Source organism: Chiloscyllium punctatum, chromosome 16 (assembly GCF_047496795.1).
Source record: "Chiloscyllium punctatum isolate Juve2018m chromosome 16, sChiPun1.3, whole genome shotgun sequence".
NCBI lineage: Eukaryota > Metazoa > Chordata > Chondrichthyes > Orectolobiformes > Hemiscylliidae > Chiloscyllium > Chiloscyllium punctatum.
The window spans coordinates 10888558-11153064 of record NC_092754.1 but is presented as its reverse complement, the minus strand read 5'-3'; the positions used below and the strand labels follow the sequence as shown (position 1 = coordinate 11153064).

Here is a 264507-nt window from a genome sequence, read left to right as displayed (position 1 = left end):
CTGATGACCTTGACTCTTAATTTAGGAAATGCAGGGTTACAGGGATAGGTTAAAGAAGGGGTGTGGGGGGGGGGGGGGTGGGGTTGTTCTGGGTGGGATGCTCTTCAATGGGCTGAATGGTCTGCTTCCCCACTATAGGGATTCTATGAGTCTTTAATTTTATGATTCACAGAATGTATGCCTTTTTGCCTGTTTTCTACCCATGATATGTCTGCTGTCCTGTTTGTGAATGAATGTGTGTGTGTTTGAGTTTAAAGGGAATATGTTCATGTTTGCATTGTCATAGTTAATAAGCAATTTTTCATCTATTAAAGGACAAGTCTCTTCATAATCTTTTCTGGTTATAGATAAAATCAGGTGTGAGTTTTGTCGTAGAAAACAGTTAAAAATCAGGCAAATGAATATGTTAGTGATTCATATGATCATTTAAGCATTTGCAATATCGTGAAATAGTAAGGTGAGAGTGTTAGTGCACACTTCCCAGGGTAGTGACAGGGAATCATTAAACTCAGTGTGTGCAGATTGTCCCCTGTGAAGGGGAAAAGGTTGAGCAAATGAAGCATGCTGTAACATAAATGGATTAAGGGAGCTGCCAGGAAATCTGCTAAAGACCTGTTTGGTGCACTCTTGGTGATCACACTAGTTTCAGGTTCTCTGAAGGTGTATCAGTTTATGACAAACTCTTAAGTATGACTGGAGGGATGTAGTCAGTGACTTATCCATGTAAACACTGCAAATCTCTAATCTGCTACCTGTGATGTCCACTTGGAAATTAATGCAAATGTTCTTACAAATGAGAGGTCAGTCAGATGGGGATCAAGCATGAACGGCAGACTGATTGATGTTCCTGATAACCTTACTGCAACCTGGAAAGAGCCAAATTCCAAGAGATCAAGGCTTTCTGCTCTGTAGTGCCTTTCAGCTGTGCGTCAGGACCTGCCAAAGCATTTCACAGCTAAGTGCTGAAATTCTGGTTACTGTTGGAACGTAGGAAATGGTGCATCAGACTTGTGCATAAGCATTTCTGGATTAATGTCTGAGTAACCTGTTTTAGTGATGTTGAGAGATAAATATTGACAAGGACACCAGGAAGATTTTCTTTGTTGCTCTTATTTTACGTTGAGTCACATGAACATTTAAAAAAGACATGAATGGCAATTTCTTTTACACAAAGTGGTTCACGCATGGAATGAGCTTTCAGAGGAAGTGGTGAATGTGGGTACAGTTACATTTACGAGACATTTGGATAAGTACATGAATAAGAAATGTTTGGAGGCATATGGGCCCAGTGCAGGGAAGTGGGACTAGTTTAGTTTGGGATTATGGACTGGTTGGGCCAAAGAGTTACACAGCACAGAAACAGACCCTATGACAAACGGGGTCTGTGTTTCAATTCTCATTTGTAAGACAGAAGCCCTGACTCACCTTGGGTCTGCACCAGAGGGTCAGCCTAAATGTTATGCTCAAATCTCTGGACTAGGGTTTGAAACTACAAGGTTCTGACTCAGAGGGAAGAGAGGCTTTCAACCATGCCACAGTCACAGTGTGTTTTATGTCTTGTTAGTGACAACCTTTGGATATATGTAGTCTCAAGCTACTCAGAAAGGCAAAGCGAGTTTGTCAGTCTTGAACTGTAAAGATCCTGTTGTAAAGGATAGGAAACATGTCTCCTTCTAGCTGAGCTATCCCAGGCTGTAACTTGTGAGCATTGTTCTACAGTTGCAGCCTTCTTATTCCTCTAACTGGTATGGAAGAACACCCCCCCCCCCCCCCATTTTGATTTTAAAATGTGCAATGGAAGATTCCTAATGCTGTACTGTTCTGTGTTCTATATGTAATCCTGGCTGACATTTTAAAACAGGCAAAAATCTCCAAAAACCAACTGTAAACTACCAGTGAAATCAATCAATAGCATTTTAAATGTGAGCCGGAAATGGTCATATCCTGTCCAATATTACAGGTTGAGGAAGTCTCAGACTAACACGGAAGCAGCATTGCGATGCCCAAACAACATCATTTGAACTCTATCCGCACATGCTTACAAACTGCCTCCATACCGCTCGGTGAGAATGTTGAACTTTAAATCTACAACCGCTCAAAAATCAAGACTCCTCGTGTTAAATTATTTTTGCCTGTGATTTGCTTCCCTGCTGTCTCATTCAGACTTAAAACCTGGGATAGCAGCAAGATGGAAATAAACAGCCCCCTCAAACAAAAGACTTGCTTACACACAATGCCTTTCCTTGTCTCAATGGTTTCTCAAATGTTTCAATAGACAATAGACAATAGACAATAGGTGCAGGAGTAGGCCATTCTGCCCTTCAAGCCTGCACCACCATTCAATATGATCATGGCTGATCATCCTGAATCAGTATCCTGTTCCTGCCTTATCTCCATAACCCTTGATTCCACTATTCTTGAGAGCTCTATCCAACTCTTTCTTAAATGAATCCAGAGACTGGGCCTCCACTGCCCTCTGGGGCAGAGCATTCCACACAGCCACCACTCTCTGGGTGAAGACGTTTCTCCTCATCTCTGTCCTAAATGGTCTACCCTGTATTTTTAAGCTGTGTCCTCTGGTTCGGCACTCACCCATCAGCGGAAACATGTTTCCTGCCTCCAGAGTGTCCAATCCTTTAATAATCTTATATGTCTCAATCAGATCCCCTCTCAGTCTTCTAAACTCAAGGGTATACAAGCCCAGTCCCTCCAGTCTTTCAGTGTAAGGTAATCCCGCCATTCCAGGAATTGACCTCATGAACCTACGCTACACTCCCTCAATAGCCAGAATGTCTTTCCTCAAATTCCTGTGCAGTGGACAGACTATAGATAAACAATGAGACCTTTTGGCAAGGAGGATAGAAAAGAAATAGAATATTTAAATAAAGGGAGATTGCAAGACCCTGTGATAGAGAGGGACTGAGTCCAGTATATGAATTGCAGAAAGTTAATATATAGATACAGAAAATGATTAGGGAGCTAAGTGGAATGTCAGACTTTATTACAAATGGAACAGAATGTACAAGTTAGGAAGTTTTACTGCAGCTGGACAAAGTGTTGATGGTACCACACTGTGTACAATTTTGGTCTTATCAAAAGAAAATTAATCATTTTAGAAGCAATTTGGAGAAGTTTCAGATTAGATTACATTCCCTACAATATGGAAACAGGTCCTTCGGCCCAACAAGTCCACACCAACCCTCCGAAGAGCAACCCACCCAGACCCATTCCCCTACATTTACCCCTGACTAATCCACCTAGCACTACGGGCAATTTAGAATGGCCAATTCACCTGGCCTGCACATCTTTGGACTGTGGGAGGAAACCGGAGCACCCGGAGGAAACCCATGCAGACACGGGGAGAATGTGCAAACTCCACACAGACAGTTGCCTGAGGCAGGGATCGAACCCTGGTCACTGGCGCAGTGAGGCAGCAGTGTTAACCACTGAGTCACCATGCCACCTAACTTATTTGTTTGTTCAACTTATTCCTTGGCCAACTGAGTTAGCTCATGAAGAAAGGTCAAATAGCTTGGGCCTATATTCACTGGAGTTTACAAGAGTGAGGGGTGATCTTATTGAGGGGACTGGAGAGAGTGGGATTCCTGGAGCATTATTCTACATGTGAAGTAGACTAAAAATAAGGAACAGAGTTTAAGAATAAGAGGTTTCCTAATTTCTTCAACCAGAGTGTAGTGACTCTGTGGAACTTATTCTTACAGATGGCCATGGAGGCCAAGTCATTTAGTATATTTAAAAAAGGAAAAGATAGGTTCTCGATTAGAAAGGGGATAAAGTGAGGGGGGAAGAAGGTGGGAGAATGGGGTTGAGAAACATATCATCCATGATTGAATGGTGGAGCAGACTTGATGGTTAAATGGCCTAATTCTGCTCCTGCATGTTGTGGTCTTAATACTAAGACAAGATTTATTTTCTTTTTAAGATTCATTAGAATCCTAGGAGGTAGTGGTAGCTGGGTCTTTACATTTATTCAAGGTTGAGATTTTGTTTTGACAGAAAAGAGTCTTAGTGGTTAATAAGGAAAGACAGGTAGTTTGAGCTAAGACCACAACCCAGATCAGCCCTGTTTTTTATGGAATGATAGAGCAGGTTTGAAAGGCTCAATGGCCCACTCCCTCTTATGTTCCAATGATCCCATAGACATCCGTAAGGGCTGCAGTGGACGGTGTAGTTTCCATCAACTAGGCAAAAGTGAGGACTGCAGATGGTGGAAACCAGAGTCTAGATTTGAGTAGTGCTGGAAAAGCACAGCAGGTCAGGCAGCATCCGAGGAGCAGGAAAATCGACATTTCGGGCAAATCCCTTCATCAGGAATGGAGGCAGGGAGCCTCTAAGGTGGAGTTTCCATGCAGAAGGCATAAGTGAAAAGTTAAGCAGCATAACGGGGGATAGAAGTGGAGAAGCAACATAGCCAAGATGCTGAAGGTATAAATTCACATGATATTTACTCTCTGTCAGTATAATACAGTAGCACAGCAACTTCGATTTTTAACTAACTTGTTCAACTTTGGTGTAGCTTAATGACTGGGAATTGAGATTGCTTAAGAAGCAATCTTTGTGTTGGAAAGATAAGGTTCATCTATATTTAAAGTCATGGCATCACCAACCAGGTTTTCCCCTTTTACGAAATGCTTCGGCTCATGTCATAAGCCAAAGACAGCAAAACGTGAGTGATTTATGACACAGGTCTAAAGCTTTACATCAAATGACAGCATTACTCCCCATTCGCCAGATATGTGCTGTGTTTGATAAAGTGATTGTAATGTATACAATGATGAATGCCAATAAAAATTAAGGGTAAAAAACATGCATGCACTCAACATAGCAAGGGTCACTGTGATGTCAGCATTGCATTATAACATGCAGATGGTCATTGCAAGGGGACTGACAGATCTTATGTGAAATTCCTTTTAGTCATTCATGGGATGTGAGTGCTGCTCATTTATTGTTTATCCTTAAGTGCCCTTAAGAAGGTGGAGCTGAGTTGCCTTAAACTGTAGGTAAACTCAAGCGCTCAAGGAAAGGAGTTTTAGGATTTTGACTCAATGACAGCTAATGTCATAGTTCCCAGGATGCTCTGTGGCTTGAAGGGAACATGCAGTTGGTGATGTTGGTGATGATCTGCTGCTGCTGTCCCTCTCGATGATAAAGACTGTGGATTTGGAAGGTGCAGTCAAAGGAGCTACACGGTACCTGGGAGGTACATCATTGTACTTCCCTCATTTCGATTACTGGGTCTTTCCTGGCTGCATGTACACAGGGATTATAAAAGCAAATTTTAATTTGAGCGTTTTGATGACTGCCATATTTTAATTTCTTATTGTCGAAATTAGTGAAAAAAGAGCTTGCATTTTGATTGCGCTTTGCATTACTTCATGATGTCTCAAAGAGGTTCACAACCAGTGAGGTCATTCTGAAGTGTAGCCTTTGTTGCTATGTTGAAAATTGTCACATACTATGAGTTAGGTCTGCAGGTATGAGCTATGTGTGTGTATAGCCTGTTTAAGGAAAAGATATTGAATGAAAACCCAATCACTTCCTCATCTGACATCAGCATCCTTGCACTTTCTGACAGGGTCACTGAGAAATGAAAGAAGTGAGGATTAGGAGTCCTGATTGATCATTGCTTTCTTGGCTTTGTACGGCTATTCTAGGCATGTGTGGTTTATGATGAAAGGAAATCCTGGTTAAAAATGGAACTGAATTTTAAACATATTGTGATGTTCCACCCTGCTCCAAACCAATGGCATTCTTTGTTAATATTCTAAATGATTGGGAGATTTGTTTTTTTTAATACTCAATTTATAATAATGCTGTGTGAATACAAAGCAAAGCATTGAACTTCATAATACAGGAGGCTACTCAGTCCATTGCTTAATGAGTTAACCTCTGAAAAGGCAGTGTGCATTGTTCCACTTTGTAGCAGGCTGTCAAACCTCCAGGATAGTTCTGGATTTTGCAAGATTTAAAAATTAACTTCCAAACACTATTGTATCAGTCAACTATGCGAAAGTGAGGATTGCAGATGCTGGCGATTAGAGTGATGCTGGAAAAGCACAGCACGTCAGGCAGCATCTGAGAAGCAGGAAAATCGATGTTTTGGGCAGGAGCACTTCATCACTCTAATCTTGACTGTTGTATAAGTGACATAACAGTAAAAAAATAAAAGGAGCATTGAAGAAAGTTGTTTCCCCCACTCCCTTTGCACAACTCCCTGATGAAGGAGCAGCGCTCTGAAAGCTAGTGTGCTTCCAATTAAAACTGTTGGACTATAACCTTGGTGCTGTGTGATTTTTAACTTTGTACACCCCAGTCCAACACCAGCATCTCCAAATCATCCCTTTGAACATATTTGTTTAATTGTTGTAATACTACTGGAGATAGGGAAAGAAAGACTGAGTGGATAGATATTTAGCAATATGATGTTATATGATGAAACCTCAAAGAGAGTTGGCAACTACTCACTCTGCTGCTTTGTCTCCATGTGCATGTCTCTTTTTTTAAGTATCTATTCTTCATTTTAAAAACTGTCATAAATTCTCAATCCCTCCACCAATGTTTTTAAGCAGACTATCCCACGTGCTAAAAATTCTGTGTAAAATCATTTTGGTCAACCCTACTACAACCCCTCTTTTCCATTGCAATGATCTGAAATGCATGCCTCATCTTTACCAGGACTTTGTCTGGGTGATTGTCTGGCCTGAGATTATCACACTTCCATAACTCGCAATACAAAACATGCCATGGATCAATAATAGACATACAAGGCTGCTGGAAGCAGTATCAAAATTGCTAACTCACACAGATAGGGACCTGTTAATTTATTATACCAGTTTACATAATGAAAATAAGAGTAGTTGATTGATCATTGCCCCTGTAAATTAAATGCCAAGACAACAAAATATAGAATGGTGATACCAACAGATAAATCCATAGGTCTGGGAGGAAAAACAAGGTGATATATTTACACAAGATACATGGAAAGTTCAATACTTTCACCATATTTCAATTTTTATTAATATTTTTCTGAATGAACTGTTGTCCCATTGGTAGGGAATGGGGAACCAGTGGTCATGGATACATAGATGTTAAACATTTGAGTGGGAGGGACGGAGGAGGACCTATATCAGATACTCAATGAGAAAGAGAGAGAGGGAGAGGCTGGGGCCAGGCCTGGAACACCAGGATGAGTTTTAGGATGTAGGAAAGACAGACGATAAATCTGAAGCTACAGCCTGGTGTATGACTGGCAGGTTAATTGGGATAGAATAGTGTTAGAGTTCATAGCGTCTGAGCGTCTGAAAGGGACATGATGCAGAATACATAAAACATCTAGATTGAAACAATAATGGAAAGAGAAAGTGAGATTACCATGCAAATTTGAAATACATTGCTTTTTTTCCTCAAATCATTTCACAGATCTACATGGTAATATTGACCAATTGAAATCATTAGATAATAAATACAATATTATACGCACTGAATATTACAAATAAAAAAATCACAAGATAATTAATGAGAGATGTATACATGCATTAGATATAGGAAGTATAACACTGGATACTAATCTTGTGTTATTCTCTGTAATGTGGTCAACAAATCATTGTTCCCAAGACATATTGTGAAAATTATATTTAGTTCAACAATGGGCAGTGTTGTTTCATACCACCTGTTAGTAAATATCTGTGATATCATGCATCTTATTACCAAATTATCAGCTGGAGATGATACACCAGTCCTGTGTCATTATAAGTCCATTGGGACATTTTTAAAGTTGACATCACAGATCAGGAATCCTCCCAAAATCCACTATCCCACTTCACGGTGTTATTTGGTATTTACTGCATTGCGTCATAATTGCAAGGAAGAAGGAGATGTGCAAAATTACTTTTCAGAAGCTTCCTCCAAGCAAGTAGCCCAGACATAGATACTTGTGCTTTTGTCAAATCTTTGGTCTGTTTTGGGTAAATTCAAAAAGAATGTACTATATAGTTGAAGATGATAGTCTAGGCTTTATAGTTCTCTTCCTTTGGCCTATCTGTACATGGTCAGGTAACATTGAAACAGAAAATAGGAGCAGGAGCATTTGGCCCTTTGAGCCTGCTCTCCCATTCATTATGATTATGGCTAATCATCCAACTCAATAGCCTGTTCTCACTTTTCCTTCATATCCTTTGATCCCTTTAGCTCCAAGTACCGTATCCAACTCCTTCTTGAAATCATAGATTATTTGGCTTTGACTGCTTTCTGTGGTAGCAAATTCCACCAGCTCAACCCTCTCTGGGTGAAGAAATACCTCCTCATCTCAGTCCTAAATGGCCTATCTGTACCCTTAGGTTGTGGTAGATCACAAGACATTGAAGAAAACACAGCCTACAGTGTGATTCTCCTATTTGCTCATATAGAAGGATTGCCTGTTAGGCTTGAATTCTGGCATTCAATGGATTGACAGAGTATCAGAGCTTCAATAGCATAGGATTTTACTAGTGCACGTTGGTGCACACATTGGCATCACCAGCAAAGGTAAGAAAAGTGACAACAAAATAAGATATTTCTTCAGGAAACTCAGAGGTTAATTATCTCCCTTCTGCTGCAGGCCTACTTCCTATGCATAAATGACTCCAAAATGCTTGCATGTGGCCAGGAGACAGGAAGGGAGTGGAATTTTGGTGGGACAGATTTGGGTAAGAGTTGTGTCTGACGGGAGTTGGTTTCCCCATTGTAAAGACTAGACCCATGTTAGATCCTCATTGCCCTCTGCATTGGATTGATGAACATAAAGTACATTGATAACAGTAAACCAGTGTACTATCGTTCTATCTAATTGGCTGAATGGTCTTCTTCTATGCTGTGAGATTCCATAAAATTTTAATGAAAAATGGTTGAGGAATTGCAATAGAAAAATCCCAAAGTCTATATGTTCCTGGAGCAATTCAGCATATGAGAATATTGAAGAAGGAACAGTGATGAAGATTTGAGACTTGTATCAAAGAATGTCATTGATACAACATTTCACTCATTGACTGTCATAGGAAGGATATTATTAAACTGGAGAGGGTTCAGAAAAGATTTACCAGGATGTGACCGGGAATGGAGAGTTTCAGATATAAAATTAGACTGGAAAGATTAGGATGTTTTCCACTGGAGTGTAGGAGGTTGAGGGGTGATCTTAATGAGGTTTATAAAATCACAGGGGGCATAGATAAGGTGAATGAAAAGGATCTCCTCTCTTGGGTGAGGAGTTCAAAACTAGGGGGCATATTTTTAAGTTGCGAGGAGAAAGATTTAGAAAGGGGGCTTTTTTTTACGCAGAGTGGTTCGTGTACAGAATGAAATTCTAGAGGAAGTGATCGATGCAGATATAGTTACAATATTTAAAAGACAATTGGATAAGTACATGAACAGGGAACTCATGGAGGAATATGGGCCAAACATAGACCAGTGGGACTAGTTTAGTTTAGCATTACGGTCGGTCTGGACTGGTTGGACAAAGGATCTGTTTCTCTGCTGTATGACTCTATGATTCTATGACATGCATCAACTCTATTAAAATAATCTAACCAGAATTCATTCAGAGCAAATACTCAGAACGTATAAAGCAGCATTTAGTTCTTCCTGTGAGAGGTGGGGACAATGTTTGCTGGGTTTTCCACAGGTGCATTGGTTTCCTCCCACTATCCAAAGATATGCAGGTTAGGTAGATTGGCTATGCTAAATTGCCCCGTAGTCTCCAAGAATGTGCATGAATTAGCCATAGGAAATGCAGGGTTACGAGGATAGGGTGAAGGACTGGGTCTGGGTGAGATGTGTTTCGTAGGGTTGGTATATACTTGATGGACCGAAAGGCCTCTTTCTGCATGGTAGGGTTTCTGTGATTCTATGAATGAAAAGTGTGATTTATTATTCACAATTATTTTAATTTACCACTTTGATAAAATTAAGAGTTGTTCGCACAAAGGTTTCAAACTAAATAACTTTACAAATGAACAAATTTATACAATCTCTTTTAATAGCTTGGAACATAAAAACAAGATTAGGCCATTGAGCCCACAAGCCTATTTGATGTTCAATTAGAATATGGCTGAGTTGCTGCCCCAGCTCCATTTAACCACCTTTGACACATATCATTTTATACAATGATACACATAAAAAACCTATTGACATCAGCCAAGAGCTACTTTTAGAATACTATGTACAATTCTATAGGAAAGATGTCAGTAAATTTGAGAGGGTGCAGAAATGATTTGCAAGGATGTTGCCAGTGTTGGAGGAAAAGTTATAGGGAGAGGCTGAATAGGCTGGGATGTTTTTCACTGGAGCAGAACAGGTTGAGGAATGGTCTTAGAGATTTATAAAATCATGATGGGCACGGATAGGCTAAAGAGCCAAGGTCTTTTCCTAGACGGGGGAGTCCAAAACTACAGGGCATAAGTTTAAGGTGAGAGGAGAAGGATTAATAAGGACCCGAGCGATAACTTTTTCATACAGAGGGTGGTGCATGTATGGAAGGAGCTGCCAGAGGAAGTGATGGAGGCTGGTACAATTACAACATTTAAAAGTCATCTGGATGGGTAGATGAATAGGAAGGTTTAGAGGGATATGGACCAAGTGCTGGCAAATGGGACTTGGCCAGACTGGGATGCCTGGTCAGCGTGGATGAATTGGACAAAGGATCTGTTTCTGTACTGTATGACTCCATGTCTCTAGGATTCTATAAAAGAATCAAAATTCTGCAGTTTTTAGGATGAAGTGAGTTCCAGTTTTCATCACCCTTTCCGTGTAAAAAAGAAGACCCGAGCTGCAACTAGTGAGGAGAGCAAAACAATTTTCAATGCTTTGCTTCAAATGAACAGAAGAAGTAAGGAAGCTCACCCGTGTTTCTGCAATTCCTGCTGGCTGCAGATTCTGGCAAACCTCTGGTACCTTGTCTAAATGGTCAATTGTCTGTGTTTAAGCCAAAACCTTTAAGACATTGCGAGTGTCAGCAGCCCATTTGACTGGGCTAATGTTCACATGCATGGTCCTTTCAGTAGGTGTCACTGAATGACCAATGTCTCTCCTCACACATGAACAATGGCCACCCAGGCTGGGTCAGGTATCAGTGGGCGGTGCCTACGTCCTGGTATGGCTCAGTGGGTGTTTCAGTAGCTGAGGTCAAGAGATTAAAGCATGAATTAAAATGGTACTGATACTCAACAGGGTCCACGAAATGGAAAATCTGGGATGTTTTGTCCTGTGGATGAGACCAACTAATTTAGCAAATGCAGGCGAATCATATTATTTAAATGTTGCTTCTGCATGCCAGTTATGTTGTACTTTTGATGATAATCGAACTCTACTTTTGCTCTTTTTTTTACAACAACCAGAATGGCAGAAAACAACTAGTTAGATTTTGGTCTTTCAATACAACAATTTCTATGGCTTTTAAGTACACTGAAGCTTCATTTCAATGTGTAGATGCATCTATATAACCATTCAGCCAGGCACATTCTAACTTAATTTTCTTATTTAGGGGTCATTGACTTACAAATGTTTGACTTACAAAAAACTAGTACTTACGAACATGATCCCACACAGGGGTTTAATTGTAAAGACCCAACTTGCAAACGTTTCCTGAACTTAAAAACAACTTCTTTACGTTGTCCTGCATTGTGTTCAGACTTGCATAAAAATTGAAACACGACTGAACTCCAGAATGGAACCCATTCACAACCCAGGACTGCCTGGATAATAAACCTTGTTGTACTGGTACAGTATTAATTCATTATTTAATCCTTTAGCCTCAGTTACTGATGGCATTGACCCATACCAAGATTTAGGCACATGCTGCCTACTGATACAATACTCCTGTTCATTTTTCATGCACACATGAACAGAAACAATGGGAATTGACAAGGTATCAGTCGTAAAGAGGAGGGGATAGCACCAACACAATGAAGTCCAACACTGCCCTCACCATATTTGTTACCATATCATCCTTCCAGTAGATGTCACTGATGAGCAAAAAGCAGCAGGAATTGCAGCTCAATTGCATTCCTCAGGTGTTCAAGCCTCATCTATTGATGCCATCAGTCTTTGGCTGTTGATTTGACTGAAATTTAAAAAACTGCAGACTATACCTGAAGGCTTTCTTGCTCTGAGAGGCCTAACATCATCATCATGGAAGTTCAGGTAACCATTTCACGACAGTAGACATGTTTCCTCATTACAAAACACCTATGGTGCCTTCAGGAGGTCATCAAGACAGTCAGCAGAATCTAGAGAAGCAGGTGAGAAGGGCGACCCCAAGAGAGACAGAAGTATCTGGAGGAGCAGATCAAAGAAGGATCCTGAGACAGACAGCAGCATCTAGAGGAGCAGGTGAGGGGAATTTCCCAAAGGATAGCAGTCAGCAACATTTAGGTGAGCAGGTGAGAAGAGGATCCCCAAGATAGCCACCAGCACCTAGAGTAGGCAGAAGGAGGATCATGAGAAAGGCAGTCTGTAGCACCTAGAGGAAAACATGGGAAGGGGACACCAAAGCAATCAGCAGCACCTACAGGAGTGGATGAGAGGAGGACCCTCTGATAGGCAGTCAGTCCAGTTTAGTCTCGTCTATGTCTATGTCTATGTTTATGTTTATGTCTATGTCTCCATTGGGGACCAACTATGTTCTGAGAAAGTCAAGTGTGATGTCACAGGAAGACAGATAGTTGATTGGTTGGTGAGTGTTTTTCTTAATCATCTTTCAAAGCTCAGGTAATTTTAATAATGGTAACATTTTAATTAGTAGTAAACATATTAGATTGGCTGGTGTGCATTTCCTATCCATCTTATTTAAGATATTTCAACTTGTCCCATTGAAATAATAGGAATAAAAGCACAGGTAAGACTAAAGACATTAATTTAATTTATTCAGTAAAATATTTTAGTTTTATTCATTCCTGGGATATGGGCATTACTTGTTAAGTCTGCACTTATTGCCTTCTTTATTGCTTTCAAGAACATGATGGTGAGCTGCCTTCTTGAACCACTGCTGTCCTTTGGGCAGAGAAACACCCAAAGGACTGTTAGGATGGGAATTACTAAAGAATTTGTAAGTCATCAATTAAACATTATCAACATTTCAGGGCACGTGATGTGTTGCAACTCCAGAATGTGGGAGCTCCCAAACAGCACTGTGAAAACCAGGGAAAACATTTGTGTACGAGGTGCTGCATTTTGGGAAAGCAAATCTTAGCAGGACGTATACACTTATTGGTAAGGTCCTAGGGAGTGTTGCTGAACAAAGAGACCTTGGAGTGTAGGTTCATATCTCCTTGAAAGTGGAATCGCCGATAGATAGGATAGTCAACCCTCCTGGCTCCTGAGCCATGTCCCTTCAAACTATTTAAATGGACATGAGAAGTGTATAGAGCATGCATTGGTGTCGACAAATGCAGTCTTCTTTGAATTGGATGGATTTCTTGCAGCTGAAAAGGTAACATTTGCATTTAAAGTAAGGTAGGGGAGGGAGAAGCCCTGTATGCTTTAGTTAGAATAAAAAAATGGCAACATGAAAGAAGTTCCTTTTATTCCACAAAATACGTAACCAATACATTCCAATCAAGGATATTTTCTGTTGATGTACAGGTGATTATAAACATGAACCTATCATATGTAATATCTTACGCACTTCAATGAGGTCACATTGATAAAGATGTAATCAACTGTTCTTTAAGAAGGTGGTTGGAATTTAAAGAAACAACCCTGGCTAAGCAGAAACTAAGTTAGCACCAAATGGATATGTAATCCTTGTGATTTTCAATTCTTATCACAGCAGTCTAGGCCGCATCACCAGATGGTGTCTTGTTCTCTTTGGAGCTCATCTTCATCTCCGATGATTTTGCAACCATCGTGTTGATGTACTTTGGGTGAAAGGTACCACTGACCAACAAGGAATTGCTCACCAAACTTTGCCGAGGATGGGAACTAGAATGTGGGTTCCTGGTGACTAAAGGTTTTAACTGTGTGGTCATTGGTATTTTTTTGAAAGCACTTCCATGTCTGTCGGATTTTAGTTGGCTGTTTTCACCAGGGGAGGCTGCAGCCAGTTGGAAATTTGCTGGAAAGTTAGTCTTCGATGTATTCTGTTTCACTGTTAGTGAGATGGCTGGCAGCTTTGCATAAGGTACAAATGAAAGTTTGTTCTGAAGTATTTTTGCTGAAGCAACTGCAGGATTTGAAGAAGTCATAGACTTTTGCATTGGACTTTTCTCAGTGCATTTTACAGAACCCACAGCCACTCGGCAAGGTTGCTTAAGAATTGTTGGTGACACATTGCTTTCTGTCCTAGGCAGAGACCTAGTAAGCTTTTCCTGATGATCCCCATTGTATATCAGAACAAACTCTTTTTGTGACTGAAGTGGCAAGACATGTAATCCTTTACTGCATTTTTTGAATATCTCAAGTACCACATCTGAGAAGAGAAAAGAATTTTGTTCAATGCGACCATTTGATTGTTTATGAAAGCAATGGTTTTCAAGAAATGAAATGAATATCAATAGTTTCCACAAATCTTCTTCTGAAAAAACAAAATGAAGGCAACAACATCTTACCAAGAGCTTCGTACACTAATTTAGGGATGACTGTTTTGAGAACCTCACAGTGTCTCTGTAAAGACGGATTGGCATTCATCTCCAGTAACCAAATCTGATGAACAGATCAAACACAGAACTGTTAATCCATGTGTATGCCTACCATCTTTAGTTTCCACAGCAATGGGTGGTGACTTAGACCGAGTAGTCTTCCATTTCTATGATCTGAGTTCAAATTCAGCTCAATTACATTCCCAGTCTCTATGGGCTGTCAGGTTCAGTGCATGTTTTTTGAATCACTATCTATAGCCTAGCGGTCATCGCGACAATTTAATACTAAAATCACTTAAACATTTGAAAATGGAAAAAAGGTAATTCATGTAGAAATGGGAGAAGATCACACTGGTCTTGTAAGGAGTAACCTTCTGTAGGGAAGGATGTCACAACGAAGTAACTAATTTTTTGAAATGCAGTGATTATTGAGATAATTATAGAAACAAATGTCATGAATGACTAGTGCAATTTTGGGTGGTGTTGGTTAAAGCATTAATATTGGCCAGAACATAAATGGTGTTTCCTGCACACATTTTAACAAAATAATTAGATCTACTGACAATTATAACTTGTTATGCTTCAGAGATTCTGGTTGATCTGAGTGATGCTACCATATCAATTGCATAAGCTTCCTTAGCCAAGAGGTGCCTTGACCTACACTGACCATCTGCCAAAGCAAATGGTTGCTCCTAACAGATGAGCAAACAGCAGTTCCTATGCTGTTTAATATCCATCCTTGGATCTTCCTGTTCTTTCAATAAACATTCAGATAGGTGGATTCCTGTTTAAAATAATCATTTGTTTCATTAATCAGCCTGCTGTGGGGTGACGTGGGAGGTTAGGAAATGGACAGAAAGCTGGTGACTTCTGCTTACCTTTTGTGTTTCTGAGGGTTCATTAGGACAAGCTTCAGATCATCCTTGAGTTCACTCAGTTTCTTTTTTGGCAGAGGCTTGGGAAAAAGATCTTGATGGCTTAACTAACACCTCCAAACATACCAGTACACTGTTAGGACTGTTCTTTTTATAGATTTGGAGATTAAGGGTTTTAATAGATTTGTTCAAAATTGAGGCATTTCTGTGCAGTAAATGAGGATTAAATGCATCGATGAGCAAGAATTATCGGTAAGCAGAGGGTACCTATCTATGATCATTAGCAGAAGGACCAGAGGAGAATTTTTATGGCACCATTATAATCTGGAATGCACAGCATGACAAAATAGTGAAAGCAAATGTAATGATAGTTTTCAAAAGGAAATTAGCTAAAAGTGGGAATACACTTGCAGAGTAACAAGGATGCAGTGGGGTGGGGAGAATGAGACTGACTAACTGTTGATATATAGATAGCAGGCATGGGCTTCGGCTAAATTGTCACTTTTTGTGCACTGTTGAGATAGTGAACAATGAGACAGAAGCTGATGAGAATCATGTCAAATGGAATGAACACAAAGGAAAAAGGTTAGGAAATGGAGGTTGTACACTTACCAGTCATTCACCTCCTTTTTTTTAACTACCTAGAAAATATTATTCATGATTTTTCATAATTTGCAAACTGATTTGTTGATATTATCTTCAGGATTCGCTCCTATTTTAAATATCCAGTATATAATGCTGAACAATTTTCATATTTACATAATTCTTCATAATTAAAAAGTCCTTTTCTTTCTTTCCTGATACCCACACTTTTAGGATATTTTCAACTAAAAGCAGGAAATTCTGGTGGTTTAGATGAAAGAATAACCTCTCCATGGAGGATACTGGAACCAGCACGGTATTTCCAGAGCTTTCAGTTTCTCTTCCAGATTTCCAGCATTCACAATATTTGTCTTATGTGTCGAATTTTCAGTTGTATTTTGTGCACCTTTCTAGACCATCAATTTAACCCTTAAAGAAAGCCACATCATTTTTCAGAGGGGGCACTACTCTCATGAACAACAGCTTGCTAAACCACTTGAATCCCAGTCCCCCTTTGCTGAATCAGCCTTGCTCTTCTTTACTGGGTCTAATTGGAATGTCTGAGGCCATATGAGAATGCCCTTGAATTGCTGATTATTTTTACTACTGTGATTAACAGTTCAGCAGTGAAATTGGTTTCTCAGAAATTGCCTGTACAAAGCGCTGCACTGTCGGAGGATCAGTGCTGAGGGAGCACTGTACTGTTGGAGGTTCGGCAATGAGGGAGTGCTTCACTGTTAGAGGGTCTGCGCTGAAGGAGTGCTGCACTGTTGGAGGTTTAGTGCTGAAGGAGTGCCTCACTGTTGAAAGGTCAGGAGGGAGATTCTTGAAGTTTGTTAGTGACAGTTAATTAAAGATAAATTCACAATTTCCACTAAGGTTATTGGAATTCTGAGCTTGAGTCAATGCACGAATCGATATTGTTCCTTCATTGTACACTAGGACTATGCACTGTGTACTGTTCACATATCAATGCCTGGAGCTGCAATTTACTGGAAGATGAGAGGGCTCCATTTCTTGTAACTGCCACCCCCTTCCCTCCCTTTCAATTGCTTGGTGAGATAAACCATTGTGCAGTGTTTCACATACAATAAAGTGATCCAAGTAAATGATTGGGTGAGCAGAACATTAGGTACTGCCATGTGTGTGTATTTGATTGGGGACTGCTAGGCAACAGATATGAAGCCACCAGAACCAACAGCCTATTGTTCCCATTCGTTGTTGAAGCAACCCATAGGCCTGTTAAGAGGTAATTCAATAAGTAAGGAAACAGTTTTTTTTATTAATCATTCACCGATGTGGGTATCACTGGCTAGACCAGCATTTATGATCCATCCCTAATTGCCTACAGTGCAGTTAGGTGTCAACTATATAATTGTGGGTCTGGAGTCATATGTAGGCCAGGCTGGGTGAGGATTGTACTTTCCTTCCCAAAAAGACATTAATGAACCAAATGAGTTTTTTCCTGACAACTGACAGTGGTTTCATGGTCATCCTTGGATTTCTAATTCCAGCTATTTATTGAATTCAAATTCCACCATCTGCCATGGCAGGATTTGTCCCCAGAACACTACCATGGTCACTGAATTAATAATCTAGCGATAGTTACCATCTCCCCAAACAAGCACAAATTAAACATTGTATGTTGTTCTTGATGCATTTTGTATATCACTGTACAGCTTAGATAAAGTTGTTTCATTCCAATTTAACTTATGTTTTTGCAATTCCATTTGGACAATGAGTTTGGAACAAACTGCTACTTCCCATGCTCCAATATCAGGTTTCTAATGTTGCTGAAAGCAAAGATAACCCCTAGCTTCTTGACTCTATCACCGATTATCTTCATTAACCTATCTTTCTTTCCTATTTGTCACCTCAAACAAGCCTGGCAAGGTCATAGGCTTTATTAATAAGAACAAAATCTCCTTTCAGCTGCCCCTGCTGTATCCCACTTCCCCCATTATCTTGCCCATAAAGCCATTGTTCTCCTTCTCAGATACTCATCGCCCTTCTCATATTAGCCCTAAATATGCATTTTTCTCTCGCTCTGCTCCTATTTTTCGTCATGGCTTCCCAGAGCCTATGTTGTCCATGTGAACCACCGTTTATTCCTTGAACTCTAAACCCATTATACTGCTGACCAGCCAATTCCTTTCCTGGCTCCCATGCTATCTGGCGTTGTAAATGGTTTACTCCCCTGAAACACTGTCTGCTCTGTTATGAAAATACCAACAATGTGGTCTCCTTAAAGTTCAAATGCTCCACAAACAACCACACCCTCTCCAATCACCCTGTTCTCTCCAAGTTTTTGATTTTGTTGCTCTCTCCTAAATCCATGTGTGAATCTGTTCAATCAGATTTCCATTATCTACAGCATTGCAAAGCACCTAAGTAAAGTTACAAAATGCCACCCTCTGTGATTGTGGCCATGGTACTGATCACTTCACATGCTTCTGATAGCTTCCTTTAACACCTTTCCTTTGTTTTCCAAATTACCAAGTTGTTCCTGATAGTAACTAGACTCCGTAACAACGGCAGTGGTTTCTCTTCAATTCCCTTCAACATTCTTAGGGATTTATTCTTGACCTTCCCTTGGTGACATTGCCTGCAGACGTGGGATTGGCTTTCCCATGTATGTTGGTAACATCCTGATCTACAACAGCACCAGCCTTGTCTGCTTGCCAGCAAATCCATCTCCTGCTAGTGATAAAGTCCAAACCTGATGGTTCAAAACCTTGTGTTGCCTCTTGCTCTGAAGTGAAATTGCCCCTCAATTACATGACTCATCTCTACCTCTGTCTTAGCCCATCTATTTGGTGAAACTCCACCTATATCTGTCAGCTTCAGATTCAAATATTACAGACTCCATACTCCCAGGCATATGTATGAAGATGCCACCTCAGTACTTTTTTGAAGACTAATATGAGATTCTTAGGCCCCTGAGAGACCCCTTGATTTAGCTCATCCAAAAGATAATACATTTCACAGTGCAAAACACCTATAGTCCTGCACTGAAGTCCTAGACTAGATTATGTCTTAAAAGTGTTGCTGAATGTTTTGAACACCAGCCTTGTGGGATAGCCAAAATGTTACAAATATAGCAAGGCTAAAAAAGTGGAAGAAATTATTTTGCTTTGAAAATTCAATCTTTTGTCGTCAGCTCCGAGCATTAGCCCAACAGAACCATATCTGATGACCTTATTCAAAACTCAACCCACTAACCTCAAATCTTGTTACTCATCAGATAATTTTTTAACCCACATTTTAGGAGGAATTAAAGCTCAAGGAATCAATGGTATCTGCACATTCTGTTATACCTAGTGGGGGGAAAAAAATCCATCTCAAGGATGTTAATTTCGAATTCTCGGTACCACACCTAGCAGCCAAGTGAAATTACCTTTTCACAGCAGTTTTTCATTCTTTTCTTCCTTTTATTCTTTCATCGGATGTGGGGATCACTGAAGTGGAACTCAGTGGATTGATTGATGCGGGCAGAGAAAAGTCAGCCACACTGATACATTTGGTGTGACATATATTGCTACAAATTTGATAAGGACTTAATTGGACCATTGGAATAAAATGTGGGAAAATGTGAGATTGTACACTTTGTTAGGAAGAATACAGCCGTAGATTATTTTCTAAATGGGGAAATACTTCAGAAATAAATCCCCAGGAACTAATCAAGTGTATCCCAGAAATCTGTGGGAAGCTGGGGAAGTGATTGCTGGGCCCCTCGCTCAGATATTTGTGTCAACAATAGCCACAGGTGAGACACTGGAAAACTAGAGGTTGGCTAATATGGTGCCATTATTTGAGAAAACTAGGCAAGGAAAAGCCAGAAAACTGTAAACTGGTAAGCCTGATGTCAGTGATGGGTAAATTGTTGGAAGGGATTTCAAGAGACAGGATTTACATATTTTTGGAAAATCAGGGATAGTCAATATGGCTATGCACATGGGAAATTGTGTCTCACTAACTTGATTGATGTTTTTGAAGTAGTGGCAAATAAGATTGATGAAGGCTGAGCAGTGTCTATATGGACTTCAGCAAGGTGTTTAACAAGGGTCTGCACGGGACACTGGTCAGCAAAGTTAGGTCACTTGGAATCCAGGGAGAGAGAGCCATTTGGATACAAAATTAGCTTGAAGGTAGGAGACCGAGGATGGTTGTGGAGGGTTGCTTTTTGGACTGGAGGCCTGTGACCAGAGGAGGCTGGTACAATTACAACATTTAATAGGTAACTGGATGGGTACACGAATAGGAAGGGTTAAAACAGATATGGGCCAAATGCTGGCAAATGGAGCTACATTTATTTAGGATGTCTGGTCAGTATGGAAGAGTTAGACTGAAGCGTCTGTTTATGTGCTGAACAATTCTGTGACTATAAGTATGAAGCAGATCTGGAGGAATTTAGGAGTCCTAGTTCAGAATTATCTTATGTTTAACATGCAGGTTCAGTTGGTAATGAGGAAGGCAAATGCAATGTTTGAAAGGGCTATAACATAAGGGCAAGGATGTACTGCTGAGGTTCTGTAAGGCACTAGTCAGACCTAATTTCGAAAATTCTGAGCAATTTTGGTTCCTGTATGGAAGGAAGGATTTAGTGCCACTGGAGGGGGTTCAGGAACGATTTACAAGAATGATCCGAGATGAAGGGCTTGTCATAAGTGGAGCAGTTGAGGATTCTGAGCCTGTACCCAACAGAGTTTAGAAGAATGAGAGGGGAACCTTATTTGAAACATACAGAATACTGAAAGGCCTGGATGGAGTGGACATGGAGAAGATGTTTCCATTAGTAAGAGAGACCCAAGGACACGGCTTCAGAATGAAGGGATAACTCTCTTGAACCGAGATGAGGAGGGGTTTCTTCAGTCAGAGGGTGGTGAATCTGTGCAACTCATTGCTGTATATAGCTGTGGAGGCCAAGTCATTGAGTGTACTTAAGACCGAGATAGATAGGGTTCTTGATTAGTAAGGGAGTGAAAGGGTACGGGGAGAAGGAGGGGAATAGTGTTGAGAAACAAATCAGCCACGATCAAATGATGGAACAGACTTGGTGGCATAATTCTGCTCCTTTATCTTATGGTCTTATGGATAGCAGTTTATTTTTTTCCTGAAGGACATTTACAGATTGTTTGATATAATAACTTATGATAGTTTCATGGTTGCCATCACTGAGACTGTGGTTAGTCTGCAGATTTATTGATGGGTTTTAAATTCCATTAGCTGCCATAGTAGGATTTAAACTCTTGACTCCAGAGCATTAGCTTGGGCCTCAGGATTGTTAACCCATCAGGCCAACATCTCTCCTCTCTTTGTAATTTGCCATTGGATCATCTCAACATTCTTTGTCCATGGGAGAAATAGTTCAACATGTAAAGTTTTCCTTTAAATCCCATGGATCACAAAAAGCATCAACTAAATGTCTACATGGACCTGTTACCACACATCCAGCTTTTAAACTGATGGATCACCTGCAACCCATTTACTCCTATAATGGCCAAAACTGTACAGCAAAACAGGACAAAAATTACAATTACCTTGAAGTTTTGATCGACTATAAAATCGCAGCCCAGGAGGTTGAAGTAGCCCAGTTTACATTCTAGTTTTCCCTTGACGGCGAAGAAACATTGAATCATGATTTTCTGCATTCTCTTCTGCAAGGAGGTTATGATGCTTTTAATTGTGTGGATTAATTTTCTCAACCACGTGACAGTATAAAATGCATTTCAATTTATTTCTTTTTCACACACTTACACACGCACTTCATTCCCTTCCGGGATTCCCAATTAATCTTTAAATCACAAGGTGATCATTTAAAACCCACTCCAGAGGCTTAAGCAGCCGTTTAACTGAACCAAAACTCCAACTGTCTCTCAAGTGCATGGAAAAAGAGGTCCAAAAGCATGATCGCAGAGGAGACACAAGGGCATTGGACAGAACAGTGAGGGAGGAACTGCACCCATTGGTAGAAGTATCCAGGACCAGAATTAAGATAACTAGTAAAGGAAGCAATGGTGATTTAAGCATTCAACTGTGTTTGATGGCAGCAGATTCAATCGAGGCTTTCAAAAGAGATAGTTATCAGAAGTTTAGAAAAAAGTTACAAGGTTACAGAGTGAAGGTGGGAAGAGGTAATGGTTTTTGCGAAGAGCGAGCATGAGTACGATGGGCCAGATGACCTCCCTTCTACTGGAGCCATTCTGTAATTATTAATAAAACTAGGGGTGTTATCCCTCGTGCCCTCGTCAATATTTATTCTTCAGTCAATGTTGCAAAGTGGATTATCCAGTCATTATCACACTGATGTTTATTGGAGTTTACTTAGTGCAGATCAGCTGTTATAAAAGTGACTGCATCCTGTTTGTCCATTTTCAATGGGACTAACACTGACTGAAACTGTTTTACGATTTTCTTCTCAGACTTTGGTGAACAGATCTACATTAATATCTTCTCCCTCAGCTGAATCTGAATCCTGACTTTCAGAGGTAAAGCGCTAATCTTTTCTCATCAAACTACATGGATAATCTTTCTCAGTTTTCACGTGTCCACTTCTTTTTGGAATGATATCTGCATACTTATATAATTGTAAGCCTTACCATGGAACCTGGAAACAAAACTCTGCCCAGTTGCATTATCACAAGTTTATTGCTTGGAAGGAAACAATTCTGTTACAAGCAAATCTCCCAGTGAAGTGGATGTAATTTGTTAGCTGACTGATAAAATCCGATTGAGGAAGACTCAAGCTTTGGGGCAAAGCTCTGAACAGGGGTCCACCAGAGAGGGACCTATTCCACAGCTCCTAGCAAAGTTCGCAGGATCATGGAAGACCTGATGATTTACACCTATAGCATGACAGAGGGAGGTCATGTGATGCAATGGAAAGAATCTCTATCTTGGAGCCAGATACTCCATGGTTCAAATCCCTCTCCAGGAGTTGATGGCTAATGAAGGCACATCCATAATGCAGCTACGTTTATCAACATAGAACCATAGAATTGAATCCTGACAGACTGGAAGCAGGCCATTCAGCTCAGTGAGTCCACATTGCCCCTCCAAAGATCGTCACTCCATGATCCACCCTATCTCTGTAACCCTGCACTTCCCATGGATAATCCAACTAGCCTAATCAAACATACTGGATACTATGGGCAATTTAGCATGGCCAATCCATCTAACTGGCAATTTTTAGACTGTGGGAGGAAACCAGAGCACCTGGAGGAAACCCACACAGCCACAGGGAGAATGTGCACAGATAGTCACCCAAGGGTGGAATTGGACCCAGAAACCTAGTATTTTGAGGCAGCAGTGCTGACCTCTGAGCCACTGTGCTTCCCATGAAACATGCAAATACTCCAGGACTTGATAGCTAAGGAAAGTACATTCATATCGCAGCTATGGTTATCAACATGCAAATCCTTCCAACTATCGGCAATAGCAGGGTGTAAGAGTGACAGAAAGATTCTTAGTCTGCTAAGTGATGGAAACTAACTACTCTACCATCACTTTTCATAGCTTCAGACCACAACACATATGTAAATGTGTATGTTTCCACAGCAACTTGGTCTCCATAAAAAGATGGCAATGCACCACCCCAGTATTCCTGGGAGGATGTCCCTCTAATTTGCTGCTCTTCAATTTGACATGTAAAGTGTCAGTTTTGGAAGGAATGAGGATTGGGATCCTATCCCAAGTAATATGCTAACTTTGCTCAATGCAGTATTCATTGAGACTAAGCAAAGAACTGTGGATGCTGGAGAAACAGAAATTGGTGGAGAAACTCAGCAGGTCTGGCAGCATTTTATGATAAGAAAGCAGAGTTAATGTTTTAAGTCCATTGAATCTTCAGATCAGACTCTGATGAAGACTCCCTGGGTTTGAAAGGTTAAATCTGTTTCTTTCCCCATAGATGCTGCCAGACCTGCTGAGTTTCTCCAGCTTTGCTGTTTTTATTTCATGACTCATTAAGGGTCATTTTTCATTGCGAGCCCATGATATAGTCCAAATGAGGACCAATAGGTCAGGCTGACCATTGCCATTGGGTCTCCTCAACTAAATGACTGTGATTCTTCAGCTGGTCTCATTTGACGACTGAGTGAAAAGTTCTCAGCTCTACATCAGTTTAAATTGATCAGAAATAGTATAACAGGAAAGACCAACCTGAGTGAAAGCACAAACCTACTAAGTGAACTGTACTTCACTCCTCTTATCCCAAGATAATCGTGTTCCATTAACTAGAACCCAGGTGAAAGTTAGACATTAAACTTACCTCAAAAACAGTGAAGACCCAGTCCTTTGGTAGATCCATTTCTTTCATATAATGCTTATTAATATAGTCATTCAAGTGCTCCATGGACCAGACTGTATCCTCCTTCATCTCACTGTAAAGTGGGTTCTTTTTCTGTACAAACTGTAAGATGAAAAAAGGAGAAACCAGTGGAATAAGATTCCAATTGATGAGGGCACCTGATGAAGTGATGCTTCTGAGATCACATGAAAGGATGATTTAATGCCAGATGAATAATTCAGAAAAAGATCAACTAATACATTGTATGCCTGTGGATGCTGTACTGCACTGAACTTGCTGCACTTGGTGAAACCCCATACTTGAACACTTCCTGTAGACTTTGCTCGTTATTATGATGTTATTTTATAATCAAGAACGTTTAGTGTCAGTGAGTGGTACAGGGGGCTTGGAGTGTCCGGTGGCTATTGCAGGACAGGGAGGCATACGAGATTAAAGAGGAGGCTTTGAGGGAATGGAGGGAGTGAACTTTGAAGGAAGTGCTTGCAAGAAGTAAATGATTGGCAGTGGCTGGGGGCAGAGGGAAAGTTCAAGGGTCTGCAGTGCATGGTGGAAATCAGGTGTAGAAAACCATACTGGGAGGGAGAAATTGCAGCAGTACAAAGAGATCACAGAGCGAGAACAAATCGCAAGAAGAGATCAGTGGGAAAGAGATCATAGATGAGAACATAGGAAGTCAAAAAATCAAGGTGGAGACCAGATTTCCTATTTTTAACAAAATTAGTCCTCACGCTGAGTTCTGCTTGTCCTGGTGGGGCCACAGTGGATATTAAAATTTATCCTAGCCTCTTTAGTAAAACCGATTTCTTTGAATAGCTTGATAATTAGCTATAAAAATATTGAACATGGGCAAAAAAAGGCTTTTTGACTGTCAGTCCAAAATCTTTGGCCAATGAAGAGTTTATTTGCTTTCCAATTGGCTGGGGAAGGAGGTGTGTTGTAAGGATGCACATGTCAGGAGACCAATCACAAGAACATAGAGGTGGGATGATTGGAAGTAATATGCTAACCCGCGTTATTAACTTTATCACAGGCTGAAGGAGTAACAAGCTCATCTTCTGAGGCTTTGGTGCTTGAGATGTTAAATTTGAGAATCCTACAGCCTCTATACACGGTATTAACAAATGAGTTGGAAAGTCATGTTGAGGTTATGCAGGACATTGGTGAGGCTTCTTCTGGAATATTGTTTTCAGTTCTGTTTGCCCAGCTATAGGAAGATTTTATTAAGCTGATGAGGTTCAGAAGAGATTTACCAGATATTGCTGGTAATGAAAGGTTTGAGTTATAAAGAAAAGCTGCATAGGGCTGGGACCTTTTCACTGGGCATAGGAGGTTGAAAGGAGGGCTTACAGAAGTTTATAAAATAATGAGTGGTATGGATAGCGTTAATGGTAGGTATCTTTTCCCTAGGATGGGGGATTTCAAGACAAGGGGGCATATTTTTAAGATGAGAGGAGAAAGATTTAAAAAGACATGAGGGGCAAATGTTTTACACAGGGGGTGGTTTGTGTGTGGAATGAACTTCCAGAGAAAATATTGGATGCAGGTACAATTACAACATTTAAAAGACACTTGGATAAATACATGAATAGGAGGGATATGGACCAGGAGCAGGCAGGTGGGACTAGTTTAGTTTGGGATTATGTTCGGCATGGACTGGTTGGACCAAACGGTCTGTTTCTGTACTGTGTGACATTTCCTTGGGGTGGAGGAGTCTAGAATAAAGGGCATAGGTTCAGGGTGAGAGGGGAAAGATATAAAAGGGACCTAAATGGGCAACATTTTCACACACAGGATGGTGCGTTTATGGAATGAGCTGCTAGAAGAAGTGGTGGTGACTGGTACAATTGCAACATTTAAAAGGCCTTTGTATGGGTATATGAATAGGAAGGGTTTAGAGCGATATGGGCCAAATGCTGGCAAGTGGGACTAGATTAGGTGGGGATTAGGTAGGTCAGCATGGACGAGTTGGACCGAAGGGTTTGTTTCCATGCTGTACATCTCTGTGACTCTATGGCTCCCCGGTGAGAGATTAAATGTAATCCGCTTTTCAGTAGTCTGGGTTGGAAGCTTGTAAGCATTGCTTTATGTTTCCATGGTCTGGATTGTACATTCCCCCCACTGGATAGGTTCAGCGTGTGGGAGGTGAGGCACATAAAATATGCGGAGTTACTAGCTCACTGCCATCCTCCCACTGACATATTTCCCATGATATGGAGTTGGGTAAAACTTCATTAGCCCACCCACCCTTAGGTTTGTTGAAAGCCTTAAGAGACCACTCTTGAATACCTGAAGTGCTCTGTTCATCTCCACCGTCACAAAATGTTGGGCAGTAGTAGATGGCTCCAAGTTAGGATCTCTTGTTTTACAACTTCATTGAGAAGACAGGAAGAAGGAAGGGGACACATGGTTTGAGGCTGTCATAAGTGTATGTAAGGCACCCCCACCCCCACCCCCACCAAGATGCCCTGAACCCAAAACATTAACTCTTGTTTTCTCTCCATAGATGCTGCCAGACCTGCTGAGTTTGTCCAGCAATTTCTGTTTTTGTTCCCTTCCAAACTTTCCCCGGTGTCCTATCCATTTCCATCCTAAATGCCGGAAAAGACCTGAATCCAAATGCCATTGACAATCTTTGTGGGTTCTTTGCAGTTCCAGAAATACCCAATACTGAAGTTCTTCATCATTCTAATTGGTCACCAGCTCTGTAGGACAGAGATTCCTGTTCACCAAGAGGCGCAGGATCACCCTCTGCTTGTTCAGGCCACTTTCAGCATGACATTACTGTGGGGCAAGCTTTTTAGTAGTGGTCTAACCTTTCCTCTGGGGGAATTGTGGTGAGGGCAGCATGGGCCAGCAGTTGGCACTATTCCCCCTTTAAAGTCCACCTCCATGTGTCTTCCAACCCTCCATTCATAAACAGCGGATCATAGCCCAACAATGTCCTGGATCCTGGTATTTGCAACTCCCCCTTGAAATCTCTTATCTGTCAGATCCCATCATAAGACTCTTGTGCAACTTCTACATTGCACCACTGACTGACATACCTTTGGCTTTCCAGGCATCAATCTGGAATTCAAACCTTGACATCTCTCTAACTCACATTCCTCCTTTAAGATGCTTCTTAAAAATGTACTTTTTGACTAGGTTTTATGGTAACATTGTCTTAAATATTTTGGTGTCAAATTGTTTTATTTGATAAAAGTCTGATTATACACCCGAGGACATTTTAGTGTGATAATGATTCCATAATAACTGAACATCAACGATACATTTTTGCTCCATCTTGAATTCTCAAAGATTTGCAAATTTGCAACTTCCAACTACTACCCTTCCAAGGTGAGAGACATCAATGTTGGGGATTTAAACAATTATGAACCATTTAAAAATCAGATGCAACTATCAGTGACTACAAGGATGATGTACACTTGAAGTAAGAGTCAAAGTAATGTTTCCTCAACTCTGCCCAAACACGCCTGAATGCTATGTCTGAAGAGACTCACAATCTGACAGCTGTTATGCAGGAATATTTACAAATATTTTTTATCAACCTGGCTAGGCATATTATCACACACCTCTGAGGTAGGTGGGACTTGAACCTGTGCCTTGGCTCAGAAGACAAGGTGCCTCCAAGGAACATTTTACAGACGCAGACTTGGCTTTAACTGTTCCATAAATCATGAAAAGTTGGAGATGTTCACTGGTATAATATAAAATGCAAGGAACTGTGTGAAATGCATGCTTTTGGAAAAGATTATTGATTGCTGCCAAGGTGGGTCTTTTTAGACCCCCCCCCTCAGAGGTTACTGTTTATTTACATATTGAGATTGAACACTCCCATCAAATTCAGCTGGGTATCGACCGGGCAGATAAAATCCCTGTGTGCTGCCTGCACATGAACAAACAAGAAATAAACTCCTGTGACTTCTTTCCATGAAATAAACTTTGACCGGGCGTGATAAACAAGGGATTGCAGTCAGCATCCTGATGTTTATTTCCATTACATTTACAGAGTTTATAATGTGTTGTCTGAATTTGCAAATCATTGAGAACCAAGATGGAGCAAAAATGTATCATTGATGTTCAGTTATTATGGAATCATTATCACACTAAAATGTCCTCAGCTGTATCATCAGACTTTTATCAAGTAAAATAGTGGGAGTAGATTCAATGTCAACATTCAAAACAGAATTGGATATGTGCATGAGAAATGTGAATATAGCTGGCATGGTTAGTAAGTTTGCAGATGACACTAAGACTGGTGAAGTAGTGGATAATGAAGAAGGTTACCTCGGAGTACTACAGGACCTTGATCTGACGGGCCAATGGGCTAAGGAGTAGCAGCTGGAGTTTAATTTATATAAATGTCAGGTGCTGCATTTTGGAAAGGCAAATCAGGGCAGGATGTATACACTTAATGGAAAGGTCCCAGGGAGTGCTGCACAAAGAGACCTTGGAGTGCAGGTTCATAGTTCCTTGAAGGTGGAGTCACAGGTAGACAGGATAGTGAAGGAAGTGTTTGGTATGCTTGCCCTTGTTGGTCAGTGCGTTGAGTGTAGGAGTTGGGAGGATATTCTACAGCTGGTTTAGACACTTTTGGAATACTGTGTGCAATTCTGGTCTCCCTGCTGGCGGAAGGATGTTGTGAAACTTGAAAGGGTTCAGGAAAGATTTACAAGAATGTTGCCAGGGTTGGTGAGTTTGACCAATAGGAAGAGACTGAACTGAATAGGCTGGGGTTATTTTCCCTGGAGCATCAGGGGCTGAGGAGTGACTTTATGAAGGTTTATAAAATGATGAGAGGCGTGGAGAGGGTGAATAGCCCAGATCTTTACCCTGGGCTGGGAGAGTCCAGAACTAGAGGGCATAGGTTTAAGGTGAGAGGAGAAAGATTTAAAAGGGACCTAAGGGGCAACTTTCACTCAGACAGTGGAGTGTGTGTGGAATGAGCTGCCAGAGAAAGTGGTGGAGGCTGGTACAATTATAACATTTAAAAGGTATCTGAATGGGTACATGAATAGAAAGGGGTAAAGGGATACAGGCCAAATGCTAGCAAATGGGATTAGGTCAGATTTGGATGTCTGGTCAGCATGGATGAGTTGGATTGAAGGGTCTGTTTCCATGCTCTACAGCTCTATGACTCTATGACTACAAGGATGATGTATGCCTGAAGCAAGGTTCAAAGTAATATTTCCTCAACTCTGCCCAAACACACCTGAATGAAACATTTGCAGGACTGTGGGATAAAGTGCAAGTGAGTGGGGACAATTGGACAGAACTTTAAACGAGAAATCAAAGGGTCAAATATCATCTTCACTGCTACAGGTTTCTACCTTCAGCTGAAAGAATCAGAGATGGTTTTCTAGGCATCTACAAATTAAGTTATCATGCAACATTTCTGCATAACCCTGATAGCTGAGGTTCAGCACTCAATGTATGAATAACAAGCAGTCAAAAATCACAAATTCTATTTTCATTGACAACAAAATCCATGTGATAATCTGAATTTTTCTTTTCATATATTTTTATTTAGTGTCCTCCAATCTAGGACAGTCATTGGAAACGGGGAGTGTAAAAGTTAATATCTCACACAAAATCTATAACCATATGTCGTCTTAAAATCTGCAATCATAATCTCTTTGGAAATAGGTTGAAGGTAGTCTAACTAAGTTTCAAACATCTGTTTTTTGCAACTCTTTGTATGAGTAGCATTTTGAAAAATAGTCCATTTTTAGTGGCAACCTCAAAGATCCAGTTATTGTTATCAACTCCTGTTTACAGAACATAAGGGCAACTCTTCAGTTCAAATTAAGATAAATAGGGTTCCCTTGGAAGATCTCATGAGGTGTGGAAGATTAAAAATATGGGCATTTCTTAAATCTTAAAAGAGGAAAGAGGCTGTTTTTTTAAAAGAGACCAGGCAAGCATTGCACATAAGGAAGGTCGGATCATTAAGCAAGTCAATTTTAAGGAATGCCTAGTGATTTTAAGAAGATCAAGAGAAATAGACATTTTTGAAGGGAATTTTAGAGTTTAGGGCTTAGGTTAAAGCATGCCCAGCTGGAATTGGAGGAATGCAGATACTTCAAAAGATGTAAAGAGGCTGTAGGAATTCATAAACAGGGATAGTTGCAGCCATTATGGGATTTGACTATAAATGTACAAGTGTAGTATTTCAGTGCTGGACTATTAGATTATTTCATGGCTGGTTGAAAACAGACATTTTGATGTTTTTCAGTTCACATGAGGTCTGATGTTAAATTACTTTCAAAAGCCAAAGGTAATAATTTGTCTGAAAATAAAGTAAGTCAGTCCCTGAAAGCAATAATGGAATAAGGAATGGTATTCATTCTCCCTGATGTGGCAGCGTGAGTTCACATTACCCATCTTGTTTGTGGCATCAGCACATGATGAGTGAAACCAGCTTTCAGTTCTATTGAGCAGGGAGCTTTCTGAAACAGTATGACAGCTAAATTGAAGGGCTGAAGGAATGGAAAGTTACTCATGTTGTTTCTTGTTCATTCACAGATGTGGGCATCATTAGCTAGGCCAGCATTTATTGCCATCCCTAATTTCCCAGAGGGCAAAGAAAGGTCAACCATATTGTTGAGTGTCTGGAATCACATGTAGGCAAAACTAGGCAAAGAAGGCAATTAACTTCCCTAAAGGACTTTAATAAACTACTTCGATTTTTCTGACAATCAACAGCGGTTTCATGGTCGTAGACTTACTTCCAGAGTTTTAGCGAATTCAAATTCCATCATGGTATTTCCATTATCTGGGTTTCTGAATTAGTAGTTTAACAATAATACCACGACTATTGTAATAAAGTGATTGAAAAGCTTAAGTAAACCATGTGACCATGATAATGGAATCACTGGGAGAGATTGAAAACTCCAGTAGATTATCTTGGCTCGCTGTCGTATATAATGTAGTCCGCATTATGTATCTTTTGATATGTTATCATTTCATGTTAGTATTGAACATAGAGATCAAAAGTTGGAATTGATATATGAGTTTTAGGTAGACCACTTTATTATAATTACATACTGGAATTGTGAATTACAGTAGCTGAATTCTTATCATGATTTGTGAACTTAATGGTAAGAAATGATATAGTCATACAGGAAAGATGCTTTGTAATTTGGTCTGAATATTCATATTGCATTCAGTAGGGTTTAACCTAGTTTGTTGGGGGATGGGAACTGGAGCTACAGATCTGAGGATGGAGTAGATAGTGAACAATCAGATACAGTGTGCAGAGAATCAGTGAGGAGGGACAGATGGCAAAGTTGTAGTCGGTATGATGAAGTGTGTCCATTTTAATGCAAGAATTATCAGGAATAAGGATGATGAATTCCGAGCATGGATCAGTACTTGGAGCTATGCTGTTGTGGCCATTGCAGATACTTGGATATCACAGGGGCAGGAATGGTTGTTGGATGCTCCAGGGTTTAGATGTTTCAAAAGGAATGGGGAGGGAGTTAAAAGAGGTGGGGGAGTAGTATTGCTAATCAGGGAAAATATCACAGCTACAGAAAAGGAGGTCATCCAGGAGGGTTTGTCTACAGAATCAGTATGGGTGGAAGTCAGGAAAGGAGCAGTCACTTTATTGGGAGCTTTCTGCAGAGCTTCCCCCCCACCTCAACTAGCAACAGAGACAGGAGGAGCAGATTAGGAGGCAGATTTTGGAAAGGTGCAGACGTAACAGGGTTGTTGTCATGGGTGACTTTAATTTCCCTAATATTGATTAGAACCTCCTTAGTTCAAATAGTTTGGATGGAACATTTTTTGTCAGGTGTGTCCAGGAAGGATTCCTAACTCAGTATGTAGGAAGGCCAACTGAAGGGGAGGTCATATTGGATTTGGTGCTTGTCAACAAACCAGGCCAGGTGTCAGATCTCTCAATGGGAGAATTTCAGTGATCGTGATCACATCTCCCTTACCTTTACTATAGTCATGGAGAGGGAAAGGAAAATATGGGAAAGTATTTAATTGGAGGAGGAGCTATTACAATGCTATTAGGCAGGAACTGAGGTGCCTAAATTGGAAACAGATGTTCTCAGGGAAATGCACAACAGAAATGTGGTGATTGTTTGAGAAGCAATTACTAATAGTGCTGGATAGGTTTGTCCCACTGAGGCAAGGACGGGATGGCAGAGTGAAAGAACCTTCAGTGACAAGGGATGTGGAACATCTACCTACCTCGACACTGTCCTATCTCCAGGAACTCCGCACATACGTTCGACAAACCACCCACGCCCCTCACCTCCTTCAAGACTTCCATTTCCCCGGCCTCCAACGCCTCATCTTCACCATGGATATCCAATCCCTCTACATCTCCATCCGTCATGACCAGGGCCTCCAAGCCCTCCGTTTCTTCCTCGCCCGACGTCCCCAACAGTACCCTTCCACCGACACTCTCATTCGTTTGGCTGAACTGGTCCTCATCCTTAACAATCTCTCCTTCAAATTCTCCCACTTCCTCCAGACCAAAGGGGTAGCCATGGGCACACGTATGGGCCCCAGCTATGCCTGTCTCTTTGTTGGCTATGTAGAACAGTCCATCTTCTGTAATTACACCGGCACCACTCCCCACCTCTTCCTCTGCTACATTGATGACTGCATTGGTGCTACCTCGTAATCCCGCAAGGAGGTTGAGCAATTCAGCAACTTCACCAACACATTCCACTCTGACCTTAAATTTACCTGGACCATCTCTGACACCTCCCTCCCCTTCCTGGACCCCTCCATCTCTAATAATGACAACCGACTTGACACTGACATTTTTTACAAACCCACCGACTCCCACAACTATCTGGATTACACCTCTTCCCACCCTACCGCATGCAAAAATGCCATCCCGTATTCCCAATTCCTCCACCTCCACCGTATCTGCTCCCAGGAGGACCAGTTCCATCACAGAACACATTAGATGGCCTCCTTCTTTAGAGACCGCAATTTCCCTTCCCACGTGGTTAAAGATGCCCTCCAACGCATCTCGTCCACATCCCTTACCTCTGCCCTCAGACCCCACCACTCCAACTGTAACAAGGACAAAACCCCCCTGGTGCTCACCTTCCACCCTACCAACCTTCACATAAACCAAATCATCCGCTGACATTTCCGCCATCTACAAACAGACCCCACCACGAGGGATATATTTACCTCCCCACCCCTTTCCGCCTTCTGCAAAGACTATTCCCTCCGTGACTACCTGGTCAGGTCCATGCCTCCCAACAACCTATCCTCCCTGCCACTGCAGGAATTGCAAAATCCGTGCCCACGCCTCCTCCCTCACCTCCATCCAAGGCCCTAAAGGAGCCTTTCACATCCATCAAAGTTTTACCTGCACATCCACCAATATCATTTATTGTATCCGTTGATCTCGATGCGGTCTCCTCTACATTGGGGAGACTGGACGCCTCCTAGCAGAGTGCTTTAGGGAACATCTCTGGGACACCCGCACCAATCAACCACATCACCCTGTGGCCCAACATTTCAACTCCCCCTCCCACTCAGCCGAGGACATGGAGGTCCTGGGCCTCCTTCACCGCTGCTTGCTCATCACTCGACGCCTGGAGAAAGAACACCTCATCTTCCACCTCAGAACACTTCAACCCCAGGGCATTAATGTGGACTTCACCAGTTTCCTTATTTCCCCTTCCCACCTCACCCCAGTTCCAAACTTCCAGCTCAGCACTGTCCCCATGACCTGTCCTACCGGCCTATCTTCTTTTCCGCCTATCCACTCCACCCTCCTCTCTGGCCTATCACCTTCATCCCACCCCCATCCACCTATTGTACTCTATGCTACTTTCTCCTCACCCCCACCCTCCTCTCATTTATCTCTCCACCCTTCAGGCACTCCGCTTGTATTCCTGATGAAGGGCTTTTGCCTGAAACATCGATTTTCCTGCTCCTCGGATGCTGCCTGAACTGCTGTGCTTTTCCAGCACCACTCTACTCCAGAATGTGGAACATCTAGTCAAGAGGAAGAAGGAAGCTTACTTAAGGTTGAGTAGGCAAGGATCAGACAGAGCTTTGGAGGGTTACAAGGCAGCCAGGAAGGAACTGAAGAATGGACTTAGGAGAGCTAGAAGGATGCATGAAAAAGCTTTAGTGGGTAGGATTAAGAAAAACCCCAAAGCATTCTACACATGTGAGGAACGAGAGGATGGCCAGAGTAAGGGTAGGCCCAATCAGGGACAGTGGAGGGACCTTGTGCCTGGAGTCAGAGGAAGTGGGGGAAGTCCTTAATGAATACTTTGCTTCAGTATTCACTACTGAGAGGGACCTTGATGTTTGTGAGGACAGTATGAAACAGGCGAATATGCTGTTAGGAAGGAGGATGTGCTGAAACTTTTGAAAAACATAAGGATAGATAAGTCCCCATGGGTCAGACAGGATATACCCTAGGTTGGTACAGGAAGCAAGAGAAGAGATTGCTATGCCTTTGACAATGATCCATTGGAGGGTGGCAAATGTTATTCCCTTGTTCAAGAAAGGGAATAGGGATAATACTGGGAATTAGAGACCAGTCAGTCTAACGTCTGTGGTAGGCAAATTAGTGCAGAGGATTCTGAAAGACAGGATTTATGATTACTTGGAAAACTATAGTTTGATTAGAGATAGTCAGCATGACTTTGTGAGTGATAGATCATGCCTCACAAGCCTTATTGAATTCTTTGAGGATGTGACAAAACACATTGATGAAGGTAGAGCAATGGATGAGGTGAACACGGATTTTAGCATGGCGTTTGACAAGGTTCCCCAGCGTAGGCTCATTCAGAAAGTAAGGAGGGATGACATACAGGGAAATTTGGCTGTCTGGATACAGAATTGGCTGGCCCATAGAAGTAAGAAAGTGGTAGTAGATGGAAATTATTCAGCCTGGAGCTCAGTGACCAGTGGTGTTCCACAGGGATCTGTTCTGGGACCTCTGCTCTTTGTGTTTTTTATAAATGACTTGGATGAGGAAGTGGAAGTGTGGGTTAGTAACTTTGCCAATGGCACGGAGTTTGATAGAGTGGTGAATAGTGTGGAGGGCTGTTGTAGGTTGCAACGGGGCATTGACAGGATGCAGAACTGGACTGATAAATGGTCGACAGAGTTCAACCTGGAAAAGTGTGAAGTGATTCATTTGGAATGTTGAATTTGAATGCAGAATACAGGGTTAAAGGCAGGATTCTTGGCAGTGTGGAGGACCAGAAGGATCTTGGGGTCCATATCCATAGATCCCCCAAAGTTGTCACCCAAGTTGATAGGCTTGTCAAGAAGGTATATGGTGTGTTGGCTTTCATTAGCCGGGGTATTGAATTTAAGAGCTGTGAGGTTATGCTGTAGCTCACTAGAGACCTGGTTAGACCACACTTGGAATATTGGGTTCAGTTCTGGTTGCCTCATTATAAGATGGACGTGGAAGCTTTAGAGAGGTGCAGAGGAGATTTACCAGGATGCTGCCTGGACTGGAGGGCATGTCTTATAGAGAAAGGTTGAGGGAGCTAGAGCTTTTCTCATTGAAGCAAAGAAGGTTGAGACCTGACTTAATATAAGTGTACAAAATGATGAGAGGCTTAGATAGAGTGAATATCTCAGAGACTTTTTCCCAGGGTAGAAATGGCTATCACAAGGGGTCGTAATTTTAAGGTGGGTTGAGGAAGGTTTAGGGGAGATGTCAGAGATAGGTTCTTCACTCAGATAATGGTGGGTGCATGGAATGCACTGCCAGCAGTAGTAGTAGAGTCAGTTATATTCGAGACATTTAAGCGATTCATGGATAGGCAAATGGAAGTTAATACAATGAAGGGTATGTAGGTTAGTCTGATCTTAGACTAGGATAAAAGGTCGGCATAACATCGAGGGCTGAAGGGCCTGTACTGTTCTATGTTCTATAAAGCATAAGCTTATTAAAGACGGGGTCTTGATTCTGCAGTCGTTACAACTTATACCTTTGTTTAAAGTGATAAAACAATGTAGAACAGTAAAACAATGTAGAACAGTAGAAAACAATGTAGAACAGTAAAACAGTCCAAAACTTGATAACTTCCATAAATTTCAGGGAACAGTAAGTTGGAGGTTTAGGAACTTGAGAGTCATCCATGAGTGATCTGAGTACTCAACTAGTAATGTAGGATAAGGAGACTTTAGAAATAACTAAAAACATAAAACAACTTATCGTCATCATTTTTTTCATGAGCCTCTAATATATTTGATTCGTAATTTTGGACAATTATTAGGGAAGTAGGATGGTTAAGTAAGATGGTTATTTTCCCTATGCACAACTTACCTGATTTGTCAGATGACTTGTCAGGTCATCCGAATATGGATCATATTGGTTGCATGCCAATTTGACGTAACCATGGCGAAAGAAGATCATATGAGGTGAGGTGCTGGCAATCAAGAAGTAGGAGCGGACATCAAACTTTCGACCTTCCAGAAGCAGAGGTTTGTGTAGGTACCTGTATAGGTAAAAGCACAGGCATTTTAGCATGTCTTTGAAGAAAGTTTTGGGAGCTTCAGTTTGTTATATCACTTCCACTGCTGGTCCAATGTTGGTCTTCTCATCTCTCCATACATAGGCTAATTTTCTGCGTGTTTCACACTGGAATCTCACACTAGAAGCAAACCATTGGAAATCACAGGTACAATTTCCCATGACTTTAGATGCAAAAATACTCCTGAGAGAGCCCACAATAACTCAGTGTGCAATTCCTTATGGGAATGCAGCTTCAAAGATTTTCTTATCGCTTCTTTTCTCCTGTTCTCTTTACACCCACAAATGTGTCTCCAGATTCAACACAAAATACAGTACAATGAAATCCATTTACTTTTGATTCTTCACGGGAAGTGTATCTACTATTTGCTGAACAGTGGCATTTTAAATGTCCTCTTTACATTTATACTTGGGATACCAACATATACAGGAGAAAGTGAGGACTGCAGATGCTGGAGCTCAGAGTCAAAATGCGTGGTGCTGGAAAAGCACAGCAGGTCAGGCAACATCCGAGGAGCAGGAGAGTTGACGTTCTGAGCATAAATCCTTCATCAGGCAGACCAATGTATATGATGAATTTTTATTGAACTCGCCATGACAAACATGGCTTGGATCTCAAATATAGGTGGAATACTGAGGATACAGGAAATATGAAATACATACAAAAGGTGCTGGTGTGGCAGCATCTGTGGAGAGACAAACATTTTGAATCCAATCATTCTTTTTTGGAGTGGGGTGCGAGGGGAGGTGGTAGGATGCTGGAAAATCCTGATATTTATGTTGTTAACAGAAGGGGAAGAGGAGTAGATGATGTGAATGCCCACAGCAAAAGACAAGGTGTGTTCCAAAGAAGAGATATAGCATTCAGTTTACTGGGGAAAATACTTGAGTTGTGTTCCTTTGAGCAGAAAAGATTAAGAGGAGATTTGATAGAGGTCTTCAAAATTATTGGATGGCTTTGGTAAGGTAAATTTGGAGAAACTGTTTACAGTGGAATGGGGTTGAGTCAACAGAGAACACGCATTTAAGGTGATAGCAAGAACCACTCGCAACATAAGAAAACCACTCTTTTAATGTAACAAGTTGCCGTGATTTGGAATGTCCTGCCTAAAGAATTGGTGGAAACAATTTTCAAAACAATTACTTGAAGGGAACAGTTATAGGGCAATGGGTAAAGAGCAGAGGTTACTTGGATAACTTGGTCAAACAGCTTAAATCGGCAGGATGGGCTGATCTACTTCACTACAACATTATATGATTCTATGGTTTCAAGTTAGTGACAAAAATTAGAACAAATAGCTACCTTTTCAGATCTAGTATCCTCATCAGTATTCCAGGTCTGGTCCAGTAAAATAAAAAAAAGGAAGACTTATAAGTGTGGCTCAGTGGTTAGCACTGCTGACTCACAGCACCAGGGACCCAGGTTCAATTCCAACCTCGGGTGACTGTCTATGTGGTGGTTACACATTCTCCCTGTGTCTGTATGGGTTTCCTTCAGGTGCTCCAGTTTCCTCTTATCATCCAAAGATGTGCAGGTTAGACGGATTGGCCATGCTATAGTTTCCAGAGATGTGCAGGCTAGGTGGGTTAGCTATGAGAAATGTAAGGTTACTGGGGCAGGGGGCTGGGTCTGGGAGGAATGCTGTTCAGAGGGTCAGTGTGGATCCAATGGGCTGAATGGCCTACTTCCACACTGTAGGGATTCTATAATTTATGCAGTACTTTATATAGTATATCTTAAGATGTTCCAAAGTGTTTTACTTTCAGTTTGCAATCAATGTGATAATACAGGAAAGACAGCTGTCATTTGTGATGTTGGTGCAGGGATAAATATTGGCCAAAGTATACTGGGCCAAACTCCCCTGCTCTTCTTCAACTGATGTTTTATGTAGAGCTGAGAGGGCAGATGGGACCTTGATTCAACATTTCATGCAACAGATGGCATTTCTGACAGTGCAGCATTTCTTCAGTGTTACACTATAGAGTCAGCATCTATTTTTGTGCTCAAATTTATGGAATTGAACTTGTCTACATCTACCGATCTCAAAGGCAAGAGCATTGCCCACTAAGCTGGGGCTGATATCTATATTCCTACAGCGCAAATCTGAAAGTGCACATCCACAGAAACAGAAGAATGACACTATTCCAACAGCTGCTGTAATTACTGCTTTTTATGATTCCTTTTCCATTCAATCTGGATGCATATATTACAATCCACTTTACTTTGAGAAAGCTCTTAATTACCGTTGTACTATTCTGTTGCTGGGTAAACCATAACAATACATTTTACTCGAAGTATTCTTCTCTATGCTTTCCAGTTTTGCACGGAAGTCCAAGAAGTCTTCCTGGCATTTCAGGAGAAATATTCCTTTACCTAAGTTTGATCCAGCAGGTTTTGAAATCCAAATTGGTACATCTGTGCAGAAAGAAACACAGGAAAGGAAAACACTTAAATATCATGACTGGATTATGAATATTTTTGACAAATGAGGACTGAAAACCAAAATAATGCAAATCAATGAACATGATGATTAGCTCTAGCAATATAGTTATTAGCTGATAAATTATTCCCAACAATTGGCAAAAGCTGGATACATCAGTCTCTATTTTGTCTCCTCTTTCTATATAATCTGACTAGAAGCTGAATAGACAGATTCTTCTGTGTTGTTCCAATGCTATGAGGATTAACAGCAATTGTAAGGCAGTTCCACAGCAAATCCCAATGCAGGAGAAGGTGCAGATTATATTTCAAGAGTTTATAGTACTGTGAGTTGTAAAACAGTGGATTGGAATTCAGGAGTTGGAATGGGGTGAGTTGGAATGGAGTGGGTCAGAATGAAATGAGTTGGGATGGGGTGGGTCAGAATGGGTTGGGTTAGAATGGAGTGACTTGGAATGGGGTGGGTCCGAATGCAGCTTGTCACAATACAGCAAGTTGGGGTGCAACATATTGGAATGCGAGACAGCATTTGAGGTACAGAGAATACCCATGTGATATGTGGTCATAACCGAGGCAGATAAAGAAAAGTGATGAAACATGGATCAAAAATCTCCATAAAATAGTCTGCTGGTATAGTATAATACAGGACATGCTGGTGGCAACATGGGAGAAAAGTATCATGCAGGAAAAGAGAAGCTTCACAGGAAATAGAAAAACCAGGGCAGGTCTTAACTCATTGCATAAGTTTAGTTTCAGATTGTAGTAGTGTCACCACCTCTTCCAGGGTTTACTAAATGGTAAAAACTCACATGAACAATATGTTTGGACAAATGCAAGAAAACAATGTGTGGTTTGAGGGAGGGGAGGAGAGTCATAGGCAATGATCTAGAGTTCAAGTTGAAAATGTTCAAAAAGGTGGAATATACTGTATATTAATGTTCATCAGAACATTAACAGGGCTCAAAGTTTTAAGCTTTGTTGAGAAATAACATAGGTTGGCTAGATAGAAGAGACACAGAGATCTATGTCTTCTGGTGGATGGGTTTATTACAAGGGGAAACCAACTTAAATTCAGAGTCAGACCATTCAGGAGTAAAATTTTGAAACATTTCTGCACACAAAAGATGGGAGGATTCCACAACTTGCCAACAAAATGCAGCTGCTCACTAAATTAACAGTTTATATCTGAAATCTGACCAAGCACATCACATGATACAGAACTATGGCAGGTGTTTGAAGTTTGGATCCAGATCACTCATGGGTTGTACCTATAACTACATGAGACACATTATTCCAGGAAGGTAGCTCACCAACACCTTCTCAAGGATAGTTTGGGATGGGCAGTAAATGTCGGCCCAGCCAGCGATACCTACATTCCATGAGCAAATAAAGAGAAAAGTCACCATCACATTGAATGGCTGAATAGGCTCAAGTGGTTGAATGGCTGACTTCTGTTTGTGTCCCCTACTGGATTGTTCCAGGGAGGAACATTTGCAAGAAGTAAAACAGAAAATCAGAACTCCAATCATTTAATGATCCCAAACTAATAATACAGAATAAAAATGAAAGTTGAAGCTTACCCTACTGGATTGTAGATATGGGGGAGGGAAAATGATTTTCTGAATTATTGGCAAGATAAAATACCTTCCATAATTTGAAAGAATGCTAGACGTTCACTTTTCACATCCATGCGATATGTTTCAGGATAAAACTCTTCCATTTTCAAAACTCTAGGGTTGAATAAAGAACTTGCGTTTACATATAATTTTTTACATCCTCAAAATATCCCAGAGCTCTTTACTATGATTGAGGGGTGAATGTGATGGAGATATTCAAACTTATGAGGCATTTTTACATATTATAGAATAGACACAGAGAAACAGCTTCCAGTGACAGAAGGATTGGTTATCAAAGGAAACAGATTTAAGGTAATTGACAAAAAAAAATTATTGGGGAGAAACTTATTTATTGAAGAATTCTTATGTTCTGGAGTGCATTACCTGAAAATATGTTATATCCACATTCATTAGTAACTTCTGAAGAGAGTCAGTTATTGTTGAAAAGGGAACAATTGCAAAGTTGTGAAGGAGCAAGAATGAATGGAACTAATTGGGTAGGTCAATTTAGATAGCTGGTGCACACTAACTTTAATTCTTGGAAAAACATGTCATTTCTGTAAAAGTGAGGAAAGGGGTTAACAATAGAAAGAAAGCTGGGAATTGGAAGGGAATGTAGGGTCAGAAAGGGGAGAGATAATTGAAGCATCAGGGTTGAGGGTAGGGAAGTTGCAAGAATTAAGGGTGACCCTCAAAACTCAGCAGAATGAAGCAATCCTCAAATCCGGTGGGTCACGTTTAGGTACATCAGGAGTCCAATGCTTGAATCTGAAATAACCAGTTTTGTGTCATGTATAATCCAACGTGAGTAATATTGTTCATGTGCCTATCTTAAACCCGTATTTAAATGGACCACAGACCAGTGAAAACCATGTTCTGTTCTGCTTTAGCATTTCATTGACTGTAAGAGAATCACCTCAAATTAATTACTTCAAACACCTCCTGGTGAAATAGTTTAATACAACTGCACAGAAGCACCTGTTCTCACAAGCAAACTCCATTTAAATGGACAAAGAACAGATGTTTTTTAATTTAAAATATCAGTGAAATTTTAATTATGAGTTGATTGGCTCATGTCATATTTCAGCAGCAGAAAATCTTCACCATTCTGCATTGAACAGTCAGTATTTGGGTCATGTTGGATAAATGACAGAAACTCTGAACTCCAGCTTAATGACTCCAGGATGTGTTTCACCAGGAATTGCCTCAGTCTATTCCATGACCAGCCTGTCAAACCTAGAGATGTACATATTGTTTTAAAAAGTACCTGTTTAAACTATTTAAATAATATCTGTTAAACATTTATATGTTAACAGGTGTATTTGCTAAAATTAAAGTGCCAATACATTTCTTTCAGCTCTCTCGTGTAAATTGTGCTCACAGCAACAACTGAAGCAACATCTTCCATAATATTATCAAATATTACTAATGCCTTTCCAAAGAAAGTACATTTTCTGTGACATTTTGTCTGTTGTAATCTGTTTTAAACTTTAACTTCAATACATTAATGGCAAGACCAACACGTAACAATTAATTGTTTAGCAACTCACTATTTTACATCCTGACACTAATGTGGATAGAGTCTTAAGAGAAATCCCAGCTCGACAAAGGGTTATTGTACTCAATCAGGACAACGCATGGAAAAAACTCAGTATTTGCATTCCCATATTGCAGGCTATTCGATGATTTATTCATGTACTATGTTTTGGGATTCAGTTAAGTTTCATAACATTTCTGAGACAAAGTAAATTTTCAGAGAATAAAATAAATCCACAGTTTTCAGGCATTGACAAAATAGGGAGTATATCATGGTGGTTTAGCAGTTTGAAGGTGTTTTACTATTCCCAACTTATTTAAAAGTATTACATCAAGATGTTTTATCTCCTGGATCCTACAGACAAAATTGTCAGAGATGATTGTTATCGGTTTTTGTCATCTCATCTCAGACAACTGAGCAATTAATGATATCATATGGAAAAGACAATCTGATTCACATGGGCATAGCATAATGTGTCAGAGGATAGTGAAACCCTTAATGTGTTGGAAGGCAATGTAGAACTTGAGGAAGAGGTTTGTTGGGTAGCTGTTTAGGTAACAAAATTTGCAAGGAAATATCAATAATGCTGTATGTTTGCATCCAGGGGCCAGAATGAATAGGGAAAAGAAATCCAGCCACAATTAGGTTTTAAACATAGGATAATGAAATATAATCCTTAGTCAAGAACTTTATAAGGACAATGTCCATTTTTCCTCACATCTTTACAAAGGCTCTTGAATTTTGACATTGAAAGTAGTTGCTATTTTGGAAGAAACGTGGGAGATTGGTCATGAAGATAAGAGTTAATGGCAATTCAGGACAATTTGGGTCGATTGTATCCAAGACTGGCATTGTTACCTGAGGCAGAAGCTGGTTTTGGACTGGACACCTGTATCCACAGTGTATTTCTGTCTGTGGTGTACATTAGTAATCTAGACAAGAATGTAGGAGGTTTGAACAGTGAGTTCATAGATAACATGATGGGGAGAGCTTTAGACTAGAGGATAATATGAATGGAGTCGAGAGTGTGGTGCTGGAAAAGCACGGTCAATCAGGCAGCATCCGAGGAGCATTTCTGATGAAGGGCTTTTACCTGAAACAACAATTCTCCTACTCCTTAGATGCTGCCTGATTGACCGTGCTTTTTCCAGCACCACACTCTCGACTCCATTCATATTGTCCTCTAGTCTAAAGCTCTCCCCATCATGTTATCTATGAACTCTCTGATCTCCAGCATCTGCAGTCCTCACTTTCTCTTAAACAATATAAATGGGCTGATCAGATGGGTAAATAGTGAAAAACAGAATTTAATCCTGAAATATGAGGAGGAATAACAAGGGAGTAACACAATGAATGATAGGAGCCCATGTAGTACAGAGAATTAGGGAGACCCTGCTGAAATGTCCATAGATTCTTGAAGTCATCTGGACAGATTGATAAGGTGGTGAAGAAGGCATATGAGATGCTTTTCTTTATTCATTGAGGCAATGAATACAAGAATGAAAGGTTATAATTGAGCTGTATATAACGTTAAGTAAGCCATAGTTGGAGCAACTGTGCCATTCTTGTTGTCACACGGAGGAAAGATATTGCACATTCCACCTTGGGATCCTCCAACCACACGGCATTAAAGTCGACTTTACCAGTTTCCTCATCTCCCCTCCCCCCGCCCCCCCCCCCCCCCCCCCCACCTCATCCCAGGATCTAACCCTCCAACTTGGCACCGCCCTCTTGACCTGTCCTACCTGCCCATCTTCCTTCATACCTATCCACTCCACCCTCCTCTCTGATCTATCACCATCACTCCACCTGCATCTATCTATCACACTCCCAGCTACTCCGTCTCCCTCCTTCCCCCTCCCCCCCCCCCCCCTCCAACCTGCCCAACCTTCCTATTTATCTCTCAGACCCCTTCTTCCACTGCCCCCTACATTCTGGATGAAGGGCTTATTCCCAAAACGTCAATTCTCCTGCTCCTCGGATGCTGCCTGACCTGTTGTGCTTTTTCAGCGCTTCGCTTTTCGACTCTGATCTGCAATCCTCACTTTCTCTCTGTCTCTGGGGAATATATGATTGCACCAGAGAGGGTGCAGAGGAAATTATCTGGGTTGGAGTATTTCAGGCGTGAAGGAAGACTAGATAGGCTGAGGTTGTTTCCCTTAGAGCAGAGAAGGCTGAGGGAAGGCGTGACTGATGCTACCAAAAGTATGAGATGTATAGGTAGGGCAGAGAGCAAGAAACATTCCCTTTAGCAGAGAGGTTAATAAGCAGGGGGCATAGATGTAATCTGGGGGGGCAGGAGGTTTAGAAGGAATTCAAGGATTTTTTTTTCACCCAGAAGATGGGGGTTATCTGTAACTCATTGCCTGAAAGAACAGAAGAAACAGGAAACCACATAACATTTTAAAACAATTTAAATGGAGACTTGAAAAGCCAAAGCATTCAAAGCTACTAGCTATGCACCAGAAAATGGGATTAGAGTAGATCAGTACTTGACAGGCTTCACAATGAGCTGAAGGGCCTCATTCTGTGCTATAAAACTATGAAAATGATTCTATGACTCTAAAACTCCAAGCATATAATTCCCTTACCTGGGATAAATAATTTTTGTACGTTTAGTTGCTAATTGATCATAGGTCTTCAGGGAAGAACAAAGGCCAACCTTTGTGGTCAGGAGTTTATCATTCGGGATTTGGTTTAATAGCTGTTTACCTGTAGGAATGACAGAAATAAAATAGATAATATACAATACACATCACACAGCTTGGGGAAATGATAAATGCTTAAAAGCCTCAAAGTTCTAAGGATTTCTGAATGCCCTGTTACATACAATGTATTGGCATCTCCAATGTATCAAATTCTTTTACTGTTCTGTGTATGCACTAAATATTAGCCTCTTTACATTGCGTGCTCCAGTCATGTTTATACATCAGAGACTGAGATATAAAAAATATGGAGTTAAATTTTCTTGGGTACTCAGAAAAGGACGACCTGTACACTTTTGTACTTTCTGAAATGTACATCCAATCTCAGTGTGACTTTGTCTATGATTTATGTCCTTTCATACATGGTCTGGGCTAGCAGTAGCTTTTTCAAGCTATGACGGAGTTCCTGAATAGTACAGCTGCAGAGGTGGGTTAGTTAGAAAATCTGCCTTAATTCTCCATCACAACAGCCCAGTTGCCAACATCATTTAACAGTCCCTTAAATCCTACCCACCGACTCTTACCTATCCCCAGACAACCCCCGATCCTTCAAGTGAATCATGACACCAAAGCCCCTAACCCTGCCATCAATCCCCTATGCTTGCTCCAATAATTATTTTGTAAAGTAATCTGCTCCACTGCAACAAAAAATTATACACCTTGGAATTTCTTTTAGGCTCTTAAGCAAAAAGCAAACAACATCAAAGGCATATTCTGAAATGGCAGCTTCTTAAACATTTCAATTGTTTTGGATCGATAAACTGCACTGAAGTCATTAAAGCTTTTGAAACCCAGCCAAGCATTTATAGTGGCTCCAGCTACCAAAACAAAAACTTCCAGCTCCATTGGAACCAGGGAACTGAACAGAATAGTGTGCTGTTTGCATTTCAAAGCAGAATGCCTGGCAATTAGTAGAGAGAAATAGATACAGGGTTTTTTTTTAAAAGAAATTTTTCTAAAGTGGAACTTTTCTTAACAGCTCTAATTGTTAGAAAGAACTTTAGAAAAAAAATTTCTGAACAATTAGAGCTGTCATTTTAAATTACAGCAAAAAAAAGGCTGACAGGATAATACTCTTTACATTTTTAATGCAATCTAAAGCTTTCTTCAATCAGTTCTGAGGAAGGGTCACTGGACCCAAAATATTAACTTTGATTTCTCTCCACGGATGCTGCCAGATCTGTTGAGCTTTTCCAGCAACTTCTCTTTTTGTTTCTGAAACTTTCTTGAATGGAAAAGTATGTGACAACACTTGCATACTGGTGGTCAATGTAAAGATCAACCTATTATTCGGTATCAAAATATTTTACACTTACATTTCAGAACATTCCAAACCCTTTAGCAGGCTTTCCCTGGGCCGTGATCTCTCTGAGGAGGCACATCTTTTTGGAGGGTTTCCATAAACCACACCTGCTCACAAAAATGGTGTGGGAGGAATTGGAATATTCTTGTGGCCCTCACAACAGGGACCCTGACCTCAGGAAGATATGAGTATGTTATGCACTCAAGGTCTTCCCAACCCACAAAAAAAATTACAAGAAAATGATGTGAGGCTGTGAAGGCAGTGAAAAATTCTTCCTCCAGCAAAAAGAAAACTAAGTTCAAAGTATCATGACCTAATTCACATCTCCATTTGGAGACAAACATGCACCTACTATGGAAAAAAAATCAAATTGACAATGGCAATCAGGATGAGGAATTCATAGAATGCTTTTGAGATAGTTTCTTAGATCAGCACATTCTGAAATCAACCAGACATTGTACAATGTGACATGATTAGTTAATAACCGCAGAGCCCCTCACTGCTAGTCAGCAGCAGCCACAATATGACCGAAACAGAGAACAGTGGGTCTAAGACTAATTTTTTAAAAAAATTCAACTTGTGGGCATGAAAGCCAAGCAAGCTGAAATGAATTGGAAACTAGGATACAGATAGATCAGTAAAGAAGTAGTGGCAGACATTTAATGGGATATTTTAGGATACTCAGAATAACTCAGAATATTCCTATTCGAAAGAGAAATTGAGAGGATGAACCATCCCTGGTTAATGAAAGAAGTTAAAGAAAGCACCCATCATAAGGAAAAAATAATAATTCTGCAAAGGTGAGTGACAGGAGAAAGTGAGGACTGCAGATGCTGGAGACCAGAGTTGAAAAGTATGGTGCTGGAAAAGCGCAGCAGGCCAGGCAGCATCCGAGGAGCAGGAGAATCAACGTTTCGGGCATAGGTCCTTCTTCAGGTGAGTGACAGGTCAGATGATAGGACAAAATATAGAGAATGGCAGAAATTGATTAACAGATTGATCAAGAGAACATGAGAAGAGAGCCAAAAATTTAAAATGCAGGTATTTCTAAAGAGAAAGTTTGTCCTCTAGAAAGTGAGAATGGGGAGTTGAGTGTTAGATAACAAGAAAATGGAAAATTAAGTGAGCAAATATTTTGATTCTGTCTTCACTAGAATGGATACAAAAATCTTTCTGGTTCTAGTTATAAATCAAGATGTGGAAAGGAGACAGGAACTTGGTGAAATTACAGTCACTAGAGTTAAACACTAATGCTCCTCTACGAGGGGAGATGAAATGCAGACTGCGCAACTGCTTTGAAGAACACCTATGTTCTGTCCCCAGAAATGATCTGGAGCTTCCTGTTGCCTGCCAATTCAATGCACTACTGTGTTCCCTAGCCAACATCTATGTCTGGTTTGCTGTAGTGTTCCGGTGAAGCTCAGTGCAAGCTGAAAGAACATCATCTCATTTTCCACTTGGGGACCCTGCAGTCTTCAGGACTCCATAGCGAGTTCAATAATATGCTACAATGTGGAGGTGCTAGTGTTGGACTGGGGCTGGACAAAATCAGAAGTCACATGACACATGTTAGAGTCCAAGGGTTTCTTTTGAAATCACAAGCTTTCGGAGCACTGCTCCTTCATTGGGTGAAGCCACAGTCACAAAGGAAGTAATACTAAACAACCTGACGGATCTGCAGACCCAGTTAGACATCCATCTCAGGATCTTAAAAGTAGTAACTAATCAGTTAGTTGATACATTGGTCTTAAATTTCCAAAATTTGCTAGATTCTGGAGATATCCCACAAAATTGGAAAGTAGCATGTATAATTCCTGTCTTTGAGGAGGGAGGGAGGCAGAAAACAGGAAATTATAATCTGCTCAGCTTGCCATCTGTTGTGGGAAGGTGATAGAATCGCTCATTAAGGAGGTTATAGTTAATAACTTCAAAAACAAACCTCAAAGTATCCACCCGGAATTGGGATGATTTCGTGAAAGCACAATTTAACCAATTTATTGGAGTTCTTTGATGAAGTAACCTGCATTATGGATAAAGGGGAGTCTTTGGACATATTGTATTTGGATTTCTAAAGGGCATGTGACATGGTGTTGCATTAAAGTTTAATGTTCAAACCAGGAGCTCATGGTGTGATGCATAACAAATTAGCATGCTTAGAAGATTGTTTGGCTGTTAGAAAACAGAGAGTATACATAGAATGTGATGAGTGGAGACCTGCTGGGTTCTCAGCTTTTTACAATTTATACCATTTACTTAGACAAGGGGAATGAAGATATTGTGGCTAAATTTGGGGATGATACAAAGTTAGGTAGGGAAGTATGTTGTGAAAAGATCATATGTAAGATGGAGACAGATAAAGATGGGTTGAATAATTAGATTACTTACAGTGTGGAAACAGGCCCTTCGGCCCAACAAGTCCACACCGCCCCGCCGAAGCGCAACCCACCCATACCCCTACATTTACCCCTTCACCTAACACTACGGGCAATTTAGCATGGCCAATTCACCTGACCTGCACGTCTTTGGAGTGTGGGAGGAAACCGGAGCACCCGGAGGAAACCCACGCAGACACGGGAAGAATGTGCAAACTCCACACAGTCAGTCGCCTGAGGCGGGAATTGAACCCGGGTCTCTGGCGCTGTGAGGCAGCAGTGCTAACCACTGTGCCACCGTGCCGCCCTTAATAAGTGGACAAAAATCTGGCAGATAAAGTATAATGTGGGAAAATGTAAAGTCACTCACTTTAACAGGAAGAATAAAGAAGTATTACATAAATTGAGAACAATTACAGAATTCTTAGATGCAGAGGAATGTAGGCCTTCTTATACATGGATTCACGAAAAGTTAGTATTCAGGTATAGCAAGTAATTAAGAAGGCTAATGTAAGCTATCCCTATGACAGGATTTGAACATAAATGTAAGAATTTTATGCTTCAGCTGTATAGGGCATTTGTAAGACCACAGCTAAAATACTGTGTGCAGTTTTGATCTCCTTGTTTAAAGAATGCAAATACAAGGGAGGTGGTTCAGAGGAGGTTTTTACTAGAATGATTAGAGTGGGTGTCATGTAAGAAAAGGGAGGAAAGATTGGGCTTATTCCCATCATAGTTTAGAAGAGGGAGTGTGACTTGATTAAAGTTTATACGATCCTGAAAAGTCTTGAGAAGGATGGTGGGTTTGGAAAGAATGTCTCCTCTTGAGGCTGAGTCCAGAACTAGGGGAGACTGTTGAAAAATTAAGGGTCACTTTTTTCGGGTTGAGATGAAGAGAATTTCTTTTCTCTGAGAGGATTGTTAAACTTTGGAACTCTCTTCTTTCAAAGATAGTGGATGCAGGACACACTGGACTGGATATTATGACTGGCTTCGGAGAACCATTGGACAGTAAAGGTAAGATTAGAGGAAAACATGTTACTGAAAAGGACGCTCTTTGTAAAGCAGTCCAATACAAAAAATATTATATCAGTACAGCATAAAAAGAAGGAAATGTCATTGCAATACATTGTTTCAGAAAGTAAAAAATTCTCTTCCAAAAAAAGTGAAAAAAAATCAAAGGTATGAAATAGTATATGCAGAAAGAGAACATTAAGACATGTGATTGTAAGTCTATTATGTTACACTTATGACAGCTTCCATATTATGTTATTCAGGTACCCCTTTACCTTCTTGAAAGCATTGAAAGTTGTTCGGTGTATTAATTTCACACCATTTTAATAAGTAGTCAGCTCTGTCATTGTCATACATTCGCTTCCAACCCCTGTTCTCACAAAAGCTGATAACTCTGTATAGAAAAGAAACAATTTAACAAGTCCTGGAGCTGAAATTGAACAAACCACACATTAAAGTGTTAAATATGTTGCTGTAGTTGCCCCCCTGCTTTCCTAGGCAGAATTTTCACAGGAGCTTGTCATTACAGCTCTCTGGCTGAATTCCATTTGGATTGTTCTTTGTCCACTATCAAAATATCAGCCGCGGGAGACCTGTTTGGACCTGAACAGGGTTTCCACTGCAATGTTATGGTTGAATAGCAGCGGTTTAGAGGATATTTCCATTTGGACATGCTGGGTTTCCTCCCCTTCACTCCCTCCAGGTTGCACTGGACTACATCTGTGCCAGTGATTTGAAAACCATGCCCAAGGGTCACTTGAAGTGCACCCTCCTTTGCCCCTTTGGTTTTTAGTGGAATTACATCGCCATGCATTCCTCCAAATCCTGTTACTCCAAACAGAGGAAGAGAGGCAAACATTTAGTAACTGTGTGCTAAAGCAATTCAGGTCCCATAGAACCACATCAAACTAAAGCTTTGTATATCTTTCTGATAATTATTTAGCAATAAAGTAACAAAAATATAAACCAACTAAAATTACATTGATTAACCATATTATTGCAGTAGCACATTCAAGGAAGAACATTCCAAGCAGCATTGTGTAATAACTTACAATGAAACTCTACTTTTATACATACAGGTCAGTTCCATTTGTCCCTGAGACATAGAAGATGGGCCTGAAATTTTTGTAGTCATCCACCTTCTTGGGTTTGTTAGGCCTGGGGCTCACATCACCTCTTGCTTTGAGATGACAGATACTGTTACGAGACCTTGCATTTTCCAGTTTGCATTGTGAGGCATCAATGCCTACAGTGTAAGGATAAGGAAATTTAGGAGGAAATAGAGAAACGAAGCATTATGAGAAGCATAAAACTGAGAATTTTCAAACTTCAAAATCAACATCACCCATATATTTTCTTCATTTCACACCCACCATTAGCAACTTGACACAACACACTTGTAACGGATGCTATCAATCCCCACATTGTGACAATGGGGTTCAATAGCATTATCAGCATTGCATCCCCCGTTATCAACATCCATGGAGTTACCATTGACCAGAAACTGCACTGGACCAGCAGTATAAGTAATATGGCTACATGAACAGGACAGAGACTAGGAACTCTGCAATGAGTAACACACCTTCTGTCTCCACCGTGACTGTCCACCATCTACAAGGCACAAATCAGGGATGTGATGGAATACTCCCCATTTGCCTGGATGAGCTTGACTGGTGCTCCAGCCAACACATTAAACATTCACTCCCTTCATCACCACTGCACAGTAATAAAAGTGTGTACCATCTACTTTGATGCATGGCAGTAAATGATCAAAGGCTCCTTCGCCAGACCTTTCAAAATCCCAACCTCTATCATTCGGAGGGACAAGTGTGGCAGATACATGGGCACACTACCAGCAGCAAACACACCTCCAATTCACACACCTTCTTGACTTAGATCTATCACCACTCCTTCACTGTTGCTGGGTTGGAATACTGGAATTTCCTTACTACTATGCACAGGGCATGTGCTTACGTCCCAAGGTCTGCAGTAGTTCAAGAGGCAGGTCTCCTTTTCCAGGGTGATTTATGATGGAAAATAAATACTGGCCTTGCCAGGGACAAATAGATCCCATGAACAATTTTTTTAAAAAAGGAAAAGCACCAGAGAAACAATTAGACTGGCTCATCGACAAAGGAGAATACATTCTGAGGAAAGACGTTGTAACCTCATGTCCAATGCAGGTTGGTCAGTCTGATTATTAAATTATATTTAGAAAATGTACTCAAAGTTATCATTATCACGGTGTATTTGAGCTTTGTCTATAGAGTAGTTCCTGACTCTGCTCGAAGGTGAATAATCCCAGCTTTTCAGATTCTTCACAATATTGAAGTCCCTTATCTGTGGTATAATTTTGGTAAGTTTTCTCTGCAAAGTTCTAACAGCCCTCCCTGAAGCATGGTGCCCAGAACTGGACATAACCTGACAGCTGAATTATTATTTGTAAATTTAGAAAGACTTTTGCCCAGCTTATTTTGTAAGTACACTTTCTAAACAACTTTATTAACTCATCTTGCCATCTTCAAAAATGTGAATGTGGGTCACACATCAGACTAATATTAATAATATCAATAAAGGTGTCCAGATCAGAGTTGGCAGCAGCTGCCTCTGCAGTATTGTGATGATTTCCACAATCTACAGACTGATTAATATCAAAAAAACAATGATTCACATCTCAATAGCATCTTCAAAGTGGCAAAAAGTTCCAAGGTGCTTTATAAGAGGACGGATTTGGTTAGGGTGGGGTGCTTTGTAGGATTTACACTGAGCAGAAATGAGGAAAGGAAAGCCAAGGAAGCTGCCTCCTTTGCTGCTCTTTTGTGGTGTCACTATTTTAACAATCCCTTCAAACCATCACATAAGTTACTTGGTCGCCAACTCCATCTCCTGCAGATGAATTGTGAGGCATGAAAGACCGAATCCTTCTACCTAAAAGACGTAGGATATGGACACAATAAAGCCCCTTTAGCCTGCTCTGCTAATCAATACAATCATGGCAAATATTTCACTTCAATAGTATATTCCCAGCCAATCCCTGTGTCCTTTGATTCATTTCATACATGTAATCTGTTGACCTTTGTTGGAATATATTCAATAATGGCATGACAACAGCCATGTGGGCTAAATGATTTCAAAGTTTAATGAACTTCCAGGTGAAGAAATTTCTCCTTGTCTCATTCTGAAATGATCAACTCATTATTCTAAGTCTATGGCCAAATGTTTTCATCTCCCCACTGTTGGGTTTGGAAGGAGTGCCTTCAGCCTGACGTCCTACCAGACCTAGCCTTTACACAATTTTATGGTGGGTTGGTTGAGGGCTAGGTCTCTCTACCTGCCTTTACCCTCAAGTGCCAGTTAATTGCTATTTAAGAGCTATTTTGCTCCTCCACTTCCAGCCTTGCATTCCAGTATGACCAGATGAGTTGAAGATGGGAGAAGGGAGGTGAGAAGTCTGAAAGTGACCTTGTTCCGGCCTCAGCCAGGAAAGGAGCTAAGGGGTCACTATCAGCAGCCTTCTTTCAAATTCAGGAATGTAACACACCGCATTCCCCTCCTCCTTAAGGTCTTGGTCCTGAAGGTGTTCTCTGCCCATTGGTCCTCTCCACCAACATCATCCGCTGTGTACCTGCTCAGGCCTCACCTCCCCAGGCCTCACTTCCCCTGTGTGCCCTGAGACCTCCTTACTCTACATGGTCTTGGACTCCCAGGACTTAACTCTAGTGGGGGTTTGCTTGTAGCTCCAGGATCTGTCCACTGCAACATCAGGTGCTACTGGGTCTAGTACACTTCTGTCCAATCAGTATGGTGGCAGGACTTTCTCCTGAGTGAAGGGTAAAAGTCCCACATTTAGTCACTTAATGCTCATTACACTTCTGCTTTCTCTTTCCAGACAAAAAGAGTCCCAGCCTGTCCACAATTGGTGAGTAAAATTTGTATATTTCTCAAACCAACCTCACAAATTTTCATGGTCTGTGTATTATTTTTATAACATGGATAGCAGAACCATACACAAGTTATGGTCTAATCAAAATTTGGTCCAAGTCTAACACAAATTCCCAACTTTTCAATTCTATCCTTTCAGGAATAAAACCTTTAGCTTGGATTATTGTTTTCTCATGGTTTTGTTAACGGACGGTCACTACTTTGTGTACCTACATTGACAGATTCTTTGCTATCTTTGACCCATTTAAATCAATGTCTTCCAGATAATACAGGACTTTCCTTTTCTTATTTAAAGTCATAGTTCACACTTAATTATATTGACAATAATTTGCCAATTACATTACCATTGTGAGTTTATTAATGTCTTTCCACAACGTGTTGCAGCTGTCCCTAGTACTGTTTTTTTCCCACAATTCAGTGTTGTTCTGAAATTTACTACTTGTGATTTTGCTTTTAAAATCTAAATCATTAAGAGCGTTCATGAACAGCAGTGATTCTTCTGGATCCAACTTTGCAGACTCTCTGAACAGGTCCCTGCTCTCTGCTTTCCAGATGGCTCATTAGCCATCCTGTTATGTGTCCCTGACTCACCATACTCTAAGTCGAGAAGTGTGGTGCTGGAAAAGCACAGCAGGTCAGGCAGCATCTGAGGAGCAGGAGAATCAACGTTTCGGGCATATACCTGAAATGTCGACTCTCTTGCTCCATGGAGGCTGCCTGACCTGCTGTGCTTTTCCAGCACCACACTGCTCAACTCTGATCTCCAGCATCAGCAGTCCTCACCATATTCTGATTAATTTATTGTTTCAATCAAACTTCCAGGCCCTGGGATTAGTGGCAGTGTAATGACAGATAGAGGGGCCTTTGTGATGTAAGCAGCATGTGACAGCATAAATAAAGCTCACAAGAGGGATTGTAGCAGCTCCAGGGTGATATGGGTCACTTTTATTTACTACAGTAGTTGTAAGGCTCACGTTGCCCTATCATTCCAATAATTCTGAATGGTAACTTCAAAAAGGTCTACAGACCAGAGTTGGTGTTTCTGCCCCTGTGCTGAGATTAGACACATACTGACCTTGTGATAAATTGCATGCCCTTGGATTCTAAAATGGAAGTCAGTCAGTTTCTGAATGCATTGAGCTTTACCAAGGTGTATCGATTGTTTGGATGCCAGGTGAGGGCAGGGTCAAGACTCAGTCTACAGTAGGCCACAGATATCTGTTGTTAATAGCCACTCGAGAAATGCATTACTATCTGAGGAATCATTGATGGTGAATCATCAAAACATTCAGAAAATGATGAATTTGAAGAAAATTGGGAAATTTAAAAATGTCAAATCTCAGTCTGCAAGTGACATGACTATACCTTTGACACTCTTGAGTTTTTTGGTTTCAGTTAAAATTGTTGCACACAATAAAAAGACATTCTTGTGAATGGTGACACAATTATAAGTGTCTCAGCCTACTGAACAACACAAACTCATGAATAAAACAGGTCATCCCATTGGCACTTAGCATTAGAATCAGGACATTAAAAGATGTGATTTTGCTAGTTTGTGCTGTCAGTAGGAAGTTCGCTTGTCAATGTATTTCAAAAATTCACACGTGCACAGTGTAAAATTTACTCCATAACTTTGCTATCAACCATAAAGGGGGAATACTCCTGGGGTGAAATCTTCCTAATTACAATTTTTAAAACTTGTTGAAGCCTGTGCAAAATGTGACAGGGTTTGGGGTTTTTCAGAATAGTTACAAACCTTTCAAATCTGTGTCAGTAATTTATGATTCCAAACAAGATTTTATATCATCTATAAACTGTAGAGCTTAAAAAACAGAGAGTACAGAAATAGCATAGACATTCTTGCGTTCTATAACTAAATATTTATCTTAACAGAAATAGTCTGTCCTACCAACTGTGACAGAGTCATGGAGCATGAAAACAGACCCTTCAGTCCAACTCGTCCATTCCAACCAGATATCCTAACCTAATCTAGTCCCATTTGCCAGCATTTGGCCTACATCCCTCTAAACCCTTCCTATACACATCCTCATCCAGATGCCTTTTAAATGTTGTAATTATACCAGCCTCCACCACTTCCTCTGGCAGCTCATTTCAGACAGGCACCACCCTCTACGTGAACAAATTGTCCATTAGGTCCCTTTTAAATTTTTCCCCTCTCACCAGAAACTTATGTCCTCTAGGTCTGGACTCTGCCACCCGGCAAAAGACCCTGTGTGTTTACCCTATCCATACCCCTCATGATTTTATAAACCACTATAAGGTCACCCCTCAGCCTCAGACTCTCCAAGGACTTGTCTCAATCATGTACTGTGGCAGTGTGTAAAAATGCCTAAAACTATCAGCCACAACTAACACAGCCCTTAGACCTATTAAGGCCCTTAAGTGTCCCTCTAAGTGGCAATTAAGGGTTGCAAACTGCCTTCATTGCCATAAAGTACTGGGCAGTGTAGGCAGGCTGGAATGCAAAGGTTGTTTTTTAAGGATGGAAAAGAAGGTGGGACACTTAAATCAGCATTCTGTGTATCAGGAACACTCTGACTACTACCCCACCTTGTCTCCCTTTATCTATCTTGCCTGGCATCCCAATCCCACCCCAGCCAGCCCATTTTTCACATGCCATAGCCTGTCTCATCCCTTCCATTCCAAAATCTAGGACTCACCTCATTCTGGTTGACATCATCCCTCTTCTTGGGGACGCTTGCAGTCCTGGCAGTAGCCACTAATGAGTCGTGGTGCTGCTGGGACTGTTCTGGTCATCTCGAGGGTGGGTCTCCTTGTCCACTTAGGGGGCAGAAGTCCAACCCTGAGTGTGTTTATGCTGCTCCTGTATGTTATTGCTGCAGGACAGGCTTTTAATTGCCTTTTGTTCCAGGGAAGCTAACAGTATGGACCCAGCCACCCCCACTTACCCTCCCTATAAAATCCAGCCCATTGAGAAATTCACCTCCTCAGGAGTTTATTTTACTCCATAGCCACACTATGCATTGAGATTGGTGCAAAGCAATACTAGGCAGGGTGTCAAATCAACATTAATTTCCAGATGAAGAGGTTGGGTTAAAGTTGTCATAGTTTTCAATGGATGTAAAAGAAAATTAATCTATGATGCTTTGTTATATACACCCAATGTAGCTTGAACTAAAGATTCTGTAGTTTGAAGTCCACTGGCTGACATCATAGAGAGATGTATGACATGTACAAGGTGGTCATTCAGCAACATTCACGAACCTGTACAATTGTTGTGCCACTTGTTTCTGAGGACCACCGGCATGTGTGTTCCATTGCTGAGGAAGTTGGCTCTGAATTCTATTAAGTTGGAAAAGTAGGCACCATCATCCTCCGAAGCCATATCATCTTTAGCCTCCTCCCCAAGATGCACTATGATGCTAGTGGTGACCTCCAGCAGTCACAAAGACCTCGCTTAAAATGGCAATGCTGGACCTGTTACCTTTGTAGCCACGTCAATTATTAAAAATCCATCATCAAAATATGTCTCCTGTTAAAATGTTGGAACATCAATGCAGTTGGGGATCTGCATTCTGAGTAGAACTGAACACAAACCATTCCACCTTAAAGCTCATTGTATCAGTGCCACAATCATCACATGATCTCACAGTCCTAGAAAGTCAACAAATGCTGCCATGAACCATATGGGGACTACAACTCCTTTGAATTGTTCAACAGTCTGACCTTCCATTTAATTTCCTTCAAGATGCCCTCATTGACCATATAGTGGGGAGCTGCCAAAACAAACCAGTTCAATGTCAATCTATGACATTCTTGCTTCATCTTCCTTTTGAGAAGAAATTAAGTTTTATAAGCTCTTGATTTTGTTCTGTATACTTACTGATCTGCCTTTTGGCATTTCAGCTGAGCTCTGCCTTTTCTTCAATCAGGACCTTGTTAAATGGTTCACTTTTCCACACATCTCACATCATTTTCCTTTAGTAGATCACACCCTCCTCATGACACTGAAGTGAAGTGCCCTGCCTCAATCTCCCACATTCTGCCCCCTTGCCAAAGGTTACTCATTTTATTGAGAAAAGTATATGTTTTTACATCATATGAATCTTTTGTTAATTTTGATTCCATGATAGTTCGGCAAACTCAAAAATGGCTTTTTAGATTAGATTAGATTAGATTAGATTAGATTACTTACAGTGTGGAAACAGGCCCTTCGGCCCAACAAGTCCACACCGCCCCGCCGAAGCGCAACCCACCCATACCCCTACATTTGCCCCTTACCTAACACTATGGGCAATTTAGCATGGCCAATTCACCTGACCTGCACATCTTTGGACCGTGGGAGGAAACCGGAGCACCCGGAGGAAACCCACGCAGACACGGGGAGAACGTGCAAACTCTACACAGTCAGTCGCCTGAGGTGGGAATTGAACCCAGGTCTCTGGTGCTGTGAGGCAGCAGTGCTAACCACTGTGCCACCGTGTCGCCCAGAGCACGTCAGAGAATAATATACTTGCCATTTTTAGCATAGTTTCAACAACAGCTTGTGTTCATTTGGTTCATGAGTTTGTATGATATGGGAGCAAAATTAGGCCATTCGGCCCATTGAGTCTGCTCTGCCATTAGATCATGGCTGATATACTCTTCACCCCCATTTCCCTCCTTCTCCCCATAATACTTCAACCCATTGCCAATTAAAAATCTATCTAACTCCTCCTTCACTTTACTCACTGTTCCCAACATCCACCGCACTTTGGAGCAGTGAATTTCACAGATTCACAACCCTTTAGGAGAAGTACTTTCTCCTCAGCTCTGTTTAAATTTGCTACCCCTTATCCTAAGACTGAGTTCTCATCCTAGAATGTCCCACAAGAGGAAGCATCATCTGCTCCACATCTATTTTATCCATACCTTTTACCATCTGAATACCTCAATTTGATCTCTCTTCATTCTTTTAAATTCTAGACAGTATAGGCCTAAACTGTTCAATCTCATTTAAATCATTGAATCCCCACTGTGTGGAACCAGGTCTGGGGTAATGGAAGGCACTCAACAAAAACAATCCGCTTTTTTTTCTCTCCCCATTGTCATGCAAAAAACAGTGTTCACCTTTTTGGGAATCATTCTGCTCAGTCTAAATGTATTTCCTAATGGAAATTTTCCTGGGAGCTAGTTCCGCTCTACTACTTCAATGTTCATAGAGCCATAGAGTCGTACAGCATGGAGCCAGGCCCTTGAGTCCAAACTGGTCCATGCCAACCAAATGTCCATCCACGCTAACCCCATTTCCCTGTACTTGGCCCATACCCTTCTAAACCTTTCCTTTCCATGTATTTGTCGAAATGCCTTTTAAATGTTGTTAATATACCCGCTTCAACCACTTCCGCTGGTAGCTCATTCCATATGAATACCACCCTCTGTGTAAACACATTGCACCTCAGGTTCCCTTTTATTCTTTCCCCTCTAACTTTAAACTAATCCTCGATTCCCCAACCCTGGGGAAAAAGACTCAGTGCAATCACCCTATCTTTGCCTCTCATGATTCTATACATCTCTTTAAGGTCCCCCTCAGTCTCCTATGCTCTAAAGAGAAAAGTCCAACCTCTCCCTGTAACTCAGACCTTTGAGTCCAGGCAACATCCTTGTGGATTTCTTCTGCACTCTTTCCAGTTTAATAACATCTTACCCATAACAAGATGATCAAAACTGAACACAATACTCCAAGTGCGGCCTCACCAACATCCTGTATAACTACAACATAACTTCCCTACTTCTATACTCAATGCACTGATTGACGAAGGCCAGTGTGCTAAAAGCCTTTTTCCACTGCCCTGTCTACCTGGGACTCCACTTTCAGAGAACTGTGAACCTGAACTCCAAGATCCCTCTGTTCCACTAAATTCCTTAAGGCCCTACCATTCACCATGAAACTCCTACCTTGAATTGACTTTCCAAAGTGCAAGGCCTCACAGTTATCTATATTAAACTCCGTTTACCTTTTCTTGGCCCACTTCCGCAGCTGATCAAAATCTTGCTGCAATTTCTGATAACCTTCCTCACTGTCCACGATACTGCCTATTTTAGTGTCATCTACAAACTTACTAATCATGCCTCATATATTCTCATCCAAATCCTTGATATAGATAACAACCCCTGACGCACTCCACCAGTCACAGGTCTCCAGTCCAACAAGCATCCTTCCATTATTACCCTCTGCTTCCTACCACCAATCCAATTTTGTATCCAATTGAAATACATATAGACTAACATCTACTGCTCTGCCCCAGTCAACCTTTTTGGTCACTTCATCAAAGAACTCTAACAAACTTGTGAGGCATGATCTCCCACTCATAAAGCCATGCTGACTATTCCTAATCAAACCCTGTCCATCTTATGTATATTTTATGCTTCAGAATCTTCTCAAGTAATTTATCCACACAGATGTTAAGTTTACTCGTCTATAATTCCCAGGCCTTTCTTTGCAGCCCTTCTTAAATAATGGTACAACATTTGCTACACTCCAGCCTTCCGGGACCTCACCTGTGGCTAATGAAGACATAAAAATATCAGCCAGTGCCCCCTCAATTTCGTCACTAGCCTCTTGCAGTGTTCTTGGGTATATCTGGTCAGGACCAGCATATTTATCCACCTTTAAACATTCTAATATATCCAACACCACCTCCACTGTGATATGGACTGTCCCCAAGATATCATCACTAACTTCCACTAGTTCCCAAATCTTCATGTCTTTCTCTGTGGTAAACACAGAGGAGAAATATTCATTGAGAAACTCGCCCATGTCTTGCGGTTCCACACATACATGTCCACTTTGGTCCTTGAGGGGCCCTATTCTCTCTAGTTATTCTTTTTCCTTTAATATACTTAAAGTACCTCTTTGGATTCACCCTAGTCTTCTCAGCCAAGGCTAACTCATGCCACTTTTTCACCCTCCTGACTTCCTTCTTCAGTCAACTCCTGCATTCCCTCTATACCTCCAAGGATTCCTTTGATCCCAGCTGTCTGTACCTGAGCCAAGGCTCTTTCATTTTACTGGTCAAGGCCTCAATATCTCTTGACATCCAGGGTTCCCTATTCTTGCCAACCTCACCCTTCATCCTCACAGGAACATTTTGAGCTTAAACTCCAGCTATCTCACTTTTAAAGATCTCTCACTTGCCAGAGGTCCTTTTTCCTGCAAACAAATGATTCCTATCAACCCCTTCAAGCTCCTGCCTAATTCCATCAAAATTCGCCTTCCCCCAACTTAGAACATGAACCAGTTGACCAGTTTTGCTGGAAATGTCACCTGAAACATCAGTAATTGGTGCATATGCATGAAGTTAAGCATGAGGAAGAACATACAAAGGCCCAACAGCCAATTGCCCACACATTGGATCATAGAATCCCTATTTGCAGAAAGAGGCCATTTGATGCATCAAGTCTGCACCGACCCTCCAAAGAGCATCCCACCCAGATCCCATCCTATCCCCAGAATCTGCATTTATCATGCTAATTCACATATGCTGCACATCCCTGAACACTTAGCACTGCCAAACCACCTGATCTGCACATATTTGGACTGTGGGACGATACCCCAGAGCACCCAGTGGAAATTTATGCAGATAAAGGGAGAATGTGCAAACTGCATACAGACAGTAACTCAAGGCTGGAATTGAACCCAAGTCCCTGGTGCTGTGAGGCAGATCCAAAAGTCCCTACCATCATCCCAGTGGCAAAGAAAAATGTGCCTCAATGACTACCACCTGATGGCTCTTATCTCCATAATTAGGAAGTGCTTCAGAAGGTTAATCATGTTTCACATCAATTCCATCCTACCAGATTGCCTTGATTCTTTGCAATTCGCCTACTGGCGCAACAGGTCCACAACAGACACCATTGCCTTGGCCATACATTTATCCCTTGAACATCAGAATGGCAAGGATACCTACGTCAGGCTCCTACTTATTGACTATAGCTCCGCCTTCAACACCATAATTCCAAACGAACTCATTTCTAAACTTTGTGAGCGAGGTCTCAGCTCTCCCGTCTGTAACTGGATCCCCAACTTCCTGACCCATAGACCAAAGTCAGGAAGAATAGGAGACAACTCTTTCTCCACAATAATCTTCAACACCAGTATTCCTCAAGGCTGCGTACTCAGCCCCTGACTGTACTCCTGATACATTCACATGACTGTGTGGCCAAATTCTGCCCCAACTCTGATTGTAAGTTTGCTGATGACATCACTGTTGTAGGTCGGATCTCAAACAATGACAAAACAAAATACAGGAAAGAGTGAGCACTTAGTGGCATGGTGTAAAGACAACTATCCCTCCAACAACATCAGCAAAATGAAGGAATCAGTCATTAACTTCAACAAGTGGAGTGGAGGGCATAGCTGTGTCTGCATCAGTGGTGCTGAAGTGGAGACAGTCAAGAGCATCATGTTCCTGGGAGTGATGATCAACAATTTATAGATGCACAATCGAGAGCATTCTGTCTGAATGTATCATTACCTGGTGTGGCAACTGTACCATTCAAAATCGGAGACAGTTACAGAGTGGTGAACTCGGCCCAGACAATCACAAAGGCCAACCTCCCATCTGGAGAATCCATCTACCAGGCCTGCTGTCAAGGAAAGGCCACCAGCATTCTCAAAGATCCATCCCACCCTGGCAATGTTTTTCTACAACTTCTACCATCAGGGAGAGGGTACAGAAGCCTGAACACACACACCAGCCAGTTTTGAAACAGTTTCTACACTACTGTTGTTAGAATACTGAATGGACTCACAAACTCTGAACATTCGCTTGTACTTGTGTTTTTGTTTTTGCCGCTATTTACCTATTATTTACTTATCTATGCTACTTAACTCTGTGATCTGCCTGTATCGCTCGCAAAACAAAGCTTTTCACTGTGCCTCAGTACACGTGACAATAAATTCAATTCAATTCAATTCAATTCAGTTCAAGACTGCGAGTAATGACAGAGAGTCATGCACACAGACTAGTCCATCACATGAACCAACCTTCCATCCATTGACTCTATCCATCCTTCCTGCTGCCTTGAGAAAGCAGCCAACATAATCGATGAACCCTCTGACCCTAGTTATACTCTCTTCTGCCCTCTTCTGACATGCAGAAGATAAAGAAGTTTGAATAGATATACTAACAGATTCAAGCACAGCTTCTTCCCTGCTGTTATCAAACCTTTGAACAGACTTCTCAAATGTTAATTATGATCTCTTTCTCTCTCTGTCTCTCTTTACCTTCTCTGTGGCTGTAACACCATATTCTGTACTCTGTCCTGCTAACCTGATGCACTTTGTACAGAACAATCTGCCTGTAGAGCACACGAAACATCACTTTTCACTGTATCTTGGTACATGTGACAACAATAAATCAACCAATCAGTAGCGCTAACCACTGTGTCATCAGTTACATGTTAACTAAACATAAGTAAAAGGATAAATGGTTTTAATCAGGAGTAACTATATATTTGCATTGACACAAATTCATGAATCCATCGGAGAAAGTGCATCCAATCATTTTTTTCAACAACCAAACCTCAAACAGATCATTGTTTGTAGCAAACTGCCTGCCTTGCAGGACAACACCATACAACCTTATCACAGTAGAGGCTGCAAGACGTGTCAGAGTGTCTACACAGACACTACCATTACATGTGGGGACACCTCCTACCGTGCATGTGGCAGGTACTCATGCAAGTCAGCTGACGTTGTCTATCTCATATGCTGCAGGCAAGGATTCCCTGAGGCATGGTACATTGGTGAGACTGAGCAGAGGTTACAGTAATGAATGAATGGGGACTGCACAACAATCAAAAGGGAGGAGTGTTCCCTTCCAGTCGGAGAACACTTCAGCGGTCATTTCATTCGACCTCGGATCTTTGGGTGACTGTCATTCAAGGCGGTCTTTGAGACAGGCAACAACGAAAGGTGACAGAGCAGAGGCTGCTAGCTAAGTTCGGTACTCACAGGGATGGCCTCAACCAGGACCACACACACACACACACACACACACACACACTCAGACCCTCACTCATGCACAAGCTCTCTCTCATACACTCACACATACACTCCCACACTCACATGCACACATGCACACACGCACCCTCTCACAGGCTTATACCCCTTTACACTCACACTCTCGCACATACACACCCTCTCTCACAGACACTCAACAACCCCCCATCCCCACACACCCACATGCACACACACATATAAGTTTGGGGGTGAATTAGTACTTGCAGAATTACATTTTATTTTGCTCAAAAACTGCATGAATCGATGTAAATCCGTTTTTTAGATTAGAATCAGTCTGAACATTGGGGCACAGACAGCCTCACACAGGGCAGCTCACACCTTCAATGGGCCAACACGGTGCCTGTTGTGAAAGTTCACTTGAGAATGTAACTTTTAAAAAGTTCTGCGATTTACATATGAAAGAACTGAAAACAACATGTTCATTCTAAAAGATGAAAGACTTAAGAAACAATCCAGGTTTTTTACAATATATAATTTCAGTTACATCACACTGTAAACTTTTGTTATAGTTCTGTGTCTTATGATCTTATACTCCACGACCACCTGATGAAGGGGCCGCGCTCCGAAAGCTAATGCTTCCAAATAAACCTGTTGGACTATGACCTGGTGTTGTGTGATTTTTAACTTTGTCCACTCCAGTCCAACACCGGCATCTCCACATCATGACCTTTCTATTTATGAAACTCTAAAAGCGTTGATTTCCAAAATGAAAAACGTTACTTAATTTTTAACTGCATATTTAAACATGGCTTACATACGAATATTTAACTGGAGCCAATGTATTTGTATCTTCCCAATGCAAAATATGTTATGAATTGGATGCAACGGCTCTGTACCCATACCATCATGTACCTGGCAGAGAGTGCATTCTCCAGGTGTAATCCTGGAACAGCATAACTGGGAAAATGCAAGCGGAATACAAAGTAAGTCACAGTAAATAAATCTAAGAATAAACACACCTTTCCTGGGTTTTGAAAATCCCACTGCTCGATAGAACATAGCCTGTACTGCTTGATTCAGTAGTGGCTTCTTAATCTCCTCCTGCAGTTTGACTGCTGTTGTCTTTGATTTGTCCTCCCATGTCGCATCTCCATCTGTACATGTATTGACTATTTCTGGTAAACTCTGGTTCCTTTGCGTTTCAGTGCTGTTACTTGTCCAATTGTTGATTATCCCAGTGTCATTAATCACACAAATTATTTCTTCGGCTGGCACATTTTGAACGTCCTTAATGAGGCTCCCTTCAACATCTGCAATTATCCTCAAAGCAGTGTCACATCCTTTGATTGACATCAGTTCATCCTCAAGCTGTTCCTCTGGAGAGCAATGATTCATTCTGGGAATCTGCAACATCACATAGTGATGTTGTAACCTTTCTAAATATTTCTGCTGATGTTTCTTCTCTGCTTAGTCACTGTACCAAGCATTTCTTAAATTTTCAACATCAATCTTTTCTTCTGCTGTCCCATCTTCGTTCCCCAACATTTGGGGTAGATGATTTTTCACAAGCGTATGGCTGGCAAGCAAACAGATGATATTAAAATTTGAAAGGTTTTTTATAAAAGAACATGTCAAACCAAGCATTTGGTATTCATTTGATACTGATTTTCCATATTTGGAGGCATTCTGACTTCTGAGGCTAAGGAAATTCGGTATGTCAACAAGGACTCTTCTGAGTCAGACTGCTGTTGTCTCAGGCTCCACTACCTGGAATATTGAATACCCAATCTAGGCTAAACTCAGAAGTCACATGTCACCAGGTTACAGTCTAACAGATTTATTTGAAATCACAAGCTTTTCAAATGATGAAGGAGCAGCGCTCTCAAAGGTTGTGATTTCAAACAAACCTGGTAATTTGGTGTCATGTGACTTCTGACTTTGTCGACCGCAGTCCAACACCGTCATCCCCACATCAATTTAGACTAACCCACCAGTATAGCATTGCAGAAGAGTTTTATTGACAGAGGTCCTTCAGGAGAAATGTTAAACTGAGGATCTACCTTCTAACCTGGATGTAACCTGGATCCTGAATAACATTGCAAGTCTCCAGTATAGCAAGCAGAAAGAACACCTTGATTATGAAACAGTACTGCATTGCATTAATATAGATCAACAAAATGGCACTGAGGGCCCATAGAGGTAATGTGCAGTAATCTATTTATTTGAATATTCAAAGAAAATCCAAATCTCATTCATGATCTCAATCAACTCATTTGAACTCACTTTCTCTGGATGACTCATCTTGTACATTAACAACATAATCTTTCACAACATGAAGTAGGCAGACAGTGCCTTGATTTAACATTTAATATTCAAATGATGGCACTTGCTTAACTGCACCAGAATTGTCAGTTAGAATTTGTGCTTGAGGCCCCCCCAGGAACGGGATTGGAATGCAAAATCTCCTGACTCAGAAACATGAGTATGATCGAGCCATAGCTTTCAGATACATCATTATAGCTGGTTAAAACATACCACAATGCGAGAGATTCATTCAAAAAAAAGCAAAAAGTGTTTGAAGCACAAGACAAACGATTTTACATAAATTACAACACAAGGTAATCAACAGTAAAGTTACTAATATTTGTATAACTTGATACACTGGGAGCATAACTCTGCATAAACAATTGAATATGCTTGCTAACTAAATCATCCCATCCAAACCATTTTGCATATCAGAGTACTTACAACAATTTAGCTTGACAAATTTATCAGGAACTACAGCACTTATTCTGCTCACACATTAGATATTTGTTTGGCAAATTGATGAGGATCAGTCATTTCCCCTAGCACTGTAAACAACTGCTGTTACCAGGTAACAGCTGCTGGTTAGCTTAGGGTAATTATAATTGCAGTACCAGCTATTGAATACCTATATAATCACAAGTCTTTGTGAAGACGATTAATGAGGTCTTCAAAAGTAAGTAAATTGAACTAAAGGATGATCCTATTTTATTCAGTTACTGATAAGGGACCACTTGCATAAAATTGATGTTGAATGTAACAATTAAATAAAACTTCACAAGAGAATTGACAATCATATCCATTAGAAACTATTCCCGAATATTCAGTGGTACTTGAGATTTTCAGGGCTTCCATAGAGTGAGCCATATGTCACTGGAGAGCTCCCTAGGTGCATGATGCATGGCAGTTAACGATAATATTTTGATAAGGGTCCTAAAATTGTGGTCAGAAACTTTTCTGATATTGACCCACTCCCTGTCTATGATAAACTTGTGTTGCAATTCATGGTGATGACAGACAAAAAGGAGATGGGAGTCAGAGGAACAGGAGGAGACCATTTTGCCCCTTGACCCTGTTCTTCCATTCATTTAAATAATGACTGATCTGTCCCATTGGCTCCTTGACCTCACTTTAATGTGTAACCCAGACCACTATCAATCTGTGGTTTGAACATTTCACCATTGTTTTTTAAACAGTTCAGCCATAACATACTTGCAGGTTTGCTGTTGGCTGGTCTGTTAAGGCTGTTGATTAACTTCTGGATATTTTTGGCCTCTTGCCTGTCTCTTAAAAAATTGAATTCTGGCTGCTGAGATAATGATTTCATTATTGTGCCTTTAGAGAGAGAGAGAGAGACACACACACAGGCAGAACTGAACAGGATCCACTTCCTTGACCACTGCCTCTAAAAGAGTAGCAAAGAACTTCAGAAACTCATGGTCATGAAAGTATTTCTGCATTCAGATGTGATTCCATGTTCCTGCAGTAGGGTGTACTTCCCTACAAAGCAGAGCAGCTCAATGCCCACCCCACACAGACAAGCTGGCTGGCATCAAATAGCACAGACTGCACACTGGAACCAATTTAATGAAGATCCAGCACCAAATTAATCTGTTTGCTGGGACCATGTGTAATGATGCTAGAGCTTTAAGAGGAGCGTTTTGTCTGGGTTTCTTTTAGAGAGAGAGATTGGGGGGCAAGTAATGAGCAGTCTATGAGAAGATAAACAACTTGTGAAGCCTGGGGTGTTTTTCTTTGAAAGCTGGAACAGTAGAAGCAGCCTGAAAGGGTGTGGCCAAGCTCCAAACTACAGAACCAGGGATTTTAAGTTTTCAGCAGCAGTGGGAAGTGCAGAGCAGTATCTCACAGCCAACCTACTCAGTTATCTTTCCCTACCACTACCTTCTCCATCACCTCTTATGAGGGGAAAATTACAGCGGTGTTAGTTTGGATGAGGCAAGCTCAGTCAGAGTTGGGATGGATGAGGACAACAAGCAACTCGAGTCGAATCAAGTCACAAGGGCTAACGCTGGAAGTTGAACAAGATGACCAATCTTTAGCAGTAGATGAGCAGGCTTTCAGATTTATACAATTGTCACTAATTTCCACCAAATGTTGCTTGCTCCATTTCAATTTCCTTGGATCAGTGTCAACCAGCTGAATCCAGGTAAGGAATGTAGTGAACTCAATCAAATTTATGTTCCAAAGGTAGCAAAAAAGGTACTGCTTCCATTTTAATTGAGGAGTTGAACTATCATAATAACCACACAAGGATCCTTACTTTTCAAAGAAGAAAATACATTCTCCTTTTGATGAGTAACATTTAGCTGCATGACTCACTCACAGCACCATTCAGGGCACTGATCACAATAAGAATTTGCATTCTGCAGCTGATCCCAAGAAACAGACATTTAAATTTAAACTCACCAAATCAAAAAAAAACAGGCAGCTGCCAAGAAGTATATTAGCATCTGGACCCTTATTAGCCTTGATGTGAATCTTTAATTAAGGTTCTTTCTACTTCAGAGTACTGACTTTAATTCTACAGAGTTCTTCACCACACCACATCTGTCAGAATGTTTATTTGATCAAACTCGTTTCACCAGCATTGGAAAAAAAGATGGTGTTTGTAGAGCCTTTTCAAACATCAGATAGGAATCAGCTGACATGCTGGAACACTGCTTTGACATCGCTGCATTCAATATTACAGGCACTGAAATTATTTCAGTAAAGTTATAAACTCACCTTATTCACATTCGCTTTATATGGATGACCCCTAATCCTATTGAACCTTGATCACATATCATGTCCATTCCTGTAGTAATGCCAGAATCAGGTCCCAGCTAAGTTTTCTGACACTTCATAAGAATTTAAGAATCAGGAACAGGAATAGGCTATTCAGTCTTTGACCATTCAGTGGAATAGGGACTGATCCTCTCAATCAATACCACTTTGTCCACTATGCTTTTGACATTTCTTAATACATAGAAACCTATCAACCTCTGTCTTGAACATACTCAACATCTAGAAGTATAGAAGGACAAGTAAGGGCACTTCCAGTGCAATGGGTGTGTCCCCACCTCTGGGCCAGAAGATTGGATCAAGTCTCACCTAGCCCAGATATTTGTCATAACGTATCTGAACAGGTTGAGTAAAAATATCTCAAAGAACAAGTAGATGGGTTGAAACCTATCCATGTTTCAAAACTGAAAGTGCACTGTTGCTAAATAATCTGTGTTACATCAAACTTTAACAAGGAAAATTGCATTTTAACATTTTCAATATATATTTGTCGTAGATGTGCATGAATCAATGCTTCTTTACATCGACAAGCTCAGTGTCATGCCAGCTTCACCAGTAATTGCAGGGACTGCTCGCTTCCAAAATTTAATTCAATAGCCACCCTGTACTGCTCTAATTCCATACTCAACAGAATAAACTCGAGGAAGTATTAAGACTTCAGTTGGAGCTCTGTGGTGACTTATCATTGCTCTCAGGACATTTGAAAGTCCTTTGCATGCAATTACTTCCACATGTGAGGTTGTTGCTATATTAACTAAACACTGCAATCATTTTGCACCCAGACAGCAATGGCATTAATGACCAAGCAGGTTACTTTTAATCAGTGACTTTAAGGTCTCATCAAACAATGGTAACTCCAAGAATGCTGGTCCCCATCAGTCCTGCAGTGGAAGAATAGCACGGACTAACTGGCTCAGATCCTGAAATAAGGATTAGAACTCCCAACTGATTGAGTCGGAAATGAATGTCTTACCAACTGAGCTGAGCTGACAGTTGCTATGAAATTATTTCCTATTCCAGTATTGAATTCAGTATCAACAGGAAATCTTATTGTGGGTGGCACGGTAGCTCAGTGGTTAGCCCTGCTGCCCCACAGCGCCAGGGACCTGAGTTTGATTCCCGTCTCAGTGACTGCCTGTGTGGAGTTTGCACATTCTCCCTGTGTCTGTGTGGGTTTCCTCCCACAATCCAAAGACATGAAGGTTAGATGAATTGGCCATGCTAAATTGCCACAGTGTTAGTTGCATTAATCTGGGATAAATATAGGGTAGGGGATTGGGTTGGGTGGGTTACTGTCTGGAGGGTCGGTGTGGACCTTTTGGTTTCCATTCTGGAGGGAATCCGAACTTATACCTATACATGCAGTAAACAACATAATGCTGTATCTAGTATTCATTAAGGATAAACATATAAAAACTGTATATTCCAGAAATCTCAAAGTAAAACAGAAATTGCTGTAATCATGCAAATACCCTTTCTGATTGATGGTGCTATACTGGAATAAAATATTCAGATCACGTAATTATACAACTGAATATGCTCAGTCCCTTGTCAGAGAGAAGACTAACAGAGAAAGAATGATTCATATTTAGATAGAGCTTTTTAATGACCACTGGATATCCCAAAACACTTTATAGCCAATGAAGTGCTTTTGAATTCTAGTCACTGCTGTTATGTAGGTCAATGAATAAATTCAGTAAAGTAGAAGTCATCCGTGCAGGAAAACTGGCGTTCGTATTGAAGCATCGAGACTGACTCAACACAAAAACTACTGGCAGCTGGAAGTGTTCAGGAGTAGTAGCTTTGCTTCATACATAGTTTGCCTCAAAAATAGTCAGTGCAATGTGCAGGACACTAGCTGTCTTGAAACCTAAGGAAGGATTTACAGTATGGACCTAATCCTAATTTGGTGACTGGGCTGATTTTATATAAAGGAGTCATTTTTGGACATTGCGGTAAAAAAACAGTATAGAGGGGTCATTCTGTACCCAACTAAATAGACACTGAAGGGGAGGATATGAACTTTATTCTGCATCTTACTGTGCTACACCTACACAAACCTGATATCAATGCTGAGTACCTCAAATTTGTAGAGTTCTATTCAACACACTGGAATAGTGTAATATAGAAAGAGGCCTTTTGACCTGAGATATCTGTGCTGGCTCTTGGACTGAGCAATTTGCCTAGTGCCCCTCCCCTGTTTTCTCCATGTAATCCTACACATTTTCTCCTTTTCCAGATGATCCAATTCCATTTGAGTGCTTCACTTGAATTTGTTTCCACCACCCTCTCAAGATGCACACTCCAGATTCTAACCACTCAATGCATGAAAATATTTCTCCATCTGAGTCGATTGCTTGTTTTGCCAGTTATCTTAAATCTGCACACCCTGGTTCTTGATCCTTCCACCAATGGGGATGGTTTCTTTGTATTTACTCTGTGTCCAGACCTCTTGTGATCTTGAGCATCACTACTGATCCTTTTTTCACATTTCTCATCTCCATCCCAACCTCTCCAATCTATCTAAGTAACTGAAGTTTTCCATGATATTCTTCTGAATCTTATCTATCTCTGACACCTTAATATTCTTCCTAAAGTCTGGAGTCTGGAACTGGAGGCAACAGTTCTGGCTGAACAAGTATTTTGTACAAATTAACATAACTTCTTTGTTTTTGAATTCCATGCCCTTATTAATAATGCCTAAGGTATTCTATATTTTATTAAATACCCTCTCAACATATCCTACCTTCAATGATAGACATACATATTTATATATGTCCCTCGCTTCTACAGTCCCTGTAAAATCACACCCTTTGTTTTATGTTGCTTCTCTTCCCATCAAGATTAATCACCACACACTTTTCTGCATTATATTTTATCAACTACTTGACTATTTGTGTATCAGAAGGTGTTTGCTGATTAGCTTCAGTATTCCTGTTGTCATGGTGGTTTCTTTTTAAAAAATGTAGTCTGAGAGAAATATTTTTGAAATCTAATTGGAATTCTGTTTTCACTTTGGAAGAATTTATGAAAAAACAATGTAAATTGAGTACTACATTATCCTTTCAAGATAGAAGGTTCTACATTTTTTTAAGGTGGTGTGGGGGGGTCTTTGGTGAAACAGCCGTATCTTGGAAAACAGCTTTTAACTTTCAGATTGGGACAATTCTGCATGGTTCCCAGCTGAAACTGAATGTATAAAGTAGCTGCTCCTTTAAAAATGGAGAAAATAGTTTAGAATTATTAAAAAGAGGTTCCCTCAGTTTTAGGAGTTTTGCTTAAATGTTCCAGACCAGAAGTCTTTGGTTAAAACTGTAGAAGGGTTATTTGAAGCTGAGAACATTTGCAATCATTTATATAATGAATCAAGGAAGAGAATATCAGACTTTCATGACCAAAGCTAAGTCGAACCCTTACAGAGACAAAGACGGGCATTCCCTTTAGTATTTATTATTACAACGGCATGCTGCTGGGATTAATGGGATTGTATTTTTACTAAGAGTTTATTAATCTTTAAATGTTATGCTAAATAGTTTTGTGTATTCTATTTTATCTTCATTTCTTTTGCATAATAAATATTTGTACAATTGTTAAAACCAAATCCGCAGCATTGCGCATATGTGGTGCATTGAAAGATCATCTTGTTGAAACCAAAAATAAATCAAACCAGATTTCAGATTTAGTATCAGACTTGTCCAGTCATAACATCGTCTAAGATAATAATAATACATACAAAGAGTAGCAGAGATCCTGACCACAAGGGAACTCCATTATAAACCTTCCTCTTGTCCAGATAAATGAACATACTTTTTGATTAAAAAAAATCTGAAGTACATTGAAATTGGAAGAACTTTTTAAAAATCAAATATTCCTCCTGGCTATATCTTTAAAGAAGTGAATGCTTCATTACATAAATATAATTCAAATGTTGATGCTGACGTCTCATAAGTGCAGGAGAAACATTCTATGAATTTGCTGCAAATGTTCTCATATTAAAACTGAATAAAAAAAACCTTCTTTTTATAATGTTGAACTGATTTACAAATGAACTCTTCTCTGTCATTTCTCTTCCTGTTGTGTTTCCCAATTTTTTTTCTGTCAACTTCATGAGGACAACAATTCTGGATGGTTTATGCATCTACTGATACTGGGTGCTGTTTTGCATCTTTCAAAAATAGTATCTTTTGGGTGTGAGCCAAAATAACACAGTATTGACAAGCTAACTAACCACAGGGGGAATCACAGTGGAGCCAAAGACCACACACAAAACTTCAAAAGGACTCAGTGCTGATCATCAGGGAGTCATGGCTGATTACCAGGAGCCATCAGGACCAACTGTCCTGATTGAGATCAACCAATTCAATGTAAAATGAGGATCTAATGTGGTCCAATGTCTCTGGTCTCTATTTTGACAGCTGTATACCATTTTAACCAAAAGGCGTCTTTGCAAAGTTTCAGACATGTCCTTGCACCAAGCAGATGGCCAGTCATCTTATTTGTTTGCTTGTAAGCACAGGTTAACATCGGTAGAACCATTTCATAAAAGTACTTCAGAAATATGCCTGCATTCTGAATAGCAATGTCCTGTTTAATATCCTTATTTCAATTAATTAGATAAGTTCAGTTAAATAAGGTCACATTTTGTGGTAAAGATTAATGTTGCAGATTAGTTATTAATGCTCAAAGTTACCAGCAAGTTCAACACAGAGATGTGAATATGAGTCTCTGATACTTGATACTTGCTGGCTGATTTACCCAGCTCCACTATTTACTTGACATCTAACTCTTTATCCCCCCCTTATTTCTAGGAATTTGGTGGATTTTTGCATTAACCTGCTATAGAAAGTTAGCCTAGGACACATTTATTCTGAACAAACCATGACAAACAATAAGAAAGATTTTAATTTCACAAAAATAAAACAGACACACAATTATCAAAGACTCTTAAACTTGCACTATAAACACTTTATTAATTAGAGCTGAGTAACTTATGATTGTAATGGAGCATTGACTACACAGTGTCAGGTGTGAAATAAAGTCACTGGCTCACCTCTTAGGTGGTGCTTCTTAAAGATCAGAACACTTCATGATTGGCTTTCCATTAATCAAATTTACTTTTAATACTGGCATGAACTATTAAACAAAAAGACATTCCTGCCAGTAGTGACTAATTTATGTCATGTGTTGATTTCTTTGGAGCGAACTTTCATCTTAGATAGTTTGCAGTGGCTTTCTTGGATGTAAGTGGAGTCCTGGTGATGATCAGGGAATGAAAGGAAGCATTAAATGTCATCAAGGTGTTCTCCAAGCTTTTGCACAGCTGACTACTGGCAGAATGTTTTTTGCATATTAACTGTGTAGCTGCTGTTCTTTTTTTGCAAAGGCCTGGCTCTGAGCTGTGCTTGGTTTGACTCTGTTCCTCTGAAGACGCTCCATTTGAATGGTTGCTTGACTGTTGATTACTTTTAAGTCTCGCCTTGGCAGAACTCAGATGCTGTACTAGCGAAATTTCTGGGAGTGGCCTTTGTGAGAGCAGTGACCTAAACCTCTGAGTTGCTTTTGTGTGATTTAGAGTAGAATCTAACGTCGGTATAAACTCTAAACTGGTCAGAACCTTTATCTGGGGCCTGTTGTCAGCCTTTTGAGGCCGTTTAAGAATGGTTGCTCTCTCCGAAATTCTGTATTCAAGCCTTGCCTTAAATCTCTTCTCAAATGGCTCTTTTGGGGAACCATTATAAAGGAGGACAAATTCTTTCTGTGCCTCAAGCGGCATGATGTACAGTCCTTTAGAACACTTTGTGAAGATCTCAAATATCAAATCTAATAGCAGAAAGAAAGAAAGAACAGAAAACTACAATTGAATAGCTATTTCATTATTCATAAAGAAATATTTATTTGCATCCTTCAGCTTCTGTCAGTTTGTACAAATATTCTTCTGTAACTCTACATAAAGATAGAAATGGCCATCTTACCAAGAGCTTCATTTATTACTTTGGGAATGACTGATTTGAGAATTTCACAATTCATCTGTAAAGATGGGTTTGAGTTGATCTCAAGCAACCAGACCTGTAAAGCAAATCAAAAAGAATGTGTCAACCCTTTGAATTCAATTTTCATTTAACCTCAAGTCATAGAAATCATTTTCAGATGTTTGTCCCATGGGTTAAGTACATAACTGAGCCAGGCAGATCAAAAGAGAGAGAGAGAGAGAGAGAATGAGAGAGAGAGTGTGTGAGAGAGAGATAGAGAGAGAGGGAGACAGATAAACAGGTTGGTCAATTCTTTATCTCCCATTAGGAGAAATATTTGGTTGCTCAAGGAAGTTTGTAGATCAACCAGTATGAAGCAAATTTTGAGGGAACACTGGTGCAGAATTAGTTGATTTCACTGGGGTTTGGTGAGGGAGAGGAAGAAATGAACCACTTCAGGTTCTACAGGAAAGGTTCATTTAGATTCCTGACATCTGCTCCTGGTCGATTTCTACATGGCTGTATTGGAATGAACAGATGTCAGTTAAGAAATGTTTTGTTCTGAAGTTGTCGATGATTGTGAAGTCATGTTCTCCCATTGAACAGGATTATGTGGTTTGGACAGGAACCCTGTCATTGCAGTCAAATGTGCTTCTGACCCCCACACTGTAACCTTCCCTCCCTGTTTAAGGTTGGTGGTGGGGTGCTTACTGATGATGTCACAATGCAGCAAGACCTGACAATAAACACAGAGAATGCTGGAGAAACTCAGCAGGTCTGGCAGCATCTGAGGAGAGAGAAACAGAGTACAGTTACGACTTTCTTCATTTGTTTAAAATGAAACAAATGTTTGAAAAGTAAAACGTATCAATAGATAACTATCTTGCTATATACAATCAATCAGTAGGGTGAAATGGATATCAAACACAACGTTAACTATGATAAACCATTAATCTTGGCCCATACAATGTCTTATAGACAATGCTATGCCCCACAAAGATGTTGCAGTGTTCCAGAGTTGTTGCCAGATCCTTTCACCATCTCTCCCTCCCTTCAGTCTCAGTTTTACTTCCACTCTTTGGAACTTTCAAACATTTGTTACTTTGTGATACAGTACCTCTTGTTTCTTTCATTCTCTTCAGTTTTGTTAGTGGCACACACCATAAACTTGCACAATCAGCAGTGCTTTCTCAATAACAATACATTACAAATCATGAAAAACGTCACAAGCTCAACAGGAATTTGAAAGAGGACACATAGTATTGTCCACTAATGAAAGTCAGATCTTGCATCCATTTGGAATCTTATACAATTTTGGGACATTTCAAAGCAATTCTGAGCCAAGTATCACTTTTGGAGAGTAACCACTGACATGATGTATAAATGGAGAGGTATAAATATAGTCAGGCACCTTACTGAACCAGCAAAAATAACATTTTTATCTCCATATGTACTTCTCCCCTAAAAGTAAGACTTCAAACTTGAGGTGAGAATGTGACAAGGTGCTTGTATTGATATTCACTACCAGAAATTCTCCTTTAGTAAGGGACTATTACTTGGGAAAATGCTATACTGACAGAATTGTGAGCTGTGTGCTGTATTAAGAGACAAGAATTCATTATATAAAGTATTCAGTTCTTTGTTTGTGTTATTATTTTGTGGTAGGGTCTTTGAACAATAGACAAAATGTTGGTTAAAAGATAAGAGAACAAACAATTAGATGTTGAATTTTAAAGCAACAGTCAAATGCATCATTGTATGTCCACTATGGCATGTCCAGAAAGCTGAATCATTCTGGGATAGGAACTTTGTAGGGTAACCACTCTCTCTGAGATTATCTGATGCAATTCTGAGTTTGGATCATCCAATTACATTCTCACATAAACTTCAGGGAAGGGAAAATGAGGTGTCAACCAGATGAAGCTTCCAGACAGGACTACTTGTGCCGCAAATAGCATAAGGAGCAAATGATAGCAAATGGAATTAGGTCTAAGCTCTGCAGTCCTTGCCCCCTAAGCCATGAATGATGGTGGACAATTAAACAACTCATAGAGGAGGATGCTTCACAAATATCCTCATCCTCAATGATGGAACATAGATATCAGTCTTCAGCCAATTTGGTTCATTCTATGTGAATTCATGAAATGGTTGGAGACACTGATACTGCTATCGGCCCTGACAATATTCTGGCAATAGTACTGAAGACTCCTGAACTTTCCCCACCCCAAGTCAAACTGTTCCAGTGCAGCAACACTGTGCAACACTGCCATCTACCCAGCAATATGCAAATTGCCCAGGTATGCCCTGAACACAAATAGCAAGACAAATCCCAACCCAACCAATTACTTCCCCATCAGTCTATTCTCAATTATCAGTAAAGTGATGGAAGTTGTCATCAACAATGTATCAAGCAGCACCTGCTCAGCAATGACCTGCTCAGTGATACCCAGTCTTTGGGCGGCATGGCAGCTCAGTGGTTAGCACTGCTGCTTCACAGTGCCAGGTACCCAACCTCAGGCGACTGTCTGTGTGGAGTTTGCACATTGTCCCCGTGTCTGTGTGGGTATCCTGTGGGTGATTTGGTTTTCTCCCACAATCCAAAGATGTAGGGTGAGTTGGCCATTCTAAATTGCCCAGAGTGTCCACAGATGTGTAGATTAGGTGCATTAGTCAGGGGTAAATATAGGATAATAGTAGGGGAATGGGTCTGGGCGGGTTACTCTTCGGAAGGTTGGTGTGGACTATTTGGGCCGATGGGCCTGTTTCCACGCTGTTGGGATTCTACGTTTCCATAATATGATTCAGCTTGGGTTCTGCTAGGGCAACTCAGCTCCTGATCTCGTTACAACCTTGGTTCAAACATGGACAAAAGATCTTAATTCCAGACGTGAGGTGAGAGCAATAGCTCTTGATACCTAGGCAGTAGTTGACCAAGTGTGGTATCAAGGAGCCCTAGTAAAAGTAGAATCAATGGGTATTGGGGATGAACTCGCTGGTGGTTAGAGACACACTTGACATATAGGAAGATGGGTGTGGTTGTTGGACATGAGTTATCTCAGCTCCAGGATATCTCTACAAGAGTTCCTCAGGGTAGTGTCTTAGCCCCAACCATTTTTAGCTGCTTCATCAATGATCTTCCCTCCACCATAAGGTCAGAAATGGGAATGTTAGCCAATGAATGCATAATGTTCAGCAGCATTCACAACACCTCTGACTGAAGCAGTCCATGGTCCAATGCAACAAGATCTGGACAATATCCAGGCTTGGAGTGACAACTTGCAAGTACCATTTGTGTCAAAAAATGCCAGGCTATGACCATCTCCATTAAGAAATGATCTAACCTCTGCTCCTTGATATTCAATGGTGTTACCATTACTAAATCCTCCACTATCAACATCCTTGAGATTACCATTGACCAGAAACAAAACTGGACTAGTCATATAAACACAGCAGCTACAAGAGCAGGTCAGAGGCCAGGAATACTGTGGCAAATAACTCATCTCCTGACTCCCCAAAACCTGTCCAACGTCTACAAGGCACAAATCAGAAGTGTGGATGGATGGGTGCAGCTTCAACAACACTCAAGAAACTTAACACCATTCAAGACAAAGCAGCCCACTTGATTGGCACCAAATTCACAAGCATCCATTCCTGCCACCACCAGTGCTCAGTAACAGCAGTGTGTACTATCTACAAAAGTTACTGGTACACTAATCATTTAGTTGGTCATTTCTGATCATCTATCAGTGGCAGACTGTTTGACCCATCCATAGTACCTGCTGCTCCATAGTACACTTGCTGCTCTGTAAAGTGATAGGTAGGTGGGTGACTGGGTAAGGTGAAAGGTCAGTGGGTAAGGTGATAGGTACGTGGGTGAGTGGGTACGGTGATGGGTACGTGGGTGACTGGGTACGGTGGAACATGGCTGTTTGATGGGCTGAACGATCATGTGACATGAGACTTGACCACTGACAGAAAACCCAAAGATCATGAAGGTTGGATTATTTATTTAATTGACATCAGATCATTACAAACAGGAAGAGAAATTAAGGAATAACAAGGAATTATTTATGGTGTTTAAATAGAACAAAGTCTGTGGTTTACATCAGGCTATTGAATCCTTTGTATATCTGCTCCCTTTCCCATCGTCCCTCCATCCATTAAAAACCATATTATTTTCCACTGAGAGTCCAATTGACTTTTCCAGCTGTCCTCCCTCAATGTCACCACTGGTGGAGGTCCTGGCAAACTGTTCAGCTTCCTTGTTCAGTACCCTCCTGCAGGCATCTGCTGCTGAAGATCCTGTTGCATTACTGTAACTGTATTGTGTTAAGTGGCAGATCACAGCCCATTCCTGTTCCTAATTCCTGTTTCAATCTCTATTATTATAGTGAATTGGACTTTGTAGCTGCTATTAAGGTGCTTCTCATCATCATAAAATGTAATATTTAGTGCTGCGTAGTAATTAATGTGAATACAATTTTATTTTACTGAGGTTTTCAATAAAAAACATTTAGTCACATGTTAGTTTAGACACTTCTGTATATGAACAAGTAGAGGGCACCTCTGATTTTTGAATAGTGCTACTCTAAGTTAGACTTTTTATAAAAAGGTGGAGTATTTGACAATGTACCACAGAAGTAATTACACACATCACTTGTGCAATTTTAAACTATTTATTTTCTCTTTCTTGTGTTTTCACCACATATGTGAAAAAACTGTATATGAAAGTGTCGTCTACAATCACTCACTCGTGTGTATGATTGTCAACATCTGAAATTCTATGTCAGTGGTCATGGGAATGTGGGGTTGTAACTCCTCCAGTTAGACAACTTGTGTGGGATATGTGTTAATGTCACACATCAGCTATCAAAAGGCAGATCCAATTCCATTGGCAAGCAAACCTCAACAACTGAGGATCTGCCTACTGCTGCAGCCTACATCCACCATCACAGCTGTTGCTATCACACAAATATCTTCTGCCTGAGTCACCTTGAGAATTTGTTTTAGATTTTGTTTTTGAATGAGTATTGTGCTACTGACATTATAAACAGTATAACACTGACTACACTTCACTGGCCTTATAATGTGTCGAAGACATGAAAGGCATTATATAAATAAAGCTTTCATTTCTTTAAATCTTATACAGACTGAGCAGAACATCTCTGCTGTTGTACTTTACCACTCTTGAAAAGTTAACATTACATTTGCCTTCCCAACTGCCAACTGAACCTGCCTGTTGACCTGATGCAAATCCTGAACTAGGACTCCTAAGTTCAGATTTCTGAAACCTTTCCCATTTAGAAAATAGTCTATGTGTCTATTCTTTATGTGTAAGTGCTTAACCTCCCAATAACCCACATTATATTGCATTTGCCACTTCTTTGCCCACTCTCCAAGCCTGACCAAGTCCTTCTGCAGCTTCCTTGCCTCCTCAACACTATCTGTCCCTCCACCAATCTCCATGTCATCTTCAAACCTAGCAACAATGTCCTCAGTTCTCATATCCACATTGTAAATATATAATGTAAAGTTATCCCAACAATGACCCTTGCAGAATTGCACTAGTCATTGCCTACCATCCTGAAAAAATTCCACTTTATTCTCACTCTCTGTCTTCTATCAATCAGCCAATCCATGCCAATAACACTTGCCCCTAACACCATGGCGTCTTATGTTATCTTGCAGCCTCCCATGTAGTACCTTGTCAAAAGCCTTTTGGAAATCCAACTGGCTCTCCTTTCACTAACTTGTTCATTACCGTCACAAAGAATTAAAACAATTTGTCAGGCATGAAGAAGCCATGCCCATTCAGCACTATTTTACCATGTGATTCAAAGTATTGGCAATCTCATCATGGACTCTCAAATCTTACCAGGGCCTGAAGTCAGGCTAACTGGTCTTTAAGTTCCTGTCTTTTATCTCCTTCCCTTCTTATACAGAAGTGTTACATTTGCCATTCTCCAGTCCACTGGGACCCTCTCTGACTCCCATGATTTCTAAAAGATCACCACCAGTACTTCCACAATTTCCTTACCTATCTCCTTCATAACTCTGGGTGTAGTCCATCTGGTCCAGGTGATATATCCGACTGCAGATTTTTCAAGATGCAAGTTTGCTGGCTGAGCTGGAAGGTTCATTTTCAAACGTTTCGACACCATACTAGGTAACATCTTCAGTGAGCCTCCAGATGAAGCATTGTTGATGATTCCTGCTTTTTACTTATATGTTCGGGTCCCTTTGGTTTGGTGATGTCATTTCCTGTGATGTCATCACCCATAGTGATGTCATTTTCTGTTCTTTTTCTCAGGGGGTGGTAAATCGGGTCCAGGTCCAAGTCTGATGACAGTTTACTTCCCTAAACTACATTAATGAACTAATTAGGCTTTTCTCACAACAGACAACGGTCTCATCATTAGATCATTATTTCCAGATTTTTTTCATTGAACTTAAATTCCATCATCTGCCATGGCAGGATTCGAACCCAGGTCCTGCATCTGCAAACGTCAGCGTACCCAAAACTTGGCAGTCCTTCTCCTAACTTGTGCAGTCTCATTCATCCATCAGCCTGTTTGCACCAAACTGCACTGACCACAATGTCCTGATTTTGAAATTCTCAACCTTGTTTTCCCTGATATATGTCTCCTTTTGTGGCTTGGAATTAAATTTTGTTTTATAACTCTCTTGTGATGCACCAGGCATTTTACTTTGTTAACAGGATTAAGTAACTTTAAGGTGCTGCTATCTTCCTTCACTAATGTCCTTAATCCCTGGCAATGTTTGGTTGAGCAGGGAATGGAGGTGGTTATTCGGTAATCGAATGGCCGAGAAACCTCAAGCTAATATTTCTGGGCAGGTCCCATAGGATGTTGGATTGCCGAGGACCACTCTTCCACCTTTGTTCAAGCCACGATTCCAACAGGCAAAACCAGAACTAACTATAAATCCGACTTTACCATTACACATTATAAAATCAATTTTAAAATTGAGCTACTGTGATTTTTTTGTGTGAATGGTCATTTTGATTCTCCGTGTTTGTAATTTATTTTTTGAAACATTCACGGGACAAGGGTATCGACGGCTTGGCCAGCATTTACTGTCTATCCCTAATCGAAGTCAAGCACATTGCTGTGGGTCTGGAGTCACATGTAGGCCAGACCAAGTAAGGATAGCAGTTTCCTTCCCTAAAGAACATAAGTGAACCAAATGGATTTTCCAACAATTGACTCATGGTCATCATTAGACTCTTAATTCTAGATATTCAAATTCCATCAACTGCCATGGCACAATTCAGATCCATGACCACAGAACATTACCTGGGTCTCTGGATTAACAGTCCCGCAATAATACCACTCGGCCATTGCCTCCCTATAAATTAAAAAGTACTGTATTAGAAGCGCAGTTTGGCCACAGACATATCAACCTGGAATTTAGCAAAGGGTAGAGGCTGGAGGGCCGCTAAATTCTTGTTTGTCAGAATAAAGAATAATGATCTTTTACAACATCTCAATTAGTTTGCAAATCTTTCAGTGTAACTAATACTTTGAATAACCACAAGATGGCAGCAAATAACTGCAATATTTACAAGGAACAATGCAAAGATACTCGGTAAAGTCACCGAAAACAATTGATCAAAGAAATAGGAATGCCATAAAGGAAAGGGTAGAGGAGAGGTCAAGGTAGAGAACCCCAGAGGCACCTGGAGACATGTGACAATGATCAGGATGAGAAGCCAGAATAATTGGATGAACTGCAGAGATCTCAAAGGATTGTGGAGCCAGACGTGATTACAGACATTTGGGGTAGGTGATTGGGGGCGATGGTGGCGTGATGGATTTGATAGAGGGATTTGAAAACAACGATGTGAATATCAGTCACTTTTAAATGCGAGGTAGCTTTCAAATGATCAGACGGTCATTCAAAGCTGCAGTTTCCGATTGGTGCTGAATTTATTCTTGGCCAGCAGAGGACTACTCCTGCCTACTTATTATGGCCATTTCTGACTCCGAGCTCCCTTTTGAGGGGATTATGTGAGGTAGCATATTTTACTGTGGCCAAGGTTGAATGCCTCTGATGGTATTCACTGTACTTGTCATGGGCATGAGATTCTCACATTCATTTTCTGTCAGCTGTTTCTAGGCTAAAACCTAGATACTGAATTTTTATAATATTCATTAAATATTTAGCATTTAGCATACAAGTCTCTGTAGGCGCACCTGGCAAATTACTGTGGCAGCAGAACACAGGCAAGCAATATCTGCCAGCCGTACTGATCAATGGATCTTGCTTACAAAGTGTGCCATTTTCTAATTGGTCAGTTCTGGAGTAGAAACCCCGTGACTGATTGCAGTTAGAAAAATATGTTTTTCAACACCCTCAACTTTACCCAAAGGCCCTTAGACACCCCACAAATGCATCAAATTCTTGGGTCGGAGGTCATGCGTTGACCACTCTGAGAACGTGGCACACTGTTGTCAGCGATCCTGTATTAGTTGACGCTATTATTGATGCTTCAACATAAACATATCAGTTGCTTTATTCTTGATATTCAGTCAATGAGGTTACTAGCAATGTTATATATTTCTCCTTGGTTTCTCTGGGATGTGGAAACCTACACATACACGTATTGTTGGCTCCTTATCCTAAGGCTCCTCCACTCCTTTATGTGTATCAGTGCATTTCAGAATACGAAATACAGGTCTCTACTGGACTGTCTAAAATCTCTATCCTTCATAGATCTTTTGAGTGCTATATAGAACATAGAACAGTTAAGCACAGCAACGGCCCTTTTGCCCATGATGCTGTGCCGAACATGATGTCAAATTAAACTAATCCCTTCTGCCAGCTCTTGGCTCATATCCCTCCATTTCTTGTATATTAATGTGTTATCTAAAAGTCCCCTAAATGCCCCTATCTTATCTACTTCCATCACCACTCCTGGCAGCGTGTTCTAGACTCCTACCACTTTCTGTATAAAACTCCTGTCCCTCACATGTCCTTTGAATTTTCCCCGCTCACCTTAAATACATACTCCCCAATATTAGACAGTTCAACTCTGGGAAAAAGATCTGACCGTCAACCCGATCTATCCATGACATAATTTTATATACATCTATTATGTCTCTTCCCAGCCTCTGATGCTCCAGAGAAAACAACCTGAGTTTTTCTACTCTCTCCTTACAGTTCATATCTTCTAATCCAGGCAGCATCCTGGTAAACCTCTCCCTCTCCAAATCTTCCATATCCTCTCTGTAATGTGGTGATCAGAATTGAATGCAATACTCGAAGTGTGGCCTAACCAGTTTTATAAGGCTTCAACATGACATCCTGACTCTTGTACTCAATTCCCTGACCAATACAGGCAAGCATGTCATACATCTTCTTTACCATCCTATCTATTTGTGTGGCCACTTTCAGGGAGCTATGGACTTGATCCCCAAGATCCCTCTGTGCATCAATGCTGTTCAGGGTCCTGCCATTAACTGTATAATTTTCCTTAGCATTTGATCTCACACTTCTCTGGATTAAACTCCATCTGCCATTTCTCTGTCCATAACTGCAACTGATCCATATCCCACTGTATCCTATCTTCTTCCAAACTGCCCTACCAATGTTTGTGTAACATCATCAGTTGCATCATTATCATTTGTATATTGCCTTATTAATGATTTGAGTTCATTTCTTGAAGACTATTTAAGACTATCTATGAATAGTATTTTTAATCTGATCGTTACTGCTTCAGACTGACCAACGAGATGATACAACTAATTCTGTCAAGGAATGTTGTGGTTGTTTAAGACACGTCCCTGCAAAGGTACACACAGATCATACACAACATCCACCTTTTTGATGTCTGAAAGTTTTTCCCTCAAAGAACTTGCCATCCTTACCTGGGCTCTGGCCTACATCCCAAAACAACAAAATAACTTAGTGTCTGAATTCTTAAAATTCAGAGCAATAAATGAACAAATTTCTGAAACCTATTGGCAATATGTTTATCTGCCCAGCTTTATTTTTCGTTATTGCAATATGGCCATTACAGGTGACTGCTGCCTCACAGTGCCAGGGACCTTGATTTGATTCCTGCCTTGGGTGACTGTCTGTGTGGAGTTTGTACATTCCCCCCGTGTCTGCGTGGGTTTCCTCCCACAATCCAAAGATGTGCAGGTCAGGTGAACTGGCCATGCTAAATTGCCCGTAGTGTTAGGTGCATTAGTCCGGGGTATATATAGGGTCGGGGACTGGGTCTGGGTGGGCTACTCTTTGGAGGGTCAGTGTGGACTTGTTGGGCCTGTTTCCATGCTGTAGGGAATCTAACCTAAACTAATTATTGCCCATCCCGAATTGCTCTAGAGAAGGTGGTGTTGAGCTGTCTTCTTGAATCATTGGATATAGCGACACTGACAGTGCTATCAGGGAGCGTGTTCCAGAGTTTTGATCCAGTGACACAGAAGTAACACAATATAGTTACAGGTCAGGAAAGTGTGTGGAATGGAGGTGATGGTGTTTCCATGCATTTGCTGTTCTTGTCCTTTTGGGTGATGGAACACATGGGTTTGAAAGATCCTGTCACGAGACCCTCGATATGATACCATAGTGCATCCTGTAGATGGTATATGTGCAAGAAGTGACGAAAGCAGTGAATGACGAATAAAGTAGATGGGGTCCCAGTTAAGAAGGCTGCTTTCTCCTCAATAATGTCAAAACTCTTAAGTATTGTTAGAGCTCCACTCATCCAGGTGAGTGTATGAAGTAGAAGGCTGTTTGCACTTGCATGAGTTTTGCACAGCTCTCAGGGGAGACAATAGCTTAGTGATATTATCACTGGATTTTTAATTCAAAAACCCAGAGAATGTTCTGAGGACATTGGTTTGAATCCCACCATGGTAGATGGTGGAATTTGCATGCAATAAAAATCTGGAATTAAGAGTCCAATGATTGTTAATTGTCAGGTAAAACCCATCTGATTCACTAATGCTCTTTAGAGGAGGAACCTGCCATCCTTACCTGGGGTCTGGCCTACACGTGACTCCAGACCCACAGCAATGTGGATGACTCTTAACTGCCCTCTGGGCATTAGAGATGGACAATGAATACTGGGTTAGCCAGCAATGTCCTCATCCTGTGAATGAATAAAATTCTTCCTGCATATTTTGAGCATACAACTGGATGGGGACAGAAGCTTCTGCTGTTACCACTCTGCTGGTGCATACATTGAAGTAAACAACGTTATATGTCACCACTTTGAGTGCTAATATGCTGGTCAACCTTATCATATGATTGTGTAGTTTGTCTAGATATTTCATGGATCTTGTCTTCCTGTTATTTGGTATGTGCTCCTGCTTGCTTAGATGCTGGACCTGCCTGACACCCATTTCTGAGTTCTCATAACATTGAAACATTTGTTTTGGGTTTTGTTTTCTGCAATGGCATTTCTAATATCCTCTGCTACCACAAACCTTGCGTACCACATTAAAAGCTGGGTAGTTTCTGGGCATATGAATGACGCTCCAATGCCTACACTTCTTGCTAAGCCTACCTCAGTTGGTTATTTGGTAATTAGGAGATGTATCAGGCAAAGCCTCTAGATTCTACCGATGGCTTTGTATTTCTATCTGTTTTACTGTTGTACTTCCATGGTGTAACCTTATGTTGTGCTGGGCCATCTTGTCTTTTTGAAACTTTTCCACTGGGGAGAAGTTATGACAAACTTAATTATTGTGTTGACTAGCTTTGCTGCTGAGAAATCACGAAGGAATGACTTGTCTCTGCAAATACTTCTAAATTAGTCTACGGCCTTTGTCAGTTGATGTCCGAAGGACAGGGATTCCTGATGGAATATTCTGAATTTGAGCTTTACTCATCATTAACCTTTGAGAGTTAATCATATTGTCTCTGGATTTTTAAGGTGCTCATTGGACAGACCTGATGTGTCTAATCTGTGAGACCTTCATTGCCTATAGCAATTTGAATCTTAATGACTTGTTGACCTGCTTTCAGACCAGAGAGCACCCATTAAGAGGATCGAGATCAGAGAGGGTCAGAGGCTTGTCATACGTGAGTGAGGGTACTCATGGGAGAGGGGTGATGGCTGAGGGATCAAGGGAGTACACCCCTTTTAGATGCTGGGACCTGCTGTCAAGCAGTGAGTGCCTGTGAATGAGGGACTTCCACCTTGAAACTCAAACCCGACTTTGCTTCTTGAGCTCCCCACACAGGGACTGTGCCAGCCACTGCAGGTTGACTACCATTAGAAGTATGATGAAGCCTGTAAGTGAGTATTAACTGTCCACTTAAGAGCGTTAATTGGGCTTTGAGGTAGGAAGACATTCCAAGACAATTCCAGACCCAGAGTTTATTGAGACTGAGGTGCGACGGCAGCAGGATCTTTACTCTTGACCAAATAATGATCCTGCTGTCTCCAAATAGGGAGGGAATTAATACCTTCTTTTACTAATTTATGGTAATTGAACAGCATTGGTGAGGCCAACATTTATTGAAGTAGGTGGCTGTGAGTTGCCTTTGTGAACCACTGTATCCCATTTGGGACACCATTTGCCAAAAGTGCACATTTCCAATAAAGGTTTCAGACAAACGAGGAACTCAAGTTCAAATATCGGGACTCTCAGCCATTTGAAACTAATTGTTTCTATTTGGTAGGTTTAGTTAATTCTTGTCCAAGATACTTTTATCAACATCCTTGGAAAGAGGAATAGATGCAATAATAATGTAAAACAATACCCTTTGCCTCTGAGTGTCAAACTAAAGGGAAGGAAAGTTTAGGATAGATTTTTCTCTTTGCTTCACTTGGAGAATATTCACTTGGAAACTGTGGGGCAACATCTGTCATACTCTCTTTCCGAATAGTGCCCTTAATGACATGTAATTAATCAAATCCAACCCAACTACTGGATTGGAAAATCACTAACTGCTTGTTTTCCACTAACTTGCAGGTCATTCTGATTGGGACACATGCCAGTGACTTCCATCACCACAACGGTCCTGATCAAACACGATCATGGGAGTGGCATCGCTGTGAGGGCAGAGTTTGAAGAAAAAGGTGCCATACTACCTTCTCAGGTAATCAGGAAAGAGCAATATAGTTGGTCTAGCCAGCACTACCCAAGTCCCAAAGGGAAACAAGAGAAAGAGCTCCTCTTGAAGCTGTAGGTAGTGAGGAAAGAGATCAATGTGAGACTGGTACAGTTGGGAAAAGGAGCAAGTCAAACAGTCAGGGCAGGCAGGAACAAAACAGAGAACAAGGTAGGACTGATAAATTAAACTGCATTTATTTCAGTGCAAGAGGCCAAACAGGGAAGGCATATGAAGTCAGGGTATGGTTAGAAACATGGGACTGGGATATCATAGCAATTACAGAAGTGTGGTTCAAGAATGGAGAGGGCTGGCAGCTTAATGTTCCAGGATACAAATGCTACAGGAAGGATAGAAAGGGAGGCAAGAGAGGAGGGGGAGTGGTGTTTTTAATAAGAGTTTAGCATTATGGCTGTACTTAGGGAGGATGTATTCCTGGGAATACATCCAGGGATGTTATTTGGTGGAACTGAGAAATAAAAAAGGGATGACCACCTTATTGGGATTGTATTATAGACCTCCTAATAGTGAGAGGGAAATTGAGAAACAAACTTGTAAGGAGATCTCAACTATCTGTAAGAATAATAGGGTAATTATGGTAGGGGATTTTAACTTTCCAAACATAGATTGGGACTGCCATAGTGTTAAGGATTTAGATGGAGAGGAATTTGTTTAGTGTGTACAAGAACACTTTCTGATTCAGTATGTGGATGTACCTACTAGAGAAGGTGCAAAACTTGATCTATGGGAAATAAGGCAATGCAGGCGACTGAGGTGTCAGTGGGGGAGCACTTTGGAGCCAGCGACCATAATTCTATTCATTTTAAAATAGTGATGGAAAAGGATAGACCAGATCTAAAAGTTGAAGTTCTAAATTGGAGGAAGGCCAGTTTTGACAGTATTAAGCAAAAACTTTCAAAAGTTGATTGGAGGGCAGAAGAACACAAGTATGGGGACAGATAGAATATGGGAAGCCTTCAAAAATGAGATAATGAGACTCCAGAGACGGTATATTCCTGTTAGGGTGAAAGGCAAGGATAGTTGGTGTAGGGAATGCTGGATGACTAATGAAATTGAGGTCAAAATGTGTAGTGCTGGTAAAGCACAGCCGGTCAGGCAGTGTCCGAGGAGCAGGACAGTCGATGTTTTGAGCATAAGGCCTTCATCAGGAACTGTTGATGGAGACCTTATGCTTGAAACGTCGACTGCCTGTGCTTTTCCAGCACCACACTTTATGACTCTGATCTCCAGCATCTGCAATCCTCATTTTCTCCTCAAGAAATTGGTGTTTTACTGAAGAAAAAGAAGGAAGCATATATCAGGTAAATTCCACAGAGATTGAGTGAATCCTTATATTAAGAATATAAAGGCAGTAGGAGTGTACTTAATAGGGAAGACAGCTGCAACATGAGGCAATTTTATCTTAAACTTCACCTTTTTGAGTAAGTCTCTAGCCATTCTCCACCCCACTACGTGTTGGTATTCATCCCCTTGTCTATATTCTTGCATTTCCCCCAACCCCAAAATATATTGAGATATTTACTCATTTAAAGAGCTTGTTAAATGCAACATCAAATTGTGTTTATATATCATGTTTAAATTACTAAAAGATTTCAAGACTCTCAGTGACAGTTGCTGTTATTGTTTTATGTAGTGGTGCAGAAAAAAGGTGTCTTCTGAGGCAAGCAGTTAGAATTAACAAAGCAGAAGCATAGTTGCTTAACGCTCATTAAGATTGGTGTGCAATATCTTGGGCATAATGCCACAAACTTGTCACTTGGTTTCAAATGGTTTCCAACAGATTAAAAATATTTACGAGATGTTCAAGACTGTTTTTACAAGTAAACTATCACCAGATAACAAACATCAATAACATTCTAGCAAGAATTTGCTGAATATTATTTCACTCTACTGATTGTGCTGGTCTCCAGGTTTATTAATCCAAACATTACGGATACAATAGCATGTGGAAGATTTGTACTTAAGAATAATTCTATGTGTTTTATGTGGATTTAAACACCATGGTGACAGTAACAACATTCCCACAAAGCAATCAACTGGTCTTTCCCTTGGTATTTAGATTGGTAGCCATTTGGGATTTGTCTTTCAATTTTCAAAATTAATTTCTCGTTCGTCAATTAATTTACAATTCTATCTCATGTCAATGTAGCAAAATTCCAAAATAAGAAATATGAAAAACCCAAGGTGGGACAACCAGCTGCCTGAAAGCGTTCATCAGAATCTTAATTATGCAGCATTACATTTGGGAAATGTCAAGATGTTGTTATGAAAGACTGAATTGCATTTATACAGCACCTTCTGCAACCTTGGAATATCCAAAGGTCTTTATAATCAATCAGTATTTGTAATGTAAGAAACATGGCAGCTAGTTTGCATGCAGCAAGCTCCTATAAGACTTATCAGTTCTGGGGAAATGTCACCAGATGCCTGAAAGGTGAACTCTGATTTCTCTTCACAATGCTGCCAGACCTGCTGAGGTTTTTCTGTTTTTGTTTCTGATTGAAAGCATCCGCAGTACTTTCGATTTTCATTTAGCTCCTATAACCTGTTTGAATGATGTTGGTTGAGGGATAAATGTTGATTCGAACACCAGGTTGAATTCAACTGCTCTTCTTCAAATTGTGTCTTTTGATATTTTGCATCAACCTGAGAGGGCAGGTGAGGGTCATTGTTTAACAGCGTATCCAATAGGCTGTATCTTCGACAGTGCAGCTTGGTACGACACTGATGTGTCAGATTTGATTATGGGATCAAATTTCTGGAGTGGGACTTGGATCCAACATCTTCCAAACCAGAGGCAAGAGCTGTGTCAACCAAGCTTAAAGAAGGCATCCTATTATGGCATATAATTACCTTTGGAAATTTAGACTTAAACAAAGCATCTTTCTCCATCATTTGCTTGTAAAGACCACTTATTCATGAAGACAATTGGGACAATGAACATGTGACACTTTCTTACATGAAGTAGAAAGGATTCAGAACTTATGTACATGTTCCAAAGGCCTTTCACCTGAATGTACACACTTCCATGGACATAATATGTATCTTTCATGGGTTCACCTGTAAGATGCAGACTGTCAGGGGATTCTATTATGCAGCTTCATATTTTTACGGGTGGCACAGTGGCTCAGTGGTTAGCACTGCTGCCTCACTGTGCCAGGGACCTACATTTGATTCTAAACTTTAGCGACTGCGTGGAGTTTGCACATTCTACTCATGTCTGTGTGGGTGTCCAATGGGCACTCTGGTTTTCTGCCACAGTCCAAAGGTGTGTAGATTGGCCACGCTAAATTGCCCCATAGTGTCTAGGGATGTGCAGGATAAGTGGGTTAGCCATGGGAAATACAGGAATAGAGTGGGGTGCTGTTTGAAGGGTCAGTGCAGACTCAATGGGCCAGATGGCCTCTTCCCACACTGTTGGGATTCTATGATTCACATTCTCGGGCTGAGACTATCTTGGAAAAAATGACGAGGGATCATTTTTAGTGGTTCCAATATGCCTTTCAAAGGCACCTATAACTGTACAGGACATCATCAGGACCTCCTTTAATAACCCCGCAGATTTGGAGATGCCACTGTTGGGTACCACAACCACCTGGTGAAGGAGCAGCGTTCCGAAAGCTAGTGCTGTTGGACTATAACCTGGTGGTGTGTGATTTTTAACCACACAGAGGAGTACATTTCAAAAGGAAATCCAGAGTCCTGTGTAAAATGCTAAAAGATCTGCAGTACAGGACAGCAGACCAAAATAGTGGGAGTTAGGACCAGGCAAATCAGGAAGCAACTTACAGATGCTGCTGTGTTTAAGACTAGAATCCCTATAAAGTCTAAGAGGAAGGAAAGGCTCAGTGTTGTTTTGTGCTTTGAGGTACTGGATATCCCATTACTGTCGATAGAAAAGGTGACAGCGATCAATACCGTCAATTTGGAATTTTGTTCTTTGTGGGTGCCTTCTTTTTCCTGGATCTCCCCTCTGTCCTCACATTTATGACACTTCAAGTCAGGAGGTGCAAAATTCTGCCGATAGTAATGAACCAAAAACAGAGCCAAGAAAGACTGCAAATGTAGAGAAAATCTCCTTTTGAATACAGTGTCGTGTTACCTGGGGTCTGTCCTCCTGCACTGTAGCAGTGTTATACTTTAAGTAATTAAAAAAAAACAGCCATTACGAATTGTAAATAAAAATGACATAACTGCAGATTCTGGGAATCAGAAACAAAAACAGAAATTGCTGGACAAGCTCAGCATCTGTGGAGAGAAAGAAGAGTTAATATTTTGAGTCCAGTGACTCTTCCTATAAAAATCTTATGTTCCTTCACTGAGTATTTGGTTAGGTTTTGTCAAGTAAGTTTTAAAATTTCTGATACAAGTATGGTTTTACAGGAGCCACTACTAGCATATCTGGCTAGACACTTAAGAGTTTAAAACTCCTATTTGTGTGAAAGACTATCACTGAACTCCTGGTCTGCTCAGCTGTGTCTATGCTATCTGTTCTTCAGATTTATTAAAGCACTGCCCTATCCAGCTCAGCCCTATCCATTGTCTTCCACAATTGTCATGTAAAAATGGACATCAATTCTTTCATCCTTTCCACCGCCAACCTCCCCCACCTCATTGTGAGGCAGACAAATTAATAATCAAACATTGGAATAATCTCAACCCTTCATTTCAGAACTGGCACTGTCGAAAAGCAAATGAAGGAACAAAGTCCTTTAATTAATCAGAAAGGATGTTTCAATGAACAGGTATCAGATCCTTCATTGTATTCTGGGATTACTCACTGTGCAGGGCTTACATACCAGTACCACAAGCAGCAATTTACTGAAACACGAGAGGTCTCTATTTCTAATTCATTGCCATTCCCTTTATTCCCATTCAATTACATGACAAGAGTATGCATTGTGTAGTGTTTTGCATACATTAATGCAATCCAAATAAATCCTGGCTAGGTCAGTGCTGTGTTACACGCTGCCATCTGCATGTGTTTGATTGGTCTGGGCACTGCTAGGCAACTAATTTAGAAGCTACCGAAAAGAAAATGACTGTGACTAACGCAAACTATTGTCTCATTATTTTCTTTTAAAATGAAATCCTTCAATAAAAACCTGATAGTTGATATGCACCACAGCAGGTAAACCATACATGTATATTAAATGAGATTTTTTTTTAACGACCACTACAGCTGCACAGGTTTGGATCATTTACATTGAATTACACTAAGCCAAGACATGATGCAACCAATTGACAGAAAGATGAAACTAGGGTCTATGAAATACATACAGACATGCGAATTACATGTAGAAGTAGGTCATTCAATCAGCCCATGGCCCCTCAGCGGGAAACAAAGTAATAATTGGAAATGAGCACTGGAAATATTGGAGCTCCATTCTGAAGTATACAAAACTAGTCAGGCCAGGATGTGCCATTCACAAGTTTGACTGGTCTTTCCTTCTGAGTGATCTGTTTGTGTTTCCAATTCCACATTTCCCCTAATGCTAACAAATATAAACACCTTCTTTTCAAATGGAGGCAAAATCCTATCAACGTTTCACAATGATAGTTGTGATACTGACATTTCTCTCATCCACAATGTTTTTTTCCTAACCTCAAAATTACAAGCAATTGCTCTCTAACTAGCCTCAGGAATTTTTGTGAACATCCTGGGGCTTGCAATTTAGACAGAGTGGTCCCTCAGTAGCAGGATATTATATCCTCTTGAACACACTATTAGTCTAAGTGATAATTATTTATTAAGAGTGTCTATCATAGTATACTGTCTTCAGGAATAAGTAGCAATATTTCTCATAATATTTCTGCAGAGTTCAATTAAGGTCAAATTTAGAAATTTCAAAGTATTAAATAACTTGCAGTCGGTACATGAAGATCAGAATTTGGGGAGCATTACCTTTTTACAGTGAATACTGTTGGAATATTCTTGGAAATGTGAAAGATGCTTGATACCTCTATATTTATTGGATCACATGCAAAGCTCTGATGTAGTACTGGCCCAGTTGTCTTTAGTGAGTGATCCAGCACAGGATGCCAAGGAAGTTGTGAAAGAGTTTTTTCTCTCTCCTCCAATTTAACTGGAATAGTGAAGTTATGCATTAAACCCTGATATTGTAGAAAGATGTTTACTGCAAATCACAACAGCGTACGTTCCAGTTTTGGAAAGCTCATTACAGGGAGCTTGTGTCATTTCCAATATATGGTGAGACAAACATCACTAACAACAACTAGTCTTTATGTAATGCCTTGATGCATAGGGCTCTGGCCCGAAACATCAATTTTCCTGCTCCTCAGATGTTGCCTGACCTGCTCTGCTTTCCCATCAACACACTTTCAACGCATATTAAAATAGCCTGATATGTTTTACAGGCGCTTCATCAAAAGAAATTTAACACTGAGCCTCATAAGATGATATATAGGCAGGTGACCAAACACCTTTAGAGAGAATCACAAAGGAGAGCAGTTGCAGAGTGGAAGAAGTTCAGGGTGGGAAATCAAAAGTCTGGAGTATTGACAGCTAAATGAGTAGCCAGCAAAGATGGGTGATAATAATGGGGAATGCACCACAGCTAAATTTGGGAGAGCATAGAGGTCTTAGAGGGGGGAGGGTTGCAGGGGCAGGTCTTTTTCCTGTCTTGGGTTTTGACATAGTGTCACAAAGTTGGTCCCTTTTTGCTAAAAGCTGTCCCTTTTCTCAAGGATACTGTGTTCTTGGGTTTTTTTCCGAGGGTTCATAAATCCTTCCTGGTTCTGAAGTGACTAGTTTGGTACAGACATGAAAAAGGATTTTGAAAGGCCTTTTATTTATATGTAAACAGATGAGACTTCAGGCCAAAGTGATCATGGTTTAAATGTAACCTGTATAATGAAAGGTGAGTGGTCAGCTCTCTAGCTGGGCAGTTCAGTCCAGAACAAGGTAAGACTTCAGCTGTGTGGAAACAGACTCTTTCTCTCTCTCTCCTTCTGCCCTTCTAACTTCAACCTGGAAGCAGTTGTTCCACTTTTTACTGTTTTTTTTGAAGGGGTTTGCTTATTGGGACTGTTGTGTATATGCGGAATAGTATATTTAAGTCTAGTTTGGATAGACTGAGTTCTGTTGGGCTTCTTTATTCTGTTCTTTGTGTTTCATTGTGTAAATTTTGTGAATAATTTTTTGTCCGTTTTAAAACCTGGTAGTCAACCTAGCTAACTTACTCTGGGTAATTCTCACTGTACACTTACTGAATAAAATTGTAAAGTTATGGTCTGGGCTGTCTGCTTAAGAATGTTTTGAGTGGTCTGGCCTAGTCCGTAACAGATTGGGGCTCTTTGCAGGATTTTAAACAGCGAGTGGTAGGTGCTAGTGTCTTCATTTCAGGTGTTGGTTTGGTTGGGTAGACAAAGCTTGGGATAGGAATGGCTTTTTCAGTCACCAAACGTTTTCTGGAAGTGGATGCGGTGACTTTGGAAGTTTTGCAATAGGTGAATAAGACTAAGCTGCAGGAATTAACAGACCAGCTGGGATTGGACCTGCCTGCTTTGTGAGGAAAGGAGAGAGAATTACAGCAATACCTCAGCATTTAAACTTGCCAGAGAAACTATCAGAATCTATCATGATGGCAATAATTCAATTACAAATTAAGCAGCTTGAGTTAGAGGTGAGAGATAAGGAAAGGGCAGCAGAAATGAAACAGTTTGAGTTACAATCAAAAGCAGAAGAGAGTGAAAAAGAGAGAGCAGCAGAAGAGAAATAAAAAGAGTGAGCTTTTGAACTTAAAAAAACTGACACTTAAAAAGGAAAGTCAGCTTAAAAGGCTGGAGATAAAGGCTGAAGGCAGTCAAAGTGAGGAAAAGAGTGAGAATGAGCAAGCCCCTGGTAGTCAGAAGCCCAGTGAGAAACTGTTTAAGTATGTTCAAGCATTGCCTAAATTTGATGAGAAGGATGTGGAAGCTTTTTTTGTCTCATTTGAAAAGGTGGCTAAACAAATGCAGTGACCAGTGGCAATGTGGGTTTTGTTGATCCAAACAAAACTTGTAGGCAGGGCTAGTAAGGTATTCACATCACTCAGAGAGGTTATCTGGGGAGTATGAGGAGGTGGAAAAAGCCATTTTAAGTGCATATGAGCTTGTACCATAAGCCTATAGACCATATCTCAGGAATCTAAAGAGGGGCCCAGGTCAAACCTACATTGAGTTTGAAAGGATCAAACAGAGTAATTTCGATAGATGATTGAGAGCTTTAAAGATCAAGTAAACCTATGATGCCCTTAGAGAGGTAATTATTCAAAAAACTCACTGCCTGACGTAATGCAAATTCATGGGGAAGAGCAGAGAGTTAAAATGGCAAGGTTAGCAGCTGATGTGGCTGATGATTATGAGCTGGTCCATAAAATTCAGTTTGGCTTCCAGAATCAATTTCAGTCCATGAGGGATAGAAATTGGGGCAAAGGGAAATCCTCACGTGAAAGGGAAAAGTAGGTCTCAGTGAAGGTCATAAGGGGAACTCACCACAGAGTAAAAAAGAAACCCTTGAGGGGGACAAAGAAGTTAAAAAGCTCCGGTGTTTTTATTGTAACAAAGTGGCCCACACGAAATCACAGTGTCGGTGAGCTAGGAGAAAGACAGAAGTAGAAAAAACAGACAAGCCTGGGAGTTTTGTTGGACTGGTAACAAAAAGCACAAGGGAAGTTTCTCCCCGTGTCTGCATGGGTTTCCTCCGGGTGCTCATGTTTCCTCCCACAGTCCAAAAATGTGCAGGTTAGGTAGATTGGCCATGCTAAATTGCCCGTAGTGTTAGGTGAAGGGGTAAATGTAGGGGAATGGGTCTGGTGGGTTGCACTTCGGCGGGTCGGTGTGGACTTGTTGGGCCGAAGGGCCTGTTTCCACACTGTAAGTAATCTAATCTAGACTGCCTCAGAGTGTTCAAGATGATCAGAGTTTGATCAAGGAGGAGGTACCAGATCTGCTTAAAAAATATGCATGCAAGGGTAAAATTTTTTCACAAACGCCAGAAGTAGCAGGTAAAGAGACTATAATATTAAGGGACACAGAATCCTCTCAGTCTGTAATCCTGAAGGATGAGGAGATATGTACTCCTGAGGGAATATTGCCAGAAAAGGTACTGGTAACAGGAATTCATGGTGAGACAAAAAGCGCTCAATTATGTAAAGTGAGGCTAAAGAGTCCAGAGAAGAGTGGAGAATGTGTGGTAGGAGTACTGGACAAACTCTCAGCTCCAGGATTACGATTTGTCCTTGCTAATGATATAGCTGATTCACCGGTAGGTATATTGTTACTCTAGTTGAAAAGCCAGTAGAGATGCAGGCAACTGAAGAAATTAAGGATATTTATCCAGGAATCATAGAGTCATAGAGATGTACAACATGGAAACAAACCCTTCAGTCGAACCCGTCCATGCCGACCAGATATCCCAACCCATCTAGTCCCACCTGCCAGCACTGGCCCATATCCCTCCAAACCCTTCCTATTCATATACCAATCCAAATGCCTTTTAAATGTTGCAATTGTACCAGCCTCCACCATTTCCTCTGGCAGCTCATTCCATACACGTACCACCCTCTGTGTGAAAAAATTGCCCCTTAGCTCTCTTTTATATCTTTCCCCTCTCACTCTAAACCTATGCCCTCTAGTTCTGGACTCCCCGACCCCAGGAAAAAGACTTTGTCTATTTATCCTATCCATGCCCCTCATAATTTTGTAAACTTCTATAAGTCACACCTCAGCCTCTGACGCTCCAGGGAAAACAGCCGCAGCCTGTTTAACCTTGCCCCATAGCTCAATTCCTGGCAACATCCTTGTAAATCTTTTCTGAACCCTTTCAAGTTTCACAACATCTTTCTGATAGGAATGAGACCTGAACTGCATGCAATATTCCAACAGTGGCCTAACCAATGTCCTGTACAGCCGCAACATGATCTCCCAACTCCTGTACTCAATACTCTGACCAATAAAAGAAAACATACCAAATGCCTTCTTCATTATCCTATCTACCTGTGACTCCACTTTCAAGAAGCTATGAACCTGCACTCCAAGGTCTCTTTGTTCAGCAACACTCCCTAGGACCTTACCATTAAGTGTATATGTCCTGCTAAGATTTGCTTTCCCAAAATGCAGCACCTCGCACTTATCTGAATTAAACTCCATCTGCCATTTCTCAGCCCAGTGGCTCATCAGGTCAAGATTCTGTTGTTATCTGTGGTAACCTTCTTCGCTGTCCACTCCACCCCCAATTTTGGTGTCATCTGCAAACTTACTAACTGAACCTCGAATCTTCCCAGATTGTGTGATCACATGATGACAGCGTCACAAGCTGAAGCAGGAGAGATCAAAAGGCACAGATACGGAAGTTGACATAGCTGTATCTGTGACTTTTTTTGATCAGATACTTGGGACAGAGTAGGTAAACATACAAGTATCTTTAGCTCTGCTATGCTTATTGAGTTACAGCAGAAAGATGAGAAGTTAAAACGATTGTATCAAAAGGCATATACAGCGAAGGAGAATGAATCCATCCCTGTATGTTACTACTTAACAAATGATGTCTTAATGAGGAAGTGGAGACCATCACACATTCAAGCAGATGAGAAGTGGGTAGAGATTGTTTTGCCAGTAGGATATAAAAAGGAGGTGCTGCGTGTGGCGCATGTGTGGTGAGGAAAGCACATGCCAAAATGCAAAGACATTTTTACTGGCATGGACTACACAAGGATGTGGTTGAATTTTGCCAGACATGTCATACATGTCAGCTCATCGTAAAACTACAGGCTGTAAAAAAAACCTGCACCTTTAGTACCTATTCTCGCATTTGAAGAACCTTTCACAAGAGTCTTGATTGATTATGTAGGGTCCCCTACTTCAAACAAAAAGTGGGAATAAGTATTTATTAACAATAATGGATGTGTCGAATAGATTTCCAGAGGCAATCCCGTTATGTAACATCACAGCTGAAAGGGTTGTGGAAGAATTATTTAATTATTTTACTAGATACAGACTACTAATAGAGATCCAGTCAGATCAAAGATCAAACTTCACATCCAAACTGTTCAAGAAGGTTATGGATAACTTGGAATAAAGCATTTCAAATGTACTGCGCACCATCCACAATTGCAGGGGATGCTAGAGAGATGGCATCAAACTCTAAAGACCACGTTGAGGGCTTATGGTCAGGATAATGCAGATGATTGGGATAAAGGATTTCCGTTTGTACTTTTTGCGATCAGAGATGCACCAAATGAATCAACCAAATTCAGTCCATTTAAATTAATTCTTGGGCATGAAATAAGAGGACCATTAAAATTGATTAAGGAGAAATCGATAGGTCAGAATTCAGAGACTACCCATTTGGACTATGTGCCAAATTTTACAGAACAATTAAGTAGAGCTATAGAGTTGGCTAGACAGCATTTAAAAGTATGGGAAAAAGTGAGGACTGCAGATGCTGGAGATCAGAGCTGAAAAATGTGTTACTGGAACCTTTCATTCTTGAAGAAGAGCTTATGCCCGAAACATCGATTCTCCTGCTCCTTGGATGCTGCCTGACCTGCTGTGCTTTATCAGCAACACATTTTTCAGCATTTAAAAGTATCACAGCATGTGATGAAACAGGAAGCAGATAAGAAATCACAAATTCACAATTTTGCAATTGGGGATAAGATATTGGTGTTACTTCCAGTAACAGGTGAGCCTTTAAAAGCCAGGTTTAGTGGACCTTATCTAATCGAGAGGAAATTGAGTGAAGTGAACTACTTGATAAGGACTCCAGACAGGAAGAAATCTCGCAGATTTTGTCATGTGAATATGCTCAAAAGGTATTTTGATAAGGAAGGAAAGCAAGAGGAGAAGGTGTTAATGATTACAGCACAGAAGGAAGAACCAAGTTCAGAGGATTCTGAATTGGACATTCCTCAAATCAAATTGGACAATGAGGAAGTTGTCAAAAATTGGGATAAATGATTGAGTTACCTTCCACAAAAAAAACGAAATGACCTGAAAGAGTTATTGCTATCACATGGGAGATATGCAAAAATGAACGGGGAAATATTAAACTAATTGTGCATGATTTAGAGATAGGAGATGCTGTTCCAATTAAGAAACATCCTTATAGGCATAACCTTCTAAAATTGGCACAGGTAGAGAAGGAGATAGAGTGCATGCTCCAAGGCGACATAATCAAAGTGAGTTACAGTGACTGGAGCTCACCCATAATCATGGTGGCAAAGCCAGATGGTACCCAATGGTTATGGGTGGATTATTGCAAAGTCAACGCCGTTACAAAGACAGATGCATATCCAATTCCACGACTTGGAGGACTGTGTCAAACAAGTGGGACAAGCAACTACATTTCTAAGTTGGACTTGCTCAGAGGCTACTGGCAAGTACCTCTGTCAGAGAGAGCAAAGGCAATTTTGGCTTTCGTATTGCCAAATGGACTATATCAGTTCAAAGTTATGCCATTTGGTATGAAAAATGCTCCAGCAACATTTCAGAGACTGACTAATAAGACTAATAATTACCCAACTGTGAAGTGTATATTGATGACCTGGTGATTTTTAGTCACTAATGGAAGGAACATTTACAGCATTTATCGGACTTGTTCGATTGACTTCGGAGGCTTGGTGGTAAACGGAGCTAAAACTGAATTTGCTAAAGCCCAAGTCACCTTCCTGGGCCATGTTGTTGGACACAGACAAATGGCCCCACGGGATCCAAAAATGAAAGTAATTGGGGAATTTCTCACACTATCAACGAAAAAAGCAGTACTATGGTTCCTGGGATTGCATGGATTTTACCGAACATTTGTGCCAAACCTTAGCAGTGTGGCTGCTCCACTCGCTGAATTGTTAAAAAAGGGCAAGAAATTTCAGTGGAAAGCAGACGTCAAAAGGCATTTGACAGCCTAAAGATGTTGTTAAGCACTGTCCCAGTATTAGCCACACAGGATTACACAAAGCCTTTCAAAGTGGCTATCGATGCCAGTGATGTGGGTGTTGATGCGGTGCTCCTGCAGGAGGATGACGAGGGAAATAGAAAGACCCATCGGGTATTTTTCCAGGAAGTTGAATGTTCATCAACAGAAATATTCAATAGCAGAGAAAGAGACTTTAAGCTTGGTGTTGGTATTACAACATGTCAGTGTTTATATTACCAGCAATGCATCTGAGATAATCGCATGCACTGATCATAACCCATTGACATTTGTGGAAAAATTTAAGGACACAAATGTCAGACTATTTAGACGGAGCTTGTTGTTGCAGCCATTCAGTTTGACAATTGCGCATGTAGCAGGTTGTAAAAACGTGATTGCCGATGCGTTATTGAAACTCGATGTGGGGGCATTCGGTGGCGGGTGCGCTGCATTCGCATGTGGCTATGCATAGTTAGTATAGTGTACATGTGTGTTTTAGACTACTAACTAGCTTGTTATTGAAGGGTTTTAAAAATGAAGCCATCTTTTGATATTAATGGTTCATTTTTTTAAGGGGGGAGATGTCACAAAGCTGGTCCCTTTTTGCTAAAAGCTGTTCCTTTTCTTCAAGGGTACTGTGTCCTTGGATTTTTTCAAAGGGGTCACAAATCCCTCCCAGCTCTGAAGTGACTAGTTTGGTATAGAGGTGAGAAAGGATTTTGAGAGGCATTTTGTTTACATGTAAACAGATGAGACTTCAGGCCAAAGTGGTTATGTTTTAGAAGTGACCTGTATAATGAAAGGAGAGTTGTCAGCTCTCTAGCTGAGCAGTTCAGTCCAGAACAAGGTAAGAGTTCAGTTGTGTGGAAACAGACTCTCTCTCTTTCTGCCCTTCTAACTTCAACCTTTAAGCATTTGTTCCATCTTTTACTGTTTTTTTTAAGGGGGTTTGCTTATTGTCACTGTTTTGTATATTTGGAACAGCATAACGAAGTCTAGTTTGTATAGACTGAGTTCTGTAGGAGTTCTTTATTCTATTCATTGTGTTTCATTGTATAATTTTGTGAATAAATTTTTATCTTTTTTAAAACTGGTAGTCAACCTAGTCAACCAGTGGGTAATTTTCACTGTATATTTACTGAAACAAATTGTAAAGTTATAGTGTGGGCTGCCTGCTTAAGAATGTTTTGAATGATCTGGTCTAGTCCATAACAATAGGTTGTATACAAGACAGAAATGATTTTAAAAGACTATAAGAAACACTTTATCCCACCCTTCCCTAGAGATTCCACTCCAATATCACGGCCAGAATGTTAGCTTTAGTTTAATTAGATCAAAGAGATCAGTTATATTGTACATTTGCAAATAGATCAGTTATATTGTACATTTGCAAATCTCCATGGTAAGACTGCCAGTGTCAGTTCATGAGTTATACTGTTAAATTTCCTTGTCAACTGCTGATGAGAGACATATAATTCTGCTCATTGACCAACAAATCATGGCTACATCTCAATGTTAACACAACAATAAACAATTCATAGTCTGTTGCTACTATTATGTGTCACATGGTCCACTAATGTGACCATTGTCATGTGACCAAATTAAAACTTGGTTGATATTTACTGGTTTTGAATTGATGCATCAGGATGTGGCCTCCCAAAGTAGGAAATGAACAGCACCATTAAAAATAACTGCCATGGTCCATCTGCACAGTTGTACCATTAATGGGAGAAAAATAAACTATTTTTTAATAAAGGTCTGGTGAAGCAGTGAAGCTAGAACAGGGCCTCTCAAGGTAGGAGTTTGGGTCCCCAAATGGCATTGCAAGGTAAATTTTGTGGTCATGGGCTATGGGGCAATTCCTGTCAGAGAGCTATGTCCAAGTTAAAACAGCTGTCCTCCTGCTCTTTAATTCTCCCCATGGGGACATGGTGTTTTCAAACTTCAAAATAGGGCCACAACGGGCAATGGTTTGGAAAGTACTCAGATAGAATTTAGATATCCTGACATTTGATGCTTATTTTGCATTGTTCTGAGGAAATGTTGACTTTGCTGTGTAATGGAGGGTTTATATTTTAGTGATCCCTCCCTCATGGTTTGGAATCATAACTCTAATGTGAAGCTAACCAGAGGAGCTTTTCTCCATGCTGCTATCTCTAAGATGTTTTTCTGCATAGCTTCACCTCAAGTAAGAGAAGCCTCTCAGGTAATCTCCATGGTCCCTCAACTTTCGAACGTTAATGGGACAGTCCTCTGTTTCTGACACAAAGTATACCTCCAAACCTGTGCATGTGGCAGCCACAATTACAGCCTTGATGCATATGCTAAACTGGAACTGATCTATACAACACACTAGAGCAATTATATCAATAGGAATCCATAGGGATCTTTTGGCTGTTTGGATTATCTTATAGTGTATAGTATATAGACACCACCATTCAGCTTAAAAAAAAGCTGTTCCTAAAGGGGTCTGTGGATAACTGTGCCACTGTGAGTGACGTAATTGTTATGCTTCATTGTACTTACAGAAAATATCTACCAGAAGATTATTTGTAATGCAGTCTTTTTCAAGGTACTTAATAGTCACACTACAAAACAGGAGGTAATCCACCTGGTAAAGTGTTCGTATTTCTCTATGTTACATCCATCTAATAAGTAGATGAATTGCTTCCAAAGCTGTTAATGTTACCATATAAACAGCTGCTCGTAACTGTGCAAGAACAAATGAAACCAATTACTCCCTCCATAGAGAAGAGACTTATTATACAAAGTGCTTTACAATGGGAGGAGCAAAGTGAGCAAGCTGCTACATGGGAAATCACTTGTTCCACCTTGTCCACAGCATAGCAAGTTGGAGTCCTAGTATAACATGCTAGCTTACCAAAACATTCAAGACTATTAGTTCATTGCTAGCATTTGACAATACTGTCACATCATTTTTTTTCCAGATATATTGGAGAAAAATGTTACACAGTTAGAGGCCGAAGAAATCTCCCATTTTTATTCCCAACAACATACCAAAGCCTTAAAATTCAGAAAAGTATCAGAAGGCCAGTAATAAATTTTAAGAACATTGGCAAAAAAGCCAGTTGCAAGATGCAGACAAATGTTTCTCATAGCAAGTTATTCTAATCTAAATGTCCTTCCTGATAGGGTGGAGGGAATGGACTTAACAGTAGCTTTCAAAAGAGAATTGGATGTATACTACAGAAAGAAACATTTGCAGGAATGTGGGAAAAGAACAAGGGAGTGGCATTATTAATGTTAAATTGGAGAAATGGAGGCAATGCAGTGTCCTTTCAACTTCAAGTTCTGGACTTAAATCTGTGTGGATCCAATTATCCTGTATCTGCTCAGTCTGGCTTGCCCATGAAATGAATCTGGGAGATAGCGGACAAAACATAATTAAGCATTGCATTGCCAATGTCATGAAAGAGGTGAGGAAAATTGGTAAAAATAAATTAGCATTGTACTTTGGATTTTTGAAGCACAGGAGGAAGGTCATTTAACTCTTCTTAGAAATAGCTGTCCAAAAAGATTTACACTTCTCTGTCTTGGCCCTGCAAAGTTTTACCATTCATGGATTTATCCAAGTTGCTTTTCAACCTTTGTGAAGCTGCTTCCAGCACCTTTCATATCATCATAATTTGAGGCATTTAAAATTTTAAAAAACACATTTCCTCATCATCTCCCTACTCTTCTGTCATTTTTATCCACTACTTCATGAATCTTTTGCAATAACTTTTAGAACTATGATTTACCCACTGGAGGGAGTGACATCTCAAAGCTTCTTCATCTATATGGAAAGAATGTATGAGTGTACTCAAACAGGATAACCAGGTGTATCTGATCATAAACAAACAGGATAACCAAGTGGATCTGATCATAAACATAGGCATTTTGCACTGGGGTTTGCTGCATGAGGATCTGCAATAGGAATACTGATGGATTTTTTTCCACTGTCAATGTATAGTGTCCCTGTGAGACAAGCTGACACCCAGAGCTATGACTCTTTTATAAATTCTGACTAGTAGGTAGTACTCAATTTGCAGTCTCATACACAGTTGAATTGTATCATTAATATTGGTCACAGCAAGCCTTCTTTTTAAGATTGATCCTTGAGATCAGGGCATCGCTGATCTGGCTAGGATTTATTGTGCATCCTTTGTTACCTTGTTTGGATACAGCTCAGTGGCTTGTTTAGTCATCTCAGAGGGCATAACGTTTGTATGGAAGCTGAGCCAGATATAAGGGCAAGGTTTACTTTTCAAAAGAACTGAATTAAAATTCTCAAACTGCAATGGTAGTTCTGGGCTCAATCTCTGGACTATAAAAGAGTTGTGTAATCATTTTTTTATGTGCACCATTGCAGTTCACCAAAACACAGAACGTATTCTGGATAGGAAATCTCAAAATGCCCATCACTAAATATGGATCAGTAGCACCCTGATTGACTGAATCCTGAAGAACGTTGCTACCAGAAGGAAACAGTGTGGCAGGTATGGATAGACCAATGTGAAGGAAAAACATTGAGAATTCCTGCTTTTGTATTATTGGCTTCTGTGTCTTCAGCTGTTTAAGCTCTGGAATCTCCTGCTGAAACTATGCATGTCTACCACCCATTCTTATTCTCAGATACCACTTAAAGCCTAACCCTTTACTCATCTGCCTTGATATCTCCTTAATTGATTAAGTTCAATTTTTCTCTTGCTTAGGTTTAGAGGAATATGGGCCAAATACTGGCAAGCAGACCTAGATGAGTTTAGGATACCTGGTCGGTAAGGACAAGTTGGACTGAAGGGTCTGTTTCCATGCTGCACAACTCTATGACTCAATGACACCTTAAGTTCCCATTGCTCTCACATTTGGATCAATTTATATTCACTGATTTAACAAAAGTGCATAGCCAAAGAGAATTAAAAATACTGTCACCTTGAAATTTTGATCAATCATAATGTCAAAACCCAGAAGATCAAAGTAGCCCAGTTTCCGACCAAGTCTGGCCTTGGTGGCAATGAAGCATTGTGTCATGATCTGTTGTGTTCTCTTCTGTAAGAAAATATTACATCTCTTAATAATCTTTGCAGTCAGACAAGATTCTTTGTTACACAGTCTATAGGCTTGGTTGTATTTGAGGGAATGCTCAGAAGCAGTAGATTCTTCTTACTTCCCCAGTCCTGTTCTTTATCCCTTCCTTTTTGTTACGTATCTTTCAGTTTGAATTTCACCTCATCAAGCAAAGAAGAATCTCATCCATTTTAGTGTTATGCCTCTATTTCTATTTCACTGGGTTTACCTTGTTTGAGATAATTCCATGCTTCACTAAAGCCTGGTAAGAAGATCGAATTAACATTGCTTTATTGAATTGAATGTGGAAATCTATAAATGAAAAGTAAACGATAGCCCACAGTTATCCCAATGACTAGTTATAACCCACTAGCCACTGAAAGCCTATCAGTCATAATGTCAATACAATAATTACATATGCAAACAAAGCCGGACATGTACTTCCTTCCAAGCAATTAGATTGAATCATCTGGACATTTGTTTTGAATATTGTAAATATTGATGGTACTCAAAGGATATCCAAAATGCTAGCAAAATGGGCAAAAGGTCACATACAATCATCATAATGAACCACAAAAATTAAACATACAGGTAGCGATTCATTGTCAATTTGGATATTGTCACATTTTAGATAAGAATTGGATTTGTTACAAGCGCTGAAGTGTATAAAATGGTCCTAAGATTCTCTAAAATGTAAAACACGTTTTATTTCATTTAAAAATACCTATATTTGGGAAGGGAATTGAATCATAAGTGAGACCAGTGAATGAGTGCAAAAGAACGAAATTTCAAAATAGAAGGAGATACTGAAAGACAGAGGGCAGACTTTTAAGATTAAAACAGAAATACTTGCTGCCTCAAACCTCAAGGCAAAAGAAAGACAGTTAACACTCCACACCAATAATGAGTTAGAGGTGGCATGGTGGCTCAGTGGTTATCACTGCTGCTTCACAGAGGCAGGGACCTGGGTTTGATTCCACCCCCGGGTGACTGTGTGTGCAGAGTTTGAACATTCTTCCTGTGTCTGCATGGGTTTCCACCAGGTGCTCCAGCTTCATCTCACAGTCTAAAGATGTGCAGGTTGGGTGGATTGGCCACGCTAATTTTCCCATCATGTCTAGGGATATGTAGGCTAGATAGATTAACTATGGGAAATGTGGTTATAGGGGAGGGAGGGGATATGGGTGGGATGCTCTTAGGAGAGTTGGTGTGGACTCGATGGGCCAAATGGCCTGTTTCCACACACTGTAGGGAAACACTGAGTTCTGATGGAAAGGTGAAGCAGAAACTCTGTTCTCCTTTCCATAGATGCTGCCTGACCTGCTGAATATTTCCAACAATTCTGATTTTTATTTCATGCTACAAGCATCCACAGTACTTTATTTTTGTATTCAGCTGTTTAAAGGATGTTGACTGGTCTGGGTGCACCATCAGAAGACCAGACAGCAGGAAATGCCAGCCAGAAATCAAAGGATTACAACAACAAAGTTGTGACCTGGTGTCAAATCCGGGAAAGTGTATATGCAGCACAGCATTAAATTACAGAATACACTCAAAGGCTGAACGCTCGAATTGATTGTAAAGTTAGTCTGTAAAGATAAGTGAAATTTCTGACCAATAGGGGTTTCGATAAAGACAGGTTTGTGAGCTTGAATAAACTAGTTAATTGAGGATGGCGATGGTTCAGTGGATCTGATAATGAATGTTGACTTTTTAAAAAAAGTATTACTCACCCGATATTAGTGGTTGCAATAGCGAATTTCAGAAATATAAGAAATTAGGAGCAGGAATAGGCATTTCAGTCTTTCAAGCCTCCTCCGCCCTTTCAATACAATCATGGCTGAATATTCAACTCAGTCCCCTGCTCCTGCTTTCTTCCTATATCCTTTGATCCCTTTAGCTATAGAACAAGGTCTAACTCCTTTTTGGAAAACGTTCAATGCTTTGGCATCAATCATTTTTTTGCGGCAGAGAATTCCACATACCTACCCTGCACCCTGAATCTGTGACCTCTATTTCTGAACTCCCTGATCATCAGGAAACTTGTTCCTGCATTTGCCTTGTCTAGTCCTGTTAGAAATTTATCGTTTTTTTATGAGATCACCCCTCATTAAAGTTCTAAACAATCCAGTGTCACTTCATACATTGGAACTGTCATCCCAGGAATCAGTGTGGTAAAGCTTTAATGCATTCCCTCCATAGCCTAACCTCCTTCCTTATTTAAAGAGACCCCAACTGCACAGAATATTCCTGGTGTGGTCTCACCAAGGCCTTGTACAATTGCAGCAAGACATCCCTGCTCTTGTACTCAAATCCTCTCGCTACAAAGACTAAAATACCACTTGCCTTCTTCACTGCCTGCTGCACATGTATGTTTACTTTTGCAAGTGCTGTAGAAGGACACTCAGGTCTTGTTGCACCTCCCTATTCCCAATCTATTGCAATTCACATTATAATCTGCCTTCCTGCTTTTGCTACCAAAGTGGATAACCTCATATTTGTCCACATTACCCTTCATACTTTTGCCCACTCAGTCAACTTTCCCATTTCACACTGAAGCATGTCTGCATACATAGTTCACCCTCCAACCCAACTCTATGTTTTCTGCAGATTTGGAGATATTACATTTAGTTCCCTCTTCTTAATCGAAGGGGTCCAAGCACTGATCCCTGTGGTGGCCCTCGAGTCATTGGCTGCCATTCAGAAAGAACTCCTTTTATTCCTACTCTTTGTTTCCTGTCTACCAATGAGTTCTCAGTCCATGGCAGTACTTGATCCCCACTCCCATACACTTTCATTTTACATATTAATATTTAAAGACACAGTTTTGTTTTTCTTTTATTCATTCACAGAGCAGGGAAGTTGCTGGCTAACCCATCCCAAAATGCCCTTGAGGAGGGTGTTGTTGATCTGCCTTTTTGAGCCACTGCACTATGAAGATACCCAGAAACCTATTAGGGAAGGACTTCTAGGATTTTTATAGAGAGAGACGGTGAAGGAAAAGCAAGTTGTTCCAAGTCAGGATGGTATGTGGTTTAGACGCTACATTGCAGGTGACGATATTCCCAAGTATCTGCTACCATCTGTCTTTCTGTCTATCTGTCTTTCTAGTAGGTAGAGCTCAGGTGTTGGAGGACACTGTCTAAGGAGCCTTGGTGATTTTTTGCAGTGCCATCTTGTAGATGGTAGACATTGCTGCTCCTATGCATTGGTGCTGGAGAATGTATATGTTGAATGTGTTAGATGGGGTAAGAATTAAGAGGGCTGCTCAGTCCTGAATGATGTTGAAAGTATTATTGGAACTGCGCTAATCCAGAAAAGTGTGAGTATTTGATTATACTCCTGTTTTGTGCCTTGTAAGCGCTGGACAGGTTCTGAGGAGACAAGGGGTAAATTACCACAGAATTTTCCACTTCTGATCTATTCTCGCAGTCATAGTATTTATAGGCTGGTCCAGCTCAGTGTTTGCTCAATGGTAACCCTCATGATGTTTATAGTGGAATAAACAATGTTAATGCCATCAAATGTCAAGTGGCAATAGTTGGATTCTTATTGGAAATGGTTTTTTGCCTGGCGGTAAGACTCACAAATGTTTCTTGCCACTTAGTAGCACAAGCCCGAATGTTGTCCAGGTGTTGCTGCATTTGGACATTGGCTGCTTCAGTATCAGAGGAGTTCTGAATGGTGCTGAACATTGCGCAATCATCAGTGATAGCTTCACCTCTGACATTATGATGGAGAGAAGGTCATTGATGAAACAGCTACTGTTAGTTGGCTCTGAGGAGCTACTGTAATGATGTCCTGCGGTTGAGATGATTGGCCTCCCACGAATACATCATCTTCCTTTGAGTTTCTGTTTGACATGTTTTCCCTGATTTTAATGTACTCTAATCTTACTGGGCTATTTTGGATTACCTAACACTAACTATAGTTCACTCGATCACTATTGATCACAGTCCTGCATCACAGGGGGAGGTTAGAAGGATCGTGGATTGTTGCTGGCCTGCATCATTCAGCCTCACACAATGCCATTAGAGCAGCAAAATATAAGGTAACCACAAAGAAACCTAAGCAAAAACGCAGGAGAAACTTCTTTACCCTGAAAGTGGTTAGAAAATGAATCACACTATCGCATGGAGTAGAATAGCACAGGTGAATTTAAAGGGAAGCTGGGTATTTAGGCCAAGAGGGCCTATGGGCAGCACGGTGGTGCAGTGGTTAGCACTGTTGCCTCACAGAGCCAGAGACCCGGGTTCAATTCCCGCCTCAGGCAACTGACTGTGTGGAGTTTGCACATTAGAACATAGAACATAGAACAATACAGCACAGAACAGGCCCTTCGGCCCATGATGTTGTGCCGAACTTCTATCCTAGATTAAGCACCCATCCATGTACCTATCCAAATGCCGCTTAAAGGTTGCCAATGATTCTGACTCTACCACTCCCACGGGCAGTGCATTCCATGCCCCCACCACTCTCTGGGTAAAGAACCCACCCCTGACATCTCCCCTATACCTTCCACCCTTCACCTTAAATTTATGTCCCCTTGTAACACTCTGTTGTACCCGGGGAAAAAGTTTCTGACTGTCTACTCTATCTATTCCTCTGATCATCTTATAAACCTCTATCAAGTCACCCCTCATCCTTCGCCGTTCCAACGAGAAAAGGCCGAGAACTCTCAACCTATCCTCGTACGACCTATTCTCCATTCCAGGCAACATCCTGGTAAATCTTCTCTGCACCCTCTCCAAAGCTTCCACATCTTTCCTAAAGTGAGGTGACCAGAACTGCACACAGTACTCCAAATGTGGCCTAACCAAAGTCATGTACAGCTGCAACATCACTTCACGACTCTTGAATTCAATCCCTCTGCTAATTCTCCCTGTGTCTGTGTGGGTTTCCTCCGGGTGCTCCGGTTTCCTCCCACAATCCAAAAATGTGCAGGTTAGGTGAATTGGCCATGCTAAATTGCCCGCAGTGTTAGATGAAGGGGTAAATGTAGGGAAATAGGGTTGCGCTTCGGTGGGTTGGTGTGGACTTTTGGGCCGAAGGGCCTGTTTCCACACTGTAAGTAATCTAATCTAAAAAAATACTGAAGAGAAGGATATGCAGATAGGATTGGATGAAGTAGATCTCATGGACCAGTTTCTGAATGTCCTCTCACTTCTGACAACTCTGTGTAAAACATTGGCCACATGTTTCCTCCAATGTAAATAAAAAAAGATCAGACATCATTATATGATTTTGGGGATAAGGCTGGGTGTGAGATTAAGTTGGATGACTTTTGAAAAGTCAGCACAAACAAAACAGGTCAAATAGCCTCCTCAGTACTGTGAATTTCTTAGCTTTAATGGCATCCATTTGACCCATCCTTTCTGAGTACAATTGGCATTGTTGAAACCTGCTAGGTGATTTGCCCCTTCCTTCTCTGAGCTCGATGGGCCACTAGTGCTGTGGCAATGTCCTACTGCAAAATTCCTCTCAAGTCACGCTGAAAATGGCATTTAATTTGCCCAAATAGCAGGAGCAAAGGCATTATCAGTGGGCAGGCAGAAGTTTCCACTCCACAACAGATTCAAGGGTTTCCGAAGAAATTAAGTGCCTTGCTATGCAGAGCTATCCAGAGCAGTGAATGTTGCACATCAAGATATCCAGGAACTATCCCAACAGAAACATTAACTGAAAAAGGTGGAAATAGACTTTGCAAATGGAGAGAGAGACAGTAAAGGACATGACAAACTAAGTGATTCCTCAAATGTCTGCGGTTTGGGGCTAGTAGAAGACACCCCTGATCTCTCAGCTCAAGAAAGTGAGATCAGACCTCTGTTGGGACTAGTTAAATTTTAACATTTTTGAAATATTTCATAAATTAGAACTATTTATCAAATTCGTTGTCAAAGTTACAGAATCAGTGAATGGTTTCAGTGCTGTAGGAGGCCATTCAGTCCATCAAGTCTGGGCTCACTGTCTGAAGGAAAATCCACCTTATACCACTTTCCCACCACCTACCTTGTACATTCAATCTTGTTAAACAATAATCCAAGTTTACCTTGAATGCCCAAATTTAATCTACCATTACCCCAAAAGCAGCACATTCCAGATCATAATCAATGGCTGCATCATTGTTTCTTTTGTTAATTACCTAAGTCTGTAAAAACCTGAGAAATACTTATCACTATTGTGTTATAAAATATATAGTTCCAAACTAAGCTGATTCAATTATGGACATTTTCTCTAATTTGATTCAGTTTCTGACTTACATTTTGTGATCGTGTTTGTTCAGAAGCTTGTTGATCTGAACAAATATATAGTAATCAAAATTTCACGACAGTAACATAGGGACATCATCTCGTCTCTAATCAGGAGGCCTGTGTATCTCAATCCTCCAGTGATGAGAAGTCTCCAACTGAGCCTCATCCTGCTAATTAGAAGCAGCATAAACGTACCGTAAAAACAGTGAAGACCCAGTCTCGGGGGAGACGCTTTGCTTCCATATATTTCTCATTAATATAGTCATTCAAGCGCTCCATGGACCAGATTGTGTCCTCCTTCATCTCATTGTATAGAGGGTTCTTTTTCTGTATGAACTGTGAGTAAGAAAGTGCAAAGCTGCAATTAATGGAATAAAACTGACTCTCCAGAGGGATGGAGGAAGGGAGCAGGTGGATTGAAATCAGCCTCCTGAGATCACAGCAAGGGGTCGATTAAATGCAAGATAGATAGTTCACAGATAAAACAACTAATTCATCTCATGTGAGGAAGCTTTTTAAAAGTTAAGCTATACATTAGGAAAATAACAGAGATATTTCTGCACAAGAACTGTTCCCAGGTTAATTGTAAGACTTACAACGTCTAATGTAGCTTTGTTAAGTAGAGTTCTAAACATTTTTTTTGGAAAAACCCCAATTGTTCCTCAGTGAGCGGCTGCTACAAATGTTTCTGGGTGAAAGGTGCTTGAGGGCGTTAGTCTGTGTTGTTGGCCGTGGATTATCTGAAAGGTGGTACCTGTATTCCTCAGTTACTGTCTGGCCTTGTTGTGAAGGTTGATGGCAGGTTGGCAGGTGTGAACAACACATGTTTTCTGGTGCCATTTGACATATGTAGTGTTTTTTTTTCTCATTGTTTTTCCATTGGACTGTGAAAACCCCATAGTCCAAAGGACATCACAGCAAGGCAAAATGGATGCAGCAGGTTAAGAGATCTGTTCTCACCCCGCGAGAACCTGAATGAATTTTGACAATTATTTGAAATAGGCATAAATAGCACACTAGTAAGAATAGAACAATGCGAGTTTCCAATCCTCTTCCTCCTCTTTGCACTGTTAAAAAAAAATCACACATTCTGATAAAAGCAATGAGTACTGACACTGCTGAAAATTCTCTCAGACATCAGTGAACAATATTGCGTCAATTCATATATCACTACCAACAGTGTAATAGTTCTTACAAGAATGAACCCTCATGATGATGTGCAGGTAAAAATTTCAGAGCTCTAAACATAACTCTACCTTATTACTGTGTAAGTATTTGTCTTTGAGGAAAATATTCATGCTTTAGCATGACTGAATATACTTACTGAAGTTTAAATATATAAATATTGTGACAGTGTTGGGAAACAGAGATCAAATCCTACACTATGGATGTACTTAATGGCTAGCTGGGACACTGAGAGTTACAAATCAAAAGAAATGTTGCTAGAAAAGCATGACAATAGGAAATATAGTTTGTGGCAGAAAGTTATCGCGGGCTGTGCCATCAATTGCAGATGATAATTAATCAGGATCACAAGCTCATCACCCTAGGTCTTTTGTATGGCTGAATAGGCCAACTCTCAACTGCAGATCTTTGAGTACACCTGCCTGCCATACGATATCATCATTACATTGGAGAAAGTGAGGACTGCAGATGCTGGAGATCAGAGTCGAAAGTGTAGTGCTGGAAAAGTACAGGTGGTGAGGCCGCATCCAAGGAGCAGGAGAATTGGATGCTTCCTGACCTGCTGTGTTTTTCTAGCACATCATCGTTAAGTTGTTTGGATTCAAACCCTAAAGCAGCATAATGGACAAGTTCTTGTGATTTTGCACAATTAGTAGCAAGCTGTTCACAGCCTTTAATATCAAGGTTAGTTTTTCAGAGTGTCTTTGTCTTCCTTTGGACCACTGGGCATTTGACACATGCAGCAAGCAACTAGGAAGGCACTGTTCTGACAAAGGGGCGCTTGGCTTGAAATGTTAACTCCGTTTTACTCTGAGCAGATGTTGCCAACACTGCAGAGTTTCTACAGCACTTTCTCTTGTGGTTTCAAATTTTCAGCATCCTCTTCTTTGGTTTTAAATATGGTCTGGGAATATTCCTGATTCACTTTGTTAAAATATATAGGAAATGGAATATTTGACTGATAATGTCCGATTTGATATCCATGACTTTTTTTTAACAACATTTAAGGACAGGCCAAGTCCCTTATATGGAGGATTAGAAAGATTACACATGGCTTCAAATCTGGTGCAAAGGCACTGCAATCCACAAACTGCAGAGCATACACATCTATGATGGGCATTTCATTTGACGGTATATCTGTCTAGCCAGTATTTAATTGATCTTTGATTAAGTGAATAACCATATCAAGTAGATTATATATAGTATGCGGGCTATCACACAGTCTTGCTTCACACCAGGCCAGGTTTTGAAGGTGCAATTATACTATCATGGAGCAGTTGAAGGATTGTGCAGATATTTCTTGGACACTTAAATCTCTAGAGAACAATCTTTGGTCAGGTCACTGAATACAATCAAGCATTCCTGGTGATACACTTGACATTATTCCTGGATTTGTTTGGCAAATCCCTTGTCTGAGATTTCCCTGGAAATTATAAAGGTGCATTGTGTCTCTGGTAGGATTTCCTTTGCCACAGGAAGTATTGCAATTCAGGAAAATCTGTGTCAGGATTTTCTTGGCAAGAACAAGAGGGAAATACCTTGAGAGTTGAAACAGCTTGATCTGTCACCCTTCTTGGTGATAGCTACAATTACCACATCCCTGAATTTGGGGTAAGTTCTTTATTCCTCACAAATTCACAGGATGAATGAATGGAGTCTTGACATATGCAAATGCCCACTAGCTTTGAAAACTGAAATGCCATCAAGGCCACAGGCTTTGTTATTTTATATCCACATTATCAGTTGTTGCCAGTCTCCCATCAATGGTGATCCATGGATTCTTCCACAGGGTACTGGGGCATAACCTAAAGAGTAACAGTTGCCCCCTGTGGGTTCATAACTGATAAGTCATTGAAAATGTCTTTCCAAGTTTTTCTAACTTGGATAAATTGATTAATTGTGGTATTGATGAGTGCATGAGATTTTTAGTAATGCACAGGTAATAAAACTATTGCATCTAAATGTGCATTTCCTGCCAATGTCACATTTCATTTACACAACAGTATATATCATACTTAGATTATATAGTTGCAGACTTTCTGCATCAGTGTGTGCAATGTCATGTGAGAGTTGGCAACAAATCAATCTTAATATGGTATCAATTTACTGCATGATTATGAAATTGGTATTAAAGAATTAATTGATATTAATATAATCATTCAACTCACTTGCATTCTGAATTCCAAGCTAATTAACATTTTTGGAAAGTGACTCTTCTGCCAAGCAGTTTTGGAAAGCCTAGTGTACAGTACGAGCCAAGTCTGATTTTGACAATCTCAGCAACAGGATGGGTAATGGCCTCAAAGTGTTAAAGTCACATGATGCAGTGCTCAGATATGCAGAGAACGATAAGATCTTCTGTGCTGGATAACGTGACAGGGTGACATTGGGAATGGTGCAGTTAACCTTTGTGTTGTATTTTCCATGCACACCAAAACAGGAGATGAATATGTAATCCTTTATATTCAGATCGGGCATTGAACACTGCAGAAATCATGACGGAAAATAATACTTTGATGGAAAATAATACTTTAAAAACTCAATAGATCATTGAATTGGATACTGAATATTTTAATAAAACTGATATAGAATTGTTAATATTTGCTGTGAGTAAAACACTCACGTGAAGTTTTGTCACGGCACTTGAAGGGTTAAATACAGAAAAATAGATTGAAAACATCAAGAGATGGGTGGGGTGAAATGATGGGATGACTGTCAACAGCTGTCAGCTGGGTATTTATAAACCCCCTCTCAGGGGTTGCTGGGTCATTTACACAATACTAATGAACACCTGCCTCGAATTCAGCTGGGCATCACCTGAGCAGATAAAATCCCCTGCGCCGCCTGACGACATGAACAAACAAGCAGAAAAGAAACAACAGGCTCCTTGAGATAACTGCAGCAATACCTACAGGATTCTCAAATGTTCAAACCTAATGGATCAAACAAGTTGCATTCTCACATGTTCCATAGCCTAATGATAGCTGCTGGGTACCAAGGTGCCTCTGCCATCAAGCCTTACATCTTTCCACCTTTTGACTTTCCTGGACACAATGTAATTTTTCCATGAGTGACAACAGGGTTGGGTGATGTAGTGTTGTGATGTCTACATGGTGAAACAACCTTCTGAACATAGACATGAAACATGGGTGAACATACAAGCAGAAATGCTGGAAATACCCAGCAGTTCTAAGAGCATCTGTGGAAAAGGAAACAGAGTTTAACATTTCAGACCTTGGGCCACTCATCTGAATTGAGAAAAGTTAGGAATGCAAGCAGTTTTGATCAAGTGACAATACAGTGAAGAAAATGGGAAAAAGAACAAAGAAGAAGATCTGTGTTACGAGGAGGGCAGGAGAGAGTAAATGATTAAAGATGCCAAGGAACCTTCTTCCCTGCTCTGCTGATAGGACATAGGTCTGAAATGTTAACTCTGTTTCTCCCAACAAAGACACTGCCAGACCTGCTGAGTATTTCCAGAATTTTCTGCTCTTAATTCAGATCTCCAGCACTGTCATTATTTTGCTTCTAGATTAAGAAATGGCCTCTTGATTAAGGTGTGAAATAGTATTAATGCATGAGAAAATACTCTTGGATGTACTACCGCTCTGGGGAGGAGGGGAGAGAGAATCAAGATAAAACAATTATGGCAGCGTATTGAATCAGGAGAAATAATTGGGGATAAAGAAGGAAGAAAATGTGCAAACCAACAATCCAAATTAAGAATTCTGCTGCCTACCTGAAGCTACTTGCAAGGCATCAGTAGAATTTGATGCATTTAATTACAAAACAGTCTACAAAAGTCTCTGAATTATTTCAAATCATTAACTAAATGATTCATTTTAAGAATGACAGTGTTTTGCCAGACAAATAGGCAAGCTTTCACAATTCCCTATTTCTGTTTCTCTTTATCCAGTTTTCCGTTTGATAGAAGTAGTGCTAATATGAGGACACTGAAGTAACTATGTTAGCAGCAAATGCAGGACCAGGCCTTCCAGTCTTTCAAATCCCTATTGCTGAGATTCAAACTCTCAACCTCAATGCGGGATGTCCACTGAGCCCTATTTGAGTGATTATTATTTGTACTTATCAGGTTCTCTCAGATTTCAGTTTTGAAAATTGATGCCTCAGTTTCCATTCAAATCCAATGAATCTGTCAGTTTACTTCTCTCACTATTGCGGAGAAATCTTTTAATTTACTATAATTCTGAAAATACAGGCAGCAACAGATTCAAACAAAGAGTGAGTGTGAAGTATTAACAAAGCAGCACAGAAGGAGATAATTCAGCCGACTATGGCTGCACTACCCCCTCTGCTATGAGCTGTTAACGCATCTTACTCACATAATCCTGAAAATGTTTCCTTTTAAGTATCCAAATTATTTTTGAAAGCATCAAATGAATCTGCCTCAAATGCCTTTTCATGCCAAGCGTTCCAGATCAAAACACTTAGAGTCATAGAGATATACAGCATGGAAAGAGACCCTTCAGTCCAACTCATCAATGCCGACCAGATATCCAAAATTAATCTAGTCCCATTTGCCAGAATTTGGCCCACATCCTTCCAAACCCTTCCTATTCATATACCCATCCAGTTGCCTTTTAAATGTTGTAATTGTATCAGCCTCCACCACTTCCTCTGGCAGCTCATTCCATACTCGCACCACTCTCTGCGTGAAAACGTTGCCTCTTAGTTCCCTTTTAAATCTTTCCCCTCTCACATTCCACTTATGCCCTCTAATTCTGGACTTCCTTCCCCTGGGGAAAAGACCTTGACTATTCACCCTATCGAAGTCTGTCCTGATTTTATAAGTCTTTATGAGGTCATCCTTCAGCCTTCGACACTAAAGGGAAAACAGTCCTGTCCTATTCAGCTTCTCCCTAAGGCTCAAACTCTCCAACTCTGGCATCATCCTTGGAAATCTTTCCCAAACCCTTTCAAATTTCACAACATCCTTTCTATAGTAGGAAGACCAGGAATAAATGCAGTATTCGAAGAGTGGTCTAATCAATGTTTTGTATGCTGCAACATGACCTCCTCGACTCAATGCACTGACCAATAAAGCCTTCTTCACTATCCTGTCTACTGTGACTGTACTTCCAAGGAATTTTAAATCTGCATTCCAAAGTTTCTTTGTTCAACAATACTCCCCAGGACCTGAGAATTCTGCTCATCTCTCCCAGTTTTGTTTTGTTTTCTAAACTTAAACTACAGAGTAGATTTGGAATCCAAGACCACGTGCATGGTGAGTTGCCCTAAAGATGTGTTTTCCACTTTCTAATTCTGACTGTGTCATTTGAAATGTTCAGGATAGACTAGCAATATAAAACTGTCCTGCGCTCCATCAGGCAGCCCAAAGACCAGATGTGCCAGTCCTCCCCACCTCTTATCCTCTGAGTATTAGAAATGTAAAAGGCTGCCTTGTTCACACTGCAGTTCTGTCTCTGAACACATGGGTTCCTCAGAAAGCAACGATGTAAATTAGATGTGGTAGCAATCCACAGGTAGTTTTTGTCTGGTGTAGACTCAATGATCCTATAACTTGATTATTCTAAAAAACAGATAATAGAAGTGATTCCCAGATGTAGAATTCAGTAAAGATGTCATCAATTTTAGAACATAGAGTGAAATTAGGAATGGAACTAAGCATGTGGTGGGCTGTGTAACAGATGGAATCTGTGACTGTCTATTGAGGCACTGCCATTTATGCAATATTCAACTTACCTGATTGGTTAGATGATCCGTCAAGTCATCAGAATTTGGATTGTATTCATTGCAGGTAAGCTTGGCATAACCGTGGCGAAAAAAAGTCACATAGGGCGAGGTACAGGCGATCAAAAAGTAGGAACGGACATCAAACTTCCTACCTTCGAGGAGTAAGGGCTCAGCAACATATCTGTTTGGATAGAACGTACAGGTATTTTGGTACATTTTGATTGTCAGACATTTTATTCTCAGCATCTCTATCCAAAGAAGCATCAGTTATTTCTCTTACTCCACTTGGTTACCCCTCTGATCATACAGTCAAATGTGTTGACTGGAGGGAGGTTTCCCTCATATGTTCCCTATTTTTCCTGTTTTCTTCATAGTATTCCTGCATATTTCCTTTGTTTCTCTCAATGCTTTAGTTAGAATATCCCAAGTCATAGAAAGCAGTTGTTCCTTTGAAGATGTCTGTCATTCAGGGTGAAGGTCTCAATGATGAAAACTGGTGTTTTCTTAATACTTTCTGTGTTCAATGACGACACAAAACCAAAGGAATTCTACAGCAGCCAAGGAGGCTTTCCATCCCAACCTACCTGTCATAGCTGTTTACTGGAAAAAATGCAAAACTAATCCCCTTTCTACACTTTTGGAAGCCAGTACAGACAGGATGAGTTGAATGGCCTTCTTCTGTACTGTAAAATTCTAAAATTCCATTCTAAAATCCTACTCGTCCTTTTTCTTCCTGTAGCCTTGTGACCAATGTTTATCTACTTTTCTCATTAAAGGTATTTTGGGTCTGTGCTACAACTACTTCCTTGGGAAAAGTATATGCTCAAGCTTCAGATTCAAAACTGTGGGCTATAGGAGAACAGAAAACTGATACCATTAAGGGGGCTTGTGTTCTCTGTGCTGCTACACATTGAGCACCAACTATTCAGTCAACAGACCCAAATGAAAAAGTGCTGTTCAATACAGTCTTTATTGACAGAAAGCATTTGCATAGACTGTTTGTAGTTAGTTTAAATGAGGAATATTCCTTATAATGTAATCAGGAGGAGGAAATGACATACAATAGGTTCAACCCCTGTATAGAACAGGTGCGGCTTGAAAGGCGTGTTCCCTTCAGTTAGCTCCATTTCTGTATCCCCTAGCAACTGGCTGTATAACAAGACCAAAACAACACAGGAATTGAGGAAGTTACTGAGACTTAATGGAGCCTCCCTGCTATTTTGTTAAAATGGTACTGCAGTTCTTATAAAGCTCCAATTATTGGCCAGCTACAGGTACTCCCTGTTTGCAGATTTTGATGGACAGAACAGAGAATAAGAAGAAAATGACATACAGCTGACTCTGCAAATTCAAAGCTTCTTTTTCTGTTCTTCTATTGAGAGAGGAGGGAATGGAGTGGATGGTTCTCTGGAACTCAGTACTTCTGACTAATCATAGAGATAACCCAAATACATTTCCTCCTATTGGATCACAAGAATGTCTTACAGGTGCAGGCCGTCCAAATTTGTACAAAGTTAACAATCACACAATACCAGGTTATAGTCCAACAGGTTTATTTGGATGTGCAAGCTTTCGGAACGTTGCTCCTTCCGACTGGTGTTGTGTGATTTTTAACTTTGTCCACCCCAGTCCAACACTGGCACCTCCACATCAAGTCTGTACAAGCAGTGATGATGCGACAGTGGGTTGTGTAATAGTTATTCTTGGAGGGGTGTTGATTAATAAGACCATAAGACATAGAGCAGAAATTAGGCCATTCAGCCCATCATGTCTGCTCTGACATTCAATCATGGCTGATAAGTTTATCAACCCAATTGTCCCAATTTCTTCCCATATCCTTGATACCCTTGATACTCAAGAACCTATCTATCTCAGTCTTAAATATACTCAATGACCTGGCCTCCACAGCCTTCTGTAGCAGTGAATCCCATAGATTCCCCACTCCCTGGCTGAAAACATTCTTCCTTATCTCCGTTCTGAAAGGTCTTTCCTTTACTCTAAGGCTGTGCCCTCTGGTCCTAGTCTCTCCAGCTATGGAAACATCTTCCCAACATTTACTCTGTCCAGCCTATTCAGTATTCTGTAAGTTTCAACTAGATCTCCCCATATCCTTCTAAACTCCATTGAGTATAACCCACAGTCCTCAGACATTCCTCATATGTAAAGCTTTTCATTCCTGGGACCATTCTCATGAACCTCTCAGAACACGCTCCAGGGTCAATACATCCTTGCAGAGATACGGGGTCTAAAACTGTGCACAATACTCCAAATATGGTCTGACCAGAGACTTATAGAGCCTCAGAAGTACATCCCTGCCTTATATTCAAGTCCCCTCAAAATAAATGCCATCACTGCCTTTGTATTCCTAACTACTGACTCAACCTGAAAGTTTACCTTGAGAGAATCCTGGACTAGAACTCCCAAGTCTCTTTGCACTTCAGACTTCTGAATTTTCTCCCCATTTAGAAAATAGACCATGTCTCTATTCTTCCTACATAAGTGCATGATCTCACACTTTCCCACACTGTACTCCATCTGTGACTTCTTTGCCCACTCTCCTAACCTGTCGAAATCCTTCTGTAACCTCCCTGCCTCCTCAACGCTACCTATCCCTCTACCAACCTTTGTATTGTCTGCAAACTTAGCCAGAGCTCCCTCAGTTCCTTCACCTAGATCATTAATGTATAAAGGGAAAGGTTGTAGTCCCAACATTGAGCCTCGTGGAACACCAATTGTCACCAGCTGCCATCCTGAGAAGGACCCCTTTATCCCCACTCTCTGCTTTCTGCCAGGCAGCCAAGCTTCTATCCATGCTAGCACCTTGCCTCTAATACCATGGGCCCTTATTTTACTCAGTAGCATCCTATGCCACACTGTGTCAAAGTCCAGGTGGGTAACATCCTTTAGTTCTCCTTGGTCTAACCTGCTCGTTATTTCCTCAAAGAATTCTAGCAGAATTGTCAGGCATGACCTCCCCTTGATGAAACCATGCTGACTTTACCCTACTTTACTATACACTTCCAAGTATTTAGAAATCTCATTTTCACAATGGATTCTAGGATCGTACCCACAACCGAGGTTAGGCTAATCAGTCTGTAATATTCCCTCTTTTGCCTAGCTCCATTTTTAAACTGGGATGGCACGTTACCAGTTTTCCAGTCCTCTGGGACCCTCCCTGATTCCAGTGATTGCTAAAAGACCACCAGTAACACCTTCACTATCTCTTTAGCTATCTCGCTTAGAACTCTGGGGTGTAGTCCATCTGGTCCAGGTGATTTATTCACCTTCAGTCAATTCAGCTTTTGTAGTGCCTTCTCCTTGGTGATGGCCACCATACTCAGCTCTCCCTCTCACTCTCTTGAATTTTTGGCTATAATTTATGTCTTCCACTGTGACAACTGACACAAAGTAATTATTCAGTTCCTCAACCTTGTTCCCCACAACTATCTCTCCAGCATCATTTTCCAGCAGCCCACTATCCACTTTTGCCTGTCTTTTGCCCTTTATATACTTAAAGAAACTCTTACAGTCTTCTTTCATATTACTGGTTAGCTTACCCTCATATTGAATCTTCTCCCTCCTTTTTTTTGTTGCCCTCTGTTGGTCATTGTAAGCTTCCCAATCCTCTGGTTTCCCATTGCCCTTCGATACATTATATGCTTTCACTTTTGTTTTTATGCTATCCCTGGCTTCCCTAGTCAGGCATGGTTGCCTCATACTCCCTTACCATGCTTCTTTTTCCTTGGGATGAATCTCTGCTGTGTCTCCTGAATTACTTGCAGAAACTCCAGCCATTGCTGTTCCACTGTCTTTCCTGGTAGGTTCGTCTCCAAGTCAATTCTACCCAGTTCCTCCCTCACACCACTGTAGTTTCTTTTATTCAACTGTAGTACCATTACCTCTGATTCTATCTTCTCCCACTTGCAGAGTAAATTCAATTATATGATGATCACTGCCTCCTAAGGGTTCCTTCACCTTAAGCTCCCTTATCAAGTCTGCCTCATTGCACAACACTAAATCCAGAATTGCCTATTCCCTCGTGGGCTCCATCACAAGTTGCTCCAAAAAGCCATCTTGTAGACATTCCACAAATTCCTTTCCTTGCAATCCACTACCAACCTGATTTTCCCAGTCCACCTGCACATTGAAATCCCCCATGATCATTGCAACTCTGCTTTTCCTACATATCTTTTCTATCTCTTGGTGTATCTTGCACCCCAGCTCCTGATTACTATTTGGAGGCTCGTACATAACTCCAACTATAGTTTTTTTTTTAACCTTTGCAGTTCCTCAAGTCCACCCACACAGATTCTACACCATCTGACCCTACTTAGTTTCTTACTGTTGTTTTAATTTCATTTCTTACTAATAAGGCAACCCCACCCCCTCTACCCATCTACCTATCTTTACGCTATGAATGCAGCTCCCAATCCTGACTCCCTTGCAGCCACGTCTCCATGATACCCATCACGTCATACCTGCCAATTACAATGGATGCCATATTTTGAACATTTTACTGTTGTGCAAGCTCACAAATATCACTCTGATGTATTATTGATTTGTCTTTTGGGTTCTATAACAGTTATGTTGAGGTTAAAGACTGATATGCTTTCCTTCCTCCCCACAGCTTCACCAGGGTCAATAATGTCCGGCCAGATTCCTTATCCATTAAATAGCCAGCAGGCCCTGTTACACAAATGCAGCATCTTTGTCTAAGATTAGTCGAGTTCACTCACAGAACAATACAGAGAAAGATACATTAAATGTGAACAATGCTGCAATTTTGCAACAAGTGCAACAGAGGATAAACACTGTTCTGTAAAGACCTTTTATTCCACATTACATCACTTAAAGATCACCTTTTGTGTATAAACTGCAATCTTATTTGGAATTTTTAAAATCACCTTTGTACTATTCTGCTAAGAGGAGAATTGTAGGAACACATTCTGAAATAGGGATTTTCCTCCACACTTTCCAGTTTTTTAAAAAAGGCTGTTATATCATTGAGAGTCCTCAAGAGGAAGATTCCTCTACCTTGGCTTGATTCAGCAGGTTTAGATATCCAAGTCTGTCCTTCTACATTAAACAGAGAGGAATAGGTAACAAACATCAGCAAGAGGTACTGTTTACAAACCATGCATAACAACAAGCGATTTAATACACCGGTTCCTCTTTGGGTCAACTCATTTCAACAAAGGCTATCATTTAGAGTTGTTATCAAGGGCAGACAGATTTACTTTGCTTTCTGGATTAATGATGGTAATGCAGGGGAAAGGTTTTCTGGCATTTTAAAATGATTAATGATTTGCAATAGTTGGAAACATTGTCATAGAAAAGCCAATTGCAAAAGGGGAATTGAGGCAGCAGATGTGGTCACAGGAGTGGGGGTAAGGGCTCAGTAGTTATCAGTGAAGGCTTCCATGTGGGATCATTATTCAGCTACACAGTGCCTTACAGAGCTGAATTATGACATGAGTTAACATCTTCAGGAATGGAAAAAGCATTCTGAATCTTCAGGGAAAACAATGAAGCTACCTTGCAACTGGCTTGAAGGTAGAAGTCAGAGGGTGGTGGTGAAGGGTTGTTTTTCAGACTGGAGGCCTGTTACCAGTGGAGTGCCACAGGGTTCAGTGCTGGGTCCACTATCTTTCATCATTTATATAAATGATTTGGATGTGAGCATAATAGGTACAAGATTTGTGAAGGTTTGTAGCTCAGGTTGAGGTTTAGGGTGTAGCTTTGCTCACTGAGCTGTAGGTTTGATATCCAGATGTTTCATTACCTGGCTAGGTAACATCATCATCCGTGGCGACCTCCAAGTGAAGGTACAGTTAGTAAGTTTGCAAATGACACCAAAACTGGAGGTGTGGTGGACAGCGAAGAAGGTTACCTTGGAATACAACAGGATCTTGATCAGATGGGCCAATGAGCTGAGGAGTGGTCGATGGAGTTTAATTTAGATAAATGCGAGGTGCTACATTTTGGGAAAGCAAATCAGAGCAGGACTTATACACTGTCGGGAGTGTTGCTGAACAAAGAATCCTTGGAGTGCAGGTTCATAGCTCCTTGGAAGTACAGTTGCAGGTAGATAGGCATTTGGTATGCTTTTCTTTATTGGTCAGAGTACTCAGTACAGGAGTTGGGAGGTCATGCTGCAGCTGTACAGGACATTGGTTAGGCCACTTTTGGAATATTGCATGCAATTCTGGTCTCCTTCCTACTGAAAGGATGTTGTGAAACTTGAAAAGGTTCAGAAAATATTTACAAGGATGTTGCCAGGGTTGGAGGATTTGAGCTATGGGGAGAGGCTGAACAGGCTGGGGCTTTTTTCCCTGGAGCATTGGAGGCTGAGGGGTGACCTTATAGAGATTTACAAAATTATGAGGGGCATGGAAGGGGTAAATAGACAAGGTCTTTTCCCTGGGGTGTGGGAGTCCAGAACTAGACGGCATAGATTTATGGTGAGAGGGGACCTACGGGGCAACTTTTTCACGCAGATGGTGGCAAGTGTATGGAATGAACTGCCAGAGGAAGTGGTGGAGGCTGGTACAATTGCAACATTTAAATGGCATCTGGATGGGTATATGAATTGGAAAGGTTTAGAGGGATATGGACCAGGTGCTGGCAGGTGGAACTAGATTAGCTTGAGATATCTGGTCAGCATGGACGAATTGGCCCGAAGGGTCTGTTTCCATGCTGTACATCTTTATGACTCTAATACTGTGATCTACATGGATTAGCATAACATCAGGTGAGCCAAGTAGCTCATTGGCCAGTTGAAATTGAGAAGTAATGCTTCAGAATTATGAGAATGTAAGAGCAAGGGCATCTCCTCTCTTCCCAGCAACACATCAAACTGAAAACAAAAATGCTCATTTTCTTGATGGCGACAGCTAACAAGAGCATAGCCACGTCTGATATACCTGAGTGGAGCATGCTCAAGGCAGCTCAAGTCATTTTAAGAATCCTAAACTAGGTATAAGGCAGCAAAATTAAATTTCTATTGCATTTTGTGTCTTATGAACAGTATATCGAGATAATGTTTAATTTTCAAAATATCAGTATAGTCTTAAGAGACTGGACAGGGTGTATACTGCACTATTAATCACAAGATAAGCCCAAGAAAAAGTGAAGGCAAAACTGAACTGGTGCAGCAAAATACTTTATTCTTTATTCATAAAAATCTTATATATACATAGTCACTAGAACAGTTTAATTCTGTACACATTCTTTACAAACAGCCCTTATCCAATTTCCCAAACTGGTAGACATGGCAAACAGTACAAGGTTTCAACAGTTACCATCAGGGAAGATGCCACATTAAATGATGGCGATTACCTTTTTATAATCAGTTGGAAGGACTGGACATTTGGAGGAACCAGTTCATAATCTTAAGTGTATAATAATTTATCATTGCTCATTCTGAATGCCAAGGAGACAGCCAAGCAAAGTAGTACAGTAAATGACCAAATAAGCCAACTCAATCAAATTTGACACCATATTAAATAGTGGCAGGAATTTGGTGTTGGGGGTCCCAATGCCATGGAATAGAAAGTTCTGTAAAGGGAAAGAAGGAACACCAGTTTAAAATGAGGAAGAATCTTACCTCGGAAGACTCGATGGAAAGCATAGCGTTCACTTTTTAGATCCATACGATATGTTTCAGGATAAAATTCATCCAGTTTCATGAATCTTAAAAATATAGAGCATAACACATGAAGAGCAAAATCTTCTCAATTTTTTTTCCAGTACAATGGGTAATTGTCAAGAGAATCTCTATTGTATGTGAGCAACAGGTATGTTTTTGGCTCATTGTACTAAAATGCTTTACAGAAATTGGAAGTCCACATTAGAAATAGGTAGCAGATTCAAAAGTAATGCTCAAAATTGGATCTACACTTCAATGGGCAAACAGCAGGAGAATAGAATCAATTCATCAGCTCTTTGAAAAACTCCATATCACCACATTGGACTTCAAGGCCTCCTTCTCTGCTGCATAGTTATAAGAACTTCATGCTGATCTCATTTTACCATTGGATTTTGCCACAGGGTTCTCCTTCTGTCACAAAATGCACACAAATTTTGTAGCAAGTATCAATGAATAGCTTAGTAGCTGCCTGAGCTGATTCTTCCCCTTCCCTAGCCTGTGGTAGCTGAGAAAAGTTTTTGTACCAGCTGAGATTCAGAACTTTATTAACTACATCTCCATTTCAAGCTTACCACTGAAGGAGATTTATTCATTTGAGCACTCAAAGAAAAGCATGCACAATCAATCATGTAGTGAAGAAGGTGTTTGGTGTGCTTTCCTTTATTGGTCAGAGTATTGAGTACAGGAGTTGGGAGGTCATGTTGCGGCTGTACACGACATTGGTTGGGCCACTGTTGGAATATTGCGTGCAATTCTGATCTACTTCCTATCGGAAAGATGTTGTGAAACTTGAAATGGTTCAGAAAAGATTTATAAGGATGTTGCCAGGGTTGGAGGATTTGAGCTAAAGGGAGAGGCTGAAAAGGCTGGCGCTGTTTTCCCTGGAGCGTTGGAAGCTGAGGGGTGACCTTATAGAGGTTTACAAAATTATGAGGGGCATTGATAGGATAAATAGACAAAGTCTTTTCCCAGTGGTGTGGGAGTCCAGAACTAGAGGGCATAGGTTTAGGGTGAGAGGGGAAAGATATAAAAGAGACCTAAGGGGCAACTTTTTCACGCGGAGGGTGGTACATGTATGGAATGAGCTGCCATAGGAAGTGGTGGAGACTGGTACAATTGCAACATTTAAGAGGCATTTGGATGAGTATATGAATAGGAAGGGTTTGTAGGGATATGGGGGCTGGGTGCTGGCAGGTGGGTTTAGATTGGGTTGGGATGTCTGGTCAGCATGGACAGGTTGGACCGAAGGGTCTGTTTCCATGCTGTACATCTCTATGACTCTATGACTATGTAGATTTTATAAATTTACAGAACCTCTATTCTCTCATTCCTGGAACTTCCATGTTGTCATCTTCAGGCAATAGGTAGAATGGTTAACTAGGGACTGTTGCATTAAAAACAACTCTGCAGGTTTAGGCAAAACAACAGCTGAGCCAAGATTGGAATAGAAGTCTAAGACACAAAGCAACAGCACTGACTCATTTTTCATTTTGCTACAAGTAGGTACAGCAAAAGACACAGCAACAGCGAAAACAGAAGCTGTTAAACTCACTCTAAACAACAGTGGAATATACTCAACACAGAGCAGAGTATCGCACACAAAATGACTGTTCAAAGCATTATCAAGAGATGATAATGTCATAGGATTATTACACCAAAGTCTAGGTAATGCTCTGGAAGACGAGTTCAAAATTCCATCATGGCAGTTGATGGAACTTAAAAACAATTAATAAATAAGACCATTAGACTATAAGACCATAAGACACAGGATTAGAAATTAGGCCATTCGGCCCACCAAGTCTGCTCTGCCATTTAATCATAACTGATAGGTTTTTCAACCCCATTTTCCCACTTTCTCCCCAAAACCTTTTGATTGCCTTGGCAATCCCGAACTTATCTATCTCTATTTTAAATATACTCAGTGAACTGGCCTTCACAGCCTCTGTGGCAATGAATTCCACAGGTTCTTTATTCTCTGGCTAAAGAAGGTTCTCCTTATCTCCATTCTAAAGGGTCTTGCCTTCACTCTAAGACTGTGCCCTCGGGTCCTTATCTCTTCTGCTAACGGAAATGTCTTCCCAACGTCCATTCTGTCCAGGCCATTCAGTATTCTATAAGTTTCAATCAGATCCCCCTCATCCTTCTAAACTCCACCGAGTATAGTCCCAGAATCCTCAAACGTTTCTCTCAAGAATGGTAGCCAGAAAACTATAATTGATGATTGAGAAAACCTATCTGGTTCACTAATGTTTATTAGGGAAGGAAATCTGCTGTCTTTAACTTATCTGGGACAAGATGTGAGTCCAGACTCATAGAAATGTGATTGATACTTAACTGCTCTCTGCAAAGGCTGAGCAGGCCATTTAGTTCAAGGGCAATTAGGGATGGTTGATAATTACTGGCCTTCCCAATAACATTCACACCCTTGAAAGAATAAAGACCAACATCAACTACAGAGCACCTCTGTTACGTAGATCATATTTACCTGCCCTTCCACTATCCAAGGCCAATTGAAAACAAAATAGAAACACCTATGGAAGCAGCTTTGCTCTCAATATAATATCAAAGGGAAAGACAATATCCTCATGTTGTTACAGATGCCTGACCATCAGTGTATTTGGAAATTAAATTACCCCCACCGTTCCTTTGACAGAATATACTGGTTTTAGAGGCAGTGAAGACTAGGGTAGCTAGAATGATACCAGGACTTTGAGGGTTTAATTATGAAGTTAAGGAGATAAGGAGAACTGATAAAGTGTGTAGAAATTGTTTCCACTGGTTGGGGAATCAAGAACTACAAAACCTAAGCAGATTAAAAATAAGTACCCAACCTTTCAGGAATGAAGCTAGGATATACATTAACATGGTAGGAAGGATGGAACTCTTATCGTTTATGCTGGATCAATTGCTGATTTCATATCTAAGATAGATAGGTTTCTGTGAATCAAAGGTATTAATGGATATGGAGCCAAGGTTGAACCAGATCCTACAGCAGCCATGATCTTATGGAATAGTGGGAATTGACTTGAAGGTCTAAATGGCCTGCTTTTTGTACATTTCTAGAATAGCATGAAGAATACAGTGATGCTTTGGATTCAGTGGGTTGTAGGATTAGTCCCCGTATATGTACCTTACCCACACAGAATGACCGGATGCATGAGATGCCGTGGAGTCACTCCACTGATAATTATAAAATTGTGCTCTTGCACAGAATAGTGCCTTCAAGAGAAGAAGTAAAGTTAAAGGAGAGTATTCGCTACCATAAATTAATGTAATCCAAAGGGATGCAGCATGTGTGCATATTAACCTAACAACTGTTTTAAACTAATATTCACTAAATAGAGCTTAATTATTTCAAGCTTGTTAATTTTGCCAAAAACACAGGAGGAGGGATGAACGGAAACAACCAGTTCCTTCCCTACTGTTGTACTCAGTGTGGTTTATGTTTGAAAAGATAAATGTGTGTTTCTAAATCCCAGTTAATGTATGCTCAAATTAAAATTACCAGCAGCTGACCTCCATGGCGTTATTTATTCACACACTCACCCTGAAAGCGCTACAGCAGTCACACACACCGCCCAGTCAATAAAGATTTGATTAAATAATTGATAGCCGTTCACATGTCTTTGAAAGTCCAGTGAAGGAGGTAACATTTTCCTATTCTTGACATGTATTTCAGATATGTTCAGACGTGTGGATTAACTGTGGAGTTCATTCAAAGAGAAAAACATTCAGCAGATCAAATGGACAGCCACTTATGGCTGTTGTATCAGAAGGTCCATTTTCTTTACAGATAAACTTACAGCTTTGGAATCAGACTGGAAGGCTTTTTAAAAGATGTTTAAGCCTCTCCCCTCTGAGAAGCCAGAGGTCGCACAGCCTTGCTCTTCAGTTGATATCCCGTCGGTGTTATTCTTCAAAACTCTCTTGTGAGTTTTGGGATAAAAGGCGCTCAGTATCTCAGAACCAGTTCCAGTCACGTGCTTAATGATCACTGAAGGTAAATGGTGGTATTTCAGCCTTAAATTTGCGGGTAGCCATTTGTATCAGTTTTCCTTTGTTACATCGCAAACCTGGATCTACAAGCCCTTTGCCTCTATGTTTTGGGGTAGGCTTTGAACAATGTCTGATCTGAATCTCATGGAAGGAGTGCTGTTGATGCATGCCCATTCAACTAGAAGGTTCAGAACTTTCTGGAAGCTTAATAATGTGTGTTGAGTTCCAAAGATCACCGGACCACCACACCCCACTTCCCCACCCTTAGCAGGGACCTTAACAGTTCATTAGTGTCTACTTTTTAAATCATTGTTTAAAGTATTTGTTGTATCTTCATGCTTGCACTGGTATGAGGATTGAAAAGACCATTACTAGAAGTAACAGAACAGTAACTAGTGAGGCTGGAAGCCTCTTGCAATTCATTGCTCCAGTTCACTGAAAGATTTGCTGTTTAGTTCTGTCTCGATTCAAGTTGCCTTCTTGTATTTTGATTTGTTCCATTCAAATTATTTCTTAAAAATAGGATTATATAAGACCAAGTACTGGGTAAAGCAGCTAAAGATCCCAGATCCACCATAAAGAAACACTAAGATACACAAAAAAACATATTCTGCTGGGCCAAATGCTTCCTTCTGTGTTACAACCATTCTGTGCAAGTACAAAACAGAGGATGCACTGAATGATAATCACCTACAATTCTAAAATATATTCTCTTTTAGAGCTTTCCTTTTCTCAGGACTTTTCGAAACTGCAGTCAGAATAAGGGGAAAATCACCAAGCATTTCACTTCCTGGTCTCTGCCAATACTTTTATTTGAGGCATGTAGTTGCCTTATGTTGACTCAACCAGAAATGAATACTCCTACAGCTTCCTTTTCTATACCTGAACTCACCTCACTATACACTTTGTAGCATTGCTCATTGGAGCAGTCATCGACTTGGCCAGGTTCCTTTCAAGCACTATTTCCAGTCATTGGGCTAAGAATTGACCTTGTTTTACAGGTAAAGCAAAAGTACAATGACAACATGCAATCACCATTAAAGCCCAGAAGAGGTCAGAGTATGTCAAAGTCATAGAATCATAGAGATGTACAGCACAGAAACAGATCCTTTGGTCCATGCCAACCAGATCTCCTAAATTAATCTAATCCCATTTGCCAGCACCAGGCCCATCTCCTTCTAAACCCTTCCTATTCATATATCCATCCAGGTGCCTTTTCAAAGTTGTAATTATACCAGTCCCCACCACTTCCTCTGGCAGTTCATTCCACACACGCACCATCCTCTGCAAGAAAAAGTTACCCCTTAGGTTCCTTTTATATCTTTCCCCTCTCACCTTAAGCATATGCCCTCTAGTTTTGGACTCTTACCCTCACCCTGGGGAAAAGACCTTGTCTATTTATCCTATCCATGACCCTCATGATTTTGTAAACCTCCAGAAGGTCACCTCTCAGTTCAGACGCTCCAGCGAAAACAGCCCCAGCCTATTCAACCTCTCCTTATAGCTTAAACCCTTGAACCCTGGCAACATCCTCGTAAATCTTTTCTGAACCCTTTCAAGTTTCACAACATCCTTCCTATAGCAGCGAGACCAGAATTGCACACAGTATTCCAAATGTGGCCGAACCAAGGTCCTGTACAGCTGCAACATGACCTCCCAACTCCTATACTCAATGCACTGACCAATAAAGGAAAGCATACCAAATGCCTTCTTCACTATCCTACCTACCTGTGACTCCACTTCCAAGGAACTATGAACGTGCACTCCCAGGTCTCTTTGCTCAGCCATCCTCAGTGGTTGATAAAGTCAGATATAAAAACGCAAATGAGGAGGCTGAAACCTTTGGAAGATCATCTCTCAGTTATTTGCTGGTTCAGCAACTGCCAATTTGTGCGAATACCAAAGCAAACAAGTTTTATGCTGCTGCAGTTAGATGCAAGGATTGTGATACTCATATAGACACAACTGTACATCCCTGCTCCTTTTGGATTTTATCCTCTCATCATTTTTGGATACCTGGACTGCAGTCTTTGAAGCTGTTCTATCTCGTTAGGGTATTGCTTCTCTAATCTACTACAACTCCATTTCCTATTAATCTAAACGTGACTCACCATCCCTCTCAGTAAGTCCTATAAATTCTTTCCTAACATTATGATACGCATTATACTGATTAAGGTTCTCTGTCACAATACTTCCATTCTTCTTGTCAAATCCCAATCACATAGAGTTTGAGAGTCACATAGATGTACAGAAACAGACACTTAAGTCCAACTCGATCATGCTGACCAGATATCATAAACGAATCTAGTCCCACTTGCTAGTACTTGGTCCATATCCCTCTAAACCCTTCCTATTCATATGTCCATCCACATGCCTTTTAAATGTTGTAATTGTATCAGCCTCTACCACCTCCTCTAGCAGCTCATTCCATACATGCACCACCCTCTGCATTAAAAAGTTGCCCCTTTTAAATCCTCTAATTGGTGAGGTGGCACAGTGGCTCAGTGGTTAGCACTGTTACCTCACAGCACCAGGGTCCTGGGTTCAATTCCCGCCTGTCTGTGTGGAATTTGCAGTATTCTCCCTGTGTCTGCATGGGTTTCCTCCCTCAATCCAAAGATGTACAGGTCAGGTGAATTAGCCATGCTAAATTGCCCACAGTGTTAGGTGCATTAGTCAGGGGTAAATATAGGATAGGGGAGTGGATTTCTCTTCGAAGGGGTGCTGTGGACTTGTTGGGCCGAAGGACCTGTTTCTACACTGTAGAGAATCTAATCTAAATCTTTCTCCTCTCAAACCAAACCTCTGCCCTCTAGTTCTGGACAAGTAAGGGAAAAGACCTTGTCCATTTACCCTATCCACGCCTCTCATGATTTTATAAACCTCTATAAGGTCACCCCTCAGCTTCTGACGCTCCAGGGAAAACAGCCCCAGCCTGTTCAGCCTTTCTCAATAGCTCAAACCCTCCAACCCTGGCAAAATCCTTGTCAATCTTTTCTGAACCCTTTCAAGTTTCACAACATCCTTCCTATAGGAGGGAGACCAGAATTGCACACAATATTCCAAAAATGGCCTAACCAATGTCCCAATATGACTGCCCAAACAGTATCATCATCTACATCATCATCATTGACACATTCATTTCTTATTATACCACACCGATTATAGGTCAGATTTTTTTAAATCAAGTATTCACAAATACCTCCTGTGAAATGAACAGCAGGAACATCCCCCATCTTCAATGCCTGCTCCAAATTGCCCCTTGTCAGCATCTAACTTCAGGCTGCCGGGGGCAATCCCCTCTTCAAATGAACAAACTGCCCATGGAGGCATGACAGGCATAAAATGTTAATGAGAGCAGCCACTCAATTTCAAGGTGGTCTCAATCAGCTGCCTGTGTGGTGCCAAGTTTGGATTAAAAAAAACGTCCATGTTGTTTTCCATCCCAACTTTGACAGGGGCTCTAACTATCAGCCTCCTTTCAATAATCGAATAGGTAAATGCCAGAAGTTGACTTTTTTTGTGTATTTCTTCTTGAGCAATTTTTAAAAATTATTTGCTGTTTAGAAAATGAAAGTTGATTGTATAACTATTTCCAATATTGTGAGGGAACTTGAATTTTATAATTTCATTGTGATTTGAAGAGAAGAATGGCAGTTTTGTGATGGAGAACCTTAATCAATATAATGTTTATTAAAAAATGTACATGTTTATTTACATTATATTATCATTTTAATAATAAATATGTTAAACCACCTTCCATTTTGAGAATGATACTGACTTTTCCTAGGGTTAGGGTTAGGGTTAGGGTTACCACCCATTTATAACTCTTTCCTGATTATCATTTTGATTTGAAATTCGGCAGAAGTGTATAATATTTGGCTGAGTTAATATTGGACATTTTACATCAAACCCAAGTTCAAAAAAGTTCCCAATGTATCAATAAGACTCCAGGCCAATCCTGATAATGTTGTAATTTGCATTCAAATGATTAGGCACCTGGTAAATAACACATTTTCAATTATAGTTTTACCTGTTGCTAGAAATACCTAAACTTTTGTAATGATTTTAAATTCTGTTCTGAGCAGCTATAGAACCGATTAATTCAGCAGCACAATAAATAAAATGGTCTGGCAAAGCCAATCATCTATAGCAAGGCATTTTGATCAATGTGTGTTCCTGCAGATATGTTCCATGATTCAAAGTCTACCTCTTCCACTCACAATTCATTGCAACTGCTACCTGTACAATCTACAAGATGCAATGCACTAACTTGCCAAGGTTACTTCAAGAGCATCTTCTGCTCTCTAGTCTCTGGGAGGGCAAAAGGATCAATGTTTCCATCCTAATTTGAAGATTTGGAGCTGTTCTTTTATCATCTATCTTGGGCACACGCTTGTCTGTAGATATTCAGGAAATGTCAGCCACCAGCACCTTCTCAGGCAACAAGGTGGGGCAATCAGTCTGACGCTTGTTATTGTCACCCAGCTCCAGGAACAAAACATAAACCACGCTGCATAGTTTGTGTTGATGCACATTTAAAGATCAGATATACAATAAAATAATTTGAAACAAAATAATTTTAAATAATAAACCAGTAATTTGAAATATTATCAGATGATTTTATTCTTCTGAAAAGCAGAAATAATACAAGATCCTGTTTCAATGAAAAACAGGAATCATTTCCCACGCTGGGGGATTAACATCATGGTAAAAGTGGTGAATGCGTGGGTGACACTGAGCACTTTCACCTTTCGCTGAGCAGCTTCTTGTCACCTGGCAGCTGTTTCTTGTTATGAGGAGCAAGTGCAAGTTCTTTTGTAATGTGGGGATCTAGTTCAAGGATTCTTATCCAGTTTATTCTTGATGTTAGGAAGTGAAAAACTCCAGTTTACTCTCAAATAGCCACAGCTACCCTTTTTATTTCAAGAAGTTAAACAGAAGCAAAAAGGAACAAAATCCAGTCTGCTCTCCTGATTGGCCAATCCTTTGCTTAATGTTTTAGTTGAGTTCTTGAAAAGTGAAACTTCAAGTGAAACAACATTGAATAATAGTGAGAAGGGTTCCTGGGGTTTTGGGGAACAGGAAATGACATCACCACAAACCCCAGGGACCCCATCCAGGACAAACATATAAATAGAAAGAAGGAGACAACAGCTTCGCTTCACTTGGAGGTCGCCACTGATGATGTTACCTAGCCAGGTAATGAAACATCTGGATACCAAACCTACAGCTCAGCGAGCAAAGCTACACCCTAAACAGGATAAGTTGTCTGGACAATTGATTACTCCTGTCTACATTTTACTGACAACTTTCAGTGTTACATTTTAACAATAGATCAAAATATTCATTAATACCTAATGAAAAGCCTTAGTTCCACCATTTCATCAGCTGCCCGACAGAAAAGATTCTCTTCTATACCTTCATGGATGTGAACAACACTGGCAAGCCCACTATTTATTGTCTACCCCACATTACCCTTGCGAAGCCAATAGTGAGATGCTTTCTTGAATTAGTGCAGTCCAATGATATGGGTAGCCCGATAGTGCTGTTAGGAAGACAGTTCCAGGATTATCCAGAAACAGTGAAGGAACAGTGATATAGTTTGAGGTCAGGGTGATGTGTGGTTTGGAGGAAGACTTACAAGAACAGGGCCAGAGGGAGTGGGGGTACATCAGTGTTCCATAACCAGGCCCCAGGGCTCATAGGGGCTTGTGCCACAGTGCTCAGGACCAGGTGGAGCCAGGGCCCTGGTTATGGAACCCTGATGTCCCCCACTCCCTGTCCTGCTTACAAAGGTTGAAGAAGAGCAAGGGACTCAAATACACTGTCAAAAGAATCGTGGTGAGTTGCTACAGTGTATCTTACACATAGCACACACAGCTGCCATTGCATTTTTCTGGCTACTTGGGTTAGTTTCTGGTCAATGCAAACCTCAGGATGCTGATGGTATGGGATTTGGTGATGACCACACCTTGAAAATCAAGGTGAAATGGCTAAATTCTCTCTTATTGGAGATGGGCATTATTTGGCACAAATTTTACCAGCCACCTACTGATTAATTTTTAACATTATCCTCAGTAAGACTTTGTTTCTTCCCCTTCACTCCTGAGAATGCCAAACTATCAACATTTTGTTACCAAGTTTTTTTGTCAGGAACCTGCAGGATTAGTAGAGTAGTGTCACTAGGGGAGGGGCAAATAGCAACAGACATTGAAACCATCTTCCTGGGAAGGAGTCATGGAACTTACTACAGTCATAGAGATGTACAGCATGGAAACAGACCTTTCGGTCCAACTCGATCATGCTGACCAGATATCCCAACCCAATCTAATTCCACCTGCCAGCACCTGGCCCATATCCCTCCAAACCCTTGCTATCCATATACCTATCCAGATGCCTTTTAAATGTTGCAATTGTACTAGCATCCACCACTTTCTCTGACAGCTCATTCCATATACGTACCACCCTCTGAGTGAAAAAGTTGCCCCTTAGGTCTCTTTTATATCTTTCTCCTCTCACCCTAACCTATGCCCTCTAGTTCTGGCCTCCCACACCACTGGGAAAAAACTTGGTCTATTTATCCTATCTATGCCCCTCATGATTTTATAAACCTCTATAAGGTCACCCCTTAACCTCCGACACTCCAGGGAAAACAGCCCTAGCCTATTCAATCTCTCCATATAGCTCAAATCCTCCAACCCTGGCAACATCCTTGTAAAACTTTTCTGAACCCGTTCAAGTTTCACAACATCTTTCCAATAAAGAGCAAGTTACTAAATTGAGCAGAAATATGAAATAAGTTGATTAAAGAAAGGCTCTAAACATAACAATTGTAGAAAAGATGAGACAAGAAGGTGTATGTAAGGTTTGTGAAGGTTTGTAGCTCAGGTTGAGGTTTAGGGTGTAGGTTTGCTCACTGAGCTGTATGTTTGGTATCCAGACGTTTCATTACCTGGCTAGGTAACATCATCAGTGGCGACCTCCAAGTGAAGCGAAGCTCTTGTCTCCTGTTTTCTATTTATATCTTTCTCCTGGATGGGGTTCCTGGCATTTGTGGTGATGTCATTTCCTGTTCATTTTCTGAGGGGTTGATAGATGGCATCTAGATCTATGTGTTTGTTTATGGCATTGATGCCAGGCCTCTAGGAATTCTCTGGCATGTCTTTGCTTAGCCTGTCCCAGGATAGATGTGTAGTCCCAGTCGAAATGGTGGTTTTCTTCATCCGTGTATAGGGCTACGAGGGAGAGAGGGTCGTGTCTTTTTGTGGCTAGCTGGTGTTCGTGTATCCTGGTGGCTAACTTTCTTCCTGTTTGTCCTACATAGTGTTTGTGGCAGTCCTTGCATGGAATTTTGTAGGTGACGTTGGTTTTGTCCATGGTTGTACTGGGTCTTTTAAGTTTATTAGTTTTTGTTTGAGTGTGTTGGTGGGTTTGTGAGTTACTAGGATTCCGTGGGGTCTTAGTAGTTTGGCTGTCATTTCTGAAACTTCTTTGATGTGTGGTAAGGTGCTTAGGGTTTCTGGCTGTGTTTGGTCTGCTTGTCGTGGTTTGTTCTTGAGGAATTTGCGCACTATATTTTTTGAGTATCTGTTCTTGAATACGTTGTATAGGTGGTTCTCCTCTGTTTTCCGAAGTTCGTCTGTGCTGCAGTGTGAGGTGGCTTGTTGGAATAGTGTTCTGATACAGCTTCGTTTGTGTGTGTTGGGATGGTTGCTGGTGTAGTTAAGTATTTGGTCAGTGTTTGTCGGTTTTCTGCATACGCAGGTGTATAAAAAGGTGTATAAAGCTGCAATGTTTATGATACTTAGTTGCACAATAGGCACTTATTTTGTAACTCATTAAAAGAAACTGAAACTCACGGGACAGTTTTGAGTCACCATCACTGAAGGTGTTTCACAGGCACTGGAGACAGGAAGCCAAGACGCAACCTCTAGTCATTATCTCTGTTCATTATGCTCCATGCACAAGCTTCCACTTGAGTAGAATTGAAATTTTGTGAGCTCACAGCAAATCTGGGCAGGAATTTCATTTTAATATTAAGACTGGTATGGTTGTATTTCATTTCAACTTATTCAAGAAAATGTTGAGGTCAAGGAACATAAACAGCTCAAGTTAATTTGTAGTCTAAACATATTGTGATTTATCAAAACAGTATGGCCAATTAAAATATGGTGGACAAGAATCAATTACCTAAAAATTATAATATAAGTCAAGCAAAACTCCCAAAAACAAAGACTTGTAAGAAAATGCAAGCAACAAGTACACTTACTTTGAAAACATGATCCTGCCATATTTATTCATTATACGTTCATTGTCCTTGAGGGAAGAGCAGAGGCCAAACTTGGTGGTTAGAACCTTGTTGTTTGGGATCTGGTTTAACATCTGTTTACCTTTTAAAATAACATAAATCAAAAACCTAAGTATTTTCAAAGCTCATCAATGACACAACACTAATCCTTTAAAGTAATTAATGTATTTGGTTTTTGTATCCACATCTACTTTCTGTAGTATTACAGAAATTCCACATAGTAGCAACCTAATATACCGTTAGCCTTCTGTCACCCCAGTTTTAATGTTAACTGATAACTAACAGATCGGGTAATCATAGACTTAACATGGCTAAAATATTTGCTGTCCATAACCTATCTAAACCATGTTGTATCTGTCCATCACTCCAATTCTCAGTGCTACACTCCAAAGATTCTACATTATATGTTCATTTTGTGTTTTAATCTCTTCAACCTCTAGGCTCCAATATAGAGTTCTTTCCATAACACTCTCTACCTTTTTTTTCTCTGATGCTCCTTAGACCCAAATCTTTGACCCCATCTCTAACATCCTTCTTCAGTCAGGCATCCATTTTGCCTCTGTGAATCATTTTGGAATTATCTCTATGCTAAAGATGCCATATAAATGCAAATGTTATTGTAACCTGTCAAAATATCGTCTGAATTTATCAAAAAAGTGATAAATAGAGCTTTGCTCTGCATCTAAATATGCTACATGTTACTTAGAAATACTTGATGCTGACATTAAATATATGCCCCTTGACAAGCACAGAAATTCAACAAAAGAATTATCAACTACTTAACTATATGCAGATACTTGTCATTCAGAAACATTATTAAGGGCATAAGAAAACAACTGGAAGAGGCCACTTGGCTCCTTGGACACTGTTCCACCAGTCAATAATACCATGGCCAATTTTTTACTTCACTACCTTTAACATCAAATTAGCATCCATCATTCTATTAATTGCAGTTTTGAATATACTTTAAAAATGACATTCAGAGCTCTTTGGGATAAAGAATTCCAAAGATTTACAACCTTCTGAGTATAAAAAATTGTACTTATCTCAGTCCTAAATGAATGATTCCTGGTTATAATTTCTCTCACCAGTGGGAACCAACCTCCACTCTGTCAAACCTCTATGATTTTTATACGTGTCAATTATGTTATCTCTCATTCTTCTGAACTCCATAGGCATTTTCTATTCAATCTCTCCTCATAATGCAACTCCTTTTCACAACCATTAGTCTAGTGAACCTTTGTTGTACACACCCGCAGTCAAATATATTCTTCCTTAGATAAGGCAACCAAAGCTGTCCATAATATTTCAGATATGACTTCAATCAAAAGTCCGATATACAATTACAGCAAGATCCTTCATCTTATTTTCCACTCCTTCCAATAAAAGTTAACACACCCTAACAGATAAAGGCTTCACTATCTTACAACAAAAGCTATTAGATGCAATTCCCTAGACCACAACAAAATGAAGAACAAACACTCTCCAGTTCCCTCCAAATAAATAAGACTGTAAGACATAGGAGTAGAAGTAGGTCATTTGGTTCATTGAGTCACACTTGCCATTCAATAGCCAACCTGATAAGCCTACCATTTTCCTGTCTTATCCCTGTAAGCATTGATCACCTGACTGAATAAAACTCTGTCTATCTCATCCTTGAATATATAAAGATCCAATGTCTGCAATCCTCTGTGGTAAACAATTCCACAGATTCACAACCTTCCGATAGAATAAAGTCCTCCTCACCTCTGGCTTAAATGGCCGACTCCTTACTCAGAGCCTATGCCCTCTGGTCCTAGACACTCCCAGAAGGGACTTCCAAAACAACCTGATCCCATCTACCCTGTCAAGCCCCAAAGACTCTTATATGATTCAATAAGGTCTCCTCTCATTCTTCTAAATTCCAATGAGTATAGGCACAATGGACTCAACCTCTCCTTATCAGAAAATACCTCCATACTTAGAATCAACCTACTTAAATTTTCTCTGGATTGGCTCCAATACTTGTATATCTTTCCTTAGGTAAGAGGACCAAAACTGTTCACAATATTCCAGGTATGGTCTCATTGGTAGAGTTTTTTAAAAGATGCTCCTATTTTACATTTTATTCTCTTGAAATAAGGGTCAAGAGTTCACTTTCCTTTCCTATGACCTGCTGAACTTGGATATAAGCCTTTTGTGTTTCAGGGACAAAGATGATTGAATCTGCAGATGTTTGCAGTCTTTCATCATTTTAATAATGTTCAGCTCTTCTATTCCTCCCGCCAAAATGCATAACCTCACATTTTTCCTTATTATATACCATCTTTCAAATCTTGACTCACTCACTCAATCTGTCTATGTCTTTCAGTAGACTCTTGGTATCATCCTTATAACTTGCCTTCCCTAACTAATTTTGTGTTATCCACAAATTTGATGACATTACATTCATCATCCAAGTCATTAATATGTCGTAAATAATTGTGGCCATAACAATGGATCCTGTGGTACTTCATTATTAACAGGCTGCCATTCTGAAAATACCCCCTTTGTTCCAAATCTCATAGAGTCATACAACATAGAATTGGCCCTTCAATCCACCATACCTGTGCCAATCAACAAACACCAAACTACACTAATCCCATTTACCTGCCCTTTCTATAGCATACTATGCCAAGGTATTTAAGTGCTCATCTAAATGCTTCTTAAAAGTTGCAAGAGTACATGACTCCATCACTCTCCCAGACAGCATATTCCATATTTCTACCATCCTCTGGTGGTTTTTATTTCTCACATCTTCTCTAAATGACATGTTCCTCATCCGAAACTTATGGCCTCTGTCTTCTATTAGTTAGTCAATCATCAATCCATGCTCATATATTATCCCAAACACCATGGAATCTTACTATAGTCAGTAGCTTTATGTCTAGTTCCTTACTGAATGTCATTTGGAAAGCCCTTTACCTATTCTGCTTGTTACATTCTCAAAGAACTCTAAAAGAAATTTGGCGGGCAAGATCTCCACTTCATGAAGTCATGTTGACTCTCTAGGTTATATTATCTGTTTCTAAATACTTTGTTAAATCCTTTGTTTAACCTGTTTAACATTTTCCCAATTAAGACATTAAATTAATTGGCCAACAGTTACCTGATTTTGTTTCCCTCCCTTTTTGAATGATGGGGTAGCATTAGCAATTTTCCAATTCTCTGGAATTTTCCAGAACCTGAAGATTCTTAGATGATTATAACCATGGGTAGGGGAGTCCAAAATTCGAGGGCACAGGTTTAAGGTGAGAGGTGAAAGATATAAAGGGACCACTTTTTCAAGCAAAGGATGGTGTGTGTATAGAATGAGCTGTCAGATTAAGTGGTAGAGGCTTCGACATTTTTTAGTTTAGATTCCCAACAGTAGGGAAACAGGCCCTTTGGCACAACAAGTCCACACCGACCCTCTGAACAGTAACCCACCCCTGACCCTATATTTACCCCTGACTAATGCAACTAACACTACAGGCAAGTTAGCATGGCCAATTCAACTGAACTGCACATCTTTTGGATTGTGGGAGGAAACTGGAGCAGGTGCCCAAGGTGGGGAATTGAACCCAGGTCCCTGGTGCTGTGAGGCAGCAGTGCTAACCACTGAGCCACTGTGCCCCCCCCCCCCCCCCCCCTTAAAAGGCATCTGGTTGGGTATTTGAATAGGAAAGATTTATAGGGATATGGGTCAAATGCTGGCAAATGGGACTAGATTAATTTAGGAAATTGACACTGCAACAACTATCTCCATAGTTACTCGCTTTAAACTCCTAGGTACAATCTATCAGATTCAAGGAATTTATTAGCCTAGTTTCCCTAGTACTTTTTTGTCTATTGATAGTTATTGTCATTTTCCACCCCACCTTTAGCTCCTTGAATATTTAGTATTTTGGAATACTATAAATGTCCTCTACCCATGAAGACTGATACAAGGATTTATTCAACTCCTCTGCCAATACCTAATTCCCCATTAGTATTTCCACAGTCTCATTCACTAAGGGCTACCAACTGTATTCCCAGTTCAATCTAGCCAAATGAAATACATTCTATTATATTACTGAAGTCCTAGGGCCTCTATATGGGATGACTTAGTTACAGAATAATTAAGACACTTATGGATCTGGGCTACTCTAAAAGCCCTTTCTACCTTCGTGAAAGTATTGATGGTTGGATGGTATGTAAACTTCAGTCCATTTCAATAAGTAGTCTTGTCGGGTGTTGTCCAATATTCGATTCCATCCCTTGCTCTCACAGAAGCTGACAATACTGTGTTAAAATGACAAAATGTTGTGTTTATATAGATACCCTTTTACCTAGATGAGAGATTAACTAAAACAAATGGAATCCCATTCTCCTTATGCCAATTCAGACCATTCTCTGAACCCCAAGCTCTTTTTTATACTACATCAATTCAATTGATGATAGCTATTCAGTTTAGAGTTACACTGTTGGTCACATTTGTTCCTCTACTTGGTTCATCTCCGACATAAGACTGAAGATTAAAGTTAATCAAAAGCTTTCTGACATTTGATGCATATACATGTAGTTTTGCAAAGTTTTCATCATGGTTACGTTTTCTATATTTAATTTAAATGTAATCATTGCGATTGTCTTTTCTACTGGGTAGGCAAACAAGTCAGGTAAAAAGATAATTGAAACTTATATAATGACATCTTCCTGATATGTAGGAAGTCGGCCTGGCAAGTCAAGAACTCATTTGTCTAATTTTCTGGCTCAATTTGTGAGAAATTGTTTTTGTTAAAATCATTCTGAAGCTCAAATTAACTTGTCTACTTATCATCCACAATGATCACAGAATACAGTACACCAGGAGACCAATCTGTCAATATTGCTTCTGCCTCTGAAACAGCTATCCAGTTAGTTTCTTACCTCTGCTCTTTCCACACAACCTAGTAAAGACTTTCCTTTCTAATGTTTCCCTTTTCATAGTTACCACTGAATGTCCTTCCATCCTTTCAATTTTGACCTGGAATATGCTGACCAAAAGTTTACCCACAATATTAACTCCACAGAGGCTAGTATCCCATCACCAAGTCACCCTATGTTCTGAGACGAATAGTCCTTGACATTGATGCAGCTCCCTCAAAGCCAGCTCTTATAGTGACAGGATGTCTCACACTCCTGCTCCACAATCGCTACATCCACCACTGATATTCAGCTTTCAGTACTGTTGTTGCCAGGCTTATCCCTTTCCCCTTTTTCAAAAAGGTGTGTGACATTTGTAATACAACAATCCTCTGGCACCATCTCTGTGTCTAAGGAAGATTGTAAGATTGGACACACAGACCCTGCAATTTCCACTAGTATGTCTGTTACAATTCCAGACAAGAACCCGAAGTTTGGATATGATGCAGTTATGGATTAGTAACTTTTTGCTTTAAGTGGATGAACTGGACTGATCCAAATTCCTTACTAATAGAATAAAGCCAGGGGATACCACAGGTTTGAATAACCAACCATAAACTTCATTATATCAAGTTTTTTAAAAAGTAAAATAGCTTACAATGTCCATCTGAAATCCAATATTAGTATGAGGTAAATATGATTTAATAAATAAACAGTGATCAAACACAGTACCCTCCAGATTAAATGCCAGATATGACCCAGGCCAGAATCATGCATTTGTTAGCAACCCACATAGGAATCACTGTGAGTACAGCAATCTTGTTAACACTCAGTTTTCCTCCAGAGGAGTTTCTACTCTTCAATCTCAAAGATTCTGCTTCTGAACTCCCTCTAATGCTGCTCCAAAATGGAGTGTCTGAACACCTGTTCACCTCTTGCTGGTTTCATCCTGTCTTTGAAGACTTTGTTCTAACACTGACTCACTGGTGAACCTCCAGTACCCCCTGAGCTCCTCAGCTCCACTTACACACAGCAAGCACATAGATCACCCAGCTGCCTGGAACCTCTTCCTGCCGCCTCTGCCAGAGATTTCCTCCCAGTGATCCCTGCACCTCTATATCACCATCTCTTCTTCTGGATTCTGGGTTATCGTTCTCTCAGGAATTCTGGATACTAGGAGACAGAGAGGTCTGTAGATGTGGGAGATAAAAGTTCAGAGTGTGTTACTGGAAAAGCACAGCAGGTCAGGCAGCATCCGAGGAGCATGGAAATCAACGTTTCAAGCTGGATCCTCGGGGGTGGAGAGGTGAGACTCCCAGCCTCATTCCTGATGAAGGGCACTGGCCCAAAATGTTGATTTTGCTGCTCCTCAGATGCTGCCTGACCTGCTGTGCTTTTCCAGCAACACACTCTCAATTCTGGATACTAGCTCATTACCTCTTCTCTGGTTCCCTTCTTTATAGGATCGAAACTGGGCCCCATGATAGCTGGTTCCTATGCCAAATCAGAACCTTTCTGATTATCCGAATGGCTGGGCCCTTTAAATACTTAAAGTGACAAAGAAAGAAGCATGTTATTCATTGGAGTTTTGAGGAATGAAAGGGGATCTCATTGAAAAGTATAAAATTCTGACAGGGCAGGACAGAGTAGGTTCGAGGATGACGATTCTTCTGACTGGGAGGGCGGGGTGGCATCTCAAGATACACAGCAGGCAATTTTGAACTGAGATGATGAGAAATTTGTTCAGTCTAAGGGTGCTGAATGTGTGGGGTTATTTGACACAAATGGCTGTGGAGGCGATCTTGCTGAATATACTTAAGAAAGAAATAGATTTTGAGAAGATCAAGGTATCAAGGGTATGGGGTGAGAGCTGGAACATGGCATTGAGATAGAAGATTGGTCATGGCCATGTTGATTGGCAGCGTAGGCTCAATTGGCTGACTGGTCTACTCCTGCCTCTATTTTCTATGTCTCTGTGTTTCTCATATACTTGTCTGGAAATGGACCCACACATTGTAGACTGTGGATCATAATCCCCTGTCCTCACCTGAGAAACCCACACAGAGAGTCAAGTAAGTTAGTTTCATTATGTTCATATCATGCTAAGCAAGGGAATCAAAGGTTATTGGAGAGTAGGTACAAATGTGGAATTAAACAAACAGATAGTTCAGCCTTAATCTTATTGAGTGGAAGCGTAGTCTCAAGGGGTCAAATGGTCTACTTCAGCTCCTAATGTTTATCTTTAACATGCCCTTAATAGCCTAGGGGAGTATGGGTCTATTAAACTAAGTCAATCAATAACTTTCTATGTTAAATATCATTGTATGTTTTATATATGTTTCAAATGAATGACTTTACATACTGTTTTTCTGCACTTACCTCTCCATGTTACCGAGCAACTGTAATATCTAAGATGAAAATGGTATGATAATTTGAGCAACAGGAAAAAGCAAACAGGGAAGGAGAAACTTATCCTATTCATAACAATTGACAGGAACCAACAATTTCAGGTTGACCAGCCAGTTGTACCTTCTTCACATGACATAAGTTAGTACACTCGTTGTATTTGTTTGAACTTTCTCCTAAAATACTCAGCATTCATGAAGACATTACTGCTGCTGAATAAAAGAATGATTTGAATTTATATCCCACTTTTCACAACATCAGGATATTCCAAGGTTTTCTCCACCCACTGAACTATTTTTTTGAAGTGTAATGTCAGAAATGTGGCAGTTAACTTGCACATTGAGTTCCTACAAACAGCAATGTGACAATAATCAGAAAATCAGTTTCAGTCGTGCTGGTTAAAAGGTAGATTTTGGCCAGGATTGTCAGGGCAACACCTTTGTTTTTCTTCAAAATAGCAGTATTTTGTACATTCACCTGAGAAGGCTGATGGGGCCTTGGTTTAAGGTCTCATCTAAAATGGCTCCCTCTACAGTGCATCATTCCCTCCATGCACTTGTATTGGCATTCTACAGTAGTACCACCATGGGAAGTAGGACAATGCATTCCAAAGCTTGTTGTTACAAAAGATGATGAACTTGAATCAAATGATTGTTGCTGTCAGACTTTATCTAGTTGGAGGAATGTAAATGGCAATTTTTATGGTTCTTTTTTCTTTTCAATATTGTGAAGTCTGTAATAAACACTGATAACTTTAATTTCATCTCTGCATGAGTCATGAGGTCTCGCCATGTTGAATACTGTGCGAGTTGGCATGATAGGTATCAGGATTAGAGTGGTGCTGAAAAAGCACAGCAGGTCAGGCAGCATCCAAGGAGCAGGAAAATCGACGTTTTGGGCGGGAGCCCTTCATCAGGAATAAACCTCATTCCTGATGAAGGGCTCCTGTCCGACATGTCGATTTTCCTACTCCTCGGATGCTGCCTGACCTGCTGTGCTTTTCCAGCACCACTCTAACCTTGACTTTAATCGCCAGAATATGCAGTTCTCACTATTGCCATGGTAGGTGTCAGGGTCAAGCAGACATTGACTGACAAGAGTTGTCACCAAGGTATCATAGAGTCAAAAAGGGACCACAGAGAGTTGACAACAGTTGTGCGCAGTTGATACTGGGTATTAGGTAGGATGGGAAAGCATGGATGGGGCATAGGGAGTATGTGTGAGGTTGTGGGATTTGAAAGGTGGAGAGATTGTTAATTATTTTATTGCATCTCTTAAAAAAACTTGAAAACTGTACTATCTGTACTGCCTGTCTTTTCACTCAGCAGCCTCCATATTCATTCTGATCTCTTCTGGTCTGAACTCTGAGGGAACCCAGTACTCCAGAACAAAAATCCCAATTTTTGAGCCACTTGTTCCAGGGTTAAGTTCATGGAACTGGCAAAAGTCTCAATTCTTTATATCTGAGGCATGGAGAAAAATTCTTAAATATGTTCATAAATTTATTCTTTTTTTTGATAATTAGATTTGTTGTGATATAAGAACTTTTACTCAAGTATGCCATCTGTAACTTGGGGAATGTCCGGCCTAACTTGGGAGAAGTGTGCTTCAGAGTGAGAGATAAACTGCTAGAGGTGTGGACCCTGACCCTGTTCTAATATTAATGAGAAATTCTGGTTCCTGCTCTGAGCCCACTTAATCTGCATTGGCATATGAGGACAAAACTGGATTCTACTCAAGTTACAGACATACAAACCAGCTATTACAAAATAAAATATACTACAGAGATTGGTTTGTTAAAGAAAGTTAAAAAATTGAAATCATATGAACTGATATCTATTGAACAACATACTGTAGTCAGTTCACTCATCAACCCAGGATTTGTCAATCAGTGTTTCAACTTATAATAAAACTCTACTTTGGTACATACAGTGAAACTCCATTCGTGCCTCCAATGTAGTAGAAAGGGCCTTGCTCTTTATTTTCTTCCTGTTGCTTGCCATTAATGGACTTGTCTCCTAGTTTCTGATTAGCACTGCCAGTTCGCTTTCCAATTTCTGATGCCTCAGACTGTGTATTGGAAGGCCCTAATGTTTACCAAGAGGTGATTCAGTGGGATAAAGAGTAAAAGGTAAATTAGAAAGTTAGTGGGACCACTTTTAATAATGCATTTCCCCAATTTTTTGCTCATTCGTGCCCCTTGCAATTATTGGCCCAACTCATCCTTAAGCAATGAACTACATGATAATAACAAAAAGGGCAGGGAGTGTATGAGGCAGCCCTACAAGCAGGGACATGAAGCTTTGTCGATTTCAACAATGTAGTAATGTGAAGTTTATAGTCTTAGAAGTGAATGTTAATTAGCTTTATTAAACATAATTATTCACAAGACATGGTAAGAGAGGACATAACTTTATGTCCTTTCAGACTTTAGATTCTCAACCTCACTCATCCCTTATCCAAGACATGATGACCCTCAAGTTACAGTACCATCGGTCACCTCTCTCTAATCTAAGAGGAGCCCTATGGTCCTGTAAGATTAAGGTGACTGTCACAGACTTGGACTTCAGTTCCATGTTATCTGCTGTCACTACTATCTCGTGCTTTTCAAGTGGTCAGTTGGCATTCTTGGACTAATGATATAATTAACCCTCTGTTGTACAAATGACAGGGCCCCATTTAAATAACCTTCACTAGATCTTGTCTGACATTCAACCAGAGTGACTGTCTGTTGTGCAGGTGTAAAAGGACACCACAACAACAACTTATGTTTATGTAGTATCTTTAACATAATAAACCATTCCCATGACACACTGGCACCTCTGGAAGTAATCCCCTGCACTCAGTGGAAAGAGAGCTCTGCAGCAGATCAGGGATTGGGCATTCCTGACAAACTAGGCAACTGCAGATTTCTTGGGGAATCTGGGTCAGGAGTATTTTCAGTACAGCTTCACCAGGACAGAAATGAGTTCTTAAAAAACCTTAATACCAGAAGCTTTATTTTGAAAGGAACTCTCCACCCAATTCTTGTATGATTAATCTTGGTGCAGATAACTGTTTTTACAATCTGAAGTAACTAGATTAGATTAGATTAGATTAGATTACTTACAGTGTGGAAACAGGCCCTTCGGCCCAGCAAGTCCACACCGCCCCGCCCCTACATCTACCCCTTACCTAACACTACGGGCAATTTAAAATGGCCAATTCACCTGACCTGCACATCTTTGGACTGTGGGAGGAAACCGGAGCACCCGGAGGAAACCCACGCAGACACGGGGACAATGTGCAAACTCCACACAGTTAGTCGCCTGAGGCGGGAATTGAACCCGGGTCTCAGGCGCTGTGAGGCAGCAGTGCTAACCACTGTGCCACCGTGCCGCCCACAACTACTTTTCTTGGTTACTGTCCAATTCTGTCATTCATAGGAAAATATGAGCAGGATCAAGCCATTCAGTCCCTCAAACCTGTTCAGTCATTTAATTAGGTTACAGCTGACCTGCACTTTACCTCCTTAATTAAAACCCCTTTGTGGGCTTTATTTTTGTCTATTGTACTGGTCTAAAAAGTTATCACATTGTTATTTAATAGTCTAGATTGAAGGAACTAAGTGTAATATCTCCATGTTTGCAGAAGACAGAGCTGGATGTGAAGGTAAACTGTGAGGATGATGCAGAGATGCTTCAGTGTGATTTGAACAAGTTGAATCAGCAATTAAATACATGGTAGATGAAATACAATGTGGATAAAGGTGACGTTAGATGGCATATTATTATCTGAATGGTGGTAGGTTGGGAAGGGAGAGATGCAATGAAGCCTGGGTGCCCTTGCTCAACAGTTGCTGAAAGTAAACAGGTGGTGAAGGCGGCAAATGGTGTGTTGGCCTTCAGCACGAGAGAATCTGAGTACAGGAGCAGGGATGAGTTGCTGCAATTGAAAAGGCCTTCCATGGTGAGACCATACCTAGAATATTGCGTGCATTTTTTTGTCTCCTTAATTCAGGAAGGATGTTCTAGCTATGAAGGCAGTGCAATGAAGCTTTACCAGACTAATTCCTGGGATGAAAGTACTGATACATGAAGAGAGACTGAATTAGTTAGGATTGTATTCACTGGAGTTCAGAAGAATGAGGATGATCTCATAGAAAGTCATAAAATTCTAACAGGATAAACAGTGTAAACACAGAATGATTGGGGAATCCAGAAGCAGAGCTCACAGTGTAAGGATACAAGGTAGGCCATTTAGGACTGAGATGAAGAGAAATTTCTTCACCTACGGTGTGGTGATCCAGTGAAATTCTCTGTCTTAGAAAGCAGATGAGGTCAAAGTATTGAATGTTTTCAAGAAGGAGTTAGAGATAGACCTTAGGAAAGTAGGCAGAGGGTATTGATTTGGATGATATTTTTGAATGGTGGAGTAGGTTCAAAGGAATAAATAATCTACTCCTGTTCCTATCTTCTACAGACACCGTGATAATAACTAACATCTGGCTTACTCAACTTGCAGCTTCTAATAGGCTGGTTCTAACCTGATTTGATATGAGCATTCAAATTAGGAGCAGGAATAGGCCTCTCCAAGGTTTTTCCCGCACCACTCTGATCTAAACTCTCCATCCCTACAGCATGCTCTGTCATTTAATAAGATCATGGTTGATCCAATTGCACCACATTCCTACCTACTCATGACAAATTTGAGATCTTGCTTATCAAGAAATAACTTACCTCTGCCTTAGCTCAGGGATCACACACAATCCATTTCCCACAAACCATGGAAATTGTAATCCTTGGAAAAGTGTGGTGTGTTCTTATAAGTATTTTAAAATAACTCCACTAAGAAGCTACAGCTCCAAATAAATCTTTCCTACTGCCAGCATTTACCATCTAACCACCTGTCATCACACTGCCTCCAACTCTACACCAAATCATGAGAATTGTTTCCTTAAATTATAGAAGTTACTCAAACAAACAAGCTTGTTTCCAAGCATTGCCAGAAAAGCAAAATAGTTAGAGCCACAACAAAGCAAACTCAACATGTCAAAAATGGACACCAGCCTGAATTTTGGGGTCTTGATTAAATTAGATTCCCTACAGTGTGGAAACAGGCCCTTCGGCCCACCAGTCCACTCCATCCCTCCAAAGAGTGACCCACTTCCCTCTGACGAATGTACCTAACCCTATGGGCAATTTAGCATTGCCAGTTCACCTGACCTGCACATCTTTAGACTGTGGGAGGAAACCGGAGCACCCAGAGGAGACCCATACAGACACGGGGAGAACGTGCAAACTCCACACAGACAGTGACCTGAGGCTGGAATCGAATCTGGGACTCTGGTACTGTGAGGCAGCAATGCTAACCACTGAGCCACCGTGGCTTGTAAAAGAAACAAAAGCACCGACACATTAAAATCAATGAGCCTAGTTGAAAGGTAACAGGAGCTGTTTCTATAAAATAACAATAAAATCAAAGGGGCTCTACTGAAGTCAAAAGCCATGACTGTGTAGGTTTTAGAGTTTAGTTATTGGAAGCCCCAGATGGAATTCCTAAAAATCCTTTCCAGGTATTTACTATTTCATGTAATGGGCATCTTCAGAGATATTATTCCTTTGAACCAATGCTGCCAAAATCTATGAAGCTCACACAGTTTGAACAAACTCTATTAGCAGTCAGATCACACTTTTAGAGTCTGTTGACCATTCACATAAACATGCCCATAAACAACAATATTCACTTCCTTACTATAAAGAAGATTAAGTAAAGAAAAGCAAAAGGATATGTGTTTGAATATGTGAAATATTCTTAAACATTCAATTAGTTTACCTGTTCATAGAAATGTAAGCTTTATTTATCTCGCGCTTTTCAGTGCATTACAAGGCCAAAGAAGCTCTTTTGAAGTGTACTCGCCTATATGTTTACATCATCAATAGTACATTACTCATTCAAAACCAAAATCCAAAAGAAGTACTCAACAATGATTCAGGCAGATGATACTTATGTGATATCAAAAGCTGCGATGGTGGATGTAGACTGCAGCAGTAGGGAGGTGTATTGCTGGAAAAGCACAACAGGTCAGGCGGCATCCGAGGAGCAGGAGAATAGACATTTCAGGCAACAGCCCTTCATCGGGAATTCCTGATGAAGGGCTTTTGCCCGAAACGTCAATTCTCCTGCTCCTCGGATGCTGCTTGACCTGCTGTACTTTTCCAGCACCACACTCTCGACTCCAATCTCCAGCAACTCCCTAGCAGGAGGGAGATCCCTACTCGCTGAGGTCTTCTTGCCACTGGAACTGGGACCACGTGTCTACAACATGGTATGCAAAAGCATTCCCATATTAAAAGATGTCTTGCACATGGTGTCTACCTCGAGTAGTTATACCCCCCAAACTCCCATGTGACACAGAATTTAGATGTTCGAATATACTCATTAGTGAGTGACTGCCCGCAATTACACTTTCATACAGAATTTTCTCACATGTATGATGAAAATACATGGCCAAAGAAAGATAAATTAAATACTTTAAAATTGCACAAATGATGCATATACGATTTCTTCTGTGGTACATTTTCAAAGACTCCACCTTTATATAAAAAGCCTAATTTTGAGTAGCAGTGATTCAAACTTCAGAGCAGCTCCATACTTGCTCCATACAAAGGTATTTCTGAATTAATTGTGACTAAGGTTTTTTTAAAGACTTCAGCAAAATAAAAGTATATTCACATTAATTGCTAACAGCACTAAATATTTCTAATGATAAGAAGCACTTTAATAGCAGCTATTATATGTGAAATACCCTCAAAGCTCCAATTCACTACATAACAGAAGAATAGAAAGGTAGAGAATAAGAGCACGAATAGGCCATTCAGCCATTCAAACCTGCTCCGCCATTTAAACAAACCCATTACATGAATGTAACAGGATCTTCAGCAGCAGATACTGATGGTGGCAGGGAGCACTGATCAAGGGAGCTGAGCAGTTTGCCAGGACCTCCACCAGCAGGTGGTGACAGTGAGGGAGGGCAGCTGGAACAGTTGATTGGACTCTCACTGAGAAAAAATATGGTCTTTAATGGATGGAGGGAAGATGGGAAGGAGAGCAGATAAACAAAGGATTCCACAGTCCAATATAACCCACAGGCTTTGTTCCATGTGCATGCTATAAATAGTTCCTTGTCATTCCTTAATTTCCCTTCCTATTTGTAATGATCTAATGCCAAAGAAATAAAGAATCCATACTTCATGATCTTTGAGTTTTCTGTCAGTGGTGAAGTCTCATGTCACAATAAGCAAGGAACAATTGTTCAGAACATCAAACCAGCTATTTGCCACCTCACTCACTCACCCACTATCCTATCACCTTACCCACTCACCCTCTGACCTATCACCTTACTCACTCACCCTCTGACCTATCACCTTACCCACTCACTCACTTACCTGTCACTTTACCCACTCACCCACTCACCTCTCACTTTATCCACCTCACCCATTTATTTGCCACCCTACTTTTACACATTTACCTTCTTTTGCAGCTTCTCATAGAGGCTTTGGACTATAAACTCCAGAAATTGGCAGTTACTGTTGTAAAGGCTATGCATTTTGGTAGGAAGAATAGAGCCATGGACTATCTCCTCATGGGGAAAGACTTTGTAAATCTGAAGCACAGAGATTGAGAAGTTCTAGTTCAGGATTCTCTTTGGGTAAACATGTAGGTTCAGTTGGCAGTAGGGAAGGTAAATGCAATGTTAGCCTTCATTTCAAGAGGGTTACAATACAAGAATAGAGATGTATGTTTGAAGCTGTATAAGACTTTGGTCAGACTACATTTGGAATATTGTGTACATTGAAAAGACATTTGGACAGGTACATGAATAGGAAAGATTTACAGAGATATGGATCAAATGGTGGCAAGTAGGACTAGTTCAGTTTAGGGAACCTGGTCGGCATGCACGATTTGAGCTGTAGGGTCTGATTTTGTTCTGTGTGACTCTATGGCTCTATATCTAAGGAAGGACATGCCGGTGTTGAAGGGGGTTCAGAGGAGGTTTACAAGCATGATCTCAGGGATGAAGGGCATGTCATATGAGAAGTGGTAGAGGACTCTGGGTGTGTACTCGATGGAGTTTCGAAGGATGAGCATGCTTATCATTGAAACTTATAGAATACTAAAAGGCCTGGATACAGTGTATGTGGAGAAGATGTTTCCATTATTAGGAGAGACTAGGGCCTGAGAGCACAGCCTCAGAGTGAAGGCACACCCTTTAGGACTGAGATGAGAAGGAATTTCTTCAGCCAGATGGTGGGGACTCTGTGGCACTCATTGTCACAAAAGGCTGTCGAGGCCAAGTCACTGTCTGTATTTAAAACAGAGACAGATTGGTTTGTGATTAGTGAAGAGATCAAAGGTTACAGGGAGAAGACAGGAGATGGTGTTTGAAAAACATTATCAGCCATGATCGATTGGTGGAGCAGACTTAATGGACCGAATTGTTGAATTCTGCGCCTATATCTTTTGAACTTATGGTCTAAACAGTAGTGGGGTTTGGCCTCCAGCACTGATTCTGTGCTGCGCTGGAAGGCTTTCACATCAGCATGTTCCATATTCTGTGTGATGGTCAAAGCAGAAGTTGGGTGCAGAAACACAGAGCTCTGGACAGGGTAAATAAAAAGTAACCACATGACAATTCAATTATTTTTATCCAGTATCACCAGCATTCATCTTGTTCTATGCTCAGCTTTAATATAAATCCAGTTTTGTAGTCAGCAGTTCAACATTTGATGATATTTCTATAGTACTTTTAATTTTAGTGTGTCAGATATGTTAACTTTCCTCACTTGATTTCCTGTCCAGTATTCCTACAATCAAACCCTTGAGTAATTTGCCTGGTCATAAGAAAATATAAAGCAAGGAAAATGTCAATCAGCTCTTTTAAAGTATTTCATTCACAGGTCATTTTCAAAGTTCCTCACTGACAGGAAGGTTTGAATAATTTGTTCCCTACAGCATTCGTCTCCTAGGAGCTGTAGCTCCGTCACTCTGGGAGACACACCTCCCAATTTATTCAAACATCTTCAACACTGGATCATCAACTCAGTGAAGTGGTTACGTCAACAATAGGGTATTATCTCACAGTAAAAATGATTAATACTTCCCCAGACTCCTGCCCAGATGAAGGGGTATACTTACCTGCAGACCTTGTGGATTGGTTGCTGCCTGGATTGGAATTTGAGAGCATGGGTCGGTCAGCTGAAGGCATCAGAAGTCAGAGGAACTAGGAGGTGATGAAGCATACATGGCACTGTAGAGGAAAGTGGGTTAACTATACCTTCATTTTGAGAGGAACTATTGAGCAAGTGTGACAGGAGTTATCTCACAACATCAGATCACATGGATCTGTGTGTAGGGTTCCAGAGATGTTCTCTTTTATCATCTTTTGAACATAATTATGGTCAGCAAAGCCTGCTGTTATGATGACGGATGATTCCTTCAGTATTTATAGACATTCTATACCTTTAATGCCAAAATGTGTTCTGTTAAAAAGAGGAATGCTGCAGAAAAGAAACATTGTGGATAGAAATTCAGTGATTGTCTGTGAAGCCCCTAGAATGTGGCAGCTGTAAGTTTCAGACAAGGAGAAACCTAACAAGAAGAGAAAGCAAGGGGGCTTCAAACACTTCCTGCAGACAAGTCTATTTTACTGTCCAGAAATAAATAGAGAACCAAATGTGAGGTGCTGTATTTTGGAAAGGCAAGTCAAGGCAGGACTTATACTCTTAATGATAAGGTCCTGGGGAACGTAGCTGAGCAAAGAGACCTTGGAGTCCAGGTTCATAGTTCCTTGAAAGTGGAGTCGCAGGTAGATAGTATAATGAAAAAGACGTTTGGTATGCTTTCCTTTATTAGTCAGAGTATTGAGGATAGGAGCTGAAAATGTGTTGCTGGAAAAGCGCAGCAGGTCAGGCAGCATCCAAGGAGCAGGAGAATCGACGTTTTGGGCATGAGCCCTTCTTCAGGAAGAAGTATTGAGTATAGGAGTTGAGAGGTCACTTTTCGGCTATACAGGACGTTGGTTAGGCCACTCTTGGAATATTGTGTGCAATTCAGGTCTCTCTCCTATCCTGTTAAGCACTTTGGGAAATTTAACATGTTAATGATGTTATACATTTGTTTTGGGCAGATCTATATCTGGGAATAGTCCATCATTGTAACAATACAGTGGACATAAAAATGTTGAATTGGAGAACACAAGTCTGTTTTTATTTTTAAATGGAACACTTTCTGATGAGGCCAATATTGCAAGATATCTGCTGTGAAGATGGCGGAATACACCTCCAAACAAAAATGGTATTGAACAGGTAATGCAAATTAAACAGAAATCATTGATATTCTTCTGATAACATAACAGTAAGCTCCAAATGAATTTTGGAAAGCCATCTAATGAAGCATAAATGAAAAATATCTGATTATAGAAATAAGACCCAGCCTCACAATGCATATCCAGTCTAGGTAGTACAGATTTACAAATTAGTCTACAATTGAAGATCTTTACTTTAATCAATCAATTGACTTTGCCTCACTGTGATTAATTGCAAATTACAGTGAATAGATGCCTCAATGCCTTTGTGATGTAACAGCAAAATTTACATTTCAGAAAGGTTTGCTGTGGAATCAGCATCAGCTGTTTTTGTTTTTCTGCCAATTTATTGCCCTCTGCTTAACAAGTAGGGACTGACTCTGCACTGGGGTATAGTTCAGTGGACCTTTGTCACCACCCCCTCACATGTCAGCCAACTGGTCATCTCTGAGCTTCAACAGTGAGTGTTGACAATAAGTGTTATCCACAGAATCTAATCCACTCCCCAGTAGATACGTACACACAAGTACACAGACACAGCAATGACAACTTACATTGATATAAAATCTTTAATGGAGTGAAAAATCCAAAGTGCTTCACGGGAGACTTATTAAACAAAATTTGAGACCAAGTCACAAAAAGCATGAGCAAATTAGATACAGGAAAGCCAGTAGAGGTGATTTCTAGAAGACTTTTAACAAGGTGTCGCACGGATGGCTGCTAAATAAGATAAGAGCGTATGGTGCTAGGGGCAAGGTACTGGCATAGATAGAGGATTAACTGACTGGCAGAAGGGGATTAGCAGGGGGTTCAAGGGTTATGAGGAGAATGGGGTTGAGAACTATGTCAGCCATGATCCAATGGTGGAACAGACTCAATGGGCTGAATTGCCTAATTCTGCTCCAATATCTTATTGATCAGTCCAGTGAATGATCTAATCTGTCAGCAGAAAAAAAGAGATACGTTTTACCTGTTGGCAAAGTAACGAATTTTCAACATATCTCAGAGAGATTTAGAAATAAAGACAGATTTGAATTTATATAGCACTTCTCAGGACCCACAAACATCTCAGCGCATTTTATCGCCAATAAAGTCACTGCTGTAATGTAGGAAATGTGTCAGCCAACTTGCATACAGCAAACTCGCATGAACAGGAAAAGTGATAACAACCAGGTAACCTGAATTTGATAAGGGATAAATATTGGTCAAGATGAGGAATAATTCCCTTGTTCTTCTTTGAAATAATGTCTGGTGCTCTTTTACATCCTCCAGAGCAGACAGATGGGGTCTTGGTTGAGTGTTGCATGTCCTGGAATAAAAGGTCTGAAAGTCACTCATTGTAAGGGTGAATGAATCCCTGGTAACTTTGAAATGTAAACCCAATCTAGCTCAGGTTAGAGATGACGATTTGAGATTTACATTGTCTTCACACTGTATGATGTCCATCTTTTTCATCTTTAAGGCTAAACACTAACCTGGAGAAGCACATGGCTCCTTAGAAGTTATGTCTCGTGGAGTGGACAGACTTACGAGGAAGTTATCTCTAAATTCTCTTGTGTTGGAAACACCTTGCTCTGATGCCATATTATCTTGAAACCAGTCCTCCTGATCCACTGTGATGCTCTTGGTAACCACAGATAGTCATAAAGACCTTCCTTAAAGGGATACTACCAGAAAACTGTGATAAAGTACACTGCAGATATGTCTGTTGCTGATACTTTGAACATTTGCATCTTTGGGTCAAATTTCCTGTAAACAGAATAAAGCCGGCAAACAATGCTCTAAGTTTGATTTACAGCAGCTACATAAACATCATCTGAAAAGGTTCACTGTATCCTATTCATGTCTATTTTGGGAACAAATCCTGCCTGGAATCAATCCTAAAAATACATTGGTCAAAGATGAAATCAAAAGTCATGACTTATTCTTGTCATTGTGAATGGTAGAGAGAGAATCAATTAGGCATTGTCTCCATTAGAAAGTACTCAACAAACGTATTTTAAATTGAGAGAAACTAAGCATGCAGCATGTCATTGTGACCACACATTGTGATGTAATTAATGTTATGTCAGATGTTTAATGAAAAAAAGAGAAGGGTTGCCAAACATGTTAAGGATCTAATCGAATAGTTCAGATTAGATCATAACAGGACAGTGAAGCAAGAACAATTAATAATTAGCTTCTAACTCGAATCTTAGCCTTACTGTAACTTCGGTTATGTGTGATTGATTTTTACCTGTTAGTAAAGTTTTGGTAATATAGACAAAGGGGGCTGCATTTTCAGGCTCTGGTGATGTCAAGAACAAGGCAGAGAGGATCTGAAAAGACCTGCGCTAGTCCTCTGCCCTGCACTGGCCACTTTGGCTTTGGTGGAATTTTCCAGTACTTTCTAATCAATACAAAATGATGGTGGCCCACTTACGTCGCCTGGGGATGGGCAGTCATTGGCAAGCTGTCTTCAAACAGACCTGCAGCACCTCCCTGTCTTCCCTGATGGAAACGAATGCCAAGGCCATCTTATTGAGAGATTTTCCCCACTTCATGCCTTCCATCGCGACCCTCAAGTCTGCCACAGTGCTGGTCTGGCTTCCTTTCATTTAAATTTATGAAAATAGTTAGTAAGAAGGCACATCTATGTTCAAGCACCCTCAAGGCTATTTACCCTTTATTACAGGCTCCTGCTCCTCTCAAACTGGAAGGCCTCTGATTGGCCTGTTGGGTTGGAAAGCAATCATGCTTCGTGTTAAATGGACAGGGGATTCTGTCTCCATGAACCATGACACACTGGTCAAAATTCCAACTCAGTGACTGTTCCCCTATGGGCAGATTCAGCACCCCATCCTGTTCCCCACATACTTCGAAACAAAATTTCAACCCAGAAGTCATTACCATCTCTCGGTGTCTACAAAGAAAACTGCTTAAAAAACTAGAAGTACTTTCCCCTTGCCTTATGAAGAATAAAAGCCATCACTGAATAAGAACATTTGTAACTTGTATTGAGACATCATGTGCCCTCAACAAAGCAAAATATCCCAACGTATGTTTTACTATGTTACATACATGAGTAGGGAAATTAAATTTAGTCAAGATGTCATCAGTGGTCATTAATCCAATACAATCATCAAAGGTGTTCGTACTATGAGCAGGACAGAAACAAAACTAAAAAGATTGAAACAGATGGGTGTAGGAATGGTGGGCACAGAGTTAAGCTCTAATGTTGTGTGTAAAAGCATTATAAAGAAAGGGGAGGTTATAGAGGAGCTGTGTGACAGGTGGGTTTTTCAGGGAGATAGTGATACCAGCACTTTGAAATGGGGATGTAACATCCAAACAGACTGGTTAGTGACATCTGCAAGTATTGGCTAGTACAATTTAGGTACTGCATGCGTTTGATGCACCGCACCTTAGAAAGGCAATATTGGTTTTGGAAGGAGGAAAACGCAGATGTACCAAAATGTTATCAGGGCTTTAAGAGGACAGGTTACATAAACAATGCTGGTACCCCTTTCAGTCACAGAATCCCTACAGAGTGGAAGCAGGCCATTTGGCCCATCGTGTCCACACTCCCCTCCGAAGAGCATCCCATCTCCCTACCCTACCCCTGTAACCCTGCATTTCCCATGGCTAACCCACCTAAACTGCACATTCCTGGACACTATGGTACAATTTAGTATGGCCAATCCACCTAACCTGCACATCTTCGGACTGTGGGATGAAGCCAGAGGAAACCCATACAGAAATGGAGAATGTACAAACTCCACACAGACAGACACTCAAGGCTGGAATCGGACCCAGGTCCCTGGTGCTGTGAGGTAACAGTGTTAACCACTGAGCCACTGTTCATACAGAAAGTTAAAGGGTGATTTGGATGAACTTTTGAGATTTTGAAAGGAATTGATATGACGGATAGATCTTTCTGCACATGGGAGATTCTTGGGTAAGAGCCCTTCACATTGAAATTAAAGCAAGGTTCCTTCGGGAAAGGCATTAGTAAAGACGTATTTATGGAAATAGCAGTGGAAGTGCGGAAGGCTTTGAAACACACTTAGGTGTTGATCTCTGGAGTGGGAAAACCTGCACAGTAGCTGAGGTAAAAGCAGGAATCTGGAGGCCCTCTATCATTAAACTTTTCAGCTTTGAGCTTGAGAATACAAACAACAGAGTAAGAAGCAAGGTGTATGCTTTCCTTTAACACTTTTCAAGCCACAAAGTTGCAACTCCAGCGGATCGAGAGCTTATACATAATTTGTAATCATTACAATTCTTTACTTTGTGAGGCTACTTTTTTTATTTATTCATTGTTGTGGGATATGGGCATTGCTGGCTGGGCCAGCATTTATCCCTAGTTGCCCTTGAGAAGGTGGTGATGAGTTGTCTTCTTGAACCACTGCAGTCCACCTGCTGTGAGTTGAACCACAATGCCATTAGGCAGGGAATTCCACGATATTGACCCAGCAACGGTGAAGGAACGGTGATATATTTCCAAGTCAGGATGGTGAGTGGCTTGGAGGGAAACTTGAAGCTGGTGGTGATCCCACGTCCTTGTCCTTCTAAATAGAAGTGGTTATGGGTTTGGAAGGTGTTGTCTGAGGATCTTTGGCAAATCTCTGCAGTACATCATGTAGATAGTATAGCTTTAGACATTCTTCAGTTAGCAAACATTTGAGGCCTAGCATTGCAAGAGGGACAGGTAGACTCTCCACAAAGAAGTCAGCAGCTCGTGACCAGAGAGCTTTCCAGATAAAACTGCTCCCACAGGAGAATCTAAAGCTAGGGTTATAGTTTCAAAATAAGAGTTTCCCTTTTATAATGGAGATGATGAGGAATTCCTCCTCTTGTAAGGTCATTGGTCTCTAGGATTCTCTTCCACTAAGATCCAATGGATCATTGAAGGCTCAGTTAGAGAGATTTTTCATTGACTGGGGAACTGAGGATTATGGGGTTCAGCAGTAAAGTGTAGTTAAGGCCATACTTAGATCATCCGTGACCTTATTAAATGGACGAGCTCCTGTGCCTATTTCGCATGATCTTACAGAATAGAAAGAGGGTTAAACTCCGTATAAATGTACAAAACATGGCATGTAATCTGACACACACCATGCATTATGAATATGATTGTTTTTATAATACAATATAATTATTAGAATATTGAAAGAGATACAAATTTTAGGACTTCACCAGAACTAACGCAAAACTGACAAAGAAAACAGTCCCATTAAACAGGTTGAGTTATTTTCCTAAAACACAGTGAAAATGGTAATATCTACCCTAGACAAAGCCTGGTCAAGATTCCAGGTGGATGCTGACATCCATGTAACTGTACCCCAGCAATACTCAAAACTTCAAAAAATACATGTACATTGTCAGTTTGTGGTTCTGTACCTACGGTACCAAAGCTAACGGACAGGTGAGATGGTCCAACAAATAATTGCTGCGATGATGTTTAATCAAGTTTACTTGTAGTTTGACAGAGATGATGCCAAATATTCCCGCATTATAGAGGCTGTATATATTTTCTTCAGTAGCATCTTTCAAGCGTGTAATTTCTACAGTCAGGGGCAATGGTAGCAGGTGCACAGGAATATCATCATTCACAAGCTTCACTCCAATCACATACCATACTGACTGGGAAACTGTTGTGTCAAAATCCTGTCCCTCACTTCCTAACAGCACTATGGGAGTATCTACATCAATTAAACTGTGGGTGTTTGAGAAGGCAAATCACCACCACTTTCTCAAGGACAATTAGGGATAACCAATAGATGTTTGCCTAGCCAGGAATATCCACATTCCAAAAACAAACACAGAAAAGTAGAAACTTATATGGAGAAAACAAACAGCTCTTACACCCAAAATTGTACAGGGTTCCAACAATATACTACTTGTTATTAATTAATGTTAAAGTTTGCATTAACATTGCATTTTTTTAGCATGGTAAATTTCTCAAGAAGAATTTATAATCCTGTGTAATGAAAATCATAAAAACAAATTCTTGAGAATTCAAAATTTTCTTTCAACCACAACCATCTAAAATTTAGAGTCATACCTAATAACAAGGCTGACACTAAAACAGCATTCCTTTGTATAACTTCCAGGCAAATCTCAAAATGCCTGAAGGATTTCTGGGGCATAATCACTGGATTGGAGCTTAGGTTTAGCAGCTGTGTCAATGGTTGGCAGGTGAAACTGTTTTTTTTAATATTAATAAAAGCTGAAAGCCCTAAAAGGTCAAGCAACCATCCTGGTATCAACATTACAAGATGACAAACGCACTGATCATTTCTGAAACAGTCAGCCCATAGCAAGTTGAGGCCAGGCTGGGCAGACAGGTTTATCCAGTTCTCAAATTAAAATGTTTATACGAAAATTCTGCAATGATAGTGTATCAGTTCACCTCATGCTAAATCTCATTTCCAGGGCCTTATGCAGGCTTGTGTTAATCTTGAGCTGAAGCAGTGTGCTTAAACCCATAGCATATCATGCTGTAATGCAGCTTTTATTATAACTACTGGCACATCAGTCAATGGGATACTCAGAGGAATGAATAATAAGCACCTGTGCATTACCTCAAAACTCAAGCAAACAAGTTGAGAGTGACCAGAGTAGGTGATCCGTGCCAGTGAAAGACAAACAGGTATTTCACCCTTGCCCATTATTTCAACTCCAACAGAGTAAATATTTTATTTAAGTAATTTTTTTCTTCTTATGTTGTGTTATTTTCTGATATTGAACAGCAGATTATGAGCACCTAAAAGGAAATATGTTTGGCTGATTGACGGCAAGCAATCAGAAAAAAAATCTCAATAATGCAAGACACATCTCCACTGAGAGCCTAAATTGTAGAATTAAGGAATATCAGAAGTCTGAAATTCTACCCAGCAAAACTAACAGAGTCAATAATAAGGAAATAGTGTGCATCATGTTACCACACAGACCTAGGTGTGGCTAAAATAACTCTGATTCAAGCTCTAACATTGCAAAACAATTCCAGATAGAGTCTGTCGAAGAGATGTCACTGAGGAAATTTACGTGTATATACTAGTGCCAAATCAAGCAAATTAGATAGTTTGGGTAGAAGCAAACTGGGATCTGAACAATACAGTTACACCAGTTGGATGCAGGAGCACAAGTAATATCATGTCAGCTTGAGTTTACAAGTTAGAATTAAGTTCCAAAGTAGTAAGATACAAAGAACAAGATGCTCAGCATTATCAGGGAATACACACTCCAATAAATACATGATTATTTATAGCAGCATTGTCTGGTTAGCCATTATAATTGTCTCCATCTTAAAAAGGGGATAAACAAGTACTAGAGAAGATGCAAATAAGATATGCAAGGATGACACTAGAACTCAGAGCTGACGTCTCCTGACCCTGAAGAATGAAGTTAGGATGCAGGAATAATAAAAAGTTGTCAAATGAATGTCCAGTAGGCCACTTTTTTCTGAACAATCTTGTGGAGGCAGGGTCAATGTGGCAAATATCTGCTCACCTGCAGCAGATAGCCAATTAAGTCTATTAACAAGCTAATTAGGGAAAAGGCAATGGCACCACCAACATCTCAAAACTGCGTCCTTTCTGATCTGTGCAACACAAATAGGCAATGTTAACTAGTGCAAGGAATTAGCATTTTTAAAATATGTTATAAGTATGCAAATCTAGGTCCTAAATTGAAGGAGGGTGCATCACCTTTCAACTGCAAAAAATAAAATGAAACAGTGTTGTTCTATTGGAAAAATGCCTCCTGCTACACAGCTTTTAATCAAACCAAGTCAACACTTCTCAGGTCAGAGTAACATTAACTTCACGGGGTGGAGGTAGAACAATGTCAGCATGCCTGTTGGAGGTCAAAGTTTATGAAGTGCATCTAACTGATACAAAATGAAGGAAGGACACAATGTGTAATAATTACCTTCAAGGTTAAATGCGATAATCATTGCAGGTTGAAGAAAACCATACTCTTTTTGAACAAGGACTTCTAAGCTACTATTTATCACAGTTGTTTAGCAGTAGCTCCAGCTTACCTGCTGTAAATATTATGCAACTTATGTGCAAAAGAAAAAATGTTAGGTAAAGCATAATGAAATGAAAAAAGGCTCAAAGCATTGACAAAAATAGTACACCAATTTTTAAGTGATCTAAATGTGAGGTAAATCCAAGGTTGATTACATTTTGTTTGAGCTATCACATAATATATGCTGAGGAAACATAGACAGATAATGTTTTACAAAGATATTGTCAATTTTATCACTTCAAATCTCAAGGGTCTGTATCTTTAATTAGCTGAACAGGATCTGATTTTAGTTCAGTTCCAACACATTCACTTACACAATTAAAATTGGGCCAGTAAAAAAGTCACATTACTTGTTTCAAATGGAACTGTTCTACACCCTCATAGCATCATGCTGTGACAGCACAAGGTGCAGGTCTCTCAGTAAAAGATTTACCTATTCTTCACTCTACACCTGGCCTGATTTCATTCTCGATTGACTTCACATAACATAATCGGATAAAGTATAATATGCGTGTCTGACCTCAACCTGCTCCATTTCTTGTGTATTTAAACCTGAGGCTTAACTCCATTTTACTTCAAAGTCAGTTCGGGCCTTCATACATAATTTACATTCTACATTTTCAAAGCAGATTTGACTGTGTGCCAGCGGTGAACTTGTAGATTATTAAAGGACTCTGAGAGACTGCTTCATCTCCTGTACTGATGCCTATATGAACAAAGTACAAACCCTTTTTGGAATTAAGTTCAGTTGAACAGTTGACACCTTTAACTACAGCAGCAGATAAATTAAAGCTGAGGCTTTTTAATGTGCATGGGCCTTCAACCTTCAACATCTCAGTTAGAACAAAAATTTCTAAAAGCTAAGAGCTTTTGGTGTATTTTGTATTATTACAACAATTCATGAGCCATCTCAAACTAATTTTAAAGTCTGCCATGGATGTTATGGATCTAATATTGCCTACTTATTTTTATCTGATTTCACTTCTGTGATGCATCTTGGGACACTTTTACTGGATTAAATGTGCAATATTGTTTTTGGCATGAAATTCTCAGGCAAAGTTAGTCTCTTCCAGACTCATCAATGAAAATGAATGTGGTTAGTTTGGATCAATCAGAGAGTAAGTAAAAAATGCTACATGTATTCATTCATACAGATGAAAGGAAAGGTAGCTGCACAATGTTCAGACTGACCAGTAACAGGCAGATTCAAGGTGGTAAATTTTCACATTGACATTAGTTATCGACACACCTGAGACATTACTTCACCTCTATAATGACAAGCTGCCACTTTTGCTTAGCTAACAGGGAGACAAGCCTTTCTATCCTTGCTATCTTGTTACTACATTTTCTAGTTGCTCCTAGGCACTTTTGGTATTATGTTCAGTTATATTTGCCAGTAACTATAAAATTATAAAGTGATCCTTTACCTGTTACATAAAAATGAAGCACGTTTGCTGCTCAGTTAAACAGGAACCAGCCTTCTCCTCGGATACTGGGAAAGCATTTTCCTTATCTTCCTTAAGGAAGAGTATACCAAAAAAACAACTATGAAGTTAAGTTTTTCAAAGAATGATCCTCCCTTTACCTGACCTCCATGACAACAGTAGCTAACAATGACAGTTCCCTCCTTCAGGAGGGAAAAGAGTATGTTCTGATTTTCCCTCATATTCCTGTCTCATCCTTTGATTTATTAACTACCTTAGACAAAGTATTGATGTTCCAACAAACATATGCCATGAAGAGTAAGAATCCATTAGAAAAATGCAGTCTCAAACTGCAATAATTTATCGGAAAGTCAAACTATGCATAACCTCTTGAAGTGATGTCTCCCGACCAGCCTGGATAAATGGAGCTCAGATTCCTTGGCAGTGGAAAGGCCACAATCTTATTTCATCTGCTTGGTGCACTCAGAGATTCAACTTACTGGTCAAACAGGTGCCATCTGGCCAATAACAGATGGGATTTTATGTAAAACAGTTAACTTCTTGAAAATGATGTACGCATTGAGGCTGAATCAGGTCCTTGGCCTACTTGGGACAGAAAACTTTCTTACATAGGATGTGCTTCATGGAAGCGGGAAGTCGCAACACATTGTAATACAAAATTTACAAGAATGTGTGGAAAAATAAGAACCCACTAAACATGAACACAATTGATAAAGGACATCAACGTATTAAAACACTATTGCTATCACTCAAAATCAGCCTTCCAGGCCATTGACAAGAAGCTGATGCAAGGTCCCTTGCTTTCATGCTGCTTTTATCTTACTCCCTATATGCTACACAATTAGTGCATGGCAATAAAAGAACAACAACAACACAACTGAGAAAAGTTCAGCCTGGAGAGGTGGTCACAAATAGAGTACAGTCATAAAAGCAAATTGAAACGTGTATAGGAGAAAGTAAAAACACCTTTAATTTTATAAATGGTTCCAGAATCAATCATTTGATCAAAAATATAACTGGGTAATTGTTAATAGACATTTGTCAAATTTTGACTTCCTTTCTTAAATATGAATGTTTTCATCTTTGAATCTAAAAATAGGCTACAAAAAATACATTTTCTTTATAAGTGCAAATGTACAATACTAGACACACAAGATCAGAGACTATTTAACAAATATTCAGAAATCTTCAAAATGAATGAAGAAATATAAAGAAAATATATTCCTAAAAATATACTGAATCTCTTTTCTGTGGGGAAAATCCATTTTAATAAATTATTTTATGGCAAAGCTAGGATTTATTGCACATCTTAATCCATAAGAAATGTTGTGGTGAACTGCATTTTTGAATCCCTGCAGTCCATGGAGTATTTGATCATCCACAGTGTTATTAGAGGGGTGATGTCTATTAGGCCTGGAGGGGAACTTACAGGTGGTAGTGTTCACATGCGTCTGCTGCTTTTGTCCTTCTAGGTGGCAGAAGTTGCAGATTTGGAAGGAGCACTGGTGAGTTATTGCATCGTGTAGATGTCACTGTGCATCAGTGTGCAAAGAGTAAAAAATTCACATAGTGGATGGGGGGTACCAAACTAGCAGGCTATTTTATTCTGGATGGTATCGAGCTTTTGCATGTCATTGGAGCTTCATTTGTCCAAGTAGGGGGAACCTGAGTTCAGGAGTGCAGGAGCCTCAGCCCTTGACCTTGACCAACAGGTACGAGATTCTTGCTCCCTGTTCGGATGAGGAAAAGGGCTCTGGACAGGATGAGCCAACTGACCAAGGCACCATGGCGCAGAAGGCCATTCAAGAGGGGGGAGTTAATAGACAAGTAGTGGTTATAGGGGATTCTATAATTAGGGGGACAGATAGTATCCTTTGCAAGCCGGATTGGGAGTCTCGCATGGTGTGTTGCCTGCCCGGTGCCAGGGTGCGGGACATCTCCGACCGGCTTGAAAGGATATTGGAGCGGGAGGGGGAGGATCCAGTTGTTGTGGTCCACGTTGGTACTAACAACATAGGCAAGACTAGGGTGGAGGACCTATTTGGGGATTACGAAGCACTAGGCAGGAAATTGAAGCACAGGTCCTCAAGGGTCATAATCCCCGGATTACTGCCCGAGCCACGTGCCAATTGGCATAGGGACAAGAAAATTAGGCAAGTAAACACGTGGCTAAGGGATTGGTGTGGGAAAGAGGGATTCCACTTCATGGGGCATTGGCATCAGTTTTGGAACAGGGGAGATCTGTACCGTTGGGACGGTCTCCACCTGAACCAATCAGGTACCAATGTTCTAGCAAAGAGGATAAATAGGGTGGTCAGTAGGAGTTGGGGGGAAGGGAAAGTGAAAGCGACAGGGAGTATGGCGTTAAATGGAAAGACAAGTAGCAGGATAGCATGTGTCCAGGCGGATTTAAAATTGAGGCAGACTGGGAATGCAGAAAAAAGCAAGGATAACTTAGGACATCATATGACTTCCAATATCTCTAATGATAAGAAAGTTAGCATTAAGGCACTTTACCTGAATGCTCGTAGCATTCATAACAAAGCAGATGAACTAATGGCACAGATCATAGTGAATGATTATGATGTGGTAGGCATCACAGAGACTTGGTTACAGGGGGGTCAGGACTGGCAGTTAAACCTCCAAGGATTTTCAACTTATCGAAAAGACAGGGAGGTCGGCAGAGGGGGTGGGGTTGCCTTGTTAGTTAAGAACAATATTAAATCTATGGCACTGAATGACATAGCGTCAGATGATGTGGAGTCTGTGTGGGTGGAATTGAGGAACCACAAAGGCAAAAAAACCATAATTGGAGTTGTGTACAGACCTCCTAACAGTGGTCAGGACCAGGGACGCAACATGTACCGGGAAATAGAGAAGGCATGTCAGAAAGGCAAGGTCACAGTGATCATGGGAGACTTCAATATGCAGGTGGACTGGGTAAATAATGTTGCCAGTGGATCCAAAGAAAGGGAATTCATGGAATGCTTACAGGATGGCTTTTTGGAACAGCTTGTCATGGAGCCCACAAGGGAACAGGCTATTCTGGACCTAGTGCTTTGCAATGAACCTGACTTTATAAAAGATCTTAAAGTAAGGGAACCCTTAGGAAGCAGCGATCATAATATGGTAGAGTTCAGTCTGGAGTTTGAAAGAGAGAAGGCAAAATCGGATGTAATGGTGTTACAGTTAAATAAAGGTAATTATGAGGGCATGCGAGAAGAACTGACAAAAATAGACTGGAAGCAGAGGCTTGCGGGGAAGACAGTAGAGCAAAAATGGCAGGAGTTTGTGGGTATAATTGAGGACACTGTACAGAGGTTCATCCCCAAGAAAAGAAAGATTATCCAGGGAGGGATTAGACAGCCATGGCTGACAAAGGAAGTCAGGAAATGTATTCAAGAAAAAGAGAGATCCTATAAAGTGGCCAAGAGCAGTGGGAAATCAGAAGATTGGGAAGGCTACAAAAACAAACAGAGGATAACAAAGAGAGGAATAAGAAAGGAGAGGATCAAATATGAAGGTAGACTAGCCAGTAATATTAGAAATTATAGTAAAAGTTTCTTTCAATACATAAGAAACAAACGACAGACAAAAGTAGACATTGGGCCACTTCAAACTGATGCTGGAAGCCTAGTGATGGGAGATAAGGAAATAGCAGGAGAACTTAACAAGTACTTTGCGTCAGTTTTCACAGTGGAAGACATGAGTAATATCCCAACAATTAAAGGGAGTCAGGGGGCTGAGTTGAGTATGGTTGTCATTACAAAAGAGATAGTGCTAGAAAAGCTAAAAAGTCTTAAAATTGATAAATCTCCTGGCCCCGATGGGATACATCCTAGAGTTCTGAGAGAGGTGGCTGAGGAAATAGCGGAGGCATTGGTTGTTACCTTTCAAGTGTCACTGGAGTCACTGAAAGTCCCAGATGATTGGAAGATCTCTGTTGTAACCCCATTGTTCAAGAAAGGATCAAGATAAAAGATGGAAAATTATAGGCCAATTAGCCTAACCTTGGTTGTTGGTAAAATTCTAGAATCCATCATTAAGGATGAGGTTTCTAAATTCTTAGAAGAACAGAGTCTGATTAGAACAAGTCAACATGGATTTAGTAAGGGGAGGTCATGCCTGACAAACCTGTTGGTATTCTTTGAAGAGTTGACATGTAGGTTAGACCAGGGAAACCCAGTGGATGTGGTCTATCTAGACTTCCAAAAGGCCTTTGATCAGGTGCCACACGGGAGGCTGCTGAGCAAGGTGAGGGCCCATGGTGTTCGAGGTAAGATACTGGGATGGATTGAGGATTGGCTGTCTGACAGAAGGCAGAGAGTTGGGATAAGAGGTTCTTTTTCAGAATGGCAGCCGGTGACGAGCGGTGTCCCGCAGGGTTCAGTGTTGGGGCCACAGCTGTTCGCATTATATATTAATGATCTGAATGAAGGGACTGGGGAAATTCTAGCAAAGTTTGCAGATGATACGAAGTTAGGTGGACAGGCAGGTAGTACTGAGGAAGTGGGGAGGCTGCAGAAGGATCTAGACAGTTTGGGAGAGTGGTCCAGGAAATGGCTGATGGAATTCAACGTGAACAAATGCGAGGTCTTGCACTTTGGAAAAAGGAATAAAAGCATAGACTACTTTCTAAACGGTGAGAAAATTCTTAAAGCCAAAGTACAAAGGGATCTGGGAGTGCTAGTCGAGGATTCTCTAAAGTCAACATGCAGGTTGTGTCTGTGATTAAGAAAGCGAATGCAATGTTGTCACTTATCTCAAGAGGGTTGGAATATAAAAGCACCATTGTGCTACTGAGACTTTATAAAGCTCTGGTTAGGCCCCATTTGGAGTACTGTGTCCAGTTTTGGTCCCCACACCTCAGGAAGGACATACTGGCACTGGAACGTGTCCAGCGGAGATTCACACGGATGATCCCTGGAATGGTAGGTCTAACATATGAGGAACAGCTCAGGATCCTGGGATTGTATTCATTGGAGTTTAGAAGATTAAGGGGAGACTTAATAGAGACGTCCAAGATAATACATGGCTTGGAAAGGGTGGATGCTAGGAAATTGTTTCCGTTAGGTGAGGAGACTAGGACCCGTGGACACAGCCTTAGAATTAGAGTGGGTAAATTCAGAACAGAAATGCAGAGACATTTCTTCAGCCAGAGAATGGTGGGCCTGTGGAATTCATTGCCGCGGAGTGCAGTGGAGGCCGGGACGCTAAATGTCTTCAAGGCAGAGATTGATAGATTCTTGTTGTCTCGGGGAATTAAGGGCTACGGGGAGAATGCGGGTAAGTGGAGTTGAAGTGCCCATCAGCCATGATTGAATGGCGGAGTGGACTCGATGGGCCGAATGGCCTTACTTCCACTCCTATGTCTTATGGTCTTAAGTAATTGGAGAATATTTCATTATTCCACTGACTTGTGTCTTGTAGATGGTGACAAACTTTGGGAGTCAGAACAGGCTCTGACCTGTTCTTATAGCTGCATTATTTACACAGCTGGCCCAGTTCAGTTTGTCAATGGTAACCTCCAGGACTTCATTAGTGAAGGATTCAGCAATGGTAAAGCCATTGAATGTCAAGGGTGGATTGCTACATACATCATAGCATTAAACTGTCCTGAGATGTAACATTACAAACCAAAGACAACATTGTACTCTTCTATACATCTTGCTCAGATTGTGCATTTCACAAACTTAACTCCCCTATACATTAATTTGTTGGTATTGTTGTTTAATAGTGAAATCTTAATTTTTAACCAAATTGATTTCAAAGGAAGGGAAGGCATATACAGAACAGCCTCGATTATGCAAACAAGACGGGCGAGATGTATTTTATTTGGATAACTGATTGATCGGATAATAGATGATGTTTTTTGCGGGACCTTGAGATCTTGTTTGGATAATCCGAAATTCGGATAATTGACATTCAGGTAACAAAGTTTTTCTGTACTCTGGTTGGCAATTGTGGTTCTTCAATTCTGTTATCTTTTTATTGCAATTGTACTCCAGGCTAAAGGGTGTTTTCTCATGCAGCAAGGTTTCTCATTGTGTGATCCAAGTTACAAAAGTTCCCATCGTGTACTGCTAGAGGTCGATCCTTTTACAACCATGAACATGATAGATAACTGAGAAATCTAATATTCTATTTATATAATTGTTTTCTCCAACTCTTACTGATATCTACTCTAAGACCTAACAAATGTGAATCACTAGTTTTCTGATTGTGCCATATGATCCATCTGGCAACTTATTGTGCCAATTTGGAGAAGTTTTCAGGGTAACCCAGAGTGTATACCAGCCGCAAAAGGATTAATGATCATTCCAGACAAGCTACATTCTGGTTATTTTGCTTACAGGGACAGTATCTTATAAGGAGAATAATCTCAAGTATGGAACTAATCCTTTGACATTAGATTAGGGAAGAAAAAACCCTAATCACAACAAATGGTAGCAATTTAATTAGGCTGAAGTATTGGATGATGACAGAACTAGGCTATAAGTCTGAGTAAATTACCAAAATCAAACATCGCAAAGAATGAACACCAGCTCACAGAAAGACACTGGCCATTAAAGAAAAGACTTCAAAAAACATGCAGACCACTTAGAGAAGCTTAAATTAGAGGTTGCCAAGGAGATTTAGCTCCAGCTGAATAATAATTACATTGAGATCACCACAGAAGGTGTGGATACTTTCTGTAAACAGACAATGAAGGAAAAAGGGAGGCAGCAAGGCAGTCAAAGAAACACTTACTAATATAAATCTGAGAGTGAAGGCAAAGGGTCCCAGATGGCACAAATTTATGAATATGAAAAGTGAGAGGAAGGAAAAGTCTATCAAGCAAGCCTTACTCACACCATGGTGCCACAGTACTGTGACTAAATAGTAAACTTCTTCCATCACCCAACCCTTTCTCCACACTCATCGCCCTCCCAAAACCACACTCTTGCTCAACCACCCAGCAGTCAGATAATCTCCTGGGGGTGGTGATAATTTTACTAAATCCAACCTTATACCACAGGAATGATGTAGAAGGATTCCTAAGGCCCTCTGAGTTGTTAACTGATTCTCCCACTTCGGGTTTTCACATGTAAATTCAATGTGCAGATCGTGATTCTCCCTGCTTATGACTACGAGCGACGAGAATTATACAACATTTCAAACAGTTCACAATGCATTCCTACTGAGTTGGCGGAATAATAAGAAGACATTTGGAAATTGTGGTTCGAAGGTGTCGTATTTCAGGACATTTTGAGATTTTTTCTCCACAGAAAAGCTCTGGATAAAGAGTTGTTTTAAATGTTGGAATTTAAATAAAAAAGCATAGTATATTCCTATGTGAAGAAAAGGGCTCTGAGACAAAGCCTACTTAAAATGTTGATGTCTGATGTTGTTTTTTTCCATAGTTTGAGTCGCTAGTCTCTTCACACTCATTGAGTTGGAGAATCGCTGATCCCAAGCACTTGGCAGGTTTTTTTTTATCAGGTTGTGAATTGAGAAAGATAATTAAAAAGTTCAGATAAACCAATTGCCAAGGACCTTATTGAAACGGAGGATGCACAGTCAGTGAGGTCTTTGAAGCAGAATGATGACACCAAAGAAGGTCCAGTTAAAGTTACATGAATGCAGGAGAACGCAGATTTAGGAACTATTCTGATGAAGTCAAACAAGATAGGACTGTGTGGATGTGCTATGTTCTTTATTTTATATTATTAAACAAAAGTAATTCATATTGATTAAATTAAGAGAGTCTCACTACAAACATCGATTGTTCATTTTACAGTAAAATAAATCAGCTTACCAACCCATATAAACCCTATGTGGCTGAGCTTTTGCTTGTTCTGCCTTTGGCGAGTGACTCAAGAATACAACTAAGTGTAAGAAGCAAGAATTGAGGATTGATGGGCCCGAGAACAAAACTCAATTAATAGAGTTCCAGGTTTTTTTTTCATGGGAGGTGGGCACCTCTGCCAGGACCAGAACCTATTGTCCATCCCTAAATGCCCAGAGTGTGTACTCCCAGTGTAGGATACAAGGGACCACCATTAAAAATGGCCTCCGTGATCCATGTACCATTGCATCCAATGTTTTTAATCTTTTGTATTAGTAAATAGTCACTGCGCCTGATGAGAAACAGAACAGCAAGGCACAGTATGATAACTGATGCATTAGACAGCAAGTGTTTGGATTTGCAAACATTAGGGATTTTCAGAGCACTGTCTGCTCAGGAATGATTGTTAGTTCATGACAGTCTGTTACTTCTACTGTCAGCCAACATTAATGTACACTATAGAATAAAAATTTCTTTATAAATTCCATCATCAATAAGCAGTTATTCATGTTGACTTAACTCCCTATAATTGTAGAAAGTGTTGTAGTTACTTGTATGCCAAACGTAAGAAGAGATGCTGGATATGAGTTTAAAATCACCACTCCAGTTTTACATGTGCAAATGGTGTTTCACTGAGCAGTGATGTTTGCCGCAAATGCAGCCATCATTACACTTGAGAAGGTGATGGTGAGCCATTCCTAGATGAATGTGCTTGGCATACAGATAGGATTTGTGCTGGTGGAACCCCATCCTCAGCAAAGGCGGTGCAGTCGGTTTTATCAGACAGTAAAAGAAATTGCACAGGAACAGAGTTTTACAAACCTGAACAATATCAAGTTGCCAGTCTGTGTAAAGGTGGGATACTGCTGATCTAATTCCAAACACAGAGAAGGCTTCCAAATTAGAAATGTGACTTGGAGGTACCGGTGTTGGACTGGGGTGGACAAAGTTAAAAATCACACAACACCAGGTTATAGTTCAACAGGTTTATTTGGAAGCGCTAGCCAGAGAAATCTAAATTTCCTAATACTTGCATCACTTCTACAAAAGCTCCACATGGTGATGGCTGGGCAGCTGTGGTCCTTTTAATGACAAAAAGGCTGGCTCAGATGGTTAAGTTGCTGATCTATCAGTGCTGAAAGGCCATCTCAGAAATCCTTCATAGCATGGTAAGTATACATCCTTGCCATTAATTGCGTTAAAATACCAAAGTAAAGAGGAATTGCATTTAATATTGCAGCAGAAATTCAGTTTAAATTGTTAAGCCTCAGAGTAACACAGCAAAGTCCAATTTCATACTACAACCTTATTGTCACTTGGTTTGTGTCCACACACCTTTCTCCACCCAATACTTCATATTTACAGGAACTGCAGATCATATTTTTAATGTGTGCTCAAGAGAGCTACATAAGATTTGAAGAAAGCTGCAATTTTCAAGCTCCTTCAAGATGCAGCACAGTCTTGATTAACCTTATTAAAAGAAGCCCCAGATTCTATAGAAACTTTGGCCTCAATATTAATTCTTTCATCTCCACCCACCCTAGGAGAGGCAGGAGAGGGGTTGCCTCATTTAACTCACCACAATGGTATTTGATGAGAGTGGGTTGAAAGGTATGTTACGTATTGTGATATTCATTGTGGTAGCCCAATTTAGATACAATAATTTCTGCACCAGTTTCCCAACTGGGAAAACTGGCACCCAAATAGGAGACAGAGCTACCAATTCCCATAGCACTGCTTGTGGGACAGGACAGCAGCCTCTGGCCTCCTTCTGTATCAGCACTGATGATGCTGGAGGGATTACAGGGGTGATGCCCTTTACTCATCCTCACTAACCCCTTTTCCGCACCCAAAATCCTGATCTGTTGCTCCCTCCCTCCCCTCAATTTGGGACACATTATCCCAAACAGCCTCAAGGTTATGGTTTATTTGCACCTTGCAGCCTGCTAGCTGCCAGGTGGTTACCAGCACAACAAAGTGAGGCAGTCAGCAGAATGACTATGATGTGGTGCTATGGTGTTTTCTCTGGGTGTCTGTTCAATGCATCATTTTCTGCACAATTCCACAAATATTGGACCATTTCAGTATGTGATCACTATGCTATTGCCCCCTCAAAACCACACACCGACCTCCCCAAATCCATTTGCATTGGGATCTCTCTGATCCAGTGCTTCCTGGCTGCAACATTTGCTGAAGTTGCTGTTTTACTTGCTTTATTGCAGAAAGAACTTCTCAATGTATCATGAAGCTAGGAATCCCTTTCTGCAATATGAGATGAAGCTACAGAATAAAACAGCAGCTGCTCACAAAATTTGCAGATAGCTGACTAACAGTCTCAACAATAAACACAACTAAAACAGCCTTGATGATGGCCCTATGAAAGTGCAGGAGGCATGAATTATAATTCATGTGCCTGTTTAATGAAGAACTATAACAGAAATTGCTGAAATTCACTCTCAAATCTTATGGAGACATATAGGTATTAATCTTACCAAGGAATACCAATGTAATGTAAATAGCCAACAAATCGGCACCCTCCTCTCACACAGTATTAATGATGTTTTCTCTTTATTGGTACTCTTGCAAATTGTCCTGATGGATACAAGATGAAAAACGTTGACAAAATGAGCTTTTTCAGGAATACTTAAATTCATATATCAACTCTATTCCCCCTTTGGCCATGCTGATACTACAATCCCTATGCCACGACCCTCACCTCCACACCACATTTACAGAGTCCTTCCCCCTCAGTTTATATTGGCACACAAGCAGTATGGATGTGACCAGCACTAATTTGGCACAGGTGTTTGGGCAGTGTGGCACTCAAGCTTTCCCACATGGAATGGAACCCTCTATGATGGAGTGTCTAACGGCCAACATCACAGTTTGCAGTATGAAGCAAACAGCTTTCAAATGTTTGACTGCTGTTACAGAAGCTCAGATGGAACTGCAAGGTGTTCAAAAGGGTGTCAAGGGCAATATAGTAGACCATCAACCTGACTCCCCAGAGATCAGTGGGGTTGCTGAGAGACCCTGCCTGGAAGAATGACAATTTCTCAATTTAACGTGACAACACTCTTCATGATAGTAGTCAGCGTGCGTCACAGAATAGAAATGTAAAAATCAGAAATTGGACTCTTGGCCCTCTAAGCCTGCACCTCCATTTGATGGCTGACCTTCGAACCACTTTCCTGTCTGGCCCCATAACCTTCACCTCATCTGTTAATCAAAAATCTAACTTGGACCTGATTGTATTCAATGACCCAGCCAGTGGACCAGATGCAGGGAAATGGGGTTAGCACGGATGGACATTTTGGTCACCATGGACAAGTTTGGGCTCTCTGCTTTAGGACTCTATGACTCTATTTACGGCGCCCTGGGGCAGAGAATTGCAAAGAATGATGACTCTCAGAGAGAAAAAAAATCCTCTTCATCTCAGTCAGAAACTGAGGCCTCCTAATTCTTAAAATGTGCTTCCTTGTTCTAGGAGTAAGACCCATCGAGTCAAATCCCCTCAAATTCTTAAATAAAAACAGATAGTGCTGAAAAAAGCTCAGCATGTCTAGCAGCATCTGTGAGGAGAGAAACCAAATTAATTTTTCAAGTCCAACCAGATTATTTCTCACTCTTCTAAACTCCAATAGGTATTGGTCCAATCTGTTCAACCTTTCCTCATGTGCCAAATTTTTCATTTCAGGAACCAGTTAACTGACCACCCGCTGAACTGCTCTTAATGTAATTATATCCTTAAGTCAGGAGAACAAAACTGTAGTAAATACACCAGATGTGATCTCACTGAGGCCCTCCACAACTCTACCCAACTTAAATGGCCATTGATTTTCAAATCTTCTCCTCAGTCCACAACAGAAGCCTCAACTGGTTACTTATCCCCAAACCCTTCCCAAATCTTGCACTGTCAGAAGTCAGACGACACCAAGCTATAGTCCAACAGGTTTATTTGAAATCACAAGCATTTGGACAACTGCCTCTTTGTCAGGATTTCATCCGAAAGCTTGTGATTTCAAATAAAATGGTTGGACTATAACCTGGTGTCATCCGACTTCTGTCCACCCCCGTCTGACACAACCATCTCTACATCAAATCTTACACGGGCAGTCATCTATCTCTTCTCGCAGTTCATATACCTACCATTTCCCTACTGCATTGGGCAGTGTTGTAGAACAGAGAGATCGAGATGTTCAGGTACAAAATTCTTGGACAATTCCATCACAGCTAGACAGTGTGGTTAAGAGACATTTAGCATGCATGCCTACATTGCTCAGACCTTTGAGTATCAGAATTGGGACGTTATATTGAGATTGTACAGGACGCTGTTGAGGGCTCTTCTGGAGTGCTGTGTGCAGTGCTGGTTCCTCTGCAGAAAGATTATCATTAAACTGGAGAGGATTCAGAAGAAATTTATCAGGCTATTGCTGGGAATGGAAGGCTTGAGTCGTGAGTGGCTGGATAGAATGGGACTTTTTCACTGGAGTAAGAGGTTGAGAAGTGATCCTATAGATGTTTATGAAAGAGGTGAGAAGAGAAATGTCTGTAAAAGACACAAAGGGTAGTTTCTTCACACAGAGTGGTTCATGAAAAATGTGTTGCTGGAAAAGCACAGCAGGTCAGGCAGCATCCAAGGAGCAGGAGAATCAACATTTCAGGCATAAGCCCTTCTTCAGGAATGAGGAGGGTGTGCCAAGCAGGCTAGGATAAAAGTTAGGGAGGAGGGACTTGGGGGAGGGGTGTTGGGAATGCGATAGGTGGAAGGAGGTTAAGGTGAGGGTGATAGGCCAGAGAGGGGGTGGGGGCGGAGAGGTCGGGAAGAAGATTGCAGGTCAAGAAGGCGGTGCTGAGTCCGAGATTTGGGACAGAGATAAGGTGGGGGAGGGGAAATGAAGAAGCTGAAGAAATCTGCATTCATCCTTTGTGGTTGGAGGGTCCCTAGGCGAAAGATGAGGCGCTCTTCCTCCAGGCATTGTGTTGCCATGGTCTGGCGATGGAGGAGGCCAAGGACCTGCATGTCCTTGGTGGAGTGGAAGGGGGAGTTAAAGTGTTCAGCAACGGGACGGTTGAGTTGGTTGGTGCAGGTGTCCCAGAGGTGTTCTCTGAAATGTTCCGCAAGTAGGCGGCCTGTCTTCCCAATGTAAAGGAGGCCACATCGGGTGCAGCGGATGCAGTAAATGATGTGTGTGGAGGTGCAGGTGAATTTGTGGTTGATATGGAAGGACCACTTGGGGCCTTGGAGCGAAGTGAGGGGGGAGGTGTGGGTGCAAGTTTTGCATTTCTTGTGGTTGCAGGGGAAGGTGCTGGGAGTGGAAGTTGGGTTGGTGGGAGGTGTAGACCTGACAAGGGAGTCACGGAGGGAGTGGTGTTTCCAGAATGCTGATCGGGGAGGGGAGGGAAATATATCCCTGGTGGTGGGGTCTGTTTGGAGGTGGCAGAAATGACGAAGGATGATACGATGTATCTGGAGGTTGGTGGGATGGCAGGTAAGGACCAGTGGGGTTCTGTCCTGGTGGCGATTGGAGGGGCGGGGTTCAAGGGCGGAGGAGCAGAAAGTGGAGGAGATGTGGTGGAGAGTATTGTCAACCACGTCTGAGGGGAAATTGCAGTCTTTGAAGAGGGAGGCCATCTGGGTTGTTCGGTATTGGAATTGGTCCTCCTGGGAGCAGATGCAGCGGAGGCGAAGGAATTGGGAATATGGGATGGCATTTTTACAGGGGCAGGGTGGGAGGAGGTGTAATCTCGGTAGCTGTGGGAGTCGGTCAGTTTATAGTAAATGTCCGTGTTGAGTCGGTTGCCCGAGATAGAAATGGAGAGGTCTAGGAAGGGGAGGAAGGAGTCTGAGAGGGTCCAGGTAAATTTGAGGTCGGGATGGAAGGTGTCAGTAAAGTGGATGAACTGTTCAACCTCCTCATGGGAGCACGAGGTAGCGCCAATACAGTCATCGATGTAGCGGAGGAAAAGGTGGGGGGTGGTGCCAGTGAGCTGCGGAAGATGGACTGTTCCACATATCCATGAAGAACCAGGCATAGCTGGGGCCCGTGCGGGTGCCCATGGCTACTCCTTTGGTTTGGAGAAAGTGGGAGGATTGGAAAGAGAAGTTGTTGAGGGTGAGGACCAGTTCAGTCAGTCGAAGGAGGGTGTCAGTGGAAGGGTACTGGTTGGTACGGTGGGAAAGGAAGAAGCGGAGGGGTTTGAGTCCTTCGTGATGGGGGATGGAGGTGTACAGGGACTGGATGTCCATGGTGAAGATAAGGCGTTGGAGGCTGGGGAAACAAAAATCATGGAGGAGGTAGAGGGCGTGGGTGGTGTCCCGAACGTAGGTGGGGAGTTCTTGGACTAAGGGGGACAGGACCGTGTCGAGGTATGCCGAGATGAATTCGGTGGGGCAGGAGCAGGCTGAGACAATGGGTTGGCCGGGGCAGTCAGGTTTGTGGATTTTGGGCAGGAGGTAGAAACAGGAGGTGCGGGGTTGTGGGACTATGAGGTTGGAAGCGGTGGATGGGAGATCCACTTAGTGATGAGGTTATGGATGGTCTGGGAGATAATGGTTTGGTGGTGGGATGTGGGGTCATGGTCAAGGGGGCAGTAGGAGGAGGTATCTGCGAGCTGATGATTAGCCTCAGCGGTGTAAAGGTCGGTGCGCCAAACTACTACCGCGCCTCCCTTGTCTGCTGGTTTGATAGTGAGGTTGGGGGTGGAACGGAGGGAGTGGAGGGCTGTACATTGCGAGGGTGAGAGGTTGGAGTGGGTAAGAGGGGTGGACAGGTTGAGGCGGTTAATGTCGTGGTGGCAGTTGGCTATGAAGAGATCAAGAGCAGGTAAGAGGCCAGCATGGGATGTCCAGGTGGATGGGTGTGTTGGAGGTGGGAGAAGGGGTCGTCAGAGGGTGGGCGAGAACCCTGGTTGAAGAAGTGGTCGCAGAGGCGAAGGCGGCGGAAGAATTGTTCGATGTCTCGCCGCGTGTTGAACTCATTAATGCGGGAGCGTAGGGGAATGAAGGTGAGGCCTCTGCCGAGGACTGATCTTTCATCCTCAGAGAGGGGGAGTTCTGGAGGGATGGTGAAAATACGGGAGCTAGGACCTGGTGTGGGGCTGGAGCTGGGAGTGGGGGTAGGGTTAGGCGTGGGAGCAGAGTTCGGTGTGGGGGTGGAGTTGGGCATTGGGGCGGAGTTGGGCATGGGGGCAGAGATCAGCGTGGGGCGGAGATCAGCGCGGGGCAGAGATCGGCGTGGGGGCAGAGATTGGCGTGGGGGCGGAGACGCATGCAACGTGGTTTGGTGCACCAATCTTTATATTACTGAGGCTAAACGCCAGCTCGCGGACACTTCCTCCTACTGCCCCCTTGACCATGACCCCACCTCCCACCACCAAACCATCCTCTCCCAAACCAACCATAACCTCATCACCTCAGGGAATCTCCCATCCACCGCTTCCAACCTCATCATTCCACAACCCCGCACCGCCCGTTTCTACCTCCTGCCCAAAATCCACAAACCTGGCTACCCCGGCCGACCCATTGTCTCAGCCTGCTCCTGCCACACCGGACTAACTTCTGCATACCTCGACACGGTCCTGTCCCCCTTAGTCCAAGAACGCCCCCCCCCCTATGTTCGGGACACCACCCACGCCCTCCATCTCCTCCATACTTTTCGCTTCCCCGGCCCCCAACGCTTTATCTTCACTATGGACATCCAGTCCCTGTACACCTCCATCCCCCATCACGAAGGACTCAAACCCCTCCGCTTCTTCCTTCCCCGCCGACCCAACCAGTACCCTTCCACTGACACCCCCCTTCGACTGACTGAACTGGTCCTCACTCTGAACAACTTCTCTTTCCAATCATCCCACTTCCTCCAAACCAAAGGAGTAGCCATGGGCACCCACATGGGCCCCAGCTATGCCTGGCTCTTCGTCGGATATGTGGAATAGCCCATCTTCCGCAGCTCCACTGGCACCACACCCCACCTTTTCCTCCGCTACATCGATGACTGTATTGGCGCTACCTTGTGCTCCCACGAGGAGGTTGAACAGTTCATCCACTTTACTAATACCTTCCACCCCGACCACAAATTTACCTGGACCCTCTCAGACTCCTTTCTCCCCTTCCTAGACTTCTCCATTTCTATCTCGGACGACCGACTCAACACGGACATTTACTATAAACTGACCGACTCCCACAGCTACCTAGTTTACACCTCCTCCCACCCTGCTCCCTGTAAAAATGCCATCCCATATTCCCAATTCCTCCGCCTCTGCCGCATCTCCTCCTAGGAGGACCAATTCCAATACTGAACAACCCAGATGGCCTCCTTCCTCAAAGACCGCAATTTCCCCTCAGACGTGATTGATGATGCTCTCCACCACATCTCCTCCACTTCCCACTCCTCAGCCCTTGAACCCCGCCCCTTCAATCGCCACCAGGACAGAACCCCACTGGTCCTCACCTACCATCCCACCAACCTCCAGATACATCGTATCATCCTTCGTCATTTCTGCCACCTCCAAACAGACCCCACCACCAAGGATATATTTCCCTCCCCTACTCGATCAGCATTCCGGAAAGACCACTCCCTCCGCGACTCCCTCGTCAGGTCCACAACCCCCACCAACCCAACCTCCACTCCTGGCACCTTCCCCTGTAACTGCAAGAAATGCAAAACTTGTGCCCACACCTCCCCACTCACTTCCCTCCAAGGCCCCAAGGGATCCTTCCATATCCGTCACAAATTCACCTGCACCTCCACACACATCATTTACTACTTTAACTTCCCCTTCCACTCCACCAAGGACATGCAGGTCCTTGGCTCCCTCCATCGCCAGACCATGGCAACACGATGCCTGGAGGAAGAGCGCCTCATCTTCCGCCTAGGAACCCTCCAACCACAAGGGATGAATGCGGATTTCTCCAGCTTCCTCATTTCCCCTCCCCCCACCTTATCTCAGTCCCAACTCTCGGACTCAGCACCGCCCTCTTGACCTGCAATCTTCTTCCCAACCTCTCCGCCCCACCCCCTCTCCGGCCTATCACCCTCAGAATCAGAGGAAATGGTGGATGGGGGTAAGTTACGACATTTGAAAGACATTTAGGTAAGTAAATGAATAAGAAATATTTGGAGGGATATTGGCCAGGCGAGTGGGATGAGTTTAGTCTGAGATTATGGTCAGCTTGGACTTGTTGGACCAAAGGGTCTGTTTCTGTGCTGGATGACTTTATGATTCATTCATGTGACACCCCCCCCCCCCCCCTCCCCCACATTCCATCTCTTCTCCCTGGGCCACCTCCAACTCATACCACCTCACTGTCTACATTACAACAGTTCTAAAGTACTTCATCAGCTGTAAAGGCTTTGAGACATCCAGTGGTCATGAAAACCGTAACGTAAACCCAAGTCTTTTGTTTTTATACAGTGAACTTCCTCACTCCTGCCTGTTGAGCCACTCGAAGGGATGCAATGTTGCTATGGGGCAGGAATTCTTGCAAAAGATTTTAGAGATCAGAAATCAAGATCTCACAATACTAGTTTAAGAATTCCTGCAGCATTTAATTCCCGGAGCATTCAAGCAAGTTGAAGCAGGAACAGTACCCATTTTTAACTCTCCAGGAGATTACAAAGTGAACAAGTGCACATACTGTATCCTCACACACGACCTACGTTAAACCTTAGAAAGTGTTGAATTTGATAGCAGCAGTTAGTTTCAGTTTCCCCAGGTTAGGAAGTGATTAAATTGGTCAGGATATTCAGCAACCTCAGCCCATAACAGACATTAGTGTTGATATAGGCTGAAGCATCTTCCGCAGTACCTCAGCAATTTCTATGAAAACTAAAGTAGCATACACTATTCCTTAGTTAAGGAATGTTTGTGCTAGAAATAATAGTTACTGGGAGCTTGACTGAAAATGTTCACATTAATTTTTAATTTGCACTCTGAAAGCCCAGTGCACTGCTGAGTAGCTGTGTACCTCGAAGACCCAAACTCATGTCAGCACCACTTAAAACCAGGCTGCACTGCTTAAAGCATTGCAGAAAGCATTGCAGACCTCACCAACTGTGTGTATCTCCTCAAAACATCCAGCATTTCCATGAACAAAAGAGCTGAACTCCAGGGGTAAGGTGAGAGCAGCTACCTTTGATGTTAAGGCAGCCTGAAAGGCAGAGAATGGCATCAAAACACAAAGCAAGATGGTTGTAGCTTTTGGAGCCAACTATCTCAGCTCCAGGATATCCCTGCAGGAGTTCTTCAGGATAGTGTCTTCGGCTAACCACCTTCAACTGATTCAACAATGGCCTTCCCTCCATCATAAGGTGAGAAGCAGAGATATTCACTCATGATTGCACAATGTTCAGCACCATTCGCAGCTCCTCAGACTTTGAAGTAGGCGGTGTTCATTTGCAGCAAAATCTAGACAATATCCAGGCCTGGGCTGATAAGTAGCAAGTAACACTCATGCTAGACAATGACTAGCAGAGAATCCAACTATCATCCCTTGACATTCAATGGCATTACTATTACCAAATCTCCCAATATCAATATCCTGGGGGGTTACCATTGACCAGAAAATCTTTGCCACAACTGACAAAGGCACGCATATCAAATGTCTTCCTGGCTGCCTTATCCACTTGTGTTTTCACTTTCAGGGGACTGTTGTCTTGTATGCCTAGATCCCTCTTTATATTGATGCTACTGTATACTTCCTTCCTGCGCTAGATCTTCCAAAATACATCACCTCACATTTGTCTGGATTTAACTCCATCAACTGTTTCCCTGCTCAAGTCTCTTGCCTATCTATATCCTGCTCTATCTTCTGACAATACTTCTTACTGGACCAGTTATAAAGGTCCCCTTATTTAAGAAAATATATTATTTCATTGGAGGCAGCTCACAGAAGGGTCACTAGGATGATCTCTGATATGAAGTGATTATCTTATGAGCAAAAGTTAAACAGTTTGAGACTCTACTCACTGGAGAGATGATCTAATTGAAATATACAGGATCAATGCTGAGAGGATGTTTCTCCTCAGGGGAGAGTCTAGGACCAGAGAGCATCATCTCAGAATAAAGAGGCGCCAATTTAAGACTAAGAGTCGAGTGTCTTTGGAACTCCTTGTCTAGAGAGCTGTGAGGACAGAATCCTTGTGTGTATTACAGGCTGGGATAGACAGATCCTGGATCAGCAGGGGAATCAAGCATTATGGAGAAAGTACAGGAAGGTGGATATGAGGAATGTTGGATCAGCCAGAATCCTACTGAATAGCAGAGCATGTTTGAGAGGCTGAAATAACCACTCCTGTTCCTATTTAGCATTCTCTTAGTCTTATACAATTACCAAGGCTTTACAAAAGCAAGCCAGAGGCTAGGAATTCTGCAGCAAATAACTCATCTGCTATCTCCTCAATGCCTGAAGGTCAAGGCAGGATGTGATGGAATACTGTCCATGTGCCTACATGAGTGCATCTCCAACAATATTAAATAAGTTTGGTTTTATTCCGGACAAAGCCATCTGCTTGAATGTCATCACATCCATCATCTTCAACATCCATTCCCTATAAATCCAATGCACAGCTGCAGCAGTGTGTACTGTTTTAAAGATGCACTGCAGTCACTAATCAAAGCTCCTCGGATAACACCTTCTAAACTTGCAACTTCTACTAATTCAGAGGACTAGAGCAGCAGATGCGGTTGTCATAATCTTTTTCGAGTTGCTCTCCAGGCAACATGCCATCTGATTGCTGTATACAATATTATTGTTCCTTCATAGTTGCTGGGTCAACAACATGGAACTCAGCCTGAACCTTACAAACAGGGCTGGTGTGGAGGTTCATCAACCATGAATCCAAACACCTGCTCCCTGAGTATTCCTGGGTTCCTTTATTGTTTTCACAACAACAGAACAGTTCCTTCAACCCAATATTGCTTCTTAAGGTCAAATGGCTCTCTTTATATGGATTCTAGGCAAGTGTGGTTGGGATGCAAAGCTGATCCTCAAGCCAGCAAACCCTTGCCATTAGCCAGCCACTTTAAGGTGAAGGTTAATAGTGGGTTTTAGTAAATCTGCCCAACCAGATTTACATGTCCACTGGAATCACATCTGCCTACTCCATATGCTTACTGTGTACTCTCCCAATGCCTGTGTTAACTCAATCAGTAAAATGTTGCTTAGTATGCAGCATACAGGAAGTGCAGGCTGGATTCTAGTAACCAAGACAACACCTGAAGCTCTGGAACTACATGCTATGCAATCCAATTCTGCAGCTCATATTTCCACTGTGCTTAACAGAATGGACTTCCACAAATAAAGCAGCTCACATTTAACATTTGCATTTGCCTTTTATTTGGAGAAATCACCCCAAGATACCTCCCAAGAACAACACATGCTCAACACTAAAAGAGATTTGGAAAGAAGGAGTAAGGTTTGGTTAAAAAGGAGCATCTTAGGGAACAGGACAGACAGACGATATGGCAGATAACAAGGTGGAGTAATGGTGGAACAAAGAGGGAGGAAGAATGACCAAGAGGCTAAAGCCAGAGTGACCAGAGGATTGAGAGATTTTTTTGGAGGTTCAATTTTTATATGATAGTGCAAATATAAACAGACTTAAAATTAGTACATTTAAAACATTGCTAGTGTAGACAAGTTCTAAACATACCCTTACCTATGCTGCTCAATAAATTGCAGTTTGCATCTTGCTCTCCAACAGATAAGGAGCTCGAGGACAAAGGCAAGGAATAAAGCTAAACGTAAGGTGAGTAAATCTAAAGTACACAGACCTGAAGTGTTTGTCTCGGATGCTGAAGACATTGTCACCTGATGACCCACAACCTCTACTGCTTGATCAAGAGCCTGTTTCCGCTTTCTTTTCTTCCCCTCTGGTTTGACTGGTTTTTTCATCTTGCTTTCTGCACCTCTGTCTGTGTCCACCTTCATAGAATCTACTGACCCCTGTTTCTTATGAGCACGAAAGCTGTCATTTGTCTGACTGCAGCCAGCCTTAGTGGTATTTGCCAGGTGAACTATTTCTTTGCATGGCACATGTTGGGTATTCTCACTGAGGTTCACACATGCAGCTGCTCTGGAAACAGGGACACATGTTTTGACTGTTTTCAAATCTTTTATTGCTTTCAGTTCATTCTCTCGCTGTTTCGTGGTCTTTGACTTCATTGCTAATGGTTCACTCTGGGAACTGAGAGAAATTGCCATATTAGAATCACATGGTACTGTAATGGATAGTCTAATCCCTTTCTGATGTTTCTTGTTTGTTTTTTTCCAGCGCTTGTGTTTTTAAATTTTTGGTATCAACCTGTTTGTCTGCAGTTTCACCCTTCTCTCCCTCAGTGAGAAGACAGAACTTCATCCAGGAATATGTGTGGGTTAGCTCCAATTATGTTCACTGCAAAGATTGACAAGCAAGAAAAACAACATTTAACATCAGGTATATTTGGTGCAATGGAAAAAAGTAAATTAGTGCATTGGTATTCGTTTCTTTTTTAAACAATGTCAGCTGACACCATGGTACAATGATAAATTCCAACTGCTTACCTCCATTCTCTTTCAGTATATGCAATGCAAAGCTGATTTTTTTTTAAATTTAAAAAGAGAAAATTTCTGTTAAATGAAGTGTTGATTTTTTTAATTTAAAAAATTCAATACTTCATTTAACAGAAATTTTCTCTTCCCCAATTTAATTTTTTTTTCCACATAGAATCATAGACATGCACAGCACGGAAATAGACTCTTCAGTCCAACTCATCCTTGCTGACCAGATATCCTAAATCAATCTAGTTCCATTTGCCAGCATTTGGCCCACATCCCTCTAAACCCTTCCTATACATATACCCGTCTAAATGCCTTTTAAATGTTGTAATTGTATCGGCCTCTATCACTTTCTTTGGCAGCTCATTCTGTATATGTACCGCCCTCTGCGTGAAAATGTTGCCCCTTAGGTCCCTTTTAAATTTAGTCTATTTACCCTAACCATGCCCCTCATGATTTTATAAATCTGTTTTGATGTTTTTATTATTTTTAACATGCTTTAATTTATTTAAATCAAAGATGTATGGGTGGAATGGTGACTCAGTGGTTAGCACTGCTGCCTCACAGCGCTAGGGACCTGGTTCTATTCCAGCCTTGGGTCACTGCCTGTATGAAGTTTGCACATTCTTTACCGTGTCTGTGTGGGTTTCCTCCCACAATCCAAAGATATGCAGTATAGGTGAATTGGCTGTGGGAAATTGCCTATAATGTCCAGGGAAGTGTATATTAAGTGCATTAGTCAGGGGTAAATAAAGGTTAGGGGAATGGGTCTGGGTGGTTTACTCTTTGGACTTGGTTGGGCTGAAGGGCCTGTTTCCACACTGTCAGGATTTGATGATTTCACTGTTATTGTACCAAGCTCCTGGGTGTCAGGAACTGGCATCTTTCTTTAAGGCTGATGCTCCTTTTTAAAGCATTTTCTCCTGCATCTTTTTTCAGGGCTCCCTCCGTCATCCTTGACTGTCCCCAAAGCAAGGATGAAGTTAGCTGCTGTGACTTGACAAGACAGTGATTCAAGTTGAGTCTTGTGTTCCTTGAGGGAAGTGTCTGGCTTTTAATGGCACCTCTCCACAATGGCATAGAGTAGATGAATAATTATTCTTGCAGAAAATCACATTCTACCACTCTGAATTACAATGCATTTTTGCTCTAACATCCTGCGCTGAATTTACAAGCTAACTATATTTTCTTAATGTCTTTCTGAATGGCATCATATTTTAATGATTGTCTGTAATGCTGTTACAGTTAAACCTGTCACCTTTCAGTCATTGGTTTATGTAATTCCTTCCAGCAGAAACAAGAACAGTATCCGGTTGAGATGATGATCACGCAGTACCAGAGTTAGATACTGTATAACATCACTGAGCCAGCATGGTCTTCTGTACTGGGCCCATTGCCTAAGGACGCATATGTAATTTTTCAGTCTGCACTTTTTAATAAAGTTGTTTGCCTCACCTAGGAGTTGGTATGATTTCTGATCGAGCTGTCAGTACATATGGCAAAAGTGAGGACTGCAGATGCTGGAAACCAGAGTTTAGATCAGAGTGGTGCTGGAAAAGCACAGCAGGTTAGGCAGCATCCGAGGAGCAGGAAAATCAGTACATATGGACCCAATTTTAACTCTGTGCAAGTGGATGAGCTTTGAATACATTAAAATAAGTCCTATTGTAATACACTTGATATTACAATTGGGTTGGACTTGCCAAATGGATCAAAGTGTTTTTTCGTGTTTGTCCTTGCTCATTATCTTATTCCCCAAGCATATATGAATATGTGAAGTTACCTCCCCTTGCTGCCATTGAATGAGTTACAATAACTTACATAGATTGTTTTAAGCAGCTATTAAATTATGCAACACTTTCACTCATGCTGCTTGTTCTGGACATCTGTGTCTACTGCAGCTGACTACAAGCCAACTGGTATTTTCTGAGACATACCAAGATTAGCAGCCTAGACGCCCACCAAAAATAGAATCGAGTGTTAGTCAATGTAATCCTTACATTATTTCAAAGGGCTGCTGCAGACATAATATGCCAAAAGGCCTCCTTGTGTGCTGTATGATACAAAGTAAAAGCAGGTTTCATTGCTTCCTTAAACTTACCAGAAATGTGTAATACTTCAGATGAGAAGGTGACAATATGCAATTTTACCTCCAGAAGAATGCTAAAGGATTGCGCAATATGCAAGGGAAAAATAAATATGAAAGCCTAATCGGGAGAGGGAAGTGAAATAGCATGAGCATTCAATAGAAACTCTTGTGTTATGTTTTCATTCATTCAAAGACACAATTTCTGCTGGTTTAGATGTCAACTTGACAGGTAATCTGGTTAGTGAAGTAATACTCCAATTCTTCCTGGAATGAAAAATTAATTTGAATGTGATGTGAATTCCGAAACCAAAGAGGGAAGGTCATTCCAAGGAAATATTTAGTCACTGATCACAATTTTAAATTTGGATTATATTCACTTAAAATTCATGCTTTTTCAATTAATTAAAATGTAGCCAAGTAAAGAGATGAATTTGGCATCTTTCTTTGTTTCACTTTTTCCTTTATAAAATGGGTTGCCCTCCTTTCCCTGATCAAAGATGTGCTACAATCAGAAGGTTTCATTTGACCAACTTAACAGAGTCTACTTGGGTAGCATAAAACAAAGCTATCATGATGTCCTCACCCCAAGGCTGTAGCCATGTAGCTTTCAGCAAAGATCACTAAAGTGGCATCAAGGATAGGAAAACATGAGGACTTCAGAGTCTGGAAACCAGAGCCAAAAGGAGTGGTGCTGGAAAAGCACAGCAGGTCAGGTAGCATCCAAGGAGTAAGAGAATTGATGTTTTGGGCATAAGCCCTGGAATGTTGGAGGGAGGAAGGGTGGGCGTGTGGAGAAGATAGCTAGGAAGGGAATTGGTAGATGTAGGTGGGGGGTGATGGTGATAGGTCAGAGAGGAGGGAGGAGTGGGTAGCTGGGAAGGAAGATGAACAGGTAGAAGAGTTTAAGAGGGCAGTGCTGAGCTGGGGGGGAGGGGAGATAAGGAAACTGGTGAAGTTGATATTGATGCCGTGTGGTTGGAGGGTCCCAAGGCGGAAGATGGAGTGTTCTTCCTCCAGGCGTTGGGTGGTGGAGGAAGCCCAGGACCTGCATGTCCTTGGCCGGATGGGAAGGGGAGTTGAAGTGATTGGCCACAGGGCTGTGGGGTTGTTTGGTGCGCGTGTCCCAGAGATGATCCCTGAAACATTCTGAGAGTTGGCGTTGTGTCTCCCCCGTGTACAGGAGACTACATCGAGAACTATGGACACAGTGGATGAGGTGGGTGGATGTGCAGAAAAATCTCTGCCCAATGTGAAAATACCTTTGGGCCTTGGACGGAGGTGAGGGGAGGAGGTGTGGGCACAGGTTTTACACCTCCTGCTGTGGCAAGGGGAGGTGCCAGGAGTGGAGGGTGGGTTAGTGGGCACCGTAGACCTAACAAGGGAGTCATGGAGGGAATGGTCTCTGAAGAACGGAGATACGGGTGAGGAAGGAAACATGTCTCTGGTGGTGGAAATGGTGGTGGATAATGCACTGTATCTGGAGATTAGTGGGGTGGAAGGTGAGGACTGTGGTGGGGGGGGGAGTTCTATCCTGATTGTGGTTGGAGGGGTGTGGAAGTGAAGGAGATGCACTGGAAGGCATTGTTGATCACATGGGAAGGGAAACTTCAGTCCTTGGAGTAGGAGGATCAAACTTATCTCCTCATACCTTGACACTGTCCTGTCCCCCTTGGTCCAGGAACTACCCAAATACATTTGGTAAACCACCCATGCTCTCCACTTCCTCGATGACTTCTGTTTCCCCAGCCCCCAATGCCTCATCTTCACCATGGACATCCAGTCCCTGTACATGTCCATCCACCATGATGAAGGCCTCTAAACCCTCTGTTTCTTCCTTTCCTGCCGGCCCGACCAGTACTCCTCCACCGACGCACATATTCGATTGGTGGAACTAGTCCACACCCTCAACAACTTCTCCTTCAAATTCTCCCACTTCCTTCAGACCAAGGGGGTAGCCATGGTCACCCGTATGGGCCCCAGCTATGCCTGCCTCTTCATCGGATACATCCATCTTCCATAGTTACATTGGTACTATTCCCAACTTTTTCCTCCGCTACATTGGTGGCTATATCTGTGCCACCTCATGCTCCCATGAGGCGGTTGAACAGTTCACTAACACCTTCCATCCTAACCTTAAGTTTACCTGGACCATCTCAGATACTTCCCTCCCCTTTCTGGACCTCTCCATCTCCATCTCTGGTGACCAACTCAACACAGGCACCTACTTCAAACGTACCAACTCCCACAGCTACCTGAACTACACGTCCACCCAAACCCCTACTGTAAAAATGTGATCCCTAACTCCGAATTCCTCCATTTCTGCCACATCTGCTCTCAGGAGGACCAAATCCACTCCAGAACATCCCAGATGGCCTTCTATTTCAAGCATCGCAATTTCCCTTCTCACGTGTCATCAATGCCCTCCAGCACATCTCCTCCACCTCCCGCATCTCCACCCTTGAACCCCAACCCTCCAGCCGCAACATGGATAGAACCCTCCTGCTCGGCACCGCCCTCTTGAACTGTCCCACCTGTCCATCTTCCTTCCCACTTATCCGCTCCACCCATGTGCTCCACCCCCACCTGCATCTACCTACAGCCTTCCCAGCTAACTTCCGTCAAACCCCACTCTCACCCACCTATTTATATCTCAGCCCCTTAACACCATCCCACCTCCCCCTCCACCCCATCTCTCACACACACACACACACACACACACACACACACACACACACACACACACACACACACACACACACACACACCTGATGAAAGGCTTATGCCCGAAATGGGAGTCTCCTGCTTCTGGGAATGCTACCTGACCTGCTGTGCTTTTCCAACACCACACTTTCTGACTCGATAAAGGAAGGAACTCTACTCAGTTTGCCCTCCCTTTATAGCCCAGGATGCTGAAGACAAGTGCAGTCTTTGCTGTCTGTTGTGGTCACAGTGCAGCTGCAAACAATTGTTGAAAATATAGAGGAATGTTTCATATTGAGCGTGTCAATGAGGTGCCCGGGGTAATCCTATATCCAGTGCTTAACAGCAAGCCTGACCTTACATTAAGCCTCTGTGTGAGGGTACACCTGGGCAATATGACCACAATGTTATGAACAAGACTTCACATGGCTAGTAGAAGCAACGATACTAAAAATATACAATTCACTTCAGATTTCAGAAGGGCAGACTTTAATAGCATGGCAGAAGGCTTGACATCTATTAACTCAATTGGGAGGTGATGAAACTACAAACTATAAATGAAACTAGTCTAACGAAAAATTGTTGTAAATCGGTGGCCAAGGAAGGGCGTGTGGTAAGAAAAACCTATTGTGGCTGACTGGTGACAATGACAAATGAGATATGAACAAAAATGATTCTGCAGATCAAAGTTATCTAATACCCAACTAAACAAAAACAGATCCCAGGAACAGCTACTGCAAACAAATGTCATGATTAGATTAGCTAAAAGGATCTTAGACAATTATGGTTATAATGAAAACAGATTTTTTCAGTATTTGAAGATGCATTGAATTGTTGTTCTACTGGGTCACTGAAAAACTTGCAAGGACAATTTGTCAAGAACTCAAAGAACAGGTTTGAATTGCATGATCTTCATCATTGACAATAAAGCTTGATTATCAGAAAGCAACCATGCTGTTAGTAACTAAATTGCTAAAATTAACATTGAGAATATGTGTTTTTCATAGAAGTAGGCACATTATAATCAATAAGGCAGTCAACCTGTTCATAGCCATCTAAGGATCCACAGAAATAAGATGCAGCCCAATATCTCTGCTGGCTTGCTGAACAGTGTGCCAATTACACTGAAATAAGGAAATAGACTGATCCCTAGAATTATAGGTTGATTATTTTTATATGAATGATAAATAAGCTGCTTGAGAGACCAAATTACATATTAGGGACACCTGACTGAGCTTGAACTCAATCAAAAAGCAGACTGCTCCAGATGCCCAAAATCTGAAATCAACACAGAAAATGACAGAAATACTCAGTCGGTTATAGCAGCATCTGCGGAGAGAGAAACAGAGTTAACCCTTCAGCTTTCAGACTTTCATCAGGTCAGATGAAAGGTTGCAGAATTGAAATATTAACTGCTTCTCTAAAGATGCTGCCATTACCTGTTGAGTGTTTCCATCAATTTCTGTTTTGACTTTGTGACTTCATGCTATTTGAGTTTCTAAAATGTTTTCAACAACGTTTTAAGAGGTTTGCTTGACAGAATTGAATTTTCTGATATTAGTCAGAATATGATTTTTAACATGCTTTAATTTGATTTAAATCAGTTACTTGGATGGCACAGTGGCTCAGTGGTTTTGATTCCCACCTCGGGCTACTGTCTGTGTGAAGGTTGCACACTTGCCCCGTGTCTGTGTGGGTTTCCTCCAGTTGCTCCGGTTTCCTCCCACTGTCCAAAGATGTGCAGGTCAGGTGAATTGGCCACGCTAAATTGCCTGAAGTGTTAGGTGTATTAGTCAGGGGTAAATACAGGGTAAGGGAATGGGTCACAGTGGGTTCCTCTTCGGAGGGTCAGTGTGGACTTGTTGGGCCGAAGGGCCTATTTCCACACTGTAGGGAATCTCATTGAGAATTAGCTGGTTGGTTGAAGGCAGTAAACAGAAATGAATTTGGATCCTTTTGAAGACTGGTTACTAGAGATGTTCCAAATGCTTAAATATTAGGAATGTTGCTCTTTATTATTTTTATTAATGATCCAGGTATATGTGGAACATCTGTTTGCAGAACCTATATAGATTTGTGCGAGTGTCAGAACAGTAGGCAATCTTCAAATTCTAAATGGATCTAGCTAGTTGGCCATTGGATTCTTGGTTGGCAAGTTATACTTATCTTTGAAAAGTGAAATTCTATGTATGTGAGCAGACTGAATACTGATCAGGATTACTTGCATATGTTTCAAGGAGAAATAAAGAAGTTATTGAAGAAAGAAAAAGACCAAGGCATTCTAATTCATAGATATCTGAAGATATACACACAGTGCAGTATATACATTTCCCTCTCAATCAAAACCATGCAGTTTCCTGGGAAAAGTAAAGTTGAGTGAAAACTAGAATGAATAAAATGTTGGGGAAAATATATTTCATTTGCACAGTTAAACTTCAAATAGAATACTGTCCAGTCTTAGTTTTCATATAATGACTGATAGTGAGGCCTTAGAAAAGGTGCAAAGGAGGTCAGGTAAATTAATTCCCAATTTGAACCGCTTTAGTTTTCAAGACTAGAAAAGTTAGCTTCTATGCTCTATAGAAGACCTAACATGGGAGTGATTGATTGGGGTTCAGAAGGTGATAAAGCGAATAGATTGTCTACAATTTAGGAGTCTGTTTCAACTCATTGGAATAGAGAGAACCAGAGGGTCACAGCTCAAGCTCCATAAGGCTAGATTTCAGGAGGTATTTCTTCTCCAGTGGACCTTTTGGTGAAAGGCTACAGGTTCAAGTGATGGATTCTGATTCGCTGAATTCCTTCAAGTGAGAGCTGGGTCTAATGCAGGCTGTAGCAGAGATTGTCTTGTACTAAAAGTGGGTATTATGTGATATTAATCAGGGTCAGAGTGATCGCCTGAACTAGTCTCAATCACTAACAGAGTCGGAGAAGAATTTCCTTGCTTTTATTTTCTCAAGTTAGCCTAAGTTTTTAGTGGATCTTTTACCTCACCCAGAAGATCACATGGGTGTGTGCATATATTGTGATGCAAAAGGCATCATTTCTAAGGGGCCGGTTCAATGGATAAGAGGGTCTTCCCTGGTCATCACAATCCAAATGATCCCAACACAGATCTGACTGTGAATGTTTAATTCAACACTGACAAGGGATTGGTCAAGATTCTTCATCCTTCACGAATATGAAGTTTCCAAAAATGCAGAAAGACATGGCCAGGAGCACAGTTTAAATTTTCAGTCCCATTTTCTTAGATCAGTTCAATACTTTCCTCTCTTTTGCTTCAATATAACCATTGAAATGCTAACTCAGAATCTTCTCCAGATGCTCTAACCATGCTACTCCAAATCCAGTTGTTAAGTTTTGTAAGAGTGTCACAAGGTGGATAAAAGATGCATTTTCAAAATATATGGGAGAATAAGGTTAGTATTGTTGGTCCTTTCATCTTACATATCTTTACTTTTGCTCTTGAATAGCCAGAGATGTAGACTTCAGTAACACCATAATTCCAACACAGACAATGCATTTGAAATGCATTTAATTACTATTTAGCAATCTGGCAGTCATGTTGTGCACAAGAAACTCTGATAAATAGTAATGAATGAGATAACTGATTAATAAGCCAGTTGTATCCTTTCCGTATAGAGGCATCATTTTGCAAAACCTGGAGACAACAAAATGGAAACTAAGCAGCATATTTATTTGTGGGTACAAACTGTTGGACATTATTTCTGAGAAACCAACTTAAGTTGGAACCACTTGGAATTGAGTCACCAATTTATAAAGTGAACATAGAACCTAACTCTACATACACTACTTAAATGACCTGCTAACTTCAATATGCTCAACCCAGCCCCATACTACTACAGAATACTTACAACCAAAACCAGGCAAATGTTTCAGAAAATATGCTATTTGTTCATTCACCTAGTGGACACCTGTTTGCCTAGCTGAGGATAGATCATTTTTCCCCTCCTCTCCCTCCCTCAAACCGCCCCACCTCCCCCCACCCCCACCAAAGAACTATGAACAACTATTGTTACCAGGCAACAACTACTACAAGAACAAATTATACATTCCAACCCCAGCTACTGAAAACATGCCCGAACACAATTCTTGATAAAGGCTAAATAGACCCCTAATTGAACTATAAACAACAATTATGCTTTACCCAATAATTGATTTGGGATTACTTTGTGTTAAATATATACTATATTAACTAGTTTTAGCTGTTATATTTATATCAATGTACAAGAAACTATTCCATTTTCGACACCATTTCTTGCTAAGTGAACAGAGTAAATGTAAAATACCAACTACAAATTGAGAAAGCTGAGAAGAATTTTATTGAAGGTAATGTTTAAATCTGATTCAGAACGGTACCAGATTAGGGGATTGTTATGAAAAGGCAAAAGAACTTGAACTTATACAGTATATCTCAAAACACTTTACAGCCAATGAGGTACTTTTGAAGTGTTAAATGAAACCCAGCTGTTAAATCTCACAAATAGCACTCTGATAATGACCAGCTCATATCCTGCTCCTCTAGTGATATAGATAAATATTTGTAGAACCACCACAGATAATTGCCCCTGCATGTCTTTAAAATACTGCCATAGCATCTTGAAGCCTCGGTTTAGAATCTCATCCAAAAGATGCATCACTGATTGTTGGTGCAGCACAATCCCTCAGCTCTTGAAGATCAATCTGCACTGTTCTAATCAAATCTTAGAATAAGTTTGAACCTGGACCCTTGTAACTCAGGAATGAACATGTTATCAACTGTTCAACGGCAAACAATTAGGGGTGGCATCCTTTTGGGAAAAAATTTCACATGGACTCGTATTAAACTTGTGTGGAACCAGGTTGAGATCTGCTGGCATATACTGCTGTTTTGATCAGGCTGGATTTGGATTCATTTTGGAGGTGACCACAGTAAGGGTAATTCTAATGGTGTGACATCTAACGCCAGTAACATTCATGAGTTTTTGCACAGACTCAGATTACTCCACACTAAACCACATACTGTCTCTTTGTATCACTGTGTACGCTCGTATATAAATCCATCTTTTGAACATTACGCTCAACATCACATTTGGTCTTTCTTTAAGTTTAAACAGCTCCTGCCCATCTTAACTCCCCACAGTCACAGTTCCGCCCTGCCTACTCCTCACCCTTAAAGACCCTGTCCACACTCCCCCTCAAATAACTACTTCACAGCCCATTTCCCTGAATACCCAACTCTTATAACTCGTGCATCACCAACCCCCCACCCTAAAATGTTTTTCCGTTTGAGGGTAAGTTAGCTTGGATGGCTGGTTTGTGGTTCAGAGTAACGCCAACAGTATGGGTTCAATTCCTGGACCAGCTGAGGTTACCATGAAGGATTCTCCTTCTCAACTTGCCTGAGGGTGACTGTCAAGTGAAACCATTACCAGTCATTTCCTGGTCCATGAGGACTATGGCGGTTTGACATGTATCGCCCCCAACTCCCACCACCACCTCAATTCTCCATCCTCACAACTCTCCAAAAACCTACCTCTTAGATCCTGCACCTTCAGAACTCCTTCTCCACCCCAATCTCTATTCTGTCGTCCTTTATGAATACAGCAGTAAACTCTAAATGAAAATACCTGAAAGACACATGCTCATTGATGTGTTTTTTTTTCATTTTATTATAGAATGAACATTTGAGGAATCATGAAAAAGTGACAACTCACATCACCATGTGTGGACGTGTCAATGGTTATACACATAATGCTCATCTCTGTGAATGTTTTTATTTCTTTATATGTGTACACACATTGGTACTTACATGCAATGTATTGATGCTATCTTTGTCAGGTTTACTTATAAACATATAAAAGCTTTATGTATGATTTTGATCTCATATCATAATTGAATCTTGAAGGGGTTTTCATTTCTGCTCACACCCAGCAGGCATTCCATGGTGATCACTGGGGATGGAGAGATCCACTTCTTTCACTGGCAAACCATTTTAAATATCCCTCTCCCACAGTTACAAGTGCAGATTGGAGTTGTGTACAGTTTGGAGGAATTAGATGTGAAGGACAGATTTCCAATGACACAGATCAAGTTTAGAGTCACATTACGAGGGAAATATACAATATAATTTATCTGACATGGCTACTGCATGGATGTCCAGACAGATTCCTATGAAGACTCTCAAACGTGCAATAATACATCCTGTTTTAGGAGGTGTTGCCACCTGGAAAGTTCTTCTACTGCTCTCTGCCTCTCTGCTACTTCAGGTTCAAACCGGGGTGCATCATGATGTTGACCATTCCCACCTTCAGAAACTTCTGCAAGTGCTCAGTCCGTGGCCATTCTCCGCCTGTGGAGAATTGAGCATGAATCTAGATGGTTAAACCTGGCTCAAGATAGAACCTGCAAGGAAAGTCTGCTGAAATTGTGTGAGTGTGCTGAGGAAGAAGCAAGGTTAGCAACTAAATTCCTCCAGGTTCAAGCCACCAAAGCCTCATAGGCAATGCAGGCAAGGAAGGAAGGTGCAGAGCAAGATCTGGCTGACTTTGTTCTAGTGACTCTGGGCAGGTTCTGAAGGTACGCAATAGAACTTCATTTTATTCCCAAACTGAATAAAGCCATCTCTGCCACATAGTGCAATGATCCACCCCTCCTGCCATTATTCACAAACTCCCAGGATGGACTGCAACACCCCAGAGGAACTGACCTTGAGAAGCAATACTTTGACTTTACCACGTCAGAGTGTATTGAAAATGGACTTGCAATCTTATGGTCATTTGGCACAGTGGGCCAGAAGCTGTAGGTTCAAGTGCCACTCTGGGACTGTTAGGAGAAGGAACCCAGATTGGTCTGAATATTCAGCTCCATCCATTTGACCTAAACCTTCTGCCATGCTCATCCCCCCTTTCCAACCTTGTCCCACCACCATCATCCTCACAGTGAAATGACCCTATACCAGTACCCATTGCAGACTTCTGACAGTTTCTAATCTCATGTTTTACCCTGAATCCATTGAGCGCAGCACTGCTGCAGAACAGATGTGTTTGTCTGCTATGGTTAATTTCCTCCATGACTGCCTTTGTCCCCCCTCAACACATGCCTTTGCTTTCAATCCCCAGTCTTGACTCTCCCACTGTCTCTCCTCAACCATCAATATATAGACCCCCGGGACTGTACCTGCCGCACACTAGCCCTTAGACAGGATGGACCAACCCCTGGCCACTGTGTTTACAGCTCTCTGATTGACAATACTTGATTCTCCTGACTAGTTGTAACAAGAACATAGAAGTAGAAGCAAGAGTAGGCACATCAAGACTTCCTATCATTCAACAAGATCATGGCTGATCTGCCCCAGACCTCAACTATCCTTTCATGCTAGCTCAGCATAGCTGTCAAATCCCTGCTATCTAACTCCAGTTTACATACTTTCAGTAATCGAGCCTCTACAACGTTCAAGGGTAGAAAGTTTCAGGCATTCACTACCCTCTGGGAAAGGAAATCTCTGGATCTTTTTAAATGAACATCCCCTTCTGTAACTATGTCACCGGCTTTGAATTCCCTCACTAGTGAAAACATCTTAGAGTCATAGAGATGTACAGCATGGAAACAGACCCTTCAGTCCAACCCGTCCATGATATCCCAACCCAATCTAGTCCTACCTGCCAGCACCTGGCCCATATCCCTCCAAACCCTTCCTGTTCATGTACCCGTCCAAATGCCTCTTAAATGTTGCAATTGTACCAGCCTCCACCACTTTCTCTGGCAGCTAATTCCATACACGTACCACCCTCTGTGTGAAAAAGTTGCCCCATAGGTCTCTTTTATATCTTTCCCCTCTCACCCTAAACCTATGCCCTCTGTTCTGGACTCCCTGACCCCAGGGAAAAGACTTTGTCTATTTATCCAATCCATGCCCCTCATAATTTTGTAAATCTCTATAAGGTCACCTCTCAGCCTCCGACGACCCTATCCAGCTACTGTGGTGGAATCTCGATGTGGATGCTCTACAGGACTGATTATTGCTCAATTTCCCCTGACCATGCCTAGCTCAGAGACAACTGGCCACGGTCAAGCCCTGGGCTATGTGCAGACTGTGCCTGTGCCTGTCCCAAGACCCCTGACCAACATCACCACACTGTCCCAACACGACTGAACCGAGGTCTAGGCCGAACCCATTTTTTGACATGGCCATTGATTACATAAATATGTAATGTGTTTGCCGTGCAATCAGCAATCCTGATGATGAGGTTATGCTCAAAACGTCAACTCTCCTGCTCCTCGGATGCTGCCTGACCGCCTGTGCTTTTCCAGCACCACACTTTTTGATTCGGCTGTAATTGTTAGACTCGGTTTGCTATACAGCAAATTGGTGTTTGATACTGATTAACATGGAGGTTCAATGCAGCCAACAGTGAGCTGAATTTGTCAGACACTCCCTCTGACTTCAATGCATTTGGTAATATAGGAAGTTGAAGATTAATGAGGAAAGTTATGCTATTAATAAGGCATTTAACAAAAGGCAATCCTCCTTAATTGGCAGCAGGCTGCTGCCCAGTGAGAAATTTGCCTCATCTGAATAGGTGTATAAAAAATGCAGTGAGTTACTCCCAACGTTGAGATACGTTTCACTGGACATATTGCAGAATTCTGCCACAAATCTCATCATAATCCACATTGTTCAAGGCTGGGGCAGAGCCTGTGCCGAAATGGAGAGCGGACTGCTGGGTATAAGGCTGCAGCAGAAATTGAGGTGTATAGAAGGGTGTGAAGCCCGTGGGAAACAAGGTGATGCAAAGATCTAGCCACAATTGGAGCACTCCTATCTGTCTTGTTTGGCATGATGAGAAAGCAGGCATGCCTCTGCTAAGGCCTACAGCTAAAAGTAAGGAACATTTCTGAAGACATCATTGGGTTCACATGTGCAAATTTAAAGAGGGATCAGTTTCGTTCCTGCATGTTTTCTGTTCATCTACATGTCTGCAAAAAAAGTGGGTCAGAGAGGGTGACTCATCTTGTTTTAACCCTTTCTCACAATATGCATCTGCTACTAAGATTTGTGAATAGCAACCTTTGCACAGTGGTTTATTGCTGTCTACTGTTTTATTTTATTCATTCATGGGGTCTGGGTGTCTTGGGCTTACCTAGAATTTATTACCCATCCCTAGTTGCTTTGAGAAGGTAGTGGTCAGTTGCTTTCTTGACCACTGCAGTCCATTTTGGGTAGGTACAAGCACAATGCTGTTTGGGAGAGAGTTCCAGAGATTCTCTTTGGTCTAACTTTTCAGATAGCTTCAAATGGGTTGCACAGTTTTACTGACAAGGAGAGAAATGCATTTTGTTTCCAAAAGTAGCTCAAAGCAAATGCAAATATCTCAATCCCAGGAAGAACTGCCATTCAAATATATACACACACACAAATCCCACAATACATGTTTTGAATTGAATAACTCCCTGTAGATGTAACCTCCATATTCTGTTCTTTTTTTGATAAGTCCTTTTGTAAAACGTTACCTTGGTTTTCAATTGGCGTTTTCATCATGATTGAAAAGTAGAAGAAAATAGCAGAAAATGATTATTTTGACACAGGGACTTATAGAGTCATTGATATTAAGAATGAAAATGTCACAATACTACAATGGGGAGGTTTCCCAATGGGTTATAAAGAAAGGCTGGATATGCTGGGACTTTTCTCACTGGAACATGGGAGGTTGAAAGGCGACCTGATAGACATTTACAAAATAATGAGGGGTAAAGATAGAGTTAATGGTAGTTGTCTTTTCCTGAGGATGGGGGAATTCAAGACTCGGGAGCACATTTTTAAGGGGAAAGGATAGAGATTTTAAAAAGACATGAGGGGCAAATTTTTTACACAGAGGTTCATGTGTGGAATGAACTTCCAGATGAAGTGGTGGAGGCAGGTACAATTACAACATTTAAAAGATATTTGGATAAGTACATGAATAGGAAAGGTTTGGAGGGATATGGGCCAGGAGCAGGGAGGTGGGACTAGTTTAGTTTGGGATTGTGGTCAGCAGGGACTGGTTGGACCAAAGGGTCTGATTCCATGCTGTATGACTCTATGACTATGAAACAGGGTAGGGAACATTTTCTATGCTGTTGGCTAACCTTAGGCACACTTGTTCTGGCTTCATGATAAAAGCTATAAAATGGTCCACTTCCTCATGATTGTTTTTTACCAAATTGATGGATGTCAATTTGCTGAAAAGGGATGGATTAAAAGAAAAGAACACAACAAAACAACTAACCACACAAAGTAGACCTCAGCTTCCTGGCTCAAGGCTTCCTTAGCAAATATTACCAGGCCAAACAAAAATTAATATCTGGGAGATAAATTGAATACAAACTAAGCTTTGCATTACAAATTTGTGTTTATAGTTGTAGATGCAAATTTGTTTAATGGTTGGTATATGCAAATGAACATCTGCCATTGCTGGAGATGGTGTGCACATCTCAAATTTACACCAAAAATGATCATCAGGGAATTGGATATATCACACAAGAGAGACATCAGTGGCAATGTGGGAAGTTGCAGTAGACGCAAATTTGTCTATTCGTGGTCACCTATGCCTGTTTTTATGACAAAATTGGCTTAAAATTAATTTAAGATCTGCTTGCTCATTTTGTTGCATTCAAATTTCCCCATAACATCACCCCACCCAGTCTCTGTAGTCTCCTCCACCCTTACATGCTTTTGAGATTTCTGCATTCTTCCAATTTCAAAATCTTGCATATTCTCGATTTTAATTGCCACACCATTGACAACTGTGTTTTCAGCTGACTTGGTTTGAATTGCTGGAATTTCCTCCCTAAATCTCTCCGTCTTTGCAACTTCCTCCACTCCTTTAAGATGTGCCCCAAAATCCATTTCTTCAACCAAACTTTTTGTCACTTGCTCTGAAATGTCCTAACATGATTCGGTGACAAATTTTGATTGATAGAATTCTTGTGAATCACCTTGGGATATTTTGCCAGAATAAAGATGTTATATAAAAGTTATTGTTTCTGACTGAAACAGACGTCATCAGAACACATTACACAAACTGTCCTTAATTTCCTCGTTTGTGAATATTCGGCTCATCGAGCTGGAGAAGCAATGGCTATTGGGTGATGGAGAATTTTGCATTAAGCACTCCTATATCACATAGAATAGTGGTCAGATACACAGTAAATCTTCCTCATTCATTCTCCAACAATATACCCTTATTTCCAACTCCTTCTAATCATCTATGCACCAATATGATGTTTTTATTTCCCAATCCTACTGATTTCCTCAGTGACATTGCCCTAACAGGATGGGGTTAGGCTGTGGGTCAATGCCCAATCAGAACTGGTCTGAAATTGACCAAGGAGGAGAAAGTGAGGACTGCAGATGCTGGTGATCAGAGTCAAAGAGTATGGTGCTGGAAAAGCACAGCAGGTCAGGCAGCATTCGAGAAGCAGGAAAATTGACGTTTTGGGCATAAGCCCTTCATCAGGAATGAGGCTTGTGGCCCAAGGGAGCTGAGAGATAAATGGGAGTGGGTGGGGCTGGGAGGAAGGTAGCAGGGAATGTGATAGGTAGATGAAGGTGGGGGTGAAGGTGGTAGGTCAGAGAGGAGGGTGGGCCGGATAGGTGGGAAGGAATGCAGACAGATAGGACAGTTCAAGAGGGCGCTACCAAGTTGGAAGGTTGGATCTGGGATAAGGTGGGGGAGGGGAAATGAGGAAATTGATGAAATCTACATTGATTGCACGTGGTTAGAGGGTCCCAAGGTGGCAGATGAGGTGTCGGGTCATTATGGTTTGGTGGTAGAGGAGGCCCAGGACTTGCATGTCCTTGGTGGAGAGGGAACGGAAGTTAAAGTGTTCGGCCATGGGGCAGCGGGGTTGTTTAGTGTGTGTGTCCCAGAGATGTTCTCTGATATGCTCTGCAAGTTGGCATCCTGTCTCCCCAGTGTGGAGGAGACCACATCAAGAGCAAAGGACACAATAGATGATGCAGGTAAATCTCTGTTGGATGTGGAAGGATCCTTTGGGGACGGAGGTGAGGGGGGAGGTGTTTATGCAGGTTTTGCACTTCTTGTGGTGGCAGGTGAAAGTGCTGGGAGTAGACGGTAGGTTGTTGGGGTGGGGGGGGGGGGGGGCGGTGGGGGCAGTGTGTACCTAACAAGGGAGTTGTGGAGGGAATGGTATCTCTGGAACGAAGATAGGGGTGGGGAGGGAAATATATCCCTGGTGGTGGAGTCTGTTTGTAGGTAGTGGAAACGGTGGAGGATGATGCAATGTTTCTGGAGGTTAGTGGGGTGGAAGGTGAGGACCAAATGGGTTCTGTCCTTGTTGTGATTGGAGGAGTGGGGTTCAAGGGCGGAGGTGCAGGAAGTGGAGGAGGGCATTGTCAACTACATGGCAGGGAAAATTGCGGTCTTGGAAAAAGGAGGCCACCTGCGATGTTCTATGGTGGAATTGGTCCTCCTGGCAGTAGATGCGGTGAAGGCAGAGAAATTGGGAAGAATGGGTAGTGTTTTTACTGGAGGCAGGGTGGGAGAAGGTTTTGTCACTGAAACTAATGCTAAGTCTACTCGACATGTTATCTCCGCCTCCGTAGTTGCCACTGCCACACCCACTTCCGCCCCAACCGAGGTCACGTACCGGAACACCGCCAATGACATCATCTACGTCACAGGTTCCATGACTTCCGCCCAAGTCAATTTTACACTGTTCCTTTCTGTCTGAAAGAGATGAGATTTTTGTATGCAGTTTCCCAGATAATTGCACACTCTGGCAGCACATTGTCAGCCCAACTCACCCAAAAGAGTGAAAAATAAGTCCATATTGATGTGCTTTTAGAGTTGGGATTTACTGCTCAGAGCGATTGAGTTCAATGTACATTGTAGAGATGGTAAAGCTCAGGACTTGCACTCAGATATCACTGTGTCACAATCACTGCTTGCATCACGACAGTTTGGGCCAGTATTGAGGGGTCAGCTGGCCTTTCCCTCTGTTTTTTCAAATGTGCATAAAGGCAAAGTCTTAACATTGAAGCAAATGTGAGACACCACAGAGTACCATTGTATTGACTGGAAACTCAGTACTCCCAGCATTATTTAGATCCCCATTTCAGATATATCATAATTAAAGTGATGAGTGATGGTTATCTATATCTTCATCAGAAAAGAGAAAAGGAGGAGATAAGAGGGAGAATTAATCTGGGACCGCATGGTTGGTTTCACAATGATATTAAGAAAGAGATGGGGCAGGTTTCTCACTATGGAGGCGGGAACTGAGACAGGCAAGCCCTAAATTGTCAGACTGAAAAGGCCATTTTAACTCCAGAGTTTGAAAAAACTAAAGAGGAACCATCTATATTTTTGGATGCCCTTTCCTTCATTTACCCCTCATGGTGGCATCCTATTGTTGGTTTCTAGCTGAAAGGTCTCTGACTGACCCTCCACTTTCAAAAGCCCACCAACCATTCTAAATGAGACAGAAAAACTAGCTCCTGGTCCTTAACTGTTGCTCTGGGGAAAGTCACAAAGAGTGAATGTTTTCCAATGGAGCAGACTTCTGATCTCCATTTAATGGCAGAATTCCAAAGTCAGTAGAGAAAACTTAGCTCTGCCAATCAGAATCATTACATCATTGCTGACCTGTTTCCTCCTAATCCTCGGTGTATTTGTACATGAGAGAGTCTGGAAGATTACTTGATTATTTTGGCTGTATCTTCTATTTATTTTCAACCAGATTCAATAAGGCAATTCTTGTGGATGCTTTGTATAAGTTCATAAGTTGTAGGAGCAGAATTAGGCTATTTGGCCCATCGAGTCTGCTCCGCCACTCAATCATGGCTGATACGCTCCTCACCTCCATTTTCCTCCCCTCAACCCATTACCAATTAAAAATCTGTCTAACTCCTCCTTAAATGTATTCATTGTCCCAGCATCCAACGTACTTTGGGATCATCAATTCCACAGATACACAATACTTTGGGAGAAGTAGTTTCTCTCAACTCTGTTTAAATTTGCTACCCTTTATCCTAAGACTATGAGCTGTCGTTCTAGAATGCCCCACAAGAGGAAGCATCTGCTCCACATCTATTTTATCCATACCTTTTATCATCTTGAATACCTTAATTTTGATTTCCCTTCATTCTTCTAAATCCCAGAGAGTATAGGACTAAATTATTCAATCTCTCTTCATAAGACAAACCCCTCAATTCTGGAATCAATCTAGTGAATCTATGAGATATTCCAGATCAGTAATAACCATGCATTTACCTCATACAGATCCCCTGTGGCCATATGTTGACCAATTTAAATGGTACTTCATATTCCCAGAAGAGCTGGAAACAAACTTGAAGGATTTGAAACACTGAACTATGCCCCTTGCCCAGTGAGCATCAAGAGTCCACTCACCATCTCCAATCCAATCTCAACATGGACAATGTCACGGCGTTGGCGTATGGCTGTAAGCAAAAGGAAAAAAATGTTCAGTATTTTAATAAAGCAGGTAAAGAGAGTGTAATAAAAGGAGCTGCAGAGCATGAAGGAATGCACACTGTGAAATGAACACTGACATTTTTTCTTGTGGCTTTTATGTTACTATTAATGGAACTACAGGGGAACCTCGATTGTCCGAATACCAATTATCTGAAAATTGGATTATCCAAAGGAGATCTCGAGGTCCCAATAGATACATTAGATCAATGACGTGTTTCCAACAGAGATCACATCTTTTGTTTACAGTGATTAAACAGGCACTGTCTCCAAATGACTGACTTCCCGCCCCCTCTCTCCCTCCACAGTTTCCCTGGAGTTCTACAGAGGGGTGTACCTTAACCACCTCCACCCCCCCCCCCCCCCCCCACCCCGCCACCCCAGCTTCCCAGGAATAATCTCTCCAACATTATCCTGTGTGGGGCAAACGTGAAATTGGTCAAAGCTTTGCTGTAAAACATTGTGTGTAAAACGACTGGGGCTGGGGGTGGACGGGTTGGGGCAGGGGCTTGCGCGCTTTGTTGCTGGGGTCAGGGGCAGGGTTGGATCGGGGCAGGGGGCAGGGTTGGGTGCAGGGACTTGTGCGCTTTGTTGCTGGGGGCAGTGGCAGGGTTGGACTGGGTTGGGGGGCAGGGGGTGGGGTTGAACCGGTTTGGGGGGGTGGAGTTGAACCAGTTTGAGGGGTGGGATTGGACTGGTTTGGGAAGTGGGGTTGAACTGGGTTGGGGGGTGGGGGTTGGACCGGGTTGGGGGGGCTGAGGCGGGGTTGGACTGGGTTGGGGGAGTGGGTTTGGGGACGGTGTTGGTCCCAGTTGGGAGGCAGTGCTAGGCGTGGATGGGGGCAAGAGGGTGCGGTTTTGGACAGGGAGCGGGCGGGGGCGGTGTTGGGGGTGGGGTGTCGCGTGCTGTGTGCTGCTGCTTGTCTCCTGAATGGGGAGCAGTCTTTAAAACCTCCGAGCCCCAGAAGAAAGGCATATAATCGATTTTCTGAATAATCGATTATCCGAACGAAATAGTGCCTGCCTATCTCGTTCAGATAATTGAGTTTCCACTGTACATAGAATGTACAGCGCAGAAACAGACTCGTCAGCTCAGGTATTCCATTCCGTTCCAAGGTTTATGCTCCAACAGTCTTCTCCCACCTTATTTTGTCTAACTCCATCACAACCTTTTATTCCTTTCTCATTTACGTGCTGAGCTAGCCTCTGTGTAAAGGCTTTAACTTCTTCTTGTGGTAGTGGGTTCTACATTCTAACCATAAGGGTAGAGATGCTTTATTGATAAACAAATAATAAAAATAAATTAAAAATAACACATGACACTGTGCTGAAAGGGTCTTTTGATGTACAGATGGGCGCAAAAATTATTAGCTGTTCCTTCTCTTATCCTTGAAATAGTTTCTTTTGTGACCGAAAGATCCCATCACAATATATCCCTTGAAAATAATGACCCAGTACAGTGTGGTAATTGTAATAATAAATCTTTGAGGTCTACTTTTAATGCAGATCACACAATTATCAAAACAGCATATTGCCCTTCCAAAAGTCATCTTCCAAAGGATATCTTTCCACAATAAATTTCAATTAAGCAGCTCTACCGAATCTCACATCAGTCTTGAAATTTTGCTCTGAGGTAAGAGGAAAAGGGAAATAAAAGAAATTACTGACTAAGAGGTCACTAAGAGGTCTCTAGCGGAAGTCCTGCTGAGCCAAACGTATGTGTAGCCATGCAGGAAAGACTGTAGCAATCTGCATGTCCTGCTGCACACACCCTAAATCTAGCAACACAATTGAATTAAATGAATTAAAATACAGAGGCTGTGCACAACAAAGGACGTTTACAGGGATGACTAGCTCTTGATACAAGATATTTGTGTCCTCAATGTAAACAGATGATGTGGCAGGGTCTCTGATAGGACTGTTGTGCATAAGAGATTACTGAGAAGGTTTCCCTCTTTAGCACACAGTTTCCCCGATTGTGATAAGTTTAACAAAAGGAAAGCTCTGTCTTTCCTGGCATCGATTCAACAATCTAACCTAATTATTGTTGAAGAAACAAAATAGCAATTTCAATTTCAATTTCATTCATGTGGGCAACTCTTAAAGGTGCAGGAAACCAGCAACATTGTAAATTCCCTCGTAGCACATGGGTATCAAGGGCTGGCCAGCCATTATTGCCCATCCCTAGTTGTCCTTGAGGAGGTGGTCATGAGATACCTTCTTTAACAGCTGCAGTCCATAAGCTGCACGTGGACCCACAATGCCATTAGGGAAGGAATTCCATGATTTTGACCCAGCGACATGGAAGGAATGGCAATATATTTCCAGATCAGGATGGTGAGTTGCTTGCAGGGTGTTGTTCACAAGTGTCTGCTTCCCTTATCCTTCTAGGTGGAAGTGGTTGTTGGTTTGGAAGCTGCTGTCTAAGGCGAATTTCTGAAGTGCATCTTGTAGATTATACACATTGAGGTGTTTAAGGATGGGGTGCTAATCTAGAGGCTGGACCAGCTGAAGTTTATGGAGGAAATGGAATAGGAAACTGACCGGCAGCTCATTGGAACAGTCAAATCTGAATGTCACAATGTGGTGGGTGCATGTTTCAGCAACAAGTGCCTCGAGGGTAGGATTAAAACTGACTGCTACAGAGATAGATACAACAGTTTATTTTATATGATCAAGTATTGGAAATTCATATCAAATGCTAAAGTTGCATGCAGCTTGGTTCAATCCAATGATGATCTCGGAGGTAACTGATATTCTAGGTAGATGAGCGGGATGGTTTTCCTCTCCTTAATGTTGAAACAGAGGAATATCGAGGCTCACCCAAGACAAGTGACCTGACAACAGTGGCAAAGTTAAGGGGGATGGTGGAGAGGTAGAGCTGAGTGCCACCAGAAGCTTGCACCACTCCTTCACAATGTCAATGAGACAGAGCATGCAGCTGAGGTTGAGTGACAAAGAGAAATCCTATGGAAGACTCTGAAGTATTTGTGATGGGGCAAAAGAAGAAATCTTGCTGGAATTGCTATAACCAAAAAGTTAAAAGATGGCTTATATATGACTAAAGTAGTACAATAGACTCCAGCCGGGGTTCCGAGTGTAAATATACAAATCAAAATTCATACCTTTTCTATTCTTAAATGAGTTACCGAGAATTAAGATCAACAGTGAAGTAAGGTTTTTCACTGTAGGAAGGGTGGAAGGATGTGTGGTTGAGTTATCTATGGAGTTTTTTTACACAAATGTTTACTGGTTTGGTAATGAGTAACAAAAGGCTGAGAATTGATAGTTGGTGGGAATCCAAGCTCATCAAAAGTTAATTTTAAAATTGCGATGATAATAATTAAATTGTTTGGAAATCTAAAAATGCAAAAAGCTTTAGATATAATCAAAGCAACCAATGTGGTGTATACAATAATGATAGATCACAGAATTGACAATACTTTTGGATTTGAAATGAACACTAGATCCCCAGGTTCCATCTCTTCTTGAGTTATTGTGATGGGAAAGGTGGCATAATAGGTAAGCCTGATTTCCTGGTCAAAAGATGAGACCACAACTCTTCTCACTAGATCACAGCAATCCAGAAACAAAGAAGATTTGCACCTGGAGGTGACAAACAAAACTGAAGCAATAAGTGGGTGTAGATTCTCAACACTTCAATAGCTGTTTGCAAATCAATTACCCCTTTATTTATTTAACCACACGGAATGTATTGTCAACAACATGCCAAAAAGAATCCTGCAAACTATCATTTAAGTAAAAATAGCTTACAATTCGGTTCTGCACATTTAATATGACAAAGATCCCAAATTTGATCTCGGATTGGTGCTCGGCTCCTCATTTCAAGGCCAGTGCTGAAATGCTAAATTTTGGCGTCAACAAACCTTGACAGCACATTTTTGCATTCTTATTCCTGGCAGTGTTTTTTCTCTCTCAATATTGCTCTGAAGTGATGGACTAAATCACAGAAGCACAGAATTGTTACAGCATAGCAGGAGGCCATTTGGCACAGTGTGCCTGCGCACCTTTACCAAATGCCTTTTTTCTTGCTTTTTCCTTATTCTCTTGCACAGCATTTTTATCCAAATAATCATCCAATGTTCCCTAGAATGCTTTAGTTGAACCTGAAGATTCTTTTTCCTGGAGCTGTTTCTGTAAATTGCTTCTGCACTCTCTCCATGCATTCACATATTTCCTATAATGTGACATCTGCAACTGTCCACCATTCTCCAGCTGAGGCCTAACAAAATTCTTATACAAATTCAACATCACGTCCTTGTTCTTATACACTATGCTCTGTTAATAAAGCTGAGTACACTGTTTGCTTCATTAACTTCCTTCATCATCTGTCATGTCACCTTCAATGATCTGTGCACTTATACAACCAGGTCCCTCTACTCTTGTGCTTCTTTTAGAATATATCCCCTATTTGATATTGTCTTTCAAAATTCTTCCAACCAAATCTCATCAGCCATATGTCCACCCACTCCACCATCTTGTCACTGTCCTTTGAAACTCGAAAACAGTGGCACTGGAAAAGCATAGCAGGTCAGGCAGCATCCGAGCAGCAGCAGAGTCGACGTTTTGGGCATGAGCCCTTTATTCCTTATGCCTGAAACGTCAACTCTCCTGCTCCTCAGATGCTGCCTGACCTGCAGTGCTTTTCCAATGCTACACTTTTCGACTCTGACTCTCCAGCATCTGCAGTCCTCACCTTCCCCCATTGTCCTTTTGGAGTACAACCCTGTCCTCCTCACAGTTTACAAATCTTCCAAGTTTCCTGTCACCTGCAAACTGTGAAATTGTCCCCTGCACAATAAGATTCAGAACACTAATGTATATCAGGAAAGGCAAGAGTCCCAACCAACCCCTAGGAACTCCACTACAAACCTCGATCCAGTCCAAAAAAGATCTGTTGGCTGTTTTCTATCACAGCCAATTTTTTATTCACATAGTTACTGTCCCTTTTATATCTGACCGATAACTTTGCTCACAAGTGTGTTGTGTCACACTGTATCAAATACCTTCTAGAAATTCATGTCCATCACATCAACAGCATTACCCTCATTAAGCCTTTCTGTTATGTTTTCAGAAAACGCCAACAGGTTGGCTAAACATGATTTCTCCTTTAGAAATCCAGATTGGCTCTTCCCAATCAACCCACATATTTCCATGTAACTACTAATTTTACCCCAAATAACTGTTTCTTAAAGCTTCCCCACTACTAAAATTAAACTGACTGGGCTGTTATTACTGGGATTGTACTTCCAATCCTTTTTGAACAGGGCTGTAATGTTTGCAATTCTGCAGCCTTTTGCCACTACTCCTGAATTCAGGAAAGACTTAACCACATAAGCAATTTCTATGCTCACTTTCTTCAAAATTCTTGCATACACCTGACCTGATCCTGTGCCTTGTCAACTTCAAGTACCTGCAATCTATCCAAGATTTTTCACTTTAATTTTGAACCCTTCTGGAGAGAGTTTTCTCCTCTGTCACCATGGATTGAGCAGCATCCTCTTTCGTAAAGACAGATGCAAAGTATTCATCTAATACCTTAGGTAGGTGTTTCTGCCCCATGTGTAAGTCCTTTTTTAGTCTCTAATCAGCCCTGCTACTTCTTTAATCACTGTGCTTAACTATTTATATACCTATAGCAGACTTTAGGATTTCCCTTAATGTTAGCTGCTATTCGTTTCTCATTCCTCTTTGCTTTTGTTATTTGCTTTTTCACCTCCTCTCTAAGCCTTCAATATTCCTCTCAATTGTATTTTCTGCCTTACGCCTGTCATAGAGACAGAAAAACTGCAGTTACTGGAATCCAAAATAGACAGGCAGGGTCTGAAGGAAGGTTACACCCGAAATGTTGACTTCTCCACCTCCTGGTGCGGCCGGGCCTGCTGTGTTCCCCCAGCCTCCTACATGGGAGGCACAATTTTTCTTTCCAATGTTAATTTCTACCTCCTTTGTCATCCTGAGAAATCTGAATTTGCTTTTCCTACCTTCCCCAATTGAGACAATTCCTCGACTGTACCCAAACCATTTGCTCTTTGAAGGTTAGCTCATTATTATGACTGTTTTTCACCCAAATCTCCTGATCCAATCAATCCTGCCCAGCTTGGCTCTTGTCCCATTTAAGTCAACTCTTCATCAATTGATTTTTCTTATTCTGAACTGTTGCATATCATTCTCCACCACTACCCTCCACATTATGATTCAATGATTACTGTTGTCTAAATGTTCCCCTCGTGACAATTGATCCACTTGTGATATCTTATTTACAAGGACCAAGATCCAACAATGCAACCTTTCTTGTTGAATTGGACAGACACTGCTTAAGGAAACTCTTCTGAACGCAATCCAGGAACACGTGCCCTTTTCTGCCCCTTACACTACAGTATCCCAGTCTGCATTTGGTTAATTAAAATCCCCATTACAGCTACAGTCTAATGCTGGCATTCTTCTGCAATTTGCCTGCAGATTTGTTCCTTTAAATCCCTTCCACCAGTTGGTGGTCTATGGACTACATCAATTATACCCTTTTTATCCTTTAGTTCTAGCCAAATTGACTTTGTCCTCAAATTCTCTGAGACATCCTCTTTCTCAAACACTGCAATGATCTCCTTAACGAGTACTCCTGTCCATCCTCCTTCCCTTCCTTTATTGAATAAATTATATCCAGAATGTTTAACACCCTGTCTTGCCCCTCCTTGAGCCAGATCTCTGTTATCTCAGTAACATCACATTTCCACATGGCAATCCACGTCTGTAACTCCTCAACCTCATTCGCTATATTCTGCGTATTTACATGTATACATTAGATTAGATTAGATTACTTACAGTGTGAAAACAGGCCCTTCAGGCCAACAAGTCCACACCAACCCACCCATTCCCCTACAGTTACCCCTTTACCTAACACTACGTGCAATTTAGCATGGACAATTCACCTGACCTGCACATCTTTGGACTGGGGGAGGAAACCGGAGCACCTGGAGGAAACCCACGCAGACACAGGGAGAATATGCAAACTCCACACAGTCAGTCGTCTGAGTCAGGAATTGAACCCAGGTCTCTGGCGCTGTGAGGCAGCAGTGCTAACCACTGTGCCACCGTGCCGCCCATGTTAACTCTGTTTTGGAATTCATTTTGTTCTCCCTTAGTCTAACTTCACCTATTAACATGCGAAAGCCAGCTCTATCCCCAAGTATTTTGTGAATCCTGGTGTTCCCCTCTACAATTCTTTCTTGGTTCCCACACCTCACCAAATTTATCCACGATTCCTCTGATGCTTTACATTGGTTTCAAAATTTCCATTTTGCAGGCTCCAGCTGCCTCCTCTTTCCACATCCATCCCCCATCAGGATGGTCTCAGGGCCCTATACTTCTTCCTGGATGAGAAGCCTGAAACATAGCAATGAGCACCACCCTCCTCTGCCTGGCCAAGCTCATCTTCGCCCTCAAAAGCTTCTCTTTTAACTCCTCTTACTTTCTTCAGGTCAGAGGAGTGACCATGGGTACCCGCACGGGCCCCAGTTAGAGCTGTCTCTTTGTGGGATACATCAAACATGTCTTGTTCCAGTCCTATTCCGCCCCTACCTACAACTCTTTCTCTTGTATATCTATGATGTCATCGGTACTCCTTCCCCCTCTCATCCAGAATTGGAAAACGTTATCAATTTCGCTTCTAATTTCCACCCTCCTCTCACCTTCACCTGGTCCTTCTCTGATTCCTCTCTCCCCTTCCTTGACAGCTGTGTTCCATTTCCGGGGATTGGCTGTCCGCCAATATCCACTACAAACCTGATTCCCACTGATTCTCAAACCTGATTCTCATACCCTACTTCCTGGACAGACTCTATTCTATTCTTCTAGTTCTTCTGTCTCTGTTGCACCTGTTCTGATGATGCCAACTTCAACAATGGGTTCTCCAAAATGTCCACCTTCTTCCTCAACAGATGAATCCCCAGCACTGTAGTTGACAGGGCCTTCTGCCAGGTTCGACCCATCTCCTGCACTTCTGCCATCACCCACTCTCTTATGTCCCACAACAGCAATAGAGTCCCATCAGCATCCACATCCAGAGGATCATTAGCAGTCACCTCCAGCAGAATGCCACCACCAGACACATATCCCCCTCTCATCCTTCCGCAAAGATCGTTCCCTCCAAGACACCTTGGTCCACTCTTCCATCACTCTCAACATACTACCCCTCCACAGCTCCATGGCACCTTCCCCTGCAACCGCAAAAGAGTAACACCTGCCCGTTTACTTCAGTACAATACTGAATGCACTGCCAGGAAAGAGAATGCAAAAATAGCTCCATTGAAGATTAGCAAGGGACCTTTACAGAATCCTAGTCAACAGTTTCCCCTCAGCAAGCCACCTAAAATATAATACGTGGATGTTCATTTACATGAACATATAAATGGGGAAAAGCAGAAAACCATGGCTCTTCAAGACTACTCTGCCATTCGAAAACATCGTATGGCTCTAGGCCAAGTACTAGAAAAATATATTATAGTAGCTGGATATTTAGCGACCCATGTGAGCATGATGAGCTGAAGAGCTCTTTTCTGTGCTGTAAAAACTCTATGAATCCATATAGCAGATCTGATTGTAGCCTCATCTCTACTTTTCTGCCAAGCAATTTATTCAAAGTGCATGGGAGTTTACTATGCGGTTACAAATTGATGAATTCAATTCAAATCTATTGACGCTTAATGCTCCAAGATAGTCTGAAGCTATAGTCTGTTTATCCTTTCTTCCTTGAGTAACATATTCACAAGAAAGTTGAGCACAACTTGATGAATTAAGACACTTTTTCACAAACTCAGTAAAGTAACAAAGATTTTTTTGCTTTATTCTTTCATGGGATGTGGAAACTGCTGACTGGTCATAGAGATGCGCAGCATGGAAACAGACCATTCCGTCCAACTTGTCCATGCTGACCAGATATCCCAACCCAATCTAGTCCCATTTGACAGCACTTGGCCCATATCCTCTAAACCCTTCCTATTCATATACCCATCTAGATGCTTTTTGAATATTGTAATTGCCTGCACCATTTCCTCTGGCAGCTCATTCCATACACACACCATCCTTTGCATGAAAACGTTACCCCTTAGATCCCTTTAAAATTTTTCCCCTCCCACCCTAAACCTATGCCCTCTAGTTCTGGACTCCCCAACGCCAGGAAAAGACTTTGTTTATTTACCCATGCCTGTCATGATTTTATAAACCTCTATAAGATCACCCCTCAGCCTCTGACACTCCAGGGAAAACAGCCCTAGCCTATTCAGTCTCTCCCTGTAGCTCAAACCCTCTAATCCTGGCAACATCCTTGTAAATCTTTTCTGAACCATTTCAAGCTTCACAACATCTTTCCGATAGGAAGGAGACCAGAATTGCACACAATCTTGCAAAATTATCCTAACCAATGTCCTATACAGCTGCAACATGACGTCCCAGCTCCTACACTCAATGCTCTGACCAATAAAGGAAAGCATACCAAATGCCTTCTTCACCATCCTATCTACTTGCGACTCCACTTTCAAGGAATTATGAACGTGCACTCCAAGGTTTCACTGTTCAGAAACAGTCCCCAGGACGTTATCATTATATGTATAAGTCCTGCTTTGATTTGCCTTTCTAAAATGCAGCACTTCACATTTATCTAAATTAAACTCCATCCGCGATTCCTCAGTCCATTGCCCATTTGTACTCTGAGGTAACCTTCTTTGCTGTCCACTACACCTCCAGTTTTGTTGTCATCTGAAAACATACTAACTATACCTCCCATGTTCACACCCAAATCGTTTATATAAATGATGAAAAGCAGTGGACCCAGCACTGATCCTTGTGGCACGCCACGTCTCCAGTCTGAAAAACAACCCTTCACCACCACCCTCTGTTTTCTACCTTCAAGCCAGTTTTGTATCCAAATGGCTAGTTCTCCCTGTATTCCATGAGATATAACCTTGTTAACCAGTTTTCCATGGGGAACCTTATCCAATTGTTTACTGACCACATTTATTGCCATCTCCAGTTGCCCTGTAGAAGGTGGTAATGAGCTACCTTTTTTGAACTGTGGCTGTCCATTTCATATAGGTAGACATACAATGCCGGTGGGGAGGAGGTTCCAGAAGTTTGACCCAGTGACACTGCAGAGATGGTGACATATTTCCAAGTCAGGATGATGAGTGGCTTGCAGGGGAACTTGTAGATGGTAGTGGTGTCTCCATGTATGTGCTGCCCTTATCCTTCCAAATGATACCAATAATGGATTTAAAAGATGCTGTCCAATATTTGCAGTGCACTTTGTAGATGGCACATATTGCTACTACGGAGCATCAGTGATGGATGTTTGTGAATATGACGTACCAAGCAGGCTATTTTGTCCTGCATGGTGCCAAGACTTTTGTGTATTGTTTGAGTTGCAGACAAATGTGACTTGTAGACAGCGGACAGGCTTTGTGGGATTTAGGAGGTGAGTTATTCGCTACTGGATGCATAGTTTCTAGCCTGCTCTTGTAGCTACCCTATTTATATAGCTGGTCCAGTTCAATTTTTGGTGAATAGCAACCCCCAGGACGGTGACAGTCAAGGAATACCATTGAATGACAAGAGGCAATGATTACAATCTCTCTTGTTGGAGATGATCATTGCCTGGGCATTGTATTGAGCAAAATGTCACATGTCAGCCCAACCCTGGATATTGTCCAGGTCTTGCTGCATTTGAACATGGACTACTCCAGTACCTGAAGAGTCATGAATGATACTGATCATTATGCAATCATTGGCAAACATTCCCATTTCTGACCTTATGGTGAAGGCAAGGTGATTGATAGAGCAGCTGAAAATGGTTAGGCCTTGGACAGTATCCTGAAGAACTCTTGCAGTGATGTCCTGGGGCTGGGATTACTGACCTCTGACATCCAGAAGTATCTTCCTTTCTGTAGCTATAACGACAACCAGCGAGAAGTTTTTCCACCTGATTCCCATTGAGTCATGTTTTCTCTTTATTGACAAACTTGGTCAAATGCAGTCTTGATGTCAAGATCAGTCGCTCTCACTTCAACTTGGGAATTCAGCTCTTTTGTCTACGATCTATTTGTTGGGAACCAACAATTTCTAGACACCTAAGTAAGGCTTCTAGAAATGTGGCACAGATTCATTTGTAATTATGTACATCTCAAACACTGAATGAGCATGTTTCAGAAAATACCAGCAGAACGCTTCTCCATCTTTCATTCAGCATTAGGTTTAATGCTTCGTCTAGGTTAAAAATCCCGAGCAATACTGAGGAAGAACCTGCATCATTGGATGTGTCACCTTCTGAAGAGATGTTAGGCAGTAGCTCTGGAATGCCCTGTCTGGTCTGATTGATGTCAAAGATCCCATGGCACTATTCTGAATAAAAGCAAGAGAGTTCTATCTACTGTTCTGTCCAACATTTATCCCTCAATCAACATCACTGAAAAGAATAATCTAATTTGTCTCATTGCTGTTATGGAATAATTTACCTGCCATGACAATAGTTGTTTGCCTACAGGACAATAGTGATGGCACATCTAACCTACTTAATTAGATTAGATTAGATTAGATTACCTGCAGTGTGAAAACAGGTCCTTCAGCCCAACAAGTCCACACCGACCCTCTGAAGAACACCCACCCAGACCCATTCCCCTACATTTACCCCTGACTAATACACCTAACACTACGGGCAATTTATCATGGATCAAGAGAACTGCAAACATGTAACTTTACATTCTTACATCGGGTCAGAAATGCGTTAGCACCCTCTCCAGGTTTTTACTGATAGCGGTTAAATATTTGGGTGCTTTAAAGCCATGCATTTTCTGGGGCTCTCTTCACTGAGTTGTATTTAAGTTGAGTTGAGGTTAATTAACATTTCAAACTTGTCACGATACACCTCTGGAGCAGGTGGAACTTGCACCTAGAGATACTGAGCTATAGGTAGGAACACTACCAGTGTGTCACAAGTTGCCTTCACAGTGTCAAAAATAACCCTATAGAGACCTCCAATTTTCCTTCTTTATTAAGCAATGTAAAGAAAAACTTTAATGCAGGCATACAAAAGGCCACAGGGTGTTTCTTCATCATTTCTAATGACTCATTTAATGATCATTGTTCAAAATTTACAGAGATTTCCATAAGATTTTCTTTCACCCAATCCAAAATGGTATGTGAGGAAACCTTTCAGAAACCACCGCACCCCCAGACAAACTGGGAATATAAATCATTATTTTGGACACCTAGTTTTAACCTATTGAACTATGAGCACATTTCCAGCTAAATGAAGTTTTTGTGGAGTTTCTATGCATTTGAAACAGAAATATATGCAGCCATAATAGAAGTAATGCTTCATCAAAGTCAAAAAATTACTAGCAAACATTAAAAATCTTCTCTTCCATATTATTCTAAAATTTGGCATGCAAGACACATCTGCTTACACATACATTGGAGAAATCGACTCATCCACAAGAAGAACATGGAAACATATGTGAAAGAGTATACAATAAATAGCAACAGTGGACTCTAGCTTTTCTGCTGAAACACCAATATATGTGCTCACTTCCTTGTTCACGGTACTTCTTGTGAATGGCACATCAATGTAATTCTTTTCTCTTTTTCAGAAATTTCAGGCGTAGCTGCCACGTATAATTGGTTCCTTTACCTGTCTGCACATGTTTAATTGTATCCTTTTCAGATTCCATAGTTCCTCCTGCAATCAGGAAAAGGAAAATTATTAGCCCTATTCAATAAGTCCAACCTTTGGATGTCTTTTAATTGAGCTCTGTTCTGCAGGTTATGATAACAATAAATGTTCCTAATTAATTGAACTGCTGAAATATTTTGTACTTGTTAAGCACGTTTCAGATGTGACATTTGACATTATAATGCTGAGTGAAAGAGAGGACAAATACAGGGCAAATAAATCATGTAACAACTTACATTTATGTCACACTTTTAACTCAATAAAGCATCATAAAGTGCTTCTTAGAACTATTGCAATCAAAATATGACATCAACCCACACTGATGACAAAAAAACTTACTCAAAGTAGTTTTTACGAGTGTCTTAAAGGAGAAAATACAGCTTTAGAGGTAGAGAGGTGTCAAAAGGAAATTCCAGAGATTATGGCTTTTGCAACTGCAGGCTATCAATAATGAGGCAAATAAAACCAAAGCCATTCAAAAGACAGAATTAGATGAGTAAAGATATCTCTAGAGGCTTGGAGGAGCCAGAGCTGAATAAAGACAGGAAACAGTAAGGCATTGGAGGGATTTGAAAAAAGGACAAGAGAATTAAAACCAAAATGTTGCTCAATCAGGAGCCAGTGTAAATTAACAGGCACTGGGCTGTGAGGGGAATGGTCTCAACTTTAGGGAGATGGAATGTGGGAGACCAGGCAGACGTACATTGGAATAGGTAAGTCTAGGGATAAGAAGGGATAAAAGAAAGATGTGAAACACAATTGCAGCCACAGGGTTTTACATTTTGCTATTGTATGGTTATTTTATAAAAATGACCTTGATGTAATCTTTATGTTTTTTTCTCTCTAGTTAGGATTGGTTTAGTCATCACAGTACCCGACAGCATCCACAGTCAGGCTTGCCAGTTATTCCAGTTCAATATGTTAACAATAGTGTACTAAAGAGGAGGCATTAAAATCATTTTTAGCTACACTGTGATAACTTGATAGGGCTTCACAAATTTAGTTTGTCAAATCCAAAGTGTTCCTTCAGAGTCAGCTCATCTTTCAAAACTAAAACCTGAGGACTACATTGCTGAACTGGTCCTGCACAGAAATGACAGGTTTCAGTTTCCATGTAATCAGCCCTGCCCTACTCCAGAGTTATTAAACTTTATTTATGAAAGATATGCAGCCTGTATCCAAGCGCTTTGTGGTAAAGAAAACAGGTTTGCTCAATTCAATGGGTTTGGAGTGAGTTTCTGTTTTTGCATGCAATTTAGTTTAGCAATAGTCTAATTTTGACAAATGCAAATATCGTCAAGTTTCCACATGAATACACAGCTTTCATGAGATTTAATACTATTTTAGTCAGTTTAGTACTATGAATGATAACATTGGAACTCAGCAGCAAAACATGAGTCATGCAACAACTCATTCTGCCTAGGATATTCCAACTATGAGCGAACATTTGTACATCATAACATTCCAAAGTGTCTCACTTGGAAAAGAAAATGTGGTTCTGACTTATACAGTAAGATACAGTAGATAAGGTAACCAAAGCATAGTCAAAAAATTACATTTTAAGGAACATTTTAGGCAGAGAGGCAGAGGGATATAGGGAGGGAATTTCAAACCTTATGACCTAAGCAGCTGAAGACAGAGCTGCTATAATTGTTCAGTGATAGAAATCACAGTTACACAAGACGCCAAAAATGGTGGAGCTCAGACACTTCACAAAGTTGTCAGGCTGGAGAACCTTATAGACATATGGAGGGATGAGGTCTGGGGATATTTGAAAATAAGGATAATCATTTTAAGATCCAGGCATTGCAGTTACCTTCATAGATCACAGACAGGAGTGATGTGTGAGCTCGTGGGCAATGATAAATGGGTGAAGCAGGATACAGGCAGTAAAGTTTTATTTGAGTTCAAGTTTACAGAGAGTGAGACATAGATCAGTACAGTGCTAAAGTATATGAATATGAAGGTAACAAAGGCCTGGGTAAGGAATATGCAGGCTTTTTTCAAGCATAATACTCAAACTTCCAAAAGGTATTTGCCTTTTTATTCATCTTAAGTTTCTATGAGTGCACTTGGGTGAAACTGAACAAGTAATCTGGAATTCACTTGGAATTCAGCTCCCAGAAGGATATAGTGATGCTAAGTGGTTTATGATCCCTTTGATCTTCCCTCCCTAGTCAGCAGTTATCTATACACCTACCAAAGGTTTGGCTGCATTAGGGGGCCAAGTATGAAGTACTGAGTGCATGCACCTGCCCATCCACTCTATGGTGCACTATCCTACAAAGTACAGTATGGAATTCTAATGCATTGAACTGAGGGTTAAAAGGATTTCCATGTATTTGATTTGAGGGCCATCTTTAAGAGCACAACACTGCAACAAGATCCTTGTTTATACTCCACAACACAACTTGTCAACATGAGGGCACAACTGCAACAGCCAAAGTTTTCACACATGTGGGTGGGCTTACAAGGGGTTTATAGCCCAGCAGCATCTCACAGGACTATTAAAAACCTTTCTACAACAGTCAGTGACCTTCCAGGCCACACACAGTTAGAATGTAGAATTATATTCAGCAATGTTTTAAGGAAAAGCAGAGCTTAAATCAAACAAAATTGGAACTTAGCTGATATGCACAGACAATTGTGATCTATCTTGTAAAGTAAAAGAATTAATATTTGACTTCTGGCTGTATTCTTGCTGCGGTTATTTCATTGTCTTTTATTTTACTGCCTAAAAAAATGCTGTTTATTCTGAGGGCGATTTTCTGCTGTGGAGCTATTCTCACGGAACTAGCTAAAGTAGATTTTACTTCAGGGCCTGATTGAGATGGACATTTGAGCTAATTCTGGATATGGATACTAATGGAATAATACCCTATGCTTAAAATTCTAGGAGCTACCATATGTACATGATAATCTTTCAAAGTGGAAAAACACAGATATCATGGATTCCTATTCTGTCTTGTCAGTCATGAAATATCAAAGTGCAGAATATATCATGCAGCCTATCATACTCTTTGTAAGAGTTGTCCAATTTAGTTCAACGTCTCAGCTTCTCCACATCAGCTTTAGAATTAGTCCTCTTTGAGGTAGCAGATTCCAAATCCCGACAAACTTCCATGTCTAAAATATTCTTCTCATTCCCCTTCAAGTTCTTTTGCCAATTATTTTAAATCTGTGATCTCAGGATATCAACCCATTTGTCAGAAGAAAGATCCACAGAAATTATTAAGAAAAGAAATAAGTTCTCATTGAAGTCTGATTGGAATAGGCAACGTTATGCTTGGTCAATGTGCAGTGTGTAAGCATAACCTATCTACCAGGTTATAGTGTGCGAGGACCTCAATGTAGCACTCTACCAATTGGATTTGGCAGAGCAAGAGTACTACTAAATGGAATGCTGAGGAGGAGCCTCAGGGTTCTTCCCAACTGGAAGGATAGAAAATCAGAAGTCAGGAGCAAATTTCCCAGTGGTAACATTGTTGAAAGCTTAGGGCATGGGGGACTCATCATCCATAACTGGTCTGCAGTGGTGCACGGTTTGGAAGAGACATGAACAGAACAGGACAGAAACATGCCTAGACACTTTGGCTTGTTAATCTAGGGGAAACTAGTATAAAACTCTGGTCTAATTACCTACGATGTAAACTGTTAACATCGCTGTTGGTCATAAGTGAACAATGCTGACAAGTTACTGAAAGACATCCAAAACATTGATTCCAAAGAAGTCTTGATGCCGTCAGGGCTGATGCAGAGAAAATTGGCAAGACAGATATAGAAAGCACAAATAAAAGAAAGAAAAAGTGGAAAATACCCCTTCATATCAACAAAATGGACATAAGCATTCACATGTTGCATCTTTTTATGCCCTTGAAGGACAATCTTTTGACACTTTTATTACATTCGTAAAGGTAGCAGACTGAGGTCTAATTTTTGACTGGGAATCTTTACCCTATGAAGCAAAAAATGTGCATATAAAGGTGTACTAGCATAATGCAAAAAGAGAACAGGAAATAATAAATTAAAAAATCTTAGTGTGAATCAATATGCACTGACAAAGATGAATTCACAGACATAAGACAGACAATTGATACACTACATCAAGGAGCAGCACCAGTAAACAGCAATCAAACACTGAACTACGCATAAGATGGCAAAAAATAGTGACTGAAGTTTTCAAGATTCCAAACCAACAAGAAGTTAAATTAGCTTATATCAAGGTAGTTTTAAAAAGATTAATGGAATTCTTGATTAGTGTTTCTTCAGCTTCAAATCAGATATCTTAGCATTTCAAAACTATTATTCTAATTGTGTAAAGAGTTCTTAACAAAATCACACCCAAAATATATAAACTATTGCTCGGAACAAGTAAAATCTTCAAACCTACTTTTGTGGGATTCAGAAGAGGTGTGAGAAAATTTGTGCAGATTAGACTGTCAGATCAGTGGGTTGACACGTTCTCACTGGAGGTGGATGAACAATGGCAGCAGTTACTCTCCAGCAACAGTCTAGCCCTGCAACCCTCTGAGGTATTTGGACTTCTCCAATGCTGACCTTTTATGGATCTGATTTTCTTGAACCTACCAATGGCAACAACGCCATCAACTGCCAAGGTCTGAACCTCTTGAATGCCCTCCCCAAACCTCGCTGACTCTCTCTCCATAAAGATGCAGTTTAAATCTTACTGCACTAATCCTGAAAGGTCATTACATGATTTGGTGTTAAATTCTGTCGCAAAGTTATTCATGTAAAGTACTTTGGATAAATTAAAGCTGCTATATATATGGATGCTGTTGTAATGAACATGTGCTTCCTTGCCACTATATTGGAGGTTTAGCAACCCATTAACAGATGCTGGGCAGCTGTATCTCTAAAACAACGTGTTTTGATTTTGTCAAACCGAAAGATTTTTTTGTGCCAGGTGCCTAAAACTAAAATGGGTTCCATAATTGTACTAAAAGAAAACAATTTACTGAAAATCAAGATAGCAAAGGAGTGGTACTGCTCTAAGAAGTAATAGTTTTGCTTTTAACTTGGAACACATTTGTGGTGGATAATGCATGATGATTAGTGGGGGGTGGGGCAGGATAGAGTGAGAGACACATAGAGGTATGCTGATTGCTTGGAAGGTCAAGGGACTTCTGGCCCTTACTCTGTGAAGCCCATAAAGTATCCTTAAGTTTACCCAGATACTGAGCTTTGTCTCTTCTGGCTCATTTAACAATTTCTACCACGTTTTACTCTTGAATTTGGTCCTGTGCAGATCACCAAAACCCTTTGTTCTGTTAAAATAGCACTATACCACCAATGACATGACAAGACTCCCCAAGCTGAAGCAACCAACCTTCAAATGTTAGTTTAAGTGACAATTTCAAGTGACAGAGTGCAGAAGCTCATCAGCATACATTTGCTCAAGCTACACTACCTCTGCCTGAAATTTGTGCGTGTGTGTGTGTGTGTGTGTGTGAGAGAGAGTCTGTGTGCCTGTGTGTGTAAGGGGAGTCATTGTTTTAAATGAAGTTTTGGGTGGCAGCGATCACTAGCCTACTCCTAAACCAAGGCCAAGACTAATTAAAATGAACACAGCCAGCGTCTGGTAATGAAGGGGTTATCAATTGCTAGGTTGCTCTGTTTGTGTAGGTCTTAAGTCACCTGCTCCACCTGGATCCCATTTGGCAAGTAATATGTAGAATCTGGATCCCTCTGCGGTACATCCTCATAGCAACCAGTATACGTCAGAAATCACCTAACAAAAGAATATAACCGCAAAAACAGGAAGCTTCACAGACAACCAACCAGGACATGTCTCTCCTCATCTGTATCTTTCAAATTATGATTGTGTAATTTTTTTGTAAAACAACTGGTTAAATTCTCACTGATATGGATAGCTTCAGTTTCAGCTTTGAAACTGTCAGAAAGTTTAATTAAAATACTTTATATATAAAGCTACGCCCATGTCGTAATAACGTGCTAGTGCTTGAACTTTGAACCTGATATCAATGAGACATCTAGGTTTACAGCAGTGCATTGCAAAACTTCAGCTTTGTAGTGAAAAAGGAACTTTCTTCCCTTTAAGAAAAAGCAATTAATCCAAACACACTAATAACTATCAAACTAGCTGCAACAAAAAAAATCTCAGTGTTACTGTGCTATATTGCATGTTGTCAAGATACATACTTTATATATATTACTGTGCTTCTAATATGAGTGTCTGTCGACATTTGTCGAGTCATTTTTCAAATATTCCATTAATGAAGATATAAAAAGTTTGTCGATTATATCCCTCACATCTACATTCACAAGGCTGGAATTAGCAGAGATAACTCAGAGCAGTTACTTTGCAATGGATTTGACTAGTAATTCGGTTTTCATTTTCAATGTGCCCAGTAATAAATTTATTCTCGGAGCCAATTCTGGAAGCAGGTGATAACAGTTTATGATTCAGTTCAGAGCATACTTACTAGGGCTCTTGTGGTACAGGAGTAGCGTCCCTATCTCTGAACCTAGAAGCATAGGTTTACGTCTCACCTGTCAAAGGTGTATAGTAGCATCTCTAAATAGATTGATTAGAAAATATAGCACACTTACTTCAGTCACAAAGTGTGCAGTTCAAGTCCCATTTCAAAGCTTGAGCTCAAAAATCAAGCCTGGCCTTACAGTAGTGAAAGACCACTGCACTGTTGAAAGTGCTGCCTTTGGGATGAGGTGTTAAACTGAGGCCTCATGTGCCCACTTGGAGGAGTATAAATTATTCCACGAAGGGCAAAAAGAGATAGCCGTGTTGTCTTGGCAACTGTTATCCACCAATCAACATCACAAAACAGATTGTCTGGTCATGATCACAAATTGTAAGAGAGAGTTTACTGGGTGCAAATTAGTTGTCACATTTCCTACATGACAATATTGACTACAATTTATCTTTCATTGGTGTAATACACCTTGAGGTGTCTGGTGATTGTGGCAAGCAGAACATAAGTTTTCAATCTGGAATGAATCCAGGATGAGAAGCACAAGGATTTTCATTACAGTGAAAGTAAATAATGACATGTTCAACAAATCTCATACATTCTAAGATTTTATTCTAAGAATTATTTGATTTCATAAACAAAGCGTAGTACAACATCTATTCAAAATTCACCTCACTTTCAGACTGGAATATTAACTAAATCCCTTCTACTTTGTCAATGATGCTCAACATTAAATTTATCAAGGCCACTTCAGTTAAATACACACTGCTAACCACATTTACCTGAGTATGTGCTCAGAGGTTAACTTGTCAACATCTTAATTGGTTGTTGACTTGAGATACTGAAGAGCAGAGGTCTGAGTGGCAGATTGTGACAGGACACACCCCACCCCCCCTCCCCACCCCAACCTTCCTCCCACCTTTATGTGCCATTGTTTTCTAACAGTCCCTGGACAAAAGATCTCATCACAAATCAATCAAATGGGACATGGTCCATAAGAGAACTAAATGTGAACCATGTCTGATGTGCATATAATGTACACAATTTCCACTAAGTCTGTTCTATTCTTTTTTGTATTTGTTATTTGCTCATACTTTCTTAAAAGGCTAATGAAAACAACAAATTCTTCTGCTTTATTGGAGGCTTAGTACAAAAGCCTGTATTTAATTCATTTACACAACACACAGTAACAGCTATACCACACCTCCCCAGAAAAAAACAGACAAGTAGTAAAAGCAGGCATTTGGGGGATAGTGTTTGACTGCAACTTTATCCACATCACAAGGAAATGGTAGTCTTTGTCTTGTACAGAACAGTTCTCAGCAGTGTCGTTATGAACTATATTAGGAACAAGTCCAAAGACTGTCACAACTAACTCAGAGTTTTTTTCTGAAATGTAGATGCAGTACAGGTGCTTTTGAAAGCCTGATTATACAGCATTGCAAGGCAATATTAATGGGCTATACTAATGAAAAAATTACAATTCTGTTTTGTAACTCTGAAACACGCTTTTAGTAGGAAAAATGTATATTACAGGGGATGGGATTGGCACAAAAAAGATATTCAGCAAATTCTTTTTAGGATGGCAAAGAATTTAATATGCAAAAGTAACCCTATTAAGTGGGAATAAAAACAAATCAGAAGACTGACTAAAACTGGCTCCTAACTTTAATAGCATTCTGTATTTCTACTCAATTATTTATCACTGGTGACTATCCTACAGCAGTAGACATAGGACAAACATGAATTGAGAAACAACAGAAAGTTCTGGAGACGTGATCAAATATGTAACAATTATTTCATGAGGGAGCAAACTGAATGGGTTTAGGTGCAGAGATAAGGACTTGAGATGTCATTGGTAGATCGATTTACTTATGAGTAATATGAAGGTAAAAAAAATACACAGTTGAAGGTGGCCAGGAAAGAATGATTGCCTTGGGTTTAGCTAGGAGGTTGCAGTGGTAGCAGTGACACCATTGATGAACATATAAACTAAGATAAATCTTTTAAATTAGGATTGGAATTTATTGTAATCAGTTCAATCTACAACCTGGATTTTAAATATCCAAACTGATGTTGCATATTGCTTCTGTTTACAGTTTAACTTGTAATTGTCCAACTTCAGTGCCCACGCCAGTTATAAAATGGTTGCATAAGGTATATCCCAGCAGTTATATACTCAGTTTATTCTCTAAGGAAAGGACTTATACTGATATTGGCTTCCTCATGCAGAACGTGCAGAGCCTTATGCATAAGGGCATCAAACAAGACATGAAATATTTATAATGGGAAATGTTAGGCTTCAGAGAGAGGCTTTAATGGAGGTGAAGGCAAGCAAGAGGTACATAAATGTTATGTTGCTTCAGAAAAATTCTAAAAGGACTAGGTTATAGATGCTTAAAAGTCAGCTTTGGTTGGTAGATTGGAAGAAGTGGAAGTAGAGAACCATGACAGTGCATACTAGAGTCTGTAGCTGGGGAAGATTTTCTAGAACGGGCAGGACAATATGATGGAGTCATCAGAGCCCAGAAAGAAGATCTTGAAGTTTTTTTGCTTGGAAATTTAAACCCAGAAACTAAGGTAATGGATGTACAATCATGGAGTTCTGGATTTGTGAAACACTTTAGGGAAAATATTTGATTGTTTTTTATGAAAAAGAAATTTAATCCTAGAAATATCTGCTTCATTAATAACCTTCCCTCCACAATGTTCAGTACCATTTACGATTCCTCAGATTCTAAAGCAGTCCATGTTCAAATACAACAGGGTTTGGAAAATATCCAGGCCAGGGCTGACATGTGACAAGTAACATTTGCACCACACAAATGCCAGACAATGACCGTCTCCATCAAGAGACAATCTAACACTGCTATCTGACATTCAATGGTGTTACCATCACTGAATCCCCCACTAGCAACATCCTGGGGTTACCAGTGACTCGCCATTTAAACACAATGGCTATAAGAGCAGTCAGGAATACTGCAGCGAGTAACTCACTTCTTGACTTCCCAAAGCCTGTTCACCAGCTACAAGGCACAAGTCAGGAGTATGATGAAATATTTTCCCCTTATCTGGTTGGGTGCAGCTCCAACAACTCAAGAAGCTTGACACCATCCAGGACAAAGCATCCCGCTTGATTGGTACCACATCCGCAAGCATCAATTCCCTCCACCATTGACGCTCAGTAGTAGCAGTGTGTGCTATCTACAAGATGCACTCAGAAATTCATCAAAATCCTTCGACAGCATCTTCCAAACCCATGATCACCATCATCAAGAAGGACAAGGGCAGCACATACATGGGAACAGCCCACCACTTACAAGTTCCCCTCCAGGCCACTCATCATCCTAAACTGGAAATATTCCTTCACTGTTACTAGGTCAAAATCCTGGAATTCCCTCTCTTAGGGCATTGTGGATCAACCTACAACAATGGACTGCAGCTGTTTAATAAGTCAGCCCACTTATTCTTGAGGGCAGCTAGGGACAGGCAATAAATGCTGGCCAACTAGCAACACTCATATCTGACGACTGAAAAAAAAATTAATATTGTGAGCTCAGCATGTGGGCGGAGGGATTAATTTACAGTGTGGGGTGGGATAGGGAGGTACAGTGGAGGAGCTGATGAAGTGTATACTGTTCCACAGTTAAAAACCAGATATCAACTTCAACATAAGATCAGGATGCAGAGATTGCACACTATTGTGTTGATAGTGTCAAAAGTTCAGGTTATACAGAGACATCAGATTGTTGACCCATTGGTTTCTTTTCCAATTCAGACTGAAATAGAAAAGTTGTGATTACATCTAAACTCAATGCAACTGTTTAATGAGTAGTCTCTGAAATCTTGCAGAAAAGGTAGGAGCAATTCTTCTTCCATGTTATGGCAAATACAGAAATGGCATATTTAGAACTTACAGTTGTTTTGTAATCAGCTTGCTCTGTGATGTTATGAGGCACCTCCAGAGCAGGTGGGACTTGAACCCAGGTCTTCTGGCTCAGAGGGGTAGGGACACTACTACTGTTCTCCAAGCAACCTTTATTTTGAACTACTAATTAATCATCTCAGATAGGCTATTAAAATGATTGGTGCAAATGATGTGAGTTTTGACATTTGACCTACATGCAGTTCAAGTTTTAACTGAACACATAAATAAATTACTGACAGTTGCAGCTATCTGGGTAATTCATATATCATTTTGTTCAAGGATGGGTTAACACTAAAGACTGTAGACTCTCAAGACTGACTGTTGCCAAGGTTCAATCTGAAAAGATATCAAAACTCAATTGGTGGCAGATGAAAGTGAATAGTCCTACCTCCATCCTATTGAATGAAACAAACTGTCTCATGCTCTGTGTTAAATCACAACACTGAAAATTGGAATCAACTTAAATATCATTCCTTACTTGGGAACATCTTGAATTTGTGAAAGTCACATTGCAAGACAGCCATGTTTTCTGCCAGGTTCTAAAATCAGCCAAAAGCAATTGGTAGACATTTGAACATGAAAGCCATTAAACCAACGGTGGTCAGGAAGAAAGAACACAATTTAGCAGAAAACAATCAAGCAGCCAGAGTAATGAAACATGGAGCTTCCAGCAAATGGAACGACTCTCCCAACTTCAAGTTCATCTGAGAACCAACTTCTGACAACAAAAAGTCTCAACCTACTTCGAAACCTTCACTTTACAAGATCTTTGCTTCAACTTCAGAAAGCTTAGCTTAAGAAATCACATCTGACCCAAAGGAGATCTGAGGTTATAAAACCAATACACATTCACCATAATTTGTAAAAGTGTACTATATACAGCCTAGATGTGTGTGTGTGCGTGTGTGTGTGTGTGTAAGAGAGAGAGAGAGAAAGAAATTAAGTTAGTAACATTGTTGATTTGTGGCAAGCATGAGAGAACAAATAACCTCTTTTAAACGCACAATAGCTTGCTGCTGGTAATTTGATTGGATCCATACTGTGGATAAGAAAACACATGTAAAATGTACTGACCATAGGCAGTATTATTCAATCTGTACTGGAAAACCATACTCGTACATTTGGACAATAGCTACAGCCATGTCGTTGACTGCAAAAATGGCAGAAATAGCACTATTCTCATATGTATCATCCACATAATTCCACATCTTTGAGTATAAGCAACATGATCAGAGAAAGGGAGGGCATTATGGAACTGAGCTCCAGTTATCTGTTTCATTTCTCTCTTCTCCCCTACTCCCATTTACTGACTGGCTGAGTGGTTCGGGATGTGGCTTTGTTTTATCCCTATGTTCCTTCCTTAGTCATCTGGGGCATTTGCAACTGTCAAGTCATAGATCCACCACACCTCCCACTCCCTAGGATATTTGGAGTTTGCAGTTCTAAAGAGGGCTTCTGAAAAAGAATGAAAATTCTGTCCATGGTAGGCAGAGTAGAAATAGTTAAAACAGGACTTCAAGATTACAAAAGATTTTTTGCACTGTCACTCAAATGCAACTTTTGATTTTTTAAAAATCAGTATAAAATTCAGAATTTGCATTCACATTACTAAACTAACAGAATGTTTTCACCACATTATCCTACTTTAACTTGGGTGTGATCCTGATCTGAAGCCGAATTTTCCAAATTCCAAGTTTCAGTCCAGGTTCAGTTTTAAACATACAGGCGGAACTAGTTCCTGGATCAGTGACACCCATATCATTTCTGTAATTTATGATGTGGGGGCAGGGATTACTGGAAGCTTTGAAACGCGAGAGATTCACTGCAGCAGCCCAAACAGCACAAACCAGTTTTATAGAATCCATATAACTCAGGTTGTATGGTTCAAAGACTGACATTGAAATCACAAATACATTAAAAGAAATGTTTGACGGGCAATAATATAGTCATAAAAGCAGTCATAAAAGAGTTGGCCGCTCTGGAGCCGAAGAACAGAATTGCCTTCAAACTTTGGGTGTTAGATAAGAAACCCAGCACTGTTTGAGTGCAGTTCACTGTCTAAATCAGGATAGACAAAGCCCCAGAGGGCTCTATGATGAGTGACAACACATGAGAAGGCTGTATGAAATAGCAGCCTTTCAAACAATGACTGTGGGGGTGGGGATGGTGTTGGTGCAGGGAACAAGGAGGATGAGAAGCAACAAATGCAGTAGTATAAGCAATGCTTCCCAATTTGAAGTTCCTTTTTGGCTATTTCCCAAATAAGTTATAGCAGTAAGTCTATCCATCAAAGCATATCCATGCCGTTTGTGTTGATACTATCTCACGGGAAGTGTACAAAACATCACGTAGCAGTAGTTTAAGGTAAAATAGAAAACCAACAGTTTAAAACTGTAAGATTCCATTTTGAGTCTTTACAGATTTATACTGAAGTAGAGTAGTTCCTGCTCTGAATACTTTCCTTTTTTGGTGCATTTATCTGAGACCATGCAGAAATACGATGGTAACTTAAGGCAGGATTATTGCTTCATTTTAAAGTTAATGGGCTGAATATTCCCATAATTTTGGCTAAGGGCCATTTTTGGGGAGAATCATGGAAGACTTTCAGCCTTGGGCAATGATAACCTCACACAGACTTCCACAGCTCAACCTATTAGTTATGCATCTGGACTTCACGGTACCCTTTATATTAATTCACAGGGCCTCAGAGAGGGATGCACTCACCAGTGCTACTTCCTGCTGACACTGATGTCATGGGCTCCATGCTTAAACACCAGCAGTGCACAAGTTTAAACACTACAAGCAAGGAGCGAGCCTGATGTCAGCGGTGGGCAAGTTGTTGGAGGGAATCCTGACGGACAGAATGTACATGTATTTGGAAAGGCAAGGACTGATTAGGGATAGTCGACATGGCTTTGTGTGTGGGAAATAATGTCTCACAAACTTGATTGAGTTTTTTGAAGAAGTAACAAAGAGGATTGACAAGGGCAGAGCGGTAGATGTGATCTATATGGACTTCAGTAAGGTGTTCAACAAGGTTCCCCATGGGAGATTGGTTAGCAAGGTTAGATCACATGGAATACAGGGAGAACTAGCCACTTGGATACAGAACTGGCTCAAAGGTAAAATACAGAGGGTGGTGGTGGAGGGTTGTTTTTCAGATAGGAGGCCTTAAACCAGTAGAGTGCCACAAGGATCGGCACTGGGTCCACTACTTTTCATCATTTATATAAATGATTTGGATGTGAGCATAAGAGATATAGTTAGTAAGTTTGCAGGTGACACCAAAATTGGAGATGTAGTGGACGGCAAAGAAGGTTACCTCAGATTACAACAGGATCTTGATCAGATGGGCTCAGCCAATGGGCTGAGAAGAGGCAGATGGAGTTTAATTTAGATAAATGCGAGGTGCTGTATTTTGGGAAAGCAAATCTTAGCAGTAAGGTCCTAGGGAGTGTTGCTGAACAAAGAGACCTTGCAGTGCAGGTTCATAGCTCCTTGAAAGTGGAGTCACAGGTAGATAGGATAGTGAAGAAGGTGTTTGGTATGCTTTCCTTTATTGGTCAGAGTATTGAGTACAAGAGTTGGGAGATCATGTTGCCTCTGTATAGGACATTGGTTAGGCCACTTTTGGAATATTGTGTGCAATTCTGGTCTCCCTCCTATCGGAAAGAGGTTGTGAAGCTCTGGAAGGGTTCAGAAAAGATTTACAAGGATGTTGTCAGGGTTGGAGGGTTTGAGCTACAGGGAGAGGTTGAGTAGGCTAGGACTGTTTTCCCTGCAGCGTCAGTGGCTGAGGGGTGACCTTATAGAGGTTTATAAAATCATGAGGGGCATGGATAGAATAAATAGACAAGGTCTTTTCCCTGGGGTGGAGGCATCCAGAACTAGAGGGCATAGGTTTAGAGTGAGGGGAAGGATATAAAAGAGACCTAAGGGGCAACGTTTTCATGCAGAGGGTGGTACATGTATGGAATGAGCTGCCAGAGGAAGTGGTGGAGACTAGTACAATTGCAACATTTAAAAGGAAGAGTTTGGAGGGGTATGGGCTGGGTGCTGGCAGGTGAGATGTCTGGTCAGCATGGAGGAGGTGGACCGAAGGGTCTGTTTCCGTGCTGTACATGTCTATGACTCTATGACTCTAACTACCACTCAAAGTCTGATTGACCATTATTATGAAGGAGATGGCTGAGAAAGGGAAGTTGGCAAACTGGTTCAGGTACAGGAATCTGCAGGTTCACCTAAATGGGATGCTGGAGAGGAGGACCATCTCTTTCTTTCTCTGGAGTGCCAAAAGAGGCCATGGAACAGATGCTGCCAACTGAAACAGAAATGGGCACTGCAGTAACGGTTAGCAGTCAGCGCACTGTCCTGAGCGAGAAAAATGATGCCTAACAATGTCAAAAGGTCTATGACTTCCTGCACTCTTCAAGTGATTCTGTTACGACAGTAGATCAGAACCCCTTACATGGAATTAAAAGGCTAAAATGGCAAAAGTCTATCATATTTAAGAGGTTAGAAATCATACAACACCAGGTGGTTGTGAAGGAGCAGTGCTCTGAAAGCTTGTACTTCCAAATCAACCTGTTGGACTATAACCTGTCGTTGTGTGATTTTTAACTTTGTCCACCCCAGTCCAACACCGGCAACTCCAAACCACATTTAAGAGGAAGACTGCTGAAAGAAACTACAAATTTACATTCAGTGGCTGGGCAAAATCCTGTCTGAGGCAGTGGAATGTCACATGTGTAAACTGTCAAGAAAACCTCAAACAGGGAAAGACTTAACTAGAAGAAATAATGGGAGTGTGGGAAGCTATCTCTTTCCTCTCAGCAGAAAGCAGCAATTTGTTAACCTTGCTCTCTACAAATATACAAGGATAGGAGTTAAAAAGCCAGTTTAAAGTCTACTGGAGGGGGCTAGTGGGTTTAAGCATTGGCTTGCTGTAATTGTCACAGTTGACTATATACAACCTAGTTACCTCGATGTTGCAGGTTAAGATCCCATCTAACCCAGAGTGCCACAAACCATTGAAAAGGAAATGTGATACTACCCTGAATGCTAAAATTCAATCACAGATGAAAGGCACCAGAACTACAAAATTTCAACCAGTTTTCAAATCTGAATAATTCACAGACTGATCAATGTGGTTGTCTTTTTTCAAACCTCATTCTTGTGGACTTATCTCTTGAGTGTACAGGCATTGCATTAGTAATTCTTCTCACATATAATAAATAATGAATTTTATATTTTTGTTGTTCAAAGAAGCCTGACTAAATTTTGAAGCATAGCTTATTTGATCTCGGACAAGGGAAGGGATCCTTTTCAAATTAACTTTGTTGCCACAAACTAAGGGAGTGGGCGAATAAATAAGGAGAGCCAGTTCATCCCATCTGTCCTGAAATTATAACAGTTTGAGAAGCTTGTGTGAAATTGCAACAAATTAGGGAACCTCACCCAGGGTCACAACATCACTATATTGTCTCTGCTATCTCAAATTCTCTTGAACTCTGTCACTGCCCACATCAACCACCAAGGATAATGGTTTACCATTCTTGCATGCAGCATCTTCGTTATATGATACTCATCCACCTCATCCTCCCAAACTACTAAGGCTTCCTGCCCTCATCCTAATCTGACTGAGAACAACTCAGAATCTTTCCTGTTCCTGCACTACCACTAATAACTCTTCCAGGCACTTTCATCTCACTCAGTTCCTCTCTTTGCTTGGGCAATGGTCACTTGCAAGAATCCCCCTCCCACACTACCCTTTGTTATCCCATACTATATCATATCCTACTCTTATATTTGGAATTAGCCACATCTTCACAACCATTATCCCCTCCAGCATAATAGTTCTAAACTCTATACTTGAGTTTCATACTATCGTGATACAGCATAGAGTTTTCTCAATGATCAAACCCCCTCCCTTGATGTTATTTCCTAAACTCCCAAGACTAATCACAGTCAAACTCCCTGGACTGAGAATGGACAATGCCTTTGATTGAGTGCAATGCATTTGCCACATAAGCTGCTGCCATGTTCTGTAGGTGTGACATTGACATAGTGCATGTTAGACCAAATGGCAGACCAAATTCCCCAAGTTATGATTCCAGACAATGTATCCCAAACTGTTAAGCAGTTGTGATTGGGCTCCAATGCTACCATTGACGTTCAGAGTTGAACAGTTGATTTTGAAGATTCTTCGTCTTGTATTCTAATTGAAGCTCCTTTGTCCTGATTTCTTTTTTAACTGTCTATTGCACAAGCTGTGTGAGAGAATCTTCCATTCTTCACTGGTGGTGCAGGACTAGTTCATAGTTCTCAAACTATAACAGCATACTAGACACACTACTCCACAGCAGCCTAATAATAAGTCAAGTATTGAAGCTAGCTGTTAACTCCACTTTGTATATGCCTGGAAGGAGAAACCACAAAAATGTCTGCGTGAGGTTGCACAAACAGTCAACCTCTTCATTATCTCAAGTTACTCTCTCTCAGTTTTAAATTCCTTTGATACTTTTAAATGTAACATTCTATAGTCACACACAGAACTTCTACCAGACATCTACTGAATTTATATCTGTAATCATTTTGTATCTTGTACCCATCCTCTTTTAAGAACACAAGTTAAGACCATAAGACCATAAGACATAGGAGTGGAAGTAAGGCCATTCGGCCCATCGAGTCCACTCCGCCATTCAATCATGGCTGATGCGCATTTCAGCTCCACTTGCCAGCGTTCTCCCCGTAGCCCTTAATTCCTCTAGACAACAAGAACCTATCAATCTCGGCCTTGAAGACATTTAGCGTCCCGGCTTCCACTGCACTCCGTGGCAATGAATTCCACAGGCCCACCACTCTCTGGCTGAAGAAATGTCTCCGCATTTCCGTTCTGAAATGACCCCCTCTAATTCTAAGGCTGTGTCCACGGGTCCTAGTCTCCTCGCCTAACGGAAACAATTTTCTAGCATCCACCTTTTCAAAGCCATGTATTATTTTGTACGTCTCTATTAGATCTCCCCTTAATCTTCTAAACTCCAACGAATACAATCCCAGTATCCTCAGCCGTTCCTCATATGCTAGACCTGTCATTCCAGGGATCATCCGTGTGAATCTCCGCTGGACACGTTCCAGTGCCAGTATGTCCTTCCTGAGGTGTGGGGACCAAAACTGGACACAGTACTCCAAATGGGGCCTAACCAGAGCTTTATAAAGTCTTAGTAGTACATCTCTGCTTTTATATTCCAACCCTCTTGAGATAAGAGACAACATTGCATTCGCTTTCTTAATCACAGACTCAACCTGCATGTTTACCTTTAGAGAATCCTTGACTAGCACTCTCAGATCCCTTTGTGCTTTGGCTTTATTAAGTTTCTCACCATTTAGAAAGTAGTCCATTCCTATATTCTTTTTGCCAAAGTGCAAGACCTCGCACTTGCTCACGTTAAATTCCATCAGCCATTTCCTGGACCACTCTCCCAACCTGTCTAGATCCTTCTGTAGCCTCCCCACTTCCTCAGTACTACCTGCCTGTCTACCTAACTTTGTATCATCGGCAAACTTCGCTAGAATGCCCCCGGTTCCCTCATCCAAATCATTAATATATAATGCGAACAGCTGTGGCCCCAGCACCGAACCCTGCGGGACACCGCTCGTCACCGGCTGCCATTCTGAAAAAGAACCTTTTATCCCAACTCTCTGCCTTCTGTTAGATAGCCAATCCTCAATCCATCCCAGCAGCTCACCTTGGAATGAAGGGCTAAAAATGGTTAGAGCATTTTGGGATGTTGACCATCATTGTATATAACACATTGCTGTACAGCAACATGTCCGCCCCCTTAAATGTTTGGTGCTGGGGACAGAGACAAGTGGATCAGGTTTTCTTATTTATGCTAAGAGGCAAGGTAAGAAGAGATGCTGTGATGTGTAAACTCTGAATTAAGCACCACTACAGTAAAAGGCAAGGCAGAGATGCTTTAAGTGTCCATGTAAGTACAAAGTGAGCGAGTGCTAAGAAAGCAAGTCAACAGCCATAAAATATACCCTGAGCAGATGGACAAAATTGTTGTGTGTCCTTGGACACAGGGTGGCCTGGTAGATGCATTGCAATACACGCTGTCAGCGAGTCCCAAAGTGCAGTAATAGTCCAGAAGAGTCATATGACTTAGTCCAGGATTGACATAATGAAGTGGTCATCCCTGCTTTTGCCAATGCTTTTAAGTTGGGATTGGTGCTGCTAAGTTCTCCACCAGTGCCTGGGAGAATACAAACTGCATAGAAATGAAGTAAAATGAAGTAAAATGAGATGAAAATGTGTATGAATAAGTTCCTTGCTGCTTACTCAAGAGTCTCATCTAGCCAATGAAAAAGAGAAAGCTCACCTCCTTTCATCAGGAATCTCATTCCTCATTCTTGCCTCATTCTCCCAAATTTCTCATTAATACTGACACCATTCAAAGGCTTGGAATGTTTTTTTTGCTTTCAAGGTAGGACGCATGTATAAAAGCTGATCGCTGTTTCAAGTAATTCCTTCTCTAAATAAAATAGACACCTAAAATAAAGGCAACATACTCAGAGCAGTCTCTTCCTATCCACTAAACAATTTGATTGATGGTGACTAATTTGGGAGAATCATGTGAGATGGCAGCAAGAAGTCCCACTTTCCAGATGTTGAACAGCAAGAAGAGATTCTCAGTAGTGAGCAGCAAAAGGCCAATCTGCTTGTATTAGCACCCTCATTGTAAAATAATCTCAGCCCATTGATGTGCCCAATCATTGCATAGAAACCAAATGAAAATGATTCCGAATGTGTAAGTCACAGTAGTAACATAGAGACTCCTGTTCACCGCATCCTTGTCCAGCCCTCAATCTGGCACCAACATCTCAGGACACACCAGATGGGCAGTGATCATAGGCACGCCCACCTCATCCAGAACATCCAGATCCCGTCAGCAAAACAGGGCACCAATTTCCCTTGGCCCAACAGTCTGGGGAAATTGACAGGTTAGCTGCACGCTGCCATTGCTTGAGGGATTGCACAGCTGAGCTTTGAAGATGGCACCAGTGCAACCAACCTTAGAGGGCTGGCTGTGGCCAGTGCTTCTGCCTGCTGAGAATGGGAGAGTAGGACAAGTGAGGAGCACAGATGAGATTGGGAAGATGGCATGAGGGAAAAGTGCTTGAGCTTGTCTTGTGGACAGAAACTTTCCATGGAACTCCTCAAAACTGATGACTCTCTGATTTCTGGTAAAATTTATCCTTTAGTGTATGTTTTAGGTTTCACATGAGATGATAAATTATGCAACATTAATATTCAAACTCGATAGAATATTAGAATCTTCAGGAAACATTGGGAATTAAAAATATACTTACATATTGTTAGTGACACGTGCTCACTGTTCACAAACCATGCTTGTATTTCCATGATGTTTAGTCATGCTTTTCTGTCAATGGTATGTAAATTTCTATGTCAACATCCCTTTAAAGTGCAATTATGTAATTGCAGACTGTGGCCAATATGTGACTCTGCAGAGAAATTTCAAAGCATTTCCCTCAACTTTGTCACCAAATTGTAGTAACAAGTATCCTCATATTCATTAACTGAAATCAGGTAACACCAAAAGCTATCTTGACTGCAAATGTTAAGTAACATTTTTAATTGTACATTTACTTTGCACAGGATGGGGATATATTTTCAGGCTTAAATAAGTAGTATAAATTATAAATATGAACAAAAGAACTTACCGTGAGGATGTTTTGTCTTATTCGTAGGTTGTGAGTTTTGCTGATTGGGTCAGAATTTATTGTGAAACTTTAGTTGCCCTTGAGAAAGTGGTGGTGAGTTATCATCTTGAACTGTGGCAGACCAGTTGGTTTAGGTGGATCACAATACTGTTAGAGGGAGGAAGTTCCAGGATTTGATCCAATGATACCAAAAGATTGGTGACAGAAGGAAGTGATAAGGTAAGGGAACCATGGATAACTACAGAAAATTGCATCTCTTGTTAAGCATAAGAAGGAGACTTATGTGTTGATGAGGCAAGATGGTTCAGATGAGGCGATGGAGAGTTACAGATCAGCTAGGAAGAATTTAAAGAGAGGGTTAAGAAGAGCAGAGAGAGGACACGAGCAGTCTTTAACAACTGGAATAAAGGAGAACCCTAAAGCTTTCTATAAGTGTGTGAGGAAGAAAAGAATGACTAGGGTAGAAATAAGGCCAGTCAAAGACAGAAGTGGGAAGTTAAGTGTGGACCCTATGGAGATCAGAGAGGTGCTAAACGAACATTTCTCATTGGTTTTCACTCAGGTAGTGATTAAGAATGAGGTACGAGATATTAGACTAAAAAGAATCAAGATTAGTTATGAACAGGTGTTATCAATTCAAGAAGGAATGAAAGTAGACAAGTCCCCTGGGCTGGATGGGATTTATCTGAGGATTCGCTGGGAAGCTAGGGAGGAGATAGCAGGGCCTTTGGCTTTGTTATTTGAGTCGTCATTGTCTACAAGTTTAGTACCAGAGGACTGGAGGATTGCAAATATTATGCCCTTGTTCAAGAAGGGCAGTAGAGATGACCCAGGTAATTATAGACCAATTAGCCTTACTTCTATTGTAGGAAAGGCTTTGGAAAGGATTATAAGAGATAAGATTTATAATCATCTAGCAAGCAACAATTTGATTTCAGATTGTCAACATGGTTTTGTCAAGGGCAGGTTGTGTCTCACAAACCTCATTGAGTTTTTTGAGAAGGTGACCAAGCATGTAAATGAGGGTAGGGCAGTTGACGTGATATACATGGACTTCAGTAAAGCCTTTGATAAGGTTCCACATGGTAGGATGTTGGAGAAAATACTGAGGCATGGAATTGAATGTGATTTAGTAGTTTGGATGAGAAACTGGCTTTCTGAAAGAAGGCAGCAAGTGGTGGTTGATGGAAAATATTCAGCCTGGAGTCCGGTTACTAGTGGTGTGCCACAAGGATCTGTTTTGGGAACCACTGCTGTTTGCCATTTTTATAAATGACTTAGATGCAGGCATAGATGGATGGATTAGTAAATTTGTAGATGACACTAAAGTCGGTGGAGTAGTGAACAGTTTGGAAGAATGTTACAGGTTGCAGGGGGACTTAGATAAGCTGCAGAATTGGGCTGAGAGGTGGCAAATGGAGTTCAATGCAGCTAAATGTGAGGTGACGCACTTTGGAAAGAATAACAGGAAGGCAGAGTACTGAGTCAATGGAAAGATTCTTGGTAGTGTGGATGTGCAGAGGGATCTTGGAGTCCATGTACATAACTCCCTGAAAGTTGCCACCCGGGTTGATTGTGCTGTTAAGAAGGCATACGGTGCATTAGGTATCATTGGTGGTCGGATTGAGTTCCGGAGCTGCAGTATCATGCTGCAACTATACAAAATGCTAACGTGGCCACACTTGGAATATTGTGTACAGTTCTGATTGCCATATTTCGGGAAGGATGTGGAAGCATTGGAAAAGATGCAGAGGAGATTTACCAGGATGTTGCCTGCTCTGGAGGGGATGTCTTATGAGGAAAGGCTGAGAGACTTGGGTCTGTTCTCATTGGAAAGAAGAAGGCTAAGAGGGGATTTGAGAGAGAAATACAAGACAATCAGAGGATTAGATAGGGTAGACAGTGAAAGTTTTTTTCCGAGGATGATGACGTCAGCTTGTATGAGGGGGCATAACTACAAATTGAAGGGTGCTAGATTTAAGAAAGACATCAGAGGCAGGTTCTTTAGGCAGAGAATGGTAAGAGCGTGGAATGCCCTACCTGCTAATGTATTTGGATTAGTGGTGCTGGAAAAGCACAGCAGTTCAGGCAGCATCCGAGGAGCAGGAAAATCAACATTGTGGGCAAAAGCCCTTCATCAGGAATACAGGCAGAGTGCCTGAAGGGTGGAGAGATAAATGTAGTCAACTCAGCCACATTAGGGAGATCTAAACAATCCTTAGATAAGCACATGGATGATGATGGGATAGTGTAGGGGGACAAACTGAGAAGAGTTCTCAGATCGGCACACATTGAGGGCCGATGGGCCTGTTCTGCGCTGTATTGTTCTATGTTTTCAAGAAAGTACAGTGAATGGCTTGGAAGGAAATATATGGTGGTGATGTTCCCATGTATCTGCTGCTCCTACCTTTCTATATTGCTGTGGCTGCATGTTTGGAAGGTGTTGTCTAAGGAGGCTTGGTCAAAAACTGCAATGCATCTTTTAGATGGTACACACTGGTGCTACTGTGCACCAGTAATATAGGGAATGAATATTTATGGATGTGGCTGCTTTGTCCTCAACAGTGCCAAGCTTCTTGAGTGTTGTTGGTGTTTTGTTCACCCACTCAAATGAAGAGAATTCTATCATACAGCTGAAATGGGCTTGTAAATGGTAGACAAGCTTAGGGAAGTTAGGTGGTGAGTTACTTACTGTAGGATCCCTAGTCTTTGACTTATTCTTACAGCCACTGTCTATTGTCCAAAATGCAGAAATACTGGCTACAGGGAGGACCTTGCAAGATTCCTGGCACTGGTGCCATCTTTAAAGCTCAGCTGGCAGCATGCAGCTGTACTATCCACCAGCTGATGCTACCATGAAGGACTCTCCTTCTCAACCTCTCCCCTCACCTGAGGCATGGTGACCCTCGGGTTAAACAATCTGTATTGAGTGCAGCCATATAGTCTGGCAAGACAATGGTGACTTTACCTTTTACTTTTATATGGCAGAATCAAGGAGTCAGGAAGGTGGTGGGACTTTTGATCTGTGTCATCCCACCCAGTTATGTGGTACTCCTGTGGAGAGGCATGAAGTTTCATTGAATGCTTGACAGAAAATTGCATGTTCTTAAGCACATGCATAGACTCCTGGTGCTGTCAGTTTCAGTAACTGAATTTTGGTAAAATCTCTGAGTTTTGCAGACATTATAAATATAAAACCTGGCCCATTATTAATCAGAATCTGCCATCTTTTCAGAAAATGCAGGGTTTAAAAAAAAATTTTGCACTTGATTATGATTAAATGTGAGCTCATTCCAAACATTTGGTAATTTGCCAGCACTGAGTGCTAAAGGTCAGGGCACCATGAGGTTGGCATGCAGTGATAACCACAATCACAAATTAACAAGAATGAAATGACCATTCTGGTTCCTACAAGACAATTCACAATCCACAAAGGCCTATTATTCTAGGTTTATTTACAGAACACAGTGAAATCATTTTATGGTAATATTTATTCAGAAAAGTGTAGCTTTAAATATGGTAGCCTGTAGAAATAGATTATTTTTCTTAAAGCTGATAGTGTGGATATTTTTATTAAAGGAAACTAACCTTGTTGAGAAAACGGAATCATGAATAATCTGTACCCTGCACAACTGCAATTCCTCATAATTTTATTTATAGGCCGTACAGAACAGGTCCAACAGAATTAAAAGCAAAAGGTTTCAGGCAAAAGGAAATGAGTATATTTCACAGGCATTTTGCTTTGAGAAACTGAGCATGCTTTCTGTATCAGAGCACCTCTCTCACATGTACAGGCTAGTTCAAAACACAGGTAATGTGAAATGTGCATTAAGAGCCTTAACTTAGGCTGAAGTGCCAGATTGTTGATTTGTTGTTTCTACAATAAGAGAAGACAGGCACAGATTTGTAAGTTTTGAGGGGATTAGACGAAATGAGCAGGAAAAATTATTCCCTCTAGTTGGTAAAACAGTAACAAGTGGTCACCAATCTATAATAGTCACTTAAAGAGCAAGGAAAAGTTATGAGAGATATTCAGAAGATTGGAACATGGACTCCCTAGTCACTCACAGTGGTTGAGCAGGGACTTTTAAAAAAAATCTTAATAAATATTTTAAGGCAAGAGAGAGAAAGCATTGCAGCAGAATTAGCCAACAGAAACAATGGGCAGAATGCCCTTTGTAAAACCCATATGGAAATGGGGGTACAATATTTAGCACTACTACCTCACAGCGCCAGGGATCCGAGTCTGATTCCAATCTTGTGTGATTGTGTGGAGTTTGCAAGTTCTCCCCGTATCTGCGTGAGTTTCCACTGGGTGCTCTGGTTTCCTCCACAGATGTGCAGGTTAGGTAGATTAGTCATGCTATATTGCTCCCTTAATGTCCAGGGATGTGCAAGCTAGGTGGATTAGCTGAACTAAATGTGGGGATAGGGTGAGGGTGTGGATGCTCTTTGGATGGTTGGTGTAGACACAAATGGCCTCTTTCTCCATTGTAGGGATTCTTTGATTCTTATTTGATTATAGCCCTGGCAAAAAATGAAAGTAAAAATCATCTGGCAGCAGCTGTGGGAGGAAACATAACATTAACTCTGCTTTCTTCCTGCAGATGTTGCTAGGCCTGCTAAGTTTCTCCAGCAATTCTTGTTTTTGTTTCAGATCTCCAACATTGGCAGTTCTTTGTTTTATGTTGAGATACCCATCATCCTTGTTTGGCATCATTTATCTACATTCCTAAAAGGGCAAACCTTAAATAATTATTTTTGAATTTTACACTTTTCCAGATTTTATGATGCTATGTTGTAGGAGTCTTGAAATTTCTTGACAGTGTTGTGAAATGGTGGCCTCGTGAAGGTGAAAGAAAGGCTCAGGTAACTGAATGAATTAGTGTCAGAAGTATAAGTCCCATCCTGTTTCACAATAAATATATATAAAATTGGTGACATTTATGCTGTTAACCCCCAAGCTCCAAAGACTCTCAACCCTCAGAAGAAATTCCTCCTCACCCGAGTCTCAAATTGGCACGCCTTTATTCTGAGACTATGCCTCTGGTCATATACTCTCCCACGAGAGGAAACATCCTCTCAGCATTTATCCTGTCAAGCCTAAGAATCCTATACATCTTAATGAGACCATCTCTCATTCTTCTAAATTCCAAAGAGTAGAGTCCCAAATTGTTTAGCCTTTGCTCATAAGACAATCCCTTCATGCCAAGGATCATCCGACTGAACCTTCTCTGAGTTGCCTCCAACGAAATAATATCTTTCCTTAAATAAGGGGGCCAAAACTGCTCATCATAATCTGGATGTGGCCTCACCAGCATGTATAGTTCTCACAAGACTTCCCCAGTCTTATACTCCACCTCATAGTCATAGAGATGTACAGGGCAGAAACAGACCCTTCGGTCCAACTCGTCCATACCGACCAAATATCCTAAACTAATCTAGTCCCATTTAGCAGCACTTGGCCCATGTCCCTCTCAATCCTTCCTATTCATACACCCATCCAGATGCCTTTTAAATGCTGCAATTGTAGCAGCCTCCACCACTTCCTCTGGTAGCTAATTTCATACACGCACTACCCTCTGTGTGAAAACGTTGCCCATTAGGTCCCTTTCAAATCTTTCCCCTCTCACAGTCAACCTATGTCGTCAAGTTCTGGACTCCCCCACTATAGGGAAAAGACCTTATCTATTTATCCTATCCATGCCCCTCATGATTTCATAAACCTCTATAAGGCCACCCCTCAGCCTTCGATACTCCAGGAAAAACAACCCCAGCCTATTCAGCCTCTCCCTGTAACTCAAATCCCCCAACCTGGCAACATCCTTGTAAATTCTTTCTGAACCCTTTCAAGTTTCACAACATCATTCCAATAGGACGGAGACCAGAATTGCACACAATATTCCAAAAGTGGCCTAACCAATGTCCTGTACAGCTGCAACATGACCTCCCAACTCCTATACTCAATGCTTTGTTCAATTAAAATGCCTTCTTCACTATCCTATCTACCTGCGATTCCACTTTCAGGGAACTATGAACCTGCACTCCAAGGTCTCTTTGTTCAGCAACACTCCCCAAGACCTTACTGTTAAGGGTCTAAGTCTTGTTCCAATTTGCCTTTCCAAAATGTAGCACCTCACATTTATCTAAATTAAACTCCAGTCAGCTTTTGAAAGTTCTTGGAGACATGCTGGAGATCAGAATTGAGAATGTGTTGCTGGAAAAGCACAACAGGTCAGACAGCATCCGAGGAGCAGGAAAATTGACGTTTCAGGCTGAAGCCCTTCATTCGGAATGAAAGTTCTTGCCTAATACTATCAAAGTTGGCCTTCCTCCAATTTAGAACTTCAACTTTTAGATCTGGTCTACCCTTTTCCATCACTACTTTAAAACTAAAACAATTATGGTTGCTGGCTCCAAAGTGCTTCCCCCACACACCTCACACACCTGCCCTTTTTTATATCCCAACAGTAGGTCAATTTTTGCATCTCCTCTAGTCGGTAGATCCACATACGGAATCAGAAAATGTTCTTGTACATACTTAACAAATTTCTCTCTATCTAAACCCTTAACAATATGGCAGTCCCAGTCTATGTTTGGGGAGTTAAAATCCCCCACCATAATCATCCTATTATTCTTACAGGTAACTGAGATCTCCTTGCAAATTTGTTTCTCAATTTCCGACTGACTACTGGGGGGGTGGGGGAGGGGGAGGGAAGAGGGGGGAAGGGGGGGCAGCGTCTATAATATAATCCCAATAAGGCGATCATCTTTTTCCTATTTATCAGTTCCACCCAAATAATTGCCCTGGATGTATTCCCAGGAATATCCTAAGTACAGCCGTAATGCTATCTCTCATCAAAGACGCTACTCCCCCTCCTCTCTTGCCCCCTTTATATCCTTCCTACATCGTTTGTATCCTGGAACATTAAGCTACCAGTCCTGTCCATCCCTGAGCAACGTTTTTGTAATTGCCATGATATCCCAGTCCCATGCCCTGTATTCATCCTAACCATGCCCTGTATTCATCTGCCTTCCCTGTTAGGCCTCTTGCATTGAAATAAATGCAATTCAATTTATCAGTACTACCTTGTTCTCTGCTTTGGCCCTGCCTGCCCTGACCGTTTGACTCGCTCCTTTTCCCAACTGTACCAGTCTCAGATTGATCTCTTTTCTCACTATTTCTCTGAGTCCTACTGACCAACTCCGCCCCCCCACCCCACCCCACCTCCACCACCCCCGCAGTTTAAATCCTCCCCCTCAGGTCTCACAAATCTCCCTGCCAATATATTAATCCTGTTCCAATTCGGATGCAGTCCGTCTTTCTTGTACAGGTCGTTTTTATGCTAGAAGAGATTCCAATGAACCAAAAATATGAATCCTTCTCCCCTGCACCAGCTCCAAGGGTCAACATTCCACTAGTCTTCCTGATTATCTACTGCACCAGTGTGTTAGCATTTTTGTTGCATGTACAAGTGCCCCCAAGTACTTTTGCATTGCAGCTTTCTGCAGTTATAGAATCATCAATTCATACAACACAGAAACGGGCCCTTCAGTCCAACACATCCACACCAACCAGATATCCCAATCCAAAATTGTCCCATTTGCCAGAGTTTGGCCCATATCCTTCCAAACCCTTCCTATTCATTTGCCCATCCCAATGTCTTTTAAAATGTTGTAGTTATACCAGCTTCCACCACTTCCTTTGGCAGCTCTTCCCATACACACACCCTTCTCTGTATGAAAAAGTTACCCCTCAAATCCTTTGGAAATCTTTCCTCCCTCACCTTAGACATTTGCGTTCTAGTTTGGAACTGTCTACCCTTGGAAAAAGATCTTGACTATTTAACCTATCCACGCCCCTCATGATTTTATAAACTTCTATAACTTCTTCCCTCAGTTTCCAACGCTCGAGGAAGGAAAGTCCCAACCTATTCAGCCTCTCCTGATAATTCAAACCCTCAGTATTGGCAACATCCTTTTTGCACCCGCTCAAGTGTAACAACATCCTTCCGAGAGAAGGGCAACCAGAATTGAATGCAATATTCTCTATTTTATTCTCCTTCCACATTTTTCCACTTTACATTTCGTTTGACAACTTTTTCCCACTTATATAACCTATCAATATCTCTCGCAACTTGCCTTTCCAACTATTTTTGTTTCATCTGCAAGTTTGGCTATAGTAAATTTACTTCTTTCTTCCAAGTCATTAATCTATATCGTAAACAGTTGCAGTCCCAGCACTAATTCCTGTGGAACCCCAATGGTTACAGGTAGCCAACCTGAAAATTAACCCCTTATTCCCACTTGCCATTTCCTGTCCGTTAGCCAATACTCTGTACATGGATGATACTGGCAAGACATTTGCTGCTTCTTAGACAATAATTTGCCTGGGGAAACCTATTAAATGTCTATTGTTCACTGGATTGACAATAATGAAAGTCATTCTTGCTTTTCTTTCCCAAGTTTCTTTCCTTTTATTTCCTCTGTTGTAATTTGATGGACAACAGCAGTCATCTGGTAGCTGTCCCAAAGACCATTCATTCCATGCTAGCACAGGCACTGTGGCAGTATGGTGGCTCAGTGATTGGTACTGCTGCCCCTCAGCATCAGGGATTGGCATTTGCTTTCAGCCTCGGGAACTGTCTGCATGGAGTTTGCACATTCTCCCTCTGTTTGTGTGAGTTTCCTCCAGGGGCTCCAATTTCCTCCCACAGTGCAAAGATGACCATGTTACATGGATTGGCCATGCTAAATTGCATAATGTCCAGGGATGTGCAGGCTAGGTGGGTTGGTCATGGAAATGTGTGTTTACAGGGATAGACTAGGGGGGGGATGGATCTGGGTGGGATGCTCTTTAGAGGGTCAGTGTGGACTCAATGGGCTGAGTGGTTTGCGTCCACACTGTAGGGATTCTATGACTCACTTGAATAGATCCCTGACAAGGCAATAGTGTAAAACTGATGGCTGCAGGCTGACAGTGGATTTTACACCTCCTCTAACTTTTATTCAAGTTAATGCATAACATAGAACATAAATCATGTGCTGACCATGATGCCATTCTAAACTAATCTCATCTTCCTCCACATGGTCCATATCCCTGTATTCTCTGCCTGTTCATGTGCCTGTCGAAATGCCTCAAACTTTGTTATTGTATTTGCTTCCACCACCTCCCCTGGTTGTGTATTCCAGGTACCTACCACCCTCTGTGCAAAAACCTTTCCACAAACATCTCCCTTAAATTTTTCCCCTCTCTTCTGGACCTATGCTCTCTAGTGTTTGACATTTCCACTGTGGGAAAAAGATTCTGACTATCCACCCTATGCAACCCTCTCTTACATTTTATAAACATCTTTCAGATTCCTCTCCTAAAGTAATACACTCCAATCTACATAACACCTGACAAACCTATTTTGCACCCTCTCTAAAGCCTTCATGTCTTTCCTATAGTGTGGGGACCCAAAATGTACCCAATACTCTGAATGTGACCTAAAGTCAGCTGCAACATGACTGACCAACTTTTATACTTAATGTCCTGACCGGTGATGGCAATCATGCCATACACCTTCTTTATCATCTTATTCAGGGCAGGACAACAGAAAATCGGGAGGCATTATAACTCTACATTATAACGCAAAGTCAAACTCTGCTGCAGAGGATTTGTGGTCTGTTTGATTATGAGGGTGTCAAAGTCAAGCTTAATCCTGGCTCATCAGATGTTTCACATTGTTTGATGAGACTCAGCAATTAAGAACCACAACTGATTGCCACCAAATGATTTCTCCCATCTCAACTGTCTAGCTCACTTAGCACAGATTAGAATCAACCCTGGGATTTTCTCAAGAATGTTGTATAGTTGATAGCTTTTCGTGGTTGAGTGGTTTTGAAATTCTTGTCATAGAGAGCTGGGGAGCAAAGTCTCTCATATGTTTAAGGCCGAGGTAGATTTTTGATCAGGAGAGGAATCAAGGGTTATAGGAAAGGACAGGAAAGTGGATGTGAGGAATATTGGATAAGGCATGATCCTCATGGCAGAACATATTCACAGAGCCAAACAATCTACTCCTGTTTGCATTTCTTCTGGTCTTGTCCCTTGTCAGAGTATTGCCACAATCACCTTCCTTGGACAAAATAATCAGCTAACTCGTCAAAAACTTGAGATTGAATACTAGACGGAGTTCTGGATTGTCAAAATTGTGAATGATGTGGATACCACTGTTGCTTTTGTCAATTCACAATTCCTTACACCCTGAAAACCATTTGTTCCTGATTACTTCAGTTTAATTTAAACAAGATATTTGAACAAAGTAATAGAAATAAAGTGAGTAGAGTATTTTAATGTTAAAATTAGTCATTTTAAATTTTTTGCTTTAGTTACTTCAGTTAAGACTTCTGATAAAGTTGACCATATCACGCATTTATAATGAATTGCACTGAAAAGATTTAAAACTTCAAAATACTCAATTTTAATCTATTTGAATCAGAATCCTGCAATTTCCATCTACCCAGTATTGCACACATAGTATCAGGAAAGACAAATACACATTATAATTCAATTCAATATATATTGTTTATTCAAAAACACTGATACATTGAAATTTACATATTTCTCTGCTTCATTCGTTACATACATCCTACTTTAACTGTGTAAAATTGTGTTTCCAAAAACATAAAAGTACAAAAGAATAGAAAATATACAAGAAATAAAATCATGCAACACATTCCAAAACTATTTGTGGTCCACACATTTCTCTTTAAAACTTTAAATAAATAATGCAGTCAATTGATTTACTATAACTTATCATATGCATTAGGAGGTAACATTTGTATGGGTATTTTATAAATCATGGAATTTCTACTTAAAATGTTAAGTTTAACACTCGAGAGTAGGAACTGGATTCAAACAATCACCTTGAATTTCTCTGAAATGCAGTATCATTAGGAATTAGGTGATTATCACCTTTCATTTGAAGCTTTCTATTATATTACCTTTTTATTAGCTTTTTAATAATAGCAATTTAGAACTAGCTGACATTCATCTTTGTAAATGCAATTTATTTTAGTTCAAAAGTGATATTTTTTGTTCCTTCTTAGCCAATTTACTGTAAAACATATCTAGAATTTAATTAGTTACACCCTATCAAAATTCAGCTGCATGGCCTTCATTTCTTCTTCTCTTTTAGTGTTCCTGTTTCATCAATGAAGAGGACCGGCATGCACCTCCCAGGCCTCTTTAAATTTTAACTTAGATTGTATACAAGACTGAAGGGAATGACATACCTTCCACCTACATTCTGAAGATACAGCTGAAAATGAGGGAGTCAGTGTTACATATACAAATCCTAAAATACAGGCATATTGGACATATAGATCTGCCAAAATGCTAATTCCTTTTCCATATAAAGCTTTCAAAATCTTGGGACTAGACTTCTTTTGAGATCATATGGTCACTTAAATTATAATTAACAGGCAGATGGGTTCTTTGACATTGTTGAAACATCTGCTTGATCAGCAAACAGGTTGAAATATGAGTAAAGGTTTGATTTTCATTTTGTGGAATGCACATACTTTATTGAAATTGACTGAACAGGCAATGAGAAAATTTGTTAGCAATGTGTTACTGTTCTCTTGCTGCTTGTGAGTCCAAAATATTCCCTTTTAAGAGCTGGGTAATTCCAGGCTTACTGCAATGCAAGTGTTTCAAATTGATTAATAAGTCCCCAGTGCTGCAAATATTTATGACAAATAAGATAGGAAAAAGGACTTTAATTTGGCTGATTTTTAACATTCCAACAATCCAAAGTACATTATCATTAAACAACAACAAATAAACTCACTTGTGCTTCCCGCCACAACTTGAAACTCGTGGAGATGCTCAGGAGTGCCATCTGTCAGATGAAATGTTAAGACCTTAGACATTATTTTACTAGCAGCTATGGAATCTCCTGGTGTCTTGACTGCCATTTATCCCTCAAACAACATATCTGAAGACAAATAATTTGGTTATCTATCTTGGCCCCATATGTAGCACCTTGCCCTACACAAATTAGCCATTTTGTGTGCCTATGAAATGACAGCAACTGTACTTCAAAGTCAATTCACTGGCTGTGAAGTGCACTAAGATGTCCTGAGGACATCAAAGGAGCCATATAATTGCAACTTCATTTGGTCTTTTCAAAACATTAATGTCAGCACTCTCTCCTAATATCGCCACAGTTATAGACGTACTATCAGGAAAAGGTCACATGCAGCAAGATAACTAAATGAGACATGGACATTACATATAATGTAAACAACAGAATTTGTGATTACTGACTTACAGTAAGTACTGTTCCACTTGCTGTTCCATTCAAAATCAATTGCAGTTTCATCCATAATCAGTTTAAGCCTGCTAATATCTGAATGCATTGAGATCTTCAAGGTTCAGGGCTATGATCTAGCTTTTTTTTGTCTAGACTTGCAGTTTTCTGTGATCTATCCAAATTAAAAAATATGGATTCTCACTTTGAAGTGGTGATAATGACAATTAAACTCTCAAAATTCACCATTGTTACTCTTCTGAAACCAACAGCAACTTCTGGAATTTACACATGTGCAATTTAACTCAAATTCTTGAAATTGCTCTCAGTAATTCTAAGCTTCTCACCACAGAGTGCAATTAGAACTGTTTATAGATGGTAATTAATCAGAAATCACTGAACTGATGTAAACTTAGACTTTTATGCTTAATATCACTTTTAAAAACATCCAAAATTATGCCTTTTTAATGAAGTGTAACTGCAATCTTAATTGCATACTGAATCATAACTGTTGTCGAAGAACATCCTTGGCCCTAAAAACTTCATTTTATAATTACGCATTTCGTAAAAATATTCTAGTTTTTAATATCAATGTTACTAAGTGTATATTCCAGCTTCTAAAATATCCAATTCATTCTCTTTAAAACTTCATCACATCTTTGTTAAAACCTGAAATGGGCGGATTTGGTTCTAGTTCCATTTTTTGCATTTTTTTATTTTAAAATTAAGATTCAACTCTTGAGTGTACTCCAACCCCATACAAACCCCACATTGTGTCTAGTTTTGGATATTGTCATAATTGTATTGAAGCTGTATTTGAATGCACAAAACAGTGGGAATGTTGTAAAACTATTATAGACTTTCTTGGATACAACCTGTACTTAATGAAAATTTACAAGAAGAGGCAGCTTCCAAAACGATTCAAGCATAAACATAATGCACAATGATTTCTGAACATATGCACCAAAATCAAAGGTAAAATACTGCCTTTAAAAAACTTGTTACATTGAAACACAATTTGCCGAGTCCTGTTGCTAATAACAAAGGAAAATTTTACCAGAGTCAGCTACTAGCAAATTTGCATGATTTTTAATGTTTACAGAGACTTTGATGCTTTTTCTAAAGGATGTACTTTATCACAAAAGCTGCCTTATGTAAGAGGGAAAACAAACAACGGAAAATATGGAAAAAGCTTAATACATTGTCCCAATAAATGGACATACGTTCTACATCATATAAACATGTCACGAAGAATTTCAACAACATGAAACTAGAAACTACCTCATTGAGGCACATATTTGTCTGGTGCAGTCAGCTAATGTGTTAATCAATAGCCTTAGTTCTGTTACAAGGCAGTTTGGCATAAATTATGAAAAGCAGTAGTACAAGTTCTTCTCCTTGCATGCCCTTTTTCTGCTGAATAATGCTGTTAGACATTAACAGGCCAGACGTATTAAAGTTGCACTTTGAACTGATGCACTTGAATGGGCTTCAGAGACACGTCCAAACAGCAGTGAACAGCCCAAGCTCAACTCCTGGACTGGCCTCACCTACAAAAGTGACGCTGATAGCTAAATTTGGTTAAAACGCCTCTCAAAAGGTGAAGAACTTATGACATGAGATCAACGGCATTACCAGACAGTATTAGACTTAAATAGCTATATCTAACCTTGCCTGGTAAGACATCAATCAACATGCAGTCAACATTTACAATCAGTAACCTTTGGCCACTGATTTATACTGGAATTGTGATCACAATGGATAAGGTTTTTTGTATTCTCAGAGGCTATTTTGGAAAAGAAGGCAGTCAAAAAAAAAGAACTCATATTGCATTTTGGAAACATTTCCTCCATAACATCCTCTTGTATAGTTAACGTTTTTTAAAATATGCAGCAACTCTGTACTATACATAATTCAGAAGAAGAATACAATTACTAGACTGCGAGCACCTCAATTTCAACTAGCCAAGGAATTTGCAGAAACTTCATTTGAAACAATACTCAATTGTTCTTCTGCATTTAAAAATCCAAACAGACTAATCAAGTGTATTGTACCAGCATAGTTCCAGCTTATTGACTCCATGCATGGATACAATGTTAGGCAAAATAAGAGATTAATTTTAAACTAATTTCCATTTTGTGAGCAAACAATATTGTGCAGGTTTATTTCACAGTTTCATTTGGTAAAGGCATGGAAAACCACTTTAACACCAAAGTATTGCAAATTTTGCAAAATATTGGAAAAAAGTGAACCTTACTATACCTTTGATTACCTCCAAATATTCCCATCACATTTTAACAGCCAAATGTATACTTTTTAAAACCTGATCACTTTGGTAAAGTAGGAATTTTCATTATTCATTCTTCGGACATTTCAGGAGACATACAATTTCTCTTTCCAATATATCTCTAGTAGTTTTTCTTCTCCCCATAGCACATAGTCAATGTTCTGAATGTCTGAGCAACTGACGCACAGCTTTTGGAAACAATTGCTACCTAGAAACTGTCATTAACACAGGGTATTCTGTGGACTACCAACTTTGTTTGTATACTCCAATTGGCATTTTAGTTTTCCTGCATATTAAGTATGTAATAGAAATATCTGTATGCTAAAACTGAATAAAGCAATATTGATATTGCATAATTATTGCTCATCTCCAATGTTCATTAATAATTCTGCCAAGATATTTAAATTCTAATCAACAAATCCATTCTATTTTCTGCACTTTAAATACAATCAGAGGTAGATTCATTTTTAAGAAAGATTATCATCCACTAAGCTGTTACTGACCATTCTTGTTAGCTTAAAACATTTACTAAATTAATGAGTGCTAAGAAAGTGCACATGCAAGCACAGAAAGTGAATTGCTGTAAGAGTTTCCATACTCACCGAGTTACACCCTTCCGTTTGAAGCACACAGGTAAAAGTCAAAGATGTTTTAACAGCTCAATCTAATTTAGTATAGATTAAACTTGTTAAGCAACTTACATGAGAGGTTAAAGTGAATTTCTGCTTTATCCATTTTTGGGTTTAATATCAACATTACACTGCAGTACTCTTAGCCAGCAGTAACTGGCAAGAGTTGTGTGTGTTTTGTTTGCATGCTCAGTTAATATTAAACAAAGGATTAGGTACTTCTCACGCAATACCTGCACCCAGTAACCAAACACAGATAAGCACAATTACAAGCATTCTGGGAAAAGATGAAGCAGTTCAACATATGACCCTTGATATAGCCTTGATTGATAATATATTGCGATGTTAACCTAATAAATCCCACCTAAAATAAAATGCTATCAAAAGCATAATGGAGAGTTAATAATGCAACTTTACAGTATTCCTCCAAATGGGGACTCCATGTGCTTCATGAATTTCTCTCAAGTTTCATTACTGGTTTGCTTAGTGCTCTGTAAACACAGATCCTCTGTTTCAACTGAGGATGGGATCCAATCTCATGATTGTAAAAGCAACAAATAAATCCACTAGGTTTTACACGAAGGAAAATAAACCATTTTCCTCTGAACTATGAATGCAAAGAAAATTTCATATGCTCAGCTTCCAGCCTGACAAAATATGCACACCTAAAACATTAACCATTTCTCTTGTCCAGATTTACTTCAGATTTTAAGCATCAGCATTTTTTACTTCTGAGTTTCTACTATACTCAGAGGATACTTTCATCACCTCAACACATTGCTGAAATGAGCAAAGAGCTCTTGGTAAGGTATAATCATTTAATTTAGTGAATGAGACACATCAATGCATTAGATTAAATCATTACATTAGACAAACAGGACTTTTAACTGCTTTGCATTGAAAGTGATAAAATCCTAAAGCAGCCAAAAGATTTTGTGGTTTACAATTAAGTAGAGTGATGAGAATTTAGGAAGAAATTTTTAAGATTGTTTCCAATTCCTGCTTGCACCACCTCAAATATCATACATGACATTTAATAAATGGTATGTTAGACACAAATATTATCCTTTTATTTTGAAAAAGAGAAAATAAGAACTATACTCGCAGCATTTCCTGAAATACTGGATTTTGCTCTGTTAGTAAGAAGAGCTCTCGTGTAATTAACCCAGCAGTTATCCTCCAAATGTGATAGGCTGTTAGCACAGGGGATGAAAGTCAGTTGTAACCATTTAACTAGTACATTTTGGAACTCTCATTTAAAAAGTCTTCCAACATTTCAGCTTTGAAATTACCATTTCAACTTTTAAGAGGAGTTAGGCAACTGGTTTTCTAGAAGAGCACGGCAGTTCAGGCAGCATCCAAGGAGCTTCGAAATCGACATTTCGGGCAAAAGTTTCCTGATGAAGGGCTTTTGCCCGAAACGTCGATTCTGAAGCTCATTGGATGCTGCCTGAACCGCTGTGCTCTTCCAGCACCACTAATCCAGAATCTGGTTTCCAGCATCTGTAGTCATTGTTTTTACCTAACTCGTTTTCTAGGTGGCAATGGAGAAGTGAATGCCAGAAAGATGATTGGATGAACTTTTTGCATCTTTAAACATCAGATTAGCACCCTGCTGAGCAGCACCTTGTGGTTGGCCTTCGAGTGGCTCGCAAGAGAATCTGAGCCTCTTTCACTGGCCCAATGAATAAGCCACAAGTATGAAAAGCAGTACAGGCAAAACCAATCCTGTGGAGAGATCACCTCTCCATAAAGATGACTAACAACTGTGGGCCTTTTTTGGTTTTAAACATTCAGCTGCTTCCAAGTGAAAATTCATTTCAATGTGTTTGTGCTCTTGTCTTTTTGCTACAGCAGTGCCCACATTTTCTCATTCAGGCTATCAGCCAGCCAGGGTCATGGGTCATTGTATTTGGCCTTCAACCTCAAGAACTAGCCTGCTATCCTTAGTTTCAAATGTCAAAGCAGCTAATTATAAGCCTGCTTCAGGCAAAGTTGCAGGGTAGGTGCATTGACAATGGTCTGGAAGTTAGGTTCTTGTCATTCACGGGAAAACGCAGCCCCAAAAGATTACGTCGCAGTTAATTTTAGATTAAAAGCTTTAATGCTTCTGTTAGAAGTGTTACACTTTAATTTCAGGGGGTGATTGTGACAGCTTTTTAAAAATTTACCCACTGCTTGACTTATCTGTCAAAACATAAACTATTTTTTTAAAAAACATGACCACAGCACAGAGGAAGCCTTTTGGTCTACTGTGCATGTGCCAGTTTTTTGAAAGTGATCCAATAAATGTTACTTCTTTGCTACTTTCCTATACTTCTGGATTTTCTTCTCCTGCAGGAAGTCAATATAATACTGTGGGTGTAAATTTCATTTGTAATTTTAAACCACAGTTTTGAGGCAGTTAAAAGCTAAAATACCAATGAGAGAGAAGTCACCACCTTTAAAAAAAAATCAAAATTTGTGCATGATGAAGGTAGATGACTCTGGTTCTCAGCCAAAACTAATCTGCCCTTCAGATTCTCTACAAGTTTCTGTAAAAGAAAATACTCTGAATTATGCTTTGGTTTCTCTTCCCCCTTAGGATTTCTTACTTCCTGCTTTGTAGTGATTTCAACCTCTTTGTAAAGTGCTCTGAGATGTTGGTTTGTATGCATAGCACTATACAAATATAGGCTATTGCAGATAGTTAATCTTTCACTCTTATTCAGATTGTGAATGTCATGCAGAGAACAGAACAAGTGAGTCGGAGCAAAAATCTGATGGTAAAGTAGGTGCTTTTCATTATTCTTATAAAGGACTAATAAAAGAAAATGTCAACAAGATTTAAGATCCTAATTCATCAGTTTTTTCTGATGAATTAGATGATTAACCTTCTTTAGTTTGGGCATCGGCTTTCAAATATAACAAGAAAATCACAAGACAATCTACATACACTAAATCTGTAACATGCAGTCTGACTTTAAGAGTCATTTTCACGTTTTGTCCTGTTCAAAATACACAGCTAAATGCAAATTTAGAACAACCTAATGATGAATTGGGTCTCCAATCTTTACATGGCAGATTTATTGTAAAAGAAAGTAACAATATTAAATTCTTCAGTATGTCAAAATAAGTTGTATTTTATGGGCAATCACTTCAAATATTAGTCATTTTCACCTGTCTAAAGCCACTTTTATTCACCGTGGGCAACAATCTCTTGAACTGATTCAGCTAAGAATTAACCAGCGTTTTAATTTGTCATTCAATGCAGCAAAGTGCAATCAAGAATTTGACAGGATGATTTTAAAAAGTCTCTTTTCAGAAAGGTATGTTTCCAATAGTATTTTCATGGGCTAATCATGAAAGAAAATTTGGTACAGCTTTCTGCTCTTACTCATTCCTTCATGGTAATATACAATACAAAGGTCTAGAACTTAGGAAAGATAGCATGCCCCAGAACACCATTTGATCAGGTAGTATCTGGATACTGGTGTGCACAAGAGCCCAGATAAGACTTGTGTCCAATTTTTATATTTTGACACATTGAGCTGTACAGTCTCTTGAGAAACTTGTCATTGATATTTGATCAAATATTAAAAATATACAACCCCAATTAAACCACACATTTCCACAAAAAGGAAAAGTACATATTCTACCTTGACAGTAACAGGAAAGAGGGCACAGAATAATCCATGAACAGCGCAGCTAAAATAAAAAAGTGGGAAATGCCATCCATTCATGTGATAGTCAGTCAATGCTTTCAGCCTCAAATCCCTGTGGTTGGCAAAGAAGCAACATTGACAGAGAGCATGGAAAGAGCAACTGCATTCCCTCTGTCAGAAAACTACAGAGTAATAATGGAAGAAGAGGAGGACAAGGCTTAAAACAAGGGAAAATAGAAACATGTGGATGTTTTTAATTTTTTTTTAAACAAAAATCTAATGATCTTTTTACTTTATATATGTCATCTACTTACCATTACTTACTTACCATCCTAAGGCTGAAGCAAAATGTTCCAGGCTGTCGACCAATTCACAACTACCACCAATTCACCTCTGTGATTAACTAATAGGGGGTATGACTGTAATGGAAGAACTTTCTGGGTCAATCCTTCATGCTTAAAGTCTTTCCCTCCCAACATCCCAAGCATTCTATTAAGTGTGAGTCTACTAATATTCTCTAGATAACTGGGAACATTAATTCCCAGATATTTTTGCATTCACAAGTACTTGAAAACAATTGCCTTTTTTCATAGTCCAAATCCCTGGAAATCACTTCAAGATACTGAAACATAGATGTTTCAATAGTCTTTGCAGCTACATTTACCAAACATCATGCAGAAAAAACAAACACAACATTGTGTTAATTTACAAACACAGTACAAAACATTTCATTTAAATTATGACACATTTGTCTCTGAGACCACTTGTCTGCTACACAGTTACTGTACGCAGCGTGACTTCTGGCACAAACCATTCAGTGTTTCAGCCGGTCAGTAAGTTAAGTCTATGTTCAAGGAAGCTGTCAATGACAGTGCATAAATTGTATCCAGTGTCTGTTGGTTGTGGAGCACTCTTTAAACATCGTTACCAGACAGTGTTAGAACATAGCAGTGCAATCCAGCACTGTCTAGTAAGATGCCCACAGAGGACCATGATTTGACCCAAACTAGAGGTTTTTCAGTTCCTGTAATAGGAAGAAAACATTGCTATTTTCAATCCCGTGCTGACTACCTACTCAAACTATGATAAATAAATTTGTTGGAAGATGTCAGAATAGGACCAAGATAGACAACTTACAAAATATATGTTGACTTTCCTTGTTATCTTGTACCTTCCTGGCATTTTAAAAACATTTTCACTAAAAATGTACCTTTTGTAACCATTCCTTGTTATAAATTCTATGTGGTAGATATATGATTATCCAATTTTATAACAAAAGCAACTTCATAAATTGAACATAGATAATCCCCATGGTAATATTATCATTTAGTCTTTTAAAACAAAGCTTTCCCAACTTGTTAATGTTGTGTTGAGCTAGACATACTTGGGAGGACCTTGAATTTGTCCCAGTGTTGTGATCTTGAGTTGGGATGACAGTAAGGATACCAGAACGTATCTTTGAATCATGGAGTACAAGCAATTGGCAGAGTTTTGAACTATTGATGGTACAGTATATAATTGTTGGACAGCCATAAGGGCAGTCAGCCAAACATTCTATCTATGGGCATTCTGATTTGGAATTAAATCACTATTCTTTTGCTGTTGCTGAGTCAAAAACCTGGAACTCCCTTTCCAATAGCAGTGTGATGTCCCTAAACAAGGACTGCAGCAGTTCAAGACAGCTCATCACCAACTTCTCCAGGGCTATTGGTGATGGATAATAAATGCTGGCCTGAACAATTTAGAAAAAGATAACCACAGACATGAAAATTAGTTTCCTGAGCAAGTGATACAGATGCCAAAGGCCAGCAGGCACCCACAAAACTATAATCTGTGTTTTTGAGAGGTTGGGGAAAAGACAGAGGGATAAAAATAATAATATTAAATTATCAACTGAAATTAAAATAGAATGCAAACTGCAAACTTCTTCCTGATGATTGACTTATTTAAACTTTTGGCAAAAAGTGACTTCTTAAACAGAATTAATATAGTAAGAACGCATAAAATGGTTTCCAGAACTTAAAAAGTTTTGTCCAGTAGCTAAGTAAATCTACACCAATCAACAAGATCCTACAGCTTTAATCTCTTCATCAGCTCATCTCAGATAAAATTTTCAGTAAGACACCAAACTAACCAGTATGAGCAGATTACTTAGGGCCTTTGGCAGACCAAAATAATTCATTTTCTAACCAACTTGAAAATTTTGATGTATTGCAACATTTCTATTCCCTATACAGTACAAAGGGTGAAATAGGCTTTGGAAAAAGAAACTGTACAACGAATCAGCTGAACAGTATCCCTGTGTAGCATCATTCACATTATGATCCTGCTTGATTGCTGTTCAAAAGTTCTGCATTTTAAATCTAACAAGCAACAAGTGAACAATTAATTTCCTGTCCCACTACTCAAAATATCATAGCTCTTAAGTTTTTGGAGCCAATTTACATCTTTTCAAGTTTATAATGCAAAATTTCTGAGCTCGACATCGATTCAAATAACCACACTCCAAGATTTTACCTGTATTTCGAGTAGGTAATTAACACAGAAGCAGTTGCCTGTAAAATATTTGAGTATTACTTTTCTTTACTCTTTAATTCTAATTATCTGCAAACTCAATTCTTTTCAAAAAATACCAAATTCCTACTTCTGTTATTTCCATAGCTTAATACAAACATTTGAATAATTAAAATATCAGAACAAAAATAGGACTTTTGTATTCTTTGGAGTGTGTATATATGTGTTTGTTTGTGTCAGAGAGAGTGAAGATGAGCATAGAGAAAGCAAGCAAAAACAAGTCATATGTAGCAACCGCATTTTGCATGGAATGCGATAAAGGTGTGATTGCTGTCTGTTGATTTTGCCTTCTTGTGTTCTTACGTCAAACATTATGTTGAAATCAGGAATTATGGCACAATTTTTTCATGAAACTCATATTTTTCCCCAATATTCACAATTACAACTCTCAATTTCCCTCAGTCTGCTCCCTCCATAGATTTTTGAATACCAAATCTGGTGGCATCTAACCACTATTTCTTAATTAGTTTCATCAGAACCCAATTATTTATGTCTTGGCCCTTCACCTCCTTTTTGTTTCTCTAGGATGTACAACAATTTTGTTTGATAGCTTGATCAATTACATCTATTCAAATGCCTCTTTCAGATTACTTTTTCTGAACCTTCCTGACCACTCCATTTTATTTCTTTACCTGCTAACAGTCTATATCTGAAATTAATCACCACAAAATTATTGGCTATTTCACATTAATGACAAATCAGAAATGGATGTTATAGAATAGAAATGCTGGAGGGTGAATTATAATGATAATGTTGGAGAGTATTAAAATACCATTTAACTGAAAAAAGCCAGCCATTTCCTCTTTATAATGTAATACTATGAAATACAACCATCCACTAGTTTATTAATTATTTTAACTCAGGTGGCACAGAAAAAGATTTTTTTTAGATTAGTTTCCTTCCAGTGTGGAAACAGGCCCTTCAGCCCAACCAGTCCTCCGAAGAGTAACCCACCCAGACCCATTTCCCCTCTGTCTAATGCACTTAACACTATGGGTAATTTAGCATGGCTAATTCACCTGGCCTGCGGGAGTGCAGACACGGGGAGAATATGCAAACTCCAAACAGACAGTCACCCAAGGCTGGAATCGAACCAGAGATCCTGGTGCTGTGAGGCAGCAGTGCTAACCACTGAGCCACTGTGCCTTTTCTAATTTAGTTGCACCATTCGAGAAAGCAGTACCAGAATGTGTAATTAAGTTATTGAGTAACGAACTTATTAATACATCTACATACCCCACCTTATATGTTTAACCATGCCCCACCATTTTCTTCTCCTACTGGCTTAAAATATTTTTTGTGATTGAACCCATTCACAAAGCCATTGGCTGCAACTCTGGCCAACATGATGCCATTAAAGTGCTGCAGGAAATGGAAGCATATTGTAAATGGGATAGAAAGATACAAACTAAAGGTACAATTCCAATGTCCATTGCAAAACGTAATTTGGCCTCATAATACATACGCAGTTCCTAGGCTACTTTATAAGTATTCTGTACTGCTCAAGCCTATAACCCAAACATTTTCCTTCTTCTCTTTGCCTTCAATTCTTCTCCGATGAAATCAGAAAGCCATCATCATCATTACCAGGCAGTATTAGAATACCAGTTACATCCAATGCTGCCCAGTAAGATGACAATACCTCCCCAAAGGTCTTTCAATGTTGTATTCCCAGCAGTTATAGTCTTGGTTATTTGTAGTAACTCATCAGTAATTAAAAATGCACATTGCTGATTATCTCCCATTCTACCCATATCTACTTTCAAACTATTGTTCTATCCCAAATGTGCATACATTGACTTGTTTTAATTATGAAAGTTTGAAACAACTTCCAATTTGAAAATACGAAAGTTTTATCTTTCTGAAATCAGTCTTTGCCCTGATTTGAGCAGCATGAAATAATTACCAATTTAAATTGATACTATATAATTTAGTTGATACATTCTTTAGAAATGAATCCTTTTCCACTGGTCATCACAAAATCAGCACAATTAGGGCCTCTAGTCACTTTCTTTTATAAATTAAGGCAGAATCTATTGTGATTGTTTCCATGCAAAAAATTGTGCATCTCAAACTAATTAAAACACATGTTTTGACTACGAAGCTGCATATGAATCATGTAGGCAGATATTTACATATTATGTAAAGAAGTGACATCACTAGCTTTTCTCTTCAAAATGAAAGCAACTCACAAAAGGCAAGAACAAACACTGGAATGAAATATAATACGATCTGCTTTCACCCACAGAAAGCCATTCTTGTCACGTGATTTTTGTTAAACTTGAAACGTAAAGAAAAACAGACGACAAAATGACTTCACCTGTCTAGATTCAAGCTTACAAGGGCCATGAGGTAATTCCACCATTTTGTATATTGCAGCTATGTGTAAGCAAAATGGCCTCCAGTAACCTGAATGCTACAATAGTAATAACTACCTTTCAATCTAAAACACCATAAGCAGACAGGAAATGATAGCATTACTGGTTCTGACTTGTACAATCTCCAACAATGCAGCATTTAAAATTTAAAGGATTTTATAGAAGATAACATGAAAGTAGTAATTCAATTAAAGATTGTAATTTACGTTAAATTTTACTTCTCCAGTCTCAGAGAAAGATCTATTCTGTATACAAATGCTAACAGACCAGCCATGCTTTTGTTACATTTTTTAAAAAAAAGATTTACAGCCTTTGCTCCTTTCATCGATTGCTATGTGTTATCTTAGCATGTCCATGCAAAATCATAATTTATTACCAATGAATTAATAAATGTAAAACAGTTGTAACATTTTGAACAGAATATTTTTTTTTATAGTGTTATAAAAATCAATTACATCCATTTATGAGCCATGTATCCTTACTTTGGCAAAAATATTAAATTCAAAGAAAAATAGCAATGTGATCTAAAAGTCAATATTTTCAACATGATTTCGAGATTACAAAATATATAATTCTTCCTAAAAGGAAGCCAAAAATTCTAGTTTATTTGCAGCCTATAATTAATTTAGAACTTCTGTCTTGTTAACTAAATGTTAAAAAAATCTAAATATTCAAAAAATATTACATTCTGCCCATTAGTTATAATGCATAGCTTTCACCATTCTTTGACTAACCTGCATTTTCAAGTTTTACATGAGAAAAGTAGACACTTATCTGATTGTTTTTAAATATCTGATTATCCTAAGAGATCATATTAATGTTAATGGAACTGTACTAAGGGAATGAGTAGAATTCTATATTTGATTGCGATGTCTAGTAATCAATACAATGAAAGCAAGCTTCAACATGTCATTAAGCTAACCTTAAACTTAGGGCAGCAACAAAGACACGTCACCTTGAAATGTTACACCCAGAAAAAAGTCGCTCAT

General features: G+C 40.7%; 2 protein-coding genes and 1 long non-coding RNA gene across 6 annotated transcripts; 1 reads left to right on the top strand and 2 right to left on the bottom strand.

The window, feature by feature from the left end:
- Positions 1 to 13732: 13732 nt before the first annotated feature.
- LOC140487247 (protein polyglycylase TTLL10-like) lies at positions 13733 to 65197 on the bottom strand. The gene is made up of 11 exons (XM_072586874.1): positions 64822 to 65197; positions 50950 to 51118; positions 50148 to 50266; positions 45070 to 45190; positions 40970 to 41055; positions 39130 to 39301; positions 36679 to 36850; positions 24354 to 24494; positions 21625 to 21741; positions 14598 to 14691; positions 13733 to 14458 (listed from the first exon to the last, which is right to left on the bottom strand). Exons 1-11 carry the CDS (start codon positions 65195 to 65197, stop codon positions 13824 to 13826), a joined length of 2202 nt encoding a protein of 733 aa, XP_072442975.1. The 3' UTR covers positions 13733 to 13823.
- Positions 65198 to 73894: 8697 nt separating this feature from the next.
- On the bottom strand, positions 73895 to 231661 carry LOC140486957 (protein polyglycylase TTLL10-like). The gene is made up of 14 exons (XM_072586216.1): positions 231605 to 231661; positions 219521 to 219568; positions 206741 to 206790; positions 186775 to 187394; positions 148294 to 148450; positions 143239 to 143357; positions 139038 to 139158; positions 126728 to 126813; positions 124026 to 124197; positions 119131 to 119302; positions 112417 to 112557; positions 105836 to 105952; positions 74881 to 74974; positions 73895 to 74728 (listed from the first exon to the last, which is right to left on the bottom strand). The coding sequence occupies exons 4-14, from the start codon at positions 187202 to 187204 to the stop codon at positions 74115 to 74117; spliced, it is 2223 nt and encodes a 740-aa protein (XP_072442317.1). The 5' UTR covers positions 187205 to 187394; positions 206741 to 206790; positions 219521 to 219568; positions 231605 to 231661; the 3' UTR covers positions 73895 to 74114.
- LOC140486958 (uncharacterized) lies at positions 82542 to 188956 on the top strand. Of its 4 annotated transcripts, none has more exons than XR_011962683.1 (5): positions 82542 to 82679; positions 87831 to 87957; positions 186705 to 186749; positions 187340 to 187436; positions 188832 to 188956. It is a non-coding gene; the product is annotated as an uncharacterized lncRNA (long non-coding RNA). The 4 variants fall into 4 exon arrangements; XR_011962681.1 differs by having other exon boundaries at positions 188829 to 188956; XR_011962680.1 differs by having other exon boundaries at positions 188477 to 188956.
- Positions 231662 to 264507: the final 32846 nt, after the last annotated feature.

Excerpts from the sequence above, each read along its gene's own strand:
- LOC140487247 (XM_072586874.1), bottom strand. The coding sequence starts at position 65,197 with ATGAATCATTGCTCTCCAGAGGAACAGCTTGAGGATGAACTGATGTCA. Across the intron at positions 51,119-64,821 it reads ATTTTCAAAACCCAGGAAAG|GCATTGATGCCTCACAATGC; the intron begins GTGTGTTTATTC and ends CTTACACTGTAG. Across the intron at positions 39,302-40,969 it reads ATTCTTTCAAATTATGGAAG|ATGTACCAATTTGGATTTCA; the intron begins GTATTTTATCTT and ends CTTTCTGCACAG.
- LOC140486957 (XM_072586216.1), bottom strand. The coding sequence starts at position 187,204 with ATGGCAATTTCTCTCAGTTCCCAGAGTGAACCATTAGCAATGAAGTCA. Across the intron at positions 124,198-126,727 it reads TTTCCATCGAGTCTTCCGAG|AAGGACAGACTTGGATATCT; the intron begins GTAAGATTCTTC and ends TGTTTAATGTAG. Across the intron at positions 74,729-74,880 it reads AGTAATAAATGAAGCTCTTG|ATTTGATATTTGAGATCTTC; the intron begins GTAAGATGGCCA and ends TTCTGCTATTAG.